The sequence below is a fragment of the Hemitrygon akajei genome, chromosome 7, assembly GCF_048418815.1.
Source record: "Hemitrygon akajei chromosome 7, sHemAka1.3, whole genome shotgun sequence".
Lineage (NCBI taxonomy): Eukaryota > Metazoa > Chordata > Chondrichthyes > Myliobatiformes > Dasyatidae > Hemitrygon > Hemitrygon akajei.
In genome coordinates, this window is record NC_133130.1 from 158516602 (window position 1) to 158760394 (window position 243793).

The following is a 243793-nucleotide window of genomic DNA, read 5'->3' on the forward strand; positions in this document are numbered from 1 at the left end:
GGGCCCAGTGTCTGCGAATCCGTGAGTCCACTGGGGGGGCGGGGGCAGCCTGTCCTGGGTTGGAGGACTGTCTGGGTGGGTGGCTGGGTTCTAGGGAGGAAAGGGGCTTGTTTTGCTGCTGTTTGTGTCATTCTGCTGAACAATGCAGGCAAGTTCTGTTGGCATTGGAATGTGTGGCAACGCCCCTTTGTATTATCACTTGTACTGGATGATAATGAAAACGACACGTTCCACTGAACATATGAAAAACAAATAAGTCTGAATCTTTATCTTAATTTACCTTGTCCAACCTCAGCCTCCAGTCCATCCTGGGAGCTAAAAATTCAGAAGTGAGAAGCATTCGACTATGCCTAGCACTTCAGAACCTTTATTCATTTTGAGAGCCACCGTTAGGTATTGTCAGTCTCCTGCTAATCCCAGCCAGACTGTTGTGAGTTCTCAATCCTGGGTCTTGGATTAGCCGCAGCGAGTCCAGAATCACAAGAGTTCCTGGCGGAACATGGGGAAGCTCTCAAGGACTGATCACGGCAACCCTGATGGTTCTGAGTAACAGGAGCCTGCCGTCATCAGCAGCTGTGAAGAGACCATTGACAGCTCCGACGGAAAAAACAAAAACTAGTCTGATGAAAGTGACAGGAAACGGAGTTTATTAACCGCAAATGCAGGCATTTTCTGGATTAGGAACTCTGCAGCTCCCCAAAGGAACAGCTGAAAGCTGAGGTCCTGTGGCAGCGACGGGCAGGAGGGCCAGCCATGCAAGGAGGGGAGGGGGAAAGGGGTAGCTAGAAGGTGATAGGTGAAACCAGGTGAGTGGGAAAGGTAAAAAGCTGAAGAAGGAATCTGATAGGAGAGGAGAGTGGACCATAGGAGAAAGGGGAGGAGGAGCAGACCTAGGGGGAGGTGATAGGCAGGTGAGAAGACATAAGAGACCAGAGTGGGGAATAGAAGAGGGGAGAGGAAAAGGATTTTTTTTACTGGAAGGGGAATATGAAATATTGAAAGGCCTGGAGAGAGTAGATGTGGAGGGGATGTTTCTAATAGTGGGTGGGGTGAGGTGTCTAGCCTCAGATAACAAGGACAATAATAATAATAATAATGACTTTATTGATCCCAAATGGAAACTTATTTTGTTATAGCAGCAACATTTAAAATAATAATATACACAATAATAAATAACCAATGTGCAATAATAATGTATAAAATAATAAAGCAGAGACTGTTGTACAATGATGCATGTTCTCCTGTTGCACAGAGATTAACTGTTGTATATGCTTATTGTGATCGGTAGGAAAGATTTTCTGTAACGATCCTTGTGACAGCGGAGCTGAATGATTCTGTTTGAAAGGGTGCTCCACTGTTTATTCAGTAGCTCATGGAGAGGATGTGCCTGGTTATCCATAATGGATAACAGTTTGTTTAGTGATCTCCTCTCCAACACTAACTCAAAAGAGTCCAGGGTGTAGCCAGAGACGGATCCAGCCATTTTGATGAGTTAATTCAATCTTTTTGCATCACCAGCACCAATGCTGATTGCCCAACATAAATCAGCAAAGGAAACTGCACTCGCCACAACAGACTGGTAAAAGATCTCCGACATCCTTTAGAACAGAAATTAGGAGGAATTTCTTTAGCCAGAGGGTAGTGAATCTGTGAAATTCATTGCCACAGGCAGCTGTGGAGGCCAGGTCATTGGGTGTATTTAATGCTGAGGTTGAAAGGTTCTTGATTAGCAAGGGCATCAAAAGTAAGAGGGAAAAGGCAGGAGAATGGGTTGAGAAGGAGAATAATTCAGCCATGATTGAATGCATCTGGATGAGCATTTGAATCAACAAAGCACAGACACTATTGATCAAATGCAGGTCAGTGGGATTAGTGTAGATGGGGACTTGATGGTCAGCACAAACTTTTGGGTCAAAGTGCCTGTTTCTTGCTATTTTATATTATGACCAATTGTGACAACTCAAGGTTGTTGGAACAACTTCTTTCCCTCCAACAGCCAGTTTCTGAAAGGTCTGTGAATGCATGAACACTACCTCACTATTGTGATCTCTTTCTACACTACTTACTTATTTTTCATACATTACTTAGTGTAACTTCTAATTTTTTTAATGTTTCGCACTGTACTGCAATACCTAAAAACAAAAAAAAATCATGATGTACTGCATATCTTTGTGGAAGTAAACCTGACCGATTGTGATGGCATTTCTCAACCTTACTAAAGCCTAATGACTCTCTCATTCAAGTGGAGCACCTCATGTCCAGCTGTCTCCATCTTATAATCACTTCATGATGACATGCAAGTCCTAATCAATTACAAAGCCAATCTCAGTGAAGAATAGTGTTGAACAAGTCCACATGTTTGCCCCAAGATCTTTCCAACCTTTCTTGCTGTTGTGTTGAGCCTCACCTCCAATAAGCTTCCCGCCGGAATGGATCTGATCAGCAGGTTAAGTTGGAAGCTCTTAGGCCGATATCACCTCCCGTGCTAGCCTCAGCTGCTTAATAGAAGGTGGGTTCCATGCCGGACTCCAGGTGTTGGTCTTCAAAGTTCCTTTTCCATAGATGGTCCAAGGCTGCCCTTGAACCTAAGATCTGAGGTCACCCCAAACACAGTAATTTGCAGGTGGTGCTCGCTTATGCATGTTTTCAGTTTCACTTTCGACTCGGTCTTGAAAGCAGTTGTGACGAAGAGCCTTATACTCAACATCAACAAACCAAGCCAACGCTGCCAGCCTGCTCTGCCTCGCTCTGATTGTAACGAGTGAAAACTAGGTCCTGAGAAACAGGACCCAAGACTAGGAACGAAAAATGATACAAGACTGAAACTAGAACTGAGTGCAAACCAAGGCGCTTGGCGATAATCTGAGTGAGTTTATGACTGAGCACTGAACCTCCATTAAGGTGCCCCCTAAATACTGAAATCCTAGTGTCAAACCATGGCGTCCAATTAGCGCTACGATCCTGAATCCTTAAAGGGGCTGCACCAGCTATCCATACCCAGGGAGTCGGAGCATTGGAATTCCAAAAGTTACAGAAGGATCGTAACACACTTCCCATATCACAGGAGCTGCCTCTCCATCATAATGGATAAAATTCCCCCTTAGGATAAAGTCCTGGTCACCAGCTCGTGCACAAGTGCTGTGGGCAACGGGACAGGCTATCACAGAAAAAAGCTGAAAAGCAGAAGAACGAAAGCCAGAGAGAGGATAAGTGACGGTGCTAGAGCACAAGGAAATAAATCTTTTTTTGAGAAAAATAATTGCACGCAACTCTCAGATCTGACACGAGCCACTTAATGCTGTAATCCTTTGTAAAACATCACTTCCTGCTGTGCATTCTGTCTGCAAGAGCAGAATGGTATCTGAGGGGCTGCCATATGCTTTGCACTGCATGTTAATCAGGGAACATTTGCTTACAGCACAAACACCTCCATTCCCACTAAATGCCATGTTGCATTCTGCAAACAAAAAGGAGAATTTGAATTCAAGCAGTACTTTCCAAGATCTGAGGACATCCCAAAGTCCTGAAATTCTTTTCAACTCATCGGGCTGATAACATGGGAGGTGTCGCCGCACATATGCGCCAAAACAAAAGCTGCTACAGATGCCAAACTGACCAGAGTTATTCTGTGGTTAATATTCTGAGCCAGCGGCTCCCCTGAGTCTTGGTCGATGCATGGATGTAGTATCTGTCCACGTGATGAGTTTAGCACCTCAGAGTGCAGTCTTCCCAGAATATTGTCCCTCTGACAGTGCGGCACTCCCTCAGTACTGTCCCTCTGACAGTGTAGCACTCCCTCAGTACTGTCCCTCTGACAGTGTGACACTCCCTCAGTACTGTCCCTCTGACGGTGTGACAACTCCCTCAGTACTGTCCCTCTGACAGTGTGACACTCCCTCAGTACTGTCCCTCTGACAGTGTGACAACTCCCTCAGTACTGTCCCTCCGACGTGTGACACTCCCTCAGTACCGTCCCACTGACAGTGTGACACTCTCTCAGTACTGTCCCTCTGACAGTGTGACACTCCCTCAGTACTGTCCCTCTGACGGTGTGACACTCTCTCAGTACTGTCCCTCTGACAGTGTGACACTCCCTCGGTACTGTCCCTCTGACAGTGTGGCACTCCCTCAGTACTGTCCCTCTGACAGTGTGGCACTCCCTCGGTACTGTCCCTCTGACAGTGTGTCACTCCCTTGGTACTGTCCCTCTGACAGTGTGACACCCCCTCAGTACCATCCCTCTGACAGTGTGACACTCCCTCAGTACTGTCCCTCTGACAGTGTGACACTCCCTCAGTACCGTCCCTCTGACGGTGCGGCACTCCCTCGGTACTGTCCCTCCAACAGTGTGACACTCCCTCAGTACTGCCCCTCTGACAGTGTGACACTCTCTCAATACTGTCCCTCCGACAGTGTGACACTCCCTCAGTACCGTCCCTCTGACAGTGTGACACTCCCTCAGTACTGTCCCTCTGACACTGTGGCACTCCCTCAGTACTGTCCCTCTGACAGTGTGACACTACCTCAGTACTGTCCCTCTGACAGTGTGGCACTCCCTCAGTACTGTCCCTCTGACAGTGTGACACTCCCTCAGTACTGTCCCTCTGACGGTGTGACACTCCCTCAGTACTGTCCCTCTGACAGTGTGACACTCCCTCAGTACTGTCCCTCTGACAGTGCGACACTCCCTCCGTGTTGCTCCCTGTCAGTACAATGTGCTGACTGTATGACCCTCTTGACAGCAGAGCACATCCCAACAGTAAATAAATAATCAGCCTTCACTCCATTATCATTTGTCATTCCTGGCTAAACCTGGACCCCACTCTCCAGTCAAGGGTCTCTAAATCGTATACTTGAAATGACGCAAAGCAGGGAGCAGAGATTCCTGCTGCCTCCCTTAAGATCAATCCCTTCTGCCATGTTCCTTTCTAACTCTCTTCCTGCACCCCTTCCATTTACCTGTTCTCACACATGCCCATCAAATCCCCTTTCATTCTTTTTACCATTCACCCCTGATAAGAATTAAGGCCATAAGACATAAGAGCCGAATTAGGCCATTTGGCCCATTGATTGAACTCTACTATCCCATCATTGCTGATTTATTATCCCTCACAACCCCGTCCGTCTGTCTTCTCCCTGTAATATTTGAATTGAGTTGACTTTATTTCTTACATCCTTCACATATACGAGGAGTAAAAATCTTTATGTTACGTTTCCACCTGAATGTGCAGTGTCCAAATTATAGTAATTTGTAGTAAATAGTATGTACAGTAAAATATACAACAGTCAACACCCTTACTAATCAAGAACCTATCAACCTTTGCTTTAAATATACCCAGTGACTTGGCCTCCACAGTCATCTTGTTGCAATGAATTCCACAGATTCACCACCTTCTGGCTAAAGAAATTCCTCCTCATCTCAGGCGTAAAGGAACAATCTTGTACGGTATTTACAGTAACCAGTCACCAGCATGCCTTTGGGATGGAGGAAGAATTGCGGAAAGATTACGCGGACTTCTCACAGGTTGGGCCTAACATCCCTGGATGTGAGATGTTGATTTACCATCTACCCATCTCACCTCCACTCTTCAGTCCTTTCACACTCTCCTCAGCACCTACCTCTTTGGACACGGACATCTTTTTGAGTATCTTCACGTATATGTTTGGTTTTGTTTCTGAGGAGAGCTTTGTGAAGAACTTACAGTGTTAAAATAACATCAGAAGTAGCCCACAGTGGAGTGAAACTGTGTGCAAAGTGCCATTGCTTCGGCCATTTTGGGGGAAGTTCGGCCGAGATGAACCAAGGGACTTCAATGAGTTCTTGCTCCTGGCGATCTGACATTTACTGCCTATATTTGCTTTAGTTATTCTCAACCAGAATAATTAAATCACCAAATAACTCAAACTCCCTGCAGCTCACCAATATTAAAGAAGTGCAGCGAAATAAGAGTTATCAATAATGCATCAAAAGCAGAACTAATTAATGCATCCTTCATGCCAGCTTCCATAAACCTCTCATAAGAATTGTTTTAAGTTAATAACATGTTGAATCACAGCTTTGCATTGCTGCCTGAAATGGTCCACATATAACAATAGAACCCAACAAAGATAAACCTAAAGGAGATTTTCCAGCTTTCAAAAATGCCAGACATCAAAGGGTAACAATACTTTCAAGGTGATGTTAAGTTTAAAGAGCCTCTGGCTTCTACTGTCTTTTCTCTTGAGATTTGATGAGTCCTCCCTTTTATACGTCCTAGATTTTCTCTCTCACTCTTGGTTTCTCTCATATTCTTAAATCCTTTCTCTCTTAGTTTCTCTTTGCTTTAATGTCTTGTTATCCCTTGCTCTCTCTTTCTTGTCTCTTTCTCACATTCTCCGTTTCAACTCCTTGTCTCCTTCATCCTCTATTTTCTTGTTCTTTCTTGCCTCCCCTTTCTCAAATTATTGTCTCCCTCCCTCCCTCTCTCTCAAATTATTGTCTTCCTCTCTCTCTCAAATCATTGTCTCCCCTCTTTCTTTCTCAAATTATTGTCTCTCTCTCTCAAATCATTGTCTCCCCTCTTTCTTTCTCAAATCATTGTCTCCCTCCCTCCCTCTCTCAAATTATTGTCTTCCTCTCTCTCTCAAATCATTGTCTCCCCTCTTTCTTTCTCAAATCATTGTCTCTCTCTCTCACTCCTTGTCAAAGAATTGTCCCTCTCTCTTTCTCTCTCACTAAAACCCTTGTCCCTATTTATTAGTGACACTTTTGTACATAAAGTGCTTAGTTATTGTCTGTGGCAAGGATATCCCCATGTCTGCTCATAAAGCCATTTCAAAGCCTTTTTTAGGGTCACACCACAGCCTTTTCTTTTCAACACAAGAGAAGATCAGCCTGTTCAGTCTTTGCTGTCAGTCATAACCTCTCACTTCTGGAAGACAACCTTCCAGGCGGGCATAGTCCCTGCAGAGTAGTACCCTGTGTAATTATGGGGATGCGGACTGAGTTGGAGAGAGAAGGAAGGTTGAAATTTCAGGTGAAAGAACTGTGGGAAATTGACAGAACAGATAAAAGATAACTTCCCTCTCCCCCTTCTACCCCTCCCCTCTCCCCCTCCTCCTCTCTCCCCCCTCCCTCTCCCTCTCTCCCCTCCCCCTCCCTCTCCCTCTCTCCCCTTCCCCTTCCCTCTCTCCCCTTCCCCTTCCCTCTCCCTCCTTCTCCCCCTCCCCCTCCCCTCTCCCCCTCTTACCTTCTCCCTCTTTCTCCCCCTCCCCTCTCCCCTTCTCTCTTCCTACCCTCTCCCTCCCTTTCCTCCCATCTACCCCTTCCCCCTCCCCTCTTCCTTCCCCACTCCCCCCTCCCCCTCTCCCCCTCCCCTCCTTCTGGGCAGGGTGATAATGGGGGTGGAGATCCCAAAGTGCAGAGGATGGGAGTGTCGGGAAACTCAAGCGTCTCTGATATGGTGGGCTTGGTGCTTCTGGTTTGAAGAATCCCCCTTCCCAATCCAAGCCTCTACTCCCACCACTGGAACCAGTTAGGCCACAGAGCACTGACCCAGCCTCAGCCCCATGTCCTCCTTGATGACAGGCCCCTCTCCAGCCTCAGGCACCTCACTGGCATTCGTTTCACTCGGGACATTTCTCTCCGACAGGAGTTCACAGAAGCAGTGGTGGATTCCGTGAGTAGATCAGCTTAGAGGGTGATACAGCCTCCCACCAAAGGTAAAGCAGTCAGCCTGGAGACCATCCATCATTACACCTCTCTTCTCCCCGACCCCTTCCTGCTTCCCTGTATTCTCCTTCCTGCACACACCCTCCCCCTGCTCCAGTTTGTCCTGTGGTTTCCTGTGAGCCTTAGCTGCCTTTTCCCCTCCCACTCTACCAGAGCTGCTTCCCGAAACACATTAGCAACTCCTCGCTGATCTAGAGTGTGGAGAAAGTTGATTTACAAACATTAACAGGGCCGACACTGTAAGATAAAGTCACATGCAAAGGTATCCTAGGTTTATTACAGCAATAAAGATATCAATTGCAGACTCTAACCAGCTGGGTTCACAGTACGGAACGTTGTAAACATCAAACGCTAAGTATTCTCCTAAACTTCAGTAATTGAAGTTCTAAATATCAGCTTGGGTAATGCCAGCAAAGTGGCGGGCCAGAACGTGAAGCTGCAGGCTGCAACTAGAGTTTCACTTTGGGGGAGGGGGGAAATCTATAGAACAGGAGGGAGGAAGTTTGGTCTGTTGTGAATCTAGAGTATTAGAAATGCAGTTCTTTGGTTGAGGAGCTAAGTTTAGGATCTGCCTGCCCACTCAGGTGAGGGTCAAGGGTCGACTTATTCGCTACATACTGTACATTTACATGTATTAGGAATTTGCTGTGGTGCAGCAAACAACATTCAACAATTATAAAGAATTACATAAAATATAAAGTTAGAGGTTAAAGTACAGATATGGAATGAAATGTGCAGAGGGTTCAAAGGAGGTACACAGAAATGATTCCGGGTTTGAAAGGCTGATCGTATGAGGAACATTTGATGGCTTCCGGGTGTACTCACTGGAATTCAGAAGCATGAGGGCTGACCTCATTGAAATCTACACAATGTTGAAAGGCCTCGATAGAGTGGATTTGAAGAGGATGTTTCAAATGGTGACGGAGCCTTCGACCAGAGGGCACAACCTCAGAACAGAGGGGCGTCCTTTTAGAACAGGGATGAGGAGCAATTTCTTCAGCCAGAGAGTGGTGAATCTGTGGAATTCATTGCCACAGGCAGCAGTGGAGGCCAAGTCTGTATGTATATTTAAGAATGGGCATGAAGGGATTACAGGGAGAAGGCAGGAGATTGGGGCTGAGAGGGAAAGTGGATCAGCCTTGATGGAGTGGCTGAGCAGACTCAATGGGCCAAATGGCCTAATTCTGCTCCTATATCTTATGGTCTCTTATAAATACATTAATGCCACCATGTATTAACAATTTAAACAGCACAGTAAAGAGGGGTTTAAAGTGTTTACAGTGCAGAGACGTGACAGGGTAATAGATAGAGGGGGTAATAGTTTGTTCATTCATTATGTGCCATGTCATATGATTGTTCTTGGCAAACGTTTCTACATAAGTGTTTTGCCATTGCCTTCTGGGCACTGTCTTTACCCCAGCTCAGATGTTATCAATACTCTTCAGAGATTGTCTGCCTGGTGTCAGTGGTCGCATAACCAGGACTTGTGATATGCACCAGCTGCTCATACGACCATCCACCACCTGCTCCCGTGGCTTTGTGTGACCCTGATTGTTGGGGGGGGGGAGGGCTAAGCTGGTGCTACACTTTGTCCAAGGATGACCTGCAGGCAAGCGGAGGGAAGGATGGCTTACACCTCCTTTGGTAGAGACATATCTACACCCCACCTCCTCAGAGGGGCGTGGGAGGCTAACTGGAATGGTGGATCAGATTAACCACATGAGGGAAGAAACTTTTAAGATGGCAGAAGTTTTTGTTTTAATAGCCCTATAGCACTTTTCAGAAGGGAGCTTTTAGGAAAGGCAGCTTGCAGAGTGGGTAGTGTCTACAATGGTTTCACCTGCCCACTTCTCTGTCCTGAACAACACAAGATATAAAAGGAGATTGGGGAACGTCTGCAGATTGTTTTTGTGCCAGTTCTTGCCCAAGCCAACTCACTAAAACAGATGACCTCCTCATTATTACATTGTGGTTTACTGCGGGCTTGTTGTCCTCACATTAGATGCTGAGTTCCTACGCTAATTCAGAATTACTGAAGAGGCTGTGGAGCTTGTCAGGGCTTCCTCAGGTCACGAAAGGCGCTACATGACTTATAATTCTTCCTTTCATTTCTTTCAGGCTGAAGTGAATTGAAAGGGAAGTGAGCCCTCGGGACAGGTTTGGAGTGGAGAGGACAGGATCTGTTTCATCAAATATCCCATCCTTAATGTGAAATCTTGTACAAGGTGTTGATTTACTTGGAACTGACTGAGCGAGGGAGTGTATGCTGACGCGAGATGGGAGCTGACGGGTTTGGAGGGAGCAGCTCGAGTGAGAGACAGATCTTTCACTCGGAATGAAAGGGCTGCGGCAGAGATGTGAGCTGCTTTGCACGCAGGGAACACTGAGCCGATGTTCCCTTTGATCATCTGCTTCGACTTTAATCAAACTCCCATCGGAACAACAAAGACACTGGAGTACTCAAAGGCAGACGGAGAGAAACAGGGGAACAGTCAGTGTGGGGAGGGGGGTGAGGAGGTGAGGGAGATGCAAAAGCAGGGGGAGTTCATAGTTCAGAGTAAATTTATTGTCCATATATATCACCATATATAACCCTGAGATTCATTTTCTTGCAGGCATACTCAATAAATCCAATAACTGCAATAGAATCAATGAAAGACCGCAGCAACAGGGCAGACAACCTATGTGCAAAAGAGATCTGTGCAAGTACAAAAAGAAAGAAAAAAAGGTAAACATACAAATAAATAAATACATAAATAAACAATAATTATTGAGAACATGACATAAAGAGTCCTTGAAAGTGAGCCCATGGGTTGTGGCAACAGTTCAATGATGGGGCAAGTGAAGTTGAGTGAAGTTATCCTCTTTGGTTCAAGAGCCTGATGGTTGAGGGGTAATAACTGCTCCTGAACCTGGTGGTGTGAGTACTGAGGCTCTGACATGACAACACTGAATAATTTAAAGATGCTGACCCTCTCTACCTCTGATCCCGGTGTGGACTAGCTCACAGATTTCCAGTTTCCTCCTCCTGAAGTCAATAATCAGCCACTTGGTCTGGCTGACATTGAGTAAGAGGTTGTTGTTGTGACAGCACTCAGCCAGAGTTTCAATTTCCGTCCATAAATGCTCATCTGTCACCCCCTTTGATTCGGCCTACAGCAGCAGCATCGTGGCTTTGGAGCAGTGCTAAGTCACACTGTCACTAGTTGAAAGTGAGTAGAGGAGAGCCCCGGGGAGCAAATGTTGCCACATAATCCTTTTCCCTCGGACCCAAGCCACCTCTGTCTCTACAATTCCTCGCCTGGCAGGGGAATGGGGTTGAAAGGGATAAGTCATGATGGAGTGGTGGAGCAGACTCGATGGGCCAAATGGCCTAATTCTGCTCCCATCCCCCTCTCTAATATTTCTGTTCATGACAGGGCTGCCTCTGACATTCTTCGCACAGGGGGAGGGGGTGGCTGGTATCCCCAGTTATTGATAACTCTACTAATAAGCTCAATATGACTTGGATAGTTCCTCCTATCAGCCATCCATATTATTGACCTGTTTTGGTTGCTCTCAATTAACACTGTGCCAGATCTGTGAGTGTTTCATGGGACAGTGTGACGGGAGTGTTACCTGGTATCCGACCCATTCCTTTTAGGGACTTGTTTGACTGACCCATGCTCTGAGAATGTCTGGTGGAGTTGTGCTCTGAGTAAAACCTATAATATCCCTGACTTGGAGTGGTGGTGGACAATATGTTTAAGACTATATATTCTGCATCTTATACAAGCTGAACCTCTCTCTTTTTTTTTACAAAAATACGTTTATTATATTTTCAAACCACCACAGTCCTTTGTACAATCACGTTACAAACAATAACTGGACAAATCATGACTAGCCCAGACTAAACTAATACATTCCCACCCTCAGCAACACACACACACACACAATGATGGAGGAATCTAGCAGATCAGGCTCATCTCTGGAAATGAATAAATAGTCAATGTTTTGGTCTTCTGTGATGTTCACGTGTTCGTTCTCCACAGCTACAGGCGTGAACATTGTCAGACAGCGAGTCCGGCCGCTCCCCATCTTCAGGACCATGGATAGTTCCCTCAGCCAGGAGCGTTTGACAGGGCCGTGTAATGAGAACTTCATGCGTGACCCATATACTATTGCTCTCCTTTTTTTTTATTATTACAAAATCCTTTATTACAAATATCGGTGCTATAAAATATATACAAAACAGTGGCAAACACAATGACTTCACTACAAATAGACAATAGACATTACACTAAAATGTTGCCATCTCTATCCACCATGGCATTTACACCCCGCGGAGCCCAACGGTCTCGAAACTCCTCTAAGGTCGCCGTGGACTGCGCGTGTTCTTTTTCAATATTTACCCGGGCACGAACATACCCTCTAAACATTGCCAGGCAGTCTGCTGGGGGAGATCCTCCCGCCACCCGTTTCCAAGACCCTCGGATGGCCGATTTCGCCAGCCCCAGGAGCAAGTTGACTAGGACATCCTCATCCCTCCATGCCCCCTTCCTTACTGGATGACCATACATAAATAGGGTGGGGCTAAAACGCAGCCAGAAGGCGAGAAGCAGCCCACGCAAATACGCAAAAAGAGGCTGCAGCCTCGCACACTCCATGTACATGTGGTGCACGGTCTCCTCCAGTTTGCTCGGTCTGCACCGGGGGTGCTTCACAGGGTCACGTAGACGGGCTTGTGCTCTTAACCCTAACCGCCTCTGCCCCGGGCCTGGCTGATGCTGAAACACAAAGCCAAAGAAGCAAGACTATTTCCGTCTCTCTCGACTGGCTTCCTTTATTATAGTGAGCCCAAAATGGATCGATTAAAATTACATGGGACGGTACGTTACACGGAAGCTTGCTGATGAGCCCAGAAGGATGAAGCAATTTGAGACACAGCAGGGATGAAGGTAATAATGTGCAGGCCCGGAGCAGGAAGTCCGCCAGCAGCTGCCTCTAACTATTACCAGCGACATAAATCTTTACCGAAGGTTACAGAGCGTGAAATACAGCTTCATAATTTATGTGTTTGTTATTAATCATTCATCCACCTTTAATGTGCCGCGAGCAGTTAGAGTAGATTTTTATTCCTGACTAATCTCCTTCAGTGGTGTGCGGCAGTCAGACCCCAGCATCGCCACATGTGCATCAGTGATTGGATTCCACGATTATAACTTCATTCGGGGAATATTAAATAAAACAAGTCCACCATGGATCATAATTACCCGCTGTCTCCCGGACACTCTGTGACAGCTGAGCATGCACCCTCCGTGCTGCCCTGCCTTTCTCGATGGTGGGGGCTCAGTGTGACATCTTCAGCCCCGCCACTTCGGGCAAGGAGGCCATTGACTCACTTCCTCACAACCCACTGGGCCTTCCGGCGCCTGAGAGAGAGATTACTGACTGCTGCCTCACGGGCCGCAGCCCCACGCCTGGTCACAAAACAATTCTCAGCTCCCCCGGCTCTGCAGCCAATTAACTTAAATCTGCGTCCTCTGGAGGGGGTAACAAAGCTGCCGGCTCACCACCGGAAGAGCAGAGGTTTGCTCTGTATTAACCATACACCTAATTTCGTCTGGTTATCAGAAACCATCAGAGCACACAGCTTCCCGTCTTTTAGCTGTTTGATTTCAGTCCGGGCTTCTGCCATGTCTGGGTCTCAACGCCATCGCCCAGCAGCGTTACACCAACGTCAGGGGGTGGAAGCTGTGGGTCAGGGAAGCATGGGGGGGGGAGAGTGGGATGTGTGGGTGACAGTGGGGTGTGTGTGGACAGTGGGGTGTGTGTGTGGACAGTGGGGTGTGTGTGGACAGTGGAGTGCGTGTGTGGACAGTGGGGTGTGTCTGTGGACAGTGGAGTGTGTGTGTGTGGACAGTGGGGTGTGTGTGTGGACAGTGGGGTGTGTGTGGACAGTGGGGTGTGTGTGTGGACAGTGGGGTGTGTGTGGACAGTGGAGTGCGTGTGTGGACAGTGGGGTGTGTCTGTGGACAGTGGAGTGTGTGTGTGTGGACAGTGGGGTGTGTGTGTGGACAGTGGGGTGTGTGTGTGGACAGTGGGGTGTGTGTGGACAGTGGAGTGTGTGTGGACAGTGGGGTGTGTGTGGTCAGTGGGGTGTGTGTGTGGACAGTGGAGTGCGTGTGTGGACAGTGGGGTGTGTGTGGACAGTGGAGTGTGTGTGGACAGTGGGGTGTGTGTGGACAGTGGGATGTGTGGGTGACAGTGGGGTGTGTGTGGACAGTGGGGTGTGTGTGGACAGTGGGCAGTATGTGGACAGTGGGCTGTGTGTGGTCAGTGGGGTGTGTGTGGTCAGTGGGGTGTGTGTGGACAGTGGGGTGTGTGTGGACAGTGGAGTGTGTGTGGTCAGTGGAGTGTGTGTTGTCAGTGGGGTGTGTGTGGTCAGTGGGGTGTGTGTGGTCAGTGGTGTGTGTGTGGACAGTGGAGTGTGTGTGGACAGTGGAGTGTGTGTGGACAGTGGGCAGTGTGTGGTCAGTGGGGTGTGTGTGGACAGTGGGGTGTGTGTGGACAGTGGGGTGTGTGTGTGGACAGTGGAGTGTGTGTGGACAGTGGAGTGTGTGTGTGTGGACAGTAGGGTGTGTGTGTGGACAGTGGGGTGTGTGTGGTCAGTGGGGTGTGTGTGGACAGTGGAGTGTGTGTGGACAGTGGAGTGTGTGTGTGGACAGTAGGGTGTGTGTGTGGACAGTGGGGTGTGTGAGGTCAGTGGGGTGTGTGTGGTCAGTGGGGTGTGTGTGTGGACAGTGGAGTGCGTGTGTGGACAGTGGGGTGTGTGTGTGGACAGTGGAGTGTGTGTGGACAGTGGGGTGTGGGTGGACAGTAGGGTGTGTGTGTTGACAGTGGAGTGTGTGTGGACAGTGGGGTGTGTGTGGACAGTAGGGTGTGTGTGGACAGTGGAGTGTGTGTGGACAGTGGGGTGTGTGTGGACAGTGGGGTGTGTGTGTGGACAGTGGAGTGTGTGTGGACAGTGGGGTGTGGGTGGACAGTAGGGTGTGTGTGTTGACAGTGGAGTGTGTGTGGACAGTGGAGTGTGTGTGGACAGTGGGGTGTGTGTGTGGACAGTGGAGTGTGTGTGGACAGTGGGGTGTGTGTGGACAGTGGGGTGTGTGTGTGGACAGTGGAGTGTGTGTGGACAGTAGGGTGTGTGTGTTGACAGTGGAGTGTGTGTGGACAGTGGCGTGTGTGTGGACAGTGGGGCGTGTGTGGACAGTGGCGTGTGTGTGGACAGTGGAGTGTGTGTGGACAGTGGGGTGTGTGTGTGTGGACAGTGGGGTGTGTGTGGACAGTGGAGTGTGTGTGGACAGTGGGGTGTGTGTGTGGACAGTGGGGTGTGTGTGTGGACAGTGGGGTGTGTGTTGTCAGTGGGGTGTGTGTGAATAGTGGAGTGTGTTTGGACAGTGGGCTGTGTGTGGACAGTGGGGAGTGTGTGGACAGTGGGGTGTGTGTGTGGACAGTGGAGTGTATGTGGACAGTGGGGTGTGTGTGGACAGTGGAGTGTGTGTGTGGACAGTGGAGTGTGTGTGGACAGTGGGGTGTGTGTGGACAGTGGAGTGTGTGTGTGTGGACAGTGGGCTGTGTGTGGACAGTGGAGTGTGTGTGTGGACAGTGGGGTGTGTGTGGACAGTGGGGTGTGTGTGTGGACAGTGGGGTGTGTGTGGGCAGTGGAGTGTGTGTGGACAGTGGGGTGTGAGTGTTGTCAGTGGGGGGTGTGTGGACAGTGGGATGTGTGTGTGGACAGTGGAGTATGTGTGGACAGTGGGGTGTGTGAGGTCAGTGGGGTGTGTGAGGTCAGTGGGGTGTGTGTGGACAGTGGAGTGTGTGTGGACAGTGGGGTGTGTGTGGTCAGTGGAGTGTGTGAGGTCAGTGGGGTGTGTGTGGACAGTGGGGTGTGTGTGTGGACAGTGGAGTGTGTGTGTGGACAGTGGGGTGTGTGTGGTCAGTGGGGTGTGTGTGTGGACAGTGGAGTGTGTGTGGACAGTGGGGTGTGTGAGGTCAGTGGGGTGTGTGAGGTCAGTGGGGTGTGTGTGTGGACAGTGGAGTGTGTGTGTGGACAGTGGGGTGTGTGAGGACAGTGGGCAGTATGTGGACAGTGGGCTGTGTGTGGTCAGTGGGGTGTGTGTGGTCAGTGGGGTGTGTGTGGACAGTGGGGTGTGTGTGGACAGTGGAGTGTGTGTGGTCAGTGGAGTGTGTGTTGTCAGTGGGGTGTGTGTGGTCAGTGGGGTGTGTGTGGTCAGTGGTGTGTGTGTGGACAGTGGAGTGTGTGTGGACAGTGGAGTGTGTGTGGACAGTGGGCAGTGTGTGGTCAGTGGGGTGTGTGTGGACAGTGGGCAGTGTGTGGTCAGTGGGGTGTGTGTGGACAGTGGGGTGTGTGTGGACAGTGGTGTGTGTGTGGACAGTGGGGTGTGTGAGGTCAGTGGGGTGTGTGTGGTCAGTGGGGTGTGTGTGGACAGTGGAGTGTGTGTGTGGACAGTAGGGTGTGTGTGTGGACAGTGGGGTGTGTGAGGTCAGTGGGGTGTGTGTGGTCAGTGGGGTGTGTGTGTGGACAGTGGGGTGTGTGTGTGGACAGTGGAGTGTGTGTGGACAGTGGGGTGTGGGTGGACAGTAGGGTGTGTGTGTTGACAGTGGAGTGTGTGTGGACAGTGGGGTGTGTGTGGACAGTAGGGTGTGTGTGGACAGTGGAGTGTGTGTGGACAGTGGGGTGTGTGTGGACAGTGGGGAGTGTGTGTGGACAGTGGGGTGTGTGTGGACAGTGGGGTGTGTGTGTGGACAGTGGAGTGTGTGTGGACAGTGGGGTGTGGGTGGACAGTAGGGTGTGTGTGTTGACAGTGGAGTGTGTGTGGACAGTGGAGTGTGTGTGGACAGTGGGGTGTGTGTGTGGACAGTGGAGTGTGTGTGGACAGTGGGGTGTGTGTGGACAGTGGGGTGTGTGTGTGGACAGTGGAGTGTGTGTGGACAGTGGGGTGTGTGTGGACAGTAGGGTGTGTGTGTTGACAGTGGAGTGTGTGTGGACAGTGGGGTGTGTGTGGACAGTGGGGCGTGTGTGGACAGTGGGGTGTGTGTGGACAGTGGAGTGTGTGTGGACAGTGGGGTGTGTGTGTGTGGACAGTGGGGTGTGTGTGGACAGTGGAGTGTGTGTGGACAGTGGGGTGTGTGTGTGGACAGTGGGGTGTGTGTGTGGACAGTGGGGTGTGTGTTGTCAGTGGGGTGTGTGTGAATAGTGGAGTGTGTGTGGACAGTGGGCTGTGTGTGGACAGTGGGGAGTGTGTGGACAGTGGGGTGTGTGTGTGGACAGTGGAGTGTATGTGGACAGTGGGGTGTGTGTGGACAGTGGAGTGTGTGTGTGGACAGTGGAGTGTGTGTGGACAGTGGGGTGTGTGTGGACAGTGGAGTGTGTGTGTGTGGACAGTGGGCTGTGTGTGGACAGTGGAGTGTGTGTGTGGACAGTGGGGTGTGTGTGGACAGTGGGGTGTGTGTGGGCAGTGGAGTGTGTGTGGACAGTGGGGTGTGTGTGTGGACAGTGGGGTGTGTGTGGACAGTGGGGTGTGTGTGTGGACAGTGGGGTGTGTGTGGGCAGTGGAGTGTGTGTGGACAGTGGGGTGTGAGTGGACAGTGGGCTGTGTGTGGACAGTGGAGTGTGTGTGTGGACAGTGGGGTGTGTGTGGACAGTGGGGTGTGTGTGTGGACAGTGGGGTGTGTGTGGGCAGTGGAGTGTGTGTGGACAGTGGGGTGTGAGTGTTGTCAGTGGGGGGGGTGTGGACAGTGGGATGTGTGTGTGGACAGTGGAGTATGTGTGGACAGTGGGGTGTGTGAGGTCAGTGGGGTGTGTGAGGTCAGTGGGGTGTGTGAGGTCAGTGGGGTGTGTGTGGACAGTGGAGTGTGTGTGGACAGTGGGGTGTGTGTGGTCAGTGGAGTGTGTGAGGTCAGTGGGGTGTGTGTGGACAGTGGGGTGTGTGTGTGGACAGTGGAGTGTGTGTGGACAGTGGGGTGTGTGTGGTCAGTGGGGTGTGTGTGTGGACAGTGGAGTGTGTGTGGACAGTGGGGTGTGTGAGGTCAGTGGGGTGTGTGAGGTCAGTGGGGTGTGTGTGTGGACAGTGGAGTGTGTGTGTGGACAGTGGGGTGTGTGAGGTCAGTGGGGTGTGTGAGGTCAGTGGGGTGTGTGTGTGGACAGTGGTGTGTGTGTGGACAGTGGAGTGTGTGTGGACAGTGGAGTGTGTGTGGTCAGTGGGGTGTGTGAGGTCAGTGGGGTGTGTGTGGTCAGTGGGGTGTGTGTGGTCAGTGGGGTGTGTGTGGACAGTGGGGTGTGTGTGTGGACAGTGGGGTGTGTGGTCAGTGGGGTGTGTGTGGACAGTGGGGTGTGTGTGGTCAGTGGGGTGTGTGAGGTCAGTGGGGTGTGTGTGTGGACAGTGGTGTGTGTGTGGACAGTGGAGTGTGTGTGGACAGTGGGGTGTGTGTGGTCAGTGGAGTGTGTGAGGTCAGTGGGGTGTGTGTGGTCAGTGGGGTGTGTGTGGTCAGTGGGGTGTGTGTGGACAGTGGGGTGTGTGTGGACAGTGGGGTGCGTGTGTGGACAGTGGAGTGCGTGTGTGGACAGTGGGGTGTGTGTGTGGACAGTGAAGTGTGTGTGGACAGTGGGGTGTGTGTGTGGACAGTGAAGTGTGTGTGGACAGTGGGGTGTGTGTGGACAGTGGGGTGTGTGTGTTGACAGTGGAGTGTGTGTGGACAGTGGGGTGTGTGTGGACAGTAGGGTGTGTGTGTGGACAGTGGAGTGTGTGTGGACAGTGGGGTGTGTGTGGACAGTGGAGTGTGTGTGGACAGTGGAGTGTGTGTGGACAGTGGGGTGTGTGTGTGCACAGTGGGCTGTGTGTGGACAGTGGGGTGTGTGTGTGCACAGTGGGCTGTGTGTGGACAGTGGAGTGTGTGTGGACAGTGGAGTGTGTGTGGACAGCGGGGTGTGTGTGGACAGTGGGGTGTGTGTGGACAGTGGAGTGTGTGTGGACAGTGGGGTGTGTGTGTGCACAGTGGGGCGTGTGTGGACAGTGGGGTGTGTGTGGACAGTGGAGTGTGTGTGGACAGTGGGGTGTGTGTTGTCAGTGGGGTGTGTGTGAATAGTGGGGTGTGTGTGGACAGTGGGCTGTGTGTGGTCAGTGGAGTGTGTGTGGACAGTGGAGTGTGTGTGGACAGTGGGCTGTGTGTGGACAGTGGGGAGTGTGTGGACAGTGGGGTGTGTGTGTGGACAGTGGGGTGTGTGTGTGGACAGTGGAGTGTGTGTGGACAGTGGAGTGTGTGTGGACAGTGGGCTGTGTGTGGACAGTGGGGAGTGTGTGGACAGTGGGGTGTGTGTGTGGACAGTGGAGTGTGTGTGGACAGTGGGGTGTGTGTGGACAGTGGAGTGTGTGTGTGGACAGTGGAGTGTGTGTGTGTGTGGACAGTGGAGTGTGTGTGGACAGTGGGGTGTGTGTGGACAGTGGGCTGTGTGTGGACAGTGGTCTGTGTGTGGACAGTGGAGTGTGTGTGGACAGTGGGGTGTGTGTGGACAGTGGGGTGTGTGTGGACAGTGGAGTGTGTGTGTGTGTGGACAGTGGAGTGTGTGTGGACAGTGGGGTGTGTGTGGACAGTGGTCTGTGTGTGGACAGTGGGGAGTGTGTGTGGACAGTGGAGTGTGTGTGGACAGTGGGGTGTGTGTGGACAGTGGAGTGTGTGTGGACAGTGGGGTGTGTGTGGTCAGTGGGGTGTGTGAGGTCAGTGGGGTGTGAATGTGGACAGTGGTGTGTGTGTGGACAGTGGAGTGTGTGTGGACAGTGGTGTGTGTGTGGACAGTGGAGTGTGTGTGGACAGTGGGGTGTGTGTGGACAGTAGGGTGTGTGTGGACAGTGGAGTGTGTGTGGTCAGTGGGGTGTGTGTGGACAGTGGGTGTGTGTGTGGACAGTGGGGTGTGTGTGGTCAGTGGGGTGTGTGTGGTCAGTGGGGTGTGTGTGGACAGTGGGGTGTGTGTGTGGACAGTGGGTGTGTGTGTGGACAGTGGAGTGCGTGTGTGGACAGTGGGGTGTGTGTGTGGACAGTGAAGTGTGTGTGGACAGTGGGGTGTGTGTGGACAGTAGGGTGTGTGTGTTGACAGTGGAGTGTGTGTGGACAGCACGGTGTGTGTGGACAGTAGGGTGTGTGTGTTGACAGTGGAGTGTGTGTGGACAGTGGGGTGTGTGTGGACAGTAGGGTGTGTGTGGACAGTGGAGTGTGTGTGGACAGTGGGGTGTGTGTGTGGACAGTGGAGTGTGTGTGGACAGCGGGGTGTGTGTGGACAGTAGGGTGTGTGTGTTGACAGTGGAGTGTGTGTGGACAGTGGGGTGTGTGTGGACAGTGGGGCATGTGTGTGCACAGTTGGGTGTGTGTGGACAGTGGAGTGTGTGTGGACAGTGGAGTGTGTGTGGACAGTGGGGTGTGTGTGTGGACAGTGGGGTGTGTGTGAATAGTGGAGTGTGTGTGGACAGTGGGCTGTGTGTGGACAGTGGGGAGTGTGTGGACAGTGGGGTGTGTGTGGACAGTGGTGTGTGTGTGGACAGTGGAGTGTGTGTGGACAGTGGGGTGTGTGTGGACAGTGGTCTGTGTGTGGACAGTGGAGTGTGTGTGTGGACAGTGGGCTGTGTGTGGACAGTGGTCTGTGTGTGGACAGTGGAGTGTGTGTGGACAGTGGGGTGTGTGTGGACAGTGGAGTGTGTGTGTGTGGACAGTGGGGTGTGTGTGGACAGTGGGCTGTGTGTGGACAGTGGTCTGTGTGTGGACAGTGGAGTGTGTGTGGACAGTGGAGTGTGTGTGGACAGTGGGGTGTGTGTGGACAGTGGAGTGTGTGTGTGTGGACAGTGGGCTGTGTGTGGACAGTGGAGTGTGTGTGGACAGTGGAGTGTGTGTGTGGACAGTGGGGTGTGTGTGGGCAGTGGAGTATGTGTGGACCGTGGGGTGTGTGAGGTCAGTGGGGTGTGTGTGGACAGTGGAGTGTGTGTGGACAGTGGGGTGTGTGTGGTCAGTGGAGTGTGTGAGGTCAGTGGGGTGTGTGTGGACAGTGGGGTGTGTGTGTGGACAGTGGAGTGTGTGTGTGGACAGAGGGCTGTGTGTGGACAGAGGGCTGTGTGTGGACAGTAGGGTGTGTGTGTGGACAGTGGGGTGTGTGTGGACAGTGGGAATGTGTGTGGACAGTGGGAGTGTGTGTGGACAGTGGGGTGTGTGTTGTCAGTGGGGTGTGTGTGAATAGTGGGGTGTGTTTGGTTCAGTGGGGTGTGTGTGAATAGTGGGGTGTGTTTGGGTCAGTGGGCTGTGTGTGGACAGTGGAGTGTGTGTGAATAGTGGGGTGTGTGTGGACAGTGGGAGTGTGTGTGGACAGTGGGGTGTGTGTGGACAGTGGGGTGTGTGTGAATAGTGGGGTGTGTGTGAATAGTGGGGTGTGTGTGAATAGTGGGGTGTGTTTGGGTCAGTGGGCTGTGTGTGGACAGTGGGGTGTGTGTGTGGACAGTGGGGTGTGTGTGGACAGTGGGAGTGTGTGTGGACAGTGGGGTGTGTGTGGACAGTGTGGTGTGTGTGTGGACAGTGGGGTGTGTGTGGACAGTGGGGTGTGTGTGGACAGTGTGGTGTGTGTGTGGACAGTGGGGTGTGTGTGGACAGTGGGGTGTGTGTGGACAGTGTGGTGTGTGTGTGGACAGTGGGGTGTGTGTGGACAGTGGGAATGTGTGTGGACAGTGGGAGTGTGTGTGGACAGTGGGGTGTGTGTGTGGACAGTGGAGTGTGTGTGTGGACAGAGGGCTGTGTGTGGACAGAGGGCTGTGTGTGGACAGTAGGGTGTGTGTGTGGACAGTGGGGTGTGTGTGGACAGTGGGAATGTGTGTGGACAGTGGGAGTGTGTGTGGACAGTGGGGTGTGTGTGGACAGTGGGGTGTGTGTGTGGACAGTGGGGTGTGTGTGGACAGTGGGGTGTGTGTGGACAGTGTGGTGTGTGTGTGGACAGTGGGGTGTGTGTGTGGACAGTGGGGTGTGTGTGGACAGTGGGAATGTGTGTGGACAGTGGGGTGTGTGTTGTCAGTGGGGTGTGTGTGAATAGTGGGGTGTGTTTGGGTCAGTGGGCTGTGTGTGGACAAATGTCAATTAGATTTTAAGCCCTGCTTTGACCATCAAATGATTATTGGTGCCAGACAGGGTGGTCTGAGTATCTCAGAAACTGCTGATCTCCTGGAATTTTTACACACAACAGTGTCTAGAGTTTTCAGAGAATGGTGCAAAAAAACATCCAGTGAGCAGCAATTCTGTGGGTAAAAATGCCTTGTTAATCCCAGGGGTCGGAGGAGAATGACTAGTCTAGCTCAAACTGGCAGGAGGGCAACAGTAACTCAAATAACCAGGCGTTACAACAATGGCGTGGAGAGGAGTGTCTGTAAACACACGACAGGTCAAGCCTCGAAGTGGATGGGCTACCACAGCAGACCACCAACACACACTCAGTGGCCACTTCATTAGTTTCCTCCCTCATTATGTATTTGTAATTGTTCAGTGATTTCGTTTTCCAGTCGCTGTAGTATCACTGAAGTAGTACTGTAGCATCCAACACGTCAACAGTTGAAGAAATGCAGCCAGGCTGCTCACTGGGAGGCTGGATTATGAGACAAAAGACCATATATTTTGGCCACATCCTGAGAAGACAGGATTCCTTGGAGAAGACGCTCACGTTAGGTAAAAGAAGGAGAGAACAACAGAGGCAACGATGGATTGATAATATTACTCAGACAATGTGTATGACCTTGGGCGATCTTAGAGAGGCAGCTTCCAACAGGAAGGCCTGGTGTGCAGGAGTTCATGGGGTCACAAAGAGTCGGACTCTTCATAAAAATTGCATTGGCAGTAACCAAAAAAGGCTATTGCAGTTACTTGGAAATCAGATTCATACTTAACTATGGACCATTGGAGTAATGAAATATTTAGCTGCATTCCACTTGAAAAAATTACTTACAATTTAAGAAATGAATATGATATATTTTTGAAAATTTGGCACCCTTATTTACAAAAGATATGATTAATTATATAGGTCCTTCGAAGATAAAATTATTAGCTATTTGGGGAAAAAATAAATAAAGATATATACTAAAGCTATTTTGAACTCCATGGAGCATGTGGGGATCTTCTGATATCCAGGCAATCTTTCTTTCTTCTTTCTTTCTTTCTCTTTTTTTCTTCTTTTTTCTTTCTTTTTTTTTTAGATAGGGATGTTAAGGGGGAAAAGGTTAAGGGGAGGGGGAGGGCTGATATTAATTTTCATTACTCTATTATTCTATTCATTTTATGTAATTCTCTTAAAAATTTAATTAAAAATATATTTTAAAAAAAACAAAGAGTCGGACTCGACTTACCGACTGAACAACAACAAAGTATTGCTGACTCGGTATTTTTCCAGAAGTTTCCCTGCAGCAGGTGTCACGCCACTGAATCTGGCCATTTCATCGGATAAGAATAACCTTTCCACTGGCACGTCTTGCCATCTGTTTCATCTGAGCAAGTTTTTAGCCTGAGACAATCGGGGCTTTTTGTTCTTTTTCGTCTTTCTTTGTTCTAATTGCCCCTGATAAACGGTACGTCTTTATGCCTCCTTCTTGATTCCCGGAGAACTCTGCATCGCAAGATAAGCAGCCCCAACGTGTACAAGTCCATAGATGCCGTGGCAGTGGAGTTTGACAGGATAATAACGGGTGAAGGAGAGAGTGTTGAGGAAATCGGTTTTCAGTAACCAGGACGTAGGATAGAAGGGTCAGGGCTTCCATGTACCGTGTCCTCCATTAGATGCTAAGCCCTGGTTAATGAAGGCTAACTTCCTGTAGGCCTTCTTCAGCAGGTGCCTGCTACTGCCCTAGAGATCTAGGAGCATGTAGACCAAGACCCTCCTGTCCCTCAGTGTCCATGAGGTCCTACCTGTCATGATGGAGATCCAACTCTCGTAAAGCTTTGATTAGCTGGTGTGTTGTGTGCAGTTCTGGTCTCTGCTTTATACAGATACAGTGATGATGGAGGCGAGGGGATTTACCAGGAGCTGGCCTGGGACGGACTGTTTTGGTTTTCCCTGAAGCAGAGGTTAGTCGGCCAGTGGTGCAGCGGTATCTGCACCGGACTTCAAGGCGAGTGGTCCCCGGTTCGAATCCGGCCGGCTCCTTGCGTGCTTTCCATCTGCGCAGGGTCGAGCGTTAAGCCAGCAACTCCACCTCGTAAAATAGTACAGAAGCAGCAAACAATGCCCCAAGGGCCCAAAAAGGAACTCCAACAAAGCAGAGATATCTGAGGGGAGGGTCCAGACATGAGGGGGTAGGTGGATAGAAACAATAGTGATTAACAGCTGCATCACTGCCTGGTTCGGAAATTGCACCATCTCGGATCGCAAGACCCTGCAGCGGATAGTGAGGTCAGCTGAGAAGATCATCGGGGTCTCTCTTCCCGCCATTACAGACATTTACACCACACGCTGCATCCGCAAAGCAAACAGCATTGTGAAGGACCCCACCCACCTGTTGAGACTTTATAAAGCACTGGTGCGGCCTCACTTGGAGTACTGCGAGCAGGTTTGGGCCCTTTATCTTAGAAAGGATGTGCTGAAACTGGAGAGGGTTCAAAGGAGCTTCACGAAAATGATTCCAGGATTAAATGATTTGTCGTATGAAGAGCGTTTGATGGTTCTGGGCCTGTATTCACTGGAATTCAGAAGAATGAGCGGCGACCTCTTTGAAACCCAGTGGATGTTGAAAAGCCTCGATAGAGTGGATGTTTCCTGCGATGAGGCGGTCTAGGACCAGAGGACACAGCCTCAGAATAGAGGAGCGTCCATTTAGGACAGAGATGAGGAGGAATTTATTTAGCCAGGGGATGGTGAACCTGTGGAATTCGTGCCACGGGCAGCTGTGGAGACCAGGTTTGTATGTATATTTAAGGCAGAGGTTGATAGATTCTTGATTGGCCAGGGCATGAAGGGATATAGGGAGAAGGCAACAGACTGGGACTGAGAGGGAAAATGGATCAGCCATGATGAAATGCTGGAGCAGTCCGGATGGGCCGAATGGCCTAATTCTGCTCCCATATCTAGTGGTCTGGTGTACACAGATAAGATTACTGAAGTATTAAATACAGATTAGTGTACAACCTGCAGGTAAGGTGTTACCATGCACCATGAACCCACGTCCTTTGGCGGTGGAGGTTGCAGGTTTGGAGAGGTGCTGTCAATGAAGACTGGACAAGTAACTGCAGTGCATTTTGTAGATGGTACGCACTATTACCCGGTGGTGCGGGGGCAACTACTGCTAACGCTGGCTGATGCGGTGCCAGTTAAGCAGACTGTTGTGTCCTGGATAACATCAGGGCCCCTCACAGCTCCCTTCTGGAGCTGCTCGTCATCCAGGTTAGTGGCAAGCACTCCACTGCACCCTCAACCTGTCTTGTCGGTGGTGGTAAGTGTCAGGGGTCAGAGGTCACAGGCCACTGGACCGTCTCCGGTCAGTGTTGGATTAGCCTGTAAGATTGTAATTTTTCTAGGATTTTCCTTGTAGTTTAACTTTTCTGTGCTTGCTTTTATTTTTATATAATCACCTACGTACATGTAATTCTTCAGTAAATCTTCCAGTGATTGTAGTGTAGCTGATTCTGTATTTTTTAGAAGCTTCTCCGCTTTTCTGCGGCAATTGTCACGCCACTTGCATCTGGCTATTTTTGCTGAGGAGATGCGAATGGAATTGTACAAACATCAGCCAATCTGACGAATGAAGGAAGGCCGACTGAAACCACCAGCCCCCTCCCCATCCACAGCAACGTTTGATCCGATCTTTAGGAATGAAGCAATTTCCATATTGGAAATGTGACAGGATCTGAGAGGTCAAAGCAAAGTGAAACTCCAGGCTGTGCATTTTGGTTGAGAAGTCCCCCAGCGAAGAGTCAATCAGCAATGAAGATAAGAGCATATGACACTGGAGCAGAATTAGGCCATTCAGCCCATCAAGTCTGCTCCGCCATTCAGTCATGGCTCATTTATTTCCCCTCTAAACCCCATTCTCCTGCCTTCTCCCCGTAACTTTTGACACCCTGACTAGTCAAGAACCTATCAACCTCTGCTTTAAATCTTTCCAATGATTTGGCCTCTACAGTCGTCTGTGGTAATGAATTCCACAGATTCAGCACCTTCTGGCTAAAGGAATCCCTCCTCATCTCTGTTCTAAAGGGACATCCTTGTATGCTGAGGCAGTGCCCTCTCATCCTAGAACCTCCCATTAATGGAAACAGTAATTCCCAGTCCCATCACGGGTAAAGCCCTCTCAACCGTTGATCACATCTACATGAAACTCTGTCGTAGGAAAGCAGCATCCATCATCAAAGATCCTCATCACCCAGGCCATGATCTTTTCTCGCTGCTGCCATCAGGCAGAAAGTACGAGAGCCTCAGGACTCATACCACCAGGTTCAAGGACAGTTACCACCCCTGAACCATCAGGCTCTTGAACAAAAAAGGATAACTACATTCATCTTTTGAAATATTCCCATGACTAATGATCTCACTTTAAGGACTCTTTCTCCTGTTATTTCCTGCTCTCGTTATCTATCGCTATTTACTGATATCTGCATTTGCACTGTTTGTTGCTTTCTATGCTCTACCTGCTCTTTCAGTGATCCTGTTCACAGTTACTATTCTAGAGATTTGTTGAGTCTGCCCGCAGGGGAAAGAATCTCAGGGTTGTATGTGGTGACACATACGTACTCTGATAATAAATTTTACTTTGAACTTTAAATCCTCTGTGCATCCGTTCTATCTAGGCCTTTCGATATTCGGTAGGTTTAAACGAGAACCCCGTTCATTCATGTGAACTCCACAGCCACCCTGCTCCTTCACGTTCATTTCTGGGATCATTTACAAAACCTCCTCTGGACCCTCTCCAGCGCCAACACATCCTTTCCGAGAAACGGGGCCCAGAACCGTTCACTGTACTCCAAAATGAGGCCTGAGCATAAAGTCTCAGCATTACGTCCCAGGGTTGATGTTCCAGTCTTCTCGCGAAGACCGCGCTGTGGCAAAGGTGAGGAGGCGTAGCAGAGACCGGCCGCCAGAGGGTCAGAGTTGCAGTGAGCAGGCAAATGCAGCACCGGGGATGTCCTGGACAGCAAGTGCAGTGCATATTTGGTGGATGCTACACAGTACAATGTCCAGGAAGGGAGGACCCCATGGCAGAATCTTTAAAGAAAGACAAGGGAACAGTCTCACAGCGTCCTGTCCACTGTCACTAGAAGTTTCCCACTCACAGTCACACAGGTGCCCAGGGCGAGAGGACCAAACTCTTTTCAATCGTAACAATTTCTATCCGAACTTTTCAAGAGTGTTCTGTTGGGCCATGAAGCATTCTGGGGCGTCCTGAGGTTGTGAAAGGCTGCCCATAACTGCAAATCTTTCACTGCAAAATTCACAAAAATTAATTTGGATTCTCAAACTGTCCCACAGGTACGGTGCTTGACAATTCTTGTGACTTAACTATTGCAACATTTAGACAGAATTATTTACAGAATTACTCCTGTTTCCAGTCCTTGCAAATCAAAAATTCCATCAAAATCTGCAGCACAGCAGATTTCAATAAGCTCCTTTCTTCTTCAATAGGCTTCTCCTCCGAACTTTCTCTTGTCAATTAAAAATGAAACATTATAAAAATTGAATTTGGTTAAAATTTCATTGACATGAGGGATTGATGAAAATTCAAAATGCCTTGAATGTGGCTGTCAGATTCACTGCTGTCCTGGAATTCCCATCTCACTTCAGAAAAGCACGTTCAGAGTCCAGGCTCCCGCAGACAGTAACACTGATAATACCAGACCAGGGATGGTAAACACTCCAGTCATATCAGACCAGGGACGGTAAACACTCCGGTAATATCAGACCAGGGATGGTAAACACTCCAGTCATATCAGACCAGGGACGGTAAACACTCCAGTCATATCAGACCAGGGACGGTAAACACTCCGGTAATATCAGACCAGGGATGGTAAACACTCCGGTCATATCAGACCAGGGACGGTAAACACTCCAGTCATATCAGACCAGGGACGGTAAACACTCCGGTAATATCAGACCAGGGATGGTAAACACTCCGGTCATATCAGACCAGGGACGGTAAACACTCCAGTCATATCAGACCAGGGACGGTAAACACTCCGGTAATATCAGACCAGGGACTGTAAACACTCCAGTCATACCAGACCAGGGATGGTAAACACTCCGGTCATATCAGACCAGGGACGGTAAACACTCCAGTCATATCAGACCAGGGACGGTAAACACTCCGGTAATATCAGACCAGGGATGGTAAACACTCCGGTCATATCAGACCAGGGACTGTAAACACTCCAGTCATATCAGACCAGGGACGGTAAACACTCCGGTCATATCAGACCAGGGACGGTAAACACTCCAGTCATATCAGACCAGGGACGGTAAACACTCCGGTAATATCAGACCAGGGACTGTAAACACTCCAGTCATACCAGACCAGGGACGGTAAACACTCTGGTAATACCAGACCAGGGACGGTAAACACTCCGGTCATATCAGACCAGGGACTGTAAACACTCCGGTCATATCAGACCAGGGACGGTAAACACTCCAGTCATACCAGACCAGGGACGGTAAACACTCCAGTCATACCAGACCAGGGACGGTAAACACTCCGGTCATATCAGACCAGGGACGGTAAACACTCCGGTCATATCAGACCAGGGACGGTAAACACTCCAGTCATACCAGACCAGGGACGGTAAACACTCCGGTCATACCAGACCAGGGACGGTAAACACTCCAGTCATACCAGACCAGGGACGGTAAACACTCCAGTCATACCAGACCAGGGACGGTAAACACTCCAGTCATATCAGACCAGGGACGGTAAACACTCCAGTCATACCAGACCAGGGACGGTAAACACTCCAGTCATACCAGACCAGGGACGGTAAACACACCGGTAATATCAGACCAGGGACGGTAAACACTCCGGTAATATCAGACCAAGGACGGTAAACACTCCGGTCATATCAGACCAGGGACGGTAAACACTCCGGTCATACCAGACCAGGGACGGTAAACACTCCGGTAATATCAGACCAAGGACGGTAAACACTCCGGTCATATCAGACCAGGGACGGTAAACACTCCAGTCATATCAGACCAGGGACGGTAAACACACCGGTCATATCAGACCAGGGACGGTAAACACTCCAGTCATATCAGACCAGGGACGGTAAACACACCGGTCATATCAGACCAGGGACGGTAAACACTCCAGTCATATCAGACCAGGGACGGTAAACACTCCGGTCATATCAGACCAGGGACGGTAAACACTCCAGTCATACCAGACCAGGGACGGTAAACACTCCGGTCATACCAGACCAGGGACGGTAAACACTCCAGTCATATCAGACCAGGGACGGTAAACACTCCAGTCATACCAGACCAGGGACGGTAAACACTCCGGTCATACCAGACCAGGGACGGTAAACACTCCAGTCATATCAGACCAGGGACGGTAAGCACTCTGTTCATACCAATATCAATATCAATACTGATACTAATACCAAAACCAATACCCATATCCGTAACAATACCAATATCAATACAAGTCAAGTCAAGTCAAGTCACTTTTTATTGTCACTTCGACCATAACTGCTGGTACAGTACACAGTAAAAACGAGACACGTTTTTCAGGACCATGGTGTTACATGAAACAGTACAAAAACTAGACTGAACTACCTAAAAACACAGAAAAAAACTACATTAGACTACAGACCTACCCAGGACTGCATAAAGTGCACAAAACAGTGCAGGCATTACAATAAATAATAAACAAGACAATAGGGCAGTAAGGTGTCAGTCCAGGCTCTGGGTATTGAGGAGTCTGATAGCTTGGGGGAAGAAACTGTTACATAGTCTGGTCGTGAGAGCCCGAATGCTTCGGTGCCTTTTCCCAGACGGCAGGAGGGAGAAGAGTTTGTATGAGGGGTTCGTGGGGTCCTTCATAATGCTGTTTCCTTTGCGGATGCAGCGTGTAGTGTAAATGTCCGTGATGGCGGGAAGAGAGAACCCGATGATCTTCTCAGCTGATCTCACTATCCGCTGCAGGGTCTTGCGATCTGAGATAGTGCAATTTCCGAACCAGGCAGTGATGCAGCTGCTCAGGATGCTCTCAATACAACCCCTGTAGAATGTGATGAGGATGGGGGGGTGGGGGGTGGGAGATGGACTTTCCTCAGCCTTCGCAGAAAGTAGAGACGCTGCTGGGCTTTCTTTGCTATGGAGCTGGTGTTGAGGGACCTGGTGAGATTCTCCGCCAGGAGAACACCAAGAAATTTGGTGCTGTTTATGATCTCTACCGAGGAGCCGTCGATGTTCAGAGGGGACCCTCTCCGTGCCCTCCTGAAGTCAACAACCATCTTTTTTGTTCACATTCAGAGACAGGTTGTTGGCTCTGCACCAGTCTGTTAGCCACTACACCTCCTCTCTGTAAGCTGACTCGTCGTTCTTGCTGATGAGACCCACCATGGTGGTGTCATCAGCGAATTTGATGATATGGTTCAAGCTGTGTGTTGCAGCACAGTCGTGGGTCAGCAGAGTGAACAGCAGTGGACTGAGCACACAGCCCTGGGGGGCCCCCGTGCTCAGTGTGATGGGTTTGGAGATGCTGCTCCCGATCCGGACTGACTGAGGTCTCCCAGTCAGGAAGTCTAGTATCCAGTTGCAGAGGGAGGTGTTCAGGCCCAGTAGGCTCAGCTTTCCAATCAGTTACTGATTGGTATATACCAATAGCAATATCAATATCAATACCAATACCAATATCTATACCAATACCAATACCAACCTGGAAAGTTTCCAGGTCGCAGGCCTGGGCAGGGTTGTATGGGGACCGGCAGTTGCCCATGCTGCAAGTCTCCCCTCTCCACGCCACCGATGTTGTTCAAGAGAAGGGCAAGGGCCGATACAGCTTGGCACCAGTGTCGTCGCAGAACAATGCGTGGTTAAGTGCCTTGCTCAAGGACACAACACGCTGTCTCAGCTCGAACTAGCGACCTTCAGATCACTAGACCAACTCCTTAACCACTTGGCCACGCACCAACACACACACTAGCAATACCAATATCAATATCAATACCAATATCAATATCAATACCAATACCAATATCAATACCAATGCCAATACCAATATCAATATCAATACCAATACCAATATCAATATCAATACCAATATCAATATCAATACCAATACCAATATCAATACCAATGCCAATACCAATATCAATATCAATACCAATACCAATATCAATATCAATATCAATACCAATCCCAATATCAATACCAATGCCAATACCAATATCAATATCAATACCAATGCCAATATCAATATCAATACCAATGCCAATACCAATATCAATATCAATATCAATACCAATGCCAATACCAATATCAATATCAATATCAATACCAATACCAATGCCAAAATCAATACCAATATCAATACCAATGCCAATATCAATATCAATATCAATATCAATATCAATACCAATACCAATACCAATATCAATATCAATATCAATATCAATACCAACATCAATATCAATACCAATATCAATACCAATGCCAATACCAATATCAATATCAATACCAATTCAAGGGAACAAGAGTGGATCACTATCAGAATCACAATCACTGAGTTTGATGGTGTGAGATTTTGTGGTGACAGTACAGTACAAGACATAACGTTACCATAAACAACAAAAGCAAATAGTGCAAATAAAAACAGGAATAGTGAGGATTTTTGTCGCATTGAGTCTGTGGATCATAACCCTACAACTATCCAATACCCCTCAACAATCTTTGCCGAACAGAAGTTCAATAACACCCCCAACCTCAACCGTTCCGTGGGGAAGAATGTTGGATTTTCACCAGCCTGTGTCTGTAGAAGGCTTCCTGATATTGCCACAGACTCCCACACCAGCGAGAAGGGGTTCAGCCCATCTAGTTAAAGTTAACAAGATGTGTGGAGGGCACTTGGAAACTGCTCAGATACAGATGGATGAAGTGAGTGGGCAAGGAATTGGCACTTGGAGTATCATGCAGTACCATTCTTGGAAGGAAGAATGGGGAAAAAGCAGAGTATTTTTTAAACAGTAAGCTACATTATGTTGCAGTGCAGAGGGAGGTGGTGCATGAAACACAAAGAGGTGGCATGAAGGATAGAGAGAAATTGGAACAGAAAACATACAGCTCATGATCATGCACCAGACGAGGCAGAATTAAACTAAATCTCTTCTGCCCGTACATGGTCCATTCCCTATATCTCGATGAGCCTCTTAAATGCCACCATCATATCTTCTTCCACCGCCACCAGCTAGCTGAGCGTCAGAGTGAAAGTTCCAACAAAGGACTGTGAGAATGGCCGAGAGGATCATAGGGGTCTCCCTACCATCCATCGGGGACGTTTATCAGGAGTGCTGCGGATGCAGGATCCTTATCATTACCAAGAATCCCACCCATCCATCCAGCATCTCCTTTGACTTTCTACCATCGGGCAAGAGATCCAATGCACAAAAAACAAGAGGATAAGAATCAGTTCCTTTCCTCCCTGCCACTTCGCATTTGGAGTGTCACCAGATAATTCGTACTGCACCCTACAATATTTAATTTATACACTTTACTCTGTTTACCTATGTGTAATTCATTTGTAGGTTTAATTTTTACTTTCCTAAGTTGTGTGTTTTGTTTACTGCTGTTCTTTACACCCTGGTTTGGAGAAATGTTGTCTCATTTGACGGTATACATGTATATAGTTAAATGACAATAAACTTGACTTGACATCTATCATTTCTTCTGTAAAAAAAAACTTGTCCTGCACATCTCCTTTAAATTTTCTCCCTCTCGTCTTAAATGCATTTCCAAAGGCTAGTGGAAAGTTTTCTTTGTTGCAGTGTTTGGAGTGCAAAAGTAGGGAAAGTTTGTTGCAGGCTTACGTGGTGCTGGTGGGACCAGGCCTGTAACTCTACCTTCGACATGGGGCTGCTCATTTATAAAAGGATTTGCTGCGCTGCATCATTGATTGGCCGATTCTTGGCATCAAAAGCAGATTGGGCCAATGCTCAATGGAGTTTAGAACAATGAGAGGCAATCTTTCTGAAACATAAGGTTCTGGGGAGAATTGATTCTGATTTTCCTAAGGGTGAGCCAGTGGTTCACCTGACCAGTGGTTACACAATAATGGGTCACCTGACTGACACAGATCTGAGGAGGAAAAGCAATCTGGTGCTTTTCTGTCTACAAGAAGCTTAGTGAACCCATGATCGACTCCATTTCCCTCCAATCTCACTGATTAAAGTGTCGAGGAAGATTGGAAACATCGAGGCGAGTGCAGGATGTGAGCAAGTGTTCCAGCCGTCCACCAGCCTCTTGCTCGCTGCTGCTGGAGAAGGTGTCTGAGTGTGATGGTCTCTACCTCTCTCTCACTCACTGCTCCCGAGGGAAGGCCCCTCCATTCGAATGATCTCTCTCTCTCTCCGTTGATGCTGTTGGAGGATGGTTCCGGAGCAAATTTATTCAACTTGATTTGTGGACTGGACTGGAGTTCACATTATGATGTGTTTTCTGGCTTCGGGTCTCTCCTTTTCCTGTTGCTATTTTTCAGCGACCTTGAATCTGGATGACCTGCGGATACTGAACTCTGAGCTGAACTGAATATGGACGCTTTCGTTTTTCTGTTTCACATTCTGTGTTTTTGTTCATTCTTTCCTGTTGCCATTTGTGCAATTTGTTTTGCTTTGTGCATGGGGGAGTTGATGATTTTTCTTTGAACGGGTTCCATGATGTTTCTTTGTTTAGTGGCTGTCTATGGGAAGACAAATTTCAGGGTTGTATACTGCATACATACTTTGATAATAAATGTACTTTGATTCCTTTGAAATTTTACTTCCGGTGGGTTCTGAACCTCTGAAGTTCTCTACCCCAGTGAGTGATGGAGAGGGGTTGGAGGGGGGGGTCATTTTGGTCATGTGGGGATTGGCAATCATTTCCATCACATATGCGTCCAGGATACGAGGAGAGAATAGAAGAGGTGCTGAGGGCGAATCAGGATCAAGCACAGTCGTACTGAATACCAGAGTGGAGCCTCACGGGGTCCATTCCCTCTGCAATCTCAGGTTCCTGGGGGCCACCATCTCTGAGGATCGATCCTGGGCCCGGCATCTCGATGCAGTTACAAAGAAAGCACAACAGTGACTATTTCATTAGGAGTTTGAGGGGAGTTGGTATGTCACCTAAATCACTCACAAATTTCTACTGATTTACCGTGGAGAGCACTACTGTCTGGTATGGTGGTGGGGGGTGCATTGCACAGGATCAGAAAATGCTACAAAAAAGTTTTAAACTCCACCATGGGCACTAGACTCCCTAACAACCTTGGACATCTTCAAGGAATGATGACTCAAAAAGGCGGCATCCTTCATTAAGGACTCCCATCACCCAGGACATGCCCTCTTCTCATTGCCACCATCAGGGAGGAGGTACAGGAGCCTGAAGACACACACTGAATGATTCAGGAACAGCTTCTTCCCTTCTGTCATCAGATTTCTGAATGGGCAATGAACCCATGTACACCACCTCACTACTCTTTTGCACTACTTATTTAATTTAACTTTAAATATATATTTACTGTAATTCACAGTTTTAATTATTATGTATTGCAATATATTGCTGCCACATAATAAATTTCACGACATACACTGGTGATATTAGCCCTGGTTCCGATTCTGATCTCAATAGCCACTTCTACACATTGATCTGCTGTAAGCCTCGATGAGTCTGTGCTGTGTTCCCACAAAATATCCTGCACCACCGTCCTCGTCCACCTCTCAAGACTCCAACCTCTGCACTGTCCTTGCATGGTGATTTCATAGACTTTAGACAATATTGGGTCATTCCTTGTTTCCCTTTGTGTTTCGGAATTTGTTACCGGCAACTGGTCCACCGGTGCAGTGTGGAACTCTTCTGTGGGGTCACAGTATGAAGATTTTTCTTCTTCGGTTGCCAGGAGTGGTGGATGTGACAAGCCGTCAGTGTTGCTGTGTTGTTTGGGACCCTTGAACTCTATGTCATAAGACTGGGCTCCTAGGAATAAAGCCCAGCATTGTAACCGGGTGGCAGTCAGCACTGGAATTTCCTTCCTGGGATTGAAAATGGACACAACGGGCTGGTGGTCTGTCTCTAGAGTAAACTTTTGGCTGTAGAGGTAGTGGTGGAAGTTCTTTATTCCTCATTCTAGACTAAGGGCCTCTGGGTCAATCTTTGTGTAGTTGCATTCCGTGCTTGTCAGTGATCCGTCTTCCACAGTGTTTGACAAAACAGCTCCAATGCCATAAGGAGACACACCAGTCTGATGGGCAGGGACGGGTTACAATGGCTGAGCAGTTCATCACATCTTATTAGTCTCTATGTTTCCTTGAATGCTCTTTCACATCTTTCTGACCACTCCCACGTTGCTCCTGTCTGTAACAGTGTGTTCACTGAATGCAGCACCGTAGCAATGTTTGGGAGGAACCGGTGGTGGTAGTTTACAAGGCCCAAGTATGACCTGAGTGGTGAAACGTTTTCTGGTTTGGGTGCCTGTAGCACTGTTTCAGTCTTCTCTTGTGACTTATATAAGCCATGTTTGTCAATGACATGTCCTTAATATGAGATTTCGTTCCTGAAAAACTCAAATTTCTCTCTCTTTGCATGCAGACCATACTCACCCAATCTGGTAAGGACGTTACCAAGGTTCTGGACGTGCTCTTCATCATTTTTTGCCGGTTGTGATGATGTCATCATGGTAACGTTGTGTCCCTGGGAATCTTGGAGAGCACTTGGCCCATTGATCTTTGCCAAATTTGCTGGAGCTGTTACACAGTACCAGATTGATGTTCACCTTGAGATCCCCACATGTGTGAATGCCTCTAGCCTTTCCTTTCTTGCTCACCGGGCGTGGCCCAATCACTCCACTCAGCCTTGGAGAGAATTCCAGGTGCCTTCAAGCTCTGCAGTTCAGAAACCACTTTAGGACGTAGTGCGTAAGGCACTGGTTGTGCTTTATGGATTCTTGGTGTTGCTGTTTGATCCAGTTCAATTCTGGCCTCCATGCCTTTGAGTTTACCGATCCCTTCTCAGACACCTTCTTATTCGCATTAAGCAGCTGTGCCAGTCTCTGGTTAGTGCCACCATTTGGGCTGCAGTTGCCTGTTGATTTCACATTGAGAACTTCGACTGAGCACCAGTCTAGATGGATTTTTCTCAACCATTCACATCTGAAAAGTGCTGGCCTCCACTTTTCAATACATACAGCTCTAACTGGCGTGCTTGGTCTCCATGTGTTATGTTTACTTTCAGTTTGCCTTTGGGAGACACCTTTTCACCTGTGTACGTCTTTAGCATCACTGTGACCTTTCCTAATGGTATCTTAGAAAACAGTCTGTAGCCAGCCTCTGGAAATATGGCCAAAGCTGACTCTGTATCCAGCTCCATTTTCAGTTTTACACCAGACACGCCTATTGTGATCCAGATGATTTTGTGAACTGCTTCAGTTATATTATCCAGTTCTAGGCAGGACAGTTCATCTTTGTCAGACTCTATGTTGTCTGATTTTGTTTTACATTCGGCAACTTTATGCATTTTCTTAGTTTCGTGTTTGAGACTTTTCACTGGGTTGTGCTTTCTGTCTGCCTTGCACACTCTCTCTGTGACCTTGTCTGTGACACTCTCTGCAGGCTTTTTTCTTTGAACCAACACTCATTTGCATCATTACATCAATAACATTTTTGGCTTTTTGCACCATTCAGGGACATCTTGTGCATCTCACATTCTAACCTGTTTTTCTCTAGTTCTGCTGCAGTCTCCTTTGCTGCAGTCTCTAATGATGTTGCAATGGTCAATGCCCATTTCAAGGTTAGGTCTCTTCCAGCCAGTAGCCTCACTTGCGTGCTTTGACTACACATGATACATATAACCCTGTTCCAGAAAGTACCTCTCTCAAGTCACTGTACCGGGAAAGTTTGCACAGTTCTGCAGTGTACTCAGAAATGCTTTCATCTTTTGACTGGTTCCTTTAGTAAAATCTAAATCTCTCAGCTATTATCAACAGTTTAGGGCTCAAGTGATTTTGTAAAGTTGCAACAATTTCATTGAACGTCTTGCTTGTTGGCTTTGCAGGGGTTACTAAGTCACATAAGAGACTGTACGTCCTTGCACCCATTAAGCTAAGGAGTGCAGGGGTTTGGCTCGTCCATGTTGTTCGCGACACAATACAGTTCAACCCTCTCGATGCACAACTCCCAGCCTTCATTAGTGCTATCAAATCTATCAACTTTCCCGACCGAAGCCATCGCCAAGTTATTTTCACTGTAAGTTCAGCGCGTCTTTCACTGTTACTCACGGGTCCTTTCTCTTGCTGTTCAACTCTCCCTGTTTCATCCCATAGTTGTCGGTGCAGCTTGTGACATTTCCTGATATTCAGATTCATACTCGTCGCACAACTACATATATATTAAATAAAAGCATGGGTGTGGGAGATGGCTTTAAATGGTGTGTTCACATTGCAGCAAGAGAGCGAGGGAGCAATGTGCATGTGTGGACGACAGATTAATGCGTGGTGCTAAGGGTGGGGGGGGGGGGTTCATTGCTCTAAAATAAATAGATCCATTCATCATAAGCCAGTAATCTGATTACTTCACAGTGATCCTGTGATCACTGTTGGAGATATCAGTCAGTAATCTTCCCCGTGATCATTGTATGGAGACCATATGGCTAGAGGGATGATCAGCAGTAATCCAATCACTGCCCAGCGATCACGTGATTAGTGGGAGAAACCGGTCTCCTGATCACTACCCTGTGACTGTGGTTAGAAGTAGTGATCAGCCAGTGATCCTCCCCCAGTCACTGTTCACTGGCCCAGTGGTTAGTGGAGAGAGATCAGCCAATAATGTGCAAAGTGAAGTCGGAGCCAGCTCCTTGCGCAATGGAATATCTTCCCTGTGAGATGCTGCTGACATCCGATGGAAAATAACGCTGATTTTACTGGGCATGAGTGGCTGAGGAATAAACCCAGACTCAATTGGTCCCTTGAAGTGGGGATGTTAAATCTCTTGATGTACGTTAGTACAGGCTAATGAATGAGCTGCCTGCGGGGAGAATGAATCTGAGGGTAAACCAGAGGCATTGGCAGGAGATGTAACAATTTTTAACAAGGAATTTCAGAGTCCCTGACTCAGAGGTTTACAGCATTGCAACAGATCCTCGGGCCCAATTTTTCCAAGCCAATCAAGACTCTATCTCAGTTAGCCTGTATTTGGCCTCCAAACCTCTCCCATTCATGTACTTGTCTAAATTGTAATTGCACCCACCTCTGCCACCTCTTCAGGCAGCCTGTTCCACTTGCACGCCACCCACTGTGAGAAATGTGCAAGGTTCAAGTACATTTGTTATCAATGAATGTATAAATTATACGACCTTGAGATTTGCTTGTTCATAGGTAGCCACAAAGCAAGAAACCCAAAAGAATCCAATTAAAGAAAAAATAAGAATAAAAATAAAAGACCAACACCCAATGTGCAAGAGAAAGAAAAAAAACCCCACAAATTATGCAAACAATTGAAGCAAACACCACAGCATTCTGAGCCAAAATGAGTCCTCAGATCCAAACCCCGGAGCAGCCTGGAGTAGGCCCAAAGCCTCAGCATCAGTTCATTATATTAGCAGGCACGGAGCACAACAGCCAGGGCAGTCTTCATAGCTTCAGCACCTTGGAGAGAGGAGAGACCATCTGGAGAGCAAGCAAAATCAGCTCATGTTCCTTTTGAATCCTTCCCCTCTCACCTTAACTCTATCCTTCTTGCATTGTCTTTGTCCTTTCCTCTACCTTGCTCTCCCACTTACTGTTCTCCTGGGTTAAAGTTTTCGGTTCATTTCAGTCTGTTTTCGCTTATTCAGTTACCACATCTCTGCCTCTCCATTTTTATCTATCTCTGTCAGACCATCGGTCTCTTCCAGCTCTCTCTTTCCACACTCCCATCCCCCAACTCTGCTGCGAACCTCACTCTTTCCCCTCCATTGTTTAATAAAATCTTAATGAACGCATTTATTTTAAAGTATGAACTGGTTTATTCGGCTTCATAAAAAGCATTCTGTTCTCTCTGAGTGTCACACAGAGACAAGTGTTTATGAAACATCACAATGCAGAGTGTCTGCAGAATTTTTAAAAAAACTTCCAAGTTAATCCATCTCTCTGACATAAAAGAGACTAATTTGGATTTTAATTATGCAAATTAGCACAATCCTTCTTCTCCTGAGATTTTTTTAACACTGCTAACTGATTTGCATATAAAAATACCTTGTTTATTTTTAGTTGGGCCTCGATGTTCGGCAGTGAGTGTTGTAGCAGATGGCAAGGAGTTACTGCCAGGGTAGAACCTGGGGAATTGCCACTGTCTCCATCTGACTCAGGGCACAGACCACAGCTCAGAGAATTGACACCCGCTCTGCAGATCCAGTGATACCAGCTCAATAAGGGTTACAGCAGTGCAACAGCTTGCCAGGAACAGGAACTCACAAGATGACCCCTTGACCGAATTGCTGGAGGAGCTCAGCAGGTCAGGCAGCATCTAAGGAGGGAAGTGAACGGTCGACATGTTGGGCTGAGACCCGTCCGGTTTCTCTGGGTGTGGTAACGTAGGTGCCACCCCAGCTGTGGCCAGGAGGTGGCAGCACCGTTCACCTGCAGGCCTGACCGCTCACCAGCAACACTCGACACCCTGCAGAGGCTGGAAACCTTGAGCAATGCACACAATGTTCTGGAAGGCCCCCGCCCCGAAACATCGGCAGTTTCCTCCCCTACGTAGATGCTGCCTGAGCTGCTGAGTTCCTGCCGCTCCTCTTGGTCCGGCTGTACTAGCAAGTCCACGCCAAATTAAGCCTCTCAGCACAAACTGTCCATGTCCACCAGGATGTCTGTCTGTGATTGTCGCATATTACTGTAAACCGGGGGTTCCCAACCTGAGGTCCACAGACACCACCCTCTGTGTGAAAATAATTCTCCTCAGGTCCCTTTTAAATCTTTCCCTTCTCACCTTAAATCTATGTCTTCTAGTTTTAGACTCCGCTACCATGAGATAAAGACTGGTCTTCCGTCTTGCCTGTGACACTCATGGTTTTATGAACCTCAGCCTCGCGCTGCAGGACAACCAGTCCCAGCCTATCCAGAGTCACACACACAAAATGCCGAAAAGACTCAGCAGGCCAGGGAGGGAAACAAGCAGTCAACATGTCGGGCTGAGATCCTTCATCCACAGAGTCCTGATGAAGGGTCTCGGCCTGAAACGTCGACCGTTTATTCCTTTCTGCAGATGCCGGCTGACCTGCGGGGTTCCTCCAGGATTTTGTGTGCGTTGCTTTGGATTTCCAGCATCCGCAGAATCTCTTGGGCTCCAACCCATCCAACCCCTCCTTATAACTCAAGCTCTCTAGTCCGGGTAACATCCTCGTGAATCTCTTGTGCACCTCTTCCAACTTAATGCCATCCTTCCAGGAGTTGAGGAACCAGATCGGCACACAATTCTCCAAATATCATCTCACCAATGACCTGCACAGATGTACAATGATGTCCAACTCTTGTACACAGTGCTCTGTCCAAGTGCCTCCCTGCCTACTCTACTTTCAGAACGTGATGTGCTTATACCCCGAGTTTAACCGTTCTGGAGCGGTTCTGAAACACCTCTCAGCATCTTGTGACTGTGCTTTCCAAAACTTTCTTAATATAAATGACCTGGATGAGGAAGTAGAAGGAGAGGGGGTTAGTAAGTTTGCTGATGACACAAAAGTTGGGGATGTTGTGGATAGTGTGGAGGGTTTGTCTGAGGTTACAATGGGACATCGGTAGGATGCAGAACTGGGCTGAGAAGTGGCAGATGGAGTTCAACCCAGATAAACATGAAGTGGTTCATTTTGATGGGTCAAATTTGAAGGCAGAATATAGTATTAATAGTAAGACAATAATGGTAGTGTGGAGGATCAGAGAGATCTTGGGGTCCGTGTCCATAGGACACTCAAAGCTGCTGTACAGGTTGACAGTGTTGTTAAGAAGGTGTACGGGGTATTGGCCTTCATCAACCATGGGATTGAGTTCAAGAGCCATGAGGTAATGTTACAGCTATAGAAGACCTCACTACAGGAAGGATGTGAATAGAGAGAGTGCAGGGGAGATTTACAAGGATGTTGCCTAGATTGGGGAGCATGTCTTATGAGAATAGGTTGAGTGAACTTGGCCTTTTCTCCTTGGAGCAATGGAGGATGAGAGGTGACCTGATCGAGATCTATCATATGTTCTCTGTTCTCTGTTCTAGGTTCAAACCCAAGTGAACCACGGAAGGCAAGGGTCTTGATGTTTTGAAACATTTACATGATATCTGAAAGGAGGAAAAAGGCCAAAGGTTTAGGATAGGAATTTTAAATCCTCAGCCAAATATAAGGCAGCCTAAAATATAGGGCTTAGATATTGGTTGAAGGGTTTGGCCAGGTTCAGGAACAGTTACTACTCTTCAAGCATCAGGTTTCTGAACCAGCGTGGACAACTTCACTCACCTCAGCACTGAACTGATTCCACAATCTATGGACTCACTTTCAAGGGCTCTACCACTCACGTTATCGGAATTATTATTATTACTAATTTTTTTTTTTCTCAGCTCAAGCTGGTAAAACCTGAGGTACGGGCATAGACAAGCACACTCATTTCTCAATTGCTAAGAACTTTCAGACTAGTCTAGTGGTGTTCAGTATTGCAACGTTGTGGAGATTTACACAAATAATGTTGTGTAGGTCTAATTGTATAATGCTATTGTGCAGTGACTATGGGATGATAACAGTTGTTGATATTACTATTGGGACAATGTGTACACTGTTCATGTTCCATAGTCTTTCAATTTCCTCATTTAATTCAGCATATTCCTGGTGTTTTTCACTAAGTGTTTTCTTGTTTGGAATGGCTATATCTGTAAAGTAAGTTGTTGTTGCTTGCTTATCCTGTAATACTGAATCCGGATGGTTGTTATGGATTTTCCTGTCTGTTAAAGTGGATCGGTCATAATATAATTTGTAGAACTCTGATTCTAAAAGTGGATCAGGCTTGTATTTATAGTAAGGTATGGTGCCTTTTAAAGCAGGATGTTTGCCATTGTGTAATCTGTGTGATTGAGATAACCTGCTGTGTTCGCCCAGCCTCCCTCTCCCTCTCACTCGATGCTGCTGGAGTCTTGGTCAGCCTGGCTTGTGGAGTGGGCGTTCACACGGAGAGGGTGTTTCCTGTGGTGGGAGAGTCTCGGACCAGGGGACGCAGCCTCGAAGCAGAGGGGCGTCCTTTTGGAACAGGGATGGGGAGGAATTTCTTCAGCCAGAGAGTGGTGAAGCTGTGGAATTCTTTGCCACAGGCAGCTGTGGGGGCCAAGTCTTTATGTATATTTGAGGCAGAGGTTGACAGGTTCTGGACTGGTCAGAGCATGAAGGGATATGGGGAGAAGGCAGGAGATTGGGGCTGAGAGGAAAATGGATCAGCCATGATGAAATGGCAGAGCTGACTCGATGAGCCGAACGGCCTAACTCTGCTCCTTTATCTTCAGGTCTATGGTTTTATGATATGCTTCTGCTTTCTGGTCACTCCTTTTCTGTGGAGACGAATCTCAGGGCTGTACACTGCATGCATGCTTTGATAATAAATGTACTTGGAATCTTTGAAGGACTTTGAAGCTTTAATGTGTTGGATTGTTTCTGGTTTCTTGTGACATTTTCTGCATATGTTGTCTTGAGTTTGTTGGTCTTTTATTATGTATTTTTGGCAACTTTTTTGTGTTAACCTCCTGATCCCATATTGCTACAAGGATCCCATCTCCTTCTGGGAAGAGGTCTCCAACTCTGAGCCAGGCGTTCAACACTTCCTTGTCGACATCTCGTCTGCTCAGCTTGTGGGATGTCTTCCATGGAGGGTCACACTCTTCCGTTGGTTAACTTCTTCTTCTGTACCTTAATTTTTTCTGGGTTGTGTTTCCATTTAAGTTTAGTGATGTGTGCTTCTTATCAGAATTGCATACGCTCGCGTGGAGTCCTGAATCCTGTTTTCCTTGATGAAAGCATTTCCTTACACGTTTTATCTGACTGTTGTGTAAATTTTTTATGTTTGTTATTCATCTTCCTCCTTCTGCCCTAGAAACGTTAATCTAAATCCGTTCAAGTGTACATCCTGCTTTCTAAAATTTGTTATTTCAGTTGTTAATTTTCTTTCTAAATTTTCCAAATCAGTTTCAGACCAGGATATTATGCCAGAAGAACACTTTAATAAGGATATAGAAGTGTTTATTGCCTTTGTTATATTTTTACTACTGAGCTCTGTTTGGCAGAGTTTCTGAAGCCTTGCAGTAAATTCTGTCAGAGGTTTTCCCTTATTTATTTATTTACTGGGATACAGTGTGGAAACGGCCTTTCCGGCCCTTCGAGCCATGTTGCCTAGCAACCGCCCAATTTAATCCTAGCCTAATCACGGGACAATTTACAATGACCAATTAACCTACTAACCGGTACGTCTTTGGACTGTGGGAGGAAACCGGAGAACCCAGAGGAAACCCACGCGGTCACGGAGAGAAAGTACAAACTCCTTACAGGCAGTGGCAGGAATTGAACCCGGGTCACCGGTACTGTAAAGCGTTGTGCTAACTGCTTCGGCACCGTGTCACCCTCTATAATCTACTTATTGCACTATAATCTATTTTCGTTGCTTGTTGATATCTCAGATACTCGTATGTTTCATATTCATCCATCATTTGTATTGTTTCCTGCTGCTCTGTTTTGGAATGTATTAACCCTATTGCAACTTCCTTTATGTTTAATGTTCAGCACTTACAGGACCTAGTCCAAAGTTCATGTTTATATCTTTAGAAAACTGTACCACTAATGAATTAATTACTTCAGCTGTACAGATGAAGGATTGTAAAATTTCAAATCGCCACTGTGTAGAAGGTGGGTTGAGGCATAATGCATTTAGTTGTCTCTGATTTGATACCCTATTTTCATCCAATTCAGTAAATTAGAGAGCGGGTTTAAAGATGGACAAAATCATAGTGGGCTTAGAGAGTCACCCTGGAAAATTCCTCGGTTTATTTTGGTAAAGGTGGTAATAGATAGGGAGTTGTTTTTTGGTTGTTAATAGACAGGGAGATTACAGTATGACAATGCTTTAGCAGATACTGAAGGAATTTTACAGATTATTTAAGAGCTTCTATTAACCATGAGTATGGGACAGAATCAAATGTTTGTTAGTAGTCAGTATAACAACATGAAAGATTCTGCTTTTCCACTGGGCTTGATTTAGAATTACAGAATCTATTATCAGTTGTTCTTTACATTCTTTCAAACCCGTATGACATCCTTTCTGCTGGTCTGTAAGTACTTTGTGGCTATTTAAGTGAGTGGTGATTAGTTGCGAGATGTATGATGTTATAATTTTATATATAGTTTGTAAACAAGTGATAAGATGATATTTTGATGGGTTATTTTTGATTTCCCCTTTAGGTAAAAGATATGTTAACTACACTCCCTCGATTATCTATTGAGGTTCCCTCAACCAATGATCTCACTCTAAGGACTCTTTATCTTGTTATTTCATGTTCTTGTTAGTTATTGCTGTTTATTTATATTTGCATTTGCTCAGTTTCTTCTGCACTCTGGCTGATCTTTCATCGATCCTGTTAGAACTACTATTCTATAGATTTGCTGAGTATGCCCACAGGAAAAAGAATCTCAGGGTTGTATGTGGTGACATATACCGTATATACTTTGATGATAAAATTGACTTTGAACTTTGAATTTCTGTCAAAAATTCAGGTACTTTATTTTTAAGAAAATTGTTGATAGGTATTAATAGGTACAGATGAAGGCAAATATACTTTTGTACCAATAATTGTGAATATTATCACTGCTGGTACTCTTTCAGTTGTAGGTTATTATTATTATTATTATTATTATTATTGTTGTTGTTGTTGTTGTTATCATCATCATTATCATTGTTGTTGTTTTATTTTTATATTTTTGTCAGCTCAACCTGGCAAAACCAAGGTATGGGTATAGCCAAACACACACATTTCTCAATTGCTGGGAACTTTTGGACTACTTTAGTGGTGTTTAGCATTGGGGCTTGCTGAAGATTTACATAAATATTGCTGAGTGGCCCTAGTTGTTTCATACCATTGTGTAGTGACTTTGAAATGACACCAGTTGTAGATATTACTATTGAGACAATGTATACCCTGTTCATGTTCCAAAATCTTTCAATTTCCTCTTTTAATTCAGTGTATTGCTGTCATTTTTCATTTATTGATTTCTGTGTGTTTTGTATGTTTCAAATGGCTATAATTGTTCCTGCTTGTTTATCCTGTAATATCAAATCTAGACTGTATTATGAGTCTGTAACAATGGATCAATTGTAATATAACTTGTGGTGCTCTGACTCTAATGCTGGATGCAGGTTGTATCTGTAGTAAGGTACGGGGTCTTCTATGAGTCCACCAGTAACTCACACGCCAGAGGCAATTCCTTTGGCCGATTAGTTTGCCTTTGGGGTGTGGGAGGAAACCAGACCATCTAGGAAAGCCCATGCATCACGGAGAAAACATGCAGACTCCACACAAACAGCACCCGGACTCAGGATTGAACCCAGGTCTGTAACTTGATGAGACAGTGGCTCCCCTATCTGTCCCTCAGCAGTGATCCACTGCGCTGTCGGCGTCATGGAGCAAAGGCAGACAAAACTGAGACAGCTAACTTGTTCGAAGCACCGCTATCCACGAACCGGGAGAGAGCTCGTACCAGGGACTCATGCCAAAGCCACTGAGGGAGAAAACGTCTGTAGGTGGAAGGTGATAAGACGGAAGCAGCCAGAGATCAGAGATGACCTGTAGAAGAGAGAATGGGAACAGAGGCCTTGTGGTATGACGAGGTGAAAGGAACGTGAAAGCGGTTGGAGAGAAAGATTATTGTTTAATAGATTTCGGGGAGGATCTGCAAAGCCTCAAGAAGGCAACATCTGTCATCAAAGATCCCCATGCCATCTTCTCACTGCTACCACTGGGCAGGAGGTAAAGAAATCTAAAGTCCCACACAACCAGGTTCAAGAGCAACCACTCAGTCCCTGATCCAACCTCCTCGTCCTTTATCACTACCCAGTACAACAGCACTGTGATCACTTTGCAGCAGAATGCATTTTGTTTCTTGTTCTAATTGTGTTCATTCCCGTAAATCTTGTACGCATTTTATGATTTTCTTGTGAAGGCTGTGTGTCTGTAAGTTTTCATTGCATGTGTGTACTTCTGCAGGTGACAGTAAACTCCACTCACTAACAGGAGAAACTCTGCAGATACTGGAAATCGGAGCAACACACACAACATGCTGGAGGAACTCGGCAGGCCCGGCAGCGTTGTTGACTTGTTGCCCATTGTTGAGGAAATGGTGGTCAGCCTTCCCGAACTGTTGCGTTTCTTCTGGTGAAGCTAATTTTCACACCGCCGTCACGTACGGATTTCCGGGATTTAGATCCAGCAATGTTGAAGAAATAGCGATGGAGTGGCATGGATTGAGAACTGGTTACTGGGCAGGATGCCAGGGGGTGACTAATGGGGTACCCCTGCGTCCTGGGGTACATGACGGACGTCACAGATTTGATGAGGGAGCCAGATGTCAGGCTTCCATTTCTGCTGATGACTCAAACCTCGGTGGGACTTTGGAAAGGGAGGAGGAGGACATTAGGAACATGAACACGTTGAGTGAGTGGCCAAGCACAGGGCAGATGGAAAATGTGAAGTTATTAACTTCAGTAATTAAAACTGAATATTTCCTTTCAAATGGTGTCAGATTGGGTAACGGTGATGCTCAGATGGATTGAGTTGCCCTGGTGACGTTGTTGAAAGCCAGCGTGCAGGTGGGGCAAATGGAAAAACACAGAAAGCTCAGGACGTTCGGGGTGCCGGATGGGCAGATGCACAGGACAAATGGGTTTTTCTTCCATCAATACCTCAACTCTCCTCTCATGTACACTTTTCAATGTGATATAGTATGATAATAACTTTCGCAGGTGAAGCAAAGAGAATCAGGAGTCGGGTCCAGTGGATGCGGAGAGTGGGAACGGGGGCTTCAGAGAGGTGTGGAGTGTGGGAACTGGCCTCCAGTGAGGAGGTGTGGAGTGTAGGAACCAGGACTCCAGTGTGGAGTGTGGGAACTGGCCTCCAGTGAGGAGGTGTGGAGTGTAGGAACCAGGACTCCAGTATGGAGGGTGGGAACTGGCCTCCAGTGAGGAGGTGTGGAGTGTAGGAACCAGGACTCCAGTGTGGAGTGTAGGAACCAGCCTCCAGTGAGGAGGTGTGGAGTGTGGGAACTGGCCTCCAGTGAGGAGGTGTGGGAACCAGGACTCCAGTGTGGAGTGTGGGAACTGGCCTCCAGTGAGGAGGTGTGGAGTGTAGGAACCAGGACTCCAGTGTGGAGTGTGGGAACTGGCCTCCAGTGAGGAGGTGTGGGAACCAGGACTCCAGTGTGGAGTGTGGGAACTGGCCTCCAGTGAGGAGGTGTGGAGTGTAGGAACCAGGACTCCAGTGTGGAGTGTGGGAACTGGCCTCCAGTGAGGAGGTGTGGAGTGTAGGAACCAGGACTCCAGTGAGGAGTGTAGGAACCAGCCTCCAGTGAGGAGGTGTGGAGTGTGGGAACCAGGACTCCAGTGTGGAGTGTGGGAACTGGCCTCCAGTGAGGAGGTGTGGAGTGTAGGAACCAGGACTCCAGTGTGGAGTGTAGGAACCAGCCTCCAGTGAGGAGGTGTGGAGTGTGGGAACTGGCCTCCAGTGAGGAGGTGTGGAGTGTAGGAACCAGGACTCCAGTGAGGAGTGTGGGAACCAGGACTCCAGTGTGGAGTGTGGGAACCAGAACTCCAGTGTGGAGGTGTGGAGTGTGGGAACTGGCCTCCAGTGAGGAGGTGTGGAGTGTAGGAACCAGGACTCCAGTGTGGAGTGTGGGAACCAGGACTCCAGTGTGGAGGCGTGGAGTGTGGGAACCAGGACTCCAGTGAGGAGTGTGGGAACCAGGACTCCAGTGAGGAGTGTAAGAACCAGGACTCCAGTGAGGAGGTGTGGAGTGTAGGAACCAGGACTCCAGTGTGGAGGTGCGGAGTGTGGGAACTGGCCTCCAGTGAGGTGTAGAGTGTGGGAACTGGCCTCCGGTGAGGTGTAGAGTGTGGGAACTGGCCTCCGGTGAGGTGTAGAGTGTGGGAACTGGGCTCCGGTGAGGAGGTGTAGAGTGTGGGAACTGGCCTCCAGTGTGGAGGTGTGGAGTGTGGGAACTGGTCTCCAGTGAGGTGTAGAATGTGGGAACAGGCCTCCAGTGTGGAGGTGTGGAGTGTGGGAACTGGCCTCCAGTGTGGAGGTGTGGAGTGTGGGAACTGGCCTCCAGTGAGGTGTAGAATCTGGGAACTGGCCTCCGGTGAGTGGGCTGGGAGTATATGAACCAGGTACCAGTGAACAGAAGGGAGCGCAGCAACCATCCCCTGGTGAGTCAGGTAGTGAACCGTCTGGATTTTCAAATCACTGATTAGTGGATTATCAGAGTTTCACTGTGAGTGTTAGCCTTCATTATGGAAGGATCTGAGTACAGGAGGAAAGATTTAATTACAATTATACACGACCTGGGACCTCTCCACACCTCCTCACTGGAAGTTCTCCAGTGTTTACCATTTCGGGGCCCTGTCCTGGGCCCAGCACACCGGTCCATGAAGAAGAAAGCACAGCAACGCCTCTTCTTCCTTTGGAGTTTGCAAAGATTTGGCACGCCATCTAAAACTTGGACAAACTTCTACAGACGTGTAGTGGCTGCATCAGGGCCTGCTATGGAAACACCAATGCCCTTGTACGGAAAAGCCTACTAAAAGTGGTGGATATGGCTCAGTAAAGCCCTCCCCACCACTAAGAGCATCTACATGGAGCAGGAAAGCAGCATCCATCATCAGCGACCTCTACCACCCAGAACATGCTCTCGTCTTGCTGCTTTAATCAGGAAGACGGTCTCAGGACTCACACCACCAGGTTCAGGGACAGTTATTACCTGTCAACCATCAGGCTCTTGAACCAATGGGGATAATTTCACACAGCTTCACTTGCCCCAGCATTGAAATGGTCCCACAACCAATGAACTCACAATCAAGATCTCTTCATCTCATATTCTTGAAATTTATTTATCTATTTATTAATTTATTTGTTTATTATTGCTTTCTTTTTGTATTTGCTCAGTTTGGTGTCTTTTGCACAGTGGCTGAACGCAGAAGACATTCAGCACTCTTTCATTGATTCTATTATGATTATTTTTCTCTGATGGATATTCCGAGTATGCCTGCAAGAAAACGAATCTCAGGGTTGTATATGGAGACATATATGTACTTTGATAATAAACTTACATTGAACTTTCAACTTCCTTACTGAAGACAGGATGTACTTGCCCCAGAGGGGGTAAGGCAAAGGAGACTGGATCCTGAATTGCAGGGGTTGCCACTTGAGGGGAGATTGAGTAGACTACTCCTGCTCTAGAGCTTAGAGGAATGAAAGAAGATCGCAAAGAAGACTAGTCGAACGATTACAGTTCTCAATGGGCTGCACACAGTTTCCCCTCGGTAACGGGTCCAGACCAAGGGCTCACTGAAGGGAGACCCATCCAGAACGGAGACGAGGAGAGCTTCCATCACTGAGATTGGCACATGTGTGGGATTGTCCGTCAGGCTGGGCAGTGGATGTCCAGTCACAGAGCCCATCCAAAACAGGGACTGCAGATCCCTGGATCACAAAGGAATCAAAAGATATGAGACTGAATCAGAATCGGGTTTAATATCAATGACGTGTGTTGTGAGATCTGTTGTTCTGCGGTAGCAGAATGGTGTATACATAAAACAATGTTATAATTTACAATAATATTAGTATAAAAATAATTAAATGGTGTAAAAAGAGAGTAAAATAATGAGGTAATGTTTATGGACAGTCCAGAAATCTAACAGCAGAGGGGGAAGGAGCTGTTCCTAAAATGGTGACCCTGTGTCTTCAGGCTCCTGTACCTCCTCCCTGATGGCCGTAATGAGAACAGGGCGTGACCCGGATGCTGAGCATCCTTGTGCAGGGAGGATGCAGCAGAGAAGGAAGATTTCCAATCATCTTGAAGAATGGCAGACAGGCTTGAGGGGCTGAATGGCTTCTACTATCCCACTTCGGATTCTCTTCTATTCCCATTTCCAGGGTAGGATGGTGTAGGATGAGCAGAGGGCCCTCTGTATTTCTCAGTGGTGCGGGTGGGGCTGTCGAAACTGCTGGGACAAGTTATCAAGGGTGGTTTGTAGACAGTGTACTCCACATCCACCATCCCAGTAGTAGACGGAATAAATGTTGGGTGGGATTGTTGGGATAACAATTAATCTGTCTACTTACTCCAGAATAGTGTTCAGAGTTGTTAGAACTGAATCCATTCACACTCCTGACTGTCAGTGGGACCCGTCCCCCAGTGAGGGTCACTGTGTGTGTGGGACCCGTCTCCCAGTGAGGGTCAGTGTGTGTGGGACCCGTCTCCCAGTGAGGCTCAGTGTGTGTGTGGGACCCATCCCCAGTGAGGGTCAGTGTGTGTGGGACATGTCTCCCAGTGAGGGTCAGTGTGTGTGTGGGACCCGTCCACCAGTGAGGGTCAGTGTGTTTGGGGCCCATCCCCCAGTGAGGGTCAGTGTGTGTGGGACCCGTCTCCCAGTGAGGGTCAGTGTGTGTGGGACATGTCTCCCAGTGAGGGTCAGTGTGTGTGTGGGACCCGTCCACCAGTGAGGGTCAGTGTGTTTGGGGCCCATCCCCCAGTGAGGGTCAGTGTGTGTGGGACCCGTCTCCCACTGAGGGTCAGTGTGTGTGGGACCCGTCCCCCAGTGAAGGTCAGTGTGTGTGGGACCCGTCCCCCAGTGAGGGTCAGTGTGTGTGGGACCCGTCTCACAGTGAGGGCCAGTGTGTGTGTGGAACCCGTCCCCCGGTGAGGGTCAGTGTGTGGGACCCATCCCCCAGTGAGGGTCGGTGTGTGTGGGACCCATCCCCCAGTGAGGGTCAGTGTGTGTGGGACCCGTCTCCCAGTGAGGGCCAGTGTGTGTGTGGAACCCGTCCCCCGGTGAGGGTCAGTGTGTGTGTGGGACCTGTACCCGAGTGAGGGTCAGTGTGTGTGGGACCCGTCCCCCAGTGAGGGTCAGTCTGTGTGTGGGACCCATCCCCCAGTGAGGGTCAGTGTGTGTGGGACCCATCCCCAGTGAGGGTCAGTGTGTGTGGGACCCGACCCCAGTGAGGGTCAGTGTGAGTGGGACCCATCCCCAGTGATGGTCAGTGTGTGTGTGGGACCCGTCCCCCAGTGAGGGGCAGTGTGTGTGGGACCCGTCTCCCAGTGAGGGGCAGTGTGGTGTGGGGGACCCGTCCCCCAGTGAGGGTCGGTGTGTGTGTGGGACCCGTCCCCCAGTGAGGGTCAGTGTGTGTGGGACATGTCCCCCAGTGAGGGTCAGTCTGTGTGGGACCTGTCTCCCAGTGAGGGTCAGTGTGTGGTGGGGGACCCGTCCCCCAGTGAGGGTCAGTCTGTGTGGGACCGTCCCCCAGTGAGGGTCAGTGTGTGTGGGACCCATCCCCAGTGAGGGTCAGTGTGTGCGGGACCCATCCCCAGTGAGGGTCAGTGTGTGTGTGGGGACCCGTCCCCCTGTGAGGGTCAGTGTGTGTGGGACCCATCCCCCAGTGAGGGTCAGTGTGTGTGTGGGACCCGTCCCCCAGTGAGGGTCAGTGTGTGGGGGGACCCGTCCCCCAGTGAGGGTCAGTGTGTGTGTGATCGTCCCCCAGTGAGGGTCAGTGTGTGTGGGACCCGTCTCCCCAGTGAGGGTCAGTGTGTGGGGGACCCGTCCCCCAGTGAGGGTCAGTGTGTGTGTGGGACCCTTCCGCAGTGAGGGTCAGTGTGTGTGGGACCCGTCCTCCTGTGAGGGTCAGTGTGTGTGGGACCCGTCCCCCTGTGAGGGTCAGTGTGTGTGGGTCCCATCCCCCTGTGAGGGTCAGTGTGTGTGGGACCCGTCCCCCAGTGAGGGTCGGTGTGTGTGGGACCCGTCCCCCAGTGAGGGTCGGTGTGTGTGGGACCCGTCTCCCAGTGAGGGTCAGTGTGTGTGGGACCTGTCCCCCAGTGAGGGTCAGTGTGTGTGGGAACCGTCCCCCAGTGAGAGTCAGTGTGTGTGGGACCCGTCTCCCAGTGAGGGTCAGTGTGTATGGGACCCATCCCCAGTGAGGGTCAGTGTGTATGGGACCCGTCTCCCAGTGAGGGTCAGTGTGTGTGGGACCCGTCCCCAGTGAGGGTCAGTGTGTGTGGGACCCGTCCCCCCAGTGAGGGTCGGTGTGTGTGTGGGACCCGTCCCCCAGTGAGGGTCAGTGTGTGTGGGACCCGTCCCCCCAGTGAGGGTCAGTCTGTGTGTGTGGGACCCATCCCCTGGTGAGGGTCAGTCTGTGTGTGGGCCCCAACCCCCGGTGAGGGCCAGTGTGTGTGGGACCCAACCCCCGGTGAGGGTCAGTGTGTGTGGGACCCGTCCCCCAGTGAGGGTGAGTGTGTGTGTGGGACCCGTCTCCCAGTGAGGGTCAGTGTGTGTGTGGGACCCGTCCCCCAGTGAGAGTCAGTGTGTGTGTGGGACCCAACCCCCGGTGAGGGTCAGTCTGTGTGGGACCCGTCCCCCTGTGAGGGTCAGTGTGTGTGGGACCCATCCCCCGGTGAGGGTCAGTCTGTGTGGGACCCGTCCCCCTGTGAGGGTCAGTGTGTGTGGGACATATCCCCCAGTGAGGGTCAGTGTGTGTGGACATGTCCCCCAGTGAGGGTCAGTGTGTGTGTGGGACCCGTCCCCCAGTGAGGGTCAGTGTGTGTGGGACATGTCCCCCAGTGAGGGTCAGTGTGTGTGTGGGACCCGTCCCCCAGTGAGGGTCAGTGTGTGTGTGGGACACATCCCCAGTGAGGGTCAGTGTGTGTGGGACCCGTCCCCCAGTGAGGGTCAGTGTGTGTGGGACCTGTCTCCCAGTGAGGGTCAGTGTGTGTGGGGGACCCGTCCCCCAGTGAGGGTTGGTGTGTGTGTGGGACCCGTCCCCCAGTGAGGGTCAGTGTGTGTGGGACCCGTCCCCCCAGTGAGGGTCAGTGTGTGTGGGACCCGTCTCCCAGTGAGGGTCAGTGTGTGTGGAACCCAACCCCCCAGTGAAGGTCAGTCTGTGTGGGACCCGTCCCCCAGTGAGGGTCAGTCTGTGTGTGGAACCCAACCCCCAGTGAAGGTCAGTCTGTGTGGGACTCGTCCCTCAGTGAGGGTCACTGTGTGTGTGGTACCCGTCCCTCAGTGAGGGTCAATGTGTGTGGGACATGTCCCCCAGTGAGGGTGAGTGTGTGTGGGACCCGTCCCCCAGTGAGTGTCAGTGTGTGTGGGACCCATCCCCCAGTGAGGGTCAGTGTGTGTGGGACCCGTCCCCCAGTGAGAGTCAGTCTGTCTGGGACCCGTCTCCCAGTGAGGGTCAGTGTGTGTGTGTTACCCGTCCCTCAGTGAGGGTCAGTGTGTGTGGGACTCGTCCCCCAGTGAGGGTCAGTGTGTGTGTGGGGACCCGTCCACCAGTGAGGGTCAGTGTGGTTTGGGGCCCATCCCCCAGTGAGGGTCACTCGGTGTGGGACCTGTCCCCCAGTGAGGGTCAGTGTGTGTGGGACCCATCCCTCAGTGATGGTCAGGGTGTGTGGGACCCGTCTCCCAGTGAGGGTCAGTGTGTGTGGGACATGTCCCCCAGTGAGGGTCAGTCTTTGTGTGTGGGACCCCGTCCCCCAGTGAGGGTCAGTCTGTGTGTGGGGGCCCGTCCCCCTGTGAGGGTCGGTGTGTGTGGGACCCATCCCCCAGTGAGGGTCAGTGTGTGTGTGGGACCCGTCCCCCAGTGAGGGTCAGTGTGTGGGGGACACCGTCCCCCAGTGAGGGTCAGTGTGTGTGTGATCGTCCCCCAGTGAGGGTCAGTGTGTGTGGGACCCGTCTCCCCAGTGAGGGTCAGTGTGTGTGTGGGACCCATCCCCCAGTGAGGGTCAGTGTGTGTGAGACCCATCCCCCAGTGAGGGTCAGTGTGTGTGGTCCCGTCCCCCAGTGAGGGTCAGTGTGTGTGGGACCTGTCCCCCAGTGAGGGTCAGTGTGTGTGTGGGACCCATCCCCCAGTGAGGGTCAGTGTGTGTGTGGGACCCGTCCCCCTGTGAGGGTCAGTGTGTGTGGGTCCATCCCCCTGTGAGGGTCAGTGTGTGTGGGACCCGTCCCCCAGTGAGGGTCGGTGTGTGTGGGACCCGTCCCCCAGTGAGGGTCGGTGTGTGTGGGACCCGTCTCCCAGTGAGGGTCAGTGTGTGTGGGACCTGTCCCCCCAGTGAGGGTCAGTGTGTGTGGGAACCGTCCCCCAGTGAGAGTCAGTGTGTGTGGGGACCCGTCTCCCAGTGAGGGTCAGTGTGTATGGGACCCATCCCCCAGTGAGGGTCAGTGTGTATGGGACCCGTCTCCCAGTGAGGGTCAGTGTGTGTGGGACCCGTCCCCCAGTGAGGGTCAGTGTGTGTGGGACCCGTCCCCCAGTGAGGGTCGGTGTGTGTGTGGGACCCGTCCCCCAGTGAGGGTCAGTGTGTGTGGGGACCCGTCCCCCAGTGAGGGTCAGTCTGTGTGTGTGGGACCCATCCCCTGGTGAGGGTCAGTCTGTGTGTGGGCCCCAACCCCCGGTGAGGGCCAGTGTGTGTGGGACCCAACCCCCGGTGAGGGTCAGTGTGTGTGGGACCCGTCCCCCAGTGAGGGTGAGTGTGTGTGTGGGACCCGTCTCCCAGTGAGGGTCAGTGTGTGTGTGGGACCCGTCCCCCAGTGAGAGTCAGTGTGTGTGGGACCCAACCCCCGGTGAGGGTCAGTCTGTGTGGGACCCGTCCCCCTGTGAGGGTCAGTGTGTGTGGGACCCATCCCCCGGTGAGGGTCAGTCTGTGTGGGACCCGTCCCCCTGTGAGGGTCAGTGTGTGTGGGACATATCCCCCAGTGAGGGTCAGTGTGTGTGGGACATGTCCCCCAGTGAGGGTCAGTGTGTGTGTGGGACCCGTCCCCCAGTGAGGGTCAGTGTGTGTGGGACATGTCCCCCCAGTGAGGGTCAGTGTGTGTGTGGGACCCGTCCCCCAGTGAGGGTCAGTGTGTGTGTGGGACACATCCCCAGTGAGGGTCAGTGTGTGTGGGACCCGTCCCCCAGTGAGGGGTCAGTGTGTGTGGGACCTGTCTCCCAGTGAGGGTCAGTGTGTGTGGGGGACCCGTCCCCCAGTGAGGGTTGGTGTGTGTGTGGACCCGTCCCCCAGTGAGGGTCAGTGTGTGTGGGACCCGTCCCCCCAGTGAGGGTCAGTGTGTGTGGGACCCGTCTCCCAGTGAGGGTCAGTGTGTGTGGAACCCAACCCCCAGTGAAGGTCAGTCTGTGTGGGACCCGTCCCCCAGTGAGGGTCAGTCTGTGTGTGGAACCCAACCCCAGTGAAGGTCAGTCTGTGTGGGACTCGTCCCTCAGTGAGGGTCACTGTGTGTGTGGTACCCGTCCCTCAGTGAGGGTCAATGTGTGTGGGACATGTCCCCCAGTGAGGGTGAGTGTGTGTGGGACCCGTCCCCCAGTGAGTGTCAGTGTGTGTGGGACCCATCCCCCAGTGAGGGTCAGTGTGTGTGGGACCCGTCCCCCAGTGAGAGTCAGTCTGTCTGGGACCCGTCTCCCAGTGAGGGTCAGTGTGTGTGTTACCCGTCCCTCAGTGAGGGTCAGTGTGTGTGGGACTCGTCCCCCAGTGAGGGTCAGTGTGTGTGTGGGACCCGTCCACCAGTGAGGGTCAGTGTGTTTGGGGCCCATCCCCCAGTGAGGGTCAGTCGGTGTGGGACCTGTCCCCCAGTGAGGGTCAGTGTGTGTGGGACCGATCCCTCAGTGATGGTCAGGGTGTGTGGGACCCGTCTCCCAGTGAGGGTCAGTGTGTGTGGGACATGTCCCCCAGTGAGGGTCAGTCTTTGTGTGTGGGACCCGTCCCCCAGTGAGGGTCAGTCTGTGTGTGGGGGCCCATCCCCCAGTGAGGGTCGGTGTGTGTGGGACCTGTACCCCGGTGAGGTTCAGTGTGTGTGGGACATGTCCCCCAGTGAGGGTCAGTCTGTGTGTGGGGGACCGTCCCCCAGTGAGGGTCAGTCTGTGTGTGGGGGCCCATCCCCCAGTGAGGGTCGGTGTGTGTGGGACCTGTACCCCAGTGAGGGTCAGTGTGGTGTGGGACCCGTCCCCCAGTGAGAGTCAGTGTGTGTGGGACCCGTCACCCAGTGAGGGTCAGTGTGTGTGGGACCCGTCCCCCAGTGAGGGTCAGTGTGTGTGGGACCTGTCTCCCAGTGAGGGTCAGTGTGTGTGGGACCTATCCCCAGTGAGGGTCAGTGTGTGTGGGACCCGTCCCCCCAGTGAGGGTCAGTGTGTGTGTGGGACCCGTCCCCCCAGTGAGGGTCAGTGTGTGTGGGACCCGTCTCCCAGTGAGGGTCAGTGTGTGTGTGGGACCCGTCCCCCAGTGAGGGTCGGTGTGTGTGTGGGACCCGTCCCCCAGTGAGGGTCAGTGTGTGTGTGGGGACCCGTCCCCCAGTGAGGGTCAGTGTGTGTGGGGACCCGTCCCCCAGTGAGGGTCGGTGTGTGTGTGGGACCCGTCCCCCACTGAGGGTCAGTGTGTGTGTGGGACACATCCCCAGTGAGGGTCAGTGTGTGTGGGACCCGTCCCCCAGTGAGGGTCAGTGTGTGTGGGACCCGTCCCCCAGTGAGGGTCGGGTGTGTGTGTGGGACCCGTCCCCCAGTGAGGGTCAGTGTGTGTGGGACCCGTCCCCCAGTGAGGGTCAGTGTGTGTGTGGGACCCATCCCCCCAGTGAGGGTCAGTGTGTGTGGGACCCGTCTCCCAGTGAGGGTCAGTGTGTGTGTGGGACCCGTCCCCCAGTGAGAGTCAGTGTGTGGGACCCGTCCCCCAGTGAGGATCAGTGTGTGTGGGACCCATCCCCCAGTGAGGGTCAGTGTGTGTGGGACCCATCCCCCGGTGAGGGTCAGTCTGTGTGGGACCCGTCCCCCAGTGAGGGCCAGTGTGTGTGGGACCCGTACCCCTGTGAGGGCCAGTGTGTGTGGGACCCGTCCCCCCAGTGAGGGTCAGTGTGTGTGTGGGACCCGTCCCCCCAGTGAGGGTCAGTGTGTGTGGGACCCGTCTCCCCAGTGAGGGTCAGTGTGTGTGTGGGACCCGTCCCCCAGTGAGAGTCAGTGTGTGTGTGGGACCCAACCCCCGGTGAGGGTCAGTCTGTGTGGGGACCCGTCCCCCCAGTGAGGGCCAGTGTGTGTGGGACCCGTACCCCTGTGAGGGCCAGTGTGTGTGGGACCCGTACCCCAGTGAGGGTCAGTCTGTGTGTGGGACCCAACCCCCAGTGAAGGTCAGTGTGTGTGGGACTCGTCCCTCAGTGAGGGTCACTGTGTGTGTGGTACCCGTCCCTCAGTGAGGGTCAATGTGTGTGGGACATGTCCCCCAGTGAGGGTGAGTGTGTGTGGGACCCGTCCCCCAGTGAGGGTCAGTGTGTGTGGGACATATCCCCCAGTGAGGGTCAGTGTGTGTGGGACATGTCCCCCAGTGAGGGTCAGTGTGTGTGTGGGACCCGTCCCCCAGTGAGGGTCAGTGTGTGTGGGACATGTCCCCAGTGAGGGTCAGTGTGTGTGTGGGACCCGTCCCCCAGTGAGGGTCAGTGTGTGTGTGGGACACATCCCCAGTGAGGGTCAGTGTGTGTGGGACCCGTCCCCCAGTGAGGGTCAGTGTGTGTGGGACCTGTCTCCCAGTGAGGGTCAGTGTGTGTGGGGGACCCGTCCCCCAGTGAGGGTTGGTGTGTGTGTGGGACCCGTCCCCCAGTGAGGGTCAGTGTGTGTGGGACCCGTCCCCCCAGTGAGGGTCAGTGTGTGTGGGACCCGTCTCCCAGTGAGGGTCAGTGTGTGTGGAACCCAACCCCCAGTGAAGGTCAGTCTGTGTGGGACCCGTCCCCCAGTGAGGGTCAGTCTGTGTGTGGAACCCAACCCCAGTGAAGGTCAGTCTGTGTGGGACTCGTCCCTCAGTGAGGGTCACTGTGTGTGTGGTACCCGTCCCTCAGTGAGGGTCAATGTGTGTGGGACATGTCCCCCAGTGAGGGTGAGTGTGTGTGGGACCCGTCCCCCAGTGAGTGTCAGTGTGTGTGGGACCCATCCCCCAGTGAGGGTCAGTGTGTGTGGGACCCGTCCCCCAGTGAGAGTCAGTCTGTCTGGGACCCGTCTCCCAGTGAGGGTCAGTGTGTGTGTTACCCGTCCCTCAGTGAGGGTCAGTGTGTGTGGGACTCGTCCCCCAGTGAGGGTCAGTGTGTGTGTGGGACCCGTCCACCAGTGAGGGTCAGTGTGTTTGGGGCCCATCCCCCAGTGAGGGTCACTCGGTGTGGGACCTGTCCCCCAGTGAGGGTCAGTGTGTGTGGGACCCATCCCTCAGTGATGGTCAGGGTGTGTGGGACCCGTCTCCAGTGAGGGTCAGTGTGTGTGGGACATGTCCCCCAGTGAGGGTCAGTCTTTGTGTGTGGGACCCGTCCCCCAGTGAGGGTCAGTCTGTGTGTGGGGGCCCGTCCCCCTGTGAGGGTCGGTGTGTGTGGGACCCATCCCCCAGTGAGGGTCAGTGTGTGTGTGGGACCCGTCCCCCAGTGAGGGTCAGTGTGTGGGGGACCCGTCCCCCAGTGAGGGTCAGTGTGTGTGTGATCGTCCCCCAGTGAGGGTCAGTGTGTGTGGGACCCGTCTCCCCAGTGAGGGTCAGTGTGTGTGTGGGACCCATCCCCCAGTGAGGGTCAGTGTGTGTGGGACCCATCCCCCAGTGAGGGTCAGTGTGTGTGGTCCCGTCCCCCAGTGAGGGTCAGTGTGTGTGGGACCTGTCCCCCAGTGAGGGTCAGTGTGTGTGTGGGACCCATCCCCCAGTGAGGGTCAGTGTGTGTGTGGGACCCGTCCCCCTGTGAGGGTCAGTGTGTGTGGGTCCCATCCCCCTGTGAGGGTCAGTGTGTGTGGGACCCGTCCCCCAGTGAGGGTCGGTGTGTGTGGGACCCGTCCCCCAGTGAGAGTCAGTGTGTGTGGGACCCGTCTCCCAGTGAGGGTCAGTGTGTATGGGACCCATCCCCCAGTGAGGGTCAGTGTGTATGGGACCCGTCTCCCAGTGAGGGTCAGTGTGTGTGGGACCCGTCCCCCAGTGAGGGTCAGTGTGTGTGGGACCCGTCCCCCAGTGAGGGTCGGTGTGTGTGTGGGACCCGTCCCCCAGTGAGGGTCAGTGTGTGTGGGACCCGTCCCCCCAGTGAGGGTCAGTCTGTGTGTGTGGGACCCATCCCCTGGTGAGGGTCAGTCTGTGTGTGGGCCCCAACCCCCGGTGAGGGCCAGTGTGTGTGGGACCCAACCCCCGGTGAGGGTCAGTGTGTGTGGGACCCGTCCCCCAGTGAGGGTGAGTGTGTGTGTGGGACCCCGTCTCCCAGTGAGGGTCAGTGTGTGTGTGGGACCCGTCCCCCAGTGAGAGTCAGTGTGTGTGTGGGACCCAACCCCCGGTGAGGGTCAGTCTGTGTGGGACCCGTCCCCCTGTGAGGGTCAGTGTGTGTGGGACCCATCCCCCGGTGAGGGTCAGTCTGTGTGGGACCCGTCCCCCTGTGAGGGTCAGTGTGTGTGGGACATATCCCCCAGTGAGGGTCAGTGTGTGTGGGACATGTCCCCCAGTGAGGGTCAGTGTGTGTGTGGGACCGTCCCCCAGTGAGGGTCAGTGTGTGTGGGACATGTCCCCCAGTGAGGGTCAGTGTGTGTGTGGGACCCGTCCCCCAGTGAGGGTCAGTGTGTGTGTGGGACACATCCCCAGTGAGGGTCAGTGTGTGTGGGACCCGTCCCCCAGTGAGGGTCAGTGTGTGTGGGACCTGTCTCCCAGTGAGGGTCAGTGTGTGTGGGGGACCCGTCCCCCAGTGAGGGTTGGTGTGTGTGTGGGACCCGTCCCCCAGTGAGGGTCAGTGTGTGTGGGACCCGTCCCCCAGTGAGGGTCAGTGTGTGTGGGACCCGTCTCCCAGTGAGGGTCAGTGTGTGTGGAACCCAACCCCCAGTGAAGGGTCAGTCTGTGTGGGACCCGTCCCCCAGTGAGGGTCAGTCTGTGTGTGGAACCCAACCCCCAGTGAAGGTCAGTCTGTGTGGGACTCGTCCCTCAGTGAGGGTCACTGTGTGTGTGGTACCCGTCCCTCAGTGAGGGTCAATGTGTGTGGGACATGTCCCCCAGTGAGGGTGAGTGTGTGTGGGACCCGTCCCCCAGTGAGTGTCAGTGTGTGTGGGACCCATCCCCCAGTGAGGGTCAGTGTGTGTGGGACCCGTCCCCCAGTGAGAGTCAGTCTGTCTGGGACCCGTCTCCCAGTGAGGGTCAGTGTGTGTGTTACCCGTCCTCAGTGAGGGTCAGTGTGTGTGGGACTCGTCCCCCAGTGAGGGTCAGTGTGTGTGTGGGACCCGTCCACCAGTGAGGGTCAGTGTGTTTGGGGCCCACCCCCAGTGAGGGTCAGTCGGTGTGGGACCTGTCCCCCAGTGAGGGTCAGTGTGTGTGGGACCGATCCCTCAGTGATGGTCAGGGTGTGTGGGACCCGTCTCCCAGTGAGGGTCAGTGTGTGTGGGACATGTCCCCCAGTGAGGGTCAGTCTTTGTGTGTGGGACCCGTCCCCCAGTGAGGGTCAGTCTGTGTGTGGGGGCCCATCCCCCAGTGAGGGTCGGTGTGTGTGGGACCTGTACCCCGGTGAGGTTCAGTGTGTGTGGGACATGTCCCCCAGTGAGGGTCAGTCTGTGTGTGGGGGACCCGTCCCCCAGTGAGGGTCAGTCTGTGTGTGGGGGGCCCATCCCCCAGTGAGGGTCGGTGTGGTGTGGGACCTGTACCCCAGTGAGGGTCAGTGTGTGTGGGACCCGTCCCCCAGTGAGAGTCAGTGTGTGTGGGACCCGTCACCCAGTGAGGGTCAGTGTGTGTGGGACCCGTCCCCCAGTGAGGGTCAGTGTGTGTGGGACCTGTCTCCCAGTGAGGGTCAGTGTGTGTGGGACCTATCCCCAGTGAGGGTCAGTGTGTGTGTGGGACCCGTCCCCCCAGTGAGGGTCAGTGTGTGTGGGACCCGTCTCCCAGTGAGGGTCAGTGTGTGTGTGGGACCCGTCCCCCAGTGAGGGTCGGTGTGTGTGTGGGACCCGTCCCCCAGTGAGGGTCAGTGTGTGTGTGGGACCCGTCCCCCAGTGAGGGTCAGTGTGTGTGGGGGACCCGTCCCCCAGTGAGGGTCGGTGTGTGTGTGGGACCCGTCCCCCACTGAGGGTCAGTGTGTGTGTGGGACACATCCCCAGTGAGGGTCAGTGTGTGTGGGACCCGTCCCCCAGTGAGGGTCAGTGTGTGTGGGACCCGTCCCCAGTGAGGGTCGGTGTGTGTGTGGGACCCGTCCCCCAGTGAGGGTCAGTGTGTGTGGGACCCGTCCCCCAGTGAGGGTCAGTGTGTGTGTGGGACCCATCCCCCCAGTGAGGGTCAGTGTGTGTGGGACCCGTCTCCCAGTGAGGGTCAGTGTGTGTGTGGGACCCGTCCCCCAGTGAGAGTCAGTGTGTGGGACCCGTCCCCCCAGTGAGGATCAGTGTGTGTGGGACCCATCCCCCAGTGAGGGTCAGTGTGTGTGGGACCCATCCCCCGGTGAGGGTCAGTCTGTGTGGGACCCGTCCCCCAGTGAGGGCCAGTGTGTGTGGGACCCGTACCCCTGTGAGGGCCAGTGTGTGTGGGACCCGTCCCCCCAGTGAGGGTCAGTGTGTGTGTGGGACCCGTCCCCCCAGTGAGGGTCAGTGTGTGTGGGACCCGTCTCCCAGTGAGGGTCAGTGTGTGTGTGGGACCCGTCCCCCAGTGAGAGTCAGTGTGTGTGTGGGACCCAACCCCCGGTGAGGGTCAGTCTGTGTGGGACCCGTCCCCCAGTGAGGGCCAGTGTGTGTGGGACCCGTACCCCTGTGAGGGCCAGTGTGTGTGGGACCCGTACCCCAGTGAGGGTCAGTCTGTGTGTGGGACCCAACCCCCAGTGAAGGTCAGTGTGTGTGGGACTCGTCCTCAGTGAGGGTCACTGTGTGTGTGGTAACCCGTCCCTCAGTGAGGGTCAATGTGTGTGGGACATGTCCCCCAGTGAGGGTGAGTGTGTGTGGGACCCGTCCCCCAGTGAGGGTCAGTTTGTGTGGGACCCATTCCCAGTGAGGGTCAGTGTGTGTGGGACCCGTCCCCCAGTGAGAGTCAGTCTGTCTGGGACCCGTCTCCCAGTGAGGGTCAGAGTGTGTGTTACCCGTCCCCCAGTGAGGGTCAGTGTGTGTGGGACCCATCCCCCAGTGAGAGTCAGTCTGTCTGGGACCCGTCTCCCAGTGAGGGTCAGTGTGTGTGGGACCCGTCCCCCAGTGAGGGTCAGTGTGTGTGTGGGACCCGTCCACCAGTGAGGGTCAGTGTGTTTGGGGCCCATCCCCCAGTGAGGGTCAGTCTGTGTGGGACCCGTCTCCCAGTGAGGGTCAGTGTGTGTGGGACATGTCCCACAGTGAGGGTCAGTCTGTGTGTGTGGGACCCGTCCCCCAGTGAGGGTCAGTCTGTGTGTGGGGCCCATCCCCCAGTGAGGGTCGGTGTGTGTGGGACCTGTACCCCAGTGAGGTTCAGTGTGTGTGGGACATGTCCCCCAGTGAGGGTCAGTCTGTGTGTGTGGGACCCGTCCCCCAGTGAGGGTCAGTCTGTGTGTGGGGGACCGTCCCTCAGTGAGGGTCGGTGTGTGTGGGACCTGTACCCCAGTGAGGGTCAGTGTGTGTGGGACCCGTCCCCCAGTGAGAGTCAGTGTGTGTGGGACCTGTCACCCAGTGAGGGTCAGTGTGTGTGGGACCCATCCCCCAGTGAGGGTCAGTGTGTGTGTGGGACCCAACCCCCGGTGAGGGTCAGTCTGTGTGGGACCCGTCCCCCAGTGAGGGCCAGTGTGTGTGGGACCCGTACCCCTGTGAGGGCCAGTGTGTGTGGGACCCGTCCCCCAGTGAGGGTCAGTCTGTGTGTGGAACCCAACCCCCAGTGAAGGTCAGTGTGTGTGGGACTCGTCCCTCAGTGAGGGTCACTGTGTGTGTGGTACCCGTCCCTCAGTGAGGGTCAATGTGTGTGGGACATGTCCCCCAGAGAGGGTGAGTGTGTGTGGGACCCGTCCCCCAGTTAGTGTCAGTGTGTGTGGGACCCATCCCCCAGTGAGGGTCAGTGTGTGTGGGACCCGTCCCCCAGTGAGAGTCAGTCTGTCTGGGACCCGTCTCCAAGTGAGGGTCAGTGTGTGTGTTACCCGTCCCTCAGTGAGGGTCAGTGTGTGTGGGACCCGTCCCCCAGTGAGGGTCAGTGTGTGTGTGGGACCCGTCCACCAGTGAGGGTCAGTGTGTTTGGGGCCCATCCCCCAGTGAGGGTCAGTCTGTGTGGGACCTGTCCCCCAGTGAGGGTCAGTGTGTGTGGGACCCATCCCTCAGTGATGGTCAGTGTGTGTGGGACCTGTCTCCCAGTGAGGGTCAGTGTGTGTGGGACCCGTCCCCCAGTGAGGGTCAGTCTGTGTGGGACCCGTCTCCCAGTGAGGGTCAGTGTGTGTGGGACATGTCCCCCAGTGAGGGTCAGTCTTTGTGTGTGGGACCCGTCCCCCAGTGAGGGTCAGTCTGTGTGTGGGGGCCCATCCCCCAGTGAGGGTCGGTGTGTGTGGGACCTGTACCCCGGTGAGGTTCAGTGTGTGTGGGACATGTCCCCCAGTGAGGGGACAGTCTGTGTGTGGGGGACCCGTCCCCCAGTGAGGGTCAGTCTGTGTGTGGGGGCCCATCCCCAGTGAGGGTCGGTGTGTGTGGGACCTGTACCCCAGTGAGGGTCAGTGTGTGTGGGACCCGTCCCCCAGTGAGAGTCAGTGTGTGTGGGACCCGTCACCCAGTGAGGGTCAGTGTGTGTGGGACCCATCCCCAGTGAGGGTCAGTGTGTGTGGGACCCGTCCCCCAGTGAGGGTCAGTGTGTGTGGGACCCATCCCCAGTGAGGGTCAGTGTGTGTGGGACCCGTCCCCCAGTGAGGGTCAGTCTGTGTGGGACCCGTCTCCCAGTGAGGGTCAGTGTGTGTGGGACATGTCCCCCAGTGAGGGTCAGTCTTTGTGTGTGGGACCCGTCCCCCAGTGAGGGTCAGTCTGTGTGTGGGGGCCCATCCCCCAGTGAGGGTCGGTGTGTGTGGGACCTGTACCCCGGTGAGGTTCAGTGTGTGTGGGACATGTCCCCCAGTGAGGGTCAGTCTGTGTGTGGGGGACCCGTCCCCCAGTGAGGGTCAGTCTGTGTGTGGGGGCCCATCCCCCAGTGAGGGTCGGTGTGTGTGGGACCTGTACCCCAGTGAGGGTCAGTGTGTGTGGGACCCGTCCCCCAGTGAGAGTCAGTGTGTGTGGGACCCGTCACCCAGTGAGGGTCAGTGTGTGTGGGACCCATCCCCAGTGAGGGTCAGTGTGTGTGGGACCCGTCCCCCAGTGAGGGTCAGTGTGTGTGGGACCTGTCTCCCAGTGAGGGTCAGTGTGTGTGGGACCTATCCCCAGTGAGGGTCAGTGTGTGTGGGACCCGTCCCCCCAGTGAGGGTCAGTGTGTGTGTGGGACCCGTCCCCCCAGTGAGGGTCAGTGTGTGTGGGACCCGTCTCCCAGTGAGGGTCAGTGTGTGTGTGGGACCCGTCCCCCAGTGAGGGTCGGTGTGTGTGTGGGACCCGTCCCCCAGTGAGGGTCAGTGTGTGTGTGGGACCCGTCCCCCAGTGAGGGTCAGTGTGTGTGGGGGACCCGTCCCCCAGTGAGGGTCGGTGTGTGTGTGGGACCCGTCCCCCAGTGAGGGTCAGTGTGTGTGTGGGACACATCCCCAGTGAGGGTCAGTGTGTGTGGGACCCGTCCCCCAGTGAGGGTCAGTGTGTGTGTGGGACCCGTCCCCCCAGTGAGGGTCAGTGTGTGTGGGACCCGTCCCCAGTGAGGGTCAGTGTGTGTGTGGGACCCAACCCCCGGTGAGGGTCAGTCTGTGTGGGACCCGTACCCCTGTGAGGGCCAGTGTGTGTGGGACCCGTCCCCCCAGTGAGGGTCAGTGTGTGTGTGGGACCCGTCCCCCCAGTGAGGGTCAGTGTGTGTGGGACCCGTCTCTGTGTGGGACCCGTCCCCCCAGTGAGGGTCAGTGTGTGTGGGACCCGTCTCCCAGTGAGGGTCAGTGTGTGTGTGGGACCCGTCCCCCAGTGAGAGTCAGTGTGTGTGTGGGACCCAACCCCCGGTGAGGGTCAGTCTGTGTGGGACCCGTCCCCCAGTGAGGGCCAGTGTGTGTGGGACCCGTACCCCTGTGAGGGCCAGTGTGTGTGTGGGACCCGTACCCCAGTGAGGGTCAGTCTGTGTGTGGGACCCAACCCCCAGTGAAGGTCAGTGTGTGTGGGACTCGTCCCTCAGTGAGGGTCACTGTGTGTGTGGTACCCGTCCCTCAGTGAGGGTCAATGTGTGTGGGACATGTCCCCCAGTGAGGGTGAGTGTGTGTGGGACCCGTCCCCCAGTGAGGGTCAGTTTGTGTGGGACCCATTCCCAGTGAGGGTCACTGTGTGTGGGACCCGTCCCCCAGTGAGAGTCAGTCTGTCTGGGACCCGTCTCCCAGTGAGGGTCAGAGTGTGTGTTACCCGTCCCCCAGTGAGGGTCAGTGTGTGTGGGACCCATCCCCCAGTGAGAGTCAGTCTGTCTGGGACCCGTCTCCCAGTGAGGGTCAGTGTGTGTGGGACCCGTCCCCCAGTGAGGGTCAGTGTGTGTGTGGGACCCGTCCACCAGTGAGGGTCAGTGTGTTTGGGGCCCATCCCCCAGTGAGGGTCAGTCTGTGTGGGACCCGTCTCCCAGTGAGGGGTCAGTGTGTGTGGGACATGTCCCACAGTGAGGGTCAGTCTGTGTGTGTGGGACCCGTCCCCCAGTGAGGGTCAGTCTGTGTGTGGGGGCCCATCCCCCAGTGAGGGTCGGTGTGTGTGGGACCTGTACCCCAGTGAGGTTCAGTGTGTGTGGGACATGTCCCCCAGTGAGGGTCAGTCTGTGTGTGTGGGACCCGTCCCCCAGTGAGGGTCAGTCTGTGTGTGGGGGCCCGTCCCTCAGTGAGGGTCGGTGTGTGTGGGACCTGTACCCCAGTGAGGGTCAGTGTGTGTGGGACCCGTCCCCCAGAGAGAGTCAGTGTGTGTGGGGACCTGTCACCCAGTGAGGGTCAGTGTGTGTGGGACCCATCCCCCAGTGAGGGTCAGTGTGTGTGTGGGACCCAACCCCCGGTGAGGGTCAGTCTGTGTGGGACCCGTCCCCCAGTGAGGGCCAGTGTGTGTGGGACCCGTACCCCTGTGAGGGCCAGTGTGTGTGGGACCCGTCCCCCAGTGAGGGTCAGTCTGTGTGTGGAACCCAACCCCCAGTGAAGGTCAGTGTGTGTGGGACTCGTCCCTCAGTGAGGGTCACTGTGTGTGTGGTACCCGTCCCTCAGTGAGGGTCAATGTGTGTGGGACATGTCCCCCAGTGAGGGTCAGTCTGTGTGTGGGGGCCCATCCCCCAGTGAGGGTCGGTGTGTGTGGGACCTGTACCCCAGTGAGGGTCAGTGTGTGTGGGACCTGTCTCCCAGTGAGGGTCAGTCTGTGTGGGGGACCCGTCCCCCAGTGAGGGTCAGTGTGTGTGTGGGACCCTTCCCCCAGTGAGGGTCAGTGTGTGTGGGACCTGTCTCCCAGTGAGGGTCAGTGTGTGTGGGGGACCCGTCCCCCAGTGAGGGTCAGTGTGTGTCTGGGACCCATCCCCCAGTGAGGGTCAGTGTGTGTGGGACCCGTCCCCCCCAGTGAGGGTCAGTGTGTGTGTGGGACCCCGTCCCCCCAGTGAGGGTCAGTGTGTGTGGGACCCGTCTGCCAGTGAGGGTCGGGTGTGTGTGTGGGACCCCGTCCCCCAGTGAGGGTCGGTGTGTGTGGGGGGACCCGTCCCCCAGTGAGGGTCAGTGTGTGTGTGGGACCCTTCCCCCAGTGAGGGTGAGTGTGTGTGGGACCCGTCCCCCAGTGAGTGTCAGTGTGTGTGGGACCCATCCCCCAGTGAGGGTCAGTGTGTGTGGGGACCCGTCCCCCAGTGAGAGTCAGTCTGTCTGGGACCCGTCTCCAAGTGAGGGTCAGTGTGTGTGTTACCCGTCCCTCAGTGAGGGTCAGTGTGTGTGGGACCCGTCCCCCAGTGAGGGTCAGTGTGTGTGTGGGACCCGTCCACCAGTGAGGGTCAGTGTGTTTGGGGCCCATCCCCCAGTGAGGGTCAGTCTGTGTGGGACCTGTCCCCCAGTGAGGGTCAGTGTGTGTGGGACCCATCCCTCAGTGAGGGTCAGTCTGTGTGGGACCCCGTCTCCCAGTGAGGGTCAGTGTGTGTGGGACATGTCCCCCAGTGAGGGTCAGTCTTTGTGTGTGGGACCCGTCCCCCAGTGAGGGTCAGTCCTGTGTGTGGGGGCCCATCCCCCAGTGAGTTTCGGTGTGTGTGGGACCTGTACCCCCGGTGAGGTTCAGTGTGTGTGGGACATGTCCCCCAGTGAGGGTCAGTCTGTGTGTGGGGGACCCGTCCCCCAGTGAGGGTCAGTCTGTGTGTGGGGGCCCATCCCCCAGTGAGGGTCGGTGTGTGTGGGACCTGTACCCCAGTGAGGGTCAGTGTGTGTGGGACCTGTCTCCCAGTGAGGGTCAGTGTGTGTGGGGGACCCGTCCCCCAGTGAGGGTCAGTGTGTGTGTGGGACCCTTCCCCCAGTGAGGGTCAGTGTGTGTGGGACCTGTCTCCCAGTGAGGGTCAGTGTGTGTGGGGGACCCGTCCCCCAGTGAGGGTCAGTGTGTGTGTGGGACCCATCCCCCAGTGAGGGTCAGTGTGTGTGGGACCCGTCCCCCCAGTGAGGGTCAGTGTGTGTGTGGGACCCGTCCCCCCAGTGAGGGTCAGTGTGTGTGGGACCCGTCTCCCAGTGAGGGTCGGTGTGTGTGTGGGACCCGTCCCCCAGTGAGGGTCGGTGTGTGTGTGGGACCCGTCCCCCAGTGAGGGTCAGTGTGTGTGTGGGACCCGTCCCCCAGTGAGGGTCGGTGTGTGTGGGGACCCGTTCCCCAGTGAGGGTCGGTGTGTGTGTGGGACCCGTCCCCCAGTGAGGGTCAGTGTGTGTGTGGGACACATCCCCAGTGAGGGTCAGTGTGTGTGGGACCCGTCCCCCAGTGAGGGTCAGTGTGTGTGGGACCCATCCCCCAGTGAGGGTCGGTGTGTGTGTGGGACCCGTCCCCCAGTCGAGGGTCAGTGTGTGTGGGACCCATCCCCCAGTGAGGGTCAGTGTGTGTGGGACCCCGTCCCCCAGTGAGGGTCAGTGTGTGTGGGACCCATCCCCCAGTGAGGGTCGGTGTGTGTGGGGGACCCGTCCCCCAGTGAGGGTCGGTGTGTGTGGGGGACCCGTCTCCCAGTGAGGGTCAGTGTGTGTGGGACCCGTCCCCCAGTGAGGGTCAGTGTGTGTGTGGGACCCGTCCCCCAGTGAGGGTCAGTGTGTGTGTGGGACCCGTCCCCCCAGTGAGGGTCAGTGTGTGTGGGACCCAACCCCCGGTGAGGGGTCAGTCTGTGTGGGACCCCGTCCCCCCAGTGAGGGCCAGTGTGTGTGGGACCCGTAGCCCTGTGAGGGCCAGTGTGTGTGGGACCCGTCCCCCCAGTGAGGGTCAGTGTGTGTGTGGGACCCGTCCCCCAGTGAGGGTCAGTGTGTGTGGGACCCGTCTCCCAGTGAGGGTCAGTGTGTGTGTGGGACCCGTCCCCCAGTGAGAGTCAGTGTGTGTGTGGGACCCAACCCCCCGGTGAGGGTCAGTCTGTGTGGGACCCGTCCCCCAGTGAGGGCCAGTGTGTGTGGGACCCGTACCCCTGTGAGGGCCAGTGTGTGTGGGACCCGTACCCCAGTGAGGGTCAGTCTGTGTGTGGGACCCAACCCCCAGTGAAGGTCAGTGTGTGTGGGACTCGTCCCTCAGTGAGGGTCACTGTGTGTGTGGTACCGTCCCTCAGTGAGGGTCAATGTGTGTGGGACATGTCCCCCAGTGAGGGTGAGTGTGTGTGGGACCCGTCCCCCAGTGAGGGTCAGTTTGTGTGGGACCCATTCCCAGTGAGGGTCAGTGTGTGTGGGACCCGTCCCCCAGTGAGAGTCAGTCTGTCTGGGACCCGTCTCCCAGTGAGGGTCAGAGTGTGTGTTACCCGTCCCTCAGTGAGGGTCAGTGTGTGTGGGACCCGTCCCCCAGTGAGGGTCAGTGTGTGTGTGGGACCCGTCCACCAGTGAGGGTCAGTGTGTTTGGGGCCCATCCCCCAGTGAGGGTCAGTCTGTGTGGGACCCGTCTCCCAGTGAGGGTCATTGTGTGTGGGACATGTCCCACAGTGAGGGTCAGTCTGTGTGTGTGGGACCCGTCCCCCAGTGAGGGTCAGTCTGTGTGTGGGGGCCCATCCCCCAGTGAGGGTCGGTGTGTGTGGGACCTGTACCCCAGTGAGGTTCAGTGTGTGTGGGACATGTCCCCCAGTGAGGGTCAGTCTGTGTGTGTGGGACCCGTCCCCCAGTGAGGGTCAGTCTGTGTGTGGGGGCCCGTCCCTCATTGAGGGTCGGTGTGTGTGGGACCTGTACCCCAGTGAGGGTCAGTGTGTGTGGGACCCGTCCCCCAGTGAGAGTCAGTGTGTGTGGGACCTGTCACCCAGTGAGGGTCAGTGTGTGTGGGACCCATCCCCAGTGAGGGTCAGTGTGTGTGGGACCCGTCCCCCAGTGAGAGTCAGTGTGTGTGGGACCCGTCCCCCAGAGAGGGTCAGTGTGTGTGGGACCCATCCCCCAGTGAGGGTCAGTGTGTGTGTGGGACCCATCCCCCAGTGAGGGTCAGTGTGTGTGGGACCCATCCCCAGTGAGTGTCAGTGTGTGTGGGACCCGTCCCCCAGTGAGGATCAGTGTGTGTGGGACCCATCCCCAGTGAGGGTCAGTGTGTGTGGGACCCGTCCCCCCAGTGAGGGTCAGTGTGTGTGGGACCCATCCCCCAGTGAGGGTCAGTGTGAGTGGGACCCATCCCCAGTGAGGGTCAGTGTGAGTGGGACCCGTCCCCAGTGAGGGTCAGTGTGTGTGGGACCCATCCCCCAGTGAGGGTCAGTGTGTGTGGGACCCATCCACAGTGAGGGTCAGTGTGTGTGTGGGACCCGTCCCCCTGTGAGGGTCAGTGTGTGTGGGACCCATCCACCAGTGAGGGTCAGTGTGTGTGTGGGACCCGTCTCCCAGTGAGGATCAGTGTGTGTGGGACCCGTCTCCCAGTGAGGGTCAGTGTGTGTGGGACCCATCCCCAGTGAGGGTCAGTGTGTGTGGGACCCGTCCCCCGGTGAGGGTCAGTGTGTGTGGGACCCGTCCCCCAGTGAGGGTCAGTGTGTGTGGTCCCGTCCCCCAGTGAGGGTCAGTGTGTGTGGGACCCATCCCCCAGTGAGGGTCAGTGTGTGTGTGACCCATCCCCCAGTGAGGGCCAGTGTGTGCGGGACCCATCCCCCAGTGAGGGTCAGTGTGTGTGGTCCCGTCCCCCAGTGAGGGTCGGTGTGAGTGGGACCTGTCCCCCAGTGAGGGTCAGTGTGTGTGGGACCCGTCCCCCAGTGAGGGTCAGTGTGTGTGGTCCCGTCCCCCAGTGAGGGTCGGTGTGAGTGGGACCTGTCCCCCAGTGAGGGTCAGTGTGTGTGGGACCCGTCCCCCAGTGAGGGTCAGTCTGTGTGGGACCCGTCCCCCAGTGAGGGTCGGTGTGTGTGTGGGACCCGTCTCCCAGTGAGGGTCAGTGTGTGTGTGGGACCCGTCCCCCTGTGAGGGTCAGTGTGTGTGGGACCCATCCCCCAGTGAGGGTCAGTGTGTGTGTGAGACCCGTCCCCCTGTGAGGGTCATGTGTGTGGGACCCGTCCCCCAGTGAGGGTCAGTGTGTGTGTGGGACCCGTCCCCCAGTGAGGGTCAGTGTGTGTGGGACCTGTCTCCCTGAGGGTCAGTGTGTGAGGGACTTGTCCCCCAGTGAGGGTCAGTGTGTGTGGGTCCCGTCCCCCAGTGAGGGTCAGTGTGAGTGGGACCCGTCCCCCAGTGAGGGTCAGTGTGTGTGGGACCCGTCCCCCAGTGAGGGTCAGTGTGTGTGGGACCCGTCCCCCAGTGAGGGTTAGTGTGTGTGTGGGACCTGTCCCCCAGTGAGGGTCAGTGTGTGTGGGACCCGTCCCCCAGTGAGGGTCAGTGTGTGTGGGTCCCGTCCCCCGTGTGGGTCAGTGTGTGTGGGACATGTCCCCCAGTGAGGGTCAGTGTGGTGTGGGGGACCCGTCCCCCAGTGAGGGTCGGTGTGTGTGTGGGACCCGTTCCCCCAGTGAGGGTCGTGTGTGTGGGACCCGTCCCCAGTGAGGGTCAGTGTGTGTGGGACCCGTCCCCCCAGTGAGGGTCAGGTGGTGTGTGGGACCCGTCCCAGTGAGGATCACTGTGTGGGGGGACCCGTCCCCCAGTGAGGGTCAGTGTGTGTGGGACCCGTCCCCCAGTGAGGGTCAGTGTGTGTGGGATCTGTCTCCCAGTGAGGGTCAGTGTGTGTGGGGGACCCGTCCCCCATGAGGGTCGGTGTGTGTGTGGGACCCGTCCCCCAGTGAGGGTCAGTGTGTGTGGGACCCGTCCCCCCAGTGAGGGTCAGTGTGTGTGGGACCCGTCTCCAGTGAGGGTCAGTGTGTGTGTGGGACCCGTCCCCCAGTGAGGGTCCGTGTGTGTGTGGGACCCAACCCCCGGTGAGGGTCAGTGTGTATGGGACCCGTCCCCCAGTGAGGGCCAGTGTGTGTGGGACCCGTACCCCTGTGAGGGCCAGTGTGGTGTGGGACCCGTACCCCTGTGAGGGTGAGTGGTGTGTGGGACCCGTCTCCCAGTGAGGGTCAGTGTGTGTGTGGGGCCCATCCCCTTGTGAGGGTCAGTCTGTGTGTGGAACCCAACCCCCAGTGAAGGTCAGTGTGTGTGGGACATGTCCCCCAGTGAGGGTGAGTGTGTGTGGGACCGTCCCCCAGTGAGAGTCAGTCTGTCTGGGACCCGTCTCCCAGTGAGGGTCAGTGTGTGTGGGACCCGTCCCTCAGTGAGGATCAGTTTGTGTGGGACCCGTCCGCCAGTGAGAGTCAGTCTGTCTGGGACCGTCCCCCTGTGAGGGTCTGTGTGTGTGTTACCCGTCCCTCAGTGAGGGTCAGTTTGTGTGGGACCCATCCCCAGTAAGGGTCAGTGTGTGTGGGGGACTCGTTCACAGTGAGGGTCAGTGTGTGTGGGACCCATCCCCAGTGAGGGTCAGTTTGTGTGGGACCCATCCCCAGTAAGGGTCAGTGTGTGTGGGACCCGTCTCCCCAGTGAGGGTCAGTATGTGTGGGACCCATCCCCCAGTGAGGGTCTGTGTGTGTGTTACCCGTCCCTCAGTGAGGGTCAGTTTGTGTGGGACCCATCCCCAGTAAGGGTCAGTGTGTGTGGGACCCATCCCCAGTGAGGGTCAGTGTGTGTGGGTCCCGTCCCCCATTGAAGGTCAGTGTGTGTGGGACCCGACCCCCAGTGAGGGTCAGTGTGTGTGGGACCCGTCCCCCAGTGAGGGTCAGAGTGTGTGTGGTCCCGTTCCCCAGTGAGGATCAGTGTGTGTGAGACCCGTCTCCCAGTGAGGGTCGGTGTGTGTGGACCCATCCCCAGTGAGGGTCGCTGTGTGTGGGACCCGTCCCCCAGTGAGGGTCAGTGTGTGTGTGGGACCCGTCCCCCAGTGAGGGTCAGTGATGTGTGTGACCCGTCCCCCAGTGAGGGTCAGTGTGTGTGTGGGGGCCCATCCCCCCGTGAGGGTCAGGGTGTGTGTGGGGGCCCATCCCCCAGTGAGGGTCAGTGTGTGTGTGGGACCCGTCCCCCTGTGAGGGTCGGTGTGTGTGGGACCCGTCCCCCAGTGGGGGTCAGTGTGTGTGGGACCCGTCACCCAGTGAGGGTCAGTGTGTGTGTGGGACCCGTCCCCCAGTGAGGGTCAGTGTGTGTGGGGGACCTGTCCCCCAGTGAGGGTCAGTGTGTGTGGGGACCCGTCCCCCCAGTGAGGGTCAGTGTGTGTGTGGGGACCCATCCCCCAGTGAGGGTCAGTGTGTGCGGGTCCCATCCCCAGTGAGGGGCAGTGTGTGTGGGGGACTCGTTCCCAGTGAGGGTCAGTGTGTGTGGGTCCCGTCCCCCAGTGAGGGTCAGTGTGTGTGTGACCCATCCCCCAGTGAGGGTCAGTGTGTGCGGGTCCCATCCCCAGTGTGGGTCAGTGTGTGTGGGTCCCGTCCCCCAGGAGGGTCAGTGTGTGTGGGACCCGTCCCCAGTGAGGGTCAGTGGTGTGTGAGACCCATCCCCCAGTGAGGGTCAGTGTGTGTGTGACCCATCCCCCAGTGAGGGTCAGTGTGTGTGGGACCCGTCTCCCAGTGAGGGTCAGTGTGTGTGGGACTTGTCCCCAGTGAGGGTCAGTGTGTGTGGGTCCCGTCCCCCAGTGAGGGTCAGGTGTGTGTGGGACCCGACCCCCAGTGAGGGTCAGTGTGTGTGAGACCCATCCCCCAGTGAGGGGTCAGTGTGTGTGGGACCCGTCTCCCAGTGAGGGTCAGTGTGTGTGGGACCCTCCCCCAGTGATGGTCAGTGGTGTGTGGGACCCGTCCCCCCAGTGAGGGTCAGTGTGTGTGGGACCCGTCTCCCAGTGAGGGTCAGTGTGTGTGTGGGACCCGTCCCCCAGTGAGGGTCAGTGAGTGTGGTGTGGGACCCCAACCCCCGGTGAGGGTCAGTGTGTGTGGGACCCGTCCCCAGTGAGGGCCGAGTGGTGTGGGACCCGTACCCCCTGTGAGGGCCAGTGTGTGTGTGGGACCCGTACCCCTGTGAGGGTGAGTGTGTGTGTGGGACCCGACTCCCAGTTGTGGGTCAGTGTGTGTGTGGGGCCCATCCCCTTGTGAGGGTCAGTCTGTGTGTGGAACCCAACCCCCAGTGAAGGTCAGTGTGTGTGGGACATGTCCCCCAGTGAGGGTGAGTGTGTGTGGGACCCGTTCCCCAGTGAGAGTCAGTCTGTCTGGGACCCGTCTCCCAGTGAGGGTCAGTGTGTGTGGGACCCGTCCCTCAGTGAGGATCAGTTTGTGGGGACCCATCCCCAGTAAGGGTCAGTGTGTGTGGGGGACTCGTTCACCAGTGAGGGTCAGTGTGTGTGGGACCCATCCCCAGTGAGGGTCAGATTTGTGTGGGACCCATCCCCCGTAAGGGTCAGTGTGTGTGGGACCCGTCTCCCCAGTGAGGGTCAGTATGTGTGGGACCCATCCCCCAGTGGGGTCTGTGTGTGTGTTACCCGTCCCTCAGTGAGGGTCAGTTTGTGTGGGACCCATCCCCAGTAAGGGTCAGTGTGTGTGGGACCCATCCCCAGTGAGGGTCAGTGTGTGTGGGTCCCGTCCCCCCATTGAAGGTCAGTGTGTGTGGGACCCGTCCCCCAGTGTGGGTCAGTGTGTGTGGGACCCGTCCCCCAGTGAGGGTCAGTGTGTGAGTGTGGTCCCCGTCCCCAGTGAGGATCAGTGTGTGTGAGACCCGTCTCCCAGTGAGGGTCGGTGGTGTGTGGGACCCATCCCCAGTGAGGGTCGGTGTGTGTGTGGGTCCCGTCCCCCAGTGAGGGTCAGTGTGTGTGTGGGACCCGTCCCCCAGTGAGGGTCAGTGTGTGTGGGACCCATCCCCAGTGAGGGTCAGTGTGTGTGGGACCCGTCCCCCAGTGAGGGTCAGTGTGTGTGTGGGGGCCCATCCCCCGTGAGGGTCAGTGTGTGTGGGACCCGTCCCCCAGGAGGGTCAGTGTGTGTGGGGGACCTGTCCCCCAGTGAGGGTCAGTGTGTGTGGGACCCGTCCCCCAGTGAGGGTCAGTGTGTGTGGGACCCATCCCCCAGTGAGGGTCAGTGTGTGCGGGTCCCATCCCCAGTGAGGGTCAGTGGTGTGGGGGACCTGTCCCCCAGTGAGGGTCAGGTGTGTGTGACCCGTCCCCCAGTGAGGGTCAGTGAGTGTGAGTCCCGTCCCCCAGTGAGGGTCAGTGTGTGTGTGACCCATCCCCCAGTGAGGGTCAGTGTGTGCGGGTCCCATCCCCAGTGTGGGTCAGTGTGTGTGGGTCCCGTCCCCCTGTGAGGGTCAGTGTGTGTGGGACCCGTCCCCCAGTGAGGGTCAGTGTGTGTGAGACCCATCCCCCAGTGAGGGTCAGTGTGTGTGTGACCCATCCCCCAGTGAGGGCAAGTGTGTGTGTGACCCATCCCCCAGTGAGGGTCAGTATGTGTGGGACCCGTCTCCCAGTGAGGGTCAGTGTGTGTGGGACTGGTCCCCCAGTGAGGGTCAGTGTGTGTGGGTCCCGTCCCCCAGTGGGGTCAGTGTGTGTGGGACCCGTCCCCCAGTGAGGGTCAGTGTGTGTGAGACCCGTCCCCCAGTGAGGGTCAGTGTGGTGTGGGACCCGTCTCCCAGTGAGGGTCAGTGTGTGTGGGACCCGTCCCCCAGTGAGGGTCAGTGTGTGTGGGACCCGTCCCCCAGTGAGGGTTAGTGTGTGTGTGGGACCTGTCCCCCAGTGAGGGTCAGTGTGTGTGGGACCCGTCCCCCCAGTGAGGGTCAGTGTGTGTGGGTCCCGTCCCCCAGTGAGGGTCAGTGTGTGTGGGACCCGTCCCCCAGTGAGGGTCAGTCTGTCTGGGTCCCGTCCCCCAGTGAGGGTCAGTGTGTGTGGGGCCCATCCCCAGTGAGGGTCAGTGTGTGGGACCCTTCTCCCAGTGAGGGTCAGTGTGTGTGGGCCCCGTCCCCAGTGCGGGGTCAGTGGTGTGGGGGTCCCGTCCCCCAGTGAGGGTCAGTGTGTGTGGGGGACTCGTTCACAGTGAGGGTCAGTGTGTGTGGAACCCGTCCCCCAGTGATGGTCAGTGTGTGTGGGACCCACCCCCAGTGAGGGTCAGTCTGTCTGGGACCCGTCTCCCAGTGAGGGTCAGTGTGTGTGGGTCCCGTCCCCCAGTGAGGGTCAGTGTGTGTGTGGGACCTGTCCCCCAGTGAGGGTCAGTGTGTGTGGGACATGTCCCCCAGTGAGGGTCAGTGTGTGTGGGACCCATCCCTCAGTGAGGGTCAATGTGTGTGGGACCCGTCCCCCAGTGAGGGTCAGTGTGTGTGGGACCCGTCCCTCAGTGAGGTTCAGTGTGTGTGGGACCCGTCCCCCAGTGAGGGTCAGTCTGTCTGGGTCCCGTCCCCCAGTGAGGGTCAGTGTGTGTGTGGGACCCGTCCCCCAGTGAGGGTCAGTGTGTGTGGGACCCGTCCCCCAGTGAGGGTCAGTGTGTGTGGGACCCTTCTCCCAGTGAGGGTCAGTGTGTGTGGGTCCCATACCCCAGTGAGGGACAGTGTTTGTTGGGCCCGTTCTCCTGTGAGGGTCAGTGTGTGTGGGGGACTCGTTCACAACAAGGGTCAACATCTTTAACAACTGAGGTGAACTGTTGTACAAGGATGGATCTTTAAAGAAAATGTCTGCTGCCACCTTGTGTTTAAAAGGAAAATCTTCTCTCTGGAACTGAAAGTCTAGAAAGTTTTAATGATTTAAATTGCTTTGTTCGATTAGGTCATTGGACAGATGTTCTGACTTTAGTAACAGTGGTTCAGAGTTATAAGGAGACCCATTAAAGTACGTAACTCAGAAAGATTTTCAGCAGTTTACGCCTAGTTAATGACACTGTCCTGATCATTCCTTAATGCCCTGCCATTTCTCCCCATTTAAGTGCTTCACTGATTTCCTTTGGAAAGTGACCAGTCAATCTGCTTTCTGCACTCCGTAAGGCACCATATTCCTGATCGGAATAGTACACTCGGCTCAATAACATTACTCACAATTACCTTAAATCTGCAGCCTCTTGTTAAACCCCTCAAGACTTTCTCTTTAATACCGTTAACTGCCTCAGAAGTGTTGGTACTGCACCTTCCTAGAGGAAAACACAGGAGGAGGCCATGTGGCCCAACACGTATGTGCTCGTCCTCAATATATCAACAATATATCTCAAACCTAGGAGGACATACTCGATGGATATACCCAGAGGGAAATCTGTTCTAGTGAGCCACAAAGAACAGGTGGCAGCTGTGAAAGGAAAGACCAAGCAACTAAAAGACTCAAACACTAACCACAGCCACCTCTTACCCTTGCCCTCACTACTCCGGGATATGGGGGTGCAGATCAGCCTCCGGAAGACCCAGCAATAGGTTAACCCTTTAGGAGCACGTCGTTACCACTACTGCCCAGAGCAACCCACCACTTCCATCAACTGGCCCTGCCAACTTCCCCCCACCACATTGTTATTCAGTCCCCTTCTGAAGAGCACAGAGGGGCCTGCCTTCACCTTTCACTCAGGATGGATGTCAGTGACGAGGAATCTGAGTTCCTGAGCTAAGAAAGCAGAGGAACAGTCAGGGGTATCACTGCTGGGACTTGACCGTTCAGATCCCAGACTGAATACCGAGGAGTGGAGGCTTCAAATCAGCTGCTACTTGCACTGATGGAGCACAAAGGCTCTACTGTACAAAGGATACCCTCTGTGTAAAAAACTTACCCCTGATGTCTCCCCTAAACTTCCCTCCCTTAATTTTCTACATATGTTTTCTGGTGTTTGCTATTTGTGCCCTGGGAAACAGGTACTGACTATCCACCATATCTATGCCTCTCATAATCTTGTAGACCTCTATCAAGTCCCCTCTCATTCTTCTACGCTCCAAAGAGAAAAGTCCCAGCTCTGCTAACCTTGCTTCATATGACTTGTTCTCCAATCCAGGCAACATCCTGGTAAATCTCCTCTGCACCCTCTCCATAGCTTCCACATCTTTGCTATAATGAGGTGACCAGAACTGAACACAATACTCTAAGTGTGGTCTCACCAGAGATTTGTAGAGTTGCAACATGACCTCTCTACTCTTGAACTCAATCCCCCTATTAATGAAGCCTAGCATCCCATAGGCCTTCTTAACTGCCCTATCAACCTGTGCGGCAACCTTGAGGGATGTATGGATTTGAACCCCAAGGTCCCTTTGTTCATCCACACTCTTAAGTAACTGACCATTAATCCTGTACTCAGCCTTCTGGTTTGTCCTTCCAAAATGCATCACCTCACACTTGTCTGGATTGAACTCCATCTGCCATTTTTCTGCCCAACTCTGCATCCTGTCTATAATCCTCCTGTAACCTTTGACAACCTACAGCTCCATTCACAACTCCTCCAATCTTCGTGTCATCCGCAAACTTACTCACCCATCCTTCCGCCTCTTCATCCAGGTCATTTATAAAAATCACAACAAGCAGGGGTCCCAGAACAGATCCTTGCAGCACTCCACTAGCTACCAACTTCCAAGCAGAATACTTTCCTTCCACTACTACCCCCTGCTTTCTTCCTGCAAGCCAATTTTTTATCCAAACAGCCAAGGTTCCACTTATCCCATGCCTCATGACTTTCTGGATGAGTCTCTCATGGAGGACCTTGTCAAATGCCTTGCTAAAATCTATGTAGACCACATCTACCACCCTACCCTGTTCAATTTCTTTTGTTACCTCTTCAAAAAACTCAATTAGGCTTGTGAGGCACGACCTTCCCTTCACAAAGCCATGCTGACTATCCTTGAGTAGACTGTACTTCTCTAAATGCTCGTAGATCCTATTCTTAAGAATCCTTTCCAATAGTTTGCAGACCACCGACGTAAGACTCACCGGTTTATAGTTCCCAGGATTCTCCCTATTACCTTTTTTAAACAAGGAAACTACATTTGCCATTCTCCGGTCCTCCGGCACTTCCCCTGCAGCCAAAGAGGATTCAAGGATCATAGGTACTGCTCCAGCGATCTCTCCTCTCACTTCCCACAGCAACCTGGGGTATATCACGTCCAGCCCTGGGGACTTAACAATCTTGATGTTTTAAGAAGATCCAACACTCCCTCTTCCTTAATCTCCACATTGTTCAGCACACAGGCCTGTCCTATTTCAACCTCACTCTGATCAAGGTCCTTTTCACTTGTGAATACTGAAGCAAAGTATCCATTTAGGACCTTCACTAGCATGGATAGAAAGTTGGCTGACAGGCAGGAGGCAAAGCGTGGGAATAAAGGGGCCTTTTTTGGGGTCGGCTGCCGGTGATCTGTGGTGTGCCGCAGAGGCTGGTGTTGGGTCGGCTTGTTTTCACGTTATATGTCGGTTATTCGGATGATGGAATAGATAGCTTTGTAGCCACGTTTCTGGACAATATGAAGACAGGTGGAGGGGCAGGTAGTGTTGAGGAAGTAGGGAGGCTGCAGAAGGACTGAGACAGATTAGGAGAATGCGCAAGGAAGTGGCAGACGGAATATAGTGTAAGGAAGTGTAATACATTACGGGGACCATTTTTGAGTTATTTTCAAAACCTTAGATTTGTTGTAAAAAGTACAGATGGTGGCTAATAATATATTTTATTATATGATAAGGGTTTTTTCCCTTTTTTTCTTGCTTTTCCTAACAACTCAGACTTTGGTAGTGGCTTTAGATTTTTTTTTCTGTATAACAAAATTTCAATATCTGTATAACAAATAATTCAATATTATGATTTAATTCAGTTTTTATGATTACAGGATTTTGTGATTGTAACTGTATTTTTAATACAATCTATTTGGTAGTATTTTAATTTTTTCTTTTGACTTCTTGCACTCTGTATTCCTTTATGCAGAAGCTAATAAAAATATTGAAAGAGGAAGTGTACGGTCATGCACTTTGGTGGAAGGAATAAAGGCATAGACTGTTTTCTAAACAGGGAGCAAATTCAGAAATCAGAGGTGCCAGGAGTCCTTGTGTAGGACTCTCTAAAGGTTAACTTGCAGGTTGAGTCGGTAGTAAAGAAGGCAAATGCAATGTCAGCATTCGTTTCGAGAAGACTGGAATATAAGAGCAAGGGTGTAATGCTGAGGGTTCATAAAGGCATCGGTTAGGCCACATGGCCCCTTATCTAAGAGAGGATGTAGTGACATTGGAGAAGGTCCAGAGGAGGCTCAGAATGATCCCCGGGAATGAAAGGGTTAATATATGAGGAGCGCTCGATGATTCTGGGGTGGACCGGCTGGAGGCTAGAAGAATGGTGAGGGTGGGGGTGTGGGGGGATTCTCATTGAAACTATCAAATATAGAAAAGCTTCGATCGAGTGTATGTGGAGTAGATATTTCCTACAGTGGGGAAGCCCAGGACAAGAGGGCATGGCCTCAGAATAGAGAAACGCCCCTTTACAACAGAGATAAGAAGTAATTTCTTCAGCCAGAGGGTGGTCTGTGAAATTCATTGATACAGACAGCTGTGCAGACTATGTCATTGAGTATATTTAAAGCAGAAGTTGACAGGTTCTTGATAAGTCAGGACGTCAAAGGTTATGGGAAGAAGGCAGGAGATGGGGTTGAGAGGGATAATAAATCAGCCATGATGGAATGGTGGAGAAGACTTGGGCCGAATGGTCTAATTCTGCTCCTATGTCATGTGGTCTTACAGTCCTTTTACCCCTCCTCCCCTCACCCAGATACCCATGTACTCCCCCTCCCCTCACCCAGATACCCATTTACTCTGCCTCCCCCTCCCCTCATCCAGATGCCCATGTACTCCTCCCCTCACCCAGATACCCATGTACTCACCCTCCCCTCACCCAGATACCCATGTACTTCCCTCCCCCTCACCCAGATACCCATGTACTCCCCCTCCCCTCACCTCACCCAGATACTCATTTACTCTGCCTCCCCCTCCCCTCATCCAGATGCCCATGTACTCCCCCTCCCCTCCCCTCACGCAGATACCCATGTACTCCCCCTCCCCTCACCTCACCCAGATACCCATGTACTCCCCCTCCCCCTCACCCAGATACCCATGTACTTCCCCTCCCCTCACCCAGATACCCATGCACTTCCCTCCCCCTCACCCAGATACCCATGTACTCCCCCCTCACCCAGATACCCATGTACTCCCCCTCCCCTCACCTCACCCAGATACCCATGTACTCCCCCTCCCCTCACCCAGATACCAATGTACTTCCCTCCCCCTCACCCAGATACCCATGTACTCCCCCCTCACCCAGATACCCATGTACTCACCCAGATACCCATGTACTCCCCCTCCCCTCACCTCACCCAGATACCCATGTACACCCCCCTCCCCTCACCCAGATACCCATGTACTCCCCACCCCTCCCACTCACCCAGATACCCATGTACTCCCCTCCCCCTCACCCAGATAACCATGTACTCCCCCTCCCCTCACCCAGATACCCATGTACTCCCCACCCCTCCCCCTCACCCAGATACCCATGTACTCCCCTCCCCCTCACCCAGATACCCATGTACTCCCCCTCCCCTCACCCAGATACCCATGTACTCCCCTCCCCCTCCCAGTGGCTCTGCTGCCCAGGTTGTGTGTCTCAGCTCTGATATGAGATGCAAACGCATAACCTCCCAAAGCTTCTTCCGCAGTCACTGGGACAGTGACTTTCACATTGTAAACAACCACTCCACTCTAACGCACTTGAGCAGTCTTAAACCTCTTCAATCTCACCACGTTTATTAAACTGACTACACTGAGGATTTCTTCAAACGGCAGTGCCTCAAATCCATCATTGAGGACCCTCACCATCCAATACACGCCCTCCTCTCATTACTACCATCAGGGAGACACAGGAGCCTGAAAACACACACTCAGCGTTTTAAAAACAACTTCTCCCCCTCAGCCATCAGATTTCTGAATGGTCCATGAACCCATAATAGTACCTCACTATTTTGCTCTCTGTTTACGCTATTTATTTATTTATTTGTTTGTTTGTTTGTTTGTTTGTTTATTTATTAATCTATTTATCAATTTATTTATATTTCTTTTTGTAACCTATATTAGCTTTTATGTATTGCTTTGTACTGCTGCCACAAAACAACACATTTCATGAGGTATCATTGATGATAAACCTGATTCTGATTCTGTTCCAGCCACCGTGCTGAAACGGTTTTATTGAAGTCCTCGAGTACATCCACACGGTTATGACAACGGCCAGCCCTTCATCCTCCTGGAGACACAAGAGACTGTCGGTGCAGGAATCTGGAGCAACAATTAAGATTCCAGAGGCCCTCAGAAGGTCAGCCAGCATCTATGGACGGAAGCGTACAGTTGACATTGCAGTTTGAGATCTGGAAGAATGCTCTTGGCTTGAAACTTTGACAGATGCTCCACAGATGCTGCATGGTGCATGGGATGCTGTCCTGGAGCCATGTTTCTGTGAGAATAAGCACACCGCGGTTTCTTATCTCGTGCTGGGTCAGCAGCAGACAAAGGCAAGTCAGCTTGTTTTCCAGAGGTGGGAGAGCTGGCCTGCTGGGGTTAGCCTTTTAACCGAGCATGGGTTCCAGCACACTTACTCACACTGCTTCCAGCATCTCCTGCCCTGGGTGGTGTAACAGGTGAGACATATAAATGGCTTCCATCCATCTGCCCAGTCGAAACTGGAAGTGTTGGAAACCCCCAGCTTACTAGCAGCAGCAAAGGAGAGATGCAGAGGGCCATGATCTTCCAGCTGCTGATATTTGGTTTTTCAATCACCTTCGAAGGTTCCTCTTCCCACTCTCTCACAGATGCTTCTGGAATCCCTCGGATTTTCCCACTGGTCCATTCCTCTCTCGATTATACTCTGCCATTTGGTGACCACCACAAGAGTCGAGAGATTCTATGGGCACCCTGTCTCAGCCAATATCTCTTTAGACTCACCACTACCTTTGCATTGTATTACTAAACTTGCTGAGCCAAAAAGAAATTTCTTCTGAATAAATATTGAGAAGGCAGAAGCCAATGATTTCAGGTCCTGTTCCAAACAACAGTCTTTAACCATCAACTCCAACCTTCGAATTGAATTGAATTGACTTTATTACTTAAATCCTTCATTTACATAAGGAGTAAAAATCTTTATGTTACCTCTCTGTCTAAATGTGCAATTTATAGTAATTTATAATAGATAGTATAGTCAATATAACATAGAAATACAATTGTATCAGCATGAATTAATCAGTCTGATGGCCTGGTGGAAGAAGCTGTCCTGGAGCCTGTTGGTCCTGGCTTTTATGCTCCGGTACCATTTCCCGGATGGTAGCAGCTGGAACAGATTGTGGTTGGGGACACTCAGGTCCCCAATGATCGTTCAGGCCATTTTTACACACCTGTCTTTGTAAATGTCCTGAATAGGGGGAAGTTCACATCTACAGATGCGCTGGGCTGTCCGCACCACTCTCTGCAGAGTCCTGCGATTGAGGGAAGTACAGTTCCCATACCAGACAGTGATGCAGCCAGTCAGGATGTTCTCAATTGTGCCTCTCTAGAAAGTTCTTAGGATTTGGAGGCCCATACCAAACTTCTTCAACTGTCTGAGGTGAAAGAGGCGCTGTTGTGCCTTTTTCACCACACAGCTGGTGCATACAGACCACGTGAGATCCTCGGTGATGTGTATGCCAAGGAACTTGAAGCTGTTCACCCTCCCAACCCCAGATCCATTGATGTCAATAGGGGTTAGCCTGTCTCCATTCCTCCTGTAATCCACAACCAGCTCCTTTGTTTTTGTGACATTGAGGGAGAGGTTGTTTTCTTGACACCACCGTGTCAGAGTGATGACTTCTTGTAGGCTGCCTCATTATTATTTGAGATTAGGCCAATCAGTGTAGTGTTGTCAGCAGATTTAACTAGCAGACTGGAGCTGTGGGTGCCTTGACCATTGTCTGAGGCTGAGCCTATCTCCACACTCCCTGCCCTGCCTTGGTTACTTACAGAGGAAACTTTCCTACACTCCCTTGTTCCCTCCACATTCAACATCTCACCACTGCTCTAGTGATTCTGACCCTCCACACCACAGCTCACTCAATTCCTACTGCCCACGTCCTAGCTCACGAGTCTCTCCTTTGCTCACAAACCCAAATTGGTCTCGGAACCTTAATGCTCAACTTTAAACTGTGGGGCCCATCTGCCTTAGAACATACAGCAGTACAGCACAGGAAGAGCCCCTTTGGACCATGATGTCTGTGTCAACCAGGATGCCAAATTAAACTTATCCCACTTGCCTGCACACAATCCATATCCTTCCTTTCCCCTGATAGTCATACGTCTCGTAAAGGCTTTATCGAGTCTGCCTCCACCACCACCTCTGACAGGACATTCCAGGCACCTAACACCCTCCATGTAAAATACTTGTCCCACACATCACCTTTAAATATTCCTCCTCTCATTTTAAAGTTATGCCCCTAGAATTTGACATTTCTAACTTGGGATAAAGATTCTGACTCTCTATCCTATCCTATCTATGCATCTAATAATTTTATGTATTTATCTTAAGTTCAAAGTAAATTTATTATCAGAGTTCGTATATGTTACCATATACTACACTGAGAGTTTTTTCATGCAAGGATTTATAGGATAAAAACAACAAATTTTACAAAAAAACTGTACATAAACAAAGACTGACGAACGACCAATGCGCAAAAGAAAAGAAATTGCAAGTAAAAAACAATACTGAGAACACAAGTGTTAAAGAGCCTGCAGGTCATAGAACCAGTTCAGAGCAGTGGTGATCGAAGCTGGTTCAGGAGCCTGATGGTTGAAGGGTAGTAATTGTTCCTGATCCTGGAGGTGTGGGACCTGAGGCTCCTGCCCGATGGCGGGAGTGAGAAGAGAGCGTGGCCTGGGTGGTGGGGATGTTTGATGATGGATGCTGCTTTCTTGTGGCAGCGCTCCCTGTAGACGCATTCGGTGATGGGGAGGGATTTGCCTGTGACAGACTGGGCTGTGTCCACCACTTCAGCTGCTGATGCTGCAGAGCAAACAATCCACATCTGTCCATCCTCTCCTTATAGACAACACTCTGTAATCCAGGCAGCAACCCGGTTAGTACATTCTGCACCCTCTCCAAAATCTGCACACCCTTCCTGCAATGGGGTGACCAGAAATGAACACAATACTCCAAACGCAGCCTAACCGAAGTTTTATACAACTGCAGCAGGACTTTCTGTATCATATAACGCCCTGACCAATAAAGGTAAGCATGACGCACACCTTTTTTTTAACCACCCTCTTTACTTTTTACCACTTTCAGACAGCTATGGACCTGGACACCAAGATTGCTCTGTGTATCAGTTCTCCTACGGATCCTACCAGCTCCTCCCTGCATCTGGTCTAACAAAGTGTAGCACCTCATTCTTGCGTGAATTAAGTTCCAGCTGCCAATCTCTGTGCCCGTATCAGCTCCCGGATCCTTTGATGGCCATTTTCTCTATCCAAAACTCCACCAATTTTTGTGGTGTCTGTAAACAGCCCATCTACATTTTTGTCCAAGTTATTCACATACATCATAAATAACAGAGGTCCCAGCACGGATCCCTGCAGAACACCACTGGCCTCGGACCTCTAGTCAGAATAACACTCCCAGCCTCCTTCTTCTATGGCCAAGCCAAGTTTGAATTCACTGTACCAAGAAATCATGCACCTTCTGTATCAGCCTACCCTGGGCTTCCTTGTTGAATGCCTCAATAAAAATCCATGTAGACAACTTCCAGTGCCCTAACAGATAACACTAATGAAACATGTCTATAGTGGATGCCATCTCCCTGGCCCTAGACTCATCTCTGGAGCATCTGGATAAATATACCTATGTTAAACTGTTGTTTATTGACCACAGTTCCATCTTCAATACTATAATTCCATGCAAACTTATCATCGAACTCCAAGACCTGGGAGTCAACTGGATCCTCAACTTCCTGTCCAACAGACAACAACCAGTAAGAATAAGCAGCTATATCTTTGCCATGGTTATTCTCAACACTGGTGCTCCACAAGGTTGCATCCTCGACCTCCTGCTCTGCTCCCTGAACACTCATGAATGTGTGACTAGGATCTGTTCTAACCCGTACTCTGACTGGTTACATCGCAGCCTGGCATGGAAACACCAATGCCCATGGACAGGAAAGCCTGCAAAAAGTGGTGGTACAGCCCAGTCCATCGCAGGCAAAGTCCTCCCCACCACTGAGCACGTCTACAAGGAGCACTGTCACAAGAAAGTAACATCCATCATCAATGACCCTCACCATCCAGGACAAGCTCTCTTCGCGCTGCTCCATCAGGAAGGAGGTACAGGACCTTTAGGTCCCATGCCACCAGGTTCAGGAACAGTTATTACCCTTCAACCATCAGGCTCCTGAACCAGTGTAGATAACTCACCTCAACACTGAACTGTTCCACACTTATGGACTCTTTCAAAGACTCTACAACTCATATTTTTGATATTATTCATTTTTATTTATTATTATTATTGTTGTAATTGCACAATTTGTCTTGCTATGCACGTTGATTGTGCATCTTTGTGTATAGTTTCCATTCTTTCTGTTATGTATTTTGTATCTACTGTGAATGCCTGCAAGTAAGTGAATCTCTGGATCGTGTATAGTAACATGCATGTATTAATTTACTTTTGAACTTTTTCAACTTTTTTGAACTCCATCTACAAGTTTGCAGAATATACCATTGTAGTTGGCTTAGTAACAGGGTGTCATGAAACAACGTTCACCTCATTGTTAGCAAAACAAAAGAGCTGATTGTTAACTTCTGGAGCTGGAATGGCCCACATGCTCATATTTTCATCAATGGTGCTGGGATTGAGAGAGTTGAGAGATTCAGGTTCCCAGCAGTGAACATCACCGACAGTCTGTCCTGCTCCAAACACGTAGATGCCACAGCCACTACTTCCTCAAGAGGCTAAAGAAATTAGGCACGTTCCCATCAATCCTTAGCAATGTTTATTGATGGACCATAGAAAGAGCATCCTATCCAGTGCTCTGCCCATGATCATGATAAACTGCAGAGAGTTGTGGATCCAGCTCAGCACATCACCTAAGAAAGTCTCCCTTCCACGGACTCAATCTGTATTTCTCGCTATCTTGGTAAAGCAGCCAGCATTATCAAAAACCCCACCCGCCCCAGACATTCTCTCTTCTCCCCACTCCCATTAGACAAAAGATGAAAAAGGCTGAAAGCACGTTCCACCGGGCTCAAGGACAACATCTATTGAACAGTTCCCCAGTATGATGATAGACTCTTGATCTCACATTCCAGCTTGTTCTGCTCTTGCACCTTATTGTCTACCTGCACTGCTCTTTCTTCATGGCTGCTGCACTTTATTCTGCATTCCATTATTGTTTCACGTTGTACTACCTGAGTGCACTGTGCAATGCCACAGTATACAAGACAAGCTTTTCACTCTACCTCGATACGTGTAAAAATAATAAACCAACTCCAGGTCAAATTCCTATCCTCATCCATCATCTTCATTTCTTCCTCAAATAACTCAATCGTGGAACATAGACTCACACAGAACCAGACTCACAATTTTGTACCAAACTAATTAAATTCCTAATCAATTGCCTAACTACACTAATTTCTTCTGCCTACACAATGTCCATATCACTCCATTTTGCTGCCCATTCATATGCCTACCCCAGAGCCTGTTGAATGTTTCTGTCACATTTGCCTCCACCATCACCCCAGGTGCTCTGTGTTAAAAATTTGCCTTGCACATCTCCTTTCACTTTTATCCCCTCTCACCTTTGTGATCATATTCATTCCTGGCCAGTAGGCTTCTTGGTTTTTTTTGCTAATCCTGCTTTCTAAACATGGCAGCTGCCACTTGTAAGATCACAAACAATTGTCAGTAAAGTTCCAACTAACAGCTGTTTGACTTCTGGTCATAAATGGAAGTCAGTGTCTTCAGTTCTTAAAGTGTAAATGACAAACAGTACCAGCTTGAAGTTAAAGCAAATACTGTCTACAGAACAGCTCTGCAAACATACTCCGTAGGTAATAGACTGTCTGTGAGAAGTAAGGTTTAGCTCACTACACCTGGTTCATTACTGCTTGAGATGTAGTATAAAACAATGAGTTGTTTAATTTGACTTGTTTCAAACAGACAAGCTGACTCAGAGTTGCTTAGTTCAAGGAAGCTTGCAGAACCGGATGGATAATATCATTTAGTATATCAAATAAATGATGTGTTTATAGTTGAAAGATTCATGTACTCAAGGAAGTTACCTTTACAGTGTTAGTTATAAGCTATGAACATTAAGCTGAAATCAACTGTATGTTTCCAAAATGCTTTCAGACTATTTGTGTTCAAAGGATTTCTGAGGAAATATCATATAGGTGTGAAGTCTTCCAGTTTAAGATGGTGCTGGTGAAGCCCAGCATCTACTTACTGGCGGCAAACTAAACGAAGAACACAACTCAATACTCTTTTAGTAACACCTTTTCTTGTAAAATTTTTGGTAAAATGATCACCGCAAACAATGGGGAGGCAAGTTAAGATGAGGCTGAGTCAAGGGTTGAAGCGTACAGGTGTGAGGTATGTTTGAGACAACGTCGGGGTGAGGTTGAGGGATGTTCGAGGCAAAGTTGGGGCGAGGTCTAGGCATACTGGCAGCAAAGTTGGAGCAGAGGAGGGGCAGATTCGAGGCCCATCCACCGAAACCGAGAGCGAGGTTTGATCAATTGAAGCACCAGGCTGATTTGGGAAGGTCAGGTATGGCTGAAATGTGACGGTGGGGTCTGAGGCCAGAGCATATTGATGTAACGGGGCCCAGATCCTAGTGCAAGGAACGACCCCATGTTTTAATTGCTGGGCCAGATGTATTGGCAGGGTGTCAAGACAAGAGGTGAGGGTCAGGCTGATTCTGTGATGTTTACTCGGCTCTGCGCTGAAATGAGGATGAGCCTGTGGTCTGTTCCCGTTGCTCCAGGTTTCGTGTCCATGGACTCACTTTTATTCTGAATGTTATTTGCTTACCTTTACCATTTGTACGATTTGTTGTTTTTTTCTCTCTGCACATTGGGAATTTGACGGTCTTCTTTTGCTTTGGGTTCTTTTGGGTTTTTTTGTTTTGTAGCTGCCTGTAAGGAGATGAAACCCAAGATTGTATAATGTATACATACCTAAATAATAAATGTACTTTGAACTTTGAAGTCACCCAAGTATAAATGAAGAGAGCATGTTCAGACTTATTGAGAATGGTTAAATAACATCAAAAAGAATTGATAAAAGACAGGGTGACTAGAATCCATTCTTCTGGCTTCAGTTTCTGCAATGCATGAATTTTTCACCTGTATTATTGTTATGTCTTTTTAGTTTATAAGAATTGCATCTGTGTTTTGAAAATCCTTTGTGTTTTAGAAATGGATGCAATTTGGAAATGTTTTATAAGCTAGAAATCCTCTGTGAGTTTTAAATGTGTTTTAAGTACATTATTTGCACTTAAACATGTATCACTGAAAATAAATGAACTGTGTTTAAACTACTTTGTTAGCTGGAACTATCTCCTCCTTGGTAAAGAGTGGGGGGGGGGGGGGAACTGCTCAAATAGTGGGTATTGGCAGCTAAAACTCACCGTGGAGAATAAACAAGGAATTAGCTAGTCTTTGAAGATTGGGTAGTTCTGAATCAAACTCAGAATCAGATTTAATATCACTGCCATATGACGTGAAGTTTGCTGTTCTGCAGCAGCAGTACATTGCAATACATAATAGTAAAAACTGTAAATTATGGTAAGAAGAAAATATATTTTTTTAAAGTTAAATATTTATAAGGTCAGGTATGGGGCAGCGGGGTCCATGTATAAATATTAAATATACATAAGTACTGTGAAAAGAGAAAAAACAAGTCATGAGGTAGTATTCATGGGTTCAATGTCCATTCAGAAATCTGATGGTAGAGAGGAAGAAGTTGTTCCTGAATCATTGAGTGTGTGCCTTCAGGTTCCTGTACCTCCTTCCTGATGGTAGCAATGAGAAAAGGGCATGCACTGTGTAATGGGGGTCCTTAATGATGCATGCCACCTTTATGAGGCATCACCTCTTGAAAATGTCCAGAATGCTGGGGAGGCTGGTGCCCATGATGGAGATGACAAAGCTTACAAATTTCTGCAGTTTATTAAGGTCCTTTGCAGTAGCCACCCCCAGCACTATACCAGGCGGAGATGCAGCCAGTTAGAATGCTCTCCACAGGACACCTATAGAAATTTGTAAGTGTCCTTGGTGACATGCCAAATTTCCTCAAACTCCTAATGAAATATAGCTGCTGCCATACCTTCTTTGTAACTGCATCAATATTTTGGGCCCAGGATCGATCCTCGGAGATGTTGACACCCCCCCCCCCCCCCGCTCCCAGAACTTCTGATCCCTCTAAGAGAACTGGTGTGTGCTCCCCCGTCTTACCTTTCCTGGAGTCCACAATCAATTCTTTGGTCTAACTGACACTGAGTGCAAGGTTGTTGCTGTGACACCACTCAACCAGCTGATATATCTCCCTCTTGCGCGCCTTCTTGTCACCAACTGAAATTCTGCCAACAATATAAATCAGCAGATTTATAGATGGCATTTGAGCTGTGCCTAGCCACACAGACACGGGTGTAGAGAGAGTAGAGCAGTGAGCTGAGCACACATCCCCGAGGTGCGTCAGTGTTGATTATTAGCGAGGTGGAGACTTTATTTCTAATTCACATGGACTGTGCTCTTCTGGTGGGGAAGTCGAGGTTCCAGTTGCAGAGAGAGGTACAGAGGCCCAGGTTTTGGAGCTTTTTGATCAGAACTGTAGGAATGATTGTGTTAAACACTGATCTGTGTCAATAAACAGCATCCTGACGTAGGTATTAGTATCGTCCAGTGATCCAAGGCCATGTGAGATCACATCCACTGTTGACCTATTGTGGCGATAGGCAGCAGGTTCAGGTCCTTGCTTAGGCAGGAGGTGGCTCTAGTGCACTTAATGACCGTAGATGTGAGTGCAACTGGGTGATAGCCACTGAGGCAGCTAACACTGCTCTCTACCCCTTTTGCATTTTATCTCCTAAAGTGCAACTCTTCATAACAAAATGATGAGGGGTATAGAGAGGGGAAATGCAAGCAGGCTTTTTGCACTGAGGTTGTGTGGGACTACAACCAGAGGTCATGGGTTAAAGGTAAAAGGTGAAAAGTTTAAGAACATGAGGGGAAACTTCTCTCAGAGGGTCATGGAACGAGCTGCCAGAGCAAGTGGTGCATGCCAGCTTGATTTCAAAGTTTAAGAGAAGTTTGGATAGGTAGATGGATGGTAGTGGTATGGTGGGCCATGGTCCTGGTGCAGCTTAAATGGTTTGGCACAGACTAGATGGGCTGAAGGGCCTGTTTTGTGCTGTACTTTTCTATGACTCTGTGACCCTTCACATCTGGCCAAATTAAACTCGCTCAATTTGTACAACACGACCTGCCCCGCTGACTATGCCAAATAAGGCCACGCTCTTCCAAATGTGAACTAATCTATCGCTAACAATAGGGCAGCGTGGTAGATAGGGCGACACTGCTCCAGCTCAGAGCGTCCCGAAGTTTGGGGTTCGATCCCAGCACCAGCTGTCAGGGGTTTGTACTCTCACCCCACGAGGGTTTACTCTGGGTTCTCCGATATCCTCCCACAGTCCAAAGACCTACTGGTTCGTAGGTCAAGTGGTCATTGTAAATGGTCCTGAGATAGGGCTAGTGTAAAATAGACCGGTGGCTGGGCTGTAAGAATCCCTGAATAAGCAGATAGATTTGCAAACATACAAACAGGAACCCTCTCTGTATCACCCATGCCAGACTCTCTAGCCTCCCAATCCCTTGTTTTCAAGAAGAGGGGTATTATTTTTAACCCTTTTCAGACAAGAGTTGCGAACGCGGTAACCGCTACTCGTTATTCATGTATTTTAGTTTTGCCGATTCTAATTCACACAGATGCAGCCGGGTCGCTCTCCGGACGGACATATTTATTTATTTGCGTTTCCTCCGCCTCCTCGCTGCTCTGAACTTTGCCTGCAGCCGGTGGGAGTGCCGAGTGCGCCGAGCCGCCGCAGCGAGCGAGGGAGCCGCGTGTAGCAGGTAGTGATGGAGCGGGCGAGGGGCTCCGCTCCCGGGACCCCGGGCTGGGGGGGGGGGGGGGGGTCTGCCGGCTGTCAATCAGCCTGGGCAGCAGGGGGAGGGGAGGGGAGGGGAGGGGCTGTCAATCAAACCTGGGAGCCGGAGCAGGTGCCAATAAAACGGGGAAGTGGGGGCAGCGGGTGCTCAAGGTCGGGAGGACCGTCAGTCAGGCCGTTGTCCGGCGGCGACGGGAGAACTCCCGACTCGAGGCTTCGGGCCTAGCTATACGCAGCGATCCGGCCGGACTGGGGTCGCCCTTCTGCCCCTATGCTTATCCCCCCGTGTCGGCGTGAAATGTGATCATTTGCCCTGACTGATGAGAGTTGCTCCCAACGGCCGCCTCCTCACCCTCACAACCCCCGGCCCGCTCTCCTTCCTCTCACTTGCGGGCCGGGCTCGGGCCCTGCTACGGTGCCGCAGGTCGGAGGCTGCAGCCTGGGCCTCGGGGTCGGGTTCGCCGCTAGCGGGCCGCAGCTGAGAGCAGGACGGTAGCGGAAGGCCTGTAGATGGCCGGGGCACTCCAGCTGTGCCGGATCGGGTGGTCAGGGTTGGGGCGGGAGTCACCGGGGGTAAATGAGGTGCTGCCCCTCATCACAGACTCAGTGCACGGTCAGCCTGGGTCCAAAGAGCTCCGAGGCGTGACCTGGGGCATCGCTGACTGCCATCAGCATCGCCCGCACGCTCAGAACAACTGGGCACCTAAGTGGGGGGATGGCATGGCAAATACCCCTCAACGTGGGCAGACGGAATCTTCTTGTAGCTTCAAATCATAGGTATAGGCAATTCCCTGTTATTAACCAGCCATCAAGGACCATGTATACAGAAAGGTGCTGGAAAAGAACCGATAATGTCATGGAGGATCCCACCCACCCTTCTCATGGACTGTTTGCCCCATTTCCATCGCGTACACCAGACTCAAAAACTTTCCCCAGTAAGGTTAATTGACACCTCCACCCACTAACTCCACCACTACTTTATTATTTCCTGTCAGTCACCTTATGTACAGCCCAGTGTCTCTAAGGAAAGACAATCAATCTAACTGTATTAAGCTATCTTATGTATTTATATTTATCGTGTGCACTTTATCTTTTGTGTTTTTGTCTGTACCGCATCATATCTGGAGTAACAATTAGTTTCTCCTTGTATATAGGTAATGACATTAAACAGTCTTGAATCTGAACTGTCAGAGCATCCAATGCTTCACAGTTAGCTGTAGAGGTTCAACCTCGTTTCCCTGCTCTGCAAACCTCTGAATGTGTGTTCCTGAATTCAGGCATATCTGCACGGTTGGGGAATAAAGGACTGGAGGGCATGGATTAAGATTTTATAGGATTGTGAGGGACAACAAAGGGTAGTATCTGTGTGGGATGAGATGCTTGAGGAGGCAGCTGTAGCAAGTACGATAAGAACTTTTAAAACGCATTTGGACAGGTACATGGATTGGAAAGATTTAAGTTGCCTAGTTTGGATGTGACATTTTGGTCAGTAAAGGATCTGTGGGGCCGAATGGCCCGTTCATTCTGTATAACTGAGTAAACTTGGCTCTGAGCGTATTTGCAATGTATTTTAAATCGGCATCAACTTCAGGAATGGGTCAACCCATTTACAAACTGCAATCTTGGAAGAGGTAGAGAAAACTCAAGAGTTACTATTTTTAAAATAAACTTGTATCTGTTGCTTTTTTCCCCCCTCTATATAAAATGGCACTTTTAGCAATTGGGTCAGATGCACAATCCTGGTTAACTACACTTGAAAATGATTCTGTGAGATGAGTGATGCAAACTTAATAGTTTTAATTACAATAGCAACTAGAGTCTACGGTCATAAGATATCCCAGCTCAGCAGTTATATGAAATAAAGAATTTAGCACTGAGCCACAGGACTTATGGACAGGTGACAAACAGGTAAGAGTTTTTAAGGAATGGTTAAAGGAGGAGGTATAGCAGGAATTGGAGAGTGTGGGGTAGGCAATGCCACGGCAACAGTAAGGTGGGAGCATTGAAGGGATTTGAATGTAAAAGTGAAAGCAGTGTAGGTGAGCAGCCACAGCAGAGCTGGCTGAAGGGTTAGGAGAGTATTAGGTGACTGGGTTTGGACAGGTTGCAAGTGTGGAAGTTGTGAGTCAAGTGGCACTATTGCTAAGTTGGTGAGTTAGTTAAAGGGATTTAGTTAGTGTTATCTGCCATTGTAAATTTGTGATGTCCTTTCTACTTCTCCACGACTTACAATACAGAATTTTTTTCTAGTCTCCAGATTTCGTGAGTTAGTATAGCATTGAAGGTACTGAGGGAGGAGTGTACCTTTGAAGGTGTAATACTGAAAGTCTGCTGCACTATTGAAGGGCCAAAACTGAGGGAGTGTTGCACTGTCAGAGATAATAAAACATCGGCCTAAAGTTATCTGTGGGAGATCCATCAGACTTTATCTTGAAGAAGAGCCAAATAGTTCTCTCTATTGTCCTGAACAACGTCTATTCCTCAAGCAACATCGATAAAATTGAACTAGGCTTTATTTGTTTGCCTAAATGGCAAAAACAGATAAAAAGAAAGTTTCTCTGAATTGATTGACTTTTGTAAAGCTTCAGTGTGAGTATTTGTTAAGCTGTTTATTTTGCAGCCGTTTTGATTGTTTTTGTTCTACATTGTTTTTGCAGGATGTGAGGGAAGCAGCAATATGTCCAGAGTGTCATTCTCCTGCTATAATGTTCTTAATGAATTTGACACCTGCCTCTGCAATACAGACAGATTGGCAGTCCTTTGGAGCATCCCAGAGCTACAGCCTTCCGGTGGGTTTCTCCTCTGTAAAGGAGAAGTTCTCTGCTGTTGGAAGTACTGTCAACGTAAGTGTACAAATGATTGTGGAAAACCTGCAGCCCCATAACTCGTCTCATACTGTGAACAATGACCCCAGTAGTAATGCTCAAACAAACCTAGTCACAAAATGGCGGAGTGAGGGCGCGTTAGACAACAGCGCCATCAAGCTTCTAAAAGGAGCCGCTGTAGAGGATCTGAAGACCGTGTATCCAACCTGTGCACTCGGCACAGAGGAGTCGAATTTGGGCCATTGTGAACTGGATACAGACAGCGATGAGTCTGTTGACCGAGATATAGAAAAGGCTATTCAGGAATACTTGAAGAAGAAGACAGAAGAAAGTTGCTCAATGTCGAACGTCATACATGATGCTGAAGTTCCTCCTGTGATACATACACCTATCAAAGACGCTGCTCCAAATGTCAGTAATAGAATCTCACTTGAAGAAAAGGTGGTCCCCACTGAACTTGTCATTGTTGACCCTCTTCCTGCCCATCCAAAGGCTACTACAGATTCCAGATGTTCTTCACCTTCCAGCATCAGCAGCAATGACTCTTTTGAACTGAGTATACAAGCTGAGATTGAAAGGTTCTTGCAAGACAAGCGGGATAAAGAAACCAGCGATCCCAGTGACAAACTAGCATCCAAGGGAGGACCAGCACAGAAGGAAAATCTGGTGAAGGTAGGACTGAAGAGCAAGAAGAAGTACATCAAGGCCAGCGCAGGGAACCAAGCACGACTTGTCAAACCATTGGTGACAAATCCCAATACTCAGGTTACTGGCACCAAATCCACCAAAGTGGGTGAAGTTGGCAAATCTGGGAAGACCAATGAAAGGAATCCCAAGAGCCATAAAAAGCTGGCCATTGAGAGGAAGCCAACAGCAATGCCTAGCTTTAAGGAACTCTGCAAAAGTAGTAACATCCAGTTGAACGTGAAGACTGAATTCTCTGTCCCAAAGCCTAATTCCATAACCACAGGAGCAGAGCTATCTGACTCTAGTAGTGATGATGGGATTGAGGAAGCCATCCAACGTTACCAGTTAGAACAGAAGAAAATCAAGGATCTTCCCTTTGCCCTTGGATTGTTACCTCACAAGCCTCTCTGTTCCATGAACTCTGAATCCTCTTTGGATGCTCGTCATGCACCCAAGGACGAGGGGAAGGAAACAACTCGAGCAACTCTGAGCAAGAAGCGGAAGCAATGTACACCCAAGTCTGTGGAGTCAAAGGCACAGTATCCACACAGCCTTTTGGATACAGTCTCCAGTGTTCAGTTGAGCGATGATTTTGTAAAGCAAAAGGAAAGGAAACACATAGTCTCTGAGTTGAATTTGAAAAGAACGGAGACCCCATCAGAATTTTTCCGAAAACAGGAAGGCTCTTTGGTGCTCAGTGTGGTTGAAGATGGCATGTTGAACAGGGAAGTGCATGTGGCCTGTAGGAAGATGACCAGCAAATATGCCACTGTTAACTCCCAGCAAATCACATCTTCCGACAGTGAAGACAGTTCTGTGGATAGTAGTGACAGCATTGAAAAGGAAATACAAAATTACTTGGCTCTGAAGGTGAGCCAAAGGAATGAGAAGTCAAATAAAGTGGAGGCTATGAGTGAGTCAGTCAAAGTCTTCCCCTCAGATCTGAAGGAAGGAGATAGTCTGAACTTGTTCTCTCCTCTGTCGTCATCTCAGATGCCCGTATTGCAGAAAGAAAGTCTGAAGTCTAATGACAGTGTTGGTCATAAAACTGGAAAAGAAAAGTTGAGAGAAAGCCAGCCAGTTGCCAGTGGGGCACCTGTTTCCAGGACTGACCCTGACACTGCTCCCTCCAAGATTAAACTTAAAAAAGATCTGTTGGAGCAAGATACTTTAGACGTAAGCAATGTCTGGGACAGCAAGGCAATCAATAGAAATCAGGGCAAATTATCCCCAAACTGGGCTACCAGCATACAGTCCTGTCATAAGCCAGTCCATGATGCTTGGCAGACAGATGACAAAAGTAGTTCATTGGACAGTGACGAAGATCTGGATACTGCTACAATGGATCTTCTGAAGACCAGAAAAAGAGTGGGGAGAAGATCAAGGGACTCCAAGAACCGGTGCAGGAAGCGAGTACGGTTTACGGGGGCAGAGGTGCTCACCTTCTCTGAGCAAAACACTGGTATTGGGAATGAAACTCCCAAGGCCACTGGTGAAGGGCTTGCATTGAGCCATGCTCCCCTGAAGAGCTGTTTGTCAAAATCTAGTAGGACAGTCTGTAGAAGTTATTTAGACTTTAAAAGTAAAAATAACAAAAGAGCTGGGGAGACATCAGAAGGTGAAGGAAATGGCAGTATGGTTAGAATGGGAAGGCCCATAACGGTCTTGTTATCTACAACGCCATCCACCGTGGTTGAACCAGTAACTCAAAAAACCATGACCGGAGACAGCAGTTCCGGAGATAGTGACGATGGCATTGAGCAAGAAATCCTGAGATTCCTAGCAGAAAAAGCCAGAGGGAACAGTGTAGCAGAGGAAAGCTTGAAAGACCAGGGTGAAGTGCAAGATTTTACAGAGCGAGGCGAAAGAAACAGATTGTTAAAAGTGCCAGGCCATGGTGGAGAAATGTCTTCCATTTCTCAGCAGACTGAGGGATCTTGCAGCGTTGGTATGAAGGAACCGCATCATGAGGAAGAGGCGGTCACAGCTGGGTGTTCATTTGGAGGTATGGAAAGTGCTGCTGCTGAAAGCAAGGCTCGCATTCACGATCCAGGTTTGCTTCAGGACGCTTGTGTTATTCACAGTGCAGAGCACCAGACTGAACACAGACCAATTGTCAGAGAATTGTCAACTGTGTTTCAAACTAAAACTGCACTTGAGCAGGGGATTTTGCAAGTTGGTACCACAGACTGTCAAGGGAAAGAGAGCAGTATCAGCAAGTGTGATTTGCACAGTAATGTCCTGCAGATGGATGATCCCTTAGGAAACTGCATCACCCAGAACGTACAGGACAAACAGGCAGCTGCGGGTTTCAAAGCAATTCCACCCTTGGTTCGGGAGCTAAGTGGACAATGTATTGATCTCAGAGAGCAGGGTGTGAGACAGCCTCAACCAGAAGCAGTTCAAGCAATGTCTTTAGAGGGAACTGTAAGCAAATTTAAATCATGCAATGTCGTCTTCACTGAACCTCTCTGTGACACTGTGCTGAAAGGTGGGGAGAAAGATTCTAGTAGTAGAGCTAAATATTCCATGGAAAGCCAGTCACATGTAGGGTGCAGTACAGAACAGAGCTCTCGTACTGCAGGTGAAACATATTCACACCTGGGTTGGACAGGCAGAGGTATAACTAAACCTGAGGAGGGTGGATATCCAAGCAGGCCTTCAGCATCTATGATGCCATCAGTAAGTCCTGATGTTCATTCCAGTGAGATGAGGGGTCTGCCTTGTGTTACCTGGCAGGAGCAGAGTGACCACAATTATCAGAGTGGAATGAGGCATGAGATGAGGTCAAATCAAGATGCTGGACCTGAATGTTTCAACTTTGTGAGATCACATTCATGTGAAAGTAGAGGAGCAAGCACCAGTGTACCATTTGCTGCACATTCCATACCTTCAACCCACAAGGAAACCAGCAGGATAGATCAGAGCATGCAGAGTACAGAGCCAGAGACTGCCAAAGGAGTAGTGAGTGGTGAGGGAACTTCTGAAGAGAAGGCCAGCGGTCAGTGCTCAGGTAAAGAAAATGGTGGAACTGCTCAATGGCAGTAGCTGAACCTGTCTTTGTTGGAAACTAAGAATGAGGAGCAAAGCAACAGGAGACGAACAGGAGTGGGTTTTGAGGAGAAAAGTCCTCAAGCCTTTTATGAGAAAGCAAATGATCAATCAGATAATGGTGATAGAATGGAGACTGGTAGTTCAGGACAGCAGGGACAGTATATTGATATGTAAGTATAATGTTGTACAATAGGTTTTCTCTTAATTATTTAAGATAACCATTAAGTTCCATTGTAGACGGTGGGATGTTGGCAAATGATTTAAGACAATTTTTGACTGATGTGATGAAAGGCTATCCTAGATAAGCATTTGATTTAGGACAAAGAAAATCCATTTTTAAAATGTCCATTCCTGTCTTTTCCAAATAAATAGGATGATTAAAAGTTGGGCTGTATAGTTTCAAAGCATTTCTTGCCATGGCTGAGGCCCATTCCATGAAATGTAGTTGCCATTTGTTTCTGTGGTAGTGGAGGGCTCACCATTTCTCATCTTAAATTGATTTGTGTTTGCATTTCTCAGGGTCAGTGCAGCACAGTCTTTCTTCCTGTCCGTAGATAATACCCATAGCACATCATCCCAAAATCTGGAAAAATAGCCCCAGTTCTAATTATTGTTAATAATAACCATAACCATAAGCTGTGGTTATGGTGATCACTGTTTGCACTTCTGAACGAATCAGATCCAGGCTCTGTTCCTGATAAATACATTCAGAGAACAACACGGGATTGTCTCTGATAGCTCCTAAGTTTGAATAGTACAAATTGAGTTGACGTGTAAATAACCGTCAGTTGTTTGAGCTATTCTGAAGATTGAAAGTCAATAAGAGTAAAGATTGATCTGGGATGAGAGCCACAATAGAAATTGTTTTTGAACTGACAGAGGGAAAGTTCCTCAAACAGAAAATGTGTACAGTAAGTTTAGCTTGCACACAAACCTGCAGAAGGTACCGGATCTTTTTTTTATTGCATTCAAATTTTATTTCTGTTTCTGTTAAGAAGCAGCACAAAAACCGTTTAATTGTTAGTAGTGGTAGCAGGTGACCTGGGATGCCAGGAAGTGAGGTGAAATTGCTGAGGAACAGACCTTGCCAAGGGACTATAATTTTGCATTCGTTCATTGAGGTTCGGGATGCTGACACTGGAAAATCAAATTGCTATCTGTTTGGGAACAGTACCACCAGACGCAGAAAAAAGATGGCTTCCTTGTCCTGGCCATAGGCCTTATCATCAGCCTTGTAACTAGAAGCTTCTAAACCCCACTGCATTAGATTATCTTAATATTCCTCGTGAAGCAAGCATCTTTTGGAGATTGTGAACCAGAACTGCCAATTCTCAACACCTACTTGATCTCTGGAGTTTAATTGGCCATCAGCAGTTTGGCTTTCACCCTCGGCCAATAGTTGAAAGTGTAGATAATAATTACTTTTTGTTATTATCCCTGCAAGTTGGAATAGGATTTGCCCAAATTATCATTGAATTGATCATAAATCGAGAGATAATTAGCAAAAGACTGACTTCAGGAACTTACTTTCCCAAACTCCTGGTCTTCATGAAGGAATTTGACTTCTAGAAATTTTCGGGCTAGTATGGCAATAGGCTAGCCTGGGGCACCTGCTATTCCCAGGCAGTTTCTCATCTAAGTATCAGTCAGGTGTGAGCATGCTTAGCTTTCAATACCAGATGAGATTAGGCACGATAGTGGTTAGCGTAACGTTAAAACCAAGTCAGTGACGTGGATTCAATTCCCACTCCTGCCTGTAAGCAGTTTGTACATTCTCCCCGTTACCAGGTGGGTTTCCTCTGGGTGCTCTGGTTTCCTCCCACATTCCAAGACGTAATTGGTTACATGGGTGTAATTGTGCCTCGCGGGCTCATTGGCTGAAAAGCCTGTTGCCATGCTGTATATAACCATATAACAATCACAGCACGGAAACAGGCCATCTCGGCCCTCCTAGTCCGTGCCGAACTCTTAATCTCACCTAGTCCCACCTACCCGCACTCAGCCCATAACCCTCCACTCCTTTCCTGTCCATATACCTATCCAATTTTACCTTAAATAACACAACTAAACTGGCCTCTACTACTTCTACAGGAAGCTCATTCCACACAGCTATCACTCTCTGAGTAAAGAAATACCCCCTCGTGTTTCCCTTAAACTTTTGCCCCCAACTCTCAAATCATGTCCTCTCATTTGAATCTCCCCTACTCTCAATGGAAACAGCCTATTCACGTCAACTCTATCTATCCCTCTCAAAATTTTAAATACCTCGATCAAATCCCCCCTCAACCTTCTACGCTCCAATGAATAGAGACCTAACTTGTTCAACCTTTCTCTGTAACTTAAGTGCTGAAACCCAGGTAACATCCTAGTAAATCGTCTCTGCACTCTCTCTAATTTATTGGATATCTTTCCTATAATTCGGTGACCAGAACTGTACACAATATTCCAAATTTGGCCTTACCAATGCCTTGTACAATTTTAACATTACATCCCAACTTCTGTACTCAATGCTCTGATTTATAAAGGCCTTCACCAAGAATCTCTAAGAATATTTCTAAGAAGTCAGTTTTCTAGTATGCAGCAGGAAGAATTGTTTAAAAGAAAGCTAGTCACAGCTGATCTCAGGCAAAGAGGGGGAACTGTAGTTTGTGTCAGGGGAACAGTGTCATCAAGTATACATTTTCCCCATTATTGTCAAGCAGCATTCATCCCAGGATGATCTGAGGGTAGAAGTGTGAGCTCGGTCATGAATGGGTTGAGAGGGATAACAAATCAGCCATGACTGAATGGTGGAACAGATTCGATGGGCCAAATGGCCTAATTCTGCTATGGGCAAATAGTCTGTCAACACTCATCAACTGGGATTAGATTCTGTAAAGAGAAGCTGTGGAAAAGTACCTTGGGAAAGGGCACCCTACTTAAAGGGGAGGAGAAGAGAGATATGTACGGATTTATATATAAATGCAAAGTGTCAAATTCCAGCTCAGAACTCACATAGATAATCTTGCAAAGGAATCTATTGAAATATGACATTTGTACAGACTTTATACTCCAAGAATACAGAATGACTTACCGGTATTTTAATTAGGGCCTGTTTTAAATTTCTTGGCTCTTTATTTATGTAAAGTCTAGTGTATTTAATTCAGCAAAATCCCAATGAGAAATGGGATCTATAAATGAGTTACCTGGCCCTTCTTCTGGATAACACATTGCAGCAGCTTTGTCAGGATGATTTCAGCAAAACACAATAATGGTGTTGCACTGAAAAGCACCTTATCATGTCAGAGTATTGGGTTGGGAAGTGTTTTCCAGTGAAAATTATCTGAAGTGTCTAAACTGCTATGGACAATGATTGTGGAACTATCTTTATTAATGCTGACCTGCTGAGTTCTTCCAGCATTTTGCTTGTGTGCTTATAAATGCTAATCCTTCTTTCCAAAATAAAATAGTACTATCATTTTCTGTTAGCGTTTAGCAACGAGTGCAGAATAGAAAATTACAGGAATGTAGCAGCTGCTGGGGAAACCTTCACTAATCTAAATTCATTTTGATGGCCTTTTTACTGGAATGAAGTGTTGTGGCTTACAGGACAGTTAATGGTGATGGGACCAATTTTGAAGAGATTAGGAAAAGGTTTACCAGCAACCTCAGTGTATTGTCTTATGTGGAATATTCTATCCACAGATTTCATCTGAGTCTAAATATCAGGTTTAATGACAAGTAATTACACGTAAGTAATGAATGTTGCTGCAAAGACCAGTGTTTATTATCTATTCCAAATTACCCTTGAGAATGTGATGATGTGATATCATCTTTAAGAATGCTTAGTGATCCATGCATGCTCTTCTGCAATCTTCATTGAATTGTGTCCCGTACTTCAACAGTAGCGAGGAAGTACTGGGTCATGATTTTGAATATTGTGAAATACAGTTCTACTATTAATTGTGTCTCAGAGCACCTCAGACATACCCAGTTTTGAAATATCAGTTTTATTTAGAAATTCTCTAACAGAATACAGTGATTGTATCCTACAGCATAGCAATGTGAGGTCAAAATCATGTCGATTTTTCTTCATCTTCTGCTGAACCACTCACAGTCATGTCCTGGATTTGGCCAGCTAAGTGAAAAATGGTACACTCAAACTATTCTTGAAAGTGGAAAATAAAGACCCCTTTCCCCTCCTTTCTATCCACCCATTTGGCTGCATTTTATGCCTTATTCTTTGTAGTAATTTTTATTATGGTGGACCTCTAATTCATCAGGCAAGGCAGGATAGGAGGTGATGTTCTGCATAGATTGCCGTGCCCACCATTGACAATTGAAGTATCTGAGAAGCACGCTCATTTTTTTGTATTAGTCATGATGGGTATGTTGAGCCAATAAGAAAGGGATGGTTATGTCTGGGGTATTAAAGGGTATGATTCTTTTGAGTGATGGTGTCAAGCTTGATAGTTCTATTGAACAGCATTCCCAATTTTGGCATGTTTTCAAAGTCCCCAGAACTGTGATGTCTTTCCCGTGCACAAATTCACATGATCTTTCTGCTATGGATATCTGATCGCCCTGTCCCTTCTTAGATGCCCAGCACAGAGCCACTGGACCTGTTCTAAATCTATTCTTTTGAGGGTAGTGGTCATGCCACATAACACAATGGAGCATGAGCTCATGTTGAAGAGACTTCATGTTAATTGAATTTAAATTCTTTGGCTGTCTCGGTGAGATTTAAGCTCTTCACTTAGAGAATCAGCAACAACTTGGAACCTGACATCTGAATGCATAAGCATTGTAAGCATGCAGCAGCTGATACTGGATTTGGTCCTAACTTGGGTCTGAAGTGAGGTGTAGTAGATTGAACAGTTTTCCCAATGGTTCTGCAGATGAACTTCACTCTAATGGGCAGCTTGTTGGAGGCAGAGCGAAGTATTACGGCAAGAAAATGTAGAAGTGCCAAAATGATTGTGAAACCTTGTTTGATACTGGTCTGTAGTGAGATGGGCCTCTTGTGAATGTATTAATGCATTGGTTAGGCAAACCATCATGAAGCAAATATAACTCAAGAGAAATTTGTACGGGCATCCAAATGTACGGAAGATGCTCCACAGTCCCACACAATCAATGTATTCAAAGGTTCGAATGAGGTAGAAAGCCGCATATTTTGTGGTTGGTGCTGTTCCCTTCTCTTAGACTTGAGGAGTTAGTGTGTCAGTGGAAAGAGTATCTTGGAAATCCCTAAATAGTTAGAAAATTGGATTTGTGTCCTTTCTTGTGGAACTCAGTCATTCTGAGATTCACTGACACTTTCTTCTCTTCTTAGATGTCAGAGATAAAGTTGTAGATTTGTGGGAGAAGTTCCTCACCATCAAGTATTAGAACATCAGCATGTATACTGTATGTTCACAGGGCCTTTTCAACTTGTCAATCAAAGTTAGTAGCAAGGCTGCATGAGATAGTTCGCAATTTTGAATTTATCCTCTTTTGGATGGTGGTAATGCCAGGTAGCTCAATGGAAAATGTTGTTTGGATGGGGATGGAATTTCACCTGACTTAACTAACTGAATTTAGGTTCTTTAGCTGGCTTGGTGGGATTCTAGCTCATGTCACTGGATCACCCAGGAATGACTTCTAAAATATTTGTCCAGTAATGAAACCTTTCTAAATGAAACCACATACTCTGTAGCATTATTCATTAGTGATCCAAAGAAGTAATAAAATCATTTCATTTTTGTGTTTTAATCCATTTTTTCCATTTTTGGTGTATATGTTGCCAAATATTTTTTCTGTTTTGTGAAATTTTCTTGTGATGTTGAAATTTCTCCTCCGTTTTTGCCTGAGGGGTATATTGTGCACATAGTTTTTAACAAATTATGTGAAATATTTAAATTATACAGTTTCACATCTTCTTGGCAATTATCTAATAAATAGCACAGTCTGATACTTGTGATGTCGGTTATTATTTCTCAACTCTTCTACTGGGTGCACAAGGTTGGAGATAATTGGATCAATTTTTTTTCTATCTCTTTCTTCTCCACCAACAAAATCCCATAACCCCATACTTTACAATCTATTACCCCTACACTCTACTCCAATCTCTCCCGCTGTCTTCCTCATTCTTCCTCCTTTTTCTAGTCCCTTCCCCTTATCTTTTTCTGTCTGTCCCCACTCTCTAGTCTTTCTCTCTGTTGACATACATGAGAATATCTCCTGTTTGGTGTTTCAAGTGAGTTCTTCGAAAGAATCAGTGAAGTAGTGTTCATGGACTTGTGATGCATTCAGAAATCTGATAGAAGGGAAGAAGCTGTTCCTAAAACATTGAGTGAGGGTCTTGAGGCTCCTGTACCTTCTCCCTGATGATAGTGAAAAGAAGACATGTCCCAGAAGGCACACACAAAATGCTGGTGGAACACAGCAGGACAGGCAGCATCTATAGGAAGAAGTACAGTCAACGTTTCGGGCCGAGACCTTTCGTCAGGACTAACTGAAAGAAGAGATAGTAAGAGATTTGAAAGTGGGAGGGGGCGGGGGAGATCCGAAATGATAGAAGACTAGAGGGGGAGGGATGACGCTAAGAGCTGGAAAGGTGATTGGTAAAAGGGATACAGAGCTGGAGAAGGGAGAGGATCATGGGACGGGAGGCCTAGGGAGAAAGAAAGGGGGAGGGGAGCACCAGAGGGAGATGGAGAGCAGGCAAGGAGTGATTCTGAGAGGGACAGAGAGAAAAGGAAAAAGAGGGGGGAAATAATAAATAAATAAGGGGTGGGGTAAGAAGGGGAGAGGGTCATTAACAGAAGTTAGAGAAATCAATGTTCATGCCATCAGGTTGGAGGCTACCCAGATGGAATGTAAGGTGTTCCTCCAACCTGAGTGCAGCTTCATCTTGACAGTAGAGGAGGCCATGGATAGACATATCAGAATGGGAGTGAGACATGGAATTAAAATGTGTGGCCACTGGGAGATCCTGCTTTCCCATCCTGATATGTCTATCCATGGCCTCTTCTACTGTCAAGAAGAAGCTACACTCAGGTTGGAGGAACAACATCTTATATACCATCTGGGTAGCCTCCAACCTGAAGGCATGAACATTGATTTCTCTAATTTCTGTTAATGCCCCCCTCCCCTTCTTAACCCATCACTTATTTATTTATTCTCCCTTTTTCTTTTCTGTCTTTTTTCTCTCTCTGTCCCTCTCATAATCACTCCTTGCCTGCTCTCCATCTCCCTGTGGTGCTCCCCTCCCCCTTTCTTTCTCCCTAGGCCTCCCTTCCCATGATCCTCTCCCTTCTCCAGCTCTGTATCCCTTTTACCAATCAACTTTCCAGCGCTCAGCGTCATCCCTCCCCTCCTATCTTCTATCATTTTGGATCTCCCCCGCCCCCTCCCACTTTCAAATCTCTTACTATCTCTTTTTTCAGTTAGTCCTGACAAAGGGTCTCTGCCCGAAATGTCGACATGTCGACTGTCGACGAAATGCCTGGCCTGCTGCGTTCCTCCAGCATTTTGTGTGTGTTGCTTGAATTTCCAGCCTCTGCAGATTTCCTCATGTTTGTGCTTTTAAATGTCCCAGGTGGTGCGGGTTTTTAATGACAGATGCCATCTTCTTTAGGCACCGCCTTTGGAAGATGGCTTCAATGGTGGGGAGGCTTGTGCCCATGATGGAGCTGGCTGAGTCTCCAGCCTTTTACAATCCTGTGTATTAACACCTCCATACCAAATGGTGATTCAACCAGACAGAAAGCTCTCCACAGTACATCTGAAGAAATTTGCTAGAGTCTTTGGTGAAATATAACCATTGGTTTGAATATTTTGGGTGTAGTATAGATTCTCCAAGACTGATGGCCATGAACTTGAAATTGTTTTCTCTTTCTACCGCTGACCTTTCAATGAGGATTGGTGTGATCTCTCAACTTCTCCGCCCTGAAGTCAACAATCAATTCCTTGGTCTTGCTGACATTGAGTGCAAGCTTGTTGTTGCAACACCACTCAATCATCCGATCTATCACACTCCTGTATGCCTCCTCATTGTCATCTGAAGATTCTGCCAACAACAGTAGGCGGCAAAAAAAAAATTTCTTTCTCTTTGTGTTGTTACATTGTAAGAGCCACTTAACTAGAATGGGATCATAAGCAGAGTACCAGCAATGGAAAAATGAACCAAATAATAGCCTTGCTGTTTGATTCTAACCGTTAGCCATATATATCCGGAAGTATCTATTACTTAGAACCCTCTACAGCACATTTTAATAGATACTGGATGATCTCCAGTGCCTCATTCAAATGGCTGTACTTTATGTGGCCACATGAATTCAATTGCAGGAAGGAAATTTCTCCCAATAAACCAATAATTTGGTAGAGGTAATCTGGACAACAATCGGGATCAGGAATTGTGGCCTAATGTTTTTCTCTGCCCTGATGTTCAGGGTTATATAATTATGGCGTATATTGCATAGCAAGAAGAACAATGCAGTGTTTGCTCTGAAAGAAAAGAACCCAGTAAAAAAAAACTTTAAATCCTCACAGACTTGATATTAAACAGGTCCCATCAATGCAGAGCAGTGTACCAGACAGCTGATAGATTTAGTCTCTTGTCCTAAATTACAGAGTATGAAAGTCACTACTACATTCAACAGGTTCCTGTTCAGAATGGTGCATGTACTTTGGGTCAGACATCACTTTGAGTAAACTTTGGGTACCATATCCAATACTTATCAGTTTGTGAGACTCGAGTTGAATGCCTAGTGTTACCTACAGCAGAGTAAATGTGATATTTATGTATGAACCTCTTGTTAGGTGGATTTACACTGCACACTTAATAACAATTGAGATGCAGGGATCCCATCCGATCAACAAGCATGGTATAAACAGTAGAAAGGATGTATCTGGACTTGGGGGCCTGAATTACCAGGTTGTGTAGTTTAGGTCTTTATTTCCTGGATTATAGATTAAGGGGGTGACCTAACAGAAGTAATGAAGGGGCATACACTAGGTAAAATTACATAGTCTTTTTTCCCCCAGGGAGGGTTTGTTTAAAAACAAGAAAGCATAGGTTTAAGATCAGAGACGAGAGACTTAAAAATGATATCAGGAGCAGCTTCTTCACATAAAGGCTGATAAATATTTGGAATGAGCTTTCTGAATTAGTGGCTGAGGCAGGCATATTAGCAACATTTTACAGCAACAATGGTTAGCACAATGCTTTACAGTACTAGTTTTGTTGTTTCGTATGGCATGGCCCATTCAGGAGCCGGGGTTGAATCGATCTTCGTGAGGCATCTCGTCAACATGGGTGGTCCCGAGTTGGCATCACCTGATGGAGTCCTTGAAGCACACAAGCCTCCACACACGTTAGTGTGTCAATCCAGGTCATGGAGGATAGTACCAGTGACTCGGGTTCAATTCCCACTGCTGCCTGTAAGGGATTTGTACGTTCTCCCTGTGACTGCGGGCACTCTGGTTTCCACCCACAATCCAAAGGCGCACCTGTTGGTCTTTGTAAATTGTCCCATGATGACACTAGGATAAAACCAGGGGATGGCTGGGCGGCGTGGCTTGGAATGCCTATTCCGTGCTGTATCCCCATAAGTAAATATGTGGATAGGAGAAGTTTAGAGGGATATGGGCCAAATGTGGGAAGATGGGATTACCTCACTGGGCTTCACGGTCAGCATGGAGGAGTATGACTGTATGGCTCTATAAGCATTATATTTGTGTTCACAATACAGCGGTGTTATGTCAATTCCTGTTCCTAGGCATGCTGGGGAGATTCCAATTTATCTGTCACCTACCTTGTGCATTCTAACTATCCCATCTGGCTTGGAATCCAGTAGGGAATAAATCACAAGCATAGCTGGGAAGATTTCCACTTTACTGTAATTGGAGGTGTGAATATGAGATAATTATCACACTTTAACTCATGTGAATATACAAATATAGTGCAGGAGCAGCCATGGTTCCAACAGCTGTGGTCAGTTAGTTGTAACTTGCTATTATGTACAAATTATCATGCTCATTTGAGAGCAAGATATTCATGATCTAATGTTTTACTAAATAAAGAGACCATCTGGCAAGGTACTGAGTCATATAGACTGGGGCAATCACACGTATCCACCACAAAAGCTGCTCACAGTTCAGATACCGGAGTTGGCTTCAATGCCCTCCCACAGATTCAGGATGAAATCTAATTCAGCCTGACCCAGCTTAATACTTCAGTACAGATCCCATTAAATCCACCCAGTTAACAGAATTTCACTTGAGGGGCTAACCTTTCATGTTTGCAACTTATAGATTCTAACAGCAGATAAATATTGCATGCTTAAATCATCCTTTCGTGTTTCATAATTTGTCAGGGAATTGAATTTGATCGTTGTTTCCTTTCATTTACAAATATCTCAGTCTAATCCTGCAATATCATTTGGATGCCTTCTATCCCACTTCAACATTGCAGATGGCCACTTCAAGCAAGGGTAATGAGGATGCATCCCAACAGGAGATCGTACAACCTGCAGTTTCTCATACGTAAAAAGATAGGGCAGCCAAATTAGAGCTGGAAATAGCAGCAGCTGATTCATGCTATTTGCTGATCTTATGTTGAGCTGCGTTGCTGGTGGTAGCCCTGATTGACAATGAAACCTATTTAAACAATATCCTGGGGTGTTGCCTGGGTGGTGATTTTTCTTCACATCATTGGAGGTAAATGCTTGTGATCTATTTGTGCTGCAATTTTCCACGCATATTCTAAATCTGTACTAAAACGTGATATTTGCATTGCTGTTCTGCGCCAGCCTTCTGTATGCTCCCTGCAGTTGCCCCAAAATGCCAGCTAATACCAAATCGGCAAATGAAAAGGTCAGAAGATTAGAGTTGCAATGGAAGTTTATTACAGCACCAGATCATCCAGGTACTTTGTAAATACCCCTGTTTCATTATTTATTTATTGTGGGGATACTGGCATTCATTTCTCATCACATACTGACTCTTGAGAAGTCCCAAGTGCAATATCTTCCTCTTAATGTTTTTGTTTGTGTGGTGAAGATACTTCTAAAGTGCATTTGTGAAGGAGATTCCGGGATTTTGAATCATTGTTGGTGAAGAGATGGAGTATATTTCCATGTCAAGGGGATTTATATAATCCACGGGTGGCATTGACCCCATATACCTTCTGTCCAGGTGGTGGAAGCCGTGAGGGTGGTGCTGCTGAAGATAACACTGCTCTACATATTATAGACAGTACATTCTTCAATGTGCCTGCCTGTGGTCAATTCAGGAATAAGTATTTGAAGGTCAAGTCTTCAGACTTGGCACAAAACTCATCCCTGTCCTTCTAAATATTTCTGAGACTTGGGCCACCTAGGGAAGGCATTTCAGGTACTGGAAAAAATAGCATCAGCAATTCCATCACAAAATCCTCCAAATTTACTGCAAGGACAAGCAAATCAATATCTGTCAGCTCTCCCTGTTCAGCATTTACAAAGGGGAAGCCGTAAAGTTTATATACATGATATCAGACTTATCCTTCCAAGCTTTTCAGTTCTGTGCTACGGAAGCACACTGTACCCTTACACAGACAATAGAAGGAGCGGATCACCTCGGAAATGACCTACTCACTCATCTCATGGGCCACCAACAGGCCCACCTGTGTAAGAATCAGTAGATCCTACAATGGTCTCACCAACTGCCTCAAAGCCAAAGTGGTAATAAGTCATCCCTGACCCTGAGGATCTACTCAAGAGGAAGGTACCCCCTGCAGCTAGTGGAGAGGTTAGCTGCCCTAGTCAACAGTCTGGGGATTAGATGTGTGATTCCCCTAGAGACCAACACTAATTTGAAACATTTTCAAAATTAAGTTTCTTTATTGACTTCCAGGATCTGCAGACAGAGTCAAGGCTGACGTACGTCCACATAACTAAGGGATTGCTGCAATATCAGAGCTGACACCTTTCAGTTGGACTGTCTGCCCTTTTCATTTGATTGGGAACTTTTAAAAAAAATCCTTTTGGCTGTACTTGTACTGGAAGAAGCAGTGCAGCAGAATTCTCAGTTTTCTTAACAATATGTATCCTCAGATCAACATCACTTAAGCTGATAATATGGTCATTTAAATCAGAACTGTCTGAAGGAGTTTGCTGAGTACAAATTGCCTGTTGCCTGAACCGTGCCTCAGCATTTTCAACACTTCAAAAATACTTTATTTGCCATGACTTTTAATAAAATGAAATATGCAATAAAAATACACATTTTTTTCCTTTTGCGATGCCCGTGTGTATATAATGTCAAAATACTTGCTGATACTTGAATATCTGTTCGGCTGACACCCAATAGCCTTCAGTCCTTCAAGTGGTCTCCAAGGTCCCAGATTGTCTCCTGTCATTTGTCAGGATCTCCATTTGTATGACACAAATTACCGCCAAAAGGAGAACTTCCTGGTGCCCATACATTTTAATTCCAGTTCTCCTTCCCGTTCTAACATGTTGGTCGATGGCCTTCTCTTGTGCCAAGAAGAGGAGCAACACCTTCTATTCTGTCTGGGCAGCCTCCAGCCTGATGGCATGAATATCGATTTCTCTTTCTGGATAAAGAAAACCCTTCCCCCTCCCCTCTTCTATTCCCCCCTCTGGCCTCTTACCTACCTATCACCTCTTTTCCTTTCTCCTATGGTCCACTCTCTTTTCCTAACAGATTCCTTCCTCTCCAGCCCTTTATCTTTCCTACCCACCTGGCTTCACCTATCACCTTCTAGCTATCCTCCTCCCCTCCCCCACCTTGTTTATTCCCTTTTCCTTTTCAGTTCTGAAGAGGGGTCTTGGCCTGAAATATCAGCTGTTTATTCATTTCCATAGATGCTGCCTGACCTGCTGAGCTCCAGTATTTTGTGTGTGTTGCTTTGGATTTACGGTATAGTATCTGCAAAATTTCTTGTGTTTGTGATTTACCACCAACCCAGACTGAGAAAAATAACACAGGTCAGATTACTTTTTGCATTACGAATCAGCTGCTGAAATCTCATCATGCCTGTGTTACTTATGGACTTTACTGTTCAGTCTCCATTGTCCTACTCTCTGTAAAGTTTGGCAGAATTCCACCATCCATGTCTTACTGGCACCAAGTCCTATGAAGTGCCCTGAGACATCTTGCCATGTACAATACAAATATAAGTTATTTGTAGTTTTGTTTGCATCACACTGTACTTATGAATTAATTTCTTAAATGTTCTTTATTATCAGCATTGAATTGCAGAGATTGTCAGATTGGGGGTTGACTTTGTTGTAAACTCAATGCAACAGGTTCCCCTCTGTTTTCAATTAATTCCTAGGAGACACCACTTCATTATCAGGTACATAGCAACAGGACTTTCAGGTCCTCTGGGCTACTATTCTGCCATTCAGAGAGATCATGGTGCATAATATATACTTTAAAATCATTTCTAGGCATTGCACAGGCACAACACTAAGTTGAGACTATATCAGGTAGAATCTGAAATATTTGCCCCAGGAGATAACACAAACAAACAGCTCTAACCCAGCTGCAGCTCAGGAACACTAAAATAGGCATTTAGTTAGCTATTTGTAGAATGTAACATTAAAGTTCTCATTAGTTAACAACTCGCTCCCTCAGATCCATTCGCATTAAAATGCTCTCCTCATTAATAACCATTCACTCTGGTGAGGTCCCCATCAGGTATCACAGATTTAAAATCGAAAGGGCAAATGAGCTCATTTCTTTCACTTAGATATTCTTCATGATTGTAACAGTACATATGAAAGGTGGCAGACTCTGATTGCATAAATAGTTTGAAAAACAACTTGGCCAGCTACTTGAGAGTGAGGCATCCAGAGTTAATGGACAAGAGTGCAGATATATCAGCCAAACCTCTTTCCTTGACTTTCTGGTATATTCTCTTTAATTGTAACCAACCACTCCCACCCAGTTTCAAAATTGTACTATAAAACCTTAACTTTCTGGTGTTGTGTTAACTTACATTGAGGGCATTTCATGGAAAATGGAAAACATCCTTGACTTCTCTAAGCTGAACTAATACATGTCCACCTCCACTGTTGAACATGTTACTTAACATAAATGAATCCTGGTTTCCTATAAAATCTCCTTTGAGCTATCTACACCTGCCACAGCATTGAAATGCCCTTAACAAAATGAGAAATTACATCCTAAGCACATTTATCTATTTCCCTTATCAATTTTCTTGACCTGCCTACAGACTTTGTCATAGCTGACCTCACCGCTTTCCTATTGCATTATCCAGCCAAGTGAGAATGTCTACAATACTGCGATGATCTAAAAAAGTTTAAGATACTTACGTATTCTCACCCAAGGCATCTATTTATAAAGCCCTAAATCACAGTTGTCTTTAACACTGCTCAACTTGTCAATAACCTGTATATTTCTTCACTTTTGTTTCAGGATGCATCTGTCTTCTTACCTTGATCCTGGTTTAAATATCGAGTCATACATTGTTCTAAGCCCGGAAAAGCTGTTCTGCAAACATTCTGCCAGATATTCACTTAAGAGAGTGAGATGCAGCCAGGGTAAACATACAGTGCCACAATTACTGATCCAAGATTACATTAGACTCTCCTCATTCTTCATGAGGCTATTAGTCACTGAAATAGGGATAGGCTTTGATCCATTCTTCAGTATTAAAATAGGGATGATAAAAGATGCTAGAATATGACACATGCCCAGTCTTCTCATGCTCTGTAACCCATAGATGTTAGACAGACCCTTTCAACAGCCGTCATGCTCTTTGTGGGTGTTAATGAGGGCCTCAGCTGGGCTCTTTTCCTTAGAGTAGGGAAAGTTAAGTGAAGATTATTTACAAAATTAAGATTTAAAAGTGGGTAGATAAGGAGAAAGAATTTCCCCTGACAGAAGGTTTAATAAGTATAGATTGAGAACATGTAAAACAAGAGGATGAAGAGGAGGCATTGGATCTCCCAATCCTGCTCCATCTTTGTGTAAAATCAAGGCTGATCTCCAACGTAACTCAAGATGTATGCCGTTAATCTAAATCTCCTTTCAGGCAACCAATTAGCTTCCTAGGACATTTTGGAGGGGAATTAGGAGTCAGCCTATTACTAATGTCAGGATTATGCAGGCCAAAACAGGGAAAGGTTACAGATGCAAACACGAGGACATCTGCAGATGCTGGAAATTCAAGCAACACACACAAAATACTGGTGGAACGCAGCAGGCCAGGCAGCATCTATAGGAAGAAGCACAGTCAACGTTTCAACGAGTCCCTTTGTCAGTCCTGACGAAGGGTCTCGGCCCGAAACAGTGACTGTGCTTCTTCCTAAAGGTTACGGATTTCTTTTCCAAAGGTGTATCAGCAAACCAGTTGGGTTTTACAAGATTATAATAGTCTTTCCAGCCTGAGGGGGGAGGGGCACGGAATGGGAGTTGTTAAGTAATTTAACAACCCATCCTCAGAAAAGTAGGAAACCACAACCTCCAGGGATAGAGGGAAAGGGTAAGCAAAGAAAACTAATTGAACAGTGCTTTTAATGGACCCCTTGCTTGGCACAGGTGCCTAAGACCTTTCCACAGTATTTGTCCATGTGGAGTGGAGAGCGAGTTCGTAAATCTGGCAGGAGCAAAACATGTTGGGAAGCACGAGGGTGGAGTGCCACGGGAGGGTTGAGGGGCGAATGACAGAATGAGTGCCAGGGGTGTGGGGTGGTGTGGGTACAGACACACTCAGCCCCGAGACACCAGGCAAGACCATTTGATTTCAAACAATTGGTTTATTAATCATTACAGAATGTCTCTCTGGTGCTTTCTGCTCCCTCCCCTCTCCCTTCCCTGTTTCCCAACTGTGATTCCCCTCTCCCTGCCCTCTTCCCACTCTCAGTCCACAATAGAGACTCATTTCAGAATCAGGTTTATCATCATTCACATGTCATTGAAATTTGTTTTTTTTTTGCAGTAGTACAATACATAAAATTACTATGGTACTATGCAAAAATCTTAGACAGATTATATATATATCTAAGACTTTTGCACAGTACTGTATGATTTTACAATATTTCTATGTGATGTCAGAACAATTAGCTAATTACTAGATTATAGAAAAAATGAAAAGTGATTTTTGTCTGTAATTACACAATTTTTACACAGAATGAAAAAGTAAACCTTCTACAGTTGTACTGTAGAGAGCATTCTGACAGGCTGCATCACTGTCTGGTGTGGAGGGGCTACTGCATAGGACCAAAAGAAGCTGCAGAAGGTTGTAAATCTAGTCGGCTCTATCTTTGTACTAGCCTACAAAGTACCAAGGACATCTTTAGGAAGTGGTGTCTCAGAAAGGCAGCGTCCATTATTAAAGATCTCCAGCACCCAGGGTATGCCCTTTTCTCACTGTTACCGTCAGGTAGGAGATACAGAAGACTGAAGGCACACACTCAGCAATTCAGGAACAGATTCTTCCCCTCTGCCATCCGATTCCTAAATGGACTTTGAAACTTTGGACACTACCTCACTTTTTTAATATACAGTATTACTGTTTTTGCACATTTTAAATAATCTGTTCAATATATGTAATTGATTTATGTGTTTATTATTATCTTATTTATTATTATTATTTCTCTCTCTGCTAGATTATGTATTGCATTGAACTGCTGCTGAAAGTTAACAAATTTCACATCATATGCCAGTGATAAACCTGATTCTGATTCTGAGATAAGATCATCTTAACCATCACTCCCAACAGATATAATTGCATTGCTCTCAGGTGCTTAGTACCTACAGTGAGATTTTTTTAAAAGCTTGTTACATTATGGTGATTCACAAGAGGTTAGTATTGAGGGAAACTAGCAGAATGTGTGTTGCTTGAGGAACTGAATGCAAATACAACAAGGTTTTGCCTCAGCTAGACCATTTTTGGAGTATTAATACTCTTTAAAGAAGGAGTATAGGTCTCAATATTTAAGGAATGAGCAATTCAGAGATACTCTACACCAGCACCCTGAATGAAAGCGATGAACTGAGGCTGAAGCTGTTGGCCTGTTCGATCTGCTCCAGGCTTTGTGTCCATGGACTCACTTTCATTCCAAATGCTGTTGCTTACCTTTATTGTTTACACAATTTGTTGTTTTTTTCCTCTCTCGGCACTTCGGGTGTTTGTTAGCCTTTTTTTAATGGGTTCTTTCAGGTTTCTTGTTTTGAGCCAAATCTCACGGTTGTATAATTTATACATACTTTGATAAATGTACTCTACTTTGAACTTTGAATGAGCAGATTGTCTTTTGACAAAAGGTTGGACCAGTCAGGCTTATATCCACTGGAGTAAGACAGGACATGATTGAAACATATTAAATTCTGAGGGGTGACTGAGAAAAGGAAATTTCCTCGTACTGGAGAATCTAGAACCAGAAATCACTGTTTAAAATAAGGGGTTGCTCAATTAAGACAAAAAAGGCATTTCTTTTTCTCTCAAAGGATAATAAAGCAAAGCCTTTGTAGACAAAGATCAATAGATGGAGTAGATACTTAATAAGCAAATAGGTGAAAGGTTACCCACGAAGGGGGAATGCAGAATTGAGTTTAGAGCAGCCGTAAGGGGGCAAGTAAACTCCAAACCCAGGCTTGAGGGGGCAAGTAAGTGTAGGCGTAAGCATAAGTATAAGCAAGCGTAGGTGCTACACCTGTCCCTACACCTCCTCTCTTACCACCATTCAGGGCCCCAAACAGTCCTTCCAGGTGAGGCAACACTTCACTTGTGAGTCTGTTGGGGTAATCTATTGCATCCGGTGCTCCCGGTGCGGCCTCCTCTACATCGGCGAGACCCGACGCAGATTGGGGGACTGCTTCATTGAGCACCTCTATTCCATCCGCCACAACAGACAGGATCTCCCGGTTGCCACTCACTTCATCTCTGCTTCACATTCCCATTTGGATATGTCCATACACGGCCTCCTCTACTGCCATGATGAGGCCAAACTCCAGTTGGAGGAGCAACACCTCATATACCGTCTGGGTAGTCTCCAGCCCCTTGGCATGAACATCGAATTCTCCAACTTCCGGTAATTCCCTCCCTCTCCCTCTCCCTTCCCCCATCCCACTTTCACTCTGTCTCCTCTTCCAGCTGCCTATCACCTCTCTCATGATTCTGCCTTCTACTACTACCCATAGTGCTTTCCCCTTACATTCCTTCTTCACCTCTCCTGCCTATCCCTTCCCTGCTTCCCCTCCCCCACCCCTTGATCTTTCCTCTGATTGGTTTTCCACCCTCCCCCCACCTTCTTTATGGGGCCCCTGCCCCCTCCTTCTTCAGTCCTGACGAAGGGTCTCAGCCCAAAACGTTGACTGCTCCTTTCAATGGATGCTGCCCGATCAGCTGAGTTCATCCAGCTTGTTTGTACGTGTTGAAGTAAACTCCCAAACCAAGGCTTGAGGGGGCAAGTAAATTCTCAAACCCAAGCTTGAGGGGGCAAGTAAACTCCCAAACCCAGGCTTGAGGGGGCAAGTAACCTACTCCTGTTGCTAATTCATATATTTGTACATTAATAAATGAAGAATATGAATCACTTATACCTGTTGATGTATCTGAAGATGTTTGGAGCCAACTGTACAATTATTTGATTAAAGCCTTAAAGTTTGGGATTTCATCCCAAAATTGTTAGAGCATGAAAGTGAAAAGTTTATTCCCTAATCTACTTAAGAACAGTGGCTTTCTATTTATTATCATCTGATAGGGCAGAAACGAGGTTTAATTTTTGTCAGCTGCAGCTCAGTAGCTGATCATCAGCTGTAAGGTTGGACAGATACTGGGGACTGGAAGTCCTATAATTTTCTGCAGCAAATTGACACACCACTTTTTGTTATCTGATAGCTAATTGCTGATTGGAAACTTTGTGCACACAGAGCTCACTTGGGTAAATTGCAATGCACTCCACCATGTGTTCGATGGACTAACACAGAGAATGCAAGGCATACAGCACGTGAAAGCTAAGACTGGCAAGATGCTGAAGTGTTTTGATATGAATATATATTTGAGACAACTCAGGATCAGCCCTATTCCTTAATGACACACACACAAAATGCTGGAAGAACTCAGCAGGCCAGGCAGCACCTATGTAAAAGAGATTTTGGGCCAAAACCCTTCATCAGGACTGGAAAGGAAGGGGAGAAGGTGGGGGAAGGGGAGGAAGGAGTACAAGGTGCAGGTGATAGGTGAAACTGGAAGATGGGGAGGGGTGAAGTAAAGAGCTGGGAAGTTGATTGGTGAAAGAAATAAAGGGCTGGAGGAGGGGGAAGCTGATAGGAGAGGACAGAAGATCATGGAAGAAAGGGAAGGGAGAGGAGCACCAGAGGGAGGTGAGAGAAGGAAACAGGAAAGGTGGAACGATGGGGGGGGGGGGGGGGGGGGTTGCAATTGCTGGAAGTTCGCAAAATTGGTGTTCATGCCATCAGGTTGGAGGCTACCTCGATGGAATATAAGGTGTTGCTCCTTCAACCTGAGTGTAGCCTCATTGCGGCAGTAGAGGAGACTGACATGTCGGAATGGGAATGGGAAGTAGAATTGAAATGGGTTGCCACCAGGAGATCCCACTTTTTGTATGGACAATGAAGGCACCTTCAAGCACTTGGTGAAGCAGTCTCCCGATCTACATCGGGTCTCACCGATGTACAGGAGGCCACACCGGGAGCACTGGATACAGTTGATGACCCCCAACAGACTTGCAGGTGAAGCGTTGCCTCACCTGGAAGGACTGTTTGGGGCCCTGAATGGTAGTGAGAGGAGATGTAGGGGCAGCTGTGGCACTTGGTCCGCTTGCGAAGAAAAGTACCAGGAGGGAAATCAGTGGGGAGGATCTCATGTTTGCAGCCCTATTTCTGTTTAAATTACACCATTCAGCTGTGGGGTCTGGTTAGTTTGCAAGAAGGCAATGCCATGAATCATCTCAGACCCAATACTTGGCATCTCATCTCGATGATAAATGCTTCATTCCTTACAGGGTGCACCATGATCCCTGCTCAACCTACCCACCTCATGCTGCTTGATGACCCAAAGCTGTGTGTCTCAATCAGTCAACTCCATTACCCCCATGACTTGAAGGCCAAATTAGACCCAAATTAGGATATAGGAACATTCTGATAATCCATCATCCTTAGCACTTTGTTTGTACGACAGCAGCAGATTTTCCAAACTATCAAATATTAGTCATAAACACGAGAAAATCTGCAGATGCTGGAAATCCAAAGCAATACACACAAAATGCTGGAGGAACTCAGCAGGGCAGGCAGCATCGACAGAAATGAATAAAGAGTTGATGTTTCACACCAAGAACTTTCTTCAGGACTGAGAAAGAAGGGGGAAGATGCCAGAATAAAAAAAGGTGAGGGGAGGAGAAGGAGGTTTGCTGGAAGGTGATGGGTGGAGCCAGATGGGTCGGAAAGGTCAAGGGCTGCAGAAGAAGGAACCTGATAGGAGAGGAGAAAGGGAAGGAGTAAATGATAGGCAGGTGAGAAGGTCAGAACAGGGTACAGAGGAAAGGAGGGGAAGTTACTCATATTATTTCAACACATTTATTTCACACATAGTATAACATGTCACACAGTAGATTTTTTTCAGTAAAATCAGTGAATTTAAGCAGAGCCAAAGCATGCATGAGCCTCAATTTTAAATCCAGCTACAGAATTACCCATGCATTGTTCACAATGCTGTTCTCAGATCCATTTATAGAACTTAGTGAAAGAACTGAAAGAGTGAGCCACATGCAGGACCAATTAAATTCCTGACCCAAAAGTGCCATGGAATATCCCAGTTTTACTATATTGTGGTTTGTGCTTCTCCATGGCATAACAATGGGTGCGTGGTTTCAGAATCCAGAAATCATGATTCTAATGTACATTGCACATGATTGCACTCCCTTGGCATTACACGGCAGAGGAAATGCCCCTGAAATTGTGAAATTTAACTTCCTTTGTTAATATAGGACATAGGAGCAGAATTAGGCCATCATGGCTGATCCTGGATCCCACTCAACCCCAAACACCTGCCCTTTTGCCATATCCTTTGATGCCCTGACCAATCAGGAAACAATCAACTTCCACCTTAAATATACCCACAGACTCAGCCTCCACCGCAGTCTGCGGCAGAGCATCCCACAGATTCACTACTCCTTACCTCTGTTCTAAATGGTCTCCCCTCAAATTTGAGGCTGTGCCCTCAGTTCTGGATACGCCCACCAGAGGAAACATCCTCTCCGCATACATCCTATCTAATCCTTTCAACATTCGGTAGGTTTCAATGAGAAATGAATATACCAAAGAGTTTAAAGACCTGATGTTGCGTTTGAGGCTGTCACGTATCTCATGATACCCATCAGTAATATTGCACACATTTTTTTTTTGTTTCCCTTGAAATCAATTAACAAAATTACAAATGGACCAAAAGAGGTCAAAAGCAGAAAATAAAACAAAGCTGAAGTGGAATGCAAGTAGATTCCGTTCCCACAGACATTTATTGTTTGACAACGGCAAGAAAGAAACAGAAATATTGTAAATGTTGTGAATCAAAACACTGTGAGCTCCCAGAGCTGTAATTCTAAAATTTTGTAGATCACAAAAGCTATAGATTCCCAATTGAAGATGCCTAAAGCCATGAACTCAATCATTCTAAATGCAGTCTCTGGGAAGATGAGATAACATTTCAACTCTTCCAGCATTCCCGCAGTCAAACAGACGGTAGGCGTTGGTGTAGAAATCTGCAGCCTCTGCAATGCGGAGCGATAACTTCACCGATGATGGTTGTTGGACACTTTCTCCTTAGTCACCCTGTGATGAACGAAGGAAGAGCAGGAGCGAGTACACGTCTTGAGGATAAAAAACATACTGAAAATGTAAAAAATGTTTTAAGAATACCGTTGAGGTTATGCTTGTTACCTCATGGTTTCATCCCAGCCATAACATAACAGAAAGCTTATTTTGTGTTATCAGGATATGAGAAGAATGGGACAGTCAAATACACATGTTGGTTGGAGTAGTTGGAAGTTATTATGAATAAGGTATATATAATGATTATCTCATGACAGGCAATGAATAGACCCTATCATTAGAAAGAAGTGTTTTTTTCCCCATTTATACGTATGTTAAGTTGACCGAGCGGAGTGGAAACAGCGTGGTGCATCTTGTGAGACAGGTGAATGGAGCAAGCAGCGGCAGATATCCTGACCAAACAGACTGAAAGAATGTGAAATGAGCTTGGATGCACATGTAAACTGGGTTGCACGAATTCAGTATTTAACAAGGAAAATTTGAACTAATGAAGAAAAGATGGAAACAGATTATCTCCTCCCAATGAACGATGAAGAGATGTGATTTTACACATTATGGTTATTTTGCGAAAGTGGCAGAGAAGTGTGTAGCCAAACTTTCCTTTGCTCTTTTTCTCTTTCCCTAGGTCCATTTTATACACATAAGTTGACAATGATTCACCTACACTATTTCATATTTTCTTCTGACTTTTCATTTCAATTTTTTGCTCATTTCACCAATCTTTGGTGAATCTAGTACATAAATACAGAAACATGTTGTCATTTTAATATATTATGCCATCATTGGGAAGAAAAGGAAAAACTAACTGGACCCAGGGTGGGTCACATTGCCCTTCATACTTACATGAAAATTTGGTTAGCTTTCAGTATCATACATCTTCCCATAAGCCTCGTTTCCCCCCGATGCACAAAGCATTTCTCAGCAGGCTTGAACATACTTAAAAACTGAGCATCTACAGTCTTTGTGTGCAAAATCCCAGTGACCGGCAGATAGAAACAGAATACCATGTGTATAGTTAGGTTTGGCAACAGTTGCAAATGGATTAACCCTTGAATTAATTGTAAGTTATTATTGATAATGTAAATATAGCAAAAATCCCAACGCCCTCTGTAAGGAGTTTGTACGTCCTCCCCGCGGCATGCGCGGGTTTCCTCCAGGTGCCCTGATTTCCTCCCACAGTCCAAAGATGTACCAGATAGTAGGTTAATTGGCCATTGTAAATTGTCCTGTGATTAGGATAGGGTTAAATCAGAGGTTGCTGGCGGCGCAGTTCAAAGGTGCAGAAGGGCCTGTTCTGCATTGTATCTCAGTAACTACAATACAGTGCAAAGAAATGTCTCAGGTGAGTTACTTCTCACCTGCTGAAACTGATTCTCATGTTATAGTTGTGGCCTGATTTGCTGAGAGTCTCCAATATTGTGTAGTTTCAATTAACCCTTCTAGCATTATATTAGTCAAAAATTTACACCTCCTGAAGTAAAGAAATATTCCCTGTTATGTGACGTAAATGACTAATCCCCAACTCTGACAACCTGACTCTTAGTTGAAAACTTTATTTATTTACTTAGAAATACAGCACGGCAACAGGCCAAATGAGCCTGTGTTACCCAATTACACCCGGGTGATCGATTAACCTACTAACCTATACGTCTTTGGGATGTGTGTGGAAACTGGAGTACCCCGAGGAAAGCCACACAGTCATGGAAGAATGTACAAAATCCTTTCTATCCAAGAAGTTTATTGTCAAGCCATTTAACGTTTATATTTTTTAAATGATCAGGTCTCATTTAACTAGATTTCAGAAAATACTGCCCATTCCTCATCCCAGGCATCAATACAATGAACCTTCACTATAAGTCTCTAAGACATTGGATAAAGGAAATCAAAACTACACTAAAAAAGGGAAAAGACCAACTCGTCAATGATTACCTTTGACCACAAAAAAATAAAGGATGTATAACCGTCCAGCAATATTTATGAAAGCGGGAAAGAATTCTCGTACGTATTATTCCCCTCCTTGCAGTGATCTGAACTTTCAGACATCAAATGCCTCTGGAACTGCACCCAAAGTTGAGAATTTGATGTGTGGCCAATAACACTAAGCTTTTGAAGCCAAGGCCTTGCAGACATTACCGCTTCCAGCAGAGGTGACTGAACAGTGATTAGAATTTTAACTTAACTACCTCTTCCTTTGTCTGCAACTGTCAAAAAGTGTCCTCTATTTTCACCTCGGGATGTGAAAAAGCAATTGAACTTGATCATTGAACACTGGGTCGCTAGGGGAATTGAACAATGATCAATACAAAGCATTGTGTCTGGTTCACTCATTCTGTCTCAGACGATCTGATCTGAAATTTGGGCGTCCTCGGGTTGTCGGTGGTTAGGTACCCTTTGTTAAAAAATAATGTACCCCAGGCTGCATCTCCTGCCCAGATGGCCTACGGTCAGGACTACTACGCCCGTCATATTTACAAACTAGACAAAGCGTGGTTAACTGAGCCCTGGGATTGAGAATTAAACTGGGCAGAGGGGTAGGCGTTGTTAAGCGCTGCCCTAGATGGAGTATTTCTGCTCCCAGCCCCAGCCTCCCTCCCTCCCTCCCGCCGTGCGCAACCCGGAACCGTGGCCGTGTTTCCGGTTCCTCGGGAAGATGTTTCTGCTGATCCGGAGGTCGCGGCTCTTCGGGTCGCTGGTGAGTGTAGTCCTGTGTCTGGGGTCGGGGGTGGGGGGCACCTCGGGCTGTGAGCTGCCGCCTGTCATCGAGGCCTTCCTCGTTGTGTACTGTGACTGTTGCCGGCGCTAGATATTTCACTCACTGTCCCCAGAGGCTCTCATTACCTGTTGCCCCAGTTACACCCAGTGCTGGTTAATAAACTCATGATCCACTCTTTGTCCAGGCCTGTCTTGGCCATGGCGAGAAGTACCTCAGATGGTGGGCCATTCGACATTCTAATTTACTCATTTGAACCGAAAACTCGTATGTGCCTTCTGTATCACTGCGGTAGATAGGTATGCTGTATACTCACTGAAACTTCATTCACTTACACAGTGACCACTATATCAGGCGCCCCCTCCTACACAGAGCTGGACTGTTCACTGCCTGGTGTAAAGGAGCTTTCACAGTGAGGAGTTCACTTTATCAAATTCCCCAGGTGAAATCCATTCTTCCCAGCTTCCTCCATTTTATTAATACTTATATGAAAATTCAGCGTAAATTTATTATCGAAGTACATATGTCACCATATACAAGCCCGAGGTTGTATGCAGGCATACTCAATAAAATCCAATAATCATAGTAGAATCAGTGGAAGACCACACCCAACAGGACAGGCAACCAGTGTGCAAAATACAACAAACTGCAAACACAAAAAAAATAAGCAATAAATATCACAAATATGAGATGAAGAGCCCTTGAAAGTGAATCCATAGGTTGTGGGAACAGTTCAGTGATGGGGTGAGTGAAGTTTTCTCCATTGCTTCAGGAGCCTGATGGTTGAGGGGTAATAGCTATTCCTGAACCTGGAGGTGTGGGTCTTGTACCTTCGTCCTGATGGCAGCAGAGAGAAGAGAGCATGACCAGGGTGGTGGGGGTCCCCGATGACGGATGGTGCTTTCCTACAACAATGCTCCACGTAGATGTATGTGCTCAATGGTGCGGAGGGCTTTACCTGTGATGGCATTGGTGTTCCCATACCAGTCAATATGAGGGGTCACAGGGAGAGGTACACATCTGATTCTGTATGTCGCAGGGGTACAGCTTTAATGACGCTTTGACCATGGGTGCAGTTCTGGTCGATACTTGCCTGTCACTGCATGCCACTAGACTAGACTTGGTGTGGACAGATCTGTCACTGTGTATCATCAGGGCTCGGGTGTGTCATTGGGTTGTCACTTTATTGCTCCAGGTTTGGTGATGGGTTCTCATTGGGAGAATGTGATGAGCTCTCCAAGCTTCCCAGTGTGACAGTTTTTAGTGCCGTAAGTAGCTATGGAGAAACAGAGTGCAGAAATAGAAACCCGTTGCACTGATCAACGACCACTCGTTTATTCTCCCCACGTTCCCATCAACCCACCCAGACTCCAACTCTCACCCGCCCACTAAGGACAGCTTAGGTCAACCAGGGACATGGGAGGAGACCTGAACAGGTGGGGGAGTGGGTCCCGTCCAATCACAGTGACAAAATGCAAACTCCCCACTGCACAGGAGGTCAGGGTTGAAACCCAGGGTGACTGGAGCTGTAACACAACAACTCTACCACTTCATGTCCCACAGGTTTTTAAAGAGACAAACCATGACGATGGGCTGAATGGCCTCTTTCCAAATTCAAGCACTTGGAATCGGTCTGAGAGTTAATATCACCAGGGTCAGCAGATGTTGTGAAATTTGTTAACTTGTGGGAGCAGTACAATGCAATACATAATAGAGGGGAAAAAACTGAGTTACAGTATGAATGAATGTATATTAAGTAGTGCAGAAAAAACAAAAAATGTAGTGAGGTAATGTTCATGAGTTCAATGTCCATTCAGAGATTAGTTGGGCAGAGAAGTGGCAGATGGAGTTCAATCCGGACAAGTGTGAGGTGATGCATTTTGGAAGGACAAACCGGAAGACTGAGTACAGGATTAATGGTCGGTTACTTAAGAGTGTGAATGAACAAAGGGACCTTGGGGTTCAAATCCATACATCCCTCAAGGTCGCTGCACAGGTTGATAGGATAGTTAAGAAGGCCTGTGGGATGCTAGGCTTCATTAACAGGGGGATTGAGTTCAAGAGTAGAGAGGTCATGTTGCAACTCTACAAATCTCTGGTGAGACCGCACTTAACAGTATTGTGTTCAATTCTGGTCACCTCATTATAGGAAGGATGTGGAAGCTATGGAGAGGGTGCAGAGGAGACTTACCAGGATTGGAAAACAAGTCTTATGAGGCAAGGTTAACAGAGCTGGGACTTTTCTGTTTGGAGCATAGAAGGATGAGAGGGGACTTGATAGAGGTCTACAAGATTATGAGAGGCATAGATAGGGTGGATAGTCAGTACCTGTTTCCCAGGGCACAAATAGCAAACACCAGAAAGCCTATGTACAAAATTAAGGGAGGGAAGTTTAGAGGAGACATCAGAGGTAAGTTTTTTTACACAGAGGGTTGTGGGTGCCTGGAATGACTTGCCAGGGATGGTGGTGGAGGCTAAAACATTAGGGGTATTTAAGAGCCTCTTGGACAGGCATGTGGATGAAAGAAAAATAGAGGGTTACAAGATAGTGTGGGTTTAGTACTTCTTTTAAGGCATATATGGGTCGGCACCACATTGAGGGCTGAAGGGCCTGTACTGTGCTGTAGTGTTCTAGTGCTCTAGATGGCAGATGGGAAGAAGCTGTTCCTGAATCATTGAGAGTGTGCCTTCAGGCTCCTGTATCTCCTTCCTGATAGTAGCAATGAGAAGAGGCATGTCCTGGCTAATGGAGGTCCTTTATGATGGATGCCGCCTTTTTGAGGCATCGCTCCTTGAAGATGTCCTGGATACTACGGAGGCGAGTGCCCATGATGGAGCTGACTACGTTCACAACTCTCTGCAGCTTAATTTGCAGTAGCAACCAAACCCCCCCCCCCCCAAATACCAGATGGTGATGGAAGCAGTTAGAAATGTGTGAGTGTTTGAGGTGACATACCAAATCTCTTCAAACTGCTAATAAAATATAGCCGCTGTCTTAGCCTCTTTATAGTTTCATCGATATGTTAGGTTCAGGTTAGATTCTCAGAGATGTTGGCATCCAGGAACTTGAAATTGCTCACTCAGTCCACTTCTGATCCCTCAGTGAGGACATGCTGTGTTCTCCTGTCTTACCCTTTCTGAAGTCCACAATCATTTCTTTGGTCTTACCGACTATGAGTGTGAGGATGGAGAGTTGAGCAAAGGTACTGACCTCAGGCTTTCTTCAGTTCTTTTTCTTTTATTCCACAGATACTGAATAATTGCTCATCAGAAGCCGTCAGTAACGGCCACTTTGCCAGGGAGAAGGCAAAAGGTAAGCAAGCAGCATGCATCCAAGCAAGGAGAAGCCTTGTAACGTGATGTGTCTGACATAGTGCAGGGGAGTTAGGAAAGATCACCAAAGGTTAGCGCAGAGACTGTGTTTAAGTGGTATCTTAAAGTGAAGGGATTTAGAGAGGTAACTCCAGGGCTTTGAGCATAGGTAAATAACAGCAGAATGCAGTGACTAAAACTTTGCAGAATCTCCACGGGCTGTGAGGCTGGAGGTCGGAGATCGGAAGGGGGTGTGGGGGGGTGAGGAGGATACATCAACAAGTAGAGGCAGGAGTCAGCTCCATGGTATCTTGAGCCAGCTTGACCGTTCGCCACGCTCCCCCCGTCACTGACTTCACCTCCACTTTCCCCCTGAGCCCAGCAAACCGCTGTGGTGCAAAAGCCCACCACTGCTGCAAAGAGATTCAATGAGTTCCCGTCAGTCACCGGCCTCCCGGAGAGACGTGGCTTTGATGGGATGGCACAGTGGGTAGTGCTGCTGCCCCACTGCTCCAGGAGCCTCGCCTTTGACCCCGACCCCACGTGTGGTCCCCGTGCGGATCCGTGCTCTTCGTGCGACAGTATGCCTTTTCCCTGGCTGCTCTGGGTTCTCGCCTTCCAAACGTGTTCATATTGGGAGGGAAAGAGGTTAGGGAGAACTCACAGCCAAAGTAAATGATAAGAGTGTTGGGGTGTTGATGGTCATGTGAGAGAAAATCTACTGCAAGGGGGAAAAAAGTGGATGAATGAGACTGGTGGGGGGGCTGACATAGACTCGATAGGCCAAATGGCCTCCTGCACTGTAGTAAGTGTGTTCCAGTAGATCAATCATTATCCCAAGCATATGACTCCTTTCCGTGGAGCCCTTCATCCTTGGAAGACCCGTTCGGTTGTTGAAGCTCAGATCCCAGACCCTGCTTTTACCCTCGACTGTGTTTATCACTCAGGGACTGTTGTGAGGCATCATGTGGCACACAGCTCCACAGGAACCATTTCGGAGGCCACCGAGGACTCCTTCCTGAAGTGGACCCTGCTTTTGATCCCCGTTGCCACCTTTGGTCTCGGAACCTGGCAGGTATCACAGCAGCTTGGTGTATGTTCACCTACTGTGGCGAGGGATTGTGGATGGGTCTGGGCCAGGTGTACAAGGGGCGGACGGGGACGTCGGGGGGTGGGGTGGGGGTTAAGGGAAACATTTTGTGGTTTAGGCTGAGTTTCAGCAGCCATGGTGGTCAGGAATCAGGTGGAGTTTCTCATAATCACGAGAGATTCTGCCAATGCTGGAAATCCAAAGCAGCAGACACAAGATGCTGGAGGAACTCAGCGTCCGTAAAAATGAATAAACAGTCGACATATCAGGCTGAGGCCCTTCATCAGGACGGGAAAGGAAGGAAAAGATACCAGAATGAAAAGGTGGGGGGAGGGGGAAGGAGGAGAGCTAGAAGGTGATAGGTGAAGCCAGGTGGGTGGGAAAGGTAAAGGCCTGGAGAGGAAGGAATCTGATAGGAGAGGAGAGTGGACCCTAGGAGGGGATCCAGGGGAAGGTGATAGGCAGGTGAGAAAGGATAGAAAGGCCAGAGTGGGAAATAGAAGAGGGGAGGGGTAGGGAATTTTTTTTCACCAAAAGAAGAAATCGATACTCGTGCCATCAGGTTGGAGGTTACCCAGACGGAATATAAGGTTTTGCTCCTCCACCCTGAGCGTGGCCTCATCATATCATGAGAGGAGGCCATGGACTGACACGTCGGAATGGGAACGGGACGTTCCGCTTTTGGCAGATGGAGCGGAGGTGCTTGAAGAAGTGGCCCCCCAGTTTACAATGGGTCTCACCGATGAGGGGGAGCCTCACCGGGAGCGTGAAGTGCCATAGACGACACCGACAGATTTGCAGGTGAAGCGTTGCCTCACCTGGAAGGACTGTTTGGGGCCCTGAATGGAGCTGAGGGAGGTTTCTGCTGTTACTGTGGGATGGTTCCTGGGGAAGTGGGTTCGGGCTGGTGGTGGTGGCAGGTCAGAAAGCATGAGAAATAGAAGCAGGAGCCATGCTCCACTGTGTAATCAGATCATGGCTGACGAAAGTCAAACAACTGCAGATGCTGGAAATCTGAAATAACCTGGAAACTCTTCAGCAGCTCAGGCAGCCTCTGTGGAAAGAGGAAGTTAGTGTATCAGATCTCGGGCCCTTCATCAGGAGGAGCTCCTGAACGTTTCTCCTCATCAGTTAACACCCACATCGCTTCCCCTGACCCTCCTGCCCTCTGGTGACCCAGGCCCTAGAATGGCTGCCATTCTCTGCTCTGGCCCTTCACACTCATCCTGTGGAGCATAGTTTATCTTTTACCACTGCTCGGCACTCTTAATCCTCGTTTCTCTTAAAATTTAAAATTCGGTCAACCTCTACCTTGATCACTCTCAGTGAGTGCACCCCCCCAGCACTCTCGGTTAGAGAACTCCACTAATTCACCATCTTCTCCCAGCTGAGAGCTTTAGGCCCAGTACTTGGGAACTTGGTACCTGGGGAACGTCCTCCCCGTCAGGCCCCACAATAATTTTGCATGCCTCAACAGCATCATCTCTCAAACTCTCCTAAACTCAAGAGAGTGCAGGCCTAGACTGCTCGCTGCTTCGTCAGGAATCAGTCTAGTGAATTTTAACTTCATTCCCTCTTTCAGGGATTCCCAACTGTTTCTATGCCATGGGCCAATACCGTTCAGCAAGGGGTCCATAGACCCCAGGCTGGGATCCCCTGCTCTATCACAAATGTACCCCTTCTGGGGGAGGGCATAAAAAAGTATACAGCCTCATCAGGAAGTATCTCTCCTCTTGCGCTCAAATCCTCTTACAGGGACACACAGGTATCAGTGAGTCCCACTATGTAAAAAAAAATTGCCGGTCAGCTGTTACTGTGAGGTGGGGGTCAGGATTGGAGTGGGTGTTGGAAGTGATTTGCAGGAGTCGGTGCTCATTGTGGGAATCTGAGTAGGAAGTCATTGTGAAGTTTCTGGGATTGGGATGGGTTTTGGTGTTCTGTGGGGCCAGCTGTGATTAAGGGTGACTGTGGAGGTGGAAGAGCTGGGTCTAACAGTATGACTAATTCCTGCTGACATTCCCGTGCTGGAAGGTAACCAGAGAAGGGCATTGAGATGTTCCATTGTCCCTGTCAGTGTCACTGCCCCACTGCACTCAGTTCCCTGTGCAGGACCAAGCTCCTGTCTTGTTGCATGGCTGAGCTTTGCCCCATTGGGCTGTATGTCCCTCTCTGACACCCTCACCCTTCCCATAGGTTCAACGTCGGAAATGGAAACTGCAGCTCATCGACGAACTGAAAGAAAGAAGCCACTTGGACCCCGTGCCTCTTCCCTTGGAGTAAGTAAAATTGACAGCATCCTCCTTCTGTGAAGTGACACGAAACCCTCCCCCGTCACCACCGTGCTCTTACCCCCGGAGTTCCACTGACCCATGCTGCCCCTTCCCTAGCATAACACTTACCCCACACCTCTCCATCCCAACGTTTCCCCAGGTGAAAGGAAAACTTAACTTTGACATTAGGAACAGGAAATGCTGGAAATACTCAGCAGGTCAGGCAGCAGCCATGGGGAGAGGAGCGGTGAACATTTCAGGTTGATGACCTTTCATCAGAAGAAACGGGAAATGGCAACTCTGCTCTCCCCAGAAGCTGCTGGGCCCACTGACTATTTCAGGCACCGCCTCTTATTATTTCAGGTTTTCCACTTAGCTAACCTTCGACCCCAAAATATGAATGATGCTTTGCCCATTAAGTAATTCTGACTTGTGACAGGGAGTAACTCCATCTCCTGCCCTTGAGTAGGGGTGAACTCTGACCCCTTGCCCTTGAAGTAACTTTGACTTTCAACAGTTCACACATTAATTATTCTTTCAATATCTCTAAATCCAAAGGACCAAAGAGAGTGCACTGACCCATCATGCTGATGAGCAATTGTTTAGGTCCCGGGTTTAGAATTGTGGCTTATTATATTAGTGCTGTTTCCGTGGTTACATGGGCTCTCACCGTTGTGTGTTGTGCCCCGCAGCGGACTGGAAGTGAAGAAGCTGGAGTACCGGCGGGTGCAGGTACGCGGGAGGTTTGACCACTCCACAGAGCTCTACGTCATGCCCCGGTCACTGGTGGACCCCGACAGGGAGGCACGAGAGGCGGGGCGCCTGACTTCCAGCGGAGACAGCGGCGCCAATGTGGTCACACCATTTGACTGCACGGATCTGGGGTAGGTCAGACGGACAGCTGCTCCCCGTGCTCCCGAGTGTCCGAACGGGGCAAGGAGAAGCCATTGAGCCCCTTGATTCTAATAAACTGCAGGAAGACCCTTTGTCCCTGCACCTGTTACACAGAAACACGAGAAGACCCTCACATGGAGTCCAAGAGAAACCACAAACACTCTCCATTTTTCTCCAAGTTTCTACAACTCAAATTGAGATTATTTATATTTTATATGAAAGTTTAAGAGAAAATTGAACATCTAATATTTTAAGGGCAATTTCTACTATGGAAAAGCTGGTATCCAGTCCATGTTTGCTCAATACCAGGGTTGTGCCCATGTACTGGGATTTTTCTTTATTTGAATTCTGCGTTTCAGTGATCACCATGTGGTATATTTAACACCCCCTCTATGGAACCCTCCAAAGAGGGTTAGCGCAGCTTGACTGGAATGCTGAGACTGTGAAGAGTACAAGTTTTCCCATCCCCCAGTTCTCCTCCGCCCTGGGACAGCAGGAGGGGAACTCTTGGCCTCAGACCGCGTGCAGAGCTCACGGCCAGTCGATCAGCCTGTGACCTCCAACTGAACTGGGCTTGTGTTTTTTCCCTTTCAGAGTGCGAATTCTTGTGAACAGGGGCTTTGTACCCAAGAGGAAGATCAATCCAGAAACGAGGACAAAAGGACAGGTGAGGAGCAGGTGGAGCATTAAAGGAGAATCAGGGGCTGGGTAGAAAGCTCGATGGGAGGGGATTCAGTGGGTCGATGGACCCCACTGAGGACCTTTAACCAGTGGAGACGTAGAGGGTCCCCATTGGCTAGCAGAAAGACTCCAGATTTGGGAATTATTTCTCTATTATTATGAATAAAGCTTGATTTTGAAATTAGAAAAAAATAATTTCTCTATTTTGTTACCATATTTTTACTTCAAAATATTATAAATGTCAATTCTTAAAGTGATGTTAACATTGTTTACATCAAGGTGGCAGAGTAGCGTAGTGCTTAGCACAACTCTTTACAGGTGATCAAGGTTCAATTCCAGCCGCTGCCTGTAAGGAGTTTGTACGTTTTCCCCATGACCGAGTGGGTTTCCTCCGGGTGCTCTGGTTTCCTCCCACAGATGGTGGGTTAATTGGTCATTGTAAATTGTCCTGAGATCAGGCTAGGGTTAAATCGGGGGAATTGCTGGGCATTGCCAGTGCCACTCGTGAGGCCCCCGGGGCGATACACACCATTGCTGGAGGGCTTCTCCAACAGACATAACCCTTCAAAGTCCAGTAGCAGGACTCTAGACTATTGTCCTTCCCCACAGGATTTTGCATGGTTTAAGATCAAAGAAGCCAGGCCCGAATTGTAGACTGCCGGTGGACAGGGTGGATATTAATGGGACCCTCTCTACAGCGGCAGTGAGAAATCATTAGCTTGGCTCTGTAACTATGAAGAGCTATGAAGGTGATCCTCAGGAGTTCATGTGTTGACTCTGCTAGATTACAGATGAGGTGGAGCTGGTTGGGGTCATTCGACTGACTGAAACGCGCAAGCCATTCACCCCTCAGAACGACGTTGAGAGGAACTGCTGGCATTACCGGGACGTAGAGGCAATGGCACAGATTGCAAACACAGAGCCCATACTCATTGATGCAGACTTTGGTAAGACATGTTGGTCATGAGCTATTACACAAATCTCTCAGTGTTGTTTGTCACCGGGGCAGAAGTCAGGGAGCTCTTCTCGGCTTTCTGTTGGGGAAGGTGCATTTGGGAGTGGAGTTTTGTTGGAATGCTGCCCTGTTGGAAGCGCAGTCTTAAGGGAGCCCCAGATTGTCAAAGAGGTAAAAGGAGGCTGTCTTGTACTGTCAAAGGGAGGTGTACTGAGGGAGTGCTTCATCCAAAGCAGAAGTAGTAACGTTGGGTATTCACTGTTGTTACCCAACTCCACATTCAAGCGACAAATATTTCTTGGAGACCACGGCTAATATTTATCCCTACAAACTGTGGTGGATGACCTTGTCATTCTGACATTGATGTTTATCAGTGCACCAATTACTTTACAGAAATGACATTCCTAAGAGCTTCAGGTAGCCTTGTTTTGATGACACATGATTTTCTCCCTTTAATGTTTTTCCTTTGGGATGTGGCTGTCTTTGATATTGCTGAGAGCAGTACAGAACATCCCCTCCTCTGGCTGATCACACAAGTACGCTGGCTGTGAATGGCCCAGGTGAGTAAGTACCTGGCCTGGTCAGCTCCAGTTTACTTTTGCTGTTGTCTCTCGAGGAGGTAGAAGCCCTGCCGCCAACTCACCTCACCTATCAAAAGCCTGCCAGTCATTTCACTCGAACAGATAGAGCCACCTATTCTTCAACCGTGAGTGAGATTGTGATGGGTAACAAGGTGTGTATGTGTGTCGGCTACGTTCCCTTGTTGTTTTGCTGTTAAATCTGCTGTGCGCTATGGCCCCAACATGTGCTTTATCCTGCATCTAATGGAATTGTCAAGTGGGACCATAGAATTCATAGCCATTTAGCTCAACTGGTTCTTGCCAGAGTTTCTGCTCCACATCACATCAAAAAGTCCTTTTCCTTTCCCCTTTAAGTGTTTATAAAGCACCCAAATACATCTCACCCACTCTGGGAAGTAGAGATTTGCACATTCCCTTCATTTAATGATGAATTCATGTCCTTCTGCACTACCAATGGGATTGGTGGATATTTTATTTTTGGTTCGTCAAAATCACTTAAAGACAACTTTTGCTTCCAACATCTCCAGTCAAATTACTTAATGATTTTAAGATCTCCATCATAATACTGTTAGTCTTTGAGAGGAGTCCAAGTCATCCCAGTGCATCCTGCACACTACTCAGTCTCTCAGTACTAACAAATCTTTCGCACTTTTTCCAATTTCTCGTTTTAAACATTGTGATGGCCAGCTTTTCAAAATACTCCTGCAATCTCACCCAAGTTTCTGTAGACAGAACATAACTTTTCCCCTATTTAATTATATCTCCCTTAGAAAAGGAACCCATGCCCCTTTAAGTCTTTGCTTTGCTCATTTAATGATTTGTGTATCTGTTCCCAGCAGAGGGCCTCTGCTTCCCATCACTATTAAAAGAAAATGGGGTCTCCTGGTTCCTGTTGTGGTTTCTCGTGCCCCACAAATGACCAGGAGACGCAGAAGATTCTTCAAGAAGGGTTAAACTTTAATTTGCAAATCAAAGCTGAGACAGTCATTGAGCTAGTCACTGATTGCCCACCGATCCTCGGACCCAGCATTTTTTATAGCAATCTCCTGGTCCAGTTGCATTAGCATATGTAATCGATCTATAGTTGCGTATCACACATACCCCACGTACATCTTGCCCCTATTGTTTTTACCCATTGACTTAATCATGTCCTAATCTACATCTCTTAGCTACCTCTCATTAACACACCATTGTCTTCTACATTTTTAGGATACATGCATAGCAAATAGTAAGTTTCAAAACTGACTTCATAGTTTTGGTTACACAGCAAAATTTATACTTTTATACTCCAATATATCCCCCCTTTGAGACCCAGAGGGTCTCACACAGAGAAAGAAGACTAAGAGTCCGCGCACAAAAGCCTCAATAAACTCAAGCACTTATTCCCAAATCTCGGGTTAAACTATACTTTTCTGCACCAAGACCTCAAAGTATTCTCTCCCTGTTACCCTGGGCTGCTGAGCCAAAAACCTGTCCCTCTGTACCTGAGACAGGGAAAAAGACTCAGCAGCCCTTACAATCTACTCCCACACTGTCGTTTTGCTCTTGTTCACCCTGCAGGTGTTGTAGGCTGTAACGACACATTTTCGGTGTTTCTTTCTCCACTAAGCTTGCTTCAGTAATTGCCACGAGCATTGGAAATTGTTTGGTTGCAGCACGCACTACAAGAGATTTGAGACAAGGAAGAAAACAGCACAGCACAAACGCACAGCTCAACAATATAATACTGACAGTTATTGCTATTTTAGTCAGCCATGCTCCCCATCCTCCAAGTCTACTTTCTAACCAATCAAAGAACTGACGTCCGAACCCTGCATTCTGTTTGACCTCCGTCCGCAGATTCTTTAATTTATTCATTGCTCTGGTGAAAGACCCTTCTGGGCTAGTATTGTTCGGTATGAAAGTGCAGCATTGTTCTCCAAACATTACACACACACCCCCTTTTTCTGCCAAAAGCCAATCCAGTACCTGTCTGTTAAGAAGCCCTACCATCCACCACCACATCCTGAGGGTCTTCAGGCCCGTCCTCAGAATCAAAAATTTCCCTTACTAATTGATCAAACTCCTGCGGTGCAGTGTCAGCTTCTTGTTCCCCGTCTGTCTCCTGATAACTGCTCTTCCGCATCACTTACCTTGGACACTTCACCTGATTGCCCTTGCAGGACTGCCCTCGTGCAATGGTTCAGGTGGTACCAGGTGGAGCGTCCTTCTACCTGAACTGCGGTGGGTGATGCCTTGGTCACCGTAAAGGGTCCTTCCCTTCTTGGCTCATTCCACTTTCTCCGAAAAACTCGCACGTAAACCTGGTCTCCTGGTTTAATCGGTCCTTCCCCTTGTACGGTCTCCGGCTCTTTCTGTTTTTCCTGGGCATAAATAGACCTATGTATCATAGTTAGCTGCTGCATGTATTGTTTCAGTTCTATTTCCAATTATTCCAAACTAGGTCCCTTGTACGGCCCTCTCCACTGGGGCACTGGCATGGGCCTCCCAGTGAGCATCTCATGCGGTGTCAGGCATGTCATTCGATTAGTTTGCATGCGGTAACTCATCAATGCTAACGGTAAAGCATCGACCCAATTAAGTTTAGTGTCTGCACAAATTTTGTTTAGTTTGGCTTTCAGGGTTCCATTAATTCTCTCTACCATGCCCTGCGACTGAGGGTGGTATACACATCCAAATCTTTGCTTTATCCTCAGCGCCTGTAGTAGCAGTTTGACCACTTTCTGGATAAAAGCTGAACCATTGTCTGAGCTAACTTCTGTAGGTATTCCAAACCTTGGGATCACTTCATTTGTCAGAAATTTTACCACTGTCTTTGCCCCTTGATCTCTTGAAGGTACCACCTCCACCCATCTGCTAAATCGATCAATTACTACCAGCATGTATCTTTTCCCTCTCACTGTCTTTATCATGTCTACGTAATCGATCACTAGATGTTTAAATGGTCCTTCAGGTACAGGAATGTGACTTATTGGGGTTGTAATTCCCTTCCGAACATTATTCTGTGCGCATACCTCGCACTGTGACAAGACAAAGTCCACTGAAGCCTGTAAATAAGGTGACCAAAAACCATTCTTCTTTATTTTCTTTATCACTTCCCCCCTTGCACAATGGTCCACCCATGCGCTTCTGAAATCAGAATCGTCAGTAGAGGGGTGGGCGCTACCAACAAACTGTCTTCCGTGCTCCACAAGCCTTCCGGGTTCTGCTTGGCCCCCCTTTATCTCCACATTGTCTGTTCTGCCAAAGTTGCCTTACCTTGTATTTCAATTAGGTCCTCTACGTCAGGTTCTGGAGTTAGGCTTACCTGGGGGGCAATGACAGCTGACGTACACCCAGACGCTTTTCTGGCTGCCTCGTCCGCAGCTTGATTTCCCTTTGTTATTACATCATTTCCCTTATTGTGTGCCTGGCATTTTACTATAGCCAATGCTTTAGGTTTCATTATGGCTTTTATTAAGTCTAGAATTTGCTGACAATGTTGTATGGGATCTCCATTACTTTTTTTAAAACCTCTCTGCTTCCACACTGCCCCGAACAAATGGCATACTCCATGAGCATATGCCGAATCAGTATAGATGTCTACTTTCTCACCTTCCATCATTTCACACGCAGCTGTCAGGGCTTTGATTTCTGCTAGTTGGGCGGAACACGGTTGGGGACAGGACTCCATCCTAATAATCTTATAGCTCGACTGATCCTGCTGCACTACTGAGAACCCTGCGTGATTTCCATCATAGTCCCTATAACAAGAGCCATCTACGAACAGAACCTTTTTATCTGCATCCTCTAGTGGTTCTGACCGTAAATCTGCTCTCAATTTGGCAAATGCCATCATCTTCCCTACACAATCATGGGGTTCTCTTTCATAGTCTAAAGGGACAAAATCGGCTATATTACTGGTAGTGCATCTCTGTATAGTTATGTCAGGAAATGTCACTAGCAGCTGATACGCTGCTATCCTGGCTGGCGTCAGCACAAATTTCCCTCTTTCCAGTAATTCTGCTACTTTGTGGTGTGTGTACAGAGTCACAGGATAGCCCAGGGTTATCGATGATGCCTTTTCATATGCATAGTACAGCGCCGCCAATCCCTGATAACAGGGTGGGTACCCCTGAGCCACCTCATCTAGTCTCGTACTGTAGTATGCTATCGGCTGCTTTGCTTTTCCTGTGTCTGTCTCCTGTGTTAGAACCACTGTGACATAACCCTCCTGTCGGTTGGATACATACAAATGAAAAACCTTCTCGTAGTCAGGCAAAGCAAATGCTGGTGCTGACTGCAATTCCTGCTTAATAGTATTGAAAGCTATCTCCGCCTCTCCATTCCACTGTAAGTCATTCTTCAAATTTGTATGTCCTGCTTCTTTCATTATCTTTCTCAAAGGTGCCACAATCTCAGCATATTCTCCTATCCAATCTGAGCTGTACCCTGCCATTCCCAAAAACGTCATCATCTGCCCTACAGTCTGGGGTTTGGGGGCCTTAGTTATTGCCTCAATCTGATCTGGTGCTATCGCCTTCACTCCCTTGGATATTACCCTGCCTAAGTATTCCACTTGCTGTGTGCAAAATTGCAGTTTCTTTTTGGATACTTTATGTCCTCCGTGCGCCAGCTTCTCTAACAGAGTTACAGTGTCCTGCTCACACTGTTCCTCGCTGTGGGAGCAAATCAACAGGCCATCCACATACTGTAACAATGTACTTTCCAATGGCATGCCCTCTAGGTCTGCCTTCAACACCTGATTAAAAATGTGTGGTGAATGTTTAAATCCTTGTGGCATTCTGGTATAGGTATACTGAGCACCTCTGTAAGTAAAGGCAAACAAATACTGACACTGATCGGCTAGAGGAATGCTGAAGAAAGCCAAACACAAATCAATCACTGAAAAGTAACTTGCTTCTGGTGGAACATTAGTCAAAAGCGTGTGTGGGTTAGGGACTACCGCTGGCCAGTCCTCTACCACATCATTTACCACTCGCAAATCATGCACCAATCTCCACTTAGATTTATCTGCTTTTAAGACCGGCAGCAACGGGGTATTGCATGGACTGTTTGTTCTTTTAAGCACTCCTATTTCAAGCAACCCCTGCACTGTCAATGCTATTCTCTCTACGGCTTCTGGTCTTAGAGGGTATTGTGGTCTCCTGGGTGGAATTGCTCCCCATTTCAGCTTTATTTCCACCGGACTAGCTGTTTTTATTTTCCCTACGTCCGTGTCATGCTGTGACCACAGAATAGACGGCAACTCATCTAACCTTTTATCTTCCTGCTGGCCTCTTTCCTTTCCCAGCAAGGGCATGTGTGGTTGGGGAGTTATTTCGACCTCTCTCACTGTCCCTACCATATCTACACTTACAATTATTTTAATGCAATTATTGTCTTCTGATATCCACACCTCTGGCATGATTTTCCTCCACACTGTTACGGTTTCAGCACTCTTAACTAAGGGTCCTAAGTCTTTAGACTGATATCCCTTGTTTACCAACAACGGTATCCTGTACCATTTTTCTAAAAAGGTGTTCCACTTAACTTGTAAAGATGCCCCTTGCTTTCCAATTATCACAGCCTCCCCTTCCAGGTGCTGCTGGGTACATGCCTCCAGGTGCCATTTCTCCTCTAACTCCCTGTTCTGAGTCTCGTCAAAAATCACTGTACAATGTAGCTCAGATTTGGGCATTACAGCCCTGGGTAATATAGCCTACACGCCCTTTTTCCATTTTTCCCAGGTTTCCTGAATCTGGTCTGCGATGTCTCCTATCCAAAAGACATTAGCCTTCTTGTCTTCTCGCACTATCAATTGAGCCCCTGCTCTTTTCACACTCAGCCCATTTCTGGTGCATTCTAATTTTAATTCCAGTTTCAATAAGACATCTCTGCCTAACAAATTAATCGGAGTTCCTTTAAATACTAGCACCAGCAAAACAATTTCTTTATTTTCCATTCTCAACCGCACTGGAGCCGTGCACTATGTCAACTGTGTTTTCCCCGAGAACCCTACCGTCTTAATAAACTTTCCTGACATGGGAAGGTGAAGGGCATACTGTGGCTGTACGCAAGTGTACGTGGCTCCAGTATCTATCATCATTGGTGTCAGTTGCCCTTCTAACATAACCTGAACAATGGGTTCCTCGTCTGCCTCCCTTGTTATCATTGGGTAATGTCCCTTCCCACTCAAGTTCTCGGGGCACCCCTAATACCTCGCATAGGGGTTCACAGGTCCGCTTGGGCCTGTGGGGGCTGGTCCTTGGCTAAACTTTGGTTCCCTTATCGGTTCCTGCTGGTATGTAACAGGCCATGGTGTAAACGGACAATCTCTTCTCATGTGACCTGGCTGATTACATTCCCAGCACAATCTCTCTACCTCTCTTTCCCCTTGTTTCCTCACTGGTCCCCTCTGCCCATAGCTCCTCTGTCCCCCTCCTTGGGACTTCCAGTCCTGTCTGGGCTGTTTGAATTTAGTCTCTTCCTGATAGGGCACTTGTGGGAATGCTCCCCCAAAGTCAATTATTGGCATGGGGTTTTCCAGCCCTTGTCTTACAGTATGATCGGTCCCTCCATATAGCAGTGCTTTGTCCAGTTCGATGGCTGTACTCGAACTGGTGGTTGCTGGCAGCATCTTTTTGTTTTTCTCTTTTTCCTTCTTTTTGAGTTCTTCGAGCTGCATTTGTATCAACTTTCTTTGTACCTCTTCCTGCTGCTCAGCCAACCTTCGTTTGTCTTTCCGGTATTTTTCAACCGCATGGACTACATGGTTGCTAAATTCTTGTGGGGTCATTGATGTCAGCCCAACCACTTCCTCCAGTTTGGATTTTACTTGCGGAGGCATTGCATCCAAAATGCTGTGTCGGAACAGTGAGGTCATAAATAAGCTATTCTCCACCTCTTGCTCAGTCTCCACCTTTTCAACTGGTTTTCTACGTAGACTGCTGGGTTTTCAGTGTCTCCCAGTGGATCCCCTTTTAAGGCTTTGGGGTCCACTTTGGGTGGATAAAGCTTTCTGAGGGCCTGCCATACCCTCTGCCTCACTCTGTCAAACCCATCTCCATCAGTTCTTGGGTCGTTCGAGTTTACTATGCCAGCCATTTCCATTAGTTCGTTAAATTTGGAGGTTCCCATCAACCTTATCAACAGTGCCTTCAAATCTCCCATAGCCAATAATCGTCCCGCTGTTTCTTCTTCAAAGGTTCTAATCCATTTCCCTGCTCCTTCATGTAAATTGGGCAGAGTGTTTTTCAGCCCTTCTAGGTCCTGGGATCCCCAAGGGATGTACTGCACTTGTCCTGATCCTTTAACTAACGACGGCATCATTCTTCCTCCTTCTTCCCACCTGCCCTGGCTCTCCTCCTCACCCAACTCCCCATCTGTCTCAGGGTATGTCTTTACTGCCTCCCACACAAATGTCTCCGGGGTCCTGCTCTTCCCTCGGTCTCCCTGTGGAGTCCTTCCTTTCTGTCTTGATTCAATACTTGGTTGGCCCCTGGAGTATTTTTCGCATCTCCTCTGGCAATCCCCTCTCAGTAACTTATCTAGCTCTCTCTCTACTTCTGCAAGTCACTCCCCGACCGCCTCCTTCTGCTCTTCTAGGCTTCTGCCTCCTACCTCTTCCCCACAAATTCTCGCATCCTCTCTCTCTCCACTTAACTCTTGCTCCTCCAATGAGTCACCTTCTCTTTCTTCCTGTCCGTGTCTGTACACCTGTGGCAGGGACTCCTCATGATCCTTACTCGTGCTTGATTCCCTTCTTTCTTGTGTTTCTCCAAGACTCTCATCTCCTATCCTTTTTCCACTTCCTCTTGAATGCCTCATCTCTTCCTGCCCTGATGAGCCACTTTCCTTTCTAGTCTGTTTATTTCTATAGTATAACCGATACTCCTTTTCCTCTCTTAAGTATTTCATCCGTTCAATCCCTTCCATTTCTCTCTATGCCTGTTCCACCTTTATCCTTTCTGCCTGTATCTCCTTCCATATCGCCACTTTTTCCTTCTCGTATTGTTTTTTTTCCTCCTCATTATCCCAAACTTGGACTTCTCCCTGCATGCTTACTGTTCCCGTCAGCAGGGGGCACTGCTTAGGGGTTCCTTCCTCATTATAGGGAGGGGGTTTTTCTGTTTCTTTCGTATCCGGGTACGGAGCCGAAGCCAGCTTCTCACCGTACCCTTCTCTCTCTCTAACAGGCTGTTTCTCCAGCACCTTAGTGTCTTCCTCGTTTGTAATCAATAGTCTACCTGTCCTCCTCAGCCTTTCAACCTCCGTTTTGAAGAGTTTTAGCACTTCCATTTCTCGTTCTCTTTTTTGCCCTCTTTTCTTAGATTTATCTTTTGGTTTGTAATTTTTAATTAGTCCCTCCATTTCTTCGCACAAACTTACATCAAACGTTCCTTCTCTTGGCCACTTTGTGACCAAGTTTTTGGTTCTTTTTTCCCATTTTTCTGAAGTTTTTGTGATCTCACATTTATTTATCGGGAATTTTTTGCTCAGAATCTCTACTGCCGTTCCTTTACCTGTCATGTTATTCTCTCTTTTAAGATATTTCAGAGATTCACAGTTCGTTTACTGGATAATATTTACTCTAATTCTATGCCTAGTCTATCGTCTATCTACCAGCGCTTTAAACTATATATTGGACTGTCCTTGTTTCCTATTCTGTTCTGCCCGTGCAGACCTCTATTCAGAGCGGTACCCACAGAACTTGCTCTTTGCACCTCGCCCATTCAGATCTCTTAAGGCGGTATCCACGAGGATTTTCTACTCTAATTCTATTCTATTTTCCTTTCCCTGCCCGTTCAGCCCTTCGTTTCATACGAAGCGGTACCCACAGGGATTTACCAACACCACGTGGACTTTTTCTTATTAACTTATTTGAACTTACCCTCACTGCAGTGTTCTTGATCAATCCTCTGAGCCTCCTGTTAACCCCCAATTCTGCCAAATTCTTTGGACTGGAGAGACCCTTCGGCAGTGGTTCCACACTTCTGAGACTCCAAGACCTCCCCAAAGCCAACAGAATTCTTAGTCCAAATTGTCGCAAAAAGCGCTTACCTTTTGTTTGGGTGCACCCTTAATTCTGTTAGCCTTGTGGGGGTCCCTAGAGGACTGGGAAGCGTCCCCAATCTGCCGTTTCCTTTCCGCGGGTCTCTTTCCGGTCCTGCCGCGGTCGCCAATTTTGTCGTGGTTTCTCGTGCCCCACAAATGACCAAGACGCAGAAGATTCTTCAAGAAGGGTTAAACTTTAATTTGCAAATCAAAGCTGAGACAGTCATTGAGCTAGTCGCTGATTGACCACCGATCCTCGGACCCAGCATTTTTTATAGTAATCTCCTGGTCCAGTTGCATTAGCATATGTAATCGATCTATAGTTGCGTATCACACGTACCACACGTACATCTTGCCCCTATTGTTTTTACCCATTGACTTAATCATGTCCTAATCTACATCTCTTAGCTACCTCTCATTAACACACCATTGTCTTCTACATTTTTAGGATACATGTATAGCAAATAGTAAGTTTCAAAACTGACTTCATAGTTTTGGTTACACAGCAAAATTTATACTTTTATACTCCCAATATTCCTCCTCACGAAATGGACCAAGGTGAACTTATCGCTGACTGGTGGGGTGGAAAACCAGCCCAGCAGGATGGTGTGGGTGACAGTAATGGTTGTAGCCCAGGGGCAGCAGGATTCTTTTCTCAGTCTGAATTTAAAGCTTTGATGAAATTCAAGTCTAGATGGTTGGTGATGCACCTTAAGGTAATCTGAGCACAAAATGCAGAAATTTCTATCACTGTTTCTTACAGACAGCACGGTCCCTGGAGGCCCTGTTGGCGGGCAGACCCGGGTCACCTTGAGGAATGAACACCTGCAGTACATACTAACCTGGTAAGACCACAACTGTTATCCTAGGTTAAGTTTCCATCCAAGGCTAACCTCAATCAAAGGAAAGGTATTGCAAGTGCTGATCTTTTCAGTTGCAGATACTGAATGGCCTGTAAGTGCAGAGGTTACCAGAATAGTTACTGGGAGGTCTGACATTAGGGTATAGGATCAGGTCATGCCACCCCAAAGCCTTTCCACTACCAGCAAGGATACCCCATGATGGACAATATTGCAGGCCTTGCCAGCAAAAACCTACGTCTTAATAAATGGATAATTTAAAAAAATATTACAGCAGGAATCAATATTGGTCGAGGGGTCAGTTGGAGCTGCTGGGTTGAAAGATTCCATTGGTTTTAAGAGAACTGCATGGAAAAGATTTCAGTCTTGATTGTCAGCCATGTATAACTTGCATCTCCTCATTACTTAATTTTTCTGTTATTCCCATTTCTCTTGCTTAAGATGCCAATTTTTGCTCTCAGGAAGTTCTAAATTCTTTGCTGTCCTCACTTCAATCATTTTCAGTTCATAGCCCAGGTCGCCTTTATAGACATCTAGTTCCCTAATGACCTTCCATTCCCCGAAGGAAGGCATTAAAGCTCTGCTTCTGGATGGTAGACCTTACCAGTTCCCTTCCACCATCACCCCCTCTGGCTGGCAGAACTGGTTCTCACTCTGAACTCTCAACACTGGCAATGCTCCCCAACTTTTTCTGTGCTACATTGACTGCAGTGGCTCTGCTTCCCGCACTTTCCATAGGCATCGCTCTGTATGTGGCACCCCTTGTCCACTTGATACTCACTCCTGGTACTTATCCCTGCAGGTGTGTGAAGTGCCAGACCTACCCCTACACCTTCAATTAAGGCCTCAAAGTCCTTACAGGTGAGGCCTGTAAGTCTGTTGGTGGCAGACATTGTATCAGGTGTAGCCCCCAGTGAGACCCAACACAAGGGACAATTTTGTTGAGTATCCTCACTCTGCCACAAAAGGCAGGATCTCTCAGTGGCTAGACACTTCAACTTCCTATTCTAACATGTCTGTCCATGGCCACCTCTGCTGCCAGAGGCCAAACTCAGGTTTGGACAAGCAAACCCTTTTATCCAGCTGTGTACCCTCAAACCTGTAGGCATGAACTTTGTTTTCTCCAACTTTTTATAATTGCTCCCCCTCACTTTTCCCCCATTCTGGCTACCCTCTCTGTTCCCCATCACCACCCCCTCCCTCTGGTTCACCTCTTCCCCATTCTTCCATGGTTCACTGCCCTCTCATATTGATTGCCTTTATCCCTTACCTTTCACCTATAACCTGCTAGGTTGCATTCCTCCCCCCCCCCCCCCCCCCGTAGTCCTGATGAAGGGTTTTGATCCTAAAGATCAACTCTTCCACCAGATGCTGTCTGACTTATTGGGGGGGGGGGGGGGGGAAGAGGAGAGAAAAGAAATTCCCCAAGTTCCTTTTTGGGTTCACTACTGATTTGACTTTGAAATTTCTTTATATTTGCTTTTCCCATCTCCATGTCTGTGCGATTAAACGCCTTTATCAGTAATCCGTCATTAGACCCTCAACCTGTTGTCTCTCTCATTTCTGGTACAATCTTTTCTTTATTTGAAAGGTACGGACTTTGTGCAGCTACCTCCTATATGTGGTTCCAGAAGTTCATACGGAAAATCCCTGCCTAGAGTCGTCCTTCTGGAATTCCATTCGACTTGCCAGGTTTTTCCAATAGAAATGTTACAATCAATCACACTTAATATTCCCAATAAAATTAGTTTCTCCAACAGCAATCGCCCTCTGGCTTGTCAATAAGTTGCTTTCACTATAATTGATTAAGATGGCTAATGAGGCAACTGTGGGAACCATGAACAGGAAAGGTGCTAGGCAACATGGGGAACACATTCTCTGGGGCTCCCAGAATTGCAAATAATTCTTTAAGATCAATTTCCAGGCATCGAGTCCAATATTTTTAAAAACATCCTGGAATGTTTTTCATGTAGATATTTCTAGTAATTTTTCCATGAAAGATTTTAAGAACAATCCAACCCAATGGAACAAGGGGCGTAATATTAGGCATATTTGCTAGTGAACTGAGGATTTGCATTGGCAAGAATTGGCATTATTTTCCCAATGCCTTGGTGAAGGTAGACATCAATGCACCAGACTACTGTTTAGTTGAACATTATTTGGCAGACCTCCATCTACTGCTCGATGTTTCCCAAGTTTACATCGGGGATCAAAACCCCAGGAAAATGTATCACTAGACGAAGACAAACCATTCAGTCCACTGTTCATTCCCAGCAATGTCAACATCCTTTATTATCCCATTAACCTAGCAGCACATCTTTACTATATGGAAGGAAACCTAGTTACCAAGAATGGTGACATAACTGGATAACTTTGGGCAGGGTAACAACAGATGCTGCTTTACCTGCCATAATGCCAATATCCTTTAAATTACAGTAGAAAAAAATTTGATCACTGGTACTCCAGTATTAAGTAGCTCAACTCATTAGGCCTGCAACAAAATCAATCACACAGAAACCTATTCAGGTGTGGTTGATATTTAATCCAAGTCTCTAGTATTCAAATACTCTATATAAAAATGCCATGTTTCCTCAACACTTTCAAAATGTACTTAAACCTGAGTCTCCATCAAAATGTGCTTCAACTTTAGTTGAAGTAGGATCACAAACAGCAAAAACAATCTATGGAAGTAGGCTTCCTTGATGACTGACCTGATTAAGACCAAGGTGAAAGTTGCAACGGTACAATGACTAAACCACAAATCTTCATAAACATTAATCAGGTGCAAGGGAAGGTAGGCAAATTGTATAGCTATAGTATACTCAAGAGTAAGCTCAGTTCAACCAGATAGTCTCAACTCAAAAAGAGAGAGGTTAAAATATGACTACTTTTATTTATGTACAATGGGCACAGTCGACATAATTTAGCCAAGTTTAGTTGCCAATTCCTTGGCTTTGGCCTTCTCCAGCTTCGCAATACGAGCCACAGATTTAGGTCCAAGGATCCCACCACCCCAGTGTCGACGGATCTGAAAGAGAAGGCAGAAGCCATTGTTAGCAAAATGCAGCAAGCTTCTCTGCAGACACTGTACACTGGTCCTACTAGCATCATCACCCCAGAAAGATCCGGAGATCTATCAGAGTTCAGAGGATCACCACCACCCCTTTTATGGGTCTACAGTTAAAAGTTTGACTTTGTCCAAAAGAAAAGACAATTCTTCACGTCCCAGTTATTCAGCTGATAGTAAATGGACCCCAAACAATCACCCCTCTCTTCCAACAATTATATTCTAAGACTCAATGGCATCAACAACCCTTGCACACGAGACAGGGGTGCTCAATCCTACAGGTAGGTTAAGACAATTATTCAGCTGATATTTGTCTCCTCATGTATTCTGGGAGACAACTTCCCATGGGAAAATAACCAAATGGAAAGTCAGGATCATACCTCATCATTTCGCTCATTGTAGTTTGTCCGCACAGCCTCTATCAGCTTGGCAATTGCACCCTTGTCCTCACTGGGGGTGGGGAGAGAAATAAACATCATTATTTTCTGAAACAGATGAGAGCACCAGGAAAGGTATTTAAGTGAACCAAATGCTCAGGGTTAAAAAGCTCAAAATACCACATGGTTATTCAGGTGAAGAAATTCATTGTACATCATTGCATTCTTGGTTCAGCCCAGCTACAGAGGAAGAAGCTGTACACCCAGGTTTCATGTACTATATACCAACGGAGAGCAGAATCAAACCCCAAAGAGCCAATGCCCTCAAAGACAAAGCCTTCTGGCAATGTTTTCAATGCTCATTACGAATAGGTCAAGAACTGCAAGGACTCCACCCCACCACCACCACACCAAACCCAGTAATGAGGGACACGTAGCAAGGCTGGAAATAGTACTGGATCAGCTCTTGCTGACTGATCAACACATAGAGGCCCCTCAGTGTTGAGAATGACAACCCCCCCCCCCCCCCCCGTATGCAACACAGTAAGCAGATCAAGTGACACACCACTCCCAATCGTCAGTAATAAGCAGGTTACTCACGGGTTTAACTGTGCGAAAGCAAGGCAGCTGGCAGTCTTCCTGTGCACAAGACGCCCGAGTCTGGCTTTGCCTTTCACAATGCAATAAGGAACTCCCATCTTACGGCAGAGGGCAGGCAGGAACACAACCAACTGGAGGGGGCATCAGGGAAGTGGAAAATGGAGATTATTAGTGGCTTGATTATAATCAACTCTTATACAAAAGATTATATTTCACAGAGAAAATCAGTATCAAATTGAAGTCAAACCCCTTAGCATTATTGGAGTTTTAAGCAAACTCAGCTACTAAGCTTAAGCTGCACCCAAGGCTCAGGCAGCGAAATGCCTAGCAAATAAAGGAACAAGAGATTGGGAACAGGGAAGGCAGGAACCACGTGGAATTGTAAGCATCAAATTGACGCAGACACTTCTCATTTCACCCACACATTGCTACAAGTGTTGTATTTATTTCAATTAAATATTCTCTCTCATTCTAAACTACTGGATGGAACACTGAACAAATGAGCCTTAGGAAGAAAGGGAAGGTCCCTCTGAATCAGATATACAGCACAGCCTTGGCTTGATGCTCAGGGTTAAAAAGCTCGTTTCTCAGATCTACACACTGAACTTCAGGTGAAGAAATTCAAATTCATCATCACATTAGCCAGGCTGATGCACAACAGATTAATAGGGAAGCAGAGATTTTAATGACCTTCCAGCTCCCGGTATGCACAATCTATGAATTTGGCTTGGTCAAATACAAGGAACAAAACTGGGACTACCTTCATCCCAGTCTCAACAAATAAAGACGCGAGGAATAGATCATCCTTTGTGTAGGGCGGAGCAGCCATGATGATCAAAGAAAGCCCCTCCATAAATAACGAAAGATCGCCCATCTCTAAAACAGCTTTGCCATCACCTCAGATGGAAAAGCTCCAGCAGCATTAAGTCATCAGTACAGTTATGCCTGGCGCCCAAATTGGGTCTCAATTTAGGGAGCAAGGAGTGCACAGCTTACCTCAATAGGATCAACATCATGTGCAATTACCACCAGCTGAGCTTTCTTATTCTCCACCAATGTGGTGACAGTATTCACACCTGTATAAAGGCAGAATAAAGGCCTTTAAGAACAAGGCAACACTTAAGAATCAGGTATACAACCAAATCCTCCAGTCTTTCTGCACTAATTACACATTTAACTGCTGCTTGTATCCCCAAAGCCTTAGAAAATAAAAATCCTCAATCCACAAGGAAAGCAAGAGAAAAGACCCATGGCTTGTTGCTCAGTGTTAAAAAGCTCATTTGTTTGATCTACATGCTGATCTTCAGGTGAAGAAATTCAAACATCATTGCAACATTAGCCAATCTGTCATCACAAGAATGAAATTGGAGGGAAACTGCAGAACTTCAAAGCAAAGATTAAAACAGTAAACTTTCCTCAGCACCAATGCAGAGCACAAGAATAAAACCTCAAGTCCTCCACAGTAAATGCACTACACTCGGTGGATTTAGAGAACCAGACAAAATTTGAATGGTTTAGGACCAGAGACAGGTATTGGAAGGATTAAGAAAATCAACCAGATCAAGTCCACAAGCACAGAGGTGGTGGTTGAACACAGTAATACAGATTAGGGCACAAGAACAAATGCAATGAGAAAGCTTACTGAAGATAACCAGCTGAAGAGTGCACTAGAATTGTCAGGAAATTACAGACAAGCTCCACAAGAAGCTGAGCTTACAAAGAATTAAGTCAGGTCCATCACAAGAGGTACACAATGGCTATTAATTGTAAGCAACTCCCTGAAATCACATCACCATACCCAATACATACTGTCAATAGTATCCCTCTAACTATTCTAACTGAAAGGCAAGTGAGGAAGGGTTAACAACTAGTGTCAATCCTTTCTTTCTCAACCTTAGTAAAGAATGCCATTCACTTCTACATCCAATGTCAACAAGTTAGATCACAAGATACAGGAGCCATCTGGGCTAGCAAGTCTGCGTCGACATTTCAAGTTAAGCAAGCAGTGAACCCAACTTACCTGATCTGAGAACAGCAGGTCTCTTTGTGGGAGCATCAGCCTTCCCAGCCGCCTTCTGCTCAGCCCGGGCCAGCAACCTTTGCTTCTTCTCTTGTTTAGTCTCAGGCCTGTACTTGTGTGCCAGTTTGAAGAGCTGGGTGGCTGCAAAAATGAATCGTCATTAACCAGGATATTTTGGGTGGAGTCGGGGGGGAATGTTGGGGCAGGAAGCAAGTGTTAGTTTCACAAGCTGCTGCTGGTAGAGGGACTCAAGAGTGCATCAGCGATCTTGGTGGATAATCGTCATCCGTTAAACTCAGATAGCAAATATTCTGTTTACATCATCTGCAAACTCCGAGATTCCCAACCTACAGACCCTTCCCCTCATGCTCTGAGGAAATAGGAAAAAGACAATTTCCTTAAGACCCAGAAACAATTCACACGTAGAGGCAAGGGAAGAGCAATGTGCAGCAAACAAGATTCATTTTGGCATCTTTCAAAGCCTTTTGTAACACTATGACCCACCAGTCTGTCTGTCCAATGCCTGGGCAAATTGGTTGATTGCAGGAGGCACCTTCAGCCGTTTATACAGGATTGCTCTCTGTCGCTGAAGACGGACGTATCGTGGCCACTTCACAAACCTCGTCAGGTCCCTCTTGGGCTGAATATCCTGACCTGCAGAAAGAATGGCCAAGTGAATCCAGGACAACATTCTAGCTGTAATTGTGTCCCACACAAACACCTCTGCTCCTCCTACCCCCCCCCCCCCCCAAACATTCTTTTCCCTCTTCCATCAGGCAAAAGATACAAAAGCCTGAACCCAGGTTCAAGACAGCTTCTGTCCTATTTATCACTCTTCAGTAGATGACAAGATCAACTTGACCTCAATCTACCCAATTATGATCATGCACCTTGTTTACCTTTCTGTAGTTTTTATACTTTATTCTGCATTGTTTCACCACATTGTATCTCACTGTATCCTCACCCACCCACATCTCCAATTTACAAGAACACCTCAGATACAAGCAACTACAGCAACATTTTACAGACAGCAAAATACTATCAAAGCATGGAGAAATTATAACGACAAACAAGAAATCATCTGCAAATGCTAGAAATCCAAGCAACACACACAAAATCCTGGAGGAACTCAGCAGGCCAGGCAGTATCTAGGAAAAGATTACTCAATGTTTTATGCCAAAACCTTTCAGCAGGACGCAATGAGCTTTCAATTACTGCAGCAAACATACCTTTTGAAATTTCAATTTAAACTGAATCATGCCCTAAGCTCCAACTACAACTTAACCCCTGCCAATAACTAGGTGCATTCCGAGACTGGAAATGTGACCAAAAAGCCAGCAACTTTACTAGCAGAACATTTATCCTAACATTCAGTAAGGACTTGATCACTCTCCTCCCCATCAGATTCCTTCCTCTCTAGCCATTTGTTTTCCTACTCACATGGCTTCACCCATCACCTTCTAGTTATCCTTCCCCAGCCTTTTAAACTGGCACCTCCCAAAGAAAGTTCTTGGCCCAAAACACTGTTTATTGGTCTCCAAAGGTTATGCCTAACCTGCTGAGTTCCTCCAGCATTTTATGTTACTTAACCCCATTTACCTGCTCATTCCTGTAATACCAAGGTAACCAAAATCAGCCCAAAACATAATCTAATTTTTATTCACAGAATGAGTTGCAAACTTTTCCCACCTTCTGTAGAAAGAAGCATCCCATTCAGGTAACCCAATTAAACAGTGGTGATTTCAGAAAAGACAGGCCTAAATGGGTTAAAAAGCAATAATCTTGGTTGGCTCAACACTGTCAATGCTCTTAAGTTTCCCATTCACACCCGAATCTTAACCGGTACTTAAGATTTTTTGACTGAATGCAGAACTCACCAATCCCAAAGTTCTTGGGTCTCTTTTCAAAAAGAGGGTTCACGACTTTCTTCACCTCATGCTTCTTGACAACTGAAGGGGCCGGGGCCACCTTCTTGCCCTTGGCTTTCTTCCCTTTCGGCTGAAAAAGGCAGACATCACAGATGATGATACAGCATAGCTTACCAACACCTAAAGCCATCCAATCAGCTCATTGGCTTTGACTTCTAGAAGCATTAGGAGCAATTACCACACAGGAGTCAACCACAATACATCCACCCCAGCTCTAGTGCACCGTTTATCACAATTCCCCCTCAAAAGACAACAATGGAAGCTGGTGCATTTCAAATTCAACCCGATACTGCACCCCCACTTATTCTCTTCACTCATTCTGAGACTTATCACTAGTTCTATACCAGCCCATAAGACAGTAACACTCAGATAATGTGCGTCTTGTCTGTTCTGAAGAATAAGCACCAGCCCCTCCAATCTAACCATTGGAGGAATAATACTCAAATCCTTTTCTGCATTACCTTTAAAGCTTCACATCCTTCCTTCTAGCAACCAGAATTAAAATACTATTCCAGATACCAAACCAATATTTTAAAACCTTTACAAGATTTTATAAATGTGCCCTTCCTAACAAAGCCCGAAACTGAACATCTTGTCAATTGCTTTCTCAACCTGCACTTCTGACTTTTACCATCGTGTGAGACCTTCAGTTTATTCTGTTCCTGCACCTTCTACAACAGCAGCCTCCATGTTGTGTTAGCTCACTGGTACAAAATCCATTAAATCTCATCCAAGGCTTCTGTCCACTCCACTGGGTTGCTATTTAACTTCCTTCCTACCCACCACATTGTTCACAATGCCATTTTTGACTACCATCAAGTCTAGAAATGTGGCGTGCACCCAATGTTGGATAATTGCTAAATTAATCAAAAATACCGATAGTCTCAATTCCAATCACTGGACGCCATCTATTAACATTTACTCAGTCACAATCAAACCACAGTAGCTGATAACTTACCAAAAACAATACCCGTGTTTATGCCAACTCCACCCATCATGCGGCATCTTACCAGAGAAGTACCCGCCTGTGGCAACACCCTCCGCAGGCCCCAGGAACCATGCCCACCTCACCGTGAACCCGAGTGAATTGCTTATCACCTCAACGTCGGCCCCTATCGCCAGGCAATCCGGGCCGGGAGTTCCCGACACGGCGCCAGCACCCAGACTCGACCTGTACAAAATGCAGTACCGGTGCGAGGCGTCGGCGTCGGCTCCGGCTCCGGGATTAGCCACCCTTTCCCGGGCTCCGGGCAGGGGCCGGCCATCTGCACTGTAAAATGGCGGTACCCTCCCTAACCCGCTCTGAACATAAACCTGCCCCAAACTTCATCTTCACCACACCATCGCGTCCTAATTTGGGTCCGCGGGTGGAGCGCGAAGCCGGTCGATGGACGCCGGAGCACCGGAGAGGGCGACGCGCCCAAGGAGGCGCCGATGGCGGCGGATTCCGAACGGTACAAAGAGAGACGGCGGACTCACCATGGCGGGGGGAAGAGAAAGAGAGAGGGCGAGAGCGCAGAATGCTGGGTAATACCAGAGCCTGCTCTCGCGTTACTTAATGTCGGAACGAGAGTTCGATTTAAAGGGACAGGCACAAGGCGGAAGTGCTGATGAAGATACTGGAGGGGCTGTCGATGTTGGAAATCTGGAATAAAACACAAAACTCTGGGGGAACGCAGCAGGTCAGGCAGTGTGCCCTCTATAGATGCTGGCTGACCTGCTGTGTTCCTCCATCGCCCAGGAGTCAATTGCTGACCTGACCTCCTACACACAGAACTTACAGCATCCCATCCCATTCAGTCAGGGGTCATCAAAAACATTGAAAAGGCCGGAATTGTGGCGGTCTGACTAACTTACCGCGATCTCGCATGGGCCTCGTCCACCTGCCACGTCCTCGAACTCTATCTCTCTCGGCAATTCAGTTATTGTCACGTTATCATTTCTCACTGCACCGCTATCTTTGCACCATTCTGTTGTTCTGCTCTGGATTATTGTACAGTATTTATTATTAACACGTACACCGCCAGCTTCACACGAGCAAGGAATTTCATTACACCCTGGTGTGTATGACATTAAACCAGTTTGATTCTGAATCTGACCCCGCCACAGAAAATTAAGTCACTGTCTCCCAGCAGTAAGATTTACTATTTCCTCTATCTTACCCCTTCGGGTTTATACTGTCAGTTTCCACCCTGCCCACACCTTTATATGGTCCATTTGTGATTCTCTCCTCTTCCTCCATCTCCTTCTCAGAGGATAAGTAAGCAATGAAACACCCATTGCAAGTCACAGACTCCCAGATCACTCTCAGCTATACCTCTGGCCAGTGCTACAGGTTAACATTCCATTCTCCCAGTTCACCACTCCCACCCCCATTATATCTGCTGTATTTGCAAGTTCTTTTCACACCGGTACATCTGTCTTCATTGCTTTCTTTAATTCCAGCTTCTATCTACACCATAGTGGCTGTGTACAAGAGGGCCAGAATCGCCTCTCCCTCCTGAGGAGACCAATGTCCTCTGGGGTATGCAGGCCTCTCCCTCACATGTTCTACCGGTCTGTTGTCCCTAGTACAATCTACTATGCTGGGGCAATGGCAACAACACGGGTGATGTCAACAGGCTCAATAAACTGATTAGAAAGGCTGGCTCTGTTATATGAGTCAAACTCGACACACAGGAGGCTGAGACTGAGCAAAGGACTCTATGGAAAATCCTGGCAATTCTGGACAATGTTTCTCACCCTCTACGTGCCACCTTGGCTGAACAAAGGAGCAATTTTAGTAATAGACTAAGACAACTGTGCTGATCCAAAGAGCGCTATATGAGGTCATTCTTACCCTCAGCCATTAGGCTCTATAATGAGTCAACCTCTGGCCGGGAAGTGATGACCCCCTCCTGTTAGAGCGTTTGAAGCAATTTACTTTTTTATTCTTTCATACTTCTCTCCTAATATTTGTATATCTGTGCACTTGTAATGTTACTGTGACACCGTAATTTTCTTTATCAATGAAGTATCTATCTATAGTTGAAAGAGACGTTGACTGTCTCATTTCTTTCCCCTATGTCTGCTCTAACCCTCTCTCCTCCCACAGATAGTTCCCAAGATCCTGCAAACACGAGGAAATCTGCAGATGCTGGAAATTCAAGAAACACACACAAAAGGCTGGTGGAATGCAGCAAGCCAGGCAGCATCTATAGGGAGAAGCACTGTCGATGTTTCGGGCCGAGACCCTTCGTCAGGACTAACTGAAAGGAAAGATAGTAAGAGATTTGAAAGTAGTGGGGGAGGGGGAAATGCAAAATGATAGGAGAAGACCGGAGGGGGAGGGGTGAAGCTAAGAGCTGGAAAGGTGATTGGCAAAAGGGATACAGAGCTGGAGAAGGGAAAGGATCATGGGACGGGAGGCCTAGGGAGAAAGAAAAGGGGAGGGGAGCACCAGAAGGAAATGGAGAATGGGCAAAGAGTGATGGGCAGAGAGAGAGAAAAAAAAGGGAGGGGGGAAATAAAGATCCTGTCCTTATACTCCACCTGCCTCCATGTTCAACAAATCAGCCTTCTTAATTTCCACCATTTTCTGCCACATACACATCTCCCCTTTCCCCATCTTCCACAATCAGAATCGGGTTTATTATCAGCCACTTATTTATCATCAAATGTGTTGCTTCGTGGCAGAAGATTAGTGCAAATAATTTAAAATACTATGAATTACAGAATAAATGTAGTTTTGTGAAAAAGTCTTCAGCACATGTACTGTAAAAAAAACTGTAAAGATGCTTTCAAAATAATGAAATCAAACATTTCAAAATATCAAAAATACAATAAATAACAGTTTATAAACAGTTTTAAAATAACTAAATCAAATCAAAAGTGTGACCACCTTTTGCCCTTAAAACTGCATCAATTCTCTTAGGTACACTGTTAAGCAGTTTGATAAGAAAATCAGCTGGTAGGCTGTTCCAAGCATCTTGGAGAAATTGCCACAGTTGCTCTGCAGACTCTGGCTGTCTCGCTTGCTTCTGTCTCTCCAGGTGATCCCAGACAGTCTCAATGATGTTGAGATCAGGACCCTGCGGAGGCCATACCATCTGAAACCATATAAAAATCTCGGCTGTCTAAAGCTTTTACACAGTACTGTAAGGTGTGCAAAATAAAAGGAATAATGAAATACTGTCAACAACACACACAAAATGCTGGTAGAACACAGCAGGCCAGGCAGCATTGATAGGGAGAAGCGCTGTCGACGTTTCGGGCCGAGACCCTTCGTCAGGACTAACCGAAAGGAAAGATAGTAAGAGATTTGAAAGCAGTGGGGGGAGGGGGAAATGCAAAATGATAGGAGAAGACCAGAGGGGGTGGGGTGAAGCTAAGAGCTGGAAAGGTGGTTGGTGAAAGTGATACAGAGCTGGAGAAGGGAAAGGATCATGGGACGGGAGGCCTCAGGAGAAAGAAAGGGGGGGGGGGGAGCACCAGCGGGAGATGGAGAACAGGCAAACAACTAAATATATCAGGGATGGGGTAAGAAGGGGAGGAGGAGCATTAACGGAAGTTAGAGAAGTCAATGTTCATGCCATCAGGTTGGAGGCTACCCAGCCGGTATATAAGGTGTTGTTCCTCCAACCTGAGTTTGGATTCATTTTGACAATAGAGGAGGCCATGGATAGACTTATCAGAATGGGAATGGGATGTGGAATTAAAATGTGAAATACTGTTTATGATTTAATGCAATGTTCAGAAATCTGATGGCAGAAGGAAAGAATCAGCATTTTTAAGAGATCAACCATCTCCATCAATCACTCCCCTTCTCATTTGAATTTTCTCATGAAATGAAACACCTGCTTTTTTTTAAACCTAAACTTCCCAACATCCAGGAATCCAAACAGTATTGCAATAATTTTATGTATTGCACTGAACTTCTGCCACAAAAAAACATGACATATGAGAGTGATGATAAACCTGATTCTGATGTGGGTCTCGATTGTGGACTGAGAGTGGGAAGGGGACAGGGAGAGGAGAATCATGGTTGGAACAAGGGGAAGGGAGATCTGGTGCTGGTTTTGTTGAATACAGAAGCATGTACAAAGGGTCAAATAGCCTCAATTTGCTTCTGTTTCTTATAATTGTACTCATAATCCAACAACACAATATGTGTAAAGTCAAACTATCCTTCTGAAAGTGCAGTACCCCATATTGAAATCAATCCTCCAACTGAGGTCCTAAATATATATGCCCAAGACTTTTGCACAGTACTGCATATCCAACTCTTACATAGGCACAAGGATTAAGAAAAAAATGGAGGGCAATGTAGGAGGGAAGAGTTAGATTGATCTCGAAGTAAGTTAAAAGGCTGGAACAACATCATTGGCCAAAGGGTGGTAATGTTCTACTAGGTGTCAGTGTAGTTTGTAAGGAGGATACAAAGAGGCTTCAAGGGATAGAAACAGACTAAATAAAATGGCAATGAGATTGCACATGGAATATAATGTAAAAATAACATCCTGTTCACTGTGAAAATGGGGGACACCTCCCTCTCCCTTGCCGGGGGAGAGAGAACCTGTGGTTTGTCGAATATCGGATGAAATGTGAAGCCATTGGGGTAATATTGGTCTGTGTCTTTGCTATTGCTTAGCACACGCTTGGGCTCGGTAACAGTACCAATGCGTGTTTATTTCTGCTGGTGAGGGGGGGAATTGTTGCTTGCTGCCGTTTACACACAGGAGGGGGGAGCTGGGGGGGACTTTGGGGTTCTCACGTTTAACTGTCGTTCATTCTTTGGATTTCTCTGACATTAAATTTGACCTTTGAAGCTTTGTAGTCACCCATTTCAATATAAAGAAACAAAGGTAAAACATTTTCTTAGATGGTGAGGGATTGAAGGGTGTTGGTGTTTAGAGGAACCTCTAAACGTTTCTTGTACAATTGACTCTGAGAGTTGACATCCAGGTGAAGCAAACAATTATAAAGGTATGTGGTATTGTGCCTAATTTCAAGAGGGTTAGAAATCTTACCCCAAGTTTATAGTGCACTGGTAAGAACATTCCTGCAAGATAAGTCTCTCTACCTAAGGGAGGATAATGGGGAAAACAGCAATGGTTTACTAGATTCATTCCTGGGTGGCAGATTTGCTGTTTGAGGAGAGATTAGGCAGTCTCATTGAAACTTGCAAAATTCTCCGTAGGTTTGACAGGGTAGATGCAGAGGATATTTCCTCTGGTTGATGTGTCTAGAACCATGGGTCACAGTCTCCATAGGGGTTAAAGACATGAAAAGAAATGTCTTCACCCAATGGGAAGTAGGCATATCCAACAAGATTGTGGAGGTTCAATCACAAAGATTCTTCAGAGTTCAATTGATTTTTGGTTATGAGGGATTTGAAATACTGCAGGGAAGTTGTACAGTGGCGTAGTGGTTAGCACAATGGTTTACAGTACCAGCGACAATTCCCACTGCTGCCTGTATGTTCTCCCTGTGGGTTTGCTTCAGTTTCATCCCACAATCCAAGGACATAAACCAATCGATAGGTTAATTAGTCGTTGTAAATTGCACCACAATCAGGCCAGGATTAAATGGGGGGATTGCTGGGTGGCATGGCTGGAAGGGCCTATGTATCTCAGTAAATAAATAAGTAAAAATAAAAGAAGTGAAAGACTTGGCGATGGCTTTGTTGAATACAGAAGCATGTACAATGGGCCAAATAGCCTCAGTTTGTTTCTGCTTCTTATAACCGTACTCATAATCCAACAACGCGTGTGAAGTCAAGCTATCCTTCTGAAAGTCCAGTACCCAATATTAAAATCAGTATTACTTAAGTTCACAATTATTTGTAATCATTCAATCACATTTCAACTTGTCACATTTGAAGTATTGTATATATAAATTCCATCTATTATCTTCCTTCCCAAACACTGTTCCCTCTACCTATCTTTGACCTTCTATTTCTTTACACTTGTCTGCATTAAATTGCAAATGTTAGTGTCTGCCTATTACAGGTAATGTATAGATCCTCACTATTTTATTTTGCAGTCTAATGCTTTTTGGGCCCCCATAATACCTCTGTGAGCAGATGGGTATTGCAGAGGCGGCAGTACAGAAAACTGTAAATATTAATTCTATAACTAGAACGTCCTGGAAGCACACAGCAGCTCACGTCACCATCTGTGGAAAAAGAGTTCCAGATAGGACAAAGTCGTGTTGATCTCTTATTCTGAGCTTAGCAACTGGTTTATCATAAAACCAATGGCCAGCCACACAATAGTTCCGATTTAATGCAGACAAGTGTAAAGAAATGAACAGTCCTGGTGAAGGGTCTGGCCTGGTATGTCCTCGATGTTAAAAATGCCGGCTGACCGACTGCGTTCTGCCAGTAGTGTTGTATGTTGTGCTCGGGATTTCCAGGGTCTGCAGTATCTCTTGTGTTTAAAATGTAAATACTTTCAATAATGTTAAACCTGTGCCAGTTATCTTATGAAATATTCGTTTAACTTTTAACGGAGGGAGATTTTCCTACTTTCCTCAGCTTCTGGTGCCACGTGACAGGACAAGTGTCCCGGAGGAAGCGGAAGTGACGCGTTCCCGCTCGGGACACGTGTGCTGGAGTTCCCATAGTAACTGTGCGGGAGCGATGAGTCTGGGTCTCGCTTTTACCCGTTTCGGGGGAGCGGTGGCCTCCCGGCTGATCGCTGCGGCCTCCGGGTGTCCGCGCCGGCTATTCCTTGCCGGCGGCCGGCCTCTACCCCACGGCAGAAGCCTCTGGATCGGCCGGAACAGGCGGGCCGCTGTCGGTGCGAGCCAGGCCGCTGCCACCCACTATCAGCTGGTCTACACCTGCAAGGTGAGCCGCTGAACAGAGGGGAGCGGGAGGGCGGCGTTTACCCCTCCACATCTGCATTCAGGCAGTGGCGCTGCCTCGGGGACACTTGCAACGACTATTCAGAGTATGGTGGGTGGTGGGGGACAGCAGGGAGGGTCCGATCTTAACCCAGGGTCTTGCCGTGTGGAGTTTGCACCTTCTCCCTATAGCCTAGGGAGACATATGGGCCAAAGGGCCTGATTTCATGCTGTATCATATGACTTCGTGGGTTTCCACATACCAAAGACTTGCAGGTGGGTCAGGTCAGGTCAAATAGAGATTATTGTCATGTACAGAAATGTGTGAGATACAGGTACAACAGGAAAAACTTACTTGCAGCAGCATCAAGGTGCTTAAGTTCAGACAACACATAAAATTTAAATTAGACATAAATGGAGAGTAAAGTAAAAGGTGAGAGAGAGAATGGATGTGGCACAGGTAAATATAGCACAGACATGGGACTATTCAACCCACTGAGTCTCGTCACCAAGCACCAATGTTACGCTATTCATAACCCTAGAATTACTGACATATGTTGTCAAATTTGTCATTTTGTGCCATCAGTGCAATACATAACAAATTACTACAAGTTACAATAAAAACAAATAATGCTCCTATCAACACCACCGCCTTAACCCCCCCCCCCCATCCCAGATTCTACTACTCAGCTACACGAGGGGCTGCTTGTGGTAAGTTATCTGACAACCTGTATATGATGAATAAACCTCTCAGGCTTCTAGCTGGGTACGGGTGTCAATTATAACCAATGTTTCAGTGAAAAACTTTGCCATCTTCATTGAAGATGATGCCTGGGCATATCCAGTCCGGTGGTATTGATACCCCCATTGTCCATCCATCCTGATTGGTTAGTTCTCACCCAATCAGATTTCCACTCTCCCACCTTGTTTACAAGTGAATTCCAATTCTTACTTGGAGTGAGACCTTAGCCTTTGTTAAAATTCTTTTCCTCCATTTCAACAAGGACGAGGGGGGTATCAATACCTCTGGACTAGACATACCTGGGCATCATCCCCGATGAAAGTGACAGAGGTTGTCATTGAAACGATGGTTATAATTGATTCCTGTACCTGGCTGGGAGCCGAAGAAGAGTTTATTTGTCATATACGCCAGGAAAGGACTAGTTTTTTAAATCTGTATATTTCTATAGGGTGTGGGAGGAGCTCCACAGTCACAAAGCAAACACACAAACCCACACAAACAACACCATAGGAACTCTGAGGGAGCCGCTCACCTGTCTATATCCCTGTACTACCCTCAAAGACTATCTGTTGTGAGCTATATCAGCATATGGCATTACTTATGCCGGGAACAAAGATACAAGGAAGTTCCTCTTTAACCTCTGGTATTCGAAGACCAGAGTTGATCAGCTTTATTCATTAGCCAGTGCTGGTTCAGAAACAAATTTAGGGGTTTGAGGTGGGGAGGCAGGTTAAGCGGTCAAGTAGAAAAAGGATCTGAACCTTTCCTAATACAATACTGATGAGTATTTTATATTGTTTCAGGTGTGTAATGAAAGATCTGCCAAGAGGATTTCCAAACTTGCTTATCACAATGGAGTGGTTATTGTAAAGTGCCCTGGGTGCAGCAATCATCATATCATAGCTGACAATTTGGGATGGTTTTCAGACCTAGAAGGAAAAAAGTAAGTCCTGATTAGTTTAAATTAACTAGTGGAATTCTACTTAAAACTTCAGCAATGTAGTGGTTGTTGGTTATGTCGGATGAAAGGAAACCTTGCACGAGAGTTTTAAAGTGGAAAAATTGTTGCACTAGGGCACTTCCACTTTCAGTCTCAGAAATTCAGGTTCAGTGATACAAACAAGCACCTTCCTTGGTTGTAGTGGATGACCACGATGGCGTCTTCTGTTTCTCATCATGCCACTCGCTGTCCACGGGGTGTTGCTGTTGGATCTCACTCACCCAATCTGCCAGAGTTGACCTTGTACACTAGGGCAACCATTTCCCTTTCTCCCTGGGGTATGAGGCCACTGTCACACACAACAGCTTCTAGCTACTTGGAGTCTCAGCTAAGGGCTGAGTGTCTGGTGGGGACCAAAGATGAGCGAGCTGTCCCACACACACCAACCCTCACGGGGACGATTCCAAACACCGACCCTCACGGGGACGAGTCCCGCGCACACCAACCCTCACAGGGGAACGATACCACACACCGACCCTCACAGGGGAACGATACCACACACACTGACCCTCACAGGGGGATGATACCACACACACCGACCCTCACAGGGGGACGATACCACACACCGACCCTCACAGGGGGAATGGGTCCCACACACGCACTGACCTTCATTGGAGTCGGGTCCCACACATACACTGACCCTCACTGGGGGACGGGTCCCACACACGCACTGACCTTCACCGGAGTCGGGTCCCACACATACACTGACCCTCACTGGGGGACGGGTCCCACACACACTGACCCTCACTGGGGGATGGGTCCCACACACACACTGACCCTCACTGGGGGACGGGTCCCACACACGCTGACCCTCACTGGGGGATGGTCCCATACACGCTGACCCTCACTGGGGGACGGGACCACACACACTGACCCTCACTGGGGGACGATACCACACACACTGACCCTCACCTGGGGGATGGGTCCCCCACACACCGACCCTCACAGGGGAACGATACCACGCACACTGACCCTCACAGGGGAACGATACCACACACACCGACCCTCACAGGGGGACGATACCACACACCGACCCTCACAGGGGGAATGGGTCCCACACACACCCTGACCTTCATTGGAGCCGGGTCCCACACATACACTGACCCTCACTGGGGGACGGGTCCCACACACGCTGACCCTCACTGGGGGACGGGACCACACACACTGACCCTCACTGGGGGACGATACCACACACACTGACCCTCACTGGGGGATGGGTCCCCCACACACTGACCCTCACTGGGGGATGGGTCTCACACACATACAACTTCATAACACTATTTACAGATTCAAATTAAAATACAGTTATCACTATCTACGAACAGTTGAGCCCCTGAGAAGCCCACCATTACTGGAGGCAGAAATTTACTCCTGGACTGCTTCAAGTTGTAGCTTATTGTCATCTGACTGTACATATTCTGTATACAACCAAACGAAACAAAGTTCCCCAGACCACAGTGCACACACAAAATATATATTACATACGGTACTTAAACAAAATATTACCACAAATAGTTTAATAAAATATAATTCAAAATACATGTGAAGTGCACCACACAGGTAACAGTAAACAGTGACGAGACCTCGTCGGTGGCAGGGTATCCCTTCGTCTCACAGCCTGGGGAAAGAAGCAGCTATCCAGTCTGGCAGCCCTAGTTCTGCTGCTCCAATACCTCCTCCTAACAGTAGCGGGTCAGAGAGATTGTGGGTTGGGTAGTAGAGATCCTCAACAATGTTTTGGACTCTTCGTCTGCAATGCTGCTGGTAAATGTCACAAATGGGAGGGTGGGGGGGAGGAAGGCTCCATGATCCTCTTCTGCAGTTTTTACTATCCTCTGAAGGGTCTTGTTGTCCAACGCAAGGCAGCTATCAATGATTTACCATTAGTTTCTCTAAGTCCTTGCTTACAAGTACTGGAAACAAATCACCTATTAGTTACACCCTGGAGGCAGTGGTAGTTTTGTATAACCCAGTTCCTTAGTCTGAAATGCAAAATAAAATCTTGCTCTGATTCAGTGTACTATTCAATTGATAAATATAAAATTAAACTTTAAAGCAATCAAAACTCAATGTGCCCCAATTATCTTTCATCTTCTAACCCCACTCAAGGCTATCTTGGCACATATTATTATGAAATGTATTAATAGGCACCATTTTAAACAAACTTCACTTTGATTGATGCCATCAGGAATATTGAAGAAATATTGGCTGCGAGAGGAGAAAAAGTTCAGCGTGTGGTTGGTGATGGCTCCCTGGAAATCATGACAGAAGTAGTGAATGACAAACCTGGAGATCCAGCTGAAGGAGATGTTTGTCAGGACGCCCTGAGCTCTGGAGAGCAACTGAAATCCTGATACTGTTGCCAGTGTGCAAAGTTTTGGTGAAGGAGAATAGCACTTGTGACCTTGGAATTGCCATTTTATTAGAGTTTGGCTGAACTTGAGAGGAAATTTCACAAATTATACAGTAACAAGCTTGAGAAATTGCAGATGGCACATTAAGGCTGCAGATTGTCTGATCTACAGGATACAGTGAAGAAATTGGCAAATGATTCAACACCTTCTCTAATCTAAAAAAGGACATGGGCACCAGATCCATGAAAATATCAGTTGAAAGTTCACCTCCACACAGCATCCTAATTGAAAAACTTCTGTTTTTATGTCATCATCCTGGAGTCAAAACATTACACAGGCATACCAGCTTGAGGCAGCCGAACAGCTTCCTTGGGTCAATTAGGGATGGACCCTGCCAAATGCATTCACATCTACAAATTGATCGATAAAAGCTGGTGGCCAATAGACTTCAGAGGTGCCTCAGAAGAATTATGAAAATATATTTTTATAATTATGTAGAATTGTTTCTTCAGAGAAAAAGAACCTCATTCAGAGAAAGATCATGGATAGCAGGTTAGCTCAGTGAGTAATCATCCGAAATCATTCTACAGAAGGCCATTCAAAGAGAAAAAAGTTGGACAAATTGAGGATAGAATGGTGCAACTGTTTCCAAGTTTCTTTGAAATGAAAATAAACGATTGACAGGTTGTAGCATGGACAAAGTAATCCTAGCTAAGTGAAAGTTATTTTTCAGGCTGATTGTAAATAACGTTTGTAAATCTTTGTTCCTGGTGGATTTTGTCATTTTAGTCAGTTTTAGGTAAAAAGATAGACTTTGTTACTACAGAACCTGTATTACTTTGTAGAGTTAAAATAAAACAACATAAAATACAACTTAATTTTGTCATTCATTTATTCCTCTGGTAAGTTCTGAGCTAGATAAGTAGTTTCCAACCAGTATTAAGCTGTGGGATAAATATCTTCTTTAGGATCCATTGTCAAGGATTGTACCTACCCATAGTTCCATTTTGATACTGTCGTGGTTTTTCGTGCCTCACAAATGACCAAGAGACGCAGAAGATTCTTCAAGAAGGGTTAAACTTTAATTTGCAAATCAAAGTTGAGCTAGTCGCTGATTGCCCACCGATCCCCAGACACAGCATTTTTTATAGCAATCTCCTGGTCCAGTTGCATTAGCATATGTAATCGATCTATAGTTGCGTATTACACGTACCTCACGTACATCATTGTCCCTATTGTTTCTATCAATTGACTTAATCATGTTCTAATCTACATCTCTTAGCTACCTCTCATTAACATACCATTGTCTTCTACATTTTTAGGATATATGCATAGCAAATAGCAAGCTCTTTCTGTAGCTACCTCTCAATAACACACCATTGTCATCTTAAGACTGCAGTCTCCTACCAAATTGGGTACATGCATAGCAAATAGCAAACTCAGAACTGACTTCATAGTTTTGGTAAATTTATACTTTTATACTCCAATATATATCCCCCCTTTGAGACCCAGAGGGGTCTCACACTCACACAGAGAAAGAAGACTAAGAGTCTGCGCACAAAAGCCCCAATAAACTCAAGCACTTATTTCCAAATCTCAGGTTAAACTAAAATTTTCTGCGCCAAGACCTCAAAGTATTCTCTCCCTGTTACCCTGGGCTGCTGAGTCAAAAACCTGTCCCTTTGTACCTGAGACAGGGAAAAAGACTCATCAGCCCTTACAATCTACTCCCACACTGTCGTTTTGCTTTTGTTCATCCTGCAGGTGTTGTAGGCTGTAACGATACATTTTCGGTGTTTCTTTCTCCACTAAGCTTGCTTCAGTAATTGCCACGAGCATTGGATATTGTTTGGTTGCAGCACGCACTACAAGAGATTTGAGACAAGGAAGAAAACAGCACAGCACAAACGCACAGCTCAACAATACTGACAGTTATTGCTATTTTAGTCAGCCATGCTCCCCATCCTCCGAGTCTACTTTCTAACCAATCAAAGAACTGATGTCCGAACCCTGCATTCTGTTTGACCTCCGTCCGCAGATTCTTTAACTTATTCATTGCTCTGGTGAAAGACCCTTCTGGGCTAGTATTGTTTGGTATGAAAGTGCAGCATTGTTCTCCAAACATTACACACACACCCCCTTTCTCTGCCAAAAGCCAATCCAGTACCTGTCTGTTTTGCCACGCCACCCTGCTAGTTGCATCTAGCTGTTGCCTTAAGGCCTCCAGTGCATCATCGGTGTAGTTGATGAACCTCTGTTGATTGTAGTATATATAGTTTATCCATTCAACATTTTTGCTTACCCCTATCACAGGTATGATAGCTTTCCAGCCTGCATCTCATGCGGTGTCAGGCATGTTATTCAATTAGTTTGCATGCGGTAACTCATCAATGCTAACGGTAAAGCATCGACCCAATTAAGTTTAGTGTCTGCACAAATTTTGTTTAGTTTGGCTTTCAGGGTTCCATTAATTATCTCTACCATGCCCTGCGACTGAGGGTGGTATACACATCCAAATCTTTGCTTTATCCTCAGTGCCTGTAGTAGCAGTTTGACCACTTTCTGGATAAAAGCTGAACCATTGTCTGAGCTAACTTCTGTAGGTATTCCAAACCTTGGGATCACTTCATTTGTCAGAAATTTTACCACTGTCTTTGCGCCCCTTGATCTCTTGTTCCCTCTCACTGTCTTTATCATGTCTACGTAATCGATCACTAGATGTTTAAATGGTCCTTCAGGTACAGGAATGTGACCTATTGGGGTTGTAATTCCCTTCCGAACATTATTTTGTGCGCATACCTCGCACTGTGACAAAACAAAGTCCACTGAAGCCTGTAAATAAGGTGACCAAAAACCATCCTTTATTTTCTTTATCACTTCCCCCCTTGCACAATGGTCCATCCCATGCGCTTCTGAAATCAGAATCATCAGTAGAGGGGTGGGCGCTACCAACAAACCATCTTCCGTGCTCCACAAGCCTTCCGGGTTCTGCTTGGCCCCCCTTTTTCTCCACATTGTCTGTTCTGCCAAAGTTGCCTTACCTTGTATTTCAATTAGGTCCTCTACGTCAGGTTCTGGAGTTAGGCTTACCTGGGGGGCAATGACAGCTGACGTACACCCAGACGCTTTTCTGGCTGCCTCGTCCGCAGCTTGATTTCCCTTTGTTATTACATCATTTCCCTTTTTGTGTGCCTGGCATTTTACTATAGCCAATGCTTTAGGTTTCATTATGGCTTTTATTAAGTCTAGAATTTGCTGACAATGTTGTATGGGATCTCCATTACCTTTTTTAAAACCTCTTTTTAAAACCTTCCACACTGCCCCGAACAAATGGCATACTCCATGAGCATATGCCGAATCAGTATAGATGTCTACTTTCTCACCTTCCATCATTTCACACGCAGCTGTCAGGGCTTTGATTTCTGCTAGTTGGGCGGAACACGGTTGGGGACAGGACTCCATCCTAATAATCTTATAGCTCAACTGATCCTGCTGCACCACTGAGAATCCTGCGTGATTTCCATCATAATCCCTATAGCAAGAGCCATCTACGAACAGAACCTTTTTATCTATATCCTCTAGTGGTTCTGTCTGTAAATCTGCTCTCAATTTGGCAAATGCCATCGTCTTCCCTACACAATCATGGGGTTCTCCTTCATAGTCTAAAGGGACAAAATCGACTATATTACTGGTAGTGCATCTCTGTATAGTTATGTCAGGAAATGTCAATAGCATCTGATACACTGCTATCCTGGCTGGCGTCAGCACAAATTTCCCTCATTCCAGTAATTCTGCTACTTTGTGGTGTGTGTACAAAGTCGCAGGATAGCCCAGGGTTATCGATGATGCCTTTTCATATGCATAGTACAGCGCCGCCAATCCCTGATAACAGGGTGGGTATCCCTGAGCCACCTCATCTAGTCTCATACTGTAGTATGCCATCGGCTGCTTTGCTTTTCCTGTGCCTGTCTCCTGTGTTAGGTCGGTTGGATACATACAAATAAAAAACCTTCTCATAGTCAGGCAAAGCTAATGCTGGTGCTGACTGCAATTCCTGCTTAATAGTATTGAAAGCTATCTCCGCCTCTCCATTCCACTGTAAGTCATTCTTCAAATTTGTATGTCCTGCTTCTTTCATTATCTTTCTCAAAGGTGCCACAATCTCAGCATATTCTCCTATCCAATCTGAGCTGTACCCTGCCATTCCCAAAAACGTCATCATTTGCCCTACAGTCTGGGGTTTTGGGGCCTTAGTTATTGCCTCAATCTGATCTGGTGCTATCGCCTTCTCTCCCTTGGATATTACCCTGCCTAAGTATTCCACTTGCTGCGTGCAAAATTGCAGCTGTGGGAGCAAATCAACAGGTCATCCACATACTGTAACAATGTACTTTCCAATGGCATGCCTTCTAGGTCTGCCTTCAATACCTGATTAAAAATGTGTGGTGAATGTTTAAATCCTTGCGGCATTCTGGTATAGGTATACTGAGCACCTCTGTAAGTAAATGCAAACAAATACTGACACTGGTCGGCCAGAGGACTGCTGAAGAAAGCCGAACACAAATCAATCACTGAAAAGTAACTTGCTTCTGGTGGAACATTAGTCAAAAGCGTGTGTGGGTTGGGGACTACCGCTGGCCAGTCCTCTACCACATCGTTTACCACTCGCAAATCATGCACCAATCTCCACTTAGATTTATCTGCTTTTAAGACCGGCAACAACGGGGTATTGCATGGACTGTTTGTTCTTTCAAGCACTCCCATTTCAAGCAACCCCTGCACTCTCGACGCTATTCCCTCTTCTGCTTCTGGTCTTAGTGGGTATTGTGGTCTCCTGGGTGGAATTGCTCCTTTTTTCAGCCTTATTTCCACTGGACTAGCTGTTTTTATTTTCCCTACGTCCGTGTCATGCTGTGACCACAGAATAGACGGCAACTCATCCAACCTTTTATCTTTCTGCTGGCCTCTTCCCTTTCCCAGCAAGGGCATGTGTGGTTGGGGAGTTATTTCGACCTCTCTCATTGTCCCTACCATATCTACACTTACCATTATTTTAATGCAATTGTTGTCTTCTGATATCCACACCTCTGGCGTAATTTTCCTCCACACTGTTACGGTTTCAGCACTCTTAACTAAAGGTCCTAAGTCTTTAGACTGATATCCCTTATTTACCAACAACGTTACGTGGGGTGCAGCCTCCGGTATCCTGTACCATTTTTCTAAAAAGGTGTTCCACTTAACTTGTAAAGCTGCCCCTTGCTTTCCAATTATCACAGCCTCCCCTTCCAGGTGCCATTTCTCCTCTAACTCCCTGTTCTGAGTCTCGTCAAAAATCACTGTACAATGTAGCTCAGATTTGGGCATTACAGCCCTGGGTAATATAGCCTGCACGCCCTTTTTCCATTTTTCCCAGGTTTCCTGAATCTGGTCTGCGATGTCTCCTATCCAAAAGACATTAGCCTTCTTGTCTTCTCGCACTATCAATTGAGCCCCTGCTCTTTCCACACTCAGCCCATTTCTGGTGCATTCTAATTTTAATTCCAGTTTCAACAAGGCATCTCTGCCTAACAAATTAATCGGAGTTCCTTTAAATACTAGCACCAGCAAAACAATTTCTTTATTTCCCATTCTCAACCGCACTGGAGCCGTGCACTGTGTCAACTGTGTTTTCCCTGAGAACCCTACCGTCTTAATAAACTTTCCTGACATGGGAAGGTGAAGGGCATACTGTGGCTGTACACAAGTGTACGTGGCTCCAGTATCTATCATCATTGGTGTCAGTTGCCCTTCTAACATAACCTGAACAATGGGTTCCTCGTCTGCCTCCCTTGTTATCATTGGGTAATGTCCCTTCCCACTCAAGTTCTCGGGGCACCCCTAATACCTCGCATAGGGGTTCACAGGTCCGCTTGGGCCTGTGGGGGCTGGTCCTTGGTTAAACTTTAGTTCCCTTCTTATCGGTTCCTGCTGGTGCGTGACAGGCCATAGTATAAACGGACAATCTCTTCTCATGTGACCTGGCTGATTACTTTCCCAGCACAATCTCTCTACCTCTCTTTCCCACTGTTTTCTCACTGGTCTCCTTTGCCCATAGCTCCTCTGTCCCCCTCCTTGGGACTTCCAGTCCTGTCTGGGCTGTTTGAATTTAGTCTGTTCCTGATAGGGCACTTGTGGGAATGCTCCCTCAAAGTCAATTATTGGCATGGGGTTTTCCAGCCCTTGTCTTACAGTATGATCGGTCCCTCCATATAGCAGTGCTTTGTCCAGTTCGATGGCTGTACTCGAACCGGTGGTTGTTGGCAGCATCTTTTTGTTTTTCTCTTTTTCCTTCTTTTTGAGTTCTTCGAGCTGCATTTGTATTAACTTTCTTTGCACCTCTTCCTGCTGCTCAGCCAACCTTCGTTTGTCTTTCGGTATTTCTCAACCGCATGGACTACATGGTCGCTAAATTCTTGTGGGGTCATTGACATCAGCCCAACCACTTCCTCCAGTTTGGATTTTACTTGTGGAGGCATTGCATCCAAAATGCTATGTCGGAACAGTGAGATCATAAATAAGCTATTCTCCACCTCTTGCTCAGTCTCCAGTCTCCAACTTTTCAACTGGTTTTCTACGTAGGCTGCTGGGTTTTCAGTGTCTCCCAGTGGATCCCCTTTTAAGGCTTTGGGGTCCACTTTGGGTGGATAAAGCTTTCTGAGGGCCTGCCATACCCTCTGCCTCACTTTGTCAAACCCATCTCCATCAGTTCTTGGGTCGTTCGAGTTTACTTTGCCAGCCATTTCCATTAGTTCGTTAAATTTGGAGGTTCCCATCAACCTTATCAATAGTGCCTTCAAATCTCCCATAGCCAATAATTGTCCCGCTGTTTCTTCTTCAAAGGCTCTAATCCATTTCCCTGCTCCTTCATGTAAATTGGGCAGAGTGTTTTTCAGCCCTTCTAGGTTCTGGGATCCCCAAGGGATGTACTGCACTTGTCCTGATCCTTTAACTAACGACGGCATCATTCTTCCTCCTTCTTCCCACCTGCCCTGGCTTTCCTCCTCACCTGACTCCCCATCTGACTAGGGTATGTCTTGACTGCCTCCCACACAAATGTCTACGGGGTCCTCTTCTTCCCTCGGTCTCCCTGTGGAGTCCTTTCTTTTTGTCTTGATTCAATACTTGGTTGGCCCCTGGAGTATTTTTCGCATCTCTCCTGGCAATCCCCTCTCAGTAACTTATCTAGCTCTCTCTCCACTTAACTCTTGCTCCTCCAATGAGCCACTCTCTTTTCTAGTCTGTTTATGTCTATGGTATAACCGATACTCCTCATACTCCTTTACCTCTCTCATGTATTTCATCCGTTCAATCTCTTCTCCCCTTTCTCTCTGTACCTGTTCTATCTTTATCCTTTCTGCCTGTATCTCCTTCCATATCACCGCTTTTTCCTTCTCGTATTGTTTTTTCTCCTCCTCATTATCCCAAACCTGTACTTCTCCCTGCATGTTTACTGTTCCCGTCAGCAGGGGGCACTGCTTAGGGGTTCCTTCCTCATTATAGGGAGGGGGTTTTTCTGTTTCTTTCGCATCCGGGTACGGAGTCGAAGCCAGTTTCTCACCGTACCCTTCTCTCTCTCTCTCTCTCTCTCTCTCTAACAGGCTGTTTCTCTAGCACCTTAGTGTCTTCCTCGCTTGTAATCAATATTCTACCTGTCCTCCTCAGCCTTTCCCCCTCCATTCTGAAGAGTTTTAGCACTTCCATTTCTCGTTCTCTTTTTTGCCTTCTTTTCTTAGATTTATCTTTTGGTTTGTAATTTTTAATTAGTCCCTCCATTTCTTCGCACAAACTTACATCAAACGTTCCTTCTCTTGGCCACTTTGTGACCAGGTTTTTGGTTCTTTTTTCCCATTTTTCTGAAGTTTTTGTGATCTCATTTTGAATTAACGGGAATTTTTTGCTCAGAATCTCTACTGACGTTCCTTTACCTGTCATGTTATTCTCTCTTTTTAAGGTATTTCAGAGATTCACAAGTTTGTTTACTGGATAATATTATTTACTCTAATTCTACACCTAGTCCTAGTCTAACACCACGTGGACTTTTTCTTAACTAAACTTACTCTAATTCTACGCCTAGTCTAACACCTCGCCCGTTCAGACCCTTATCTCTTAAGGCGGTATCCACGAGGATTTTCTACTCTAATTCTATTCTAACACCTCGCCCGTTCAGACCCTTATCTCTTAAGGCGGTATCCACGAGGATTTTCTACTCTAATTCTATTCTAACACCTCGCCCGTTCAGACCCTTATCTCTTAGGGCGGTATCCACGCGGATTTTCTACTCTAATTCTATTCTAACACCTCACCCGTTCAGACCCTTATCTCTTAAGGTGGTATCCACGAGGATTTTCTACTCTAATTCTATTTTACTTTCCCTGCCCGTTCAGACCCTTATCTCTTAAGGCGGTATCCACGAGGATTTTCTACTCTAATTCTATTCTAACACCTCGCCCGTTCAGACCCTTATTTCTTAAGGCGGTATCCACGAGGATTTTCTACTCTAATTCTATTCTAACACCTCGCCCGTTCAGACCCTTATCTCTTAAGGCGGTATCCACACGGATTTTTTACTCTAATTCTATTCTAACACCTCGCCCGTTCAGACCCTTATCTCTTAAGGCGGTATCCACGAGGATTTTCTACTCTAATTCTATTTTACTTTCCCTGCCCATTCAGCCCTTCGTTTCATACGAAGCGGTACCCACAGGGATTTACCAACACCACGTGGACTTTTTCTTAACGTCTTATTAACTTATTTGTACTTACCCTCACTGCAGTGTTCTTGATCAATCCTCTGAGCCTCCTTTGTTAACCCCCAATTCTGCCAGATTCTTTGGACCGGAGAGACCCTTCGGCAGTGGTTCCACACTTCTGAGACTCCAAGACCTCCCCAAAGCCAACAGAATTCTTAGTCCAAATTGTCGCAAAAAGCGCTTTACTTTTGTTTGGGTGCACCCTTAATTCTGTTAGCCTTGTGGGGGTCCCCAGAGGACTGGGAAGTGTCCCCAATCTGCCGTTTCCTTTCCGCGGGTCTCTATCCGGTCCTGCCGCGGTCGCCAATTTTGTCGTGGTTTTTCGTGCCTCACAAATGACCAAGAGACACAGAAGATTCTTCAAGAAGGGTTAAACTTTAATTTGCAAATCAAAGCTGAGACAGTCATTGAGCTAATCGCTGATTGCCCACCGATCCCCAGACACAGCATTTTTTATAGCAATCTCCTGGTCCAGTTGCATTAGCATATGTAATCGATCTATAGTTGCGTATTACACGTACATCATTGTCCCTATTGTTTCTATCAATTGACTTAATCATGTTCTAATCTACATCTCTTAGCTACCTCTCATTAACATACCATTGTCTTCTACATTTTTAGGATATATGCATAGCAAATAGCAAGCTCTTTCTGTAGCTGCCTCTCATTAACACACCATTGTCATCTTAAGACTGCAGTCTCCTACCAAATTGGGTACATGCATAGCAAATAGCAAACTCAGAACTGACTTCATAGTTTTGGTAAATTTATACTTTTATACTCCAATAATACATACTTGGATTTCAATATTGGAATTTTAGCCCATATGAGGAAAACCTCAAGAAGGCAGCATCCATCATTAAGGACCGCCATCACCCAGGACATGCCCTCTTCTCATTGTTGCCGTTAGAGGGGAGAACACACACGCCTGAAGAGACACCCTCAACGTTTCAGGAATAGTTTCTTCCCATCTGCCATCAGATGGACAATGAACACCACCTCACTATTTTTCATTTGCTCTCTTTTGCACTACTTACTTACTTTAAATTTTAGTATATATTTCTTTTTTGTAATTTATGGCTTTTTAAAATTATTATGTACTGCAATTTAATGGTGCTGCAAAACAACAGGTTTCACGACATAAACCTTATTCTGAGCATTTAGTTCTGGTATTCTAATACTTTTTATTTGCACTTTCACCATTGCAGCCATACGAATTTGAGACCATTATGGTTTATGATGGCCAAGTGTTGTTAGTTTTTCTGCATTTGAATTTGAATATATTATCCCCTAAACTGACTAGTCCACGTGTCTTTGCAAACATGATTTCCTTTTCTATGTCCATTGTAGCCAAATTTCCGTTCTCCACTAACACTGGAATCTGGATGTAACCTGTAACACCATTTATTTTCTTTAGCATTCTCCACAGCACTGTCAGATCAGTTTCCCTCCCAATTTTTGAGCTGCCCTCTTAGCATTCCTAATAATTCTCCTTGCCATTGCTGTTTTCTTCTGAAGGTTCTTGAAAGCTTCTTGCGTTAATCTACATTTCAAAATGCAAAAAGCCCACCTCCAGTCTCTGATAGACTTGGTACATTCTTGTGTCTGCCAAGGAACACATTTCTTACCAGCTCTCCAAGGCACCAAAGGACTGCCCCACACGAACTAGAAATTATACTCTGATAGTCTTCTTCTATGGTATCTCCTGGATATAATTGATCAATTGGTTTCTCCACTCAACAGAAAATTTTCCCAGTTTGCCCTCTTATAAAACCATTTAGTACCAGAATCCAAATTCTGACAGTGAACCTTGATCCCTACAGTACACAGGACTGGAAATGATTACTCCCCTTACAATCAGTCATTACATCACAACTTCAAGTGAAGCAGAGATAAGAGTCAAGTCCAGACAAGAGACCCCACCTTTAGCAATATCCATCCTTGTCTTTCTTCCATCATTTAAACAAATTAAATTATATTTTTCCAAGAACTCCTGTACTACTGCTGCACTGGCACTGTAGTCTTACTACCTTGTGTTGGTGCATGGCCAAGTGGTTAAGGTGTTCGTCTAGTTATCTGAAGGTCGCAAGTTCGAGCCTTGGCTGAGGCTTGCGTGTGTGTCCTTGAACAAGGCACTTAACCACACATTGCTCTGTGACGACACTGGTGCCAAGCTGTATGGGTCCTAATGCCCTTCCCTTGGACAACATTGGTGGCGTGGAGAGGGGAGACTTGCAGCTTGGGCAACTGCCGGTCTACCATTAAAAAAACTTGCGCCCTGGAAACTTTCCAAGGTGCAAATCCATGGTCTATCGAGACTAACGGAGGCCTACAATCTTACTGCCCTGCTAACCACTCTGTGCATTAAAGTCACCACAAAAAATAATTTTACCAGAATATTTTCCTACCATTTTTCCCAACCCTTCCACAGGCAGCTCCTGACCTGGATTATAGAAGTTCACAATTCCCACCCTGTAAATACAACAATAATTATGCATTCAGTATTCTCTGGAGAAGGCAAAATTCTGTACAATAAACAGTCCTGCACAAAGGTGGCACAGCCTCCTCCCTCAGTTCATAACCCAGAATCTTAAATGATAATTGTGATTTGATTCTTGTACACAAGCACCACTCAAGGGAATACCAAAACCTAAAACATACCCTTTAAGTCCCTGTCCATTGGCGAACAGACTTCTTGCATTCCAATGAAGAACTGTAAGTTTATCGGAGAAGATCACTGTGTAGCACCTTGTGTACAATCATTCTCCACCATCAGCCCCTTCACTTTGCTGTTATTCCCCAAACCTTCCCTCCTAAGTAATTCATGTACCTGTTCAAGAGTAATTCCCACTAAACCCAAATACTTCGACGCTGTACCCACCACTATCCTGAGTCTATCAGATTTCTTTCCCACCCGTAGTGTTCCATTAACCACAGCACATAGAAATGCAAGAAAATCTGTTTTTTAATCAATACCTCACTAGATGCTTCACCTCCCCCACTCCCCGCCTGTAGAACCTCACTTCATGATCTTCCCCCATTGGAATCCCTGCAAGTGTCTGCTTTAACTCAACACCCTACAGACGTACAAGAATCAAATCTCACAGCTTCAGCGTAAGAAATGTTAGCGATAACCTCGCTTTGTGAATTTCCAGACCCTTTTGTAAAACAAGGCATCCTAAATAAGCAGCACTGTGAGCACCACATCTTGCCCCAACGCCAACTTCACAATTCCCATATTCACGTTCACCTCCACATTTCCCCCTGCAAGAAGCAGCAACGTGTCCCACTTAAAACACCGCCAAGGAGGAGGGTCACGCCTGACTGAATAACTGATACAGCCTAAACAGAATTTTTCACAGCAGCACTTCACCCGAAAAACTCAACAGAACAGACCAACTATCACGTTTTCCCTTCTCTCCAGGTCTGTAATCTCTTCGCTAAAACAACTTTGCCCCCCCCCCACAGATTGTCCCTGATATTCTCCATAGATACACACAGAGAGGCTCACCTGAACTAACACCCCAAACCTTCATTTTACCCCCTACTAACAATTTTACTCCGGTCCAGAGTCTTCACTTTCAGTATTTTCTCCTGTTGTTTTAAATCAGCACATGTAATCAACACCCTAAGACATATTGCTAATTTTACTTTTCCCCCAAATTCTTCAGCATAGCCTTTGTCAATCTAACAGGTAAAGATTTTTGTCACAATTAGATATGAAAGTAATCACTATCTTGAAATCGATAGCATCTTCTATCCCAGTCCGAATGCCTTTCAGCCGGCGACCCTCCTCATCCACAACCCTCCCCGACTCATTTTCCTTTTATATCATGCCAAAATCCATTCCAGGCTATCATTCATTCGACTTCCCATCTGAATTCCCCTTCAATCACATTACAGGTGGAGCAAACCGCTAGGCCCCCATAACTCTTGCCAACAGCAACTACGATGTCCAGAATACATTGCACCCATCGAGAGCCATCAATAATGAGACAGCCTACAGGGAAGAAGTCATCGCCCTGACACAGTGGTGTCAAGAAATCAACCTCTTCCTCAATGTCGCAAAAACAAAGGAGCCGGTTGTGGACCACAGGAGGAATGGAGACAGGCTAGCCCCTATTGACATCAATGGATCTGGGGTTGGGAGGGTGAACAGTTTTAAGTTGCTTGGCATACACATCACCGAGGATCTCACGTGGTCTGTACATACTGATGTGTGGTGAAAAACGCACAATCTCAGACAGCTGAAGAAGTTTGGCTTTGAGTCCCCAAATCCTAAGAACTTTCTACAGGGACACAATTGAGAGCATCCTGACTGGCTGCATCACTGCCTGGTATGGGAACTGTACTTCCCTCAATCGCAGGACTTTGCAGAGAGTGGTGCGGACAGCCCAGCACATCTGTAGTTGTGAATTTCCCACTGCTCAAGCCATTTACAAAGACAGGTCTGTAAAAAAGGCCCGAAGGATCATTGGGGACCCGAGTCACCTCAACCACAATCTGTTCCAGCTGCTACCATCCGGGAAATGGTACCGGAGCATAGAAGCCAGGACCAACAGTCTCCGGGACAGCTTCTTCCACCAGGCCATCAGACTGATTAATTCATGCTGATACAATTGTATTTCTATGCTATATTGACTGTCCTGTTGTACATACTATTTATTACAAATTACTATAATTTGCACATTCAGAGGGAGACGTAATGTAAAGATTATTACTCTTCATGTGAAGGATGTAAGAAATAAAGTCAATTCAATTCATCTGTAGTTTTCGTTCCCCCACCATCTCCTTCATAAAGACCTTACCAACATGGCGTGACCTTCACAAAATGAAGTTCGTCACGCAAGACGCAACCGCACTTGCTACCCGTGCTACTTTTAACGGGCAGCTCGGCTAGCTATAGAGATCGCGATGTTTGCTGTTCACGTGGCCCCCCCAAGGCCAATCAGCTGTGTCGGGAGGCGGGACATAGGGCAGCAAGGTTTGGTGGCGGTCGTGGAGTGCTGTCGGGGGCCGAGGTGAGTTGTTCTGTGGTGATGGGGTTGTGTTGAGTTTCGCATCGACGGGAGCGGGCCTACGAGCGGGGAATGAACACCGGGAAAGGCGGGCGGTGTTGGGAATCAGAGATCTGCTACTGAAGCTAGAGAAAAAAAGGGGAGATATGGTCGCCGCAATGGGTGCCCCTCTTCTCATTACTACCATCAGACACACTCAATGTTTTAGGACGCTTCTTCCCCTCTGTCATATTTCTGAATGCTCCATGAAATCATGAACACGATGTCATTATTTACTCTATTTATTTATTTATTACTGTAATTTACAGTGATTTTCTTATGTATTGCGCTGTAGTGCTGCCGCAAAACAGCATATTTCACGATTGTGTGAATGAAAGTGATTGTGATTCCCTGGACGCTTGGGCAGTAAGTTCAGAAACTGAACTGAAGATGGTGGGAATTTTGAACAACGCTCAGCAGGCCAGGCAGCATCCTTTAAGGAAATAAACAGTTGATAATTCGGGCTGAGACCCTTCATCAGGACTGGAAATGGAGGAGACAGAGGCCAGAATAAGGAGGGAGGGGAGGCAGAGGAGTACAAGCTGGCAGGTGATAGGGGAGACCAGGTGAGGGAGACTTCCCAGGCCAAATATGAAGTGTTTCTCCTCCAGCCCGAGTTTGGTTTCAGTTTGTCAGTAGAGGAGGCCATGGAAGGAAATGTTAGTGTGGGAATGGGAAATAGGTGGCCACAGGAAGTTTCTAACTAAAGAGTGCACACAGAGCTGCAATGCTTAACCTTTATATAATGGTCAACTGTGCTCCTCCTTCAGCCTGTTAGCTCTTGTGTCTATAACTTGTCAGCTTCTCACATCATCCCACCCCACCCTGTCTCACCCATCACCTGCCATCTTGTACTCCTTTCCTTCCACCCACCTTCGCATTCTGTCACTTTTCAGTCTTGATGAAGAGGTCCAGCTGGAAATATCAGCTGTTTATTTCCAATGCATCCTGACTTGTATAGTTCCTCCAGCCTGAATGTATTCTGCAGCCATTGACTGAGTTCAGTCATGGCTCAGCTACTGACTATGCTTAGTTCTTCATAGAACAGTAAAGACCCGTGTGCAGAGGCTTGGGCATATTCTCAGGCAACATTCCATTATGACTGGTCTTGAATCGGAAATGTGAAGCTTGTTTGCCTTTCCACATATGCAGCCTGATTTGCTAACTGCAGTAATCTGTTTATTTTTCAGATTCTATGGCACTATTTTGCAGAACAGGGGTATCGTCCCTGCTGCCTTGAACCTTGAAGCACCTCAAAAGGTATTTTGCTGGATTTAAAACACTTTGGGACGTTCTGAGAATTTTCAGGGCACTATAGTGAATAATACAACCCTGATTTAGCACCATTCCCGCATTTTCAGTGTATTGCTTGGCTTCCTATTTTTTCCCCTCTACAGAAAAAAGCATTTGCAAGGCATCTATCAGGATTATAGCTTACTCCAATGTAGTTTACAACCGTGAAGTACTTTTGAAACCTGGCCAGTTTTGTGATGTGGGAAACAATTGATAAAGCCATTTGATAAAGGATCTAGTGCTCTCCCGCCATATATGCTGAATAAACTCTTCTCGGGCTTCCAGCCGGGTACAGGTTTCGATGATAAACTCTGCCATCTTCTTCAGGGATGATATCTGGGCATGTCCAGTCTGATGGTATTTATACCCCTGTCGTCTGTCCCTCCTGATTGGTTAGTCCTCATCCAATCAGGTTTCTACTCTCCCACCTAGTTTACAATTGAATTCCAGTTCTTTCTTAGAGTGAGACCTTCGTCTTTGTTGAAAAAATTTTTATTTTTAGAGGAAAAGGTTTTTAACAAAGACGAAGTTCTCGCTCTAAGAACTGGGATTCAATTGTAAACGAGATGGGAGAGCAGAAACCTGATTGGTCAGCCTTCATTCAGTCAGGAGGGATGGATGACGGGTATAAATACCACCAGAATAGAAATGGCCAGGCATCAACCCTGATGAAGATGGCAGAGTTTGTTATAGAAACATCGGTTATAGTTGATACCTGGACCCGCTGGAAGCCCAAGAAGAGCTTATTCATGACAGTCATTTATGTTTAGTAAGTTCTTACAAACACTGCTGTGATATAACCAGATCATGTTTATAAGTGATGCTGTGTGAGAGATGGATACTGGTGTAGGACTCTAGAAGTAATTTACTTATTTTCAAACAATGCTGTTAAATTGTTTACATCCACCTGAGAGGGAAAAAGACACCCCAGTTTAATACATAGGGAGTCATGGCAGTCTCTGAATACTTTTCTCAAACCACTTGACTAGAACTCAACCTACAGTGGTTGAAATTAGACTCATCAAATCCAGCAATTAGGTTATTACATTGATTACCATCCCTAGAGTTTTACTGTGACCAATTGTCAGCAGCTCTAGACCATGATTGTGATCACTTATCTTGCATCTGTGAAAGGCACTCCTGTTTCAAAGGTTTATTTATTATCAAAGTATGCAAGTCTGAAATTTTCCTTCTCCAGATAGCCATGAAACCAAGTAAGAAAAGGACGGCAGCATGATAATCGACCCCCAAATCCCTCCTCCCCGCACAAAAAAAATTAACAAAAACGGAATAGGCACAGTGAGCCCCAAGTTCCCCTCACCCACACACAAAAAAACGAGAAAGATCGGACGAAAACACAGAATATAAAAAAGGCCATAAGACTGAAAATAAAAGTCCGCATCCAAAATGCAGAAAACATGGACAACATTCTCCCCTCTGTGGCAGAGCAATCTCGCCAGCGATTAAAAAGGCAGTGTCCTCACTCCGTAGAAGAGTGTTTGACCTAACAAGAGTACAAGATAGCAGAGAAGGTGTTGAAAATGCTCTAATCATGTGCTTCCTTGTTCATTGTGACTTCTCTCAGTGTAGGGCAACAAGAGCAGAATGTCCCAGCAACGGACTCTCCCTCAAAGCAAAGAGATCTTACTGCAGTCCTACAACAAGAGACTGAAAGATGACATCAAATCTATTCTGGACAACTTCACGGAAATCATTAAAAGTGCTCGGGTATGTGATAACCAATCTGAAGCAAATTGCAGTACAGCTGGTCTCCAAGAGAGCTTTCATTTTCTTAACATTAATCATTTAAGAAGATTATTTTTTCAATTATACATCTGGGTCCTGAAATTTACCACAGAAGGATTTCCAGGGATGGTTGTCAGGGAATGTACATGCATAGACTCTGGGTTTGATTGGACAGGTTTGGTCCATGTTGTGTGGAGAGTGGGTCAAGAGTGATTACATCCCAGAAGTTAGGTTTCCACCTGCATGGTGAAGAGATTGTAGAAAGATAGGGTTTTGTAAGTTTACTGTGGTGTGAAGGTCAGTGGTTCTGCTGTAAGAAACAGAAGCAAATGGGTTAGTTTTGGGTAGGAAGGAAAAATATTATGGCTCCTTCTTACTCAGTCTGGAAAAGCACAATTTTTCTACGTTCTGATTCCAGTCTTTATTCAGCTATTGAGTTTTCATTTGATTCTTTAAGAGCGTGCCTGCAGTTTCCACATCACCAATCATTTACCTAATATGCATTTTGCCTCACTGCTCCAGCAGCTTTCAATGTCTTGCAGACTAACCCCATCAGCTTTTCCAGAAACTTGTTAAACTTCTCATTCTTTTCTGATTTATTTTAAATTTATTCCTCTCTTTCTTGCCTTAGGGATTCAGAATGTCTTAAATTCAAAGCCATGTGGTCAGGTCAATATTGTTCATTGGCAACACTTAATTTCTCAAGTTTTCTGTGAAAACCATGCCCGTACCCGGTGCCGGGGTTGAGCTTTCTACCCATTTTGTGTTATAAACCTTATGAACTACTGCAACAGAATGGCACAGTGATACGGTCATTAAAACTCTGCCTCACTGTTCAAGTGACCTGGGTTAACACAGAAAACCTACAGCACGATACAGGCCCTTCGGCCCACAAGGCTGTGCCGAACATGTCTTTACCTTAGAGATTACCTAGGGTTACCCATAGACCTCTGTTTCTCTAAGCTCCATGTACCTATCCAGGATTCTCTTAAAAGACCCTATCATATCCGCCTGCACCACTGTCACTAGCAGCCCATTCCGCACAGTTATGGATCCACAAAGCAATGTCCCCTTGGATCCCATGCCTCCTTACTTTCTCAATAAGCCTCTCAGGATCTTCTCCATCAACTTACCAACCAATGAAGTAAGACTTACTGGTCTATAATTTCCTGGGATATCTTTACCCCCTTTCTTGAATAAGGGAACAACATCCACAATCCTCCAGAACCTCTCCTGTTCCCATTGATAATGCAAAGCTCATCGCCAGATGCTCAGCAATCTCCTCCCTCGTTTCCCACTGTAGCCTTGGATACATCTCATCCAGTCCTGGTGACTTATCCAACTTGATGCTTTCCAAAATCTTCAGCACTTAATATCTACACACTCAAGCTTTTCAGTCCGCTGTAAGTCATCCCTACAATCGCCAATGACCTTTCCCATAGTGAATACTGAAGCAAAGTGTTTACTAAGTACCTCTGCTATCTCCCCCAGTTCCATACACACTTTTCCACTGTCACACTTGATTGGTCCTATTCTCTCATGTCTTATCCTCTTGCTGTTCACATACTTGAGAATGCCTTGGGGTTTTCCTTAATCCTATCCACTAAGGCCTTCTCACGGCCCCTTCTGGCTCTCCTAATTCCATTGTTAAGCTCCTTCCTGCTAGCCTTATAATCTTATAGATCTCTATCATTACCTAGTTTTTTGAACCTTTCGTAAGCTCTTCTTGACTAGATTTACAACAGCCTTCATGCGCGACGGTTCCTGTACCCTGCCATGCTTTCCCTGTTTCTTTGGAACGTACCTATGCAGAACTCCACACAAATATCCCCTGAACATTTGCCACATTTTTGCCATACATTTCCCTGAGAACATCTGTTCCCAATTTATGCTTCCAAGTTCCTGTCTGATAGCCTAATATTACCCCTTACTCCAACTAAACACTTCCCTAACTTGTCTGTTCCTATCCCTCTCCAATGCTATGGAGAATTGTGATCACTATCTCCAAAATGCTCTCCCACTGAGAGACCTGACATCTGACCAGGTTCATTTCCCATTACCAGATCAAGTACAGCCTCTCCTCTTGTAGGCGTATCTACATATTGTATCAAGAAACCTTCCTGAACACACCTAACAAACTCCACCCCATCTAAACCCCTTGCTCTAGGGAGATGTCAATCGATATTTGGGAAATTAAAATCTCCCACCATGACAACCCTGTTATTACACCTTTCCAGAATCTGTCTCTCTATCCGCTCCTCAATGTCCCTGTTACTATTGGGTGGTCTATAAAAAAACACACAGTAAAGTTATTGACCCCTTTCTGTTCCTAACTTCCACCCACAGAGACTCCATAGACAATCCCTCCATGATTTCCCCCTTTACTGCAGCCAGTACACTATCTCTGATCAACAATACCATGCCTCACCTCTTTTGCCTCCCTCCCTGTTCCTTCTGAAACATCTAAAGCCTGGCACTCAAAGTAACCATTCCTGCTCCTGAGCCATCTAAGTCTCTGTAATGGCCACAACATCATAGCTCCAAGTATTGATCCACACTAAGCTCATTTGCTTTGTTCATAATACTCCTTGCTTTAAATTAGACACATCTCAAACCATCGGTCTGAGCGCATCCCTTCTCCTTCACCTGCCCATTCTGCCTTGGCACTGTCTCCAAGTTTTCTCTATTTGATATCGTGGATGTGATCAGAATCATCCTGGACCCTGGCACCTGGGAGGCAAACTACCATCCGTGCTTCTTTCCTGCATCCACAGAATCGCCTGTCTGACCTCCTAACTATAGAGTCCCCTGTCATTGCTACCATCCTCTTCCTTTCCCTACCCTTCTGAGCCACAGGGTCAGACTCTGTGCCAGAGGCATGGCCACTGTTGCTTCTCCCCCGCTTTGCTCCCCCCCCCCAAAGTACTCAAAACAGGAGTACATACTTATTTTTAAGGGGTACAGCCACAGGAGGCAAAGAGTGGAAATATATGTTAATGCCTTGTGGCCAAATTTGTAGACAATACGAAGATAGGTGTAGGGGCAGGTAGTGTCGAGGGAGCAGGGAGTCTGCAAAAGGACTTAGACAGATTGGGAGAATGGGCAAAAAAGGGGCAGATGGAATATTGGCATTCATTTTGAGAAGGCAAGAATGTAATAGTAAGGTTTTATAAGGCATAAATCGGACTGCAGAGGGGTATTGTGTACAATTTTTGTGCCCCTTATCTAAAAAAAGATGTTCATGCGATTGATTCCAGGAATAAAAGGGTTAATGCATTAGAAGCGTTTGATGGCTCTGGGTCTGATGCACCATCAATAACTCTCGGAGACGGGAGGCGAACGATAGGCTTTTATTAGCAGCAAAATGGAGCACAGCATCTCAGAGACTGAGGGGGGAGCAGTGCCTTCAATCACCTTTATACAGGGGTCTGTGGGAGGAGCCACAGGAGCAGTCAGCAGAGGGGCGTGTCCAGACAGGTATACATAGTTTACCACAGGGTCTTTACTCGCTAGAGTTTAGAAGAATGGGGACTTCCGGTATGGTGCAGATACAGCCAGCAGCATAAACAGTAAGGGCTCCCAGATGGTCTTATTTCCCCCTAAATAAGAAACGGTTATTTCAATAGAGGTTAGAAGATTGAGTGGGGATCTGATTGAAATCTCTCGAATATTGAAAGGCCAAAGGTGATGTGGAAAGGATATTTCCTGTAGTCTAGGACCAGAGGGCGCAGCCTCAGAATAAAGAGAAGTCCATTTAGAACAGAGATGAGGAGGAAATTCTTTAGCTAGAGAGTGGTGAGTCTGTGGAATTCATTGCCACAGATGGCTGTGGTGGCCAAGTCATTGGATTATTTGAAGCAGAAGTTGATAGGTTCTTGATTAGTCAGGACATCAAAGGTTACAGGGAAAAGGCAGCACAAGTGGGTTTAATAAATGAGCTGTGATGGAATGGTGGAGCAGACTCAATGGGCTGAATGGCCTATTTATGCTCCTATGCCTTATGGTCTAAAAAAGGCAGCATCTATGGAGGGGAATGAACAACTAGTTTGAGGCTTAATGTAAAGTCCCTTCCGCATTGAGCTATATTAATCTGAAGCTCAATCTTGTCTTGCAGGTTGAAGACGAGACGCAGGTTTCCCGCGCGACTCAGTGTGAACAAGATCACTATGAGATGCATGTGAGAGCAGCAAATATTGTAAGTACCAAAGAGGTCAAATCCACAATTTTGTCTGAGTAGTTTATTTTCTGTCTCTCTACTTGGTCCCACACACACTAAGCCTTGCTAGGGATGGGTCCCACATACGCTGACCCTCGCCTTTTCCCAGCCATGATTCCCCTCTCCCTGCCCCCTTCCCGCTCTCAGGCCATGATAGAGACCCATATCGGAATTAGGTTTATCATCACTCACGTATGTCATGAAGTGTGGGTTTGTTTTGCAGCAGCAGTAAAGTGCAATACATCAAATGACTATAGTAGTGTGCAAACATCTGAGGCAGCGGAACTATATGCATGTGCCTAAGACTTCTGCACTGTACTGTATATGTAGAAGAACACCCCAAATGGGAGGATTACAGGCAGCACAGTTGAAAGATCATTGGTGTGAATTATTAACTTTATTCCTCTTAACACAGGTGGTGTCTGACCTGCATGTTCTGTTTTTATTACAGCTGAACATAAAGTTGCTTTTCATCTTTGGAACTATAGGAAGCTAGAATTAGAACTTCATCTGAAGTTTGATAAATTCTTATGTAAACATTCTGTATAATAGTGAAAAGCAATTTGGCAAGAAATGTTAACATGAACCAGTATTCATACCATGTTTAGAATAGGTGTCAGATTTTGTGTCACAGACTTAGCTGATGTGAAATTTGTTGCTTTTTGGCAGCAGTTCAGGCAAAGACATAAAAATGATTATAAATTACCCAAAAAAGTGCACAAAAAAGAAAGGAATAATGAGATAGTATCCATAGACTTTTTGAGAATCTGATGGTGGAGGAGGAGAAGCTGTTGCTAAATTGTTGAGTGTGAGTCTTTAAGCTCCTGTATCACCTCACTGATGGTAGAAGTAAGTAGAGGGCGTGTCCCAAACGGTGAGGTTCCTTAATGATGGATGCCACCTTCTTAAAGCACTGTTTCTTGATGATGGTCAGGAGGCTAGTGCCCAGGATGGAGCTGTCTGGGTCTACAGTCCTTGGCAGCCTCTTGCAATCTCGTATTTTGGACCCTCCATACCAGGCCATGATGCAACCAGTCCTAACACTCTTCACCGATCAGTGGAAATTTGCAACGGTCTTTGGTGACATACCAAATCTTCTCAAACTCCTAATAAGTAAGAGATGCTAGCATGTTTTCTTCCTGTTTGCAACAATGTATTAGGCCCGGGACATGTCCTCCAAGATGTTGACATCCAGAAACATCAGGACGTTGAGACACCAGTCAACTAGCCGATCCTTCTCACTCCTGGATGTCCCCATCTTAGATTTCATCAACAACAGTGGTGTCATCTGCAGATTTAGAGATGGTGATTGAGCAGTGCTTGACCACGCAGTCATGAGAGTGCAGAGAGTAGAGCGAGTGAGTTAAGTATTCATCTTTGAGGCATGCCTGTGCTGATAGGAGGTATAACAGCTGTATTCAAGGTATTGCAGTTCATGGTGATCTAATCCGTTATAATGTCTTAAATCAACATTTACAGTGGAAGCTTTCAATGTAAATTATCGCCTTGAAATTTCATTTTTTGATATGGTTTCATATCTTACAGGGGAAGATGTCATTTATAAATAATGGACAAATTATAATAAAAATGTGTGAGTAAGGGGTACATAGAAGAAAAAATAACAACTATCAAGAGAAGCATTCCGTCCCACAAGTATAGTGGAGTTCTGGAATCCTGTAACCTGAGAAGTTGAAGGTGGAAGACAGTTAACAATTTTGAAGCTGAGATTGGTTCATTTTTGTTAGACAAAAGACATTCATGGTTGCAGAAATATCTTTAGTATATATAGATGGATAGATATGTGTTTTCATTCTGTGCTGTGTTGATTTAGGTGCGTGCTGGGGAGTCTCTCATGAAGCTGGTGTCAGACCTTAAACAGTTCCTGATTCTGAATGACTTTCCCTCCGTGAACGAAGCCATAAACCAGCGAAAGCAGCAACTTCGGAGTCTACAGGAAGAATGTGACAAGAAGCTGATCACCCTAAGAGATGAGATTGCGGTTGACCTATACGAGCTGGAAGAAGAATATTACTCCTCCAGGTACAAATAGCACGGGACTGCCCTTCCTCAGCCTCAAACATGTCTGAACAGCCACAACGGGCTCTGACATACTCCATAGGGTAACCAGTTTCACCTTCTCAAAATGTTATACTTGTTTAATCCCAGAACATAATATTCTTCTAATGCCATGTTTGACAAGCTGAGGTTCTTTTGGTGTAAGGTTCTTGTACTGATGCCATTGCACCAGGGTATTTCATTGAAATGAGAAGGGGTTTCTGCTTAAACTGTTTTCATAATGCTGCTTATTATAGATATCCTTGTGTAATGCACTAGAAATGGAAATCTTTCTTTTAGGATAGTTTGTATTCTGGTTGGAAGCACCTTTGCAGTATATGATCACCTACTGACCACAGTCTTGGTCTAACACAGTAGCTGCTTTTACAACCCAACCAGTCAGTGCTTATTAGCCTTTCATAGAGTCTTGCATGCAGGGATAGGGAAAACAGTTGTGTTTTTTTAAGGTTTCTCTTCATCCCCTAAGTTGTACAAGGCCTTGGTGAGACCGCACCTAGAATATTGTGCGCAGTTTTGGTCCCCTAATCTGAGGAAAGACATTCTTGCCATAGAGGGAGTACAGAGAACATTCACCAGATTGATTCCTGGGATGGCAGGACTTTCATATGAAGAAAGACTGGATCGACTAGGCTTATACTCACTGGAATTTAGAAGATTGAGGGGGGGATCTTATTGAAACATATAAAATTCTAAAGGGATTGGACAGGCTAGATGCAGGAAGATTGTTTCCGATGTTGGGGAAGTCCAGAACGAGGGGTCACAGTTTAAGGATAAAGGGGAAGCCTTTTAGGACCGAGATGAGGAAAAACTTCTTCACACAGAGAGTGGTGAATCTGTGGAATTCTCAGCCACAGGAAACAGTTGATTCATTAGCCAGTTCATTGGCTATATTTAAGAGGAAGTTAGATATGGCCCTTGAGGCTAAAGGGATCAGGGGGTATGGAGAGAAAGCAGGTACAGGGTTCTGAGTTGGATGATCAGCCATGGTCATACTGAATGGTGGTGCAGGCTCGAAGGACCGAATGGCCTACTCCTGCACCTATTTTCTATGTTTCTATGTCCCAACTCTGAAGTTAAACAAATTCCTGACATTTCACTGAAACACATGGTAAGTAAATGTGAAGTTTATTCTGCATCCTAGCTCCCTTCCACAATGCCTTTCGAAACAAGGCATACTAATCCTTCGTGGTGGAACTGTGGGTTGCAAATGGCCTCCTTAAAGGTGTTTGCCAATCTGTCATCAAATATTCAAGGAGGGTCTCTAAAACATTCCCTCATGCAGTTTTGAAGAAGCTCCCTCTGCTTCAGCACCTGTTAGAGGAGTTTGCTTTTCCGTGTGCAGAAGGCATTGAAAGTTATAAAATACCTTTTATTTAAGGCAGAAAGAATTCTTCTTTTATGTTCGACAATCATTTTAAAATGATGGATATTGGTGTCCTGTTCTATGCAATGAAAATATGAGCAATTTTATAATTTTTTTAAAACACAAACTGGAATTTTATATATTTCCTCAAAAATATAATCTTATACATTTTATGTATGCACTACCCCTTGTTTGTCACAATGAAGACATCACTGTGTATGACACAAATTTCATGTTTTTAGGGGAGGGATGTAATCCTATATTTGTTTGCCGTAGAATGACTTATTGATCATAAAAAATAGGATAGTTACATCCTTTTTTCCCCCACAAGTAGTATGTTAAAGGGCATTTGATTTAACTAGCGTCGCAAAATATTTTGTATATAAAGATCGCTGCAGCAATATTTTATATAATATAAATTTATATTTTGATATTCTTTGTAAGCTATAAGTTGCAACTGTTAAATTGAAGCATTGAGTAATTCAGAACCTCTCATTTCCACACTGAAATGATACTAACACCAGCATTGCTGTTACAGTGAACCCACTTTATGTTCCATAGCATTTCCTTATATATCTCACATCAACGCTGCCAATTGCCTACTTTACTGTTGTAAATTGCTAGTTCATGTTGTGGTTCACATATTAAAGTGACTTCTTAATAGTAAACCCCATAATATTTGGTCTTCATCCAGCTGTAGAGACTCAAATGTTCAATGCCCACCCAGGTGTAATGTTGTTTGTACATCTTGTGTGAATCCCACGATGTCATGTTATTGTGACTGAATTGTACATCTCACAATATTCCAGGCATGAGCCACCTACTTTTCCCATTATCCAATTGCAGCCCCTGTACCCTTCTGTTACATAGTAAGTAAGGATTTGGTCGAGGCATGCTCCAGCGAGATCCAGAGACTGGCCGCCACAGCCCAAGATCTCTGTTCTGCACAGTGAATGCTATTGGGTTTAGAATATTTTCTTAGCTTCCATGGTGTGTTTGTAGAATACCGGTCTCAGTCAGAGCTGGAAATGGGGTCTGCCACATTTGCTCCTTGTCTGGAGAGGCGGCGGGGGGGGGGGGGGGGGGGGGGGCAGTCAAACACAGTTTCTTCTGATGACTGCTAGTATGATCGATTCTTCCTGGAAAGTGTGCATTTTCTTGCATACAGTTAGCCGAGTTGCAGTGTTACCCGCAGTCAAATAGATGGTCAGTGTGGAAGTTGAGGGCCAGAGAAACTGGTTCTGTGCCTGTATGACCCTGGGACTTCATCAAACCCAAGGAGTGGCTGTTTGGAGTTGGTGTGGGACAGTGAGATATCAGAGAGTAGTCAGCCCTCATCCACAGCACAAAGAAAGCTTACACCCTTGGGGAAGGAGAAGGAGAAATAACCAGAGTCTGGAAACTGCATGCGGGAGAAAGAGCACACAAAAACTTCCCAAATATCTCTGCATACTCTTTAGAATTAATGTGACCACCTCTTGCACACATTGCTGATTCTTTTTCAGTGACACATCTTCCTTAGATTTTAAAGCTATTTGTCACTTGGGTCTGTAATGGTTTTAACTAACTGCTCCTTTCAGTAATGAGTGATGTCCAAATGAATGTTACATTTAATAATTGTCATTTAAACTTTGTGCCTTATTCACTGTTCCCAATATTTTAAAGAAAGCTGTTTTTATTTCTGTACATGCTTATTTTAAGATTTATATATAATTTAGGCTGGGTGCTAATTTTGTTACATATTCTAGCATCCCATTTTAAAGATTCATCTTCTTATACAGAACTTAAATAAAGTTAAAACATACAGATCATTGATTTTCAATTTCTGTGTTGTCCATTTAATGTCACACCTTATCTAATTTAAGTTCCACCAAGCTTCCATCCGTTAGTTACTTTCTCTTAATTTCCTCAGAAATTTAACTTTTATTCATAATAAAAGTTATTCTGCAGAAGCAGAGGTGGTTAAAAAGACAAACAAACCCACAGAGATTGATGAACAGTCAATGTTTCTCCCATGACTTTACTGTGTTAACTGATCACTTGTCAGAATAGGGATTGGGTTGCAGCTTCCCTTTGTGTTGTAGAGCAGGGGTTCCCAACCTTTTTAATGCCATGGACCAATACCATTAAGCAAGGAGTCCATGGAACCCAGGTTGGGAACCCCTGGTGTACAGGGAGCTTTACCATTCTATTTAACCTGTGCTAATATGACTGGGGTGCTTGATGGGACCTCTGAAGATTGCTGTCTTGAAGCTTACTTTCTAACAGAACCTTATTCAACAAGAACTTGCATTAATTTGGTGCCTTTAATGTAACCAAACGTGCCCAAGCAGACAAGGAAGTGGTTTTCCAAATGATGCACAGTACCACAGGGGATTTTAGGTTTGACCATAAAAGATTTAAGGGGTGTCTTAGACAGGGAGAGTGGTTTATAGTTGAACACTTAAGATCAGGATTGAACTGACAGCCAGAATTGGAGTGCCACAGAGAGGAATGTAGAGTTACAGAGATAGAGGTTAAAAACACAGGATCTACACTGGAGGATTAAAAAATTCCAGGTAAAGTCAGTGAGCATTAGGAACAGGGTGACTTAGGATATGGATAACAGCTCTTGATAGGTGGCATAGAGAACTTTGGAACAAAGTGGATAGACCACGGCCAGGGAACACAGGGAGAGAGCAGAACGGGGAAGTATTTGAATTTGTATTTAATTGGTGAAGAGAATGTTTGTATACCTGGTCCTGCACAAAGACCTCTAGTTCATTCTCCCAAGCCTAGCTGGAGCTCTGTGAGTAGCCTCTTGATTCTGAGATGTGAGCAAAACAAAGTCCATGCATACTGAGGGAGTTTTGCATTGTCAGGAATGCTTTCCTTTGGCTGTGTTGTTTAACTGAGTCCTTGAAAGCCTCGTGGGAAAAGGTCCCATGGTACTGTTTAAGGAACAGTGGGGAAACCTTGGTGCCTAGTCAATACAAATCCAAAACATAGAGTAGCTGATTGGCCATTATTGCACCATGGGCCTAAATTGGCTTTCTCCTAAGTATTTATTACTAAACTTGTGGGTGTTGGTGGTGGTGTGTGCGCTAGTTGATGAAAGTAAGAATGTAAATAGCAGCAGGTGGTTAAGAAGACAAACTGTTCTGTAGGACCTTAGTGAGACCACACCTTGAGTACCAAGTACAGTTGTCTCCTTGTCTGAGGAAGGACGTTCTCGCTCTGCAGGGACTGCAGCAAAAGTTCACTAGACTGATCCCCAGGACTGGCTGCTGCTCAAGGATATCCTGGGGTGACAGGATTGACACACAGAGATTGGAGAAATTGACTTGTATTTGCTAGAGATTAGAAAAGTAAGAAGGGTTCCACTGAACACTAAGCACATAGATGCTGGAAGATGTTCCCAACGGCAGGGTGTCTGGAAGCTGGAATCATCACCTAAGGTGGTCATGTAGGATTGCGATGAGAACTATTCTGTGGGGAAACCTGAATACTCAGTTGATACCATATTATTAAATATATTCAGTAAGGAGTTGGATATAAATGAAGGGGTTAAGGGAGAAAGCAGGAACAGGATACTGAATTTGTGTGATCAGCTATGACTATATTGACTGGTGGGTTGGGCAAATGGCCTTCTGTAGCTGCTTGTTTTGGTAGAAGTGTTTTGTTGGTGGTTCAGTAATTTGGGAGTTCCGGAGCTGTTGAAAGGCACTACAGAAATGCAAGTTCTTCCATTTCTTTGTCACTAACTCCCTTTTATATATTTTTTGGTCATAACTCTTGATTCATTCTTATATCCGTTGCTCTTCTTTCTTACACCATCTTTGTTCCTGGAAAGCTACAGCCTGTGGGATGGTGCTGACCTCCCACTCTGTGAAGCGTACCGGAGACGGGAGGAGGAGGGGGCGGTCACGCCCGAAGAGGAGATGGCGATGGAAATTGTGTCCTCTGCCTCGGTGGTGGCCCCTGGAGAAGCTATCGCTGGAGCAACGCTGAGCACTACAGCCTTGCAGCCGCAGGTGAACGGCCACAGAGCAGGCACCCCAGATCCTGTCTGACGGGCAGCAGAGATCTTGGGCTGAGCTGCCACGTCTGCAATGAACAAAGCTGTTGGAATAGAGCAGTAACATAGACGAGAAAAGTTTCACAACATGCATTTAAAAGAGCCATGCCTCCTCTAACACTGTTTACGAGATGCTGTTGACCAGGCAAATAACTCAATGGACAAAGGACTCCTGGGAAATTGAGGTTGCAGCAGTGGAATTAGAAAGAGAAAGATGGATTTGTGGATGGGGTGAAGCTGGTCTTATGGCACTGGCGCAAGGTTGCTCGCGGTGATTTACCTGTCTTTTTTTTTTGATCCAGGTCTCTCTCAGTTAAATCGAACAAAACAAGGGCAGGAAAGGTGGTAAAGCTGGCGAGCCATTGATCGAAGGCCAGCTTCTCTCTTCACCGCCCCAAGCCCATCCTAAATCTTTTTTCTTTCTGATGCTGATCAACTTGCTGTTCACTTTCACCTCTTTTTAAAAGGGAGGTGTTCTTCTGCCTGCTGTTTGGTTAAGTGGCTGATTTTCTCCATTATTGGGTCAGTAACTTGGAACTCACAGCATTGTCTGACATGTGGTTTGTAAACGTAATGGCAACATTTTCATTTAGTTGCTTGTGAGTTCTAATCTGGGTGAAACATCCAAGTCAAACAGGGAAATTTTAAGGTAGGAAACTTCATATATTTTTAATTTCTAACTGTTTGACCTCAAGAGAACAACAAGTAGTTAAAGTGTTAGCAAAATCTTGATGTGAAAGTGACTTTGTGCAACACTGCCTGAAACTGAAACCTCACTGTAATCCTCAACAGTATTACTTGGTGCAGTCATAGTGTTTACGCAATAAAAGTATTACCATTCCTGAAGAACTTGCAGCAAAATGACACTATGTAGTTTTTGAATTTGTTAGTAAATTTCAACTGGAGGCATTTGTTCTGTGCTTTTTTTGTCCCATAGATTCTCACTCAAGGTGTGAAAAATTATTGTGAAGTCTATGCCTTATAAGATTAAAAAGTGGTGGTGTGTATTAGCCTATCCTTAGCAGTGATGGATCTCGGCCAAGGTTTCACCAGACTTGGGGAGGGAAACAACTGGCGATTTTACTCCTGTCCCCTGATATCCTGCGTACAAAATGATGGTTTGATGATTGCCTCATACGCTGAAAGATACTGAAAACTTTTCATTTTGTGAAGGTCATCTGATTTCAGACATGGGATGAAGAACATAAAGGGCGTCTCATGACCTTTCTACCATTAGAAAAGGAAAGAAACATTTATTGTAGTTCCATTCTGATTGGAGACAAGTTAAACTTCAGTTGCACAACGAGGCTACATTAAACCCATTGGCTGATGGTTAGCTGCTTGATGTTAGCATTAACAGAGACGTGGGGAAGTAATGTTCCCTTGCTGAGTTGTGCCTGTAATCACTTGTGTAAGTATCCAGCCTTAATTGATAATCTTGATTTTGACATTAAATCTCAGAACAATAATTAGAGAATAAAAAGCTGTTACCATAAAAGTGACCATAACAGTAGCATGGATGCAAATTCCAACTGGTTCAGTTGTCCCTTTAGGGTGGAAACCTGAAATGTTGCTCTTTTATTTCTGGTTTTATTTTTCTGCTCTGAACTCAGTCAGAAAGCTGCTGGCAGGTTATAAAGAACTCAGACCACCAACTTTGAGCATTCAGTGGGTGGGTAATAAATGTCAGACTCTCCAGTGCCCCTGTACATCAGATCATCTGTTTTTAAGTTTAGTTTGGGGATGGATGGTCTAGAGCAGGGGTTCCCAACTTGGGGTCCACAGACCCTTTGTTTAATGATACTGGTCCTTGGCATAAAAAGGGTTGGGGACCTCTGATCTAGAGACTTGACTACTCAGCCCATTTTAATTGATGTCACTCACCCTGGCCCCTCTCCTCACCCATCTGCTGCTTAAACTGGGAATTGCAATAGCCAACGAGCTGAATAGACAGTCTGAGATGACAAAAAAAAGTTAAGGGCAGAAATTACTAATTAGTATAGAAAAGGGAAAATTTTAATGAAGAAGGTTTGCAAATTAGTTTTATCTGGGGGGGGGGGGAAGACACATTAAACTCTGAAGTACTCCCTCGGTCCTGTCTTTCTAACTAAGAAGCACTTCCTCTGCAGTGCCCCTTCAGTAGTACAACAGCTGTTTTTGTTGAGTGTCATTGACTCATGGTGACCCTATGGATAGTGTAGTTGTCCATGGGGTTTTATGGCAAGATATAGAAGTAGATTGCCAAGCCTTTCTTGCCTGCCCAGGTTGAGACCCAGCCGGATATATCCGCCTCGAAGTCCAGTGCTGATGCCACTACACCACCAGCTGGCCCAGTACGACACCTACCCTGCAATGTTGTGCAGCCCCTCGTAAAGCAGGTCTCCTCTATGATCCTGTACAAGTGTTGAAGTCCCTGGACCAGATCTTGAAATCACAAGCTGGGGTATGGGTGTGTGTTGTTCACTCAGTACGGGTTACACACTTGAGTGAATTATAATGGTTTAACAATTATAAAGGACCATTTTATACTTGTACAAATCCTTTTTAATAGAACAGACAAATTATTACACAGTTGTGTAAGGGACATACAAAGAAAGTGCAGCTGACTGCTGTAAGGAGTGGATTAGGTATCTGACTGAGCACAAGGAAGCACCAGGCAATCACATCCACTATTGTGTGTCGGATGGGCCAGCATGAAAGTAGGAGCGGTGGAAGTTCAGACGGTCCTGGAACCTAATGAGGTTGTCTGGCCCAGTGACCAGGGATTTCTCCAGGCCCACATTGAATCCATTGTCTCTGTACATTCCACATTTGCTTAAGTGATTAGAAAGCTTACGAGATATTGAAAAGTAGCTGGTCTGGAATAAAAAGAGACGACAAGGGATGAGTCTAAGGGGAAGAGACAGAACCCACCACCACTCTCAATTCCATCAGCAGACACTAACATCACAATTAGATCGTCAGGATAGGACTGATTTTGCCTCTTTTCGAAACTGTTAACTGAGGAAAAATAATAACTGGGTGTTATGCACACTGACCCTTATCTGGGTACAGGTTCTTCTGCCAGCAAGTCTCAGTGAGAAACTGTGTTTAATTGTCACTGAACTTGGGTTCCGTAGATAAATATTCGATCGGGAGAGGGGTCCACACACTGTGACCCCTACTGGGGGATGGGTCCCACACACACTGGCCCTCACTGCGGGACGTTCTATAAATTATGAAATAATGAACCAGAATTTGGACAGTTAATTGCAGCAAGTTATTAAAAGATTGGCAGATATCACAGTAAACCAGCTGATTTCAGAAATCACTCTTACCGGCATTTCATGGACAGTTGGCTGTTGACTCCCATAAACCTGGTTGGTTGTTCGATATATCGGATTAATTGGTTGGGATCTATAGATTGTCGGTCAACAAAGAAATACATTTCATGTGATTATCGCTTATAAAAACATTAATATCCATTTGTCATGACAATCCTTGCAGCCCATGCTCTCTGCCTACCTCCTCTCAGGCTGCATGTTGTCCTTGGGCTTCTGCCCTTGTGCAGCCTGTGGCTGGAGTTGAGCAGTGTGAGGTGAACACTGGAGAGGAGGCTATTCACCCCTCAACTGTCAACCCTTGCTTTAGAATCTGAATCCGTACTCCACCCCGCCGGCATTTGTTTCCTACACTCTGCCATACTGACCAGCACTCTTTCAGCCTTGACCCACGGCTGCAACGGACTCTGGTGGAGGGAATTTCGGATCTCCAGGACACCGGATGGAGAACTGTTTGTCATCACCTCCAAGTGGCTGATTACTTTATTCTGGATTCTGCTGAAGGTAAACATCTGCCCTTCTGCCACCACAAAGCCCATCTGCGTGTGTGTGAGAGCGAGTATGTGCATATATTATATGTGAGTGCGTGTTTGTAGATGTGCTCATGTGTGACTATGTGTTTGAATGTTTTGTGGGTGTATCTGTGAGTGTATATGTGTGAAAGTGTGTATATTTTAGGGTTTAGGGTGCTATGTTGGTATGTACTGTATGTGTCTGTGGCTGTGTATGTAAGTGCATGCATCTTTGCAAATATGTGTGAGACTATGCATCTGTGTGTGCATACAAGCATGTGTGTGAGTGCTTGTGTTTGTGTATCTGTGTAAATGTGGTTGTGGGAGTGTTGGTGCAAAGTTATGAATTTGGGTGCATAAAAGGGAAGGGAGAGCAGGTAAGACCATGAACCTGCAGCAAGAGGCCATACCCACCACCACCCGTCAATATTCTAGAGCCATGAGAGGAGTGACATGGACACATGCTGTATTTCTGCTGGTGACGAGTCGAGGAAGCTGCAGCAGGAATCAGTGGGCCCTGTAGGAAGGGTAATTGACCAGAGAGGTCGCAGGGAGGACAGGAACTGGAACTGCTTCAGATGCCACAGGTAATGATTTCAGGAACAGTAACAACATAAAAGGGGAGGATTTGGGGTGTAACCATTAACTGAAATCTGCAATTCAGGTATGCAACCTGATGAAAACATGGGATGAAACATAACCACAACGCATGCAGCAAGGAGCCCAGCTTACTTCAAAGCGTGGGCTCATATTGTAAAATTAGGGGGAATCAGTTACACAGTGCCTATAAAAAGTATTCACAGCAACCCCACCCCCAGAGGTTTTCTTATTTTATTGTCTTACAACATTGAATCACAGTGGATTTAATTTGCTTTTTTGACACTGATCAACAGAAAAAGACTCATATCAAAGTGAAAACATCTCTATAAAGTGATGTAAATTAATTACAAATATAGAACACAAAATAATTGATAATATGACACACCAAATCATCACAGGTGGAGCCAATTGGTTTTAGAAGCACATCATTAGTTAAATGGAAATCACTGTGTGTAGTCAAGGTGTTTCGATTGTGGTAAAAATACACTTGTATCTGGAATGTCCAACTGCTGGTGAGTCAGTATCCTGGCAAGAACTACACCACAAAGACAAAAGAACACTCCAAGCAACTCCACAAAAAGGTTATTGAAAAGCACAAGTCAGGAGATGGATACAAGAAAATTTCCAAGTCAATGACTATCCCTTGGAATACAGTTAAATCAATAATCAAGAAATGGAAAGAACATGGCTCGGCTGTAAACCTGCCTAGAGCAGGCAGTCCTCAAAAACTGAGTGACCGTGCAAGAAGGGGACTAGTGAGAGAGGCCACCAAGAGACCTGTGATAACTCTGGAGGAGTTACAAGCTTCAGTGGCTGAGATGGGAGAGACTGCGCATACAACTGTTGCCTGGGTGCTTCACCATAGAAACATAGAAAACTGACAGCACAATACCGGCCCTTCAGCCCACAAAGTTGTGTCGAACATGTCCCTACCTTCGAAATGACTAGGCTTACCTATAGCCCTCTATTTTACTAAGCTCCATGTACCTATCCAAAAGCCTCTTAAAAGACCCTATCGTATCTGCCTCTACCATCGTTGTCAGCAGCCCATTCCATGCACTCACCACTCTGCATAAAAAACTTACTTTGACATCTCTGTACCTACTTCCAAGCACCTTAAAACTGTGCCCTCTCATGTTAGCCATTTCAGTCCTGGGAAAAAGCCTCTGACTATCCATACAATCAATGCTTCTCACCATCTTATATACCTCTATCAGGTCACCTCTCATCCTCCGTCGCTCCAAGGAGAAAAGGCCGAGTTCACTCAACCTATTCTCATAAGGCATGCTCCCCAATCCAGGCAACATCCTTGTAAATCTCCTCTGCACCCTTTCTATGGCTTCCACATCATTCCTGTAGTGAGGCAACCAGAACTGAGCACAGTACTCCCAAGTGAGGCCCTATATAGCTGCAACATTACCTCTCGGCTCCTAAATTAAATTCCACTATTGATGAAGGCCAATACACCATACGTCTTCTTAACCAGTTGTAGCTTTATGGGAAAGTGGCGAAGAGAAAGCCACCGTTGGAAAAAAAACTGACATGAAATCTTGGCTAGAGTTTGCCAGGTGGCACGTGGAGGATTCTGAGGTCATCTGGAAGAATGGTCTGATTAAAACAAAATTGAGGTTTTTGGCTAGTAGACTAAACACTATGTTTGGTCAAAGCCAAACACCACACATCATCAAAAACAAAACATCCCTATCATGAAACATGGTGGTGGCTGCATCATGCTGTGGGGATGCTTCACTGCAGCGGGCTCTGGAAGGCTTGTGAAGAAGGCAGAGGGTAAAATGAATGCAGCAAAACACAGGGAAATCCTGGAGGTAAACCTGATGCAGTCTGCAAGAGAACTGCGATGGGAGAAGCTTTGTTTTCCAGCAAGACAATGACTTCAAGCATAAAGCCAAAACTACACAGGAATGGCTTAAAAACAAACTTAATGTCCTGGAGTGGCCAAGTCCAGGCCTCAATCCAATTCAGAATTTGTGGCTGGACTTGAAAGGGGCTGTTTACTCATGATTCCCATACAATCTGACAGAGCCTGAGCAGTTTTGTAAGGAAGAATGGGGGAAAATTGCAGGAGTCCAGATGTACAAAGCTGATAGAGACCTATCCACACAGACTATAACTGCTGCCAAAGGTGCATCTACTAAATACTGACTTGTAGGGGTGAATACTTATGCAATTATTTTGTGTTTTATAATTGTACTTTTGATCTGCTTTCAGTTTGACACAAGAGTATTTTGCTGTTGATCAATGTCAAAAAAGCCAAATTAAATCCACTGTGATTCAATGTAAAACAATAAAACATGAAAACTTTCAAGGGTGGTGAATACTTTTTATAGGCATTGTATATGAGAGCATACTAACATATTGCACCATGGTATGGAAACTGCACTGTGCTGGACAGGCAGACTCTACAACGGGTACTTAAAACTGCCCAACACATCACCGGCACCAACCTACCTGCCATTAAGGACAGATACACAAAAAGGTGCCAGAAAAGGCCAGCAATATCTTGAAGGTCCCCACACACCCAGCTCGTGGACTGTTTCTCCCACTCCCGTGAGGGAGGAGGCAATGTAACATCCATGTCAGGACCACCAGACTCAAAAGCAGTTACTTCCTCTGATCAACACCCCCACTCATTAACCCACCCACCACCAGTACTAGTTTACCATTTCCTGTCAGAGTCTTTTCGTGCACAGGTACTCCTGTATCCAGCGTCACTTTATGTACATACAATCAGACTATGTAGATAATCTAATCTTATGTATTTATTGTTTTATTATTGTGTACTTTATGCTTATTGTGATTTTTAATGTTGTGTCAGATCTTGAGAAATAGTAACTGCTCTCCTTTATACTTGTGCACTGAAGAATGACAATAAATAATCTCGAATAAGGGTGTGAGACACAAATTCGTGCCCCTGACATTCACCATGTGGTGCTGTGAACAGGCGCTCACTGGCAGACTCTCTCCTCTAGGGGGCGGTAGATACAACGGGAGTGATAGCTCTCCAAGAGATCCAGATCAACTTAATCCTCTAGAAAGAAGTCAAGATAATTATTGATAAAGGTTCTTCCCTAACGCAGGAAAGACTAGCACCTAGGGAGAATCGGATTAGACCTGGTTCGGGTCACTGGAAGCTGGATGATTGGCCAAATGAGAATATGACTTCAGCCAGAAATGAGGTGAAGCAAAGTGTGTGTCAACGGCTGAAGAGTATAACCTGGGTTCACCTATCACCGTGACGTGCAATACATAGAACTACACACAAACAAAAGTGTTGGAGGAACTCGGCAGGACAGGCAGCATTGATGGAGGGAAATAAACAATTTTGGGCTGAGACCGTCAATCAGGGTTGAATGTATCTGCAAGGGGCAGAAGCCAGAATAAGAAGCTGGGGGAGGGGAAGGGGTACAAGATGGCAGGTGATAGGAACTGAGTTCCTCCAGCATTTTGTGTTTGTGCAATCTATAAAAGTAATTTTGTTAATCCTATCAATAAATAAGGATAGTTCCGCCCCGTTGCCACAATACTAAACATTCAGAGGTCAGATTTGTGATCCAGTGATATGTTTTTTGATTAACTGGCCAGTGAAAGTGGCCCACAGTGAGTAGGCTTGAGTTAGAAGTGAGAGGGGTGAGGTTGATTGGGAATGCAGGGAGAGTAAAATGGACTAATGTAGGATGAGTGCGGGTGGACGGCTGGATGCAGGAAGATCAGTGCAGACCGAGTGGAGCAAAGGGCAAGTTTTTCCTGTGGCTCTGACATTACGCAATTCTGGACTCCGAAAGATATCAGTAAAGACACTGTGGTAGGTAACTTCCCCTAAGAGAGTATTTTTAGACACTGTGGCAATCTGTCTGTCTGCAGTGGGAAATTAGACACTGCCTTAGATGGCCTGAATGTGGAATGTGGTGATCTGAGTAGGAGCCAATCAGTACAGCTGCAGGCAAATGAAAGGGTACATCAGCTCCATTAGATTAACTTCTCTAGGGGAGGTGTCGATGGTTCATTTTATCTATTTATTTATCGTTTATTTAGAGATACAGCTCTTCCAGCCACACCGCCCCAGCAACCCCCGACAAACCCAACTGACCCTAATCTAGTCCCAGGACAACTTACTATGACCAATTAACCTAGCCGGTACGCCTTTGGACGGTGGGAGGAAAGCAGAGGGCCCGGAGAAAACCCACACATTCCACAAGGAGGATGCACAGAGACTCTTTACAACTCCAAACTCTGGAACACCTGAGCTTTAACAGCATCGCGCTAACCGCTAAGCGACCATGGCGCCCTATCCAGACTGGAACGCAAGGACACTCGATGGAAAAATGCAACAAGCCCTGAAAGGGCCAGACACTGCTGTAAATACTCAGTGAGGTCTCATCTGTGAAAGAGAAACAGTCAACGTTTGAAGTCATTGACCTGGAACGTCAGCCGAGTTTCTCTTTCCCCCGGTCACTGACGATGATAGACGTTCATCTCCACCATTGGGATGAGCAGGCCATGTGTAACGTATCCAAGTTTGCTGAGGGTACAAAGTGGATGGCAACATGAGTGGTATGTGGACAGGCTAAGCAGAAGGGCATGAGCCAGGCAGATGGAAAATAATGTAAAAAATTATGGACATCCATATCGATTTTAAAAAGAATTGGAGGAAGTTTTTAAATGGTGAGGGGTTGGAAAGTATTGAATGATCAAGGGGATGGAGGTATCCTTATACATGGGACACAAAACATACAATTATAGCCAGCAATAAAGAAGGCACAGTATGTGGACAAAAAAATAGGGAACTTCTCTCGGGAATTCCCTGCCAAACATTGTCTTGTACAGGGAAGTGCATCAAGATAGGAACAAATCAGCAGAAGATCCTACAAATATTCATAACCCTGCCCTCCCACAGTCCCATGTGAATATTGCACACTCTCAGCAGACTCTTTAAATGTTGACACATTGGGAAAATCCTTGCAGAGATACTGTCATGCTCCTGGGGAACCCCAAACAATGACTTTCACAGTTCTCGGGATATGTAATAAATATTGCCAGCCTTGGTGAATCTGCAGCGTAGCACAGCAAGGAGATGGGAATCCCTTCATACCAAAGCTGCAGTTGCTACATAAGACACCAGGACAGTAAATACAGTATTTTTTTGTAATGTCCAGTTGGAAACATAATGAAAACAGGAGATTAAGACATCCAGTGATCGAAGCTTTGGGATCTATGAAAATAACAGCCCCTGTCTGCAACCCTGCATCTGACTCAGAATCTGCTCTACATGTCAATCATTGTGTTATAAGCAACTTATTCTCAACAAAGCATAAAAATCACGGCACTGCAGATGCTAGAAATCTGCAATAAAATAGAGTGAGCTCTGCCACATGAAAGCAGGATCTATTATCACCATCCAGGCCATGCACTCTTCTTGCTACGACCATCAGGCAGGAGGTACAGGAGCTTTATGTCCCACATCAACAGGTTAAGAACATAAAAAATAGGACCAGGAGTAGGCCATCCGGCCCATCGAGCCTGCCCTGACATTCAATAAGATCATGGCTGATCTGTCCGTAAACTCAGCTCCATCTACCTGTCTTTTCCCCATAACCCTTAATTCCCTTACTACGTAAAAATCTAACTAACTGTATCTTAAATATATTTAGTGAAGAAGCCTCAACTGCTTCCCTGGGCAGAGAATTCCACAGATTCACCACTCCCTGGGAAAAATAGTTTTTCCTCATCTCCATCCAAAATCTTCTTCCCTGAATCTTGAGGCAATGTCCCCTAGTTCTAGTCTCACCTACCAATGGAAACAACTTACCTACTTCTATCTTATCTATCCCTTTCAAAATTTTGTATGTTTCTATAAGATCCCCTCTCATTCTTTTGAATTCCAGAGAGTATAGTCCCAGGCGACTCAATCTCTCCTCATAGGTTAACCCCTTCATCTCTGGAATCAACCTGGTGAACCTCCTCTGTACTGCCTGCAAAGCCAGTATATCCTCCTCAAGTACAGAGACCAGAACTGCTCACAGTACTCCAGGTGCGGCCTCACCAGTACCCAGTATAGTTGCAACATGACCTCCCTGCTCTTAAATTCAATCCCTCTAGCAATGAAGGCCAACATTCCATTTGCCTTCTTAATAACCTGTTGTACCTGCAAGCCAACTTTTTGCGATTCATGAACAAGCACTCTCAAGTCCCTTTGCACAACAGCATGCCGAAATCTTTCACCATTTAATAATAATAATAATAATCTGCTCTTCTGTTATTCCTTCCAATGTGGATGATCTCGCATTCACTAACATTGTATTCCATCTGCCAGACCTTGGCCCACTCACTTAACCTATCTATATCCCTCTGCAGACTCTCCACATCCTCTACAATTTGCTTTTCCACTCAGTTTAGTGTCATCAGCAAATTTTACTACGCTACATGGTAAATAGCTGCGGGCTCAGCTCCAACTCCTGCGGCACCCTACTCACCACCGACTGCCAACCGGAGAAATACCCATTTATACCAACTCTCTGCCTTCTATTGGTTAACCAAACCACTATCCATGCCAATACATTTCCTGACTCCATGCATCCGTATCTTATTTATAAGTCTCTTGTGTGGCACCTTATCAAACGCCTTCTGGAAATCCAAGTATATGACATCCACCTGTTCCTTTCTATCCACTGCACTCATTATGTCCTCAAAGAACTTCAGTAAGTTTGTCAAACAGGACCTGCCCTTTCTGAGTCCATACTGTGTCTGTCTAATGGAACCACTCCTTTCTAACAATTACCCTGCAACCATCAAGTTCCTTTTCATTCACCACTACACTGATCAGATTCTACAACCTACAAACTCATTTTCAATACTGTATAACCAGCGTGGATAACTGCACTCACTGCAATTCTACCACCTACAGACTCACTTTCAAAGACTCTTTACAACTCATGTCCACAGGATTATTTTTCTTTTCACAGCCTGTCTTCTTTTCCACATTGGTTGCTTGTCAGTCTTTGCCATTTATATATAGCTTTTTGTAAAATTCCATGGTATTTTTCCTGTAAATGCCTGCAAGAAAATGCATTTCAAAGTAGTATATAGCAACATATAAACATTTTAATAATAAATTTACTTTGAACTGTGATCTGGATACACTGCAACTTTCTAGACGGTATTAAAGTCTCCAACTTTAGGCAGCTCCCACTCTCTGTCTGCTGTAACGGAACTGGCCACTTCTGCTTGTCGTCAATCTGTGATAGTTTCATTCTCTCTCTCTATTAGCGTAGCCTGGTCTGGTGGGCACATTCTTCAGCCTTGCTATTAGTAGCACGTTACACTAACAAAGAAAGATCACTTTGCCGACTGCCACCAGCTTAGGCTGTGCTGGTTGACAACACATTTCACTGTATGTTTTTGATGTACATGTGATAAATAAATCACAGAACTGTAGAACCACAGAAGGGAACAATGCAGAAATGGACACCCTCAGCCCACATCATCCATGCCAACCATGAGGAAGGATATCTTGACCAATCACATTTGCTCACATTATCCCTCCACACCAAATACATTTGCTCACATTATCCCTCCACACCAATCACATTTGCTCACATTATCCTTCCACACCAACCACATTTGCTCACATTATCCCTCCACACCAATCACATTTGCTCACATTATCCCTCCACACCAAATACATTTGCTCACATTATCCCTCCACACCAATCACATTTGCTCACATTATCCTTCCACACCAACCACATTTGCTCACATTATCCCTCCACACCAATCACATTTGCTCACATTATCCCTCCACACCAAATACATTTGCTCACATTATCCCTCCACACCAATCACATTTGCTCACATTATCCATCCATTATCACATTTGCTCACATTATCCCTCCTCACCAATCACATTTGCTCACATTATCCCTCCATACCAATCACATTTGCTCACATTATCCCTCCATACCAATCACATTTGCTCACATTATCCCTCCACACCAAATACATTTGCTCACGTTATCCCTCCACACCAATCACATTTGCTCACATTATCCCTCCACACCAATCACATTTGCTCACATTATCCCTCCACACCAACCACATTTGCTCACATTATCCCTCCATAATCACATTTGCTCACATTATCCCTCCACACCAAATACATTTGCTCACATTATCCCTCCTCACCAATCATTTGCTCACCTTTCCTCTGTCACATTTGCATTCATCCTATCATGGATATTTTACCCACCCCTTCCTCTCCCACCTTCTCTGCCCATTTATTTCTCTCTCCCAGCTCCAAGACCTCAAGTTTCACAATTTCCCTCTCTCCACAGATTCTGCTTGGCATGAACATTCTCCCATTCCCTATTGTTGCTAACAGGTTCCCTCGATTCCATTTTCTGAAACAAATACCATGGATCCCTTCACGATGAAGATAAAATCAGCAGATGTTGGAAATTCAAGCAACACACACAAAATGCTGGGGGAACTCAGCAGGCCAGGCAGCATCTATGGAAAAGAGTAAACAGTCGACATTTCACGCCGATTCCCTTCATCAGCCCTTTTATTCTCCAGCCCTGCTGAAGGGTCTCGGCCTGAAAAGTTGACTATTTGCTCTTTTCCATAGGTGCTGCCTGACCTGCTGAGTTCTTCCAGCATTTTGTGTGTGTTGTCTTGGATCTCTTCACCAAATTATCAGTTTTCTGATCTTGGAGCATGCTCTCCTGGGTTCTTTTCCTGAGATTAGACCCTTGTTGCCTCTATATCCCGTTCATCCGAATTCCATTTGATATATCCGTTCTCTCGGAATCCCATTCCTCCTCTCCCTTGATTTCCCTTCCATGCATTAAGTCCCTCCTTTGTACACAATGGATCCCGCAAATTCAATCCCATTGCAACCCCAGCTCGGGATCTGACTGCATCTCTTTGCTGGGATTACGCTCCCAGATTCCATGGGTGGGCCTCTTGGACATCGTTCCGAAGAGAGCTCTCCATTAGGCGGATCCAATTCCAAACCACTTCCATGGGAATCCCATTTCCGCTCCCTTCCACCGGGATTTCCTGGAATGAAATGCCTCCCAGTACCTGTAACCCTGGAAACAGTCCGGATGCTCAAATCTGTCGGGGACGCCCGGGTGCACTCGGTAATACTGGCTGGTCCGTGGCGGGACAGGAGGCTCGGGTTCCGGCACCGGCTCCAAATATTTCACCGTGGGATCCTTCACTCCACACTGCTCCATGGCGCTAGGAACCACAACAAGCGCCCGTTACCGGGCAACCCTCATACGTCATTCGGCAGGAAGTGGCTCACCATCCAATGGGAGAGCGTCATGTGGAGGTATTGACCCTCACTGGGGGCACACACACTGACCCTCACTGGGAGACGGGTCCCAAACACACTGACCCTCACTGGGAGACGGGTCCCACACACACACTGACCCTCACTGGGGGATGGGTCCCACACACACTGACCCTCACTGGGGACAGGTCCCACACACACTGACCCTCACTGGGGGACGGGTCCCACACACACTGACCCTCACTGGGGGACGGGTCCCACACACACTGACCCTCACTGGGGACAGGTCCCACACACACTGACCCTCACTGGGGGATGGGTCCCACACACACTGACCCTCACAGGGGGATGGGACCACACACACTGACCCTCACTGGGGGACGGGTCCCACACACACTGACCCTCACTGGGGATGGGTCCTACACACACCGACCCTCACTGGGGATGGGTCCCACACACACACTGACCCTCACTGGGGGATGGGTCCTACACACACTGACCCTCACTGGGGGGGCGGATCCCACATACACTGACCCTCACTGGGGACGGGTCCCACACACACTGACCCTCACTGGGGGATGGGTCCCACACACACTGACCCTCACTGGGGGACGGGTCCCACACACACAGTGACCCTCACTGGGGGACGGGTCCCACACATACTGACCCTCACTGGGGATGGGCCCCACACACACTGACCCTCACTGGGGGACGGGTCCCACACACACTGACCCTCACTGGGGATGGGTCCCACACACACTGACCCTCACTGGGGGACGGGTCCCACACACACTGACTCTCACTGGGGGTTGGGTCCCACACACACACTGACCCTCACTGGGGGACGGGTCCCACACACACTGACTCTCACTGGGGGTTGGGTCCCACACACACCGACCCTCACTGGGGGACGGGTCCCACACACACACTGACCCTCACTGGGGGTTGGGTCCCACACACACTGACCCTCACTGGGGGTTGGGTCCCACACACACTGACCCTCACTGGGGGTTGGGTCCCACACACACACACTGACCCTCACTGGGGGTTGGGTCCCACACACACTGACCCTCACTGGGGATGGGTCCCACACACACTGACCCTCACTGGGGATGGGTCCCACACACACTGACCCTCACTGGGGGTTGGGTCCCACACACACTGACCCTCACTGGGGGTTGGGTCCCACACACACACTGACTCTCACTGGGAGATGGGTCCCACACACACTGACCCTCACTGGGGGTTGGGTCCCACACACACACTGACCCTCACTGGGGGTTGGGTCCCACACACACTGACCCTCACTGGGGGTTGGGTCCCACACACACTGACCCTCACTGGGGGATGGGTCCCACACACACTGACCCTCACTGGGGATGGGTCCCACACACACTGACCCTCACTGGGGGTTGGGTCCCACACACACCGACCCTCACTGGGGGACGGGTCCCACACACACTGACCCTCACTGGGGGATGGGTCCCACACACACTGACCCTCACTGGGGGACGGGTCCCACACACACAGTGACCCTCACTGGGGGACGGGTCCCACACATACTGACCCTCACTGGGGATGGGCCCCACACACACTGACCCTCACTGGGGGACGGGTCCCACACACACTGACCCTCACTGGGGATGGGTCCCACACACACTGACCCTCACTGGGGGACGGGTCCCACACACACTGACTCTCACTGGGGGTTGGGTCCCACACACACACTGACCCTCACTGGGGGACGGGTCCCACACACACTGACTCTCACTGGGGGTTGGGTCCCACACACACCGACCCTCACTGGGGGACGGGTCCCACACACACACTGACCCTCACTGGGGGTTGGGTCCCACACACACTGACCCTCACTGGGGGTTGGGTCCCACACACACTGACCCTCACTGGGGGTTGGGTCCCACACACACACACTGACCCTCACTGGGGGTTGGGTCCCACACACACTGACCCTCACTGGGGATGGGTCCCACACACACTGACCCTCACTGGGGATGGGTCCCACACACACTGACCCTCACTGGGGGTTGGGTCCCACACACACTGACCCTCACTGGGGGTTGGGTCCCACACACACACTGACTCTCACTGGGAGATGGGTCCCACACACACTGACCCTCACTGGGGGTTGGGTCCCACACACACACTGACCCTCACTGGGGGTTGGGTCCCACACACACTGACCCTCACTGGGGGATGGGTCCCACACACACTGACCCTCACTGGGGGACGGGTCCCACACACACACTGACCCTCACTGGGGGATGGGTCCCACACACACTGACCCTCACTGGGGGATGGGTCCCACACACACTGACCCTCACTGGGGGACGGGTCCCACACACACACTGACCCTCACTGGGGGATGGGTCCCACACACACAGACCCTCACTGGGGGTTGGGTCCCACACACACTGACCCTCACTGGGGATGGGTCCCACACACACTGACCCTCACTGGGGATGGGTCCCACACACACTGACCCTCACTGGGGGTTGGGTCCCACACACACAGACCCTCACTGGGGGTTGGGTCCCACACACACTGACCCTCACTGGGGATGGGTCCCACACACACTGACCCTCACTGGGGTTGGGTCCCACACACACTGACCCTCACTGGGGGTTGGGTCCCACACACACACTGACTCTCACTGGGGATGGGTCCCACACACACTGACCCTCACTGGGGATGGGTCCCACACACACTGACCCTCACTGGGGTTGGGTCCCACACACACTGACCCTCACTGGGGGTTGGGTCCCACACACACACTGACTCTCACTGGGGATGGGTCCCACACACACTGACCCTCACTGGGGGTTGGGTCCCACACACACCGACCCTCACTGGGGGATGGGTCCCACACACACTGACCCTCACTGGGGGATGGGTCCCACACACACCGACCCTCACTGGGGGATGGGTCCCACACACACCGACCCTCACTGGGGGATGGGTCCCACACACACTGACCCTCACTGGGGGTTGGGTCCCACACACACTGACCCTCACTGGGGGTTGGGTCCCACACACATACTGACCCTCACTGGGGGTTGGGTCCCACACACACACTGACCCTCGCTGGGAGACAGGTTCCGCTATTTCTTCCTGACATTGGGCGTACTTCACTTGCCACCTTCCCAGGAGTTCTTCCTTTCAGTTCCCCAATTTTGTCAAACTCAAGTCCGCTGCTGTCTGTCCTTGTGTCTACATCTTCTGCCTGCCAGTAACTATCCAAGAGAAACTGCAATATTGTGACATGTGGCATTGCTCAATAGTGTCATACATTTAATGCATGCCTCTCCAACAGCTGTCAATCTTGTTCTGTTGCTGGCTGCTGGTCATAACACTTCCTCTCTTCTGGAGGTGAATGTTTATTTTCTGTCACAACACCCTTGCACTTTAGAGTTATTTGTTCCTGCTCTCAATGTCAGAATCAGAATCAGGTTTAATATCACTGACAACACGAGTGAATCTGCAGATGCTGGAAATAAATAAAAAACACAAAATGCTGGCAGAACTCAGCAGGCCAGACAGCATCTGTGGGAGGAGGTAATAACGATGTTTCGGGCCGAAACCCTTCATCAGGAGTGAAGTAACATGGGATGGTCGAGGGGTGATAAGAAGTGGGGGGAGGGATGAAGTATAGAGCTGGGAAGTGATAGGCTGGAGGGAAATGGGCTCGAGGGAAGGGGGAGAATTATGGGAAATAAAAGATAAAGAAAGGTAGGGCTGGGGGGAGAGATTATAGTGAGGGGGGGAAAAAGAGAGAGAACCAGACTAAAATAATAGATAGGAATGGGGGTAAAGGTGGGGGGCAGGGGTATCAATGGAGGTCAGTGAGTTGGATGTTCATGCCGGCAGATAGGAGGCTACCTAGGCAGGAGATAAGGTATTGCTCCATCGACTTGCGTGTGGCCTCATCTTGATGGTAGAGGAGGCCATGGACAGACATGTTGGAGTGGGAGTGGTCTGTGGAATTGAAGTGTGTGGCCACAGGGAGGACCGTGTAGCACTTCCCAGGACACTTCTTCCCTCACCACCATCCCAGGAACAGAAGAAGTGCTACACCTGCCCCCACACTTCTTCTCTCACCACCATCCCAGGCCCCAGACAGTCCTTTCAGGTGAGGCACCACTTCACCTGCGAGTCAACTGGGGTGATATACTGTATCCGGTGCTCCCGCTGTGGCCATTTATACATTGGGGAGTCCCGCCGCAGACCGGGAGACAGTTTCGCTGAACACCGGCGCTCGGTCCTCCAGCAGTGGCGGGATCTCCCTGTAGCCACACACTTCAATTCCACAGACCACTCCCTCTCCGACATGTCTGTCCATGGCCTCCTCTACCGTCAAGATGAGGCCACACGCAGGTCGATGGAGCAATACCTTATCTCCTGCCTAGGTATCCTCCTCCCTGCCAGCATGAACATCCAACTCACTGACCTCCATTGATACCCCTGCCCCCACCCTTACCCCCATCCCTATCTATTATTTTAGTCTGGTTCTCTCTCTCTCTCTCTCTTTTTTCCCCCTCACTATAATCTCCCCCCAGCCCTACCTTTCTTTCTCTTTTATTTCCCATAATTCTCCACCTTCCCCCTAGCCCATTTCCCCCCAGCCTATCACTTCCCAGCTCTCTAGTTTATCCCTCCCCCCACTTCTTATCCCCCCTCGACCATCCCATGTTACTTCACTCCTGATGAAGGATTTCAGCCCAAAACGTCGTTATTACTTCCTCCAATAGATGCTGTCTGGCCTGCTGAGTTCTGCCAGCATTTTGTGTTTTTTAATATCACTGACATATGTCATGAAATTATATATATATATTTAACAGTTAATTTAAATAAGCAGTGCAAAAATGGAAATAAAAAGGTGGTGAGGTAGTGTTCATGGGTTCAATGTTCATTTAGGAATCGGATGGCAAAGGGGAAGAAGCTGATCCTGCATCATTGAGTGTGTGCCTTCAGGTTTCTGATGGTAGCAATGCAAATACAGCTTGTTCAGGGTGATGGATGCTGCCTTTTTGAGGCATCGCTCCTTGAAGATGTCCTGGGTACTATGGGGGCTCGTGCCCATGCTGGAGCTGTCCAGCAATTCGTGTATATTCCACTGACAGGGGCACTGTGCTCACTGAAGTAAGCTGCCTACTATTCCCAAAATTGACAGGGTAATTTGATTGCTTGCATGTCCATGGTGAGTCTTGCCCAAATAGGGAGTGAGCGGGAGTATTCAAGGACATTTTCAACCTCTCAGTGCTACAGGCAGAAGTTCCCACTTGCTTCAAAAAGACAACAATTATTATAGTGCCTAAGAAGAATAATGCGGGCTGCCGTAATGACTATTGCCTGGTAGCACTCACATCGACAGTGATGGAATGCTTTGAGAGGTTGGTCTTGACTAGACAGAACTCCTGCCTCAACAAGGACCTGGACCCATTGCAATTTGCCTATCGCCACAATAGGTCAATGGCAGACACAATCTCAATGGCTCTCCACACGGCTTTAGACCACCTGGACAACACAAACACCTATGTCAGGATGCTGCAACATGCACAACACGCTGGAGGAACTCAGCAGTTCGGGCAGCATCTGTGGACATGAACAGTCAATGTTTCGGGCCAAGACCATCCGACCTGACGAAGGGTCTCAGCTTGAAATGTTGACTGTTCATTTCCACGGATGCTGCCTGACCTGCTGAGTTCCTCCAGCATGTTGTGCATGTTGCTTTGACCCCAGCATCTGCAGAGTATTTTGTGTTTAAGTCAGGATGCTGTTCATTGACTATAGCTCAGCATTTTATACCATCATTCCCACAATCCTGATTGAGAAGTTGCAGAACCTGGGCCTTTGTACCTCCCTCTGCAATTGGATCCTCGACTTCCTAACTGGAAGACAACAGTCTGTGTGGATTGGTGATAACATCTCCTCTTCCCTGACGATCTACACTGGCACACCTCAGGGGTGTGTGCTAAGCCCACTGTTCTACTCTCTGTATACACATGACTGTGTAGCTCGGCGTAGCTCAAATACCATCTATAAATTTGTTGATGATACAGCCATTGTTGGTAGAATCTCAGGTGGTGTTGAGAGAGTGTACAGGAGTGAGATATGTCAACTAGTTGAGAGGTGTTGCAGCAACAACCTGGCACTCAACGGCAGTAAGACGGAAGAGTTGACTGTGGACTTCAGGAAGGGTAAGACAAAGGAACACACACCAATCCCCATAGATGGATCAGAAGTGGAGAGAGTGAGCAGCTTCAAGTTCCTGGGTATCAAGTTCTCTGAGGATCTAACCTGGTCCCAACATATCGATGCAGTTATAAAGAAGGCAAAACAGCAGCTATACTTTATTAGGAGTTTGAAGAGATTTAGCATGTCAACAAATACACTCAAAAACTTCTATATTTGTACCATGGAGAGCTTTCTGACAGACTGCATCACTGTCTGGTATGGAGGGGCTACTGCACAGGACCGAAAGAAGCTGCAGAAAGTTGTAAATCTAGTCAGATCCATCTTGGGCACTAAAATACAAAGTACCCAGGACATCTTTAGGGAGCGGTGTCTCAGAAAGACAGTGTCCATTATTAAAGGCCTTCAGCACCCAGGGCATGCCCTTCTCTCACTGTTACCATCAAGTAGGAGGTACAGAAGCCTGAAGGCACTCACTCTGCGATTCAGGAACAGCTTCTTCCCCTCTGCCATCTGATTCTTAAATGGACTTTGAACCCTTGAACACTACCTTACTTTATTAAAATATATAGTATTTTTGTTTCTGCACATTTTTAAAAACTATTCAACATGCGTAATTGATTTACTTATTTATCGATTATTATGTTTTATTTTATTTATTTGTATTATTATTTTTTTCTCTCTCTGCTAGATTATGTATTGCATTGAACTGCTGCTGCTAAGTTAACAAATTTCATGTCCCATGACAGTGATAATAAACCTGCTTGTGATTCTAAGAATTTGGTCACAGGGTGACAGAGTCCTTCGGCCCACTGTTCCAATGCTAACAGTACTGTGCAATGTTCTTTGACACATACAGCTAGGGTGCCTCAGACCTATGCACAGTACTGGAGTAAATTTATGTATTGTACTGTACTGCTGCTACAAAAGAAAACAAATTTCATGATACCTGATTCTGATATGGGTCCCCATTGTGGACTGAGAGTGGGAAGGGGGCAGGGAGAGGTTAATCATGATTGGGAAAAGAAGAGGGAACCGGAAACACCAGAGATGACATTCTGTAATGATCAATAATCCAACTGTTTGGAATCAAATGACCTTGCGTCAGGGCTGGGTGTGTCTTCACCGCAGCACCACCCTTGTAAAAAAAAAAATCCTCTCCAGCCCTCTAAACTTCCCAGGCTCCCAACTTAAACCTCTGTCCTATCGCCGCCACCAGGCAAAAAGTGCAAATAAGATTATTGCTCCTATGTATCCCTTCATGGATTTGTCTGTCATTATCAAGGACCTCTCAGCCTCAACCTTTCATAGGGAAAATCAACTCATGCCAATCCATTCACTTCTTCATTTCATTTCCCTTTCTCATGCTCATCAACAAAAATGCTGCTGATTATTGTGGATGATGCAAAGTGAGAAACACTGCCCCCAGTTATGAATTGTTTCTGAAACCTCCCAACGTTTCACAACCCTGATTTCCAGTAATGCAATCTGCAATTTTCTATTTTCAAAGTTCAGAAGTATATTTATTGTTAAAGTACTTGCATGTTCCCATATACTACCTTGAGATTTATTTTACCGGGTTAAAAGAAATACAATGGAATTTACTGAAGAGCTGCACATAAACCGACAAACAACCAATGTGCACAAGAAGACAAACTACAAATAAAAATAATCCTGAGAACAAGAGTTGTAAAGAGTCTTCAAAAGTAGGTAGTAGAATCAGTGAGTGAAGTTATGCACACCGGTTCAGGAGCCTGATAATTACTGTTTGTGAACCCAAGGTATGAGACTCAAGGTGTCCGGACCTTCTAACCCTTAATGAGAAGAAGGTATGGCCTGGATGGTGGGGGTCTTTGATGATGGATGCTGCTTTCTTGTTTCAGCGCTCCACGTAAATGTGCTCAATGGTGGGGAGGGCTTTGTCTGTGATGGACTGAGATGTATCCAACACTTTATATAGCCTTTTCCATTCCTGGGCATTGGTGCCTCCATACCAGGCTGTGACACAACCAGTTAGGATAATCTCCACTGTACATCTATAGAAGTTTGTCAAAGGTTTTGATGACATGCTGAATCTGCAAAACTTCTAAGAAACTGGAAGGGCTGTTATGTCTGTGATGACTCTTCTGTGCTTTGCCCTGGACAGATCCTCTGATACGTTAATTCCAAGGAATTTAAAGCTTCTGACTCTCTCCACCTCTTTTCTCCCAAAGAGAACTGGCTCATGAACCTCTGGCCTCCTCATCCTGTAGTCAATAATCAACTCTTTGTGTTTGCTGAGTGAGAGACCATTGTTGTGGTACCATTTATTGTCTCCCTCCTATATGCGGATTTGTCACAACCTTTGTTTCGACCACAAACAGTGGTGTCGTCAGCTCCTCAATATGGATTTGGAGTTGTGCTCATTATACATCATTAAGTATAAAGTGAGTAAAGCAGAGGGCTAAGCACACAGTCCCGCAGTGCAGCTGTGCTGATGCTGGGAGTGAAGGAGATGTTGCTAATCCAAACTGAGTAAGGTCTGACAGAGAAAAAATTGAGGACCCATTTACTGAGGCCCAGGACTTGGTGCCATCTGCTGTCAGAAGTTTGGGAAATTACTCTCTCTCTCTATAGACTGAGCAGTTCCTACCAAATATTGAAAGTCCCAGATACAGAAGACACTTCAAATAGTGAGAGAGTCATGATAGAATGGTGGAGCAAACCTGATGGGCTGAATGGCCTAATTTTGCTCCTATGTCTTATGACCTTATGGAGAGTTTAGGACAAGAGGGTACAGCCTCAGAGTAAAAGGACATCCCTTTGGAAAAGAGATGAGGAAGAATTTCTTTACCCAGAGGGTGGTGAATTTGTGGAATTCATTGCCACAGATGGCTGCGGACACCTAGTTATTGGGTATTTTTAAAGCAGAGGTTGATATGTTCTTGATTAATAAGGGTGTCAAGTGTTATGGGAAGAAGGCAGAAGAATGTGGTTGAGAGGGAAAATAAATCCGCCATGATTGAAAGGTGGACCAGATTTGATGAGCTGAATGGCCTAATTCTGCTCCTATCTCATATGATTTTATGGAAAAAATCCTCTCTTAGATCACCCCCCTAAACCTTCTAACTCTCACCTTAAAGTTATGTCCTCTCCTCTTAGACACTATCATCATGGGAAAAAGAATCTTACTACTTTCCCTTTCTATCCCCCTCATAACTTTGTCTACCTCCATCTGGTCCCTCATCAGCCTCCAGAGAAAACAAACCAAGTCTATCAAACCGCTCTTTATAACAGAAACGCTCCAGTCCAAACAAGGTCCTGGTGAATTTCCTCTACATCCTCAACAGAGAAAGGGGAGGAGCATTTGACCCAAAGTGAAGCGATTAATCAGGCCGCTGCTGATCCTTATCTCACCATTCTTCAACTACATTTTCTCCATATTCTGTACCAGAAGCAAACCCAATACAATATCAAATGTTCTAAATACCTCCACGTATCCAGTGATATTTATAGAAATTCCAGATTTCCACTATCCTGTGAACTGCCAGACATCTTCCCAGAAAGGTTCAGCCCCACTTTAAGCTTTATGATTTCAATCTGAGCTGTAGGATTTTTATTTTTTTCTAAATATTAGCTATTTAATATATTTCACACAAACATTTTCTCTATCAACGATTTTGAATCCTTCTGTCACTTCAGAGGGTCACTCAGTGAGCATCTTATTAAACACTGCCCTGTTCAGGAGGAGCAAGACCAGACTTACGTTATCCTCTGTGTGAAATTAGGCTCCCTGCACAGATCTTATGCTTATTAGTTGCAGGTTCAAATCCACATCTTGGATCTTGAACTGACAAATATAAGCTGGCTCTCCTCCAAGAGATTGCAAAGTTGTTGGAGATAGTATTTCGAGATGAGATATTAGGTCAGGAACCTATCTGCTCCTTGTGTGATATCAAAGGTACTGTGGTATTGCTTTAAAGGTGCTCATCCACAGTGGCCTGATGAATGCTTATTCTTCAGATACTGTCACTAAATGAAGAAATTATCTGATTATTCTCACTTTATTGGTTGGGTGATTTGTTGTGTGAAATGGGTTCCTACATCAAAGCAGGAACTACTCTGGAAAATGCTTCATCGGTTGCTATGTGCCATCAAAATTTTCCAAATAGTAGTTAATTTTATTTTAACTCAACAAGACTTGTTCTGGAACACACTACCTGAGAAAGTGGTGGAGACAGGTACTCTCACAACACTTACAAAGTATCAGGACGAGCATTTGAATTGTCAAAGTATGGTAAGCTACAGGTCATGTGCTGGAAGGTGGGATCAGTACATTATGGTGAGCCAGTGTCTTTTTCTGTGCTTTATGCCACTCGAACTCTATGAATAAACAAACCATTCTGTTCACCTCCTAAGTTTCTCAACTAAATGTTATGAATAATGTGGTTACAAGTGGAACAATTATTCATTTGATTGTATCATTGTTTTATTTTGCACTGTCTTACCTTTGCAGTCATTGTTTCCACTGTATGCTATAATTTTATGCATAATTTACATTCTGTGTGTTATTTGTACCTGTGGACCTGTGATGCTGCTACAAGCAAGTTTTTCATCATCCCTTATTTCTCAGCTTATTTGTGCACATGACAATAAACTCAACTTGATTTGAACTTGAAAGAAACAATACTTAATAAAGAAGATACAAAGAGTGACTCTGGTGTGGATCTCTTTTCCCCTTGTTGATTGTAGCTTTTCTTCATTTCAATGATTCTTTTTTTATTGTTTCTCTCTCTATATATTATATCTATCTATATCTATATATATATACATAAAATCTCCTGATCTCTCTCTCTCTCTCTACACTCTAAATTCTATTTCTCTTTTATCTTACCTGTTATTTACAAACAATCTTATTCCTTTCAAAGTTGCATTTAATATTTCATTTATTCCCAATCCCCTCTCTTTTGCAGTTTCAGTCATACTTCTTTCTTATTTACCATCTCTCAGACTAGGCTACTCCTCAAACTATGCCTCAGTGTTGCTGGCTTCAACAAGACACCGGCTAGGATGTTTCAACACCTCTTTAGTTCTCTCCCTCTCATCGTCCTCATCAGTGTTCTGGCCCTCCACTGGGCACCATATTTTGTCAGCGTGTTCCTGGTATATCTGATGACCATGTTCTGTTCCAGTCTGCAGGGATTTTATAATCTTTGAATCATAGAGTCATAGAACATGAGAACAGGCGTGCTGCCCACTAGGTCCACACCAACCCTCAAACACTAGCTGTTCACTGATCTTGTGTTCTCCACGACCCCGTCAACTCCCTCCAGATTCCACTACACACATTCGCTCAGCAGCATACTTGCAGCAATCCAGCGGTCAACCAAGCCTGCATGCCCTTGGAATGTGGACGAACCCAGATGTTCATGGGGAGGAAATGCACACACTCTGCATGGACAGCTCCAAGATCAAGCTTAGCCAGAGATGTGGGGCAGCCTCTCTGTAAGCTGCACCTCAATTGCAGTTGGTAGGACTGGTGTTGTAATTATATTTACTCATGACTTTGATGCATCTGAGTGTCATGGGTTATAATCAATAATTCTGAAACCAACATAATCCAGAATAAAAAAATCACATGTTGCTACCCTTTCACCAAGTCTGTATCTGGAGATTTCCAGTGACTTCTATCTCCTACCTTGTGAGATTCATGCTAATGAACTGACCTTGGTCAGACAACTAATCATAATGTAGTTCATTTTCATGATAGATGTTTATTGATTGTTCAGAGGGGATTAACCATTTCTGGCTCATAATTTCACTTCTTAATTTTCTCAATTAAAAGTTATAACTAATGTGCAAACATAGACATAAATGACTTCATTGCTCTTGGCTAAACATTTCCATCTCTGAGATGTTTATTGCAAAATATTGTTTCCTCTTTGCCTTCTCTTTTAGAAACATCCTTCTCTTTCTTCCTCCCAATTTCAATTCTTCTTAAAAATGGTTTGACTAAAATATCACCTGCTTCTAGTCTACGGAGCTTCTGTCAATGCCTTGATATTTCAAACAACTTTTTGAAGCCATATTAACATGTATAAGTCAGAGACCCAATCTTCAGTGCAAATGCACCCGATATTTCCATGGTATATTGTCTCACTCACATCCAGTTCATTCGGCACTCTCACTGTATCATGTCTCCTATCTGATCCACTGCAAACCAACCTTCAGCTTTCAGGTGATCTTCAAAGGAACACCAAATCACTGGATATCAAGACTTCTGTTCACCACGATTGTCTCATTGTCACCATGGAAGTATAGCTCCATATAGTTACATATACAGCTCCATTCCCCATCAGGACGGCCTTGAAGCTCTCCACTTCTTTCTAGACAACAGACCCAACCTGCCCCCTTCCACCACCACTCTCCTCCATCTGGTGGTCACGTTGTCAAATGCAGTTCTTTTCAAATATTGATAAATAGGGACACAACCTGTTCAGTTCGAGTAATTAAGAATTGTCCTTAATGACACTTTTTCTCAATGATATCAAAACCAAACTTACCCCTGTTTATGAATCATGCCGAGTTATTCAGGCGAATTAATAATACAAATATTTTTGAAAAAGTACCCAGTTAGTGAAGTACCATTTATGATTGAGAATATACAATTGAAATTACCATTTTCTTTAATTCTGGTGCTCTGGAAACTCTTAACTGTACCATACAGAACTTATACTAAAGTAATAAAGCATTATGTGACTAAGAGAAGATTTGAATTGAATTGAATCTCGGATCGGTTATTCAAGACCTCGTTGCACTCCAAGAGTGGAGGGAGACAGATGACGACTTTACAATCTAGCGATTCAAGCTGGAAGCCTTCTGCCATCCTGCCAGATTTTTCTGCGATGCCAGAGCAAGATCTGAGGTAGTATGGGAATGGATTACTCTCTACACTGAACAACTCGAAGAACTCTGGTCTGACTAGTGAGCGGTTGCTCTGGTCGTCCAGAATTACGTAGGCTTTGATGGCCTTGTCTTTGTCTCCCTTAGGGTATACCTTAGTGAGGCAGATCTTTGAGCATGAACTGCTTGACTAACCTGAACCGCAAACTTCTGTGCAGTTCGAGCTGACAACAGTTGTATCGGGGTGATCCTCTCCTTCCCCGCCGTCCTCATCTGAGGGTGAAGGAGCCTTGTCAGTTTGCGGTGACGGGCCGGGATGCACGGCCACATTGTGATTAGTGCTGTTGCATTCTGAGCACTTTACGGGGAATGTACACTCTTTAGCGAGGTGGGAGGTAGAGGAACAGCACTTAAAACATATTCTTTTTTCCTTGAGAGGGGCCTTTCTTTCATCAAAGGGTTTGTTTCTAAACATTCTGCATCTTTTGAGGGGCTGGGGTTTGTTGTGCAATGGACAATTCTTGCTAGGGTCATTGTTAGTTGTGGAGACTTTGGTTTTATGCACTGAGGCGGGTTTATTGATGTCAAAATTGTTTGAAATGGATTTGACTGGTTTTGTGTGAGTTGTGGTGCTACCTTGATTCATGAAGCTAGGGTTGTTTCACCTCTTCACCTCCTTGCACACAAACCTACTAAAATACAAAGGGAGGGAATCTACCACCATTCTCTTCCTTGTACTCTGAGCCAACAGACACCCACCTTTCCTGCAGCCCAAATGGAAGTTTGTCCACGATTTGTCTAATCCCGTATGAAGTATCTAGGTATAATAAACCAGTTAAATAGCCATCTTCTTTGGCGCCTTGAATCTCCATAAGTAAATCTCCGAGCTCTCTTAACTTAGTGTGGTCCTTGGCTGACACCTTAGGAAAATTTTCCAGATGTCGGAATAGTGCCGATTCAATAATTTTAGGGGCCGCATAGCACTCCCAAAGTCTCTCCCATGCTTTGCGTAAGGCTAGCTTAGGGTTGTTGACGTACACTGAGCGTATGCGTCTCACCTGTTCACTTGATTCCTTTCCCAGCCATTTAGTCATAAGGTCCAACTCTTGGCTTGCTGTGAGCTGGACTCTGCCAGCTGCGCTGGTGAATGAGGAGTACCATGCCAGTAATTTTCAGGCTTATCGTCAAATTGGAACAGTCCTGAATTGACGAGGTCTCATCGTGCTAAATACTGTGCCAATGGTTCTGCTGCAGGTGGCATGCTGGCTGGGGGAATATGTTGGGGGGCATATGACTGAACGTGTATGTTCATGATGGGATTTGCTGTTCTGACTTTAGCCTTTGTCTCTGCTCTCGCCAGATCTGTTAAGTTTGGATGTCGGGAAGTATTTGTAGTCAGCCCTTTCATACTTGAGTTTGTTGCAAGGTTGCAATTGTGAGTTGTCTTCCCCAGGTGGATGCGATGCAACAAAGCTTCCCTGTGATTTCACATGAAATGGGATGCCAACGGGCAAGTATGGAGAGGGAGAACGAATCTGCAGGTCAATTTGAGATTGGACATATTCGCTGGTGCGTTCCAATTTGTCCCTTTCTGATGTAGATTTTCCTGTTTCATCTAGAACGTGCATTTCTTCAGCGTTTTCCAACACTTCTGCTTCCACCACGGCTGCATCAGCTTCTCGTTGTAGCATCAGCACTTCTAACTCTGCATCTATCCTTGCCTTTTCCAACTGGTTTTCCGCTTCTCTGGCAGCCTTTTCCATTTTCAGTTTTGCTTCTTGGTTAGCGTATGACGCTCGCACCTTGGCGGCTTCTGCTTTAGCTCTTGCGAGGTCAGCCACATTTGCTGACGTCCTACTGCTCTTGGCACTGGATGCCAACGACTTAATGCTTGATCACAAAGACATCGTACCACTTGTCGAAACACCTAACGATGCCGCCTTTTCACTGTAGTGTTATCGTGCAATGTGTTGAAACTCTGACTAAACACCAAGTTAAATTGGAGCCAATGAAGACAGAGTCGCAGTAAGATTAACCATTTACTGTTCACTCTTCCACATTAACGTATGGTGAAAACTGTTGATAAAATAATACAGAATATATACAGTATCTGTTTCCTTCTTGAGACCACGCGTGCTCTTTTCTATTAGCGAGTGTCCTCAGCCGCCCAGGGGAGGGAGGGGGTCGCATCAAACCGCCGCCGGGCTCGAGCCGCCCCTGCATTTGAAATTGAAAAGCCGCCACGCACGCTGCTCCAACCACCGTTTCCTTTAACAGAATCCGTGTTAATATTTTTACTGCAAATACTATCATATGAACTTACGGTGTTGCTTCTATAATGTTTCTTTGTGGGTAGACACGGAGCTCTTCGCCTTCATGCTGCACACACACCCCCACCTTTCCACCTTCTCCAAACCAGAACTTGCCCACAACACGCGGCGAAACTGGGGGTGACGTCATCACGTATCGCGATACATCACAGACAATGAACTTTATCTTTAACTAGAAATAGTTGCGAACAAATTATTTAAAGTGGAAATGTAATAAAGTTAAATAAATGCCTTAAGGGCAACACAGTACACACTCTCTGATATTAAGTTAAACTATTGACCCCCACAGCCAGCGATCCGGGAATTACTTGAACACATAGAATTTCTTATAATCGGGTGACCACTGTCTCAGCAGGAGGCTAAATAAAGTTGGCCCAACCCCTACTAATTTTTAACCAGTGCGTTATACTGCATGATGGTTTGGTATGGCAATTGCTCTGCACGTGATTACTACAGTTGTGGACACAGCTCAGCATATCTGGAAAACCAACTTCCCCTCCGTGGATTCCGTCTTTATTTCTCAGTGCCTCAGCAATATGGGCAGCATAAGCAAAGATCCCACCCACCCCGGACATTCCCTCTATCTTCTCCCCTCTCCCATTGAGCAAAAGATGGAAAAGGCCTGAAAGCACTTACCACCAGGTTCAAGGACAGACTCTACCCCACTGTTACCAAACCGCAAGAGCACTTGTACAATAAAGCGGACTCTTCGCCTTACAATTTACCTCGTCTACACAATCTATCAATCACAATCTTGCACTATCGATTATCTGCACTGCACATTCTTGATAGATTTTACATTTTATTCTGCATTGTTTTTCCTTATTCTAGCCCAATGCACTGAGTAATGATTTGACCTGCATGAACAGCATGCAAGGCAAGCTTTTCACCATCCAATGAATTGAATTGAATTGACTTTATGACTTATGTCCTTCATATACATGAGGAGTAAAATTCTTTAAGTTACATCTCTGTTCAACTGTGCAGTGCAATTATAGTAATTTATAATAAATACTATGTACAACAGTATAGTCAGTATAACATAGAAATACAGTAGCGTCAGCATGAATTAAGCAGTCTATGCCATGTAAAGGCTCTCTCTACAATTTTTTCCCTTTGTTAACATCTGCATAAAATTGAAGTAGTTGCCGGGTGGGGGAGATAAATTGCCACAAGACCATAAGGCATAGGAGCAGCAGTAGGCCAATCGGCCCATTGAGTCTGCTCTACCATTTCATCATGTCTGACTTATCCATCTCAACCCCACTCTCCTGCCTTCTCCCTGTAACTTTTGACACCCTTATTAATCAGGAACCTATCAATCTCCATGTAACACTTGCCCAACAGGCTGGTAAATGTCTAGGGGAAAAAATTCCAGCCACTCTCCAACCCCGCCTCCCGTATACGCATGTGCTGTGGGAATCAAGTTAATGCAACGTCGCACACACAATATCAAAATCACACCAGATACCGTTATGGAATATACTTTACAGATTTTATAAAACTAAATGAGTACTAACAATACAGTATATATGAAGGAAAAGAAAATAAAGTAAAAGGTGCCAAACTTATCAGAGTTCAGTCAGTTTAGTGCACATCATTGGAGCTCAACCATCGCACCATTCGACCCCTCGTCGCTTTCCTCTGACCTCCATGTCCTTGCACCTGGGACCACCCTGATGGTTAACCGAGCAGTGCAGCGTACGCCCACCTTCTTCGGCGTCTTCTCCCCGACTCCCCGAAAGGACCGCGAAAACCCCGCTCCCATACCCACAAGACAAAATAACATTTCCCCATTGGTTAACAAATGAATACAATCCCCGTTATCAGCAATTCTAAAACTAAACAACTGTGAGAGAAAGCACACAGTTATCACAACAAAGAAGCATTCCTACTTTTAATAAAACAAAGAAGCCGTTTTGATTAACATACGTAGTACATTGTACATCCATTTTAAGTATACCTAATGACTTGGCCTCAAGCCTTCTGTGGCAATGAATTCCACAGATTCACCACATTCTGGCTAAAGAAATTCCTCCTCATCTTTGTTCTAAAGTTACATCCTTCTATTCGGAGGGGGTGCCCTCTAGTCCTGGACTGGCCCCCTCTCCCCACCCCCAAACTAACAAGTTTCTACAGGAACACCTTTGAGTGTCCTGTCTGGGTGCATCATTGTGTGGTATGGGGTCTGCAAGGCATCAGACCGCAAGACAGTACTAAGGATCAAAGGTTCATTTTATTATCAAAGCACGTATGCAGAATACAACTCTGAGATTTGTCTTCTCCAGATAGCCATAAAGTACAGAAAACCATAGAAGTAGCTGAAAAACAGACACCACTTCCCCCGCTCAAAAAGAAAAGGAAACAAAAACTCGCAAACAACACTTGCACAAAAACTAACAGATCACCCAAACCCCCAGCCCGTCCATCGCAAACAAGCAAAAATTGGCGAGAACACGATAAAAACATGGAACTGATAGAGGCCAATATGAACTACAGTTTAATCCATAAATATCAGAATTTCAATAACATCGCCAAGAGCATCAGGGCCCAACAGCTTCTCTAAGGGCAGTGACAGGAACCAGCAGCCCTTCCATCAGCCTCTCCAAGAACGGCTTGCTCTCTTCCACATGTGCCTCGATGTTTCAATCTTTTCTGACGTTTTAATCAGTGAGAAATGTAGTCGGTCATGCCCCCTTGTCTCGTTTCTGAGCTTCTCCTCGTGGTAGCTCGTGCTCACATTTCTCTCCTGGAGTTTTCTTGGGAACAGCAGAGTGCTAGCTCACTCAGTCGAGTTACAGACTAAGTCCCAGGCTCCAACAGTTTCAAAAACAAAATTAAGATAAAAAGATTAAGAAGATGTAGAAAAACTGAATGACTTGACTGGAAGATGTCACCTGAGGAATCGTTGTTCGCTGGCACTATCTTGACCGGAAGAAGGTGAGTTACCGCTCCCCGCCATTTGTGACATTTACAAAGAGTATTGTTGACAAAAAGCGTGAAGCATTGTTGGGTAACCCTACCACCCATCCCACATTCACTACAGTCAGGAAGGAGGTACAGGAGCATCAGGACTAGGACTACCAGACTGGGTAACAGCTTATTCCCTCAGGCTGTGAGAGTAATGATTACCCTGTCACCACCAAGGTCTCATCACTAGGACAACAAGCTGTTTACTGCCCTGAATACCCAGCCACCACTGAGGTCCCGTCACTAGGACAGCGAGCTGTTTACAGTTTACCTGTGCCGTGCACTACATTCATTTTGAATTATATTTTATTAATATAGTTTTGGTAATATTTTATTTTCTGTGCTGTGTGTGAAATATGCTTGTGGGTGTACCATGGTGCGAAAAAGCGCTGTTTTGTTTGTTTATATGCATGTATGGTCAGATGAACGATAGGAAACATCCTCTCCACATCGACTCTATCTATCCTTTCAATATTCAATAAGGTTCAATGAGATCTTCAGGTTCATCAACCTCTTGACTGAGATGAATTTCTCGACACTAATCCTTCAAGTTCAAAGAGACCTATTATCAAAGTATGTATAAATTATACAACCTTGAGATTTGTCTGCTTATAGGCAGCCATAAAACAAGAAACCCGAAAGATTCCAATTTGAAAAAAGACCAATACCTAATGTGCACAGAGAGAGTGAAGAAACACGGGTGCACACACACACACATCATGCAAACAATAAAAACAAGTAACAGCATTCAGAACGAAAGTGAGTCGATAGACCCGAATCTTGGAGCAGTGGAGTAGGCCCAAAGCCTACGTCTCAGTTTATCAGACAGCGGGGCAAATGGCCGTGAAGCTTGCAGACTCGAAGCCAGGTATTTCTTGATCTATGAACCACCCAACTTCAGTAACACCTGCCTAAACCAGACCTGTAAAACTGACTTTCCCATTTTCCTCCTACTGATTGTCTCCAAGGTCTACTTGCTGGTTTAAGTTCCCCCCCGCCCCCCACCACCCATGGGCTGACGTCAATATGGAAATCCTGGTCAAATGATGACCAAAAAAAATGTCCAGGAAATGAATTCTGTAGCAGCTATTCAAGATGAGTCATTTCAACAAGTGGTGAAATTCAGTAAAGAGGAAACCCGCAGAAGAAAGGACAGAATAAAAGCCCAGTGAGGAACCAAGAGGAACTCCACTCCATTCCATCATGAGGAACGCATTGATCACGAAAGCTTCTCCTCCACAGTATAACACCTTCCGTGATGCTGAAAGAGAACAGGAACCACGAACAGGGTAAGAGCTGGAATTAAGCTTTTTAAATCAGATGAAATTAAGCAAAGCCGAAGTTAAAATAAGCTTTGTGTAAATGTTGTCTTTATTTTTTAAACTGGATATTTAGTAGGAAAGGAGTAAGAATTTGCATTTTGATGTTGTAAAATGTCCTTGTCTACTTTCACATAAGCAGCACCAGACAAAATTCAGTACCTGCCCGAATGCAGGAGACATTAGAGCAAAAAAATAGGACCCATTCTCAGGGTCTCATGACGGGACGTGGCCTGGAAGATTAGTGTGCTTGCAGGGAGCCGGATTTTCGTGGCTCTGGAAGCAGGCGGATTCGAGGCCGGTGCCAACGCCTAATGTGCCGTGGGAGGACATGGAAGATCGAAAGCAGTGAGCTGACTGGTGGCTGTGTGCCCAGAGACCCGAGTTCTTTGGGCACAGAGCTCGGAAAAAACAATGCAACAGACTTTTAACACCATATATTAGCGAGTTGTTTTGTTATGTCTCCCCTCTCACTGTGAAATGGAGACATCTCTTTTTCCCTTACTAGGGAGAGAGAGTACCTGTGATACATCAAATTACTGGGTGAACGAGTAGTAAAAGTCTGTGTCTTTGCTGTATGCTTGAGTGCTCAGTGGAGGGTGCATATGCTTTTTTGCTGGTGGGGGGGTCATTGCTTTGCTGTTGCTTATGTATGGGAGGAGGAGCTGGAGGGGGGTTTCTGGGGTTTTAATATTTAACTGTCTTTTATTCTTTGGGGCACTGTTTTTGAGGATGTTTGCAAAGAAAAAGAATTTCAGGATGTATATTGTATACATTTCTCTGACATTAAATGAACCTATTGAAACCTATTGAAATTGTTCTAATGGCTGTCATAGACTCGCTGGGCTGAATGACTGTAGAATGATCCAGAATGAAAGGGTTAATGTATGAAGAGTATTTGATGGCTCTGGGCCTGTACTCATTGCAGTTTATAAGAATGAGGGGAGACCTGATTAAAACCTGTCGAATAGTGGAAGGCTTAGATAGACTGGACGTGGAGAGGATGTTTCCTATGGTGGTGGGGTCTGGGTCCTGAGGGCACAACTTGAGAACAGAGATAAGGAGGAACTTTTTAAAAAAAATTTAGCCAGCGTGTAGTGAGTCTATGGAAATTATTGCTACAGATGTCCATGGAGGCCATGTCATTGGGTATATTTATAGGTTTTTGGTTAACAAGGTCATCAAAGGTTACAAGAAGACAGGAAAATGGGGTTGAGAGGTATCTATAAATCTTCTCATGTTCTGTTTGTGAGCTCCAATTAGCGGCACTTTTTTTTTGACTAAGTCGACTTAAAATGCGTTAACATACAGAATGCATGCGAAGTTCAGGGTCGAATATTCGTATAAAATTGCTCACGCTTTCCCCGACCCGAGCCGATTCCAGCTCCCATGGAAACCGCGACGCCACACCATGACGCATGCGCACGGCCGGCATCAGCAGCGCCTCACGACGCATGCGCACGGCCGGCATCAGCAGCGCCTCACGACGCATGCGCACGGCCAGCCCCAGCTGCGCCGCACGAGGGCAGGGCTGTGCATCCATTTCGGATAGCGCCAACCGCATCGTCGCGGAAAGTCAGCATCCTGGAGGTGTTGGTGTTACTCTCTATGCAACGTTAGGGTAAAAAACTAATTATGCCGCGTGGAAAGAGAAGGGGGACATTATGGTCAAGAGATAACGCCACACGTCGTCGGGAAGCGGCAAGGAGAGGGAGAGAACAAGAATCGGATGAGGCCAGAGCCACACGACTCCAGGATCAAAGAGTCAGGGCAAAAAAGATGAGAGAAGAAGAGACATAGGAGGAGAGGCTTGCAGTATTCTTGAAGGGTGGCAGATCAACCAGAAGTCAAGTCAAGTTTATTGTCATTTTGACCATAAACTGCTGGTACAGTACACAGTAAAAACGAAACAACGTTCCTCCAGGACCCTGGTGCTACATGAAACAACATAAAACTACACTAGACTATGTGGGACAACACAAGGCTACACTAGACTATGTAAAAACAACATAAAACTGCACTAGACTACAGACCTGCACAAGACTACATAAAGTGCACAGAGCAGTGCAGGGCAATACAATAGTTAATAAGACAATCAGCACTGTAGAGGACAAATGACAATATAATAATAAATGTTGTAGATGTCAGTCTAGACCTTGAGTATTGAGGAGTCTGATGGCTTGGGGGAAGAAACTGTTGCACTTCTGGTTGTGAGAGCCTGAATGCTTTGATACCTTTTGCCAGATGGCAGGAGGGAGAAAAGTTTGTGTGTGGGGTTCTTCACAATACTGTTAGATTTGCTGGTGTGGCGTAAATGTCTGTAATAGCAGGAAGAGATACCCCGATGGTCTTCTCAGCTGACCTCACTAACTGTTGCGATCCAAGATGGTGCAATTCCCGAACCAGGCAATGATGCAGCTGCTCAGGATAGTCTCGATACCTCCTCTGTGGAATGTGATGAGAATGTGGGGGGTGGGAGATGGGCTTTTCTCAGCCTTTGCAGAAAGTAGAGACGCTGCTGGGCTTTCTTTGCTATGTAGCTGGTGTTAAGGAACCAGGTGAGATTCTCCACCAGGTAAACTCCAAGAAATTTGGTGCTCTTAACGATCTCAACCGGGGAGCCATCAGATGTTCAGTGGGGAGCGGTCGCTCCCTGCCCTCCTGAAGTCAAGAAACATCTCTTGTTCACATTCAGAGACAGGTTGTTGGCTCTGCACCAGTCTGTTAGCCACTGCACCTCCTCTCTGTATGCTGACTCATCGTTCTTGCTGATGAGCCCCGAGACCCACCACGGTTGTGTCATCAGCGAACTTGATGATGTGATTCGAGCTGTGTGTTGCAGTACAGTCATGGGTCAGCAGAGTGAACAGCAGTGGACTGAGCACACAGTCCTGGGGGCCCCCTGTGCTCAGTGTGATGGTGTTGTCATCAAAAGTGTCCTTCATTAAATGAGGAGGAGCTATATTTGTCTTGCTACACATCTTTCTTCTTTAATAAATGGAGTTTTTCTTCTTTAATTTCCAAAGGACATCACATCGGACTGCACTACCTTTCTATCAAAGGATGCCCCAATGGGTCACCCGATTATCTAGTAATAAATAAGGCTTGGTGGAATGGTGAAGCAAACTTGAAGGATCAAGCTGTCATTGTGCTCCTGTGTCCTTATGGTCTACTACATTGTAAGGAAATATAAAGTAAAAATCCAGCAGAAATACTGTGCTTCCCCATTTCTCTATCCAGATAAAAATCTGAAATTAACCAATAAGGTGGTCTGAGCTGACTGAAGAATACTGGCAGAAATAAACTTTCCGGTGGTCATGGCTGACAGTGTAGGTGAGGGTGAGGTGACATCTCAGTAAGGGCTCTAGAAAGTCTATGTGTGCCTTGGAAACTGTGTGTACTTGGGGAAGTCCCTTGTGATAATGATGCAGCTGTGCAATTGGGTTCATTTCTGGAGAGGTGATTATGAAGGGAACTTGATCATTTGGGGAAAGCACACTTGTGAAATCGTAAGTAGAATTCTAGTCTTGCTATTAAAAAGAGAATTGAAAGGTTCTAGAGAGTGCAAAAATAATTTGCAGATTTCTTACTGGAATCAAGAGGTTGGGAAAGATCGCAGATCGGCAATACTTCCTCAATAAATGACCACTAGAATATCTAATAGAGATCTTTGAGGTGATGCAAGGCTCTGACAAATAGATGTATAGGAAGTGTGGGTACAGGAAGTCCACATCTTCTTCTCTCCCTTCTGCACCACAGAACCAGGCTCAGTGCCAGAGATCCGATTGCCGTGGCCGTCCTCTGTCAGGTCACCCCCTCAACAGCATCCAAAATGAGATAACGATTACTGAGGGGAACATACAGGAAGTGTGGGTGTATAAAACCAGGGCAAAGAATATAAAATAGTCATTTACAATTCAGTATGAGGCACAGGAGAAGCACTTTTACTGGAGAGTGTTGACAGATAAAATGACCTGTTACAATGAGTGGCTCATGCAATTGACTTGCATGCACTTCAGGAAACCCCAGGACAGGTGGGTAACATGGTGGTATAAATCCTGGAGATGGATTGGAATAGGAAGGTTGAAGATCCAATGCTTTACTGCAGACTGAGAGACCTATTTACTTTTTCCTTGCAGGAAAGTCAACAACAGGCGGATGTTTCTGGCTGTGTTCACAGCAGTCTTGGGAAATGTAAGCTTTGGTTATGCAATGGTCTACACTTCCCCTGTGGTCCCAGAACTGGAACATTCTCCAATCCCAAACCTTCAAATGAATACCCAATCAGCATCGCTGTTTGAGGTAGGAGCTCATGACGATTATCACAAAGGGGACTTTACTCTGCAGCTAACCTGTGCAGTATCTGCTCAGGAATGTTTGATGGGACAGGATAGGTGAAGCTCTAATTTGCATCTAGCCTGTGTTATCTTTGCTATGCCAATGATTAATGAGACATTGAAGGAGAAGTTGTACTCTGTATCTAGTCTGTGTAGTTCATGATTTATTGATTGCGATACAGCGCAGAATAGGCCCTTCCAGCACTTTGAGTAATGCCGGCCAGCAATTCCCCCAATCTAATCCTAGCCTAATCATGGGACAATTTACAATAACTAATGAACCTACCAACTGGTACGTCTTTCAAGTGTGGGAAGAAACCAGAGCATTAGGAGGAAACCCATGCAGTCAGTGGGAGAACATACAACTCCTCACAGACAGTGTCATGAATGGAACCCAGATCACCTGGACTGTAAACCATAAGAAATAGGAGGAGAATTAGGCCATTCAGCCCATCAAGTCTGCTGCACAATTCCATCATGGCTGATCCCGGATCCCATTCAACCCCATACACCTGCCTTCTCACCATATTTTTGAAGCCCTGTCGGATCAGGAAACAATCAACTTTCACCTTAAATATATGCACAGTCTTGGCATCCACCGCAACCTGTGGCAGAGCATTCTACAGATATACAACTCTCTGGCTAAAAATAATTCCTCCTTACCTCTGTTCTGAAAGGTCAATCCTTAATTTTGAGGCTGTGTCCTATAGTTCTGGATGCCCCCACCATAGAAAACATCCTCTCCACATCGACCCGATCTAGTCCTTTCAACATTCAGTAGGTTTCAATGAGAATCCCCCCCCCCCCCCCACCCCGCTGGCGTTCTTCTAAATTCCAATGAGTACAGGCCCAAAGCTGCCAAACACTCCTCATATGTTAACCCTTTCATTCCCAGAATCATCCTTGTGAACGTCCTCTGGACTCTCGTCAATGACAATACATCTGTTCTGAGATATGGGGCCCAAAACTGTTGACAATACTCCAAGTGCGGCCTGACTAGTGTCTCATAAAAGCTCAGCATTATCTCCTTGTTTTATATTCCATTCCCCTTGAAATAAATGCCGACATTACTTTTGCCTTCTTTACCACAGACTCGACCTGTAAATTAACTTTCTGGGAGTCTTGCACAAGGACTTCCAGTTCCCTCTGCACTTCTGATGTTTGAACCTTCTCCCCATTTAATAAAGTAAGATCTCATTCTAAAATACTGATGCCAATTGGTATGCTGAGAAAAAACCAGTCAAAATTTTGTTATCTGTTAGAATAACATTTCCTAAGCCGTTGAAAGAGTTACCTCAACAATCTGTCTTTTGAACAAAATCTTCTTTTCCGATGTTCACACTGTGACCCTGGTGCCAAACATTTCTTTTCACAGTCTGTCTTCACCCTGGGGACCGCACTGGGGGGCCTCAGTGCCATGTTCTTCAATGACTTACTGGGTCGCAAACTGACCATTATGGTGTCCACTGTGCCATCGGCCTTGGGATTTGTCTTAATGGGCAGTGCTCAGGCCATTTGGATGCTTGATGTTGGCCGTGCACTGACTGGATTCGCGGGGGGAATGGCAGCTAGCTCCATCCCGGTAAGTTAGCAAAGGATAACTTTCTGCCAAGTCCCTGAAAACACAGATTCCACCTTTGTATTTTGATGGAGGAGCTCAGCGGGCCAGGCAGCATCGGCAGATCTTCTCCAGGTATTGCCTGACATGCTGAGCTCTTCCAGCACTTTGTGTGTGTTGCTCTGGAGTTGCAGCATCTGCAAACTTCCTCGTCTTTGTATTTTGATCTTGCACAGCTAAAGAGACAGAAAAATCTGAGAGTGAGAAAGAGATGAGATAGAGATTATCTTTATTTGGCACATGTACATCAAAACATTAAATGGGAAAGGCATCATTTGTGTAACCTAATCAGTGAGGATTGAGCCAGTTTCTTGTGCCAACATAAAATGCCACCAGCCCATATATCTATGGAATATGGAGAAAGCCAGAGCTCTCAGTATGAACCCACATAGTCACAGGGAGAATGTACCAACTCCTTGCAGACCGCAACGGGAATTGAACTCTCTCAGTACTGTCCCTCTGACAGTGTGACACTCCCTCAGTACTGTCCCTCTGACAGTGTGACACTCCTTCAGTACTGTCCCTCTGACAATGTGACACTCCCTCAGTACTGTCCCTCTGACAGTGTGACACTCCTTCAGTACTGTCCCTCTGACGGTGTGACACTCCCTCGGTACTGTCCCTCTGACAGTGTGACACTCCCTCAGTACTGTCCCTCTGACAGTGTGACTCCCTCGGTACTATCCCTCTGACAGTGTGACACTCCCTCAGTACTGTCCCTCTGACAGAGCGGCCTTGTGCAAAGACTATCCCTCCAGTGGTTTTGTATTCCCTAGACGGTACAGATGTGTCAGTGTAGATTTTGTGCTCAGTCCTCTGACAATGGCATTCGTTTGTCTTGAAGGACAATCGATAGATCACTGGAGTGAGTTCTCCAGGACCCAAGCCTGGACGGAAGGTATGCAGATCCTGAGATGCCCGGTTGTCAAAATATCCTCCCCACGGCCTCACCAGTGTATTCCAAAGGAAAGCTTATGAATCATTATGCTTGGCAGCAGCCTGGCTGCGGGAGCTGCCAGAAGAATGTTCAGTAACATTCAGCTGCCTTAGGGGCTCCACTCCAGATTTGTTGTCTGGGTTTACTCCCGTAGCCTTTGTGTCTCCCAAGGCTGCCCACAAGGCAGTGGAGCTATTTACCCATAGCTGGGGATCTGGTTCACGAGCACCAGGGCGTGTCCACACATCGGAGGGCCTGTGTGCTATGTGTGCAGCGGACAGACCTTCTCTCCGTCCAGCCTGAGTCTGAAAGGAGTTGAGTTTCAGTGTGTCACCAACGAGGAGGCACTACATGAGGCTTGCTGTTGGAGAGGCTGTATACTGGCAGGGAGAGACTCACACATTCAGCTCTCCTTTTCATGATGCTGCTAGCACAGGGGTTAACCCTAATGTGCAGCTACTTCTCTTGAGTTTCAGTGTGTCCCCCATGGAACCGTCTGTTCCACACATCTCCCACCAAGTCTTCTGGTCAGCAGGTTATTAAATGTACCCTTCCTCTCCTGCAGGTCTATATTTCTGAGATATCAGTGGCCAAGCTGAGAGGAAGACTGGGCTCTACCCCACAGTTTATGCTTGTCTGTGGATCACTTCTGCTCTATGCATTGGGTGAGGAATTCCGTACATTGGGGGTGAATGGGAAAGGCTTAATCCATTGGGATTCTAAAATATGGGAGGGAAGGGATATCTCCTGCTGATAAAACTGACTGAATTGTCCAAAGACATGACTGAAGTGGGGAGAAAAAGAATCTTTAGAAAGTAATCCCTGGGGACTTCCAGAGGGCATTTGATAAATTCACTCATTGATAGTTTTAACTAAAGTTTTTGTTCATGAGATTCAAGGCAAATTATGATTCAGGACAGGAAATTAACTGGTTAGGAAAGACTCTTTATGCGCAAGGTGCTAATAATTTTCAATTTTGACGTGTCCATCACTAGGCATGGAGAATTTAGACAGAGATGCCAAGATACTTATCAGTAGATCAATGTCTATGATTGTAGAATGGGTTGAAAAAGGGGCAGAAGGAAAGAAATCTCTGAAGTGGAACAGAAAACAAAACTTGCGAATCTTTGCTCTCCTGTGTACATTGATGATAGCTCCAAGATGGATTGAATCTTATATGAAATGATGGGGGGAAATATTAAGTAATGCCACAGATATTAATGAATGGCAAAAACAGCACGAGGTATAATCAGCCAATTCCTGTTCCTGTCTCCCACTGCGATTATGTGCACTGGAAGAGGGTGGGAAAGGCTTGGCCGCATTGGGAATAGATGGAAACGAATTGAAATTATAATGGAATGGAAGTGTTATTTATTTGCAATTTCTTTGGGAAAAAGAACACTAACAGGAGTCCTTCATTTCTTTTCCAGACCTGGTCCTATCCTGGCGTTGGCTGGCAGTGGTTGGGACAATTATACCAGTAGTATTGGTCATTAGTTTGTGCTTCATGCCGGAATCCCCTCGCTATTTAGTCTCCAAAGACCGCGACCATGAAGCTGTTCAAGCACTCATGTGGCTCCGGGGCTCGGATTTTAATTACTTGCTGGAGTACAGGGAGATTCAGGAGGCTCTGGATGGGAACGTAAGTAGAAAGTCTTTCTGTCTTGCCAGCAGAAGCAGAGACACCATGGCAATCACCAGTCGCTTTATCCCAACATTCACTCAATAAAGTGTAGACATTCCAGATCCCTTCCCACTCACTCCCATCACAAAGAATTCCAAGCTCACAGTGGAATGTAGAAACATGGTTTAGGCAATTAGTCTCCAGCACTCAGTGAATTCCTGGCTGATCTGTGAGCACAATTGTCAATGAGGAGAGTTTATTCCCACATCAGGGACCACTGACAAATCACAAGGAAGCTTGGATAATGTGGATGGAGTGAGACCTCCTCGGTTGATAGGCATTGATTCTACAATAAGATTTTATTTTGTTCAGAGAACTGCGAAGGTATCAGTATATTCTTCACCCAAATTTTTTAAAATATCTCAAAGAAATTGTATCAGCACTGGCTCAATGGGGAGAGTGATTCACGTCAAGAGACAGAAAGTAAGGTCCCACATCAAAGATTAACAATCAATGCTGGCGTCAGTGAGCAGAATTGAGGGAGTGTCACATGTTAAACTGTATGTGAATTCTCCTGGAAAAACATCAATCCATTGGATTATTCAATCATTTATCTCATTATTATTTCTGCATTCTAGTCATTGTCTGTAGTTTATCTTGCTTTCTAATACTGTGAAAGTATTTCAGTGCTGTACAAAGGCAAACTGTGTCTCTTTCCCTTTCCTTCCAATCTGAGATTGTGGCTCTTTGAATCCGACAGGTGAAAAAAGTGTCATGTACCGATCTCCGCCAGGCCTTTGTCTACAAACCCATGCTGATTACCGTCGTAATGAGGGTGTTTCAGCAGCTCAGTGGAATCACTCCCATACTGATCAATATGCAGCTCATCTTTGATAGTACAGCTGTAATTCTGGTAAGTAGCAACTCTGTCACCAACACTATCCAAACAAATGAAACACAGAGCTTGCTCTGGTCCCAGGACCTGTTCATCTCCCACTGTCCCTAACTGCTGCCCTCCAGATGCAAGTCTTCTGTGCCATTGTTTGCAGAAAGAAGAGAAGGGAAAGCTTGAGATAGGATGCAGACAAAAGTTGTCAAAGTAACAGCAAAAATGAGGAATTGGACCGAAAGTTGCAAATATCAGGAAAAGCTGATTTCCTGAGGCTCTTTACGCTTGAAAATGCACAGAGAGACAGGACCTAATGGAGGTGTGATGATGTAGGCATGGAATGTTTCCACTTGTGGGGAAGAAAAGCAGTCTACTATCATAGTTGAGAAATGAAACAAAGAACACAAAAGTCACGTCTTTGCCCAGAATGCTGCCAGATGGAAGGAGTACGAGGAAAACCTAAAATGTACGTAAAGAGAATTATAGAAATCTCATCTTGCAGCAGTTAGTGCACTTTAAGCACACATCCAAGTACTACCTAAATGTTATGAGAATTTCTGCCTCTTAGGCAGAACTCCAGACCCCTCATCCCAGGTGATAATCATTCTTTCATCCCTTCTCCATGACTTCAACCATTTACTTTTAATCTTTACCCTCTGCTAAAGGAAAGACACCTTTTGTATTTATTCTACCTCCCTCCTCTTTCCCTCTCTCCCCACTTCCTGTTCTGCACACTGACGGAGATATTTCTGTTAGAAAGGTTCCTATGATGCAGTACTGGTGGGTGCCATTCGCTTGGTGTCTGTGTCGATTGCAGCCTGGATAATGGACAAAGCTGGAAGACGGAAACTTCTCTTTGCGTCAGGTACAATAGGAAAAGAACTTTAAAGTTTCAAAGTGAAATTGTTTTGGCTTCTTCTATGGTACATGAACAGATGCAGTGGCAATGATAACAGAGAAGGGGATCCAACTCCATCATTGGTCTGTGTTGAGTTAGCTAGGATTTAGAAAGGACTTCTTTCTTCTAATGAAAAGAAGCAAACTTGTTCATAATCCACCAATAGGAATGTCTGTGAAGACTGGCTTAGGTGTGACCCTCATGGTCCTATAGAATACGAATGGGTCTTGGATCAAAGTTGCCAGAGAACAATAGAGCTGGTGGCTTCAGAACTGGGGTGAGGTAATTGAGAGACTCTGGGAAACCAGGTTTTCCTGTCAAAGATGGCATTTATTGTTGGGTTATTGATAGTATGACACTAATTCAATAGCTTTAGATCACGCCAGAGGTCAGCTGAATCAACAGTGCTGGTGTGGGACTGGACACACACATGGCTATGAACCACATGATGGAGATACACAAGTGAATCTTGTGTGTTTTTATGATAATTCATTAGCTTTGCTTTCTTTACCTGAAAGTTCAATGTAATTTCAACTTCTCAGAGTGGGATTTGAGCTTGCGTTGTGCTGAATGGCTTTCTATACCAATTAAACATTTTATTAAATTGCTGTACTTTTCAATGTGGGGGCTATTGTTAAACAGGTTTTGAATCACTGTAAACTCCAAGGACTCTCATTTTTTTCCTTCTCCTTCTCACACCAGGTATAATTATGTTTATATCAACACTGACTTTTGGAGTCTACGTCAAAGTAAATGAGATAAGAAGTAATGTAACCAACATTAGCACTGTGGAGAGCGGTCACTTAACTGTCGAGCATCTCTTTCAGACCAACACAGAAAAATGGTTAACCCTCATACCTCTCATCAGCATCATGGTTTACATATTTGGTAAGTCAGATTGCAAGTGTTTTATTTAGGGGTCTGCAAAAGAAGTTTTTTTATGCCAGATCTATGTTATACCTACTCTAAGATGTAGAAGCAGAATGAGACCATTTGTCACATCGGGTCTGCAACGCTATTTGATCAGGGCATTTTTTCTTTCAACCCCATTCTCCTGCCTTCTCCCCATAACCTCTGGCGCCCATACTAATCAAGAACCTATCAATCTCTGCGTTAAATATTCCCATGGATTTGGCCTCCACAGCTGCCTGTAGCAATGAATTCCACAGATTCGCCACCCTCCAGCTAAATAAGTTCTTCCTCTTCTCTGTTCTAAAAGGGTTCCTCATATTCTGAGGCTGTGCTCTCTGGTCCTGGAATTTCCCACAATTGGAAATATCCCCTCCATGTCCACTCTATCTCGGCCTTTCAATATGCTATCACATTCTTATTTGATTGGCTGTGCAAAGCCAATAACAATAGCCCAAATGTCCAACCAGTGCCTTATAAATCCTCAGCATTATATCCTTTCTTTTATATTCTAGTCCTCTTGAGATGAATGCTAACATTGCATTTGTCTTCCTTACTACTAGCCTGACATGTAAATTAACCTTTAAAGAATCCTGCACAAGGACTCTCTAGCCCCTTTGCACCAGTGATTTTTAATTCATTCCTCATTTTAAAAATTAGTCTACACCTTTATTTCTTCTACCAAAGTGCATGACCATCCACTTCACCACACTGTATTCCATCTGTCACTTCTTTGCCCTTCCACCCACTCTGTTGAAATCCTTCTGTTGACTCCCTGCTCCCTCAACACTCCCTGCCGCTCCACCTGTCTTAGTATCGTCCTCAAACTTGTCCTCAGAGACTTCAGTTCCATCATCCAGTTCATTAACATATAAATTGAGAAGTAGCGGACCCAACACCGACCCCTGCAGAAACCCAACCGGAAAAGGCACCCTTTATTTCCATTCTATGCCAACACTAGCCAGCCAATCTGCTGTGTATGCTGGTATCTTTCCTGTAATACCATGGGCTGTCATCTAGTTTAGCTGCCTCAGGTGCAGCACCTTCTCAGAGGCCTTCTGAAAATCCAAGTAAGCAACTATCTTACTTGTTTCTTCAAAGAATTACAACAGATTTGTCAGGCAAGATTTCCCCTTAAGGGAACCACGCTTACTTTGGCCTGTTTTATCTTGTGCTTCCAAATACCGCGAAACCTCATCCTTAATGATGGACTCCAACATCTTCCTGGCCACTGAAGTCAGGCTAATAATTTCCTGTCTTTTGCATCCCTCGCTTCTTGGAGTGGCATTTACCTGACAGTGCTTGGTGGAATAGTGAGGTAGCATCATTAATATAATGCTGTGTTTGCTATAACCAGAATAAAGGGTTAAATCCCAAGAGCATTGCACTTAGCAGAGGTAAGCTGCATTTATAAGTTAAAGGCAAGTTTCTCACAAGGAGATGAGGGGTCAGTGTTAAAAGCAGGGATTCAGTAAAAAGGAAATGGTGTTTGGGGTGAGTAACGTCCACAGAAATGGCTTCATTGTATTAATGGTTTGTCATTTGTTTCTAAAAAATCTTTTCACGTTCTTATTTGACCTCTTTTCCCCATCCTATCCACAAGAGAGCTTTGCCAGTTGCCTTGTTGTGACCAAATACTTGTATCTCCTTTTCACCTGTACATAGGCTATGCCCTCGGCTGGGGACCAGTAACTTGGCTGTTGATGTCGGAGATTCTTCCAATTAAAGTCCGTGGTTTGACATCGGGACTGTGTGTCATCGTCAGTTATATCACAGCTTTCATCCTTACAAAGTGGTTCCTGCCAGTGAAGGTTTGTTTGTCCTAATGTAACCATGAGGAATCCACCTTCTCCTGCACTTCATGGGTTTCTGGGATTTGTTTTGTCTCCTGACCATGGAGAAAAATTCTATACACATCGATCCTCTGAATATCCAAAAATCTTCCAAGCTTGATTACAGCCCACACAGCTCACTCGCTGCATGAATAAATATCTTCTCTTCCCAGTCGTGAGCAGCCATTCCCTTCTCTTAGGATGTGACCCCTGGTTTGGTTTGTTTGTTTATTTATTGAGATGCAGTGCAGAAAGGCCCTTTGGGCCCTTCGAGCTGTGCAGCCCTGAAATCCACCATTTAATCACTGCACAATTTAAAATGACCGACTCATCTACCAACCGGTCGATCTTTGGACTATTGGAGAAAACCGGAGTACCCGGAGGAAACTCACGTGGTCATGGGGAGAACGTACAAACTCCTTACAGACAGGACAGGAATTGAACCAGGTCACTGATACTGTAAAGCGTTGTGCTAACCACTGCATTATCTCAACGTGCCCACCCGGCAAAGCTGGCATGAACTTTATTCATTTCAATGGGTTTTCATCCCTGGAATCAACTTTACAAACTTTTGTTTCATTCCCTCTGTTGTAAGTTTATTCTGCCTTTGGTAGAGAGACTGGATCTGTCCATGAAGTTGTAGGAGTGGTCACACCAGGGCTCTGAATGACTGCAGTAACGTGTCTTCACTGCAGGCTCTCAGATGCTCTTGCAATAAAGGCCAACATAGCATTTGCCTTCCTATTTGCTGGATGTTTCTGCTGCTTGGCCTTTGTATGTTTATGTGCAGGAACATCGAGATTGCTCTGACTTCAAACCTAAAGACTCACTTTCAAGGGTTCTACAACTCAGTGTTATTTAATTGCTTTTAAAAACTATTTGCACAATTTATCTTCTTATCACATTGGTGGTTTGTCTTTGTTATTTATAGTTGTTTAAATTCTGTCACATTTCTTTATTTTCCTTTAAGTGCCTAAAAGAAAATGAATCTCAAGGTAGTATACATGCTTTGATCATCTGAGTTTGAACTTTGAACAACAACAGCTTTAAACCTTTCCCCATTTAACACAATATCTACTTCAAAATTCTGCCACAATATATCAGATCTGGCATATCCTTACCCACTGACTTAGCCTGTCCATATTCCCTCAAAGCCTCTCTGCATTGTCCTCAAACTCAGATTGTCACCCTGCTTCGTATTAACAGCAAACTTGGTCATAGAACACCTAGTCCCATATACTGTAATAGTGAAGATATTTTACTGCAGCCGTACAGAGCCCAGGGAGAACTCCCCTACAACTTTATGAAAGATCCAGTCTCTCTATTTAAGGAAGAATAATCTTGCAATAGAGGGAATGAAACAAAGCTTCGTCAGATTGATCTGAGGGACAAACGCAATGAAATGTCAACATTTCTTGCCAGGGTTATTACATATTATGTTATGCTAGCCCATGAGACACAGCCACTTTACCCTAAAATGACCTATTTTCCCTACAATACTCTTTATTTACTAGATCATAGAGGATTAATTAATTTTGTTTAAACTACTGTCTGGCACCTTACCAAATCCGCCTGAAAGTCCAAGGCAATCAGTCCTGCTGAATGGTCAAGGCTCGAAGCATCGACTGTTCTCTTTCTCATACATGCTGCCTGGCCTGCTGAACTCCTCCAGCATTTTCTGTGTGTTGCTTGGATTTCCAGCATCTGCAGACTTTTTTCTTGTCCAGATATTATTGCTTATTTATTATTTATTTATTTTTGTCTTTTGCACACTGGTTGAAGGCTCAAGTTGATGTGATCTTACTCTATTATGGATTTATTGAGCATGCCCACAAGAACATGAATCTCAGGGTCGCATTTGCTGACATATGAGTTAGATAATAAATTTGCTTTGAACTTTGAAAGTTAACTGAAAACTACTCTTTTTCAGAAATCCTTTGGACTCTCTGCACCCTTCTTTTTCTTCTGTGTGATATCCATATTCGCTCTAATATTTACTGCTTTCTGCGTTCCTGAAACCAAAGGGAAAACCTTGGAGCAACTTGAGGATGAGTTCCGGAACCTGAGGGATTCCCCTAACGATGACAACAGTTGATGTGGAATCTGGACTTAGTAGAGCTGGAAGTTAAAATCATGCAGCATAAAACTCTTATCTTCTTCACCCCGTGTAAGAGCAAACCAATCCTGAACTAAAATCCTTCTTTGCCTTTTCTTCATCACCTGCTGTTGTGCAAAGGGTGATTGGTGTAGGAGTAGCTCCTCCTTGTGTATCTCTACACATCACTCGCACGTCTGTTGCATTTGCAGGTCAGATACAGAGTAAAACCTTCTCTTACTTTGTCTCTCAAGCTCTGCCAGAGGAGCTACAGCATGGGCCAGATAAAGCTCCCCCCCGTGCTCATTCAATCTGACTTCCAATGAAGGGAGCATTGGGATATACTCTGTTGAGAGTTTACAGCCTCTGAAGGTGACAAATGTGAAGACTGGGATAAGCATTTCCCCATACTTCCTTAATACTTTATATATGTGCTATGCTGAATCCAGGAGAATGGTGACACTTGCAAACGTGTCACAGTCATCGTTGATTTAATTTGATGAAAAAATGGACTTTGCTGTATGTTTCAACATACATGTGATAAGTAAAGCTAATCTTTTAAAAGAAATATCTTTAAAAAAAAAGATGTTGAAACAAAAGATGGATAATTCACCCATAGACACATGCAGTCCTGCTTCCAGAGTGTAGAAATGTACTAGGTAAATTTATGTGCACTTTATTTGTTTGTAATAAAATGAATTATTGATAAATGAATTACTTGAAATTAGTAATTGAAAGCAAACAATGTCCTTATTACTCAAGGGACTTGGTGGATGGCATTCAGCACGTGAAATACCACAGCACACTACAAGCTTGAGAAGAAGTTGTGGCAAATCAGCTCTTTCACATAATGCATAATTGATTTCTTAATTAGTAGATGAGAGTCCTATGGTCAAGGTGCAGGTAGATGTGACTAGGCAGAAAAATAGGCTGGCACAGACTAGATGGGCTGAAGGGCCTCTTTCTATGTTTTGATGATCCCGGACTCTTGACTTTTTTTCTGTATACTTGAACTTCTATGATGCTGAAATGAACTTTCAATATCCAGAACAATAGCCTTCATTATCCAGGGAAAAGGAAAATAACTGCCTGTGTGTCAAGCTATGTTTATAAAACATTGGTTATTCCAGAGCTGGAGCATTGTGCACTGTTCTGTCCAGAAGACACAGGAGCAGTAATAGACCATTCTAGTCATTGAGACTGCTCTGCCATTTATTATCCCTCTCAACCCCATTCTCCTGCCTTCAACCTTATTAATGAAGATCATATCAACCTCTGCTTTAAACATACTCAATGACCTGAGTATCTTGAAATATATTCAGCTGTCTGCAGCAATGAATTCCACAGATTCACCACCCTCTGGCTATTGAAACTCCCCCTCATCTTGGTTCTAAAGTGATAATCTGTGCCCTCAGATCTTGGAATCCCCCATTACAGGAAACATCTTCTCTATCTAGGCCTTTAAATATTTGATAGGTTTCAATGAAATCTTCCCTCATTCTTCTAAACTCCAGTGAATACAGCCATCAGATGCTCCTCATACTCATTCTCAGGAACATTATGACCCTCTTCTAAACCCTCTCCAGTGCCAGAACATCCTTTCTTAGAAAGGGGTCCAAAACTGCTCTCAGTACTCCAAGTGAGGACTGACCAATGCCTTATAAAGCCTCAGCATTACATTCCTGCTTTTATATTCTAGTCCTCTTGAAATGAATGCTAACATTGTATTTGCCTTCCACACCACTGACTCAGCCAGCAAGTTAATTTTTAGAGAAACACACACAAAATGCTGGTGGAACGCAGCAGGCCAGGCAGTATCTATAGGGAGAAGCACTGTCGACGTTTCAGCCCGAAACGTCAACAGTGCTTCTCCCTATAGATGCTGCCTGGCCTGCTGCGTTCCACCAGCATTTTGTGTGTGTTGCTTGAATTTCCAGCATCTGCAGATTTCCTCGTGTTTAATTTTTAGAGAATCCTGCTTGAGGATTCCCAAATGCCATTGCGCCTCTGATTTCTGAATTTCCTCGCCGTTTAGAAAATAGTCTACATTTTCATTCCTTCTTCCAAAGTGCATGACCATACACTTCTCTACACTATTTCCAACTGGCACTCCTTTGCCCATTCTCCTTATCTGTCCAAGTCCTTCTGCAGACTCCCTGGGTCACCACACTGTAACAAGGATATGATTACACTGGGAAGTTGCAGAATTTCTTTTAAAAGCCTCAACACAAACGAGGATGCTCTATTTCAGGTATGAAGATAATCTTGGTTAAGCTGGATATTTTCCTTAAAGTTGAGGAGTAAATTATGAGTGCACAGAACGTCTGGATAGTGAGAAACTCCTCCACAGAATAGGGACCAACACAAGAGTTGAGGAGGTTAGAGGTGATCTGAGGATTTTCTTTTTAACGTGGGAGAGCTGAAATTGGGAATGCACTCTCTGTGAAGGTGTCGGAGATCAATTACTCTTAGCACTTCAATCACCACCTAACGGAGTTTACGGACTAAGTGCTGGTTTGGATAGACGGCCAGCAACACAGTAGATTGAAGAGCCTGTTTCTGTGTTGTGCAGCTAGAACACTTAAAAAATAGTGCAGTAAAGTCTTTTATTTCACAGTAAATGGTCAGAAATGGACAAAATGTATAAAATATCCATTGTATTTAAATTTAAATAGACACATACCAAGTAAACAATGCCAATACAAACTAAAATGTGCAACAATTTCTAATCCATTTCCAATTACTGCAGAGTCAGAATATGACCATGACCAATATGTTATTACTCACCCGGTCAACATTCCCTTCTCTATTACCCAAGGCCGTAAGTGTGTCTTGAAATGGATTAAGATAAGTATCACGTTTGGAAGGCATCCATTCCCTGGCTAAAAGGAATAAGAAGGGTGATTCATAAGTTTGGGGCCTAAGGTAGAAGGAGTCAATTTTAGAAAACCTAGCACATTTATTTTTCAGCATAGTCCCCTCCTACATTTACACACTTAGTTCAGCGGTCGTGGAGCACACGGATCTTGGACCTCCAGAAAGTGTCCACAGCATGAGTGATTGATAAGTTTGTGGCCTAAGATAGAAGGCGGTGAGTTATACAGCTCTCGTTACATGCACATGTAGATCAGCTGTTTGAGTGATTATGCAGAAAGTTTGAAGTTAATAACTCATCTTGTTCTACCTTAGGCCATGAACTTATCGATCACCCCAATGTTATTAACTTCAAACTTTCTGCATGATCACTCAAGGAGTTGAACTGCATGTGCATGTAATGAGAAATATTCATTCTCAAAATGTTGCTGAGAAATATGTTTTTTTTTAAACTAGTGAAAGAGGACACAATAGATGACTGTCAGTAGTCCTGGGATTATTGACCAAGAGATTTAAAGACTAGAAGAAATACCTTCACAAAACTGACAGCAATATCTACTCTAGAGGGTTTATGGCTGACGCAAAACAAAATGCTTGCAGTTTCAGGTAGACACCAAGATACAACAGTATCATTTCAGAAGCATCTGGATAGGTACATGAAAGGGTGAAGTTTGGGCCAATTGCAGGAAATTGGGAGCCGCCCGGTGAGCATTGTGGTTGGGCCAAAGAACCTGTATCCATGCAGTACTGCTCTTTGTTTAAAAGGGATATGTGGCAGTGTTAGCACCTAGTGGCAAGTCTGAATGAACTACTGACATCCAGTGCAGAACAGACGTGTGGAACAAAGTCACTCAATGTTGAATAACTTTTGTTACCAGTTGTGTCATGGAGGAGCTGTAGTTGAATGAGGTAAAACTAGTCAGTATCTTTCAGGTCATCGCCATGTCATTGGTGACAGTTCCCATCAACTTTTCCTCATCAGCCATTTTCTGTCCTTGAGCCTGGCGTACGAAATAGCATTGCCCCTTCGTGGTTTGGGTGGGGTGGGGAGAGCATATGGGGGAAAGGAAGGCACCATTAGGAAACACAGGTCTAATAACATCACAATTTTAAATATTTATCCAATTTTT

The 243793-nt window shown here is 47.1% G+C and overlaps 7 protein-coding genes and 4 non-coding genes across 17 annotated transcripts; 5 read left to right on the forward strand and 6 right to left on the reverse strand.

The window, feature by feature from the left end:
• The first annotated feature begins 91796 nt into the window (after window positions 1-91796).
• Window positions 91797-104441, forward strand: ppp1r26 (protein phosphatase 1, regulatory subunit 26). Its single transcript, XM_073052283.1, has 2 exons — window positions 91797-91906; window positions 94599-104441. Exon 2 carries the CDS (start codon window positions 94647-94649, stop codon window positions 98499-98501), a length of 3855 nt encoding a protein of 1284 aa, XP_072908384.1. The 5' UTR covers window positions 91797-91906; window positions 94599-94646; the 3' UTR covers window positions 98502-104441.
• Window positions 104442-122839: 18398 nt separating this feature from the next.
• Window positions 122840-144445, forward strand: surf1 (SURF1 cytochrome c oxidase assembly factor). Its single transcript, XM_073052284.1, has 9 exons — window positions 122840-122985; window positions 126253-126316; window positions 127263-127390; window positions 129599-129681; window positions 130368-130559; window positions 131164-131236; window positions 132035-132197; window positions 142586-142667; window positions 144274-144445. The coding sequence occupies exons 1-9, from the start codon at window positions 122851-122853 to the stop codon at window positions 144338-144340; spliced, it is 987 nt and encodes a 328-aa protein (XP_072908385.1). The 5' UTR covers window positions 122840-122850; the 3' UTR covers window positions 144341-144445.
• A 1110-nt stretch (window positions 144446-145555) lies between these two features.
• On the reverse strand, window positions 145556-152260 carry rpl7a (ribosomal protein L7a). Of its 2 annotated transcripts, none has more exons than XM_073052286.1 (8): window positions 152154-152260; window positions 150624-150744; window positions 149251-149400; window positions 148747-148887; window positions 147723-147802; window positions 146727-146857; window positions 146130-146199; window positions 145556-145710 (listed from the first exon to the last, which is right to left on the reverse strand). In XM_073052286.1, the coding sequence occupies exons 1-8, from the start codon at window positions 152154-152156 to the stop codon at window positions 145606-145608; spliced, it is 801 nt and encodes a 266-aa protein (XP_072908387.1). In that variant the 5' UTR covers window positions 152157-152260; the 3' UTR covers window positions 145556-145605. The 2 variants fall into 2 exon arrangements, with proteins under 2 accessions (XP_072908387.1, XP_072908388.1); XM_073052287.1 differs by lacking the exon at window positions 152154-152260 and adding an exon at window positions 152016-152034.
• Window positions 146278-146350, reverse strand: LOC140731313 (small nucleolar RNA SNORD36). The gene has a single exon (XR_012099787.1). It is a non-coding gene; the product is annotated as a small nucleolar RNA SNORD36 (small nucleolar RNA).
• LOC140731314 (small nucleolar RNA SNORD36) lies at window positions 147287-147365 on the reverse strand. The gene has a single exon (XR_012099788.1). It is a non-coding gene; the product is annotated as a small nucleolar RNA SNORD36 (small nucleolar RNA).
• Window positions 147983-148059, reverse strand: LOC140731312 (small nucleolar RNA SNORD36). Its single transcript, XR_012099786.1, has one exon. It is a non-coding gene; the product is annotated as a small nucleolar RNA SNORD36 (small nucleolar RNA).
• On the reverse strand, window positions 149002-149075 carry LOC140731315 (small nucleolar RNA SNORD24). The gene has a single exon (XR_012099790.1). It is a non-coding gene; the product is annotated as a small nucleolar RNA SNORD24 (small nucleolar RNA).
• Window positions 152261-158237: 5977 nt separating the features above from the next.
• Window positions 158238-163470, forward strand: dnlz (DNL-type zinc finger). Its single transcript, XM_073052288.1, has 3 exons — window positions 158238-158505; window positions 160047-160186; window positions 162432-163470. The coding sequence occupies exons 1-3, from the start codon at window positions 158296-158298 to the stop codon at window positions 162595-162597; spliced, it is 516 nt and encodes a 171-aa protein (XP_072908389.1). The 5' UTR covers window positions 158238-158295; the 3' UTR covers window positions 162598-163470.
• Window positions 163471-176348: 12878 nt separating this feature from the next.
• On the forward strand, window positions 176349-192099 carry med22 (mediator complex subunit 22). Of its 6 annotated transcripts, XM_073052292.1 has the most exons (7): window positions 176349-176407; window positions 177634-177703; window positions 179322-179464; window positions 183597-183677; window positions 185530-185738; window positions 190970-191150; window positions 191497-192099. In XM_073052292.1, exons 3-7 carry the CDS (start codon window positions 179342-179344, stop codon window positions 191509-191511), a joined length of 609 nt encoding a protein of 202 aa, XP_072908393.1. In that variant the 5' UTR covers window positions 176349-176407; window positions 177634-177703; window positions 179322-179341; the 3' UTR covers window positions 191512-192099. The 6 variants fall into 6 exon arrangements, with proteins under 6 accessions (XP_072908393.1, XP_072908390.1, XP_072908392.1 ...); XM_073052289.1 differs by having other exon boundaries at window positions 190970-192099; XM_073052291.1 differs by having other exon boundaries at window positions 190976-192099.
• A 1616-nt stretch (window positions 192100-193715) lies between these two features.
• pierce1 (piercer of microtubule wall 1) lies at window positions 193716-204899 on the reverse strand. The gene is made up of 3 exons (XM_073052296.1): window positions 204726-204899; window positions 194512-194590; window positions 193716-194052 (listed from the first exon to the last, which is right to left on the reverse strand). The coding sequence occupies exons 1-3, from the start codon at window positions 204878-204880 to the stop codon at window positions 193864-193866; spliced, it is 423 nt and encodes a 140-aa protein (XP_072908397.1). The 5' UTR covers window positions 204881-204899; the 3' UTR covers window positions 193716-193863.
• A 19620-nt stretch (window positions 204900-224519) lies between these two features.
• LOC140730094 (solute carrier family 2, facilitated glucose transporter member 6-like) lies at window positions 224520-240453 on the forward strand. The gene is made up of 10 exons (XM_073050229.1): window positions 224520-224620; window positions 228790-228952; window positions 230363-230569; window positions 232108-232207; window positions 232973-233184; window positions 233927-234079; window positions 234812-234920; window positions 235656-235841; window positions 237528-237673; window positions 239625-240453. Exons 1-10 carry the CDS (start codon window positions 224535-224537, stop codon window positions 239787-239789), a joined length of 1527 nt encoding a protein of 508 aa, XP_072906330.1. The 5' UTR covers window positions 224520-224534; the 3' UTR covers window positions 239790-240453.
• Window positions 240454-243793: the final 3340 nt, after the last annotated feature.

What these genes read in the sequence shown, in the direction of transcription:
- ppp1r26 (XM_073052283.1), top strand. Translation starts at nt 94,647, where the DNA reads ATGTTCTTAATGAATTTGACACCTGCCTCTGCAATACAGACAGATTGG.
- surf1 (XM_073052284.1), top strand. Translation starts at nt 122,851, where the DNA reads ATGGAGTATTTCTGCTCCCAGCCCCAGCCTCCCTCCCTCCCTCCCGCC. An exon ending in CCCGTGCCTCTTCCCTTGGA is followed by an intron (nt 129,682 to 130,367) that starts GTAAGTAAAATT and finishes TGTGCCCCGCAG; the next exon opens with CGGACTGGAAGTGAAGAAGC. An exon ending in CTGCAGTACATACTAACCTG is followed by an intron (nt 142,668 to 144,273) that starts GTAAGACCACAA and finishes TTTATTTGAAAG; the next exon opens with GTACGGACTTTGTGCAGCTA.
- rpl7a (XM_073052286.1), bottom strand. An exon ending in ATGATGTTGATCCTATTGAG is followed by an intron (nt 146,858 to 147,722) that starts GTAAGCTGTGCA and finishes TGCCCCCTCCAG; the next exon opens with TTGGTTGTGTTCCTGCCTGC. An exon ending in ACAATGAGCGAAATGATGAG is followed by an intron (nt 145,711 to 146,129) that starts GTATGATCCTGA and finishes CTTCTCTTTCAG; the next exon opens with ATCCGTCGACACTGGGGTGG.
- dnlz (XM_073052288.1), top strand. Translation starts at nt 158,296, where the DNA reads ATGAGTCTGGGTCTCGCTTTTACCCGTTTCGGGGGAGCGGTGGCCTCC. An exon ending in AGCTGGTCTACACCTGCAAG is followed by an intron (nt 158,506 to 160,046) that starts GTGAGCCGCTGA and finishes ATATTGTTTCAG; the next exon opens with GTGTGTAATGAAAGATCTGC. An exon ending in TCAGACCTAGAAGGAAAAAA is followed by an intron (nt 160,187 to 162,431) that starts GTAAGTCCTGAT and finishes TGATGCCATCAG; the next exon opens with GAATATTGAAGAAATATTGG.
- med22 (XM_073052289.1), top strand. Translation starts at nt 179,342, where the DNA reads ATGTCCCAGCAACGGACTCTCCCTCAAAGCAAAGAGATCTTACTGCAG. An exon ending in ATGTGAGAGCAGCAAATATT is followed by an intron (nt 183,678 to 185,529) that starts GTAAGTACCAAA and finishes GTGTTGATTTAG; the next exon opens with GTGCGTGCTGGGGAGTCTCT. An exon ending in GAAGAATATTACTCCTCCAG is followed by an intron (nt 185,739 to 190,969) that starts GTACAAATAGCA and finishes GTTCCTGGAAAG; the next exon opens with CTACAGCCTGTGGGATGGTG.
- pierce1 (XM_073052296.1), bottom strand. Translation starts at nt 204,880, where the DNA reads ATGGAGCAGTGTGGAGTGAAGGATCCCACGGTGAAATATTTGGAGCCG. An exon ending in GACTGTTTCCAGGGTTACAG is followed by an intron (nt 194,591 to 204,725) that starts GTACTGGGAGGC and finishes GACAATCTATAG; the next exon opens with ATCCCAACCAATTAATCCGA. An exon ending in CAACTGTCCATGAAATGCCG is followed by an intron (nt 194,053 to 194,511) that starts GTAAGAGTGATT and finishes TTTTTATTCCAG; the next exon opens with ACCAGCTACTTTTCAATATC.
- LOC140730094 (XM_073050229.1), top strand. Translation starts at nt 224,535, where the DNA reads ATGAGGAACGCATTGATCACGAAAGCTTCTCCTCCACAGTATAACACC. An exon ending in GAACAGGAACCACGAACAGG is followed by an intron (nt 224,621 to 228,789) that starts GTAAGAGCTGGA and finishes TTTTCCTTGCAG; the next exon opens with GAAAGTCAACAACAGGCGGA. An exon ending in AGTGGTTCCTGCCAGTGAAG is followed by an intron (nt 237,674 to 239,624) that starts GTTTGTTTGTCC and finishes ACTCTTTTTCAG; the next exon opens with AAATCCTTTGGACTCTCTGC.